Source organism: Athene noctua, chromosome 2 (genome assembly GCF_965140245.1).
Source record: "Athene noctua chromosome 2, bAthNoc1.hap1.1, whole genome shotgun sequence".
Taxonomy (NCBI): Eukaryota; Metazoa; Chordata; class Aves; order Strigiformes; family Strigidae; genus Athene; species Athene noctua.
In genome coordinates, this window is record NC_134038.1 from 61548656 (window position 1) to 61767070 (window position 218415).

At 35.5% G+C, this 218415-nt stretch overlaps 1 protein-coding gene across 1 annotated transcript; it reads left to right on the top strand.

Annotated features, from left to right (window-relative positions):
* Positions 1-29287: 29287 nt before the first annotated feature.
* CCDC102B (coiled-coil domain containing 102B) lies at positions 29288-209187 on the top strand. The gene is given in 6 exon segments (XM_074897770.1): positions 29288-29363; positions 51927-52547; positions 54401-54615; positions 58011-58119; positions 84827-85033; positions 209098-209187. Coding segments are annotated over 5 exon segments (1230 nt in total). The 5' UTR covers positions 29288-29363; positions 51927-51938.
* The last annotated feature ends 9228 nt before the right edge of the window (positions 209188-218415 follow it).

Genomic DNA, 218415 nt, shown 5'->3' on the forward strand with positions numbered 1-218415 from the left:
CATATAGATTTGAATAAAGCTATTTGCACATCCTTTAAGTCCTATTTGTCAGCTTTGAAGTTTATTCACAAATAAACCTCACAAATAACGGATTAGGAGTGTTCTAACTTTTGCATTTTGCAAGCCAAAGTTGTCTTCTGCAAGCTGTACAGTATTCTTGAACTATATTACTTTAAAACCAAAGGAGTCGCTGTATATTTACTTCTTTGTAACTAAGTTTATGTACATGCACACCCATATGCACAACACTATGCTATATTTATTTATACAATTTATAGTGGAGCTTTACTGCCTAAAATGCAATATGCGTATAAAAGATCTTGTACTGAAGCCAAGTAACAAAGTATCATGGGAAAAGCATGTGACATGCAAAAGAAATAAATACGATAATGATAGATGAGGTCTAGAGAAATCTCAAGGGGTTTTTTGTGTTTGTATTATTTCTACTATGAACATTTCATTTGGAAAAAAGTATGGGATTAAGAGATTACTATTAATAGATTACTAAACTCACTGGAGTTTAGCGTAAGAAGGATGATTATAGAAGAAAAGGGATGACTTTCATAAATGAATGGAGCAGGAGGTTAAAAAAAAAAAAAAAAAAAGAGAGAGAAGGATAAACAAAAAGCATAGAGAATACTCTTGAAATCCTGGGAGGTACTGCAGGAAAAAGTGGGAATTATAGGGAGATCAGCAATCAGTGAAACACTGGAAATTGAACAGACAAATTCACATACAGGGTTTCAAAGTTTCTTTCCAAACCATATTGTGTAGGAAGATTTACTGGCCCCACTGTCCCAGATATTTCTTTTTTTGAACCTGATAGGTGGGGAGGTTCAACAAAGACGAGATACAAGTTTTGCCTCATGGCCTGCTGAAGGCTGGTTTTCAGAGATTTTCTGCTGTTTCAAGATTTTCAGTCTGTTTGTGTGGATTGCCCACTCTTCTTGCTTTGTATGAAAGGCAGGGAAAAAGACTGTAACTGTCTAAATTATACAGTGTAGACTTATTTTTACTGGAATGTGTGGAATTTTGCCTTAACAAAAATAATTTATTTCAAATAATTTCCTAATATTCATTAACATTGTAAACAGAATACCAAGGTCAGTTTCAATACACATAGGTGTAAATAAAATACTTAGAATATTAAAATTCTTTGTGCACATCTTTATACAGTGAACGAGGTTCTGTGACACCATGCTAAAGGAGACTTACCAGCACTGCTCAGCCAGGCATGAAAGGTCATAGGAAGGATCAGACTAAAAGTATAGAGTGGTGGTGTAAGAGTGGAAGGAAAGAAAAGAAGAAAGATGGGGGGGGTGTGGGGGGTGTGCAGAGAAAAGAAGGCAAAATGAGAGCTTGGAACAAGAAAAAGAGGCATGGGAAAAGATGGAAGAGCATTCTCAGATGGACAAAGTTTTGGAGCTAGATTTGGTGGAGAGTTGATAATGCAGCATGCATCAAGATCTTATGACATGGAGGGAAGAAGTTATCATTTATGAAAAGCCAAGAAGCTGAGATGCTGAAGAGAGGACAGGTTCTATCTGACAAGGGCAAATCAAGAAATTCACATGCCTACTAATTTTGCCACCAGTAGTATCTCTCAACGATGCTACTGTTTTGGGGTATATTTTACTACTTTTTTTTACTGTGTTTTACTGTATATTTTTACATCATATTATTTAGTAAATATATTTGCTATTACAGAACATGAAATGTAAACATCAAAATGAAGTTTATAAAATGCTATTTCTGAACATTTACACAAAAAATTTATACAAAATGTTTTCCAGCTATTCATGTTTTCCTTGCTGTTACATGAAACCTGAGAATGTGTGGAAAAATAAATATTTTAATTTTAATAGAAGTAGTCCCAAAATTAAACTAGTAATTTCAAAATTAAAAGAGATTTGGTTTTTTAAGTATAGATAAATATGTTTCTTATTACTTAATGAAGTACAGGTGTTCCATACTTTGAAAATATTCACCTCCTTGGTATTTACCTTTTATCAATCACTTAAGATTACAGTGCTGGCAATTAAGAATGGCTGTCAAAGACATGTTAAGTAAAACAAAAATCTAAATAAATACTATGCAAGTAGCTTTTCACATAAACCACATAGACTGTAACAATGAAGGGAAAGGGAGGATATGTAATTTGGAAGTGGTAAGTGCACATTTGTGAACAAATGCTTCTTGTGTTTTCCAGAACACATCTATGCACTCTTCTAAACTACGTGTCAGCTACAGAGTGTTTGTCTTCACGTGTAATACAAGTACTATTACAGACAAGAGTATCAGTAACTGTATCATTCAGTATTGAATTTTGTAATAGACAACTTGCAAAGTTATGCTACTATAAATGGTTTATATTAGTGCTATTTATTTCTCTTCCATTACAGGAATAAGCTGTACTGATATGTAGTATCTTCCCATAGTGACTCCATCTATGATAGGGGGTTTGTACCACTTTAACTGTGTCAGTACCTTCCTATAGGTACAGCCTAAGTCTGTTTCATAAAATGAACTAAATCAGTAATACAGTTGTCATTAATCATAGTTAAATTCAAAGTAGTGACAAACTTGTAATGAAATAATTTTGTGTCCAATTAGAAGAACAGATAACTGCACATGTTCTGGTACAGTTTGAGGATTTTTTAATATGGTGTGCATGAGAATGCTTGTAATTTTTGCAAGGCGCAACATAAAGTAGAATCTGCATTAAAAACATAATTGTGAAGGCATTAATACCGTTGACACTGGCAGCACAATTTGTCTGATCTGTATTAACATTTCATCTTTCCATGTAACTTTAGTTTTTGGAACAGTTTGAACTGATTCATGTGGGGCGAGGGGTTGGAGATTGAAATTTGTTTCTTTTTTTAATTTCATTTTTACATTCCTTTTATTACAGAGACACCTGGTGGTCTCTGGTTGTTTTTACAAAAATAACATTTTCCCTTTTTTGTCTGGATTTACTTTAAAGTTTGCTTTGTCATCTATAATGTATCACTTATATTTAGAACCTCCTACATTATGGTACTACATCATTTGAAAATTAAATTGAGAACATTTACATATCATGTACTGGATATTGATTCTCATGGTTGATCATGGGTATTTTTCTTGCATCTTCCTTATCAGAGCTATATGGAGGACAGATGTGGGCGTATTATGGGATAAGTGAGGTACAAATATATTTCTTCCAAAATTTAATGTTAATGTCAGTATTTGGTTTTCATGGTTTCATCATTCAATTTGTGTTTTGTTTCTGATTTTTCTGTTTTAAGATATTGAAGCAATGGTCAGAACCAGTTTAATGTCCATATCGATGTGTTAGCACATAAAGGAATTGCTTTCTACACTAGAAATGCTGACAAGAGCAGGACTATGGTGCCATGGAAAAGTTTTAATAATACTCCATGCATATGGCATATTGTAAATAATAGGCAATTACAGGTAATTACACAGCATAATAGGTAATTACACGTGATGCTAATGTTAGATCTCTTCTCACACCTTGCCCAACCTGCCAGGCAGACAGATCCTGGAGCAACGCCTCTGGTGTTAGAGCAGCTTCTTCCAGTCTCCATCCCTGTAGCCATCCTGCCACAGCAGCTCTTGACACACACCCACGGTAAGGTGCTCTCTGTGCAGCTCCAGCAGGTCCATGACCTCCTTGTAATGCAGCTGGGCATGGCCGTAAGCATCCGCAAGCAGGAGGACAGGCACTGTCATCCAGCCATGGCCTTCTTAACCAGCAGCTGGGTTTGGCTTTTAGGTAAAAAAATCCCCATCCACTCTTTCCACATGGGCATGTACTGCAAAGTAAGTTTTAAATGCTAGGTAACTATATTTTACTCAGGGTGGGGGTGGGTAGTAGTCAAACTGAATATTTTCAGCTAAAATAAATGCTATTCACTTCAAGGAATACAAGTAACATAGGAAGATTCTCATCCAAAGTGAGAATGTGGTTTTACAGCTTTTACCTTAGTGAAACAAAACTGGCATTGCAGTTAATTTTATCGGAAATTATCTTTGTAGGTTGTTTTTGTGTTTTGGTTTGGGGTTTTTTTTGGGTGTTTGGTTTTTCTTTTTTTTCATTTGGTTGTTACTAGATCTGTGCCCATGATGTCATTTGACGGTATTTAAGGGCTAATTAATGCATTCTTTTTTTTTTTTTTTTTCCTAAGAAAAGTTTACAGGCACTCTGAAATGGGTTTTTTTGCAACACTTAGAATTGCACTTCAGTTGAGCAGTCATTTTCGTATCTGACCTTCTGTTATGCTTAGTGTAGTGATTCTCTGTATGTTGCAATACTGATCTGATACAGTTTGAAACTCCAAAAGAATAATTCATGCAAAAGAAATGTATGAAACTCTAGGGAGCTGTCCTGTGCAAGATTTGTATTTAGCTTTGCTATACTTTAATTTTCACTCTTCTACTGGCTGCCAGAAAACTTGCCCATCAGTCTAACTACAGGAAGCAGAGCAGATTCATGGTGGTTTTGGGAGATCCAGAGGAAATGTAAAGAGTTATTCATCAGTATTTTCTCCCCAACTTAGCTACATCCTTTTCTAGCAAAAATATTCAGCATATAGGAGAAAAGAATGAGAAAAACCATGAAAATATGCTTTAAATTAATGTTAGTTAACATAGCTGGTTGTGTAATTTAAGTCAGAACAGATCAGTAATAGTGTGTTCGGAAAAATTTAGAAGTATTCCTGGTGTGCAGCAGATGCTACCTAGCAAATAGGAACCTGCGGGAGAGCTGAGCACGCACACGACCAATGTGATCAAGCAATGCCCGTTTATTACAACTAAGAAAGCCCTTTTATAATGTTCTCCCGCACACATAAGTAACATGCAGTACAAGTCCTCAAGACTGGACAGTTAACTTAGCCCGCGCTTTAAACCTTCTTATGATTGGATAAAAAGTGCCACATCAGCCTTGCCAGGCTTCCTGCCTTGTGTAACTTCCTCTTCCGTCCCAACCCCTTCCGGGGGTTGTTTGTCTTGTCGAGTTTCTGCCCCCTCATTCAGGGTCACATCCTTATCGCATTCTTGCTCAGGCTGAGGCTCTTACCAGTCTTGTTCTCACACAGGATTGCTCACATGGCCATTCTCTCGCAGAAAGCTCTCTAGAATCCCAACACGAACCTTCTACTTTGAGTCAAGAGACAGGCAAAAAGTTGAAATGACTACACGGACAAAGTTATTAGTGAATTCTTGAGGACTGATTCAGATTCAGAGTAATTAAAACACAGATTACTGGTATATCTTGGTTATTTTTAGACCCGGCCTACAAAACTGAATGCCTGTATTTGCAAGTTTTATTTTTCTTTAACAGAGAAAGATGGTTGCAGCCAAAGCAATAATGCTTCTGGAATTTAAATCAACTCATTTGGCAAAAAGTTACTCTTTTACTTGATGGAACTGTGCAGAATCCAGGATCTGAGAGGAAGCTTCTGTTATTGTCACTCACTGGTTTAACCCCAGCAAGCAATTAACCACAAGGCTACTCACTCACTCCTTCCCAGTGGAATGAGGAAGAGAACTGGAAAAAATGTAAAACTCATGGGTTTAGATAAGAATAGTTTAATGACTAAAATAAAATACAGTAATAACAACAACCATAATAAAATAGAGTAATAATGGTAATAAATATATTTTAAAAAATAAAACCCAAGAAAAGACAAGTGATATACAATGCAGTTGCTCACCACCCGCTGACCAATACCTGAGCAGCGATCTCCACCAGCCAGCTCCCCTTATTTTATATATTGAGTGTGACATCCTATGGTATGGAATATTCCTTTGGCTAGTTTGAGTCAGCTGTCCTGGCCATGCTCTCTCCCAGCTTCTTGTGCACCTCCTCACTGTCACAGAATCACAGAATCATTCAGACTGGAAAAGACCCTTGGGATCATCAAGTCCGACCATCAGTCCTACTCTACAAAGTTCTCCCCTACACCATATCCCCCAGCATCTTATCTAAATGACCCTTAAACACATCCAGGGATGGTGACTCCACCACCTCCCTGGGCAGCCTATTCCACTGTCTGACCACTCTTCCTGCGAATTTTTTTTCCTAATGTCCAGTCTAAACCTCCCCGGTTGCAGTTTAAAGCCATTCCCTCTTGTTCTGTCACTAATCACCTGTGAGAACAGGCCAGCACCAACCTCTCTACAATGTCCTTTCAGGTAGCTGTAGGGAGTGATGAGGTCTCCCCTCAGCCTTCTCCTCCTCAAACTGAACAGTCCCAGCTCCTTCAATCTCTCCTCACAGGATTTGTTCTCCAGGCCCTTCACCAGCTTCGTTGCCCTCCTCTGCACTTGCTCCAGCACCTCGAGATCTCTCTCGTATTGAGGTGCCCAAAACTGGACACAATACTCCAGGTGTGGCCTCACCAGTGCAGAGTACAGGGGGACTGTCACCTCCCTCCTTCTGCTGGTCACACTATTTCTAATACAAGCCAGGATGCCGTTGGCTTTCTTGGCCACCCGGGCACACTGCTGGCTCATGTTCAGCTGTTTGTCAATGAGAACCCCCAGATCCTTCTCTTCCAGACAGCTCTCCAGCCACACCTCCCCAAGCCTGTAGCCATGCAGAGGGTTGTTGTGGCCCAAGTGCAGGACCTGGCACTTGGCCTTGTTGAAGCTCATCCCGTTAACATTGGCTCACTGATCCAATCTATCCAAGTCTCTCTGTAGAGCCTCCCTATCTTCATGTCATCGACACTCCTGCTTAACTTGGTGTCATATGCGAACTTACTGATGATACTGTCAGAGCATGGGAAACTGAAAAATCCTTAGGATAAGCACTACTTAGCAACAACTAAAACAAAATTTGTACCAATGTTATTCTCACACTAAATCCAAAATACCGCACTGTACCAGCTACTGTGAAGAAAATTAACTATCCCAGCCGAAACCAGGACACTCACTTAATAAGGGAATGGCTCCCAACGGTATGGAGTGAATGACTTGCATGTCTCATATGCTCTGAACCCACACCGGATGTAAAGTTAGACTAAAATACGCTTTTCCAATAGGTCTTGTCGGATTTAAAAAAAACATAAAACAAAACAAAAAAATGTTTAATTGCTTCTTAGCACTAGTAAGTAGAGTTATCTTTCCCATTTCAGACTTTTCAGTTATGTCAGTAACATAATGGAGTTACTAAAACAATGTTTCCTTGCTGGTAAACAATGTTACATAGCTTTTCTCCATCATCCTGATGGCTACCTGACTGTGTAAGCAATGACACTTGCATTTCAAAAAATTGCAGATCTGAAGGTGAAGCTGGAGCCATTCTCTGAGTGTCAGAAGTCATCATCTTCCATACTTCACCCTAATGGGAGTCTCAATTTTCATACCAAATAAGCACAGACTCTACCTGCACCACATTTATTACTACTGAGGTTCCAGACTCTTGAAGCTGCAGGGTCTTGGAGAAGATCCAGTTGTTAAGGGATGTTAGAAGTGGCCATCACCTCCATCATCTCCAGGCACAGAGGTTGCTCCTGCCTGGCCACTGGAGCCCAGTCCCGTGTGCCCAGACAGACAAGGATCTCGATCCCAGGCTGATGGATATGGCTGCTGCTTTCCTGTTCTCTTGTTCAAGCAGGAGCGAAGTTGAATATATATCCTATAGACACACACAGATGCACAAAGGACACTGACATGGCTGGCTAGACAGACTGTCACAAGCAAGCTGCTGCTTTCAACATTACCTACATACAGAACTCCCGTAAAACATAAGTATAGATGAGCAAGTCTCCTTCCTCCTCTTTGGCTGATAGAGATAGAAGTTCATTAGCGAAAGCACACACTACTCTAGATTCAGAAGTACATGTACAGTCATAAATCCCTTAAGTATCAGCGCAGTTCCTCTTTCCAATACCACTGTTTGGATCCCAGGTCCTCTTACCTGCTCCACAGGTCTCATATTTGCTGGGTGGTCCAGCTCTGTGCTCACTAGCAAACATTCATCCACTCATGGAGGCATCTCACAGGCTCCCCACACTCGTAGCCCCCCGCTGAATACCAGCACAGACCCTCTGTCCAAACCTGTTGGGATTCAAGAGGGCTTTCTGCGAGAGAATGGACACGTGAGCAATCCTGTGTGAGAACAAGACTGATAAGAGCCTCAGCCTGAGCAAGAATGCGATAAGGACGTAACCCTGAATGAGGGGGAAGAAACGACGAGACAAACAACCCCCGGAAGGGGTTGGGACGGAAGAGGAAGTTACACAAGGCAGGAAGCCTGGCAAGGCTGATGTGGCACTTTTTATCCAATCATAAGAAGGTTTAAAGCGCGGGCTAAGTTAACTGTCCAGTCTTGAGGACTTGTACTGCATGTTACTTATGTGTGCGGGAGAACATTATAAAAGGGCTTTCTTAGTTGTAATAAACGGGCATTGCTTGATCACACTGGTCATGTGTGTGCTCAGCTCTCCCGCCCAAACCCAGGCCCTCCTACACACCATCTGGTCTGGCCTGAAGTTTGCTAGTGAATTATTACACAGGCACACTCCCACATACATCAGCTTTAGGGAAGTTGCAGACTGTTACTGAGCCTACCACTCACTCACTCTGCTGCCCCCAGTCCCTCCAGCAGCTGCGCCTGGGACACCCATGAGTCCCATCCCAGTGACTGGAGTGGAGACCCCCATACCCTCCAGCTGCTGACACCACAGGCTGGGGGTGCCTGTGTCCTTAGTCTAACTCCAGTTGCTGGCTGGCCCTGTCTGCACTCTCTGGTACTTCCAGAGCTGTCACACCAGACACAAAGTCTGTGGCACCATAAAGATGGTCCCAACAGGTATGGCCCCCCTCCAGATATTGTTGCTAAGGCCCTTGCCTGCTCCAGTAGCTGGCAACAAACCCACTGACACCTATCTCACCTGTCACTGTCTCCTAGCCCTTAGAGTACTCACACACGAGATAGGGAATGAGATTCCACAGAAAGATAGTTAAGAAATGATTTAATGAAAGGATAGGACAGGCTGCAGCGATCAGGCACGAGGCTTGGTCAGACAGTTGCATTGTTCAGTCCTGTTTTACATGTGACTGGTCCCTTTTATAGCTCTTTCTATTTCTCACTTAGTTCCTCCCCAGTCCTTTTCCCCTAAACATTACTTCAGAAGTTTTGCATGGTGCCACAGGCTGCCGTCAAATATCCCAAAGGCTTATGTTCCTCTTGTTTCCTACTTCTTACCAGTTACAAGTTTCAGGTTGACCCTTTCCAAAGCTGTTCCTGGAATTTCTTGATGGCCCATCAATTAGCAACTGGAGGGTTCTTGTCCTTGGCATTGTCTCTGTTATCCCTTGTTTGTGATGAGGTTTGTGTCACTGTGGGCTCTTGTTTATAGTTTCCCCCTTTATTCGTTATTGAGTAAGGAATAATCAATGCATTGAATAGGTCCTTGATCAGATTATGACCTTAATGAGACAGGTGCTTTCCCTTTCCACATGCCCTTACATCAGCCTATTTCTCATCATCTTTGATGCTGCACAGCCTGTTAACCTCCTCCTGCAGCTGCTTTGCTTGGTGACAAGATGAGCATGCAGGCAAAGAGCCCATCTGCCCCTGCCCCAGACTCAGAAGAGGCCTCAGGCACGCCTGCAGCCACATCCCTGCAGAGCAGCAGCTCCTTCGGGAGCTCACTCTGGGTTGAGGCCTATGCTCTGTGGGGCTAGTTCCTCCAGTGGAGATTGAGGACTGTGCCCTATGGGACATCACCACCACTGCTGAGCACAATGATGCTCTTTTGGCAGAGCATCTGTCCCTTTCCGCGCACCCTTCTGTGCCAACTGCTGCATCTATTGACTGCATCCATGGGCAGTGCCCTGTGTCTGAGAGTGCCCCTCACCAGTCACACCAGCATGGATCTCTAACTGCTGATCATGAAGTCATGAAGCAAATAGACTGGGTTTGGTGCACTGCAGAGTACATAAAGATTCCAGTCGTGGCCCAGGGACAAATCAGGTAGGTAGAGAGGGTTACCATGACTAGTGCCATCAAGGGACTAAGAATTCCTTCTGGGCTAAATTACGTTCTAGCCAGCTCACACGTGGTAATAGACTAACAAGCTGGTAAATGTTGAGATACAGCTTTTACAGAAGAGGAGTGCTCTGTCTGGACATGCTGCAGACCATCCTTGTTTATTTTTTGGACCTCCATATAACAATTCCATTAATCAAAACACAGCTGCTGTAAAATAAAGTTTATGTGTTTACCCGATTCTTTAGATTTCAGATTTTCAAGTTTCTTGTTTCCCCCCATGTCTTGTTCCCATATAAGTAACAATATGTAGATTATATAAAGCAAAATTCTCAGATCTTAGAACATTTTCCTGTTTTGGAGATGGGGAAACAGACACAAAAAATGAGTGAGGTGTCTATGCACTGCAGCTTTAAGAGATAACCCAGAGTCCCTTAAGAAAACCATGTCAAAATCCAAAACTAGCACCGGGAGTGCAAAATCACTAATTCTAGCAAGTAGCCATTAAGCTACTTGTTTGGGAAATACACTCCACTGGTCAAGGCAAGATAAGTACAAATGAACCAGGGTGTCTTACATGAAAGGGAGACATACAAAAATGGTCTTTTCTCCTGTCATAACTATAATGCCTTGAAAATAGTCACAGCATACATTTAGAAATACCTATCTTTTATCTCAAAACTAATGACAAATACATTTGAAGTATGAAGATTACACTTTCTAGTTTGAAATGCTGCATTTTGCTATGTATTACTTCATTCATATTGGACCTACTCTGTAACATGGACATTTTGCTTGTGAAGAGTCCAGCTAATAATAAATGTTATTTTGTATAATTTTCATCTGAAGAAATCACTTATGCCTGTGTAATCAAGTACACAGCTTTAGCAGCTAAGTAGCCAGTAGAATTTTCTAATTATTCAATTGTTAAATATTGTATTTGCTATAGGGCAAATAATGAGATGCTAATAGTTTTCATTTTAAATTAATTTACCTAAAATATAATTTTACCAATTTTGAATTTGTGCCCAATTAATTTTCATAATTAGTCAGCATTAATCAAATCTACATAAATATCACGGCTATTGATATAAAATGTTATAAACATGCATTTGTATTAGAACTTGGATTTTCATTTTATTTGATCCTATGAGCCAAAGCAGTCAGTTACTGTTCACAATTAACTGAATGTTCAGAATGGAGACTAGAAACTGCATAGATATGATTTTCCAGTTATGTAAAAAATAAATGGACTGAAATATTTTGAAGGAAACAATTGTAAACAAAAGCAAAGAAAGAAAAAATTCAAATTGATTTTATTTAAATAGTTTTCTATAAGTTATTATCCTGATACTGTATAAAACCTGATATTGCCCCTCACTAGGCCATATTTCATGTATGTGGAAAAGATAGTCAGTGAGACAGTATGCAACATCTGAAGGAGGAATTTGGACAAAATGTAATTATAGTTGTTCTGTAGCTTCCTTATTCTTTAATTGACAACTCCATGGTTAAAATTTTCTGGGGTTAAAATAGAAACTTATTTTTCAGTTTCGGGATAAGGGGCCGTATCAGATTAAATGTGAGTAAAATAACTTCTTAATATTAATTTTAGTACCTCTAGGTCTCATTAACCACACAAGAATAATCCAATTTAGTTTAAGCAAGTTATGTGTCACTATGCATATGATGACCACTACCCGTCTTGAATTTGAATAGGTTAATTCGTTACTCTTGGTCTGCATGTGTCCATGTATCACCAAATACCTAAATAGTTTCTCCTCCTAATGGAGGGGTTTTATAAACATACTGTAGCATGGGCTGTAATGTGCTTGCATGGTGAAAAAGAAAGAAAAATAGATTAATTTTTGTGTAATTGTTATATTGTTTTAGATGAACATGCAAGCAAATTTTTATTTGTTTGCAATGATTCTGACATTTTTGCTTTTTTTTTTTTTTTTTTTTTTTTACAAAGAGGGTAATTGATTCCCTGGGTTTTTTTCCTCGGTGAATAGTTTCAAAATTGTGAATAATAGCAAACATCTGCAGAGATCTATTTGTAGAGCCAACAGGATGCAAGTAGATTGTGGGGTGCTAATGTAATAGCTGTGATAAAAAACAGACACCGTATTAAAGAAAACCAACTACTTTGGCTGGTAACAACTTCTGTATTGTAACTCTCTGTATACTTCCCGCCTAAGAAAATTTGTCTTATTTTGAGAAAGAGTCACTGCAGTGTGTTATACAGAACTTAAAGCATGTTACATTCACAATCTTTCACACAGGATGTCTTTCCATGGTTGCACAAGAGCTGAAGAGCATGACTCTGGGGCTCCGAGACTGCCTAATGCCAAGAGAGAAACTGTCAGCTGCTGAGAGGGCTGGTGGCCCTGGGGGGCCTGGGAGGGCAGCGGGTGCTCCCCGTGGGGGTCTGTCAGGAGGAGGGAGTGAGGGTGCACTGGGGCAGCCCCAGCCCTGGGAACCAGGCACCTCTCTGGGCCCATGGGTACCGGTGGTGCATGGCTGTGGGTGCTGGAGACTGGCCCTGCTGGGGTGTCACAGGGGCAGGGGCTGATGACTGCAGAGTGCAAGTGGGACTGTTCTGTTTGAATAGAAGGATACAGCAGAACCCACAAAGGTCATTCTTGGTATTGTAAACATCCAAGTGAACAAAACGGTAATGGGAATTTTCTTTTAGAGCCAGACATTTTCTGTTACTAGACATGTAGTTCTGAGCTGTGATGACCTTTGTTCTGTCCTAGCTTTGTCATCTCCCATTGTTCTGCAGTTAGAGGCTTAGAATTGATGTTTTTCCATGGTTCAAATGTAAGATTTATATTTCTTTAAAGTAATCTGAAAGTATTAACATATTATCCATAACTTCTGGGGTTTGAGACACAATTACACACGTAAAAATTCAGCATTTGCCAGACAAGAGTTTCAATAACAATTAGATTTTTAGGATTCCAACCTCACGTAATTGATGGAAATATAATTACAGAAGAATTTTCTAAATGCTGTCCCGAAATACAAAAATTTCAAACTGACACACTCATCTTGTCAGGAAAATACCTGCACAAGATACAGAATTAGATGGAGAATACAATATACATGAATAAAATATTACTGGTTTACATAACTGGTAGTGCACAAAACTAACACACAGCTGGACGCCAGGCTGAGGCCCCTAAGAAAAACTTTCTCAGACTAGTTTTTACATCCTGTGTAGAAAACAACCCTGTTGCCAGATGTTTTTTTGAATTTAGATCAGTGTTATCCTCTCTGGAATGATGGCCAGCATCTTTGTAATGAACATCTTAACTGATGCCTTAGCTTTCCAGCATCCCACTGATTTTCACAGAACTCTATGTCCTCATTTCAGGCTTTGAAGCTGTGAAAGAAAGTAATGTTTTGTTGGCTTGTGAACCAGTCTGTCAACATCTCAGGACTGTGAATTACAGCATGCTTACTACAGTTTGCTTGGATTGGCAGAAACTAGTTGTACACATGTCAGCATCCTGTGATTATTAGCAGCAGCAGAAACTGGAAGAGCTAACATAATATGGAACTAAACAAGATATCTGGTAAAAGTATTTTTGAGGGTTGCTGTTACTCTGTTCTGATCTCCCATTCATGTGAGAAACTATTCTGTATTTATTGATCTGAAAACATTACATTCTGGTAGACAATCATACAATATTGTTTAAATTTATAAAACAAAATCTCACAGATTTTTACTCATACTCTTTATAATTTATTTGCTTCTTTTGGCACTGACTTTCTTCTGTATCTAAGAATTGCGTTTCTGCACATTTTTTAAAGATTCTAATCTGACAGGGTCTAGGAGTTTGAATTCCATATCTGTCATTTACTTCCTGTGTGACATACATTGTATGCATTTACTTCATCTGCAAAGACATAAAAAATATTTTCATAACACTGTTGTGGGATCTAATGTTTGTAAAGCACACTTTAATTCCTTCCATTGAGAAGTCTCATGATAGAAAATTTATGCTGTTCAGAACATGAGCTCTTAAGAGTATGAATCTATGAACTATACATATAATTAAAAATCTCACTGTGGGAAGATTTACTTTGAGTTAAATAAGTTAATATTATGTATGATCCATAGATATTCCCCGCACTGTACCAATACCAATATGAAAAAAGGATTAAGGAGTTGAAAAAAGGATTAAGGAGTTTAAGTTCTTATACACTCAAAAGGGAATGTGGGAGAAGTTGACACATTACATGAAATAAAGTTTTTGCAATTTCAGTTGTCCCTTTATCCCAGATATTAAATTTCTCCTGATATAATTGCTTATAAAGTATAGTTTGACTCTTTATTATTATTATTTGTAATAGCATCTGTCTTTATAAGAAAAGTTTTATTGTTTAATGGAAGACCCACAACAAATCCAAATACAAAGAAATGTTTTTCATCAAAATTTTTTCACTGAAAATGCATATTGGTAAATAAAACTGTTGATTTAAAAGTGTTGTCTTCAATTAACATTCCATGGGTGCAAGGAAGAGGGGGCCTTAGATTCTAAAAATGGCACTACATTGAAAATTAATATTTTTAGGTTTTTAGTCACTAATTTTGAATTTTGACATGACCACATAAAAACACTTAAGTGCTGTCATTTTAACCTTTCTAAAATGTTCCTCCATTTTTACATTTTATTTTAGAAATGTCTGGATAATTATTGCTTTTTAGTCCAGTTTCTTATGGGACAGGAAAATGTTTTGCTAGCTGTACAATGGACACAGCATTCTTTCTTAGAAGCTGTAAACTCTTGTCTTCTTCATTCGGACAGCTTCCACATGAGCGGAGACTCTGTAGCAAGATGCAACAGAAGGGTCCAAGGGGATTGTTTGCTGGACAATACATGTGACGACCAGCTAGAACTAGCAAGCTCCTAGGTTAGATATTAATGTGCTTGCAACCCCTTTGGGGGCGGCTGAGTCCTCATGGGCCAGACAAACTGTCAGCTGGCTGGGGAAAGGCCAGGCTCTTCCAAATGGGCTGACTTGCCCTGCTGCTGCTGCTGCCACTGAGTTGCTGTCTTCCAGTCCCTGGAGCTGGCAGGAAGGAAAGGTCTTGCAGTTTTTCATCAGTACTTTTCCCTTTGAGTCCTTGAGCTGTTAACTGTTTCTGCTTCAGTGGTTGTGCTTCCATCTGTTTTTACTTTCCTTATCTTGCCTAATTTTAGTTTGTCTGCTTTCTCACACCTAAACAAGAATTTTCTCAGTGAACTGGAGCCAAGATCAAGCAGAGGGGCCATACATACTAGGGCTGTGTATCTTGGATGGCTGAATGCCACAGCAGAGGGTCACACAGCAATTAACAAGAGAAGTTGCTGTGAGAAAAGTACTGGTATAGAAGCTAAGAAGGCAGTGAAACAAAAAAAATAAGTCAGACCTGGGAAAAATGGGCAAAAGAGCATAGCAGAAATGGTTTAAGACGCTGGATTCATTGTATGAGTATGATGTATTCAAAGTCTAGCTTTGAATTTCATGTCCCTGAATGCAGGTATGAAGTCATGGACAAGTGTCAAGGTATGATAATGAAAGAAAGCTATCAAAGGTATCAAAGACAATTACATCTTTTTAAATTCATATATGTAATTAAGTTCTGTAATACATTTTTGGTTTATATTGAACTGTTTTAAAACATCTGATATTGACTGAATTGGAAAAAATGCCATCATTAGGTGCCTTGTGTCATGTCCCCGAGGCACTGCCTGTCCCTGTCCACTCCCAGTGCTCCCCCCATCCTGCCCACAGCCCAGCACCCATTGTGTCCCCCGCCCCAGCGATGCCCCAGCCAGGCTGGCCTCCAGCTCCCTGAGACCTGCCCCGACTGGACATGGGCCACCAAACCCAGGCCCATGTCCTGGCCTCAGCCTGTCCCCGTACCCCAGGAGGTGCCCCATGCCCCTGGCTGGTGCTGCCCCGGTGCCCCCGGCTGCCTGCTCCTGGCTGGGGCAGGGCCCTCCTGGCTGCCAGGCCCTGCCCTGCCGGGCCCACGGGGAGCCCCTGCTGCCATCCCGGCCCCCGTGGTGCCCTGACACCTTGCACAAAACTGTATTCAGAGAATATTAACAGTAGAAATTCCAATGCACAGGACTATTCATCAAGGTACAGGATGTCCAGAAGAAATGTTACAGTCTCATAATGAACATATTAGTACTGATTCAAAGAGCAGGTGAAATTTAACCACAAGGGAGATAATATAGACCAGTTAGTACTACTGCGTTAGAATCATAGAATCATTCTGGTTGGAAAAGACCCTTGCGATCATCGAGTTCAACCATCAGCCCTACTCTACCAAGTTCCCCCTACACCATATCCCCCAGCATCTCATCTAAACAACCCTTAAACACATCCAGCATTGATGCTCAGGATATTTTTTTTTTTTCTTTTTCATGGTTCTGCTACTGAGATGCTTGTAAGTATGATAAAGTCAATCAGCTTTCCACCTAATTTCTCTGTGGGAAGATGAAAGTGATGGTATTTTTCCTTTTGTTGAAATCCTATTTGTAGAGATCTGGGTTTTTTTGCTGAGATCTATGGACAAAGAAGTGAGGCCGACTATTTCATACTCATGCATGATACACCTCAGCCAAAATCTGCTGAAACTGTTTCCGTAACTGTTGTGTTTTACAATGTGCAGGTTGAATTGAAATATTATTCAAATACCTCTATATTGTCCCAGTCTCATGGCAGATTCATGCTGGGTGAAATTTGGTGAAAAAGACTGTTCATCTTCACTCTTCAGTGTCTGCTCACAGTGTTCATTTCTGGAAACAAACTAGGCAAGTGTTCTGGCTTATTCATTATACATTTTTTGATTTTTAAGCTTGTTTTGACAGTATAAATGCTTTATATGATCATACAGTGATGCTGAGTTTGTATACTATAGTCTCACAGTGCATAAGTTACACACTGTTTCACAGAACAGCAAAACATTGCTTGTTACTAATTTTTGATCCTGTAAACATCATTATGTATAAATAATTTATGAAGTTACTTATTTACCAATATTTCCTTGGTACCCTTCATTTGAAACAGGTTATTCATAAACCAGAGTGCCTGTATCATTGTCTCAGCTTCACTAGTCAGCTCCAATCGGGATTCTCTTAACTAAACCATAAAAAGTGTTAATAAAACTGATATAGGAGCTGATTTAATCTTAGCCCATGCAGGAACCACATGGAGTCAAGTTGAAACAGAATATGTTTCTAATTGCCTGGAAACATGTATCCCTCCTGGAATGGAGAAAAAAACATCTGAAAACACGAATACGTGTATATCCAATCTTCAAAAGGTGGCAGAACTGATCCTTTTCAAAACTTTGGAAATGATAGCACATGTGCTAAGAATTGTCCCAGAACAATTTGATGCTGAGTCAGTTATACTGGGAAGTTAAAAAATTTTCCATTTACAACATTTTTTCTTTGTATTTTGTCATGGTGACAAGAGCCATCAATTTAGTGTAACTATAGCCAAAGTTTCTTTGTTGGAATTTGAATCTGTAGTTTCATACCTCATTAGATTTATAAACAATAACTTCTGCAGCACAATTATTGCTCCAGAATCAAGTATTTCCTAGGGAATGTTTGGTCACTATCAGAATGAACAAATAAAGATAAATAGATAGAAATATAATTATTTAAAATATTATATAGATAATAATATAAATACCAAAATTTTATCAAAAATTCTAGTTGTTTCCATAACTCAATACAGTTGAGTTTTGCAACCCTGCAAATGATTTATGTCATAGTATAAGTAGAAGATTTTATTTAAGCAAAGATTTTCTTGATCACAGCACAATTTCATATAGGTAACATAAATACTCTTTAAACGGCTTTATTAGCTGTTTTTATTAATATTCCCCATTTCTCCTATTCTAGAATATTAATATTATTAGAAGAAAAAAAAAAAAGAGCGAACTGTACTTATGTGCTCACAGGGAAAAAACAAAGATACCAGAGCAACTTTAAACTTTAGTTGTAGTGTATTCCAGGAAACTCATACCGAAAGCCTGATTGTAACCTTATCCTGTTTAATATTAGATAACCTATTCTCTTTCTTAGTTGTATTCTGTTGAGTTTTATCACCCTCAACTTGTTTGTGCATTTAGTTATGTCAGTATGGCTGTTGACACATCACAGATACATTAAGAGAGTTATAAAATATATAAATGCATAAATCTTGAGTAACAAAGGCAATATTTGTACAGGTAGTTAGCATTTTGTATTAGAAACTTTTGCATTGTTGCAAAAAAGTGTCATTGTTTTGGGCAAGCTTTTCTAAGGTATGTTACGTCTCCCAAGGATCTTGCTGCTTTCATATATTTAGGTGGTTGTGCATCTAAGAAGGCTTTGAGGCAACATTGAACAGGAAATCTAACTGGCAGAATACAGAATTGTTCAGTGTCATCAACCATTAAAAATATTATTGTTAGGTAAAGTAGGAGCAAGCTATCACCATTTTATTTGGTTCTGTATATTACCTACTTTTTTCAAGTGAAGAGAAGTAAGTTAAGAAGACAAACAACATCAGTTCTACCTTTCAAGCTGCAGCTGTTGGCATTGGTTAACAGTGATTTCTTTGTAGCATAAACTATCACAAAATACCTATTCTACTTTTTAGCCTCAATTAGAAGTTAAAAGATTCCTATCGATGTTCTTTTTCTCTTCAGTTAAATCTAGTCTTCATCTGGCAAAAAAAATAGTTTTATCAAACATACCTCTGATGAAATATTATATGCTAGTAAACCATACTAGTACAATTAACTGTGTACTCAGCATTATATAAAAAAACATGGAATAAACTTTAGGAAAGGAAATTTTGTCATGTGTCTCCTTGGTTTCATCTAGAGATACTGCACAAGTCAGAGAGAACTAAGGGTAAGTATTTAGTGACTAGAAGATTGGAAGTCATTTTCTATCCTCATGGAGAAATCTGCAGCTCTAGTGCAAGGCATTCAGGCCAAATACCTTAGGCAGTTCCACCTTTCCTGCCAGAAAGAATCTACAGCTGGCTGAATCTCCTCACAGCTGCCCAGGGACAGCCACAGCAGGAAATGCAGTAAAAGCTAATACCAAAGCAGGTGTTCTCACTCATCATGAAAATCAGATATCTACAGGATTATAATCTGTTGAAAGCAGTTTTTCTAGTTTCTCTATCATTCTACTTGCTAATTAAATCTTGTTGAGCTATTTCCACATACTGCTCAGAATTCTCAGCTTTGAAAGATAGTAATCTTTTAGATGAGATGAAAGTGGTATTCTATCTTTAATGTGGAAATGGTATAACTTGGCCTTGGCGGCCACAGGCCACCTGTGCACATAACTATATGTGATGTTGAAACTGCAAAATGAATAACTAAGGACTAACAGGTCAAATTGCAATTTAATTTAGATTTGTAAAACACAATTAATAAATTATTAGCCAGATTTCAGACCTTGGTGCACATAAAGAACAGTTTAAAGCCCAAAGCATGTGACTGATTTTGAATCACCTGATGTCCTCTGTCTTTTCTTAGGATTTAGCATCTGCTGAAGCCAATAAGGAAGAAAAAACTGGTGTTAAAGATAAGGTGTTTTTCTTATTTCATGAGTGCTTTTTTGAGTATGAAAGCATATTAATATGAGGATTGCGAATCTTTCTGATTCATTTGAATTATCGCTGTTCTATATACTTGTATATTATCCTTTTATTTATACACACAACCTTCAGGAATGGTAATCGGTAGTAGGTTTCATCTTCTATTTCAGTGGCTATCAGCTTGCCATCTAGTTTATCTTTTCATATGAATTAAAATAGTTTGTAGCCAGACTATAAAGTTAATTTTAACTAAAATATATCTACAGTTATATGCATGACTGTGGGTTTTTTTCCTGCACTGGAGAGATAATTGGGTCACAAAATACGTAACAGAACACTGCACTTATTTGTGAATAAAGACAAGGCTAAAACCACACATAATTTAAACTAACAAGTTAACTTCTTCAGATTAACCTCAGTGAATTTGAATCAGCCACAGATATAGAAAAAATGTAATGCCACTGCATAGAAACTATGTGCATATGAAAAAAAAAAAAAAGGAAAAGTAAATTGTCTATCTGTCTTTTTAAATCTGTTCTTTTAGTCATGGAACTATTGACAACTAGATAGCTCAAGTTTAGAGTTGCCAACAGATATATTTAGCCAAAGGGAAATAGAACTTTTAACACATGCCTTTATCAGCAGTAACTCTCACTGCCAGCTGAATAAAAGTAAGTATTGACAATTTAACTGAAAGTGGCATCGTTTATTTTTCTTAAGAAAAAGGTTGTTATATCCATTATAATCTGAGAGCAGAATTGTAGCTGCTTTTCTAAATTCCATATACATACAAAATTAACACTTGGAATGTTTCTTGTTTTGCTTATTTGAGAAGTCAGATGATAATTTCCACTTCATTTGATGTTATCATCCCTTCACAATACTCTCTACATTTCAACTTGTCTACTTTAGCTTAAAAAGGTAAATACTTGCATAGTTTTGATTTGTAACCAATAAGGCATTCCTATTGTCACTATATCTTGTCATTGTGGTAAATTAAATTGTTACAATACATCACATAACACATCAAAATATCAGACTGGTATAATGGTAATTTTTTGGTTTTAAAACTCCTTGTACTTTCTTACCACCTTTCTGTCTTTAATTGCTGTCTTGGATGATGGGCAGAGAGAAGAAAAAGAAACAGTTGAGCAGGAAGGTGCAATAGAAGTTGGATATGAAATTTTTCTGTGTCTTCAGAGACATCACCAGCAAAATTCTGTAACATTTTTTATACGGATCCTTTGATCTTTGTAGATAAAAATTCTAGATATACAGATATGGTTACAGATCTCCTTTAATATTTTCGTAAGACTTTTGTAATGAATTTATTTCAACATTTTTCGAGACTATAATTACCTAGAAAATTTCAACTATACCTTAAATTTTTAACACTAGATGAAAGCATATTTGGCTAAAGCAATCAGTCAAAATGATGCTGATCCTAGCCGAACTGACAAGGGAAAAGCAGATCACCCATTCAGGGATTAGGCAGGCCTTAATTCTCAGTCCCTGTTTACAGAAGAGTCAAATTTACCAGGCACTAAAAAATTTAAGACTTATCACTGTGACAGACTGATGGTAGCCACCATCCATCTAAATAAATAAATTTATCAGTAATCTAAGTATGCTTGAGTTACTAAATTAATTGATTGAAGTTTTCTGTTTCTAATTCTGATATCTGAATTTGCCTGCATATTTCTTCTCATTGCAAATCTGCATTTTTAAAGCATGTTTTTGATTTACAGCAACACAGTATTTAGTGATAATTAAAGCTAAAATATGAGGGGTGGAGAACAGAACTCCTTTTGTATTAGAAGGTGATCTCTCTCAACTCTAGCACTGATTTTCTTTAGGCAAGGAATGGAGTGGAGATTTAACAGGAAAAAGAATGGAAAAGTCTCACCAAAGAAAACTTTCTGAGTGGATGATTGCACTGTAAGACGAAAGTATTTTTTTTAGGATACAAATAAAGATGCTGCTATAGGGGTGAAGGGATCCTTACTTACAGATATTTTCATACATAAATTTGGTTGGTTTCCTTTAGTTACCCCCTGCACACACACACTTTCCATACTTTTTTCCCATATTCATTTAACTATCCCAAATACTAGAATGAGGGATTAAGTTTCTAATATTTTAGATTTTTGAAAATCATCCTCGTAGCTGTTCACATTATCTGAATTTCATTAATGAGCAAAGTTTCCACAGAACAATTTTTATTGTTTCCCTCTTGCTTTTCTGTCCTTTTCTTGTTCAGAAGGAATGTTAGCCATCAGTCTGGGTCAAGTTAAACAGTAAAGAATGTATTTCTTTGGTTTATCAGTGATAGGATCTTGGATATTTGGAAAGTTCATCCTTTAATTTCTGCTGGACATTCCTGTGCTTAAGTGTGATGGAAAGCCACTAAAAACAGAAAGAAAGAATTAGATTGAGCAGAATACATTAGTGAGAGGATATTCTGAAGCAGTACAAGACTGTGCTGAGCAGTTTGCTATTGAAAAAGGTGAAGAAGTTAAAATGTAAGTGTTAAATTAGAGAGTAAATATTTTTAATGTATACACATCAGTCTGTAGTACTGTTAGAAATGACAAAGACACATAAATTCCTCACAAGCCCAGAATGCAGGGAATAAGCAGAGTCCTTTTCCATTTCAGTAAAAAAAGTCATATAACAACATGGCCACTAATAGTCTCATTAATATGGAAAATAAAGTTAAACTGGACTCAGGATTCCCATTGATATGTTCTATTGCACATAACCATTCAAAATAAAATTCAGTCAACTCAGTAGTAATCTTAATAATTTCCTGGGAAATGGATGTACTTCCCAGGCTAACCCATTGCAGTCACTTTCATATGTGATAACTTTAGGGCTCTCAATAGTACAGTTAGAATGGTTTAGCTTACCAAGGGATTCCTCATTACTGAGGGATTATATGGAAGAGGTTTTTTAAAAAAAGATGTACTGCAAGAAGTGTGAGTTATCTTAGATGCAAGACATTTTCAACAATCTCGACCCTCAGCTGTATCATGCTGTCTTCATGGGTATTCATCTTTTCAGACCATTGCTGAAATATAAGCTTTGAAATGTTAATGGATGCCAGATTATATGGAAGGCTCCCAATAAACTGTGCACAGTACTTTAATAAGAGGATTTATAAACTGTAATAAAGTCATGTCTTTAGATTAGCATCGACTCTATTTTACAACCAATTCTAGTACGTGGTATGGTACTTGTAACTTATTTGTAACATCCACAAATATTATTCCTGCTGTCATAACTGAAAAATGATTCGCACCACAACTTTAATTCAAGACATTTGCCTGACACTCTTCCCAGACCAATGCATTCTCTTTTTTTATGCTCTTCAGTATACTGTTGTAAGTATTTCGTGTATCTCTTTGTGGTACTGTCTTATGCTGTATATAATAGTCTTACGTGAGTAATAATGTTTGGTTTGAAACTGTGATTAATTTTTACGACAATAGCAGGTATGTTAACAACAACAGAGTAAAAGCTTGTGTGATTCCTGTGTTTCTCATTAGGCTGCTGACAAATTACTTATTAACTAAAATTGGTTATTGAATTATCTGAAAGAATTACACTTTTGATCATGCTTTAGTGGTGCAGAATAGCCTTAAGTAAACAAAACTGCAAAAAGATACAAGTATTCTATTTTTGTAGGTATTATTTGTGTGTGAAAAACAAACGAACAAAATTACATTGATCCCATCTAAAACCTAAAACCAGACTCATGTTTGACTATCTACATATAAATGGGATCTGGGTTCTAATTTTGATTTAATCCTAGGTAAGGACAACCAGCCTAATCAAAGTTATCACAGGACTGTGAAGGAAGTTCTTAAATACATTCATGCTTTTTATGGCATCTTCAACTGTTGTTGACCTATAAGTAGTGCTAAGACACCAAACTTCAACATCTCTATGCTGATGAGGTTCACCTTTATTTTAGACTACAGGAAAAAAAAATAGGAAGACATTTTTTTTCAGATGTTGTTTATAATCTGCTGATTTAAAGACCTAATTATGATAGCTTTTTCCTGAAATAAATACAGATTAAGTCCAGATATTCAGAAACTTAAATGAAAACATTCTTTCTATTAATAACATAGAATCTTCAATCTTGCCAAATTTTGTCACTTAAAATGCTTAAGATACAAGATATTTTCCTTATTGAGAATGGCAGCCCTACAAGCAGGAAGATACTGTTGCTTGTAAAAGTGAATAAACCATAATTTTTTAACTCAGTAACTGTATTTACAGTGATTAAAGTTTTTGTGGCAGTCACTGTTGCTGTCTGAATATTGAATACCTGCAGCAATCCCATCCTAGTGAAAGAAATAACTACTTTTAGATCAGAAAGTGAAATAATGAGGTTTTATTTACTGTGAAAAATTGGAAATAATTGCTTTTTCAGAATGGCATAGGCAGTGTTTATAATCCAAATTTAGACATCTTCCCTGCTTTAGGTATGGTCTGATGAAACACTAGTCACATCATGTTGCTGTTACAATCCCCTGTACAGAGCAGAGGTGTTCTTGTGGAAGATACAATTATTCTTAGATTATAGGAAAGGGAAAAAGAAAAGATGGTTTCTAAAGCTGTACATCAGTCCCATTCTAAGGATCTAAAGTAGTGTCTCATCCGTCAGCCTTCCCAACATGATGTTGGAAGATACAGATACTTATTGTACACTTCATTGAAGCATTTGTTGACCTTTTCTGAAAAAAAAAAAAAAAATATATATATATATATATATAGTTGATATCTGAGGAAAACAAACTGAGATATTTGAGCACATGAATGATTCGTCAAGGAATAAGTTTTCCCTAATAATGTGAGGCTTCAAAATTTTCATTATAGTGTAGGACCTTTCACATTTTTCATCAGAAATATACCTAGAGATTACTTGATTTCTTTTATAGAAATGTGTTGATTAATACTGATTCATTCAAAGTCAGATTTTTGTGTGTGATTGAAGGTGGTGAAATGAAAGATTGCTCTAGGTCTCTGTCTTCTTTGCACTCACATATGCATGGCTTTCTAATTGGTGCATTAGTGAACAAATCTAGAATTCACAGCAGCATCATGCCTGTGTGCAGTTAATGAAAGGTTTGACAAGGCAGCCTCTCCATACACTCTGGTTACACTGAAGAGCAAGAATAACCATATCTCTTTGACTCAACTCCTTTTAGTTTTTCATAATGAAATATCAGACTAGAAACAGTATTTTTTCCTACCTAAAAAAGGAAATTTAATTTATTCTTAATTGATTCAATTTAAAATTCTTCTAAAGTATGTTGCTATTATATTAACATTACATTACTTCAAGAGTAAACTCTAGTCATAAATATAAATTATAAAGTTATATTAGTGTTTTTCCATCAGATGTCCCAGAAATTTTTAATATTTTGAAACTTTGTTTAGAGACTATTTCTCCAAGTTATTTATAACTGTAAGTGTTCAGTAGAAAATAACATGTATATCACAAAAGGAGAACGATTCTTCTTGCATTTTTACTTCAATTTATCATCGTAAAATTGCTGGAGTATTATCCACTTGCAAATTCCATAACTTCTTTTAAAAATAGCCATCAACTGGTCAGGACACACCTAGAATAAAATCAGGAACACTTCAAATAAATGAGCTGGCTTCTATGATTTTTTTTTTTTTTTTTTTTTTAATTTCTCTTACACATAGACTCAAATTCTGCTACTCTGTGTGAATACTTCCAGTACACAGGAACCTTCAAATTTAGAGCTTATTTTATTACCTGCTCTATTTATATTTCTGAATATTAGGAATCAGTGGTAGTTCTGCCAAGCTGAATCCTGTGGAAGTATACTTATCTACAATAAGCAACCCAGTTCCAAGTGGTATGTATTAATTTTCACTAAAGAATGTAATGAACAACAGAGAGTGAAGCTGATATTCACAGCGAATCTTTAAGAATGAAAGTAATTTTACGACAACTTTCCTCTTTGTGCTCTGAAGTACTGAATAGCCTAACAATAGACAAATTTTCCTGTTTCACTTATAATAAGCAAAGAACTTCAATCAGCAGCACAGACCTATACAAGATAAACGGTCTACATTTTTCTGCTGTAACTGTTTGCACCTGTGAACCAATTTTACTTTCACAGTTGAAGTCAGAACTGGACCAACAAGCTGAGCAAAGTATTATCTATAGATAAACTTCTTCCTGTTATAGTTTATTACCATGCTAGAATAAAACTAAGAAGTTTTTTCAATACATTGCTGTTTGATGTTGCTTATAAATTTATGTTCTCTTTTAAAGTTATTTTTGTAGGAGGGAGTGTTAAATGCATAAGTGATTTTATTTATGTAATCCTGTTAAGCCTGTGTGTAACCTATTGTTGCACGCTTTGACAGTTTTATGATAAATACCCTTGTAACATGATGGTTATTTTGTTCAAAGATCACTACGCAAGTTTTCAGGTTAGTATTGTTAATGGGTGATATCAAAAATACTGAATGAAAAGCTATAGACGCAAAATTTTGTTCTGATTGCTTTTTTAGTACATAACAGAACTTAGAAGAAAATGAGGGGGACAAATATTATCCTTCTTCTGAATTTTTAATTTTAGACAGAGATTCTAGAAAGCAATTACACTAGTTGTGTCTTCTTCCTAGTCTGTGTATTAAAGAAACAGAATGGCACCATATTTTTCACACCAACTCGTCTAGGTATGAGGTTTGGTGTGGTCTCATTTTTGGTGGTTTTGGTTACTGATTTAGCTCTTTTTTTGTCATGTAAGTTAGGTCTTTGCTGGAGCGATGAGATTAAAAATTATATTTTTGCCCCTATCTTCTACTGTCAATTGTCTTCTATTTACTTTCATCGTCTCAGGGAGCATGTCTGGGGTTGAGGTACAGTAAAGGATGACCTTCTGTCCTTATGTCTTCAAATGCATTGTAATGTTTATTGCTTCACTTGTATGAAATTGTATGGAATAATATGAAATAATAGCTTAAAACCACGTTTTATCTACAAAGGAGAACTGGCATATTTATATGGGTTTTTTTGAGAATACTTGAAGAAGGCTGTACTGGGTCTGGCTGAGCCGGAATTGGCTTTCCCCTATAGCATCCCTCACAGTGCTGTGTTTTATGCTGGGAGCTGGCAGGGTGTTGATAGCACCCTGGTGTTGTGGCTGCTGCTGAGCAGTGCTTACACAGCACCAAGGCTCTTTCCGACATTTCCCCCAGTGGGACAGGGTGGGCAAGATCTTGGGAGGGGACACAGCCAGGACACTGACCCGAACTGACCAGAGGGATATTCCAGACCATGTGACGTCTGCTCAGTATAAAGCTGGGAGAAAGGAGGAAGGGGGTGGGGTCACCCTTGGTCCTCCGAGGCAACCACTACGCGTATGGGAGCCCTGCTCCTCAGAAGGGCCGACAGCGCCTCTTCATGGGGAGGAGAGAATAAATATGTTTTCTTTTACTTCCATGCACAGACCTTTTCTTCGCTTTGCTTGTAGTAAAACTGCTTTTGTTTTACCCACAAGGGTTGTTTTTTTTCCCATCTTATTTTCTTTCCCCTTTTTTGCCCTGTTGAGAAAAAGAGGAAAAGGGGGAAGTGATAGAACAACTTGGTGGGTACCTGGCATTCAGCAAAGGTCAAACCACCACAAAGATCAGTTTCAAAAGACTGGAATTTTAGTACTTCATACCCCTATTTTCCAATTTAGTTAATAGTAATATTTTGATTTATTGGCATTTGTGTTTGAAGCGCTTTATTGGTTTTGGCTTGAATAGTAATGCAATTTAATTTCTGATATCTGCTAAGGAAATTGCACCAGTACAGTAAATAGTTAACTTTCTTTTGAAAAAAGACTTGATCTAACTTTCTCCTCTGAGACAAATTAAATAATGTTCTTCATTGACACAGTAATCCTGGAAAGGATCAAGTGTCTTCCTTTGTGACTCTGAAGGTATAGGTCTTGACATTTAACAATTCAAAGTTCGGCTTTCATTTTCTGTTAATGCTGGTCTGAGGATCTTAGAAACAGCAGGTCAGACATGCTGCCAAATCTCAAATATACTCAAGTGAGTGGAGACTCTTTCCCACACTAGTCAGTGGTGCAACAGTTCATTTGACAGCTAACACCATGTATCAAAACACGTTCTATATTGTTGATGCTGCTTACAGTCTTTATCACAATTTTTCAGTAATTTTATTACAAAAATAATGAGCATAGTCTCATTCTCTTGATGGTGTATGAATTTTCTTAGTATGATCTTACTCAAAATTATTTATATACCTCAAGACTTCTTGGAAGACAATTCAGCTCCTTATGTGATGTTCATGTGTTAGCAAATTTGCACGTTGTGCAATTGTAATTATTACAGTGACAGGACTAATATCAAGGTCAATGGTCAAATGAGACTGAAAAGGAAGAATATATATAGATGTCTAGGGTGTGGTTTTTCCCTTTTTTACTGAATGTCTTTTGTCTCCTAGCAGTGGAAAAGATTTTGTGAGTTATGGAAGTCACGTAATGCCCATGTAATTTATGGGAATGGGAGGATTTGCTTGTTCATTTACTTCAAATAAATTAAAAAAAAATAAATCCTAGTATCAGACAATCCCCTTGTCAAAGTGAAGAGTCCTTCAGTTGTAGCTATTATTCATGATGAAAAGACTACCTGCTGTACTGCTGTTAAGAGGTGGTGAGATATTAGTAGGGAAGTAGAGATATATTCCTTAAAGCTATGAGTAAGGAAATCTGGCTTCTCAGCCTGAGATGATGACATAGGAATTGTCAATATTCTATATATGAAGATGTTTTTTTCATTAGAAATATTTAGCTTTTCAGAGCTATGGCAAATCAAATAGATGTGTTTAGCTGTATAAGTTTCATGCCTCGAAGACCTGTCATTTAGGTGGCCTGTGATATCAATCTTGGGACAGTGATGTCATGCCTTCTCACATGTCAGTTACAGAAATGTTTGAGCTTATATTCTTTAAAGAAATATTTCTTACTTCCTATTTTAATAGTGTAGCTGTAGATTTTAATACAAAGGTATTTAATTTTTCAGAAATGAAATTTTAAAAATCACTATTTTTTTTACTTTTCCTCACCATGTTCTTTTCATATCTCTGATAATCTAAAATACTAGAATTTTTCATAATAATGTCCAACAGCCTCTGGCTAATTACTGAGTTAATATGAAAATACATGTATTATCTAGATTATATACAGTCAGGCAGAGAGAAAAATCTAGATGACTTATAGGATATTTAAAGATCAGGAGGTATACTAAGAACAAGTAGTGGCATAAGAAACCACCCAACCTGTAAAAGATGAGTACCTGTGTTTAACTACTGTGATTAGAATAATCAATTTAAGCTTATACATAATATCTTTGGGACTGGGGTCACAGACTTCAGTTTAGAAAGGGAGGAGGAAATAAACCAGATAAAGCAATACTTAGTGAAGAACAATATGGCAAAAGTTTTATTTTGGATGACTTGTATGTAAAAGAAAGATGTAGGTTTGTTTTTGATAAAGCTGACCAATGAGAATCTTTTTAAGTTACTGTGGAGTGGCCTTAACGCTGTAAATAATCTTGTTGGCCATGTCCCAGTACTGTGCAGATGAGAAAAGGATGCAGGAAATTCTGTTGTTTACACATGTGTCTGTAACACTGAGAAGCAAGAGGAGCTCAGCAAACCCAGAGGGTAAGGGGTCTTAAGCTTGTGGGTTTAGTGTTTTAAGTTTTATATTTCTCTTCAGTATTGGTTACTATCATGCTGATGGTAAGGAGGAAAATAATCTGAAATACCCAGCAAAAGTACTGAAGATCAGAAAACAGTATTTGAACTATGTGGCTAAGTTAGGTCTAGCTAGATTTTCTCTTCTGTCCTTTTCACTACTATTGGATAATATTAATCCTAACACCCCATTAAACATAGGTTATTTTTCAGATGTAGTAGGATCCTTACTTTCCATAACTAGGTAAGTTTTCAAAATTTTCAAAGTGACAGTTTCTTACTTTTGATTTAGAAATTAGTCTAAATACATAAAGTTGAAGGTTTATAGTGTTTCAATACTGCAAACCTTTTTTAAATCACTATGTGAAATGCATCTGCAGTAGGAAGAACTGGTAAAGCTTTGCTAAATTTTAGTCATTGTCTGTATTATGAACATAAATGTCATGAGAATACAGTTATGAGTATGCAGCAGTTCGTATTGCATTTTTTTTCTTAGAAAGCAGTGTTTTCACAGTGTTTCTATTTTCATAAATTCCACTGAGTTGAATAATACAAACTTCCTTCAGAAAATATGTGATGATAAGATAAGAAAAAAGTGGGTTCTTAGCCATATGATATTATTCTAATGCAAAGAAATATAATTTATTGATACTATGATTTGTTGATGTGGGACAAAGATATTTAGTTTTTCATTATTTGAAAGGCAAGTGTCTGAGATGGTATGAAACTGTATGGATGATCCATTGCTGAAGAGAACCAATGGTCAAATTTCAAAAGCAATGTTGATGAGTTTAATAAGTATATATAAAAACTAGTATTAACAGGCCTCCTACTGACTATCCAGATAGATCTATTTTGTCTGGTTTACTTTTCACTGATTCTTACAACTGTTTTGTGAATCAGACTGCTATAAATAAACTTATTGCTAGAAGCTTAGTGTTTGTTTTACATTATGTTAGAAAACGTACATTTTTTTTTGAGTTTCTGAATGCAAATGAAGATAAAAGTATTTCTGTAATATACTAGTTATCATTAATAGAAATAGTCATATCACTCTGTCATCAAACCTCCCTGAGAATTCTATGGAAAGCTTAGTGAAAAAATGTGAAATGTCATTTTTATGTATTTGCATGTAGCCAGCTTTGAACTGAGGTCACTCTTTCACCTTAAATATAAAATATTAATGTTAACTTCAGGTAGATCTGAGAAATAAATCGTTAGAATATGAATATTCTAAAGCAGCAGGTAATGAACAGACTTAAAACACTGTCATTGACTTCAGCACCAAGAGGGGTAGATTTTGGTATCATTTTAAGTGTACAAATTTGATACTCCACTAGCTGACTCTATGTTGAAGACACTAGCAAATGTTACCCACAATAATAATTCCGTACTGATAACCATTATTACATTAGAGTTTACTTACTTTAACAAACAGAAAAATAAAATTTTATGTTTCAAATTGCTTTTCATAAAGCAACATGTCTACTACCACTTTTATTAAACAAGTTTTATTTTATCTTTTTCCTCTGAAGCATAATTGTCAAGAATATATGGACATTTAAGACAATATTCTATCAGGAATAACTACTAGTGCAATTTTAATTCAACCAGCTATATTTTTGTAGCCTATAAAATATTCTTATAATGAAGTGAGAATTATTTTTGTTTAGATACTGCTTTCTACATTTTTTTTTGCCTTTTATTTCTGTATCAAATACCTGTACCAATTGCTAATAAATGAAGTCACTACAATAGTAAAACTGAATAAAGTAGAAGCAGAATTCTAAGGGGCAAACAATTCTAACATTGACATTCAGGCTATATTAATTGGATCCTTAAACAGATACATGTAGCATATTCTCTGAAGCGTATAGTACAGCCTTTCATTGTTGAGTTTGATTTTGTCCACTTCAACAACTGCAAACAACCCACTGAACACTCCAGCATCAAGTAAAGGAATACAGGACACCATAGCACATACAGGCTTTCCAGGTTGCTTAGTAGACATGTCCTGCAGTCCATCACTAAAAGTTTCATCAAGGTAATAATAATAATAATAATAATAATAAAAAAAAAAAAAAGTCACACTAGCATGAACTTTTCTGTTCCAAGGATCTCTGTCTGTGCAATGCAAGGTACTTCAGAGAGAGAAGTAGAATTTGTATCCCTAGAGCAGGTAGGAAACAGTTCATTCTATGCCAGTACATTATTGATATATATGTGAAAGGTGGTCTTATTAATGTCATGATTGTTACTTTAAGAAGACTGTGGGTCTGGTTATGGTGCATTGTGTACTCCGTAAATGTGATCCATCTTCTAAGTAGTCACCAGTGGGTTTAAAGGCAATTACCTTTCTATGATGGAAGTATCCCAGGAAAAATGTGCTTGGAAACAAAGACAGTTTTAAGGAAAGTCCCATGGAAAACAGAGATAAGTAATTTATTTGCATTTCTATTAAGCTATATTTTAGCAAAATTCGAAAAGAAAACCCACCATAATTTTTTGGCTAATATTGAAATCCTCAATTTAAGTTTGTGTGTTTTGTTTTCCTGACATGGATTGATTCATAACTCATATTCCTATACATACTCAGTGTCCATCCCCTTTAATAACTATCTATTTTTTAGCTTCCTTGCTCTTACTCTTCACTTCTGTCTCAGATTTGAATCTTCCACTCTACTTAACTCAGTGAGTTACAATGGTAATTGAAAACTGAATGTAAATCTCACACAATTGTAAGGACTAGTTTATTGTCAGATTTTCCTGCATTCCCAAAATAGATCTTTAATGATGTTAGAATTACGTCTAGTAAACTTCTATATGACTAACAAAATAGGCAAATTAGCCTCTAAACAACTCTTTTATTGTTACGAATAGTCCATTCCAACTGTAGGAACAAGCCTTTGCTTTACTGGGCTTTGCTTTTCCAAGCTGTTAGAAAACCTTTTTTTTTTTATTTCCTGTGTCTTTTAATAAGGTATTAACAGATTGTACAACAGAGATTTACTTTTTATTTAACTGATGTCACATAAAGATGTATCAATATATAGAAACTACACTATCTTGGTATTAATTTCCCGTTAAAGCTACTAGAAACCATATTTGGCATTCATGTGGAAAAGCAACTCTCTAAGTAAAGGACCCTTTTGCCCCTATTCCTTTTTTAAGCCATACAATAATCTTTCATTGACTGGTTTATTGTGAAAATGATCCTCCCTGAACAGCTTGATTCTCTGCTCATGCTGATTTGAGAAATCTAGGTCTGGTTTACATTGGGTTACATGAGACAGGTTTTATGCCAAATCCATCCTTATTTAATGTTAATCACATTACTGGAGCAACACCAGAGATGATGTGCCATGAAAGCTCTTATTGTTTTTATTACTTTTTTTAAAAATATGTTTTTTCGGTTGACTGAAAGTTTTTCCATAGCTTTTGTAGGTATCCATGTTGGTAAAAGGATGTTAACTCTCCTTCTGTCTGAAGGACAATGTTCAAAGGAAAGTATGCAGAAGGAGCCAGGCTGAGTAACCATTACTTATACAATTAATTTCTTCTCTTTTGGTGGGACTACTCAGTGGCCTACTGTGGACACTGAGAGAATAGAGATGCTTCTCTGTGCATTTAAATGACCTCTAGGTTACAACACATGGTACTTTGTGGATTATTTTATGTGACTGTTCTAGCAAGTGTAGAACCACGCTTTATGTAGCTGAATTATTTCTTAAATTCATTTCCCTCAATGCAGACTTAGTGGAGTTGGAGTCATCACAGGATGCTATCTTACAGCATTAAATCCCAAAAAGGAGTCCTTGAACTGTTGAAAGATCAAAGATGGTGTTAAAATACTACAGTAGTTAGGGACAGTTAAGAATAATTACATATAAACATTTAAGAAGTAATCTTTTTTAAAGAATATTCTTTAAAGACTTAATTGTAGAATAAATGGCTTCTAAAACTGTTCTGATAAAACTGAGCACATGTCTGCACAATAGAATTGTTTGCTCTGATACAACTGTATCAAAGTATTTGAACAAGCCAAAGGGATAGGCTCTGACCCAGAGAAAACAAAATATTCATGAGCATTTTTACTTGTCTGCTCATGTGGGTGGGAAAACCACTTGTTTCCAGATTGACTCTAAGTAGTGTTTTGAAGAAAAAAATATTTTGTGTCCTAATATTCATTGGAATGTTTTATGTCCTGGTCTGAAACAATGATCGGATATCTGTGATTAATTTTCCCTACTCCCAGTGTTATGAAATTGCTTTTAAAAGTAGGTCAATGTTTTGAATAGAAAAAGGTCATAAATTATTTCAACTATAGCAGGGATTAAAAACTTCACTTTTTCAGGGATATGCCTTTATGTCTTCAAATATTGAAAACAAAACAAAAAAACGGGCCCTCATTTTGTTAGTAAGCAAAAAAAGCCTGTAAATGAAAGTGAAGCTGTCCAGTTTAAAGTCACTTTCCAACTGAGTAACATAAAAAAAAAAAAAAAAAAAGTTGTTAGAAATATGGTATAAACTCTAAAAAATAAACTTGTGATGATTTTTTTTTTTTTTTTAATGAAGCTTCTCTATACTTTTAAGTAAACTCTACAGTTTGGATGGACAGGTTTTAGCTTTGTGTCTGACGTAATTCTTGTTCAGTAAAGGCTTCAAAAGGGTAAAGAAGTCTGTCTTGAGTTGCCTTTTCCAACTTCTGCCCAGATGACCTGATATATAGACCAATATGAAATATGTGAAAAAAAACTTAAGGTCTTTGAAGCTCTCAATGCCATCTGGGAGTAGCTGTGAATCTTAAATATTGGCTGCACCCAATGCGATTTTACAGAGGCTCTCACAAAGAGATTACTTTGGTTTTTAAAAATAAATAAATATATAAAACATTATAGCTAGGAAAGGAAGCTAACCTTGAGAACCTGACATGATACAACAGTCTTTCATCTGAATAGTGTACTGTAAGCTTATTTAAAGCTTACTTGGGAATATTTATGTTTCAGATATCTTAAATTGATTAGCAAACACCCTGATGAAAATTAATCTCTGGACTAAATGCTTTTAGCTTTCTTTTCTTCTTTGAAAGAAGAAAAGTCTTCTTTAACTTACATCTGGCTTTAATGCTTGCAAGTTTTAAAATAACTTCTAAAACCAGTTATGAATGACAATGCTCAAAGGCAGATATAACCTTGTGGATGTTATATGACTTGGATATTATTCCCATACATTTCTGAAGTCTTCCATTTTTCTGGAAAGCTCAGAGCAAATCTGTGAAGGATATTTTTCTGTGTCATGTTAGAGGGCTGTGTCAGAACAAGCAAGATAGTGCATGTGTGTACTGGCTGAATTGTGGATCCTGCAATAACACCCTGACTACTCTGAACAGAATCTTTTGAGATTCTCTGTTGACTGACAACTGGTTCTGTCACCACTGAGCTGAGCAGTGTAAGAAGCTACCTGCTTAGCCTACTTGTCTCCAGTAAAGGGGCTACAACACGTTGAGCACTGCTGTTTATTTCAGTGAGCGGTAAAAAATGTTTGTCACACTAAACACTCACTGAAACTAACTCTGCTTTTTGTGGAAACAGAGGAAGAAGACTCATGTGCTTAATTATTCCTTGCCTCAGCTGTGGAACTGCTGAAAAAAAAATCAGAAACCAATTTAAAGTGATTAAGAGCAAATCTCACTGTCTGAAGAAAAAGATGCATGGGTGTTCTCATAAGTCGCATGAAGTGTTCATTTGCATCTTTAGCCATAAACACTAAAAAAGATAGTGTTCAGTATACTGAACTAATATTAACTAATATGAACCCTATATTTCTGAAGCAATTACCTGTTTCAAGTTTGAGAACAGATTACTATTGTTCTAAAAAATCTCTATGCTATTCAGGGGATACCTATTAGACCAGACCTTTAACTGATATGAATTCATTTGTATGAATTAACATAGCCTTAGTTTAAATACACTCTGAATTTGGGATGATTTGAAGTTATTATACAGGTTATTATTAATAGCCTGCCTTTCCTAACAATCATACAGAGCATCATTCAAACAATAGAGGCCTTCGTGACAGAGTAACAATCTCCATAGAAAATCAAGGAGATCAGATGAGAACTCAGGTGAGTTGGCTACTTGCTTAGTCCAGAAGTTTACGCTAGGATTTGTAAACCTGCTTGTAAGTTAATTACCCTGAAAAGATCTAAAACTTTGACAGTTCCTACCTATCCTAATTACCTAGTTGATTTTGCCTCTTTTTTTGTTGATCATAGCCTAATAAAAAGTGATAGGCAACCTCAAAGGGGAGCTAGCCAAGAAAATTGCTGTGTCTCAAAAGCCACAGCTAGCTAGTTAAATTGGGTTAAGCTTGTCCTCGCTTCTGCTTAATACTTTGTTCTGTTTTAGATTATGAAACTGAATTTTTCCAGACACACATGACCCTCCCCCCTGTATGATCTGATTATACAACTTATTTTTCAAGTGTAGTGGCTGAGAAATGAGTATCAGTTCTACAAACTTGAATGTATAAAAATTGTGGTTGATATATTATGAAGGTTTGTAATCAAACAAAACATTCTTGGGGAAACAAAGTTACTATAAGTAATATTTAAAACAGTACTTCAGAGCTTCTTTTGGCTTTATGGGTAGTAAATGAGAACATCTGTATCTACAAATATTTATGTTACCCATATTTAACCCTAAGGATTTTAATACAACTTCAAAGACATGAAGAAACATCAGTTTGTCTATGTAAAAGATCTTGGAAGATATTGCAATGATATGTAATGACTTGTGTTAACTGGTAGACCTAAATCACAATGAGTATATAATACTGGTTCTCATCTTGAAGAAGCAGTATCCAAAGTGCTTAGAGTTTATTAAAAGTGGCAGCCAGAAAAGGAGAAGAGAGTAGAATTTCTTTAGACTATGAATTCATTGTAATCTGTAACTACTTTCCAGGTTGGGTTTTTTTGTGAATGCTTATGTGTACAGTATGTATATAATCTGTATGATATATACATATATTCATGTGTTTGAAAAGAAATTGAAACAGTAAACAGAATTTTACTTTAAAATGGATACTTAGACATGGGGAGAAAATGGTGAAAGGAAAAACAGTACAGAGGACCACAGAGAAGTGGACCAAGTTTTCTTCCGGTGTGTTCTTTTACAAAGAGAATTACAGCATTTAATTTTGAGCAAGAACCTCTAAGACCACCACTGGCAACAATAATGTAAGATATGCTGTGAAAGAATTCTTGTCTTTCTTTAATGCTTTTAATTGTAGGCACCTCATGTCTTACTGTAACTTAACAATATCTGGGGGTGGTTTTATTCTGTGGAAGGAAAAAATTGCTTAGTTCCAGAAAGCTTTTAGCCATGCTGGTCTGACCACTTCTGTGGTCAAATTCTCCTATTGGCATAGCAATTCTCTACTATAGTTTACAGAAGCCATTCACACATTGAGAAAAATATATAATACCTCATGGTTACAGGAATCACAGTAAAGGTAATAGTTTCAATAAAAACATCAGTCCAAACATAAAATTTTGTAGAACTTTATGGAGAATTAAATGTTTCCTGCAAGGCACTAATCATTGCTGTAAAAGACACATATTTTCTGGATACCTGTGTTTAGAATTGACCTTCAGCCTGGGAATGTTTCATTATCTTCTTCACCACCTTCTTCACACAGTGCTCTGCATGTTCATAGTTTCTGTTCACAGAACAGGTTTATGGGGATAAAGCCAAGGTTTATACACATTCTTCTTTCTTCTTTTTCCTTGTGCTTTATAGCTATGCCTTTCCACATTACTGTATAAGGGCCCACCCCATAGTGGATATAAGACTATTAGTTTGCTTCTAATTCAATTAGCTTAGGAGGTGATGAAGAGGGACAGGGGAAAATTGTGTGGCATCATGTCTCTATAAGAAGCCAAGTGCATCCCTGAAAATAATAAGTATTAGACATGCACAACAGAACCTTTCTCAGAAAGGAAGAGAAATATCTATAGATGAAAAAGGGTAATCTTCATAGGGATTTGTCTTACAGATCTGAACAAATCATCTGGCTACCCCTCAACCTCAAGAAAAAGTTAGTTACATGAAATAGAATTTAACACTCCTTCAGAGTAGTTCTGTATTGTACTACTTATCTGGATGTAACTTCTCAGAAAATTTTGTTCATACTTCACTAATTAAATCTCTGGTTTTGCATATATCCAAATGTCTGTTTTTCTAGTTGGTCTTTGATTCCAAAGTAGCCAAGTATATTATTCCAAACTTTAAGTAACGCTTGAATCTGTTGTGTTGGGTTTGTCTGTGGTGGGATTGTGGTAGCGGGGAAGGGGGCTTCAGAAGTGATTCCTGTGAGAAGCTTCTTGATGCTTCCCCAGGTCCAAGTCAGACCCACCTCTGGCCAAGGCTGAGCCAATTAGCAACTGTGGCTGCACCTCTGTGATAACATATTTAAGAAGGAGAACCTGAGATGAGGAGAGAGGAGTTGTGAGGGAGATACCTATGCAAACCCTATGGTCAGTTGAAGAAGGGAGGAAAAGGGGGAGGTGCACCAGAGCAGAGACTCCCCCCTGCAGCCCGTGGTGAGAGGTCAGGCTGTGCCCCTGCAGCCCATGGAGGTCCATGGTGGAGCAGATGCCCACCTGCAGCCTGTGGAGGACCCCACGCTGGAGCAGGTGGCTGCGCCAGAAGAAGGATGAGACTCTGAGAGATGCTTGTGCTGGATTAATCTGTGGCTGGGAGTACTGCAGCCCATGGCAGGGACCCATCCTGGAGCACTTTGAGAAGAGCTGCAGCCCTGTGGGAGGGACTTGCGTTGGAGAACTTCATGGAGGACTGTCTCCTGTGAGAGAGACCTCGCACTGGAGCAGGGGAAGAGTGTGAGGAGTCCTCCCCCTGAGGAGGAAGAAGCAGCAGGAACATGTGAAGAACTGACCACAACCCCCATCCCCTGCCCCGCTGTGCCTCTTGGAGGGAGGACCTAGAGAAATTGGTAGCAAAGCTGAGCCCAGAAAGAAAGGAGGAGTGGGGGGAAGGTGTTTTTAAGATGTGGTTGTGTTTCTCACTGTCTTACTCTGATTGGAAAATTGTTTTGTTGGTGATGTTTGAATTAAACTGATGTTCTCTTTCTCTCTGTCATTTGCCCATGACCATAATTGGAGAGTAATCCCTTCCTGTCCTTTTCTTGACTCCCGAGCCTTTTATTGTATTTCCTCTTCCCCATCCCCAAGGGGGAAGGGGGGAGCAAGCGGCTGCTTGGTGCTCAGTTGCCCTCTGAGCTTAAACCACGACATCTGTGTATGAGTTTTTCTGGCGTGTGGAGAGTAGATGTTCTTTTGAGCATCTCTTGCTTTCTTCAAACCTTTCCTTTGCATATCATCATTTCTACTCCTCTATCTCCTGAAAACAAGAAACAGAGAGTAACAGTAATAGAAGTGGGAAGTTACCCAGTTGAATTGTATGTTGCTAATATGCAATCAGGTTTCATATCTCAATATATTTTAAAAGTACATTTCTTTATAGAATATATGCATTTGATGCATGGATGAGAGTGTGCAGACCCTGATATTTATTACAGAAGCAATATAAATGTAATCCTATAGAATGACCGAATTCTTAGTAAGATTAGGGATTTTCAAGAGTGGATTGTAGCAGTCTTAAATATGTCAGCATTAACTGTTGCATGTTTTGTGGCTGGGTTTACCTTTCAATCATTATAGTGAAAATGGATTAAATGGGAATGTCGTTAAGAGAAAATTCTCAAGGAGACACAATATGTTTATTTTTTCTGTAACTGTGTGAGGGAATTCTGATGCTAATATGTATAACTGAATGTCAAGATTTTGTCATTTAGAAGTATATAAATAGCAAATCATTTCCTATAATATGCAACAGTGAGAACTATTTTATTTTTTCACATAATCTGTGGATATTTTTTAAAAGTTCAAGAATCAGCCTCTAGAGAACAAAGTTCTAGAGCAAGAATATGTTCACATTAAAAACAATAAATCAAGATATTCCTATATTCTTCCTATTAAAAGTTTTTTACATTATAAAATTATTTGATTTTTGAAAATAAGTTAGCTGGAGAGTTGGAGAAGTCAAAAATATGGGCACACTGTACAGTTCTTGACAACAATACAGAATTGCTGCTTCTAAGGCAGTTCAGTGTTGTCACCAAATGGGCTGATTTCTTATGGCACTTCTCTATGTGTTTTTTTAGTGAACCATTTGGCTAAATGTTATGTATTCAGAGCTTCAAAATTAATGATCTTGATTTCTTATTTCTTGACTGTTATAGCAATGTTGTTAAAACTGGGAGGAGCAGGCATGCAAAGCTCCTCAGAAATCACATTGCTCGGAGAATCATGGAATGGCTGAGATTAGAGGGGACCTCTAGAAAACATCTAATCCAGCCCCCCTGCTCAGAGCAGATTATTCCGGACTTCTATATAGCATGCATTTGTTTCAAAAGATTTGCTGTCAGACTAGGGATTTTATTTTCTTTAAAATGGGCAGGACTCCTTCCACTTGGAATTGCAAATTGCATTTCAAAGGATTGCAGTAGGATATGGGGAAGCATAGCAAATAAGGATAAACTGGCGATGTGACTGGTATGGCCAGCCTGAGGGTCACAGAGGGCCACTTCATGTTTCTTTTTTTGAGGTTATAAAAAATATATATATGTATATATATACATGTCAATGTGAATGATTAAAACCTTCAGGAAAAGCAAGCTACTATTAATGATAGAAAGAGTTCCTCCTCTGGAGTTAGAGAATTTTTGTTTCTTATCATGAATATGGCAATATCAAGTAGCAGTATACTTAATATTGTTGTATAATGTAAAATACTTATTTTGGCTTTCTGGTGATTGCTTTCTTTTCCTTTGGTTTCTCAATAATCCTGTTTTGCTTCTGATTAAATCAGGAAAATATTAAACGCTTCCCAGTTACTCCTTTCATTTACTAATCCTTCTGTGGTTTACTGCTTTTCAGTCACTATCTGTAATGTGCTTATCCTTTACCTTTTCTCCTGGGAATCTAGCTATATATGGGCTGCTAATATAATGTTTTCTGGGGCTACTTCACAATACTTTATATGGGAGTAAAATGCAATCTTTGCAGAACTATCATTTTCCTGAAATTACTTTCTGTTTTTGAACTTTTTAGGCTTGACAGAGTAGTTAACACACTTTATTTCTAAGTATTTTGATAGAAGACCAAGCAGAAACTTGGGTCTCTTTCTTATCCTTCTTTCTCTTGATCATATTATTGCCTCTTATCATCTAGCAGTGATCAACTCAGAAGAGGTATCTGACTCCAGTTTTGCACAGATTCTACTAACAAATGCTTACTTACATTTGGTCTTAATCCTTTTACTATCTCTGGGGTTTTTTAACCTCTCTTGAGATTAAATTTATTTATTTTCAAGACAAAGGTGTTTATAGCATAAGGAAATAATGAGGAAAGTAGTGATAATTGGTTTTCCCAAGATCTTATATTTGGCCAGACCTATAAGAAATGTGTAAGACTTTATTCAGCACTTCTGTCTTTACTCCTTTTTCTCAGCCAATCTAAATGTTTTGGGTATATTTTCCCTCAGTTTTATCTTTGGGTTTGTTTTCAGGTTTCGGGGGGCTTTTTTGATAAAACATTTGAGTTGTAACCCTGTTCTTTAAGAACTTTGAAAATTAAAGAACTTTAAAATTAAGATTTAGGTCTGACATTGTCTTACACTTCAAAATTTCAGGCTGAGGATAGGTTACAGAAGGAAGATGAGGTTGCATAACTTTTACCATATGTGTCAGGACGTTAATGATTTGTGGTTGTCATTTCATTTGGTTTCAGAGACAAACTTAAGAAACCATACTTTTCAAATTGATGTGATGAGAAAATCTGTTTCTTTCAGGCACTTTACAGACTTCATATTTAGATTAAAAAAAAAAAAAAAAATTATCAAATCCGAAGTCCGAAACCTCAGACCCACAAATATTTCTCTTTGTATAGTTAGAAAGATAACTTTATATTTTATGGTTTTCAGAGCATGTGTTTTTAGTTACCAGATATGAGAAGTCAATAAAGCAGATTTGGGAAATTAGATTTGTATTGATATTTTGATGTTAGAAGGAACATAGCTAGAGAAGTGTAAACATGAAAAAATTTATTACATAACTCCTAATAGAAAGCAAGTAATTTGCATTTTTTGTCTCTTCAGGACATTTTTTGGCTGATTTTTAGTTATGACGCATGTAAGCATTATAATGTTTAGAAACAACATAACTTAATAATATAACATATAATTTAATATTGTCATGTTTTATAGCTGTGGAAAAAATAAACAATTATCTTTGGCTGTGCATTGAAAAGTCTTGAAATCACCATCTTTTAATTTTCAGTTCTAAAATAACAATTTTCTTAACTTGCTAACACAGACCATGATCAGACCCAGACTGTGAAGTATGATAATCTGCATATGTTATGATCTATTTAGATCTCTTAAATTTACAGCACAATGTACTCTGTAAATTAAAATTTATTTTATGAGCTCATTAAAACAAACAAACAAACAACCCAGCCCCAAAATACTTGCACCAAAACATATGAAAACAAACAATACCTGAATCATCTTTGTACAGGCTAGTCCAACATATAAATTCACTAATTCATTATTTCATTAATTCATGAACTCTCTAACTCACAAGTTCTCTAATCCTTAACCTGTCTATGAACAAAATAGTTACCCAGCTATTGGTGAGAGCATTCATTCTCCCTCCTCCATCATGGTGTGCGTGTCCCCCATATCACACTGGCAAGCATGAAAGCCTCGACAGTCTGATGCTGTTGGATCTGCTTCAAGAACTTTAGGGGTAAGCTGAGGTATCTATACTTTTCAGCTTGGAAGTTTGGTCCATAGCGTTTCCATGAGTTAACAGATTCTGAAGGAACTGCCAGGCATACTTTGCAAAGATGCAGGAGATGATGGCTGCAGGTGATAATCAGCCTTTATCTCCTTTCTAATGTGTCCTATGTATGTGTTGCTCTTGTGTTGACCTAATGGCACTGCAGCTTTAGCATGAGCTGTGTGTTCATTATTATCATACATTATCATTATTATATTATCCTTATTATCATATATCTTTCCACTAAGCATTTTCCAGGTCATAATGATTACCCTAGCTTCAGTTCTTCCTAATACTGACAATTTATTTTGTAGAGTTTCAGTATGAAATTAATTCAGTTTTTAGATGAATTTCACCCAATAGTATCTCTTTTAGTTTTACATCCTATTAGTCTATGACTTTGTAGCCACCTGTCATAGAGGTGGTCACTATAATCAGTATTGGTTTTATTCCATGCAGAACTGTATACACTAGCTAAGTTCAAATGTACATTCATTGTCATTAATTTTGGAGCCAGAAGCATAGACACTTGTCCATTGTGCAACTGCATTACAAGAAGGGCACTTTTATTAAGCTGTCTGGATTGTTTTTTAAGATACAATTGGGAACAAATGGTATCTTAATTTTGTCCATTTACATTGACTTGCCCAGTGATTATTAGGAGTGTTTATGAAAAAATGGCCATGCATTATTTTCTCATTGTGTACAGTTAATGTAATTATTGTGGGCCACTAGTGTATGATTAGTTGCCTTACATGTCTGTAGGCACAACCATGTAAGTTTCACATCCAGTGTTATTAGATATAGTTAAATTCAGGTTAATGATTTTAGGGTTAATGTAACATTACCACCTACTGTCAATAATTGTCCTTGTGGTGTTACAAATAGTGTTCCTCCCGTAAATAGTTTTATAGGTGGGTTATGACTGATATGCAATACCTGAGTGTTCTATGGTCATTGTTAAAAGGCAGAGACAAGTTTTGAGTGTTCCAGTTACCAGTATTGCTGAAGTGATGTGGTAAGGCCACATTTTCTGCAAGAGAAGATATTGAGGTCTTGGACACAATCCAGACCTCAGTTATTGTTACTCCATTCCCTTTAGCGTCTATAGCATCCCATAATCCTTTTTTATTGTCACCTAGATAACCCCTGAGTTGGATGTTTAGATGCAATTTAATTTTATGCACTTCAGGAGGGTTTTACTTCTGGTTTAACAGGAATTTGAGCAGCTAATGATATGAATACCTTATCTATGGTATTTCCCATGTGGGTTTGTTACTTGTGTAGGCAGCTCACAGGTTCTCACAGATAGGATCTTCACTTGAGAGTATTAATGGATTCATTCTTGCATAGCTGCTGGTTGAGTAGTCCCTGCCATCGGTCTACTGTCCCATTACTTTGGGGTTGATACAGTAGGTGAAAAATTCATGGTACAACATCTGAACCACACCAAGCTTGTACTACATTATTCTTAAAATGTTACCCATTTTAAGATTGTACTTCTCTGGGTAAGGGAAAAGTTGCAAACCACTGGCTTAAAGCAGCAACAGTTATGAGACCAATGGTAGCTTAGGTAGAATGCACATGCCCTATACCACTATTTCTACGTGGATCTTTCCACTCTCCCTGTGTTTGTTCTAAAGGATCAATATAATCTATGTGTGATATTTCCCAGATTAGTTTACCTTTCCTGAAGTTGGTAAAATGCTGGTGATGTGCTGTACCATTGTTAGACAATGCTGAAATAAATCTTGAGTCCCAATGTGTCCAAGCCATTCCTGTAACCATGTTCTCATTCTGCCTCTGAGTTCTGTGCTACAGTTATTCTAACCAGACGATCAGCTAGCTACCTGACTCTGTGTTGCTTCAGGATTTTTAGGGTTTTGCTGACTAGTTACATACTCTATGGAGATGTTCTTAGATTGAGCTATATTATAAATTATTTTCCAGTGTCGAGGTTTTTCCCCCATACATTTCTAGTATTTACTTGCCAATATTTTTTCACTCAACTCTAGAACCACTAGGTGGAACCCCTAAAGGTAATGGCTTACTACTCAAAGTCAGTTTTATAACAGGAATAGGCACACATAATTTGATTTCCCTTTCTTGAGTTGCTGTCTCAGTAGTTAGCAGCCCTTTGTAAACAGCCGAGTTTTCAAGGAGTGAGTCTGTAACTCCCTATGTTCTTCCCATAATGAGCCCATCATCCCTGCCCATCTTCTCTGAGCCTTCTTCATCTGTAGGGGTTTCTTGGTTGAAGGGGCAGCTGCAGCAATATCATGGAAAGTTCTCACTTCCCAGTAACACTTTACAAAAGCACACCTACAGCATTAATGGTTCATTTTGTCCTATTACATTTATAGATTAGACAAAAGAAAATTGACTGGCTGAATCTGAAGCAGACTTTTTTTGTAGGGATGTAGAATCCCTTTAAAAAGAAGTTTAGCTGAGGTCTTCCTAATTAAGAGGCATGTAACTAAGGATTAATTCATGCAATTAATAAAAGGATGTTGAAATATTATCCTTAGGTTGCTGATCTAGCTACTGAACTTCACTGAAAAATCTGAGCTCAGTGAGCAGGTATTAACATGGAGAAAGTGTAATAATTCTATTCGCTCCTGGTGATTTTTTTTAGCTGTGCCACCAAGCGTTAATAGATTTCTCTTTGCCCATAACAATGATACCATGTAATAATAAATCAGGAATGCTTCTTTTTCTCACTGGTATTTATGATCATTAGGTAAATAAGCAAAGGTTGCAATATAATGAAATATGGTTTAAACCTATATTCCTTATAGTGTTTGCCAAATGTCTGCACCTTTTTTTTTTTTTTTTTTTTTCTCTGAGAACTATCATATATCTCTCTCTCTCTCTTTCTCCTCACGCTACTCACATGGTGCAATGAATGTTGCTTGCTGTATTTTGTGCCTACTTATTTTAGATTATTCAGTTAAGAAAAACTACCACAAAAGGGATTCTGTGTTTCTTCTCATCTCTGAATTGTTAAGAGTGGAACTATCAGAAAGTTTCACTGGACAGAAAATTCTCACATTCGTCTAATTCTCTAACTTTATATTATCTTTCCATCCAATTATCTCTTATTAAGTAATTATGCTCATTGAGCTCCAATTTTGCTGCTGCAAACTCAAGATAGCAATTTTAAAACTAGCTGCAGACAGTATTTTTTTTTGTCAGTTTTCAGACTTGTGAAATTTCTGATGCTTAGAGGTCTGTGTCTAACAATATTAGCACATGGCTTTCTTCTTTTTATTATCTTTAACATGTGCTGTAGAAATTGTTCTTGTTTCTCCCTGGGACAGACCGGCAATATTTTATAGATGAGATTTTTCAAAGTTCAATGTAGATATGTGATGTTTTACAGTGAATTACTTCTTTATGAGGTGGTCATATACCAGGAAAGATATTTTTTTTTAAAGTATCACTGTAACTACAGGGTTTATTAATATTCAATATCAACTAATTTACTATTACACCAGTCTTCAGTTAAACTTTTAAAAATTATTATTTCATCAGTGCATTATTTTTATGGACATGAAAGATCAGATTGATGTGAAGTATAAAAAAAAAAATAAAATTGAAACCTGTGGAACGGTGAGACTCTGACCATTACAGGCACTTTTATAATAATCAACACATTTTTGATATTTTATAATCTTTGCTTCCTCTCAAGAATAATATTTTAGTCTAATTCTTGTAAAGTTGACACAAGCACAAGCCCTAATTGTTCACAGTTAAAATGGAATTCCTATTGCCATGTTTATCAGAGTTGCTCTACAACTCTTTAGCAACAGAGTTGTTCTGTTCAGATGTGGGTATTAAACTAGCTCCATAAGAATATTCAACCTTGATGCTACTAGCCTCGTGTTTTAACACTCACAGGAAGCTATTAGTCTTCTGATAAAATGAAAATGTTTGTGAAAAAATATCTGCAGAAAACTTAAACATTATATGGTCTTAGAGGCTCACTAACCTGACAGCTAGGGTTACCATCATCATGTTTGCCAAAAAAAGGAAGTTTGTAGGCAAAAGCTCACTTTAGCTGAAAAGATGTTCCTGCCCAAGCCTTTTCTTCATAGGAGGGGAAGTCTGCTTTGTCATCACTGAAATACATTCTCCTCTTTCGGTTTCATCCAATATTCTCAAAAAAGTCAAACACTGTGTTTTAAATATAATCTGTATACAATATATGAATCACGTTTTTGTTCACATTCATGACTGTTGCTCCCTGGATATTACTTATGTAATTCTGGTAACTATATAAATAAAATGCAGTTTGTGATACTGTCAAAAGGAACGTCCTACTTCCCTTCTACCTCATATTTCTATGCCATGTTTTGTGGAAGGACTAGGTTTCCTGCAGCCAGTAGTGAAAAAGATGAGGGCTCTGATGAAGCTGAAAAATGTCTAGCTGGGAATGTTGCATCTGTTTAAGCTGATGGTTTCACTAGTTTAAGAGGAAAAACTAACTAGTTGTTGCATTTAAGGTGAGGCTAAATTTGGTAAGAGATAAGAACATGTAGATACATGTGTGAGAAAGGAGGGGCTGTCTTTTTAGCAGCAGTGGATTTGTGCTGGGTTACACTGGTCATAAAAGTACAACAATTGTGCTTTCATTAATGCTAATGGAAAAACACCCTTTTACTTCAGTTAAGCAGGGGCTGTATGCAGAAGACTTGTGGATGTTTTACTATAAAATGAAATGGTAATTCAACAAAATAAAAACAGTAGTGTCATTAATATTTTTCTTAAGGATATTATTAAATTAATAAAATCAGAATACGTCATGAATCGTGCTTCTCACATTCTATATACCCCTGTTCTTTCTTGTGTTAAAATGTTAAATTATAAGGTATCTACAGTCAGCCCTTGCTCACTGAAAAACAACAAAATAAATCTGAACACTTTCAAAAAAACGTTGCATTTTTGTACACCTCTTGCTTTTAGTAAGTGATAAAACTTCTAAGATAAATTGCATGGAAAAAAAAAAAACATGGATGAAGCAGAGATCTGAAAAATCTTCAGTGAATCATGGGCTCTAGTTACCTTTCAGTCTTTCATATCTGGTAATTTGGCTTCACTACTGCCTCTGTGCTTCAGTGATTTTTGATTGTCTGTATTGTGTGCAGAGGGGACACAGTGAGACAATTCGGCTGCAAGCAATGGAAGCTGCTAGATTTTTGTGCATATATCAGGGTGAAAACATACTACCTGACCAAAGAAATTTTGCATGTGTTTCTACATAGTGAAACACCAAGATATTTCAAAGCTGTATTTCCAGTATGGCAGTTATGGGTGTGAACACTTCAGTACTGTCCTTCTATTTGAAAATTTGCATACCTATCAATAACAGCATCTCATTCTCTGGGAAGTGTTTTTCAATAGTTGTTTCAAACAGTAAATTATCCTCATTTTACAGGTGGAGAAATGTAAGCATGCATTGATGATTATCTCTTTGACTTACTTCTGCTAAAGGGGAGACCAAAGGCAAGGTCTGTTGTTCTAGTCATTAACCTACTGTATCTATTATACTTCATCAAAGTTTAAGATTATTCATGGTCAGATATCAGTTAAATGATAACTTTTACCCGTATAAATACAATGTGCCAATGTAGGTATCAGAGTTTTTCTTCAGTAAGTTAAATTAGCTGCTGAAAAAACTAACTGCTCAGTGGTGCAGTTCTAGCTGGTTTCCTATGTTTTTTTTTTTTTTTCTCTTGGTTTTATTTGTTTTGGTTCTTTATTTTTTTCCTTCCCCCCCTCCAGGACTATCCCACAAACTGTCAAGAATGTTCTTCAGTTTAGTCAGCCTGTTCTACAACTCTATATTTATTTGACTTGCATTTTAAGCACTAATAAGAAAAATTAGAAATATGATTCTACAAAGCCACCAGATCTCAAATGGTTTTACAGGTTTTCATAGTTTTTCAATTTTGTGCGATTTTTTTTTCCAAATTAAGCAATTATATACTTAAAAAGTTGTTGTTTGCTGAAGATTTTACTTGAAGATTAAAGAGCAAATAATTCTTCAATAGTAAAAAAATCTCCTTTGACTATCTTCCAGTTAAGAGGTGTCATCTTTTCACCTGAGATAAGTTTAATTAAGCTGTGGAGAAATCAAAACCTTAGGCAAACATAATGTGTGTTATTAGATGACATCTGTAGTACTTTGTTGAAACAAGTGTATGTGTCTGAGCTTTACATCAGCAATGTCAACCCTACTTATCTCCATGAAATAATGAACAAAGAAGCTTAATGTTCTTATGCTGTATTCTAAAGGTTGAAAAATCAATTAGATAATGAATGTCATCCTGTTTTCTAGGCTGTTCCCTGGTTTATTTATTTGGATCATTTTGGCTTTATATATGAATTCATAAATAGATCTTAGCTCTATGCTATGAATCCAGTCTGTGGAAAATTCTTCATATTGTGTTCATATTTATATAACAAACAATATGAAAAAATGTATCTTATTTGGAACAAGGTAACAAGGTTAATTTTTCTTCTTCCCCCCCCAAACCTAAAGTTAACCACACTGAAAGCTGAATATGCATCTTTTTAAGACACTTTCTGTGTAATGTCTGACTTTTAATTTCACCTTTTCTCTTGTTTGTGATAATAAGCTATATAATCTTTAGATTTTTTTATATTTCAGATATGAGAAGAAAAATAATACATTTATAAGATCAAATAAATTTTCAATAAGGACAAAAAAAGAACAGGAGTTAAAGTAATCTTCATGAGGGACACCACTATTAAGGTGCTGTAGAACTGGAACTATGTAGATAATATAAGTACTATGGCTGCTCAATTCCAGGACTAAAAATATAAACCTAATTAAAAAATTTCAAGTGCATTTTAATTTGTAGTAAATCTTTGTAACACTGTAATTCAGTGAAACAAGTTAGCCAAAGCTCTAGGATATTATGTTAAAGTATAATTCTCATAATGAATCCCTTTCAAAATTCAAAATCATGTAAGATTTACTGCTTGAAAGTTGCAGCTGAGGTCACTAAGGAACATAAGGTTTGTCATGTGACAGAAATAACCGTAAAAGTAGCAGCATTTATAGTATCATTTATCCAACAAATATCTGTATTATTTTACGTTTTTATACTGAGCCAGCCAGCCACTGAAATGTATTGTTTTGAGATCTGTGTCTTTTAAGAAGAAATTAAAAGGTATCATTCTACCTCTTAAAATCTTATAAGGGATTTCTGAAAAGCTGCTTTGTTTAGAATTTCTGAAAAGCACAAAGGGAAGTTAAGCCATATATGAACATCTATTCCTTACCACCTTGGACTGAGTCAGCACTAATATTTTCTGGAGGAGGAATAATTTATTTTAATTTTTTTTTTTAATTTAATTTTTGATGCAGAATTAGGATCATATAACCATGATGAAAAATGCAGGTAAAGTTCAGTGTATCACAAAACTATTTGAAGGCTGGGAGCCTACTAAGCTACTGTACAGGCCTACTTCAAATATTTGATCAAATATTTGATCTGACTGATGACATCCCAGCCTCAAGACCTCTAGAGCCAACATCGTGGAGGGGGACCAAGAATTCATGGCCACTGAATGAGACCACTTGCTTTGGCAGTAGTTTGCTGTTAGATTGCCTCAAACCACTAATGAAATCACAGCAACAGGCTATTCTGATTCATGAAGATTTTCTTCTCTTGCGACTTTTGAAATTTTAGCCAAAGAAAATTATTTCCATTCTTATTTCTTCAAATTTTATGATTTGTAAACTGTATGGTCCCCAAGTTCTGTCTTCTTTCATTGAATATTCAAAACTGCTAACAAGTTCCACTTAAAAAAACAGAATCACAGAATCAACTAGGTTGGAAAGGACCTTGAAGATCATCCCTACTGATTAACAGAATAATGAATTTCTACAGACATCTACTAGTCTGGGACAGAATTGAAACATTTAAGAACAAGTTATTGTACTATTTAAAAAACCAATGAGTTCAACTATTGCATTATATATTTAAAGGTTCCTGTGGTTTTGTTTTGTTTATAATTAAAACTTTAGGAAACAAAAGCATTACCACAAACCAAAAGTTAAATTAATAACTTACTGTGAGAGTTTAACATTTTTTTATTTTGACTCTACTGGGCCTCATACAAAATCGTGGGTGGCAATATCTTTGTATTTTGGTTAAGGTTTATGCAAATGAAATTTCTGGAAATAAGTCAGGCAACAAGAAAAAGACTCAACCTTGATCAAACTTTGGCAACAGCTGTGCTAGATCTGTGAAGTGTTGTGGGGGTCAGTGGTGCTACACAAGACAGTGATAATGAAGGGATCTGGGAGTCCTTTACTGACCTTTTCCTTCTCTCATATCCATACTTGATTGCAACAGTTCTCCAGAAGCTTCTAACAAATGGCAAGTAAATGTCCTGGAAAGAAGGGAGAAATTGAAAAGATCTGGGAAACTGGAACCAAAACCTGCAAAAACTTCTATTCAGCTGAAATGAAACAAGACTGAATCATAAAGCCAAGACTGTCTACTCTTCAGTATTTTGTTTGCTGTATTGGCCTTCTACAGTTTAAATACAGGTCAAAACTGCTGTAACATAAACATGAGACTTTACAGACGGATGTTGGAATTTAAGAGCAAACTTTATGCTTTAAACAACTTAGCCTTCTACTGATATAACAAGATTTTTAGGGGTTTTTGTTTGGTTGGTTGGTTGATATTTTAAGATAGCCAAGCAGAAAATACAAGGGGGTATAACTGACTAGTCTCTACAGACTGTCTACATCAACATTTTCTCAACACTGGGATGGAAAAGCAGTTTCTGAGATGTTACTTTTCCTCTGGTCTGAATGAGTAATAGCAAATAAATAATGAAAAGTAATTCAACATTTACTAGCAGAGTCATATCATCATGAGGTAGGCTCTACAGTACAGTAGGATAGTGCTACCCTTTCAAGAATAATATAAGAATATATTTCCTGGACAGCTTCTGGAATGTAGACAGCAAAATAAAGCCCCCTCTAAAAATGCTTGAGTCTTATCATGAAACAAAGAAAATCCAAAGGTGAGGGGGGTTTGTTTTTTGATTTGTTTGTTTGGGTTTTTTTCCTCAGGTATGCAATTTATAAGGTAAATTTTGCCTACTATGAATTTCCACAGTTTGTGAAAGAAGGCAAGGGAATCTGTGATTGTAGTTCTAGACAAGTACTCTCCTCTTACTAAACATTTAAAATATATATTGATTCAATTTAAACTTGTCTTGAAAGAAGAAAGCTTTTGCCTGGTTTCTCTAGACTCAAAAATTTTTGAGAGCACTATGATTATTTAATGACACTTCCTTTGCTAGCAATTCCTAGTCAAGTAATAGGTATGTCTGTTTATGATATACTCAAAGAATATTACATAAAATATATTTTAATAGCTATTTCTTGTTGATGCAGCACATTTCTAAAACATCAACCGCATTATTAAGATTGTCATTATTATAGCAGTTAACTCTGAGTTTATTCATATAACCTCATACTTTCATCATATCATATATACATATATATTAATATAATTTGAGGGAATCTAAATTATTGTCTGTCTTTGTCTTTTATAGGAGTGAAATTAGATGATGAATCAAACCATGAATTTAGGCTCCATTCAGAAACTAATGGAAGAGACACAGGTTTTTGGGACTCAACCGAGACAACCTTATAAATTAGTTGGAGATTGCCAACGAGGTAACCATCTGTGTAATTCAAATCTACCATCTCAAAGTTTCTACCCATATTCATCTCATTATCCATACAAGCATACGAATTACAGCAGTGATTGGGAAATTTTTGAAGCAGTAAAAATTCAGGAACTGGAAGAAGTCAAAGCCAGAGCTGCCCAAATGGAGAAGACCATGCGCTGGTGGTCAGATTGTACCGCTAACTGGAGGGAGAAATGGAGCAAAGTTAGAGGAGAAAGAAATAAAGCCCAAGAGGAAGCAAGACAATTGAGAATCAAATTAGATGGTGTTGTAAAAGAACTGAGTATGCTTAAAAAAATAAATCGGGATTTGGTAAATGAGAAGGAACACTTAGAAAAGGTAACTGCTTGGAAAACAAAATGCAGTTGCTCAGAAATATCTTATACTAAAAAAGACCTAAACCAGTTAAAATTTCTGGAACGAGAACCTGTGAAAGAATTGAGCAAAACCAACAAGATTACTGAGGCTGAAGATGCAGTGAAGGTAAAGAATGGGGAAATTTTTCAGTTCATCAAGGAGTGGGAGATTAATGATGGGTATTTAGAAATGGGATTTTTCAAAGATTTTGAATAAATTTTTACCTGACCCATTAATTGGCAAACCTACTTTTTTCACCTAATATTCCTAATATAGAGAAATACATAAAACAATGCATACCCTTCAACTATGTCTAAACATTTATGTAACAGAGGTTATATCCAGTAACTTAGAGTGTTGCTTTGACTCTCTTAGAAAGAGTTTGAAGGTAACAGATTACCTCTGTTTTCTGAATTCTCCATGGTTTGTGTATTTTTTTTTTTAACCTTCAAGAAAGAAATGTAGTTTCTAGGCTTCTAAAATAAGATAATTTAATTCTCCCTCAATGCAACTTCTAAAATGTGAGAGGAAGTAACTCAAAATCTTCTGCATATTTATGCAAGATTTTTTATTTCGTAAGGAGAGCAATCAAGTTGTTATGCAGAATTAATCAAGTATGGACATGGTTTAATACAGCTTCTTGTTCTATATAAAGGAAACAGTTATATTAATCCAAATGGAACTAATTTTTCATGTTTTACCAGTTTTAATTCTGTGCTTTTACATGCATTATGTAGTCTTATAGACAGCACCATGTAAAAACTATATTTATTTGTCTGATAGATAGCAGTCATTGTAGATGTAGGAAAACTTTTTTGCCTACACTGTAGGATGTAGAAAATTTTTTACTTCAGTTCAATGGAAATTGTCAGGATCTTAGGCCTGAATGTACTATGTTCAGAATTTTCACACTAATGAAAAATATCACACTAATGTACATAAATTACAGGATATTCCTGTGAGTTCTGAAAAAAAGCCACCATAGTGTTAATATTGAGAATAAATTTGGCCAAAAAATGCATGCCTTTCATATTTCTGGCCAGAAAAATGGGTCATAGGAAGGAAATGATGCAAAATATATTTTAATTGTTTCTCTTTCTCCTTAGCATAAAATAATGAGCTACCTGAAAGCTGAAACTGTATATGTGAATGGAAAACAGTCTTATCTTTTCAGCAGCTTCTAGTATTTTCTGATGTAGATTTCAGGCATTCTTCTAAAACTGAAAAGAACAGAATGGTATGAAATTGAACTGCTTGTAATCTACTAAAATTATATTAATTTTTAAACACTTTGTCAGAAGTGATAAAACTTAAATAAATTTCTAAAGGAAACTATTATTTATAAGAGATCTTCAGGCTTCCCAGTAAATATGTTTTTTTTTTAATTATTTTTTTTTATAATTGTTAGTAGTTTTGCTTATGTTTTTAATGTAAATCTTGTATCTTGAAAATAGATATTATAGTGGTTTAGTTTCTGAATGGGGTCTAAACTGGTATATTATGCAGGTAACTTTGTTCCTTATATAAAACTTGTATAAGTCCATCACCTGCTTCAACATGATTTACATTAAAAGTTTAAGAGTTCTTAATGTTGATTTTCTCAATATATTATTTGTGTTCAGAAATTGCAATGCTGGTTTTGTTGGTTCCGTGATTCTCTCTTCACCATAGCTATAGCCAACTGAAGATGACTGGAATCTATTTCTTTAGTAAAGATAGATTAGAAATATTTTGGATATGAAGCTTGTCATAACAGAAGACGTGATGATCACAAAATGACAGTGATCTAACTACAATGACTTTTTTTGCACATTCTATCCATATATAGTGCAACTGTATAAGTTACCTGTTCCCTTTTTTCTGCTACGTGCCTTGAATATCTAGAAGAGCCTTGGTAGGCCAGGCAGAAGTTATGTTAGACTTTTTCCTTTTTTTTTTTTTTTTTTTTTTTTTCAGATATCATATTTTTGTTTTCTCAGGATGCAGAGGTAATCAAAGACCAAAGCAATCACAATAAAAAATTCACTCCAAAGTCTCCTGATTCCTTTCCCCATGGAGTTCCTAGCATCTATTTGGAGGAACCTAAAAAAGGTTTGGACAGTACAGCTCAGACAACAGGGAATGATTCAATGGATGTTTCAATCTTCCATTTGCGTTTAGCTGAGATGCAGAAAATCTTACAGAAGGAAAGAGAGTAAGTACAAAGTATATTCTACCTGCATAAATCTCTATTAATAATAAAGATTTTAAAAACACTTTCTAAACTAGATATGGTCATATTTGCATTTATAGCTCATATATTCTCATTTATAAGCTTTATTAATTACTATTTGTAAGGCTTTAATAAGATTTTAGAGAGAAAATTCAACATAGTGTGTTTATAGTTTTCCTTGGCTTGTATGTTAAGAATGTACAGTTAATTAAAAAATTATACTAGAAATTTGATATCAATGCAGTGAAATCTAATATATGTTATGCTCAGTTATTGGAGTGCTTTGTGCATAATAACAAATTTTAGTATATTCTACCAGCAGACTTTGAAAGAGTCCAACTGCAGAATGACTAAGTTTGTTTTTGAATTAAAAGCACATGAATACAGCTGCAAAATGCAGTTCATCTTAATCTCTTCACTTGTAATAAGGTCTATGTGAAAAGCTGATAACAGAGAATAACACACTTAATGTATGCTTATTGTATCATACCAAATTTATAAATACTAAATGCATTTTGGTGGCCTAAAAGAACTCATATGTTGTAGTAGGAGACATCAGGCAGTATGTGACTGTAGCTTCAAAGTCAGCTGAAGTTAGTTAGAAAATTAAGAGGAAGAAAATTCCCCCTCTATTGCAAATATGTTCAGCGGTTTCAGTTCAGAGAGTCTGTAATATCATAGTAAGCTATGATGAATTTATTTCCTGTCAGTTTTTTTTCACAATTCTCCTGTAGATAGTACAAGTCTGAGTAAAAAAAAAAAAAAAAAAAAAAAAAAAATCCTTTAAATTCCTAAATAGTATTTACTGTGTTTTTTGAATTAGCTGTAGAAAACATGCACTAATTATTTATTTGAATGACAGCAGATGACCATCTATCTCATTAAAAAAGATTTAGGTTTTTTTTTTTGGAAGTAAAAACCCCAGAATGCTTAAATTTTCCAGCCAACTTGTAACTGTACTTCAGAGAGACAGACATTGCCATTTATGCTTAGATATACACCAACTGTGGTATATGGTAATGAATTTACTGGTACATAGTAAGAACTGGGGCACGTCTACACCATGCAACATATGGCAATGCCGACCTCAGGCAACATATGCTCACAGAGCAGTGATTTCCACATAACAATGGGCATTGGTATAACATTCTCTAGGTCACTTTGGGTAACCTGTGTACAAAGATGTTCTGTAATCAGAATATATGCAACTTAATAGTATGAAGCAATTATTTTTGGCAATGTACACAATAAATAGTTAGGAGTAATGTTACTAGGATAAGTATAAACATAGTCACCAGTCTCTTGAGACAGCCTACGAGTCCTTGTGGGCAATCTGTCATGTGCCAGTTTGGAAAGAGTTGGTCTCCACTGCTTAGTGGAATCAGTTGATTTTGCTGAGTTTCCATCTTCAGATTTCCAGTTCTTCCTGTTAGGTTTTCTATGTGTTCATTTCAGTATTTTTACTCCTAGATCCTAGAGCTCCTGATAATGAATCTCACCCTGGTTTGCATTTTTGCTTTTCTTATCTTGCATGGCTCTAGTTTAAATGCTTTCTCACAGCTTAACAATTGTCTCAGTAAGCTTGAGCCAAGGACACACAGCTGTGCTGCATCAAAAGCAAGCTTGGATCACAGACAGCTTGAACCCCAAGGCCAAAGGTTGCCTTGGCAGCCAGTATGATCTTACTCATACAGCACAGGCCGCCTCAGTAGAGTTTTCTGGTTTACTTACAGTACTCCCGAACTGTGGCTGTCTTCTTTCCAGGGTCATGTTAGCTCATGCATATCCAGTGTTTGGACTTGCCCTTAGTTACCTGAATATTCTCTCCATAAGGTGTTTTCATTCTTCACCCTGAGAGGACCTATGCTCCTTGCATACTGTTTAGAGCCATCCTCAGTAATGTCAATATATCCTTAAGCCACCAACCAGGCTTTGCAAAATTTAAAAAGAAAGGAGCTCTAAAAAAAACCCCAAACCCACCAAAACCAAAAAAGAGCTCAGTTTATGTTTTAACTTTCAAAGAACAATGTGAAATCACACACCAACATTCTCAACTAGGCGCTAAGGCTCATATCAAATACACGTTTGAGGTACCATTGAAATTCATGGGAAATAAAGTTATTCTGGGTCTTCCAGGAAGAAATTCTTTACAGTGAGGGTGGTGTGGCACAGGAACAGGTTGCTCAGAGAAGCTGTGGCTGCCCCCTCCCTGGCAGTGTTCAAGGCCAGGTTGGACGGGGCTTTGAGCAACCTGGTCTAGTGGAAGGTGTCCCTGCACATGGCAGGGGGTTGGAACTAGAAGATCTTTAAGGTCCCTTCCAACCCAAACCATTCTATGATTTCGTAGAAATGTTAGACATATAACTTGAAAAGTTTTATTTGTAATTAAGAATTTTTTATTTCACTTGTAATTATGTTCCAAATTCTATTTTGTTACAAAACTGCAAAATAATGCATATGCATTACATAAATATAAAATTAAATTATGAAGGAATTTCATAAAATGAAATTATGAGAAATTCATTATTTTCTTCAGAACTTGGCTAATAGTGTTTCCTGTGAACACAGAAATGAATTTTTAATTTGTCCCAAAGACAAGAACATCTGTAGTGCCTCTCCTGCTTCATATTTCTTTCATTATTTCCTGAACAACTGAAAATATTTTAATTGGTTAGAAGAGGGCTAAAAGTAAATACAAAAATTCATTTTTTCAGTAACACTGTATCTTTCTCCAAGGAAGCATCATTCGTTCTCTGCAAATTGTGTTCTAAATAATTTTCCTGAATGTAGTAATGGTCTCAAATAACCTTCCAGACACAAATGTTTAATGAGGGTCTAGTATCTCTCAGCTAGATAATCCATTTTCCTAAATTCTTTTAGATTTTCTTTCAAGAGCAAGTATTTCTTAAAACATTAAATATACATATTTTAATATCTTTTTAACATCTAAAGTAGATAATCTTTGGTTTCAGTACTGTCTACATCCTGTATATATTCCCCCATATGTGTATGTTCAAACTAATCCTTTGTCTGTACCCAAATAAAAGTGATACAGTATCTTTTCTCTGAGAATCATCACTAACTTGCCACGTATTAGTTGACCTGTATCAATACCTGAAGTTCATTTCCAAATTTTCTTTATCCCAAAATTTCATTTCATTTAAAATTTTAATTCAATACTACTGGTTTTCTTTGTTCTCTTTAGCTGTTAATTTTGGTAAATATCTTGGAATAACTTTAGGATGATAATATAGGTTTTTAATAAAAAACAGATATACAGTTGGCAAAGCAAAATACAGCTCAAGCTGTGGAAAGGAAACTTAAAGTAAGTCGTTGTCAACTTCAAAAAGTAATGCTGACTTTTTTTTTTTTTTCAGAATGAATGTATTTCTGGAAAAAGAAATGGAAAAAATAGAAAATGAATTATTTATTTGGAAATGGAAATATGAAGAACTGAGACAAACCAAGCTGGAAAGCCTGAAACGGGTATGTTAGAAGTATGTAGCTGTCACATGGGGTAAGAAACAAAATTGAGACCTTTGATTTGCTGTGTACTAAGAGTAAAATGATGAATGTGATAAATCAACCATTTATCAACTATTTATCCCCATAGCATGGCAGGGACAGACCTGCCAAGGGTGTGTGTAGAAGCCCAGCCTCGGCACAGCCACCATGCACTGCGATGATGGCACTATTGCTGGGGAGCAGCAAGGGTGGCTCCATAGTCTTGCAGGAAGGGACCAGCCAGAGGAGGCAGATGCTCGTGCCCTGTGCCCATGTGTGATGAGGGTGGTGGTCTTGATGTACAGTGTGCCATGGTCATGAATATGGTATAGAAGTACAATATTGTTGGAGCAATTAAGATACTGTGCCAAGTTCATGCAATTGGAGTACTGTGGAGGACTTCAGGAAAGACTGGCAAGGAAGGGCTGAGGGAATGGAAGTTGTACTTTTATAAAGGAGATCTGACTTTAAAGAAGCAATTTAAGAACATTGCTGGGCTATGTAGAAATGGTGTTAGGAATGAAGTGTCCATTTCAGTCCAAGTTCATGAGTAGAAAAATAATAAATATTTGTGTTGCAGCTTTAAGGATATAAATTTCAGAACAATAGATTGAGGATGTCTTAGATCCAACAAAACTCAAAATGTGTATCTATATAAATATAGATAGAGATTTTCAAATTTCCTATAAATTTAACATCTCAGATTTGGAAAAATCCAGGAAAAATAATTAGATTTCTTTTTACATTTGGGAAAATATTGCAAGCAGTCTTTTAAATTCCCAGTTCTAGTTACGAGGTGGTACATACATAAATGGAATTTCTTTCCTAAATAAACATCCACAGCAACAAATCAACATCTATCTGTCATATCTGAGTTCCTTCAGATTTTAATTCTTTATTTTCTGCTTGCTCATTAAGTAAGATTTTAGCTTGTCATACTTCTGCACAACAGAGGAAGTCTAGATTTAGTCAATTGTTTTGCTTAAGAAATGTAGTCTTTATGTTTTACAGTACTTTAGAGCACTGGGAACAGAAAAAACAGGAAACAATAACTCGCTGACAATTGGTTGGAGATCGACAGATTCAAATTTCTATATATATCTGCATGCATATACACATATATATATATATGTGTTACTGCATTTCTCTTGGAAAAATGCTGAATCGCTTTAATTGCAGGTATTATTTTGAGCATTCTGTTTGTCTTCTCAGATTTATAAGATATATACATCTAGCAATGAACCTGACTGATGTGTATGAAGTTACTTACATTTGTGGGAGGTTTTTGTAAATGAAAATTCTTCCTTTATTGAAAAAAACTAATCTTGTGTTGGTGATGTGTGTGTGAATGTCACTTACTATATATTACTGTTGAGAACTGGATGCTGGAACACCATACAAGGTTTTTGACAGTGAAAAATTTGAAAATAAAGGAAAGTGCAAACATGTATTAGGCTAAGCATGGAATCTGATTCATAGGCACGCCTGCAATATTAAATCACAAAGGAATTTCTAGATTAATAACAGATTAATCGTTGCCTCTGGATTATTTTATTGTTCTCCACTGAGAGTTTTTGGCTTCAGCCATGCATAACTTAATCTGCTATTTCCTTTGGGACTGCGGAACAGAAATGCTTGGTTTTCAAGTGGCAGTGTCACAGCAAATTAAACCATTTTTATGAATGGTTAGCTCTGCTAGCCTTTTGGAAGTCTGAGAGATTTTGTGTAATGTTAGAAGCTTCATAGCTGCAAAGACTTGAGTAATAGTGCTCCCAGTAACTGATTACTTTCTGTTAAAAGATGAATATTCACTAACCTTGGAACAAACGAAACATGGAAATCCTTGGTGATCCTGATAGTCAGATTTTTTAAAAAATATGCATTCTGCATAAATTTGGAAATTGTAAATAAGTTTTCAATTAATTAACTAAAAAAAATAGTAAAGTGACAATTTATATTTGTAGTAACTATGAGCATTACATGTAGCTTTGTGTGACACTAGAATTGAACTTGTCCTGTTTGGGGTCATAAATTAGGCTGTTTTAGCAGGTACAACAGGTAGTCGCATTTAGTGTTGAAATCAATCCCTTCTTTTTCTGTAAGAATAATTCCGCTCTTCCATCAAATAGTAAAATAAGAAGCTAAGATTAGCACTAGGCAGCTTATTGTTCAAATCTTGACTGATGTTTGACACCACTGTGTTTCTTTATTTCAAAGCAGTCAAATACCATCTGCTTTTACTGCACGTGGTTTTGCCTGTTTCTCCAAGGACACTCAGAAGTTGTCATTCATTTAGCTTGCTCTGGCCTTTCTTTAATTTCAATTATTCTTTCAGTATAACAGTTAAAACCAAGTCCTAATTGACTATTCCTCTTAAAGATTACTTCGTCACTACAGATTAGGGCATAAATTTTTACCTTGCTTGGATGACTAGGTAGTGAAAATTGTGTCTTGGCTTTCTTTAGGGAGCTAGTGAATTAAGATTTTATGTCAACCAAATATTTTTCCAGGGAGAAAGGAAGAATGGAAGTGGAGTTTCCCTTCCTTACACTTTGTGTTTATTGCAGGAAAAAAATGTATTGTACTATCTGGAGCCTTTTTTACATATTATTGTGAATTTTTGGTCTAACAATGCTATCAGTGTCAGAGATTGATAGATACATTTGGGGCGTTTGAAGAGACCTATTTATGAGCTTGTTACGTAATATTCAGTCTGTAAGATCACATCTTAAACTAAGATTTATACATCTACATATCTTAGCTGTCAAAACCATTTTGTACTATCTGGTTAATAAGCTTCAGTTCTACTTCTAGAAGAGTTTGCAGCTCTTAGTGGGATACTAAATCAATTAATATTTCCTATGCCTTGATTTTCACATATATCACAAATAACCTATTAACAATTGTAAAAAACTTTGTTATTCTTAAAAAGGGGAAAGCAATTGCTCTGTTAAAATTACGCTTGCTTTATTGTTGTGTTTGCATGAGAATCCACCTAAGGGCAAAGATCAAGTCTGTAAAACCACTGAATAAACAAAGGGCCTTGATATCGGATATATTTGTATATTTGTATATTTGATATTGCTAATCAAATGTCCCTGGAAATGGGCTCTCCAATTTTGTCAGATATAGCTTAGTTTACAAATCAATTAACTAAACTTACAGTCTGAAAGACACAAAAAATGTATCTGAGTGTGTTTAGTTAGGTCTTCAGAGTCTTTGTAAAACAGAACAAATCTTTGGTGTGTTGCCCTGATATTTGTAGATGCAGAATTATAGATAGCAAGACTGCTTTATGTTTTAAGTTTTATGTTTTAAAATGCTCATTTAATATTATAAAATGCACAATAAAACATTCTTGTTAGCACTCTTTGCGAGTCTTCCTCAACATTTTATATCTGTCTTTATAATTTCTGAAGGACATGCTTTTCTGGTGGTTGAAAAGTTAAATAGATGGAATATTTACCAAGCAATTTTGCATTATACAGAAAACAGTGGAAAAAAATGTATATACTGCTGTTTTCCACCGGAGTGCACTGCAGACTTACAAATGCTACTATAGACAGTGACTTCTGTGTTTAAAATTATTTTCTGCTAGCTGAGGTACAGAATGTTCCCTTACTCGTTGTCTAGTGTGTTGGTAATTAATGAGGGAAATTCCTATCCCAGTTTGTGGGATATGAGGCAAAAATTACACTAATTGGTACTTAAAGCCTATTGGAATGTCAGTATCAAAAGAAGCATCCTTAGGTGAAAAGGAACACAGGCTAAATTAGTATTGTGTATCGTAGGCAGAGACATTTCTGTTCTTCCTCTTTTTCTCACAGAGTTGAAGATCAGTCGCCAGCACTGCTGATTTTGCACTAGAGCCAAAGACATCTTTTAAAACAAATATTTTCTGTTCTCTCTCTCAGTAAATAGATGTTTTACACTGTATATTATGGCAGTCTGTGTATTGTTACTTAGGTGCATTACTTCCTTTTAGAGAAAAACTTGTTGTTTCCCAGATGGAGGAAACTCCACTGAGGTGAGTGAGATGTTAAGACGAAATAAGTCTTTTACTCACTGTAGACATTTAAATGCTGTTTAAAATGTAACAGCCTTTTTAGAGACTCAGGTTCTTAACAGCTAATTCTTGTTAAAGATTCTGTATTATTTCCACCTTTTCCAGAAATATTTATTTTGAAATTACCTTATAGTGTGAAGATGCTGCAGAGCTACTTACCTATCATTGCTATTTTCATTCACTTAGTATATACATGAATTTATCATTGCTATTTTCATTCACTTAGTATATACATGAATTTGAAATAGTGATATTCTGATAATCTTACAGGACGTTTAGATATATGTAGTAAAACCATCTATTCTGTCCCATAATCTTTGCCTGTCGCCAAAAATGCCTTCTGATTATCTCCCGAATCCTGCAGAAAACACAATAATTATCAGATACAAAACAGTGGCCTTGATGGCTACAAATGCTACTGTGAATTGTTCTCTTTAATTCTCACCTAAGAGGCACAGAAATATTGCATACTATGCAAAGTTATCATAGGAATAAAATTATGTTCCAAAAATTAATTTTGCGGTGATTTTATATACTGCAGAATAGCCAGTAGTCTGTTTTGATGTGCTAAAGGAGTCTGTATAAAGTTTGACATCAGAATCGTCAAGGCTGAGTTTTAAAATATTGTTAGACAATTTTCTGAAAACAATGTCTGAATTATTTGACTACTCAATGACTTTATAAAGTGGAAACTTAGTGCAGTTAATTTTCCTGTCATAAAAACTCATTAGTTTTAGACTTAGATGTGGAATTTGGAGTGTCCCTTACTGTGCTCAATCCTTCATTTGTTTGAGAGGCTAGTGTGATTTTTCAGACAGTGAAATGGGATTATGATGTTATCACACATTTGATTCATGGTTTCCTAATGTACTTTAAAAAATTCTTTAGATGTACACATTTCTTTTTCCTGCCTTTACCTGTAGCTTACAGGTAGTTTGAGACTAAGGAAAGAATTCTGACGCATTGCTTAAGCAAGAATTCTTATAGAGCTTTAACTACTCTTTCCACTGTTTTCCTAAATCATTTACCAGTTCATATTTAGTGTTATGCTTAGAAAATATGTACATTATGTGAATGTTTTTACTGTCCAACATAATATATAATTTGTAGTGGTGCATAACATCAAGGTTCTGTTTGCTTGCCTATTTTCCTACAAATGTTTCATTGATGTTTCTTCCCCGTACTGGCTTCTAACAAGATATTTAAACTGTATTGGGTTATATTTGCCAATATTTCCTGGGTCTTCATGGCATGTTTGGCAATGAAAATACAAACCAAGACAAGGATAATTTTTTTTTTTTTTTTTTTTTTTTGTAAGGACAGTCTTTGAAAGGAAAGCTGTGTAAAGACAATGGTCTATATCATATTTATTTGAAGCCTAAGCAACACAACACTTTAAATTTTCTTTGGACAAAGGCAGCTTCTGCATTTCTTGAATCCTGTTGAACTTTCAGTTCAGAAGAGGAAATAACCCCTATATACTGTTTTAATCTGTCCCTTTTAGTATAGGCTATTGTTTAAGGAGAAAGCTCACTGTACCAGAACATGGCAACTTTTGGAATCTGGCGTACAGGGGAAATTACCTGCACTTTAAGTAACATTGGTATAATAGTCTTGTGGTATAATAGTATATATATACATATATATCAAGCAGCTTTGATGCAATCTTGATTTTCCTGAAAATGTAATATTATGTTGTACTGGGTCTGGCTGAGTTGGAATGTTTTCCCCTATAGCATCCCTCACGGTGCTGTGGTTTATGCTGGGAGCTGGCAGGGTGTTGATGGCACCCTGGTGTTGTGGCTGCTGCTGAGCAGTGCTTACACAGCACCAAGGTTCTTTCTGATATTTCCCCCAGTGGGACGGGGTGGGCAAGGTCTTGGGAGGGGACACAGCCGGGACAGCTGACCCAAACTGACCAGAGGGATATTCCAGACCGTATGACGTCTGCTCAGTGTAAAGCTGGGAGAAAGGAGGAAGGGGGTGGGGTCACCCTTGGTCCTCCGAGGCAACCACTACGCGTATGGGAGCCCTGCTCCTCAGAAGGGCCGACATTGCCTCTTCATGGGAAGGAGAGAATAAATCTGTTTTCTTTTTGCTTCCATGCATGGACTTTTGCTTCATCTTGCTTATATTAAAACTTCTTTTGTTTTAACCACAAGGGTTGTTTTTTTTTCCCTATCTTATTTTTTCCCCTCTTTGCCCTGTTGAGATAAAAGGGGGAGGTGGGGGGGAAGTGATAGAGCAACTTGATGGGTACCTGGCATTTAGCCAAGGTCAAACCACCACAGTCTTTGAGGCAAGCCAACAGCAGTTTTATATTAAGTGTGCAATAGCTATAGCAATTATTAAGTGACAAGCTCTTGTTCTGGTCATAGGTTTGTTGATTTTGCTGCTTATCTTTATTTTACTAAGCTCAGGAACATGCTGGAAGAAACAGGGAACATCATGGGTAGTTTTATTTTGCAGGCTCTCGAGGTACTTATTCACGCTTATGTTAGCTCTTTGATACTGTTCATTAATACTGTTTGCCTATTTTGGGTTCTGTGGAGCTCAGTATGTTTTCAGTGTAAGAGAAGGCAAATTCTGGGTGAGCTAATATCAAAATGTGCCTTGAGGTGGCCTGTCCCTAGGTGGCAGGGGGAGAGAAAGGATTCAGGCAGGTTCCTAGATGGTTATCACCTCCCATAGCTGAGATCTTAACCCTGAACAGGCAAGCAACACCACAAAATTGACACACCACCTGATAGAAGGTGCCTTGCCTATTCCAGTGAAAATTAGTAACTTCTAGCACTGTACTGGAGCCTAGCCTATGGTTATCAAGCTGCAGTTCAGCACTCTCAAAGGACTGTGGTTGACATGGGAACTCAAACAGTAACAATAACAACAGAGATTGCCCCAGTAGTAAAAAAGAAACAGTGGACAAGGAGAACAACAGGCCCATACCCTTGATTAATAAGGGAGAAGAAAGAAGAGGAAGAAACTGGTCTTTCAGCAAAGGTATCGGAAGAGGGAATAACAGAACTGAAACAGGAGGCAGAATCTACCCAGTCCCTGACGTCATCAGAACTGCAAGATCTGCGGAAAGACTATTGCCGCCAGCCGGGTGAGCAGATTGCTGCCTGGCTGCGCTGATGTTGGGATAATGGGGCTGATGCTCAACAACTGGAAGGTAAGGAAGCCCAACAGCTGGGTTCCCTTGCTAAAAATTGAGGAATTGAAAAGGGAATTGGAAAAGAATCGGGAATTTGCAGTCTGTGGAGACGGCACCTTTCAAGTGTTAAAGCAAGGTACCCTTTCAAGGAAGATCTTATGGACAACTTCCCAGGGAAGTGGACTACTGCGGATGAAGGAGTCCAGTGCCTGAGAGAATTAGCAGTGCTGGAAGTCATCTATGGTGATCCAGATAATGATGAAGCCACTAAAAATCCAGAGGATGTCCTGGGCACACAGGCCATGTGGAGGAAGGTGATTAAAGGTGCACCATCCTCATATTCTGCTGGCTTGGCTGCGATGTACTACCCAGAAATGGATGTGGGAGAAGGACTAAGACGTACACCAACTGTGGAGGAAGTCTCTTCCTGACTTCAGAACTTTGAAGAGAGTCTTGCTCCAGAAGACAAGCACCCTGGATGTCAGGAGCACGTGCCCAAGAAATCAGTTGGCTTCCACCCCAGTGAGAGGGAAAAGGAAACCCAGGCGCATGACACGTGGTGAACTTTGGTTCTTCCCGCGTGACCAGGGGGAGGACATTAGGAAGTGAGATGGTCAACCCACCTTTAAGTTGGAAACCTGTGTACATGAATTGTGAGGAAAGAGCCCTGCCAAAAGGGGGTACTTCAAAGACCCAAAAGGATACTGATGGGCTTTTGGTGTGGCCAGTGTGAACACAGAGAAGGTCAAACAGTTGTCTAATCTTCCTGGCCTCTCAGAAGATCTTTTTGTTGTGGAATTGTTGCAAGCTGAAGAACAACAGGTGGTAATTGCTACAAGGACCGTGCACCGACGGCAGTATCACACAAACCAAGACTCTCTGGCTCCCATCCAAGAACTGATTCATCAACTGAAGAGCCAAGGTGTCATCAGTAAGACACATTCCCCTTTTAATAGCCCAATATGGCCGGTGTGAAAGTCTGACAGAGGGTGGAGGTTAACAGTAGATTATCGTGACCTGAATGAAGTGACGCCACCACTGAGTGCTGCTGTACCAGATATGTTAGAGCTCCAATATGAACTGGAGTCAAAGGTAGCCAAGTGGTATGCCACAGTCGACATTGCCAATTCATTCTTTTCAATTCCTTTGGCAGAAGACTGCAGGCCACAGTTTGCTTTCACGTGGGGGGGTGTCAATTATACCCAGAATCGACTGCCCCAGGGGTGGAAGCACAGCCCCACTATTTGTCATGGACTAATTAAAACTGCACTGGAAAAGGATGATGCCCCTGAACATCTACAATACATCAATGACATCATTGTGTGGGGCAACGAGGCAGCAGAAGTGTTCAAGAAAGGGCAAAGAGTAATTGAGATTCTTCTGAGAGCTGGGTTTGCCATAAAGAAAAGCGAGGTCAAGGGACCAGCACAAGACATTCAGTTCTTGGGAATAAAATGGCAAGATGGACGCTGTCAAATGCCTGTGGATGTTGTCAACAAGATAGCAACTATGTCTCCACCAACCAACAATAAGGAAACACAAGCTTTCTTAGGACTTGTTGGATTTTGGAAGATGCATATTCCAGATTACAGTCAGCTTGTGAGCCCTCTCTATCAAGTGACCCGAAAGAAGAACCATTTTGAGTGGGTTCTTGAGCAACAACAAGACTTTGACCACATCAAACAGGAGATAGCTCGGGCGGTAGCTCTTGGGCCTGTTCGGACAGGACCAGCTGTGCAGAATGTACATTACACATCAACTGGGGAGCACGGACTCACATGGAGCCTCTGGTAGAAGATACCAGGTGAAACTTGAAGTTGACCATTAGGATTTTGGAGCTGGGGGTATCGAGGATCAGAAGCCCACTATACTCCGACTGAAAGAAGATACTGACAGCATATGAGGGGATTCGAGCTGCTTTAGAAGTTGTTGGTACAGAAGCACAGCTCCTCTTGGCACCATGATTGCCTGTATTACATTGGATGTTCAAAGGAAACATCCCTTCCACACACCATGCAACCAGTGCTACCTGGAGTAAATGGGTCGCGTTAATCACACAATGAGCTTGACTTGAAAACCCCAAATGTCCAGGGACCCTGGAAGAGATCACGGACTGGACAGAAGATAGAGATTTTGGAGGACTGTCAGAGGAGGTGGCTCATGCCCAAGAGGCACAGCCATATAATGAGTTACCAGAAGATGAAAGGTGTTATGCTCTGTTTACTGACGGATCCTTTCATGTGGTAGAAAACCATCGAAAGTGGAAAGCTGCTGGGTGGAGTCCCACAAGACAAGTCTTTGAGGCCACTGAAGGAGAGGGCGAGTCAAGTCAGTTTGCAGAAGTAAAAGCGATCCATCTGGACTTTCAAATTTTTATTAAGTATGTTGGTATGGATTGTTTTGCCTACAGGAAAGTAATGATTACAAATTCCAGTATGGTTTCACACTATTTAGTATTCTAATAATCTAAGATGTGTTTATTTTTAGAGATCTACAATTACAACAAACATCCTATTCCCAGCACCACTTAACTATTAATCTGAAAAGTCAACAATCTTTATCTGTAAGGTAAGTGATCTTGCATAGTTCCTATCTCAAATGTAGAGTGCTTTAATTTTTTGCTGTTGACTTTGATCTATTGTTGGTACGATTCATTAGCAGTTACACTGAAAACTGTACTGTAAACTAAGGTAATTTTATGTGGTATTTTCTTTTCCTGTCTATCAATTAACATTCTCTTTACATCTTTAATATTGTTAATTTAATAATTTCTAGTGAGTTGGATTGAACAGTGTTCTGATCTGCAGCATGTCATACTGATACAGTCTAGGAAATTCTTGAGACTGATGACAGTTTGAACTTGCTTTGAGTGTTTCCAATCATGCTGACCACTATTGATTTACTGTTTTCTTACAGTTCCTTATTTATTTGTACATTTGGCTCAACTCAGCAATAGAAAGTTAGGATGGAAGGTCGGCTTAGAAATCAGTTGGAAAAAGAGATGTGTTGACCTTCTGTTTGGCAAAGAAAACTTAAAAAAAAAAAGAAAAAAAAAAAAAAAGAGGTTACCTATTGCACTGTTTACTCTTTTCCAGATGATTTTCTGCATGTCTTCATTCATCTTTTTGTGACAGATCCCTGTATTTTTTGAGTTACCATCTTCTTTTTACAGTCCTTATTAGAATGGCTCATGGTCTATTCTAGTCCCTGAAGTAGTTACTAATAATAACTAGTAGCATTACTAAACACACAGCAATAGATAACTACTTAAAGCAAAGTCAGGCAGGCTGTTATAGTCTGGATGACAGTTATGTTTATATGCTGTTTATCTATAAAAATCCCAATTTTTAAAATTATCTTTGGTAAATTATAGATAAATTATCACTGTCCTGAGAGTTAAGCCTGAAAATTTAGTTAGTCATCCTTTCCCATAGAATTGAAGCTTATTTTTACTTCCAGCACAGTCTGTATATGTATTTCTACTCATAAACATACAAACTGAAAAATCTGTTATTTATCTTGATGTTGAAAAAAATTTACATTAATCAGTCTCAGCTATCTAAAGGGATAATCTGTGTTCCTTATTTTGTGAAGAAGTTTGTTGTATTAGGTTTGTGGAGGAAAAAAAAAAACAAAACCACACACACCCCCAGTCCCCTGCCCCTGATAAGAGCACTAGTGACAGAAGTAAATTAATTCAAGATCATAGAAACTCTTAAAATGGGCAACTTCAGTATTGCAACAATACTTAGATGAAAAGGGAAATAAGCAATGTTTAATAAAAGGTTTTAATTGTCTTCTTAAAAAAAAAAGTTTCTCAGCAGAGGTCTATTATACCCTCTTTTGAAATATAAACCAAAATGTCTAGCATTGAACCTTTAAGCAGACTGAGGAACTAATGAGCAATCTTTTTTTTTCTCATAAAGCTAAAATGTCACTGAGGCAAATTAAGGGATGAAAGCTTATGTTTAGTTTCAGATCTTTTTGGTTAAGAATGCTCCAAACCAGCTGCCCTTTGAGTTTTCAAATTAAATTAGGAGAAATAATTACTATAATCCCTATGCCTAAAACAGTCTTTGCCATTTACTTAGTTTTTTTTAACACAATTTGTTTAATCTATTACCACTGTCACTCCTGCTGTGTTCTGTCGCAATTCAATCAACTGCAAGAAAATCATGCTACTGTTTGTAAAGCAAACAAACAATATCTTTTTGGTGTGAATGTCGAGAGTCCCAGTTTTCCCTTGCTTGTTCGTGAAACATAAAGATTTGATTTTGGTGGTGTTTCTTAAGCCAGGGGGTTTGGACCAAATGACTTCTGGAGGTCCCTTCCAGCCTCAACCATTCTGTGATTCTAGGATGCTATTTGCAGAATGAAAAGGAACAGATGGGGAATTGCCATTGATAAAATATCCTCCACTTTTTCTTCAAGTAATAAAACCTTTCAGTACATCTACTGTTGTCCATAATATAGTATAGCTGTAAGGTCAACTGATGTGTCTGCATAAAATTATATAAGTATATATGGGCTTAGTATATATAAAAAAAGAAAATATGAGTATTTTCTTTTAACCAATAGCGTAAATTTTAAAGGAACAATGACTTGATGGACCATTTATTAGTAGTAATTACAATTAAATTTTTTCAGTAAGTAAATAGGTCTCACTTATCATATCCATTTTATGGGGGAAGAGATGAAAATTCCAGGATATTTCCTAGTATCTTGATAAATGGGATATTTGTAACTGAGACATATGATTAAACCAGCTTAAAAAAAGTAAAACGTTATGGCAAATTTGTCAAAATGTAGGAGGAACAGAACTCAGACATCCTGTAGAGATTTCTTCTTCTTAATTTAGAAATTGAGATTTTCATATTTCTTGTGGGGGCATTCATTCTATCTAAGATGCAGCAAACAGCAAGCAGCAAACCTCCCTCTGACAAGTCCCATCAGCAGACAGATTTCCCCGTTCCCTGCAATAGGGAGTCTCCTATTGCTATTATTCACCACTACTTTCTAGGATCCTGAGTGGCTCAGGCTCACTCACTGGAGAGTCTTCTCATCAACTGTGGGGGCAGTGAACCTGTTCTGAAAGTGCAGGTCATCAGGTGGGGCATAAACCTTCTTCCTAGTGTGAGAAGTCACAAGCCTCCTGCCTTCATCATTATGGGAGTTTCCACTTTCCAGCTTTGTAGGCATAAGCTCTTTCTGTCCCTTCCCTACATTTGACAGTTCATGTTATTGAACCTGCAGGGTCTCAGAGAAGATCTAGTCCATGTGTTTCTCATCCTCTCTGATGCTGTGCAGTCTGGTGGCCTCTTCTCACAGGTCTTTCACAAGGGAGCACAGTCCCTTGACAGCTACACACGTCATGTGTCCAGCAAGAGACTCAGGGCACTCACTGCAGCCTGACACTTGCAGAGATCCATCCTCCTCCTGAAGCTCTGTCTGGGTCCAAGATTCTGATAGTTAAGGGCCAGTTACTTCAGTGGCTTCTTACGTGGCAGCAACAGGTACCCACAAGCACCTCAAAGGGTTCCTATGAGTTCCCAAATATTGGATCACTGAGACAATACCCAGAAACTCAAGATGAGACTTAAATGAGAACACTTCCAACTTCAACCTTGAGAATATACTCACTGTGATTATTTCATCTAGGCTACTTAGAAATTCAGTCAATATCAGTATTGATGACAAAATTCAGGAATGGTTCTTACCCAAATATTTTCTTTTGAAATACGCAAATATATGGCCCGCTACCTTTTCGACTGCAAATAGGCATACAATACGAAAGCTTCCCAGCCAGGAATGGTCATAAAATACTGAAATATTGAATAGCAAATATGAGACAAAACTGCATTGAGAGTTAAGACTGAGATTAGGCTGATATATTTTTTATTTTGCGAGGTAGATAAAGATGGCCATGTTTAGTTTTTATTATTTTTGTTACTTTCACTAATTGAATTTGCATATAGAAGATGCGTTAGTGCTCGTAATAATCAAGTGTACTGTTTTTTTATATATATGTGACCAAGGAATCAATTTTTTCTCTGCTTCTCTCAGCTGAAACACACTTTACTGATAAGAAAAATGACAGGTGTTTGTGTGGATTGGCAATGTATGAGGTTTTCATCTTGAACTACACATTGTTGAGTTCTGTTCTGAATAAAGTACATGGTTAATTTTTCCTGTGCATTAGTAACTTAGTTGATCAGGGCATGTGGACATGTTTGATATATTGTCTGAATATAAAAATGAATAAAGCATTTATGTATTTGTTTTCTTTAGACCATGAATTGAAGCCCCTCAGTTTCCAAGACAGCCTACAAATGGTTTACCATTTGGCTTTTATGTCAATGGAACTGTTTTCTTATGTAAGAAGACTTCATTCTTCAGTATTTTTGTCTGGAAAACTTTAATGTTATGTAGCTATTAGAACATATGTCATCATCCCTTTCCCCCTTGATACTTTCACTAAAATAAGAGACAAGAAATGTGTGATTTTTCCACATAGTGTGAATATTAATTTCAGTATTTCAAGAATATATTTCTTCTACCAGATTGTTATTATAGATATATGAGAAAGCAAACAAAACAAAAACATTGAATCAGAGTCTTTGTTTGGTGGTCTTTTTTGTTTTAATTTAATTTATGACTGATATCTCGATATACTTGGTCTTCTGGAAAGCTGATTTTCATATTAGTTTAGGGTTAAGTACACAGGTGCTTTGTATAAATTCTTTGTTAGTCTGTGGCTTCTGATTATGTACACTATTGAATTGGCAGCAGCACTTCATAAAGCTTATTTATTTCAGAGAAAAAGTATATTATTGTTGCATTTGAACTGTTTTGCATAGAGTTTATTGCTATAGTGATCACCAGCTAGTAGAGAAATACTAAAGATATACAATCAGAATGACAAGGGCTCTGAATCCTTTTGGAAGAATTAGTTAATTTATTTGTTTACTTATTGCTAAAAAGGAGTAATATATTTCAGGATACTATATTTCAGACTCTTATGAGTAGGTGGTATAGAATTAAGGACCACAGCTTTATGGGATTGTTGTGTCTTGAAGAGATTGTAGATGCTTTTCAGTGGATCTAGTTTTGTTAAGGATCATTTGGTTTAGCTGCAAAATGAAATATACTGATAGCAAGCTTCTTAATAATTAATTGTAGTGATGTAAATGCTGCATTGTATTGCCTATGTAAGATGTATTTTCAGTTTCTGATAGGACAGTCTTTCAGTCAATATGGTTACCACTAAGTGTTGGGCACTGGCAAATACATTGTATACCTTTTTCTTTGGTCTGAAGATAGTACAAGTGCAGACTTCTTTCTCCTGAAGGTGTAACCAAGGCAGATTTTTTATCTTTCAGTTTCATTTGGTGGACAAAGATTTCAGAAGGAAACCAACTACTTCCCTTCAGTTTTAAATCCTAACTCTAATTACTTGCTAGATCATAGCTTACCTGATAGATTTACTGTTCTTCTCCATCAACAGTAAAATCTATTTTGGGGGCCAGTGGGGATACAGAATTTTTTATTTATTTAATATTATACTAAATCTGAGATAGTAGAGCTCTAAGGGGAATCATGTAATTATGTAAATATGAAAGTAGACATTATGTGGGAGAAGAGGCAGCTTAAAATAGCACAAGAAGTATCAGAAAAAAATAATCATATTCTCATCTTTTAAAAATATTTTCTGTCAAGCCTACAAAATGTCTACATGACAGGATTGTCCTTACATCTTATGGCTATCAGATATTTTATTTATAACATGTGATTGTATATCTTTATTCTAACAGTTCTTTCTAGTTCCAACTCATTTCGTAGATATCTTTATGTTATTCATGTATGAAAAAGTGAAATGAGTAAGTAGTACTATACAGCTTGGAACATACTGACAGTTTGGATATTCCACTAGTCTCAATCTTCTTATGATTTGTGATTAAAGTGAAGAAGGCTACTACACAGGAAGAAGCTTTCAGTATTTGTTTAGTCATCGTCCTTATTTTTCCACTTGAAAAATGTTAATATCTCTTTTGTTTAAGATAAAACATAAAAATATTTCATAATTTTACAGTAAAATGAGTGCATGATGTGTTGGTATTCTCTTTACTGATCTCAACAGTTTAGATAGGTAAAAGTAGTTACTCTGAATTTTTAAAGTATTTTCAGGTAATTTGTGCAAGTAGAATTTTGGACAGGCATTATGGATAATATTCTCTGATACTCATTGACAGAAAATATTTTCTCTTTGAATGCATAGTGGATTCTCCTGAACAGCAGGTGGCTGATGTTAAACATTTTTTCATGTGAATTCACTGTTTTAAATGGGGCTTCACCAGAACATTATGATCCATGGAGATGCTACATTTTAGACATCAGTGCAGCAAACAGCATCTGAAATGTCAGAACTATCATGTCCTGATATACATGTAAATGTGGACTGTTAAAGTTGCATTAAATATTATTTAAGATGGACACTACTCCTCTTCTGTCAGTGAAGAATTTAACATTTATTTTAATGTAATACATCGTCCATATCAACTTGAACTGAAAAGAAACTGAGAAAAGCAGTGCCAGAAACAACATGGAAAGAAAGATCTGTGAGATCAAGGGTAATTTTTGTCATGTTGTTCCCATCATTTTCCTTTTCTCAGATTTATCTATGCATCTCTGAACATATTATTTGTCATTGTTATAAAGTTTCAGCCTTTAAGATTTTTATGTATCTATGGACAACTTATATTCCTGCATAAATCACTTGTAGTAAATTAGTCATACACATAAGAGAGTTTTATCTGTGTGCAGATGGGGAAGAGAAAAATAAATGCTAGTAAATCAGCAACTTTTCTTTTAATGTCAACATAGTGCAATGATATCAGCTTGCAGCAGACTTAAACATTTCAGTAGTACCAGAAGGAAGAAATATTTGATTACTAAACATGGTGGTGCTCAGCTACATGCATTGTTATGAATATAAGCATTCATTAAAAAGTTCAATTTGTTGCAGGGCTTGGTGTCTCAAGATATTGTCAGGCACAATAACATTTATCATGCTTTCAGTATAGTTTCTGATGGACTAAATGGTATTCTTGGCAGACCTGCTCACAATAAGAGAAAAAGCAGAGTAAATTTATTTTTTCCTATATTGAATATTGAAGTACTTGTCAAATAAAAAGGTAGAAAACATTTGTCTTCCCTTTCCTGTGGAAGGAGTGCTATGGATTATGGTAGTCTTTGATTACTTCTTTTAGATGAAAAAGGAAAAGAATTCTAGAAACAGTCACATACACTGTAAATAATCATTGCAAAACTGCCTAGTGTCACACATAGTAAGTAATAGTTTTGCTTGTCAGCGCACCACGCCTGTGGACAGCAGTGCTGGGCTTGGAAGCAGGCAAGCTGATGAGTTTCTTTTCAGACCTTAGGAGCTTTTGCAGTTGTCACCAAGCTCTTAGAGACTTCTAGCGGGAGAAATCTCAAACCAAACCATAAACACCACCACCACCAGCCCCCAACCAAAATAAAGGGTATATTGCAGGTAAGGAAGATTCTTCAAAGTGTTTCCTATCCACTTGTACATGGATGCCTTGCTTATGTGAAGACTGTCTTCCTCTTACACCTTTCCCAAAGGGAGATATGCAGTGGAATGTAACCACTGACATCTTCCAAGTTCTGTAGACACTTCTGCCCTAAAACCAAAAGGGATTTCAGAGAATCAGATTCAGAAATCTAACTGTTCTCTTCTGTTTGTATATAGTATCTCTTTGGAGATGCTTCTGTCTGGATCAGATTTTTCCTTATCTTTCTGCATGGACTTTATTTTTTTTTTCTCCCAGTTGTGCCAAGACTATCTTTAACAGTTTGATACCATTCCTTTTAGACCATTGATAAAAGAGCTTCAGACCCAGTATTATGTTATGAATTGTAACAAAGTTTCACAGTGCACTCTCGATGAAAAAACCTGATGCTTACACTTGATAGTAACGCCTCAGAACTTGTTTTTTAACTCATTTGATCCAACCTACCCTAGATGCCATATTTAAGAAAACTGCACTTTTGCCATTCCTTCTAGCAGCTGCAACACATTAAATACTTTATAAATTGATGACATCACATAAATAAACAAAACTACCACTGTGAAATGGCAGATTCTCTGTCCTTGCATTTCTTGTTAACAGGCAATAACTTGGAAGGTGATTGGTAAAACTGCACAACACTTGAGGTCTTGGCTCCGGCTTTGAAAAGGTCATTGGATATTACTTTTTTTGAGAGAGAGTATTCCTGTCTGAGTTACAGAAAAGAAACATTTACTTCAGAAACAAAGAGCTTTCTTGTTCTGAGTTTTGTAAGTAACTGCAGGGAAAAGATCTGTAAGAGTCAAACTCACTAGTTTATTTATAAAGCTTTATAGTTATTTCAATAGGTTTTCTTTTTTAGAATGATCCTTAATTCATAATCAACCTGTGGCTTATTAAACTTTCAGTTCAATGTGTCTCTTTAAGTTTGTAGAATAATTTGTATTGTAGATGAGTGGAAATGACCTTCATGCATGATACAGTGAGGATATCAAGAATCTTAAAATTGTGTCTTCATTCATCCTGCTTTAAACCAAAAAAAAAAGCCCCGTGCAGTCATTTAAAGCACAAAAAAGCATATTGATTTTAAATTTTCATTTTTTATCTGTGCAAGCTGAAACAGATATTTTACAGGTATGTGAGTGATGCTGCCAAAGGTTTCATTAGTTTAAACAGGAATTCTTGCTTCTCTGGGTCACAAGTCTGTAGGCTATATTTTGTTTGCCTGTAGATTATTAGTATGAAGACAGATAGCATTAGATGTTAATGTTTTGATGTGGTTGAGTAAAGTTCAGATTCTAAATAAATGAAACTCTTGTTTTCGGTTAGTTCTGCTGTGGAAAAAGCCTTGCATGTAATGTGAATTACCTTGTATGGACAACTTTTATTTAAGATGTTTGGGGAATCTTTCTCAGAAAATGCTCTTGTTAAAAGGTAACAGATTTGTAAAAGGAAAGCCTTTTGCAGAGAGAATTTCTGGTTGCATTGGCATTTTTTATTTCTGATAGCATTGTCAGTATCATTGTCAAAACTACAGCTTTTTACCATAATGCTTGTGTTCTGTCCTTCTCTATTTCAAATGCTGCCTTTAGAAATCTGGAGATCATAACTCTCTAAGTACACTTTCCTACCTTTTCGCAAGCTTTATGGGGACCTAACAAAACTTTGTGCTAAAACCAGACAAAATCTTGTCCTTTCTTGTCTCCCTTGCTCCTGAACGGTGTGTGGAAATTTTTCTGTTTTCCATCTGAAAACATATTAACTGATACATGTCGTCTTCATTGTAATTTTTGCTGTCATTACTCCCACTGAAAATGAGTAGACAGGTTAACTGTTGTTCTCCATCCTACTCCATCTTTCCTTGACTAAAGGGAAGGAAAAAGAATCTTGTTTCAATAAAACTTTTTGAGCCTCAGCTATTGTTATGTTGCCTTAAACTGAACTAGAGCATTAAGATTTTCCTGCTAATGAACTGTACCAGGAGGAGTTCCTCTTTCTGCGTCTGTTTTTCTCAGGGCTCTGTCTTTCATGTTAGTCATAAAATGGTGTAAGTTACCTCTAAAAAGTAATTATCCAGTTTCAAAAGGTCACTACACCATACTTCATTTCCACCATTCACCTTTAGCAATTATGCACTTCAGTGGTAGTACCTTGACCTCACTCTATTCTTCCACCATTATTCTGGTCTTCCTATTGAAAAGTAAAAGTCAGTGTAAGTTTGTGGAGACATTTTATGGAGTGAAAATATTCACATTTGAAAGGAAAATTAAATATCCCAAGGTTTTTTTAACATGTTGCAAATTGTTTATTAAGCTTTTAATTCCTTTATAAATCAGAATCTGTATTTTCACCTGAAAGCATCTAAAATATTTAGTAGACTTTAACTTTAGATTAACTTAAAGGGTATATAAGTTTCATGTAATGAAGGGTAGAAAATTTTTCTTTTTTAAATGCCAGAATCCCTTTAAAAGAACAGAGGAACATGTCTATATACATATATGTATATATTTTATGTATGCATATATAACCACAAAAATTTCATTAGGTCAGTTCAAAACAGCTAACACTTTTTGAATATTTGCCTTGTGTTGCATTTCCAACAGCATATGGCTCAACTCCCTTACCGAGAAAAGTTCATTTAGCTGCTTTCCTCATCTTGCTGTATTCATTCTCACAACGCTTGTTTTCTCTGGCTATGTAGTGGAAAGGAAAGCAGGTCTGCACAGGTTACTTGCACAATGGATGAGGAGATTTGCAGCCTTTTGAAACTGTCACATGGAGTACATCAAAAGATCTGGGGTGCATTCAAGCTCAGTGAGGGGTGCTAGGTCTATATCAGAGCAGCTCTAGTTATACAGTTATAAAACAATCTGCAGAGCCCATCAGCATATGTAAATATTCTTTTTTTTTTTTTTTTTTTAGATGAAAAAGTTACTTTCTCTAAAGGTGGGGAGCCTTCCTCTAAAGGAGGAAAATAAGGTTGGTGTGTTTTTTTAAAAAACATTCCAAATCTTGTTTCTAGAGGAAAACAGATCCCTCAAGCTTTTTTGTTTTCTTTTGTTTTGATTTGGTTTAATGAGAGGAATATGTTCTCAAAAATCTGAGTTAATGTCTAACATTGCCTTTAGTCACTGCATTTAATATTTTCCGGAAGCTAAAGCACCAGGTTATACAAAGACCTTTCTTGCAACGTTTCAAAGAAGGCTGAGCTGACTTGGGTGCATTCTGAAAGACTATAACCCAGAAAGATTTTTTGCACAAAATTACATTAAAGAGATCATGACATGAAATACTTAATTTTGCTTCTTTTTTCCTAACTTAATTCTAGACCTGATTTTTTGCTTTGCTTTAGTCTCACTGCTCATTTTGGAAGAATGACATGAATGATAGAAAATCAACTTTCCAAAGTCTTTAAGTTTATATGTTTTCTATGAATGTACTTTCATCTCTTATGTAAAAATATAACGCTTAGAAGTTAGAAGAATTTCAATTAGAAAAACAGTAATGTCATTCTTGAATGAGACATTACTGCTGTGAATTTCATCTTTGAAGTAAGGTCAACAGCAAGAGAGTATAACATTGTAATTTCTAACTCACTTTAAAATGAATATGTAAAATTGACCCAGTTTTCTTTTTTTTTTAATGTATTCCAATATACCACTAAAACCCATAGAAAATATTGTACATTCACGGGTTTTCTGAGACCTTTGTAATGAACATAATGTTGCTTCTATAATGAGCAATCATTAAGCCATTAACATGTTTTAGTTTCTAATTAAATTAAGAGAGTGAAGATAATTCATGGAACAAGTAGCTGAACTTGCATAGGAAATATTTTTCACACTTGATACATGCAGTATCCATACTGCTTAAAGAGCTGAGTTGCTTAAATTGTATTGAAAATATGACTGAATAACAATTGATTAGTAAAACTGGATTCATGTATGTCACTGGAAAAATCTTGGAAGCAGCAAATATTTTTCCTTTGTTTGAATTTTTTGATCTGCAAATATCAACATGTATCTTTACACATGCTCATTATTCTGCATGACAGAAGTATCCTGCTTAAAGATTGTAATCATTTGATTAGATTATCTATTACTATGGAATATAAAAATTCTGAAAGAGTAATGTTTATAATATTAAAATAATATTTTTTAAATCTCAATTAAAATAAATGTCTGCATTCTCCTTTACTTTAGGAAGATTAATTAACAAAGATGTTACCACCAAATACATGGTCAGCAATTTTCAGATATTTTCATTCTTAAAAAAATAATAAATTCTGCTGCATTTTTTTTAATAGCAATATTTCAGTTTACCACTAAATGAGCTAAAATATATAATTTGACACATAATTAATTTTATTTGCTTCAAGACTTGAAAATTTCAGATAGAAAGATGAGACTAGTCAGTTCAAGGACACCTGTGTTCCTCACAAAACAATATCAAAGCTGTTTTCTGCAATCTGGATTACATCCATATGAATGTCTCCTGTCTGTTTTAAATGCAAATATGTAAATATTTGCAACATAGCTCCATCAAGTATGGGATCTAGAATTTTCAGATTAAAATCAGCCCTGAGACAAGGAGAGACTTCCCTCTGCTGAGTCTTCTTCCAGCTCTTTACAACAGCTCACATCAGCTAGCTGGCCTTGAGTGCTGCCAGCTGAACTTCTGGAGCTGGAAGGGCCCTGGCTGGTATTTTGGGGTGTGAGATTGGGAATGCATTGCACAGGTGTATGAGACAAATTTTGTCTACTCAAGAGAAGTTGATCTTTTTAGCTGGGAGTGACAAAATCACACATGATGACTTTGTGAAGTTACTGTCTGACTTGAAATCTGAAAGTTGAGATCTGGCACCTCACTTATTTTGCACATTCTTTGCCAAAAATGAAAAAGAGTTCAAATGCTTCCTATGAGAGCATTATGTGAAAAGTGTTATTTGGAATAAGCATAAGGAATAGTTTGGGAGAATTCTAATGAATAACAAACCAATTCTGATTACTAACTCTCTGAAAATCAGTATTCCAGAAAATATGAGTTCTAGTACTTTACTGGACAATGGTATATGGTAAAATTAATTATAACAAAATTGCCTATTCATGATGTTGTACGTTAGTAGGTTTTTTCTGACTTCATTATGGAGCTTTTTATGTATATTGTATATTGAATATTTAAATTTGTCCTTACTGGAGCTTGCAGACATCTTGAAATTTTGCAGACACAGAGATAAGTAAATTTATCTTTGACATCAAATTTTAGCTTGGTAGTCATCTTGTGCTTAATTGCCTGACTGAAATTGAGCTTTGGATGGCTTTCTCTCTACTTGAAGTCTGCCAAAAATGAATTGATATCCATTAGTGTCATCACTGTGAAAAGGCAAACTTTCAGGCTTAGAATTTGAGTTGTGTCTTTTTGGCAGATGCTTTGCAGGAACACAGGAGTTTCTCATGTTCCAGATCTTTTATATGTACTTGTAAGACATTGTGCTTGCATATTTATTTAGAAAAATACTTTTTTTTTTTTTTTTTTGGATTGTAGTCCAGTAGATGATATTTGAGCAACTATAAATCTGCACAATTTGAGGGGAGGGAGAAAAAAAAGATTTGGTGCTAAATAGAGGTCTATGATCCCTTCATTTCCAGTTATTGTACAGAAATTCAGTGAATTCAAAAGACCTCATTAGGAACATGTGAGCATCTAACATTGCCTTTGTGCTTTGGAGATATCATTTGTACTCCATCACCAGTGGGTAGACCATGCCAAAAAAGCCCAAACCCAAAAACAAGGGTACAAAATTATCCTTCCCTGATTCCTTGTTTAATCAAATTCTAAGGAATTTAGCTTGGTAAATAATCTCAAGTCTTTTCATACAAGAACAAGTCCATAATGTAAAGACAACTGCTGAATAGCATAATTGTTTAAAAAGATAAAATTCATTCCCACTTAGTCTGCCTTTATAATACAAAGTATGGAAGGAATATATTAGTTTCTTTCTTACTTGCTAGTTTGCCTAATCTTAGATCAAAGGCCCCTTTTTATTTTTAAGAACTGTTTCAGAGTTCTCTCCAAAGAGTACCCTCCAACAGTGTATCATGATGTTAAGACTGGCCAAAGTTTTAGGAATTCTGTTGAAGTGTGTGTGAGGAGAGTTGCTCATTTGTTGTTCTTGGTTTGTTTGTTAAGGGAAGCAAATAATCCATGATGAAAAGGATTAGCCTGAGAAAGTATCTTTTGTTGGTAGAATAAAATGTCTTTAGACATAATCTGTTCAGTTTTTAACTCTTTGACAATTGACATTTCTAAGTGAAGTAGTTGGTACCCATCCTCTGTATTTAGAGTCATAGAATCATAGAAGATCTTAAGTTGAAAGGGATCCATAAGGATCCCATCCAACTCCCTGCTCCTTGCAGGACTGTGTGAGAGATGATTTATAGCTCCCTGAAATGGGGCCTGAGAAAAACAAGCCTGCAAGAAAAAGAAGCCTAAGAGAGATAAGGGATGGGGGGGAGCAAAGACCCTCCAAGCCAAGGAATGTCTCAAACACTCCCAAGTAGAGAAACCATAGTCATTGGGTGGATAGTGTGGAGTTTGGAGCTGATAAGGCTGCCAGGATAGCACAGGATGCAGATGGAGCAGGGAGCACAGTGGAGACAGGATGGTTCTGTTCTGGTGCATCTTGTAAAGTTTCAAGGGTTGTCTGTCTGGTGAATTACCTTTGCTTCATTGTCTGTGAAATGCATATTAAAGTTGACACCCCTGAACATGCTAATAAAGATTAACAAGATCATGCTGATTACATCATCCCATGAAGCACCTTATCCTTCCTCATACATGGGATATGCATGTATGTGGGTCAACCCTGGGGACAGACCCAAGGAAAGCGTGTATAAATTGGGGGTGGGGGGTGGCAAGGAGTGAAGGAGAGAAAGAAAAAAAAGACATGAAGAAGACAGATGCATCCCTGATAAACTTGAATGGGACCAATGGAGGAACCTGGACCAGTGATCTCTATTTCTCTATTCTCTCTATCTCCCTCCTTTTCTTTCTACCCTTGTCCCTCCCTACCATGAAATAATGCAAGGCACTTGCCATAACTCGTTATATACTTAGCCAATTATTATGTACCCAGTTAGTATATTGTGGGAAGTTAATGTGTCTGGACTTTGAGACTTGTCTCACCATTGTCCAATCCATTGAGGATTTACAAACCTAAGTAACTTTTCTCCCTTGCCTGAGTGAGATGGACAGATGTCTTAAAGATAAACCATATGACTAAGAGTGTTGTCCAGACACTCCTTGAGTTCTGACAGGCTTAGTGCCCTGACTACTTCCTTGGGGATCTTGTTCCAGTTACCAACCACCCTCTCAGTGAAGAAACTTTTCCTAATGACCAGTCTGGATTTCCCCTGATGCAGCTTCATGTCATTTCCTCGTGTCCTGCTGCTGGTCACCAGAGAGAGGAGATCAGCACCTCCCCCTTGAGGAAGTTGTAGGCAGCAATGAGGTCAGGTCACCCCTCAGGCAGCTTTCTTTGCTTTAAACTGAACAAACCAAGTGACCTCAGCTGCTCCTGACAATTCTTGCCCTCAAGACATTTCACCATCTTGATCATGCTCTTTCTTATATTGTGGTGCCCAAAACTGCACACAATACTCGAGGTGGGGCCACACCAGTGCAGTGTAGAGTGGGACAATCACCTCCCTCAACCAGATAGCTATGCTGTGCTTGATGCACCCTGGGACATAGTTAGCCCTTTTGTCTGCCAGGGCACACTGTTGACTCATATTTAACTTGCCATCAACCCAGACCCCAAGATCTCTTTCCATGAGGCTGGTCTCCAGCCTTTCATCTCCCAATTTGTGCATATAACCAGGATTACCCTGTCCCAGGTGAAGAATCCAGCACTTCCTCTTATTTAAATTCATATGGTTGGTGATTGCCTTACAGTATGTGAATTGGCTTAGAAATGGAATTTAGAGATGGATCTATTTAATTTTCTAATAAAGTATTTTCTTGTAATGTCTTAGTTCTTTTGTCCTTGATTTCCTATTTATTCCAGGGATTATAGTTTAGTATTTAGTTGCAACATTAGTTCATAAAGTGCCCATACCTAAATAATGTTAGTCTTTGGACATTATGGACTTCATTTTCAAATGAAAAAGCTTATGATTGTAGTTTGATTTATACATAGAAACTGTTTGAGACATCAGCACTGCTGTTTGTCTTGTTCTTCATCATGAGAAGGTGAAGCTTGTGGAGATAAAAACCACTTTGTTTTCTTCACAAACACACCCCCACCCCACCCCCCTTTACTCATTCTTTTGGGGAATCCTCTAATTTATCATATATGGCATTCTAGCTAGAGAAATATCTGGAAAAATATTATTGTCAGTAAACAATCACTTATTATTTTCTATAAAATATGATTTTTGTTCTTACTAGAGAGTCTCAGAAAGCATTTCTACTTTCCTCTGAAAATCTGAATGAGCCTCTTTAACTTCATACTTTCTAATTGTTTTTATTTGAGCAGAAATAAGGTTGGAGCAGACAAGTTTACTATCTGATTTAGATAGATAATTGTATTGTTGCACTCTGATGCTGTAACACCCATTCTCTTTACTTCATGTTCAGTAGCTTCTCATTATTTTCCAGAAATTTATTTTAAAATAAAAGTAACCAATATCTGAAAAAGTACACCACTCTGGCTGTTTCTAATGCCTTGTTAGCTTATCCTGTTTCTTCCATGAAGAAGTAATTTACGCTGTTGTCTGTCTCTACTTCTATCAAATAATTGATTTGAGTTCTCACAGAACAGAAAATTGTAAAGTTCTTAAAATTTTGACTTTTTTATATCAGTATTTTTCTTTTTTCATCTCAGTGGAAAGAACTGTCACCTTTCATTTTCACAGTTTTTAATCTATCTTAATCTCTTTGAATCGTCTCATAATTGCGAGTTAATAATAACTTGTTAATAGTAAGTACTTGTCAGTAATATTCTGATAAACATCTGTTAGTACTTCTGATAAGTATCTGTTTTGTGCTATAAAAATAAACTAATTTTACCTTTTTTTTTTTTTTTTTAAAATCTGAGGAACATTTCATACATTCTTGACAAAGCTTCTGACTAGTTGTGTCTGAAGAATAAATAAATTCAGTTGTTAGATAATTATATTATATGGCTTAGTAACATGGCTTTTTGTTAATATATTTAATTCCTTCTGCATGTGGATTAGATAGATTAATTCAGAGAGCTTGATTATCTTAAATTAAGGTTACAGCAAAGGCCATTAATGATAATATTTCCCTTAAGACTATTAATTGTGACCTCAAGAAACAGAGTAGTGTGAAAACTTAAAAATCCTTCCCCTGGTTATTAGGATAGTGATTTCTAGTGATTTACAATGTCTTCAGTTTAATGCATATTCATTATAGTCGTTTTCAACTGTAAACAGACTATAACTAAAAATCTGCTGATTTGGAGGGAATAAAAACTTTGACACTGTGAGACCAAAAGTAGTTTCAATGTTATCTAAAACTTTTTTTTTTTTTTAATACTGTTGTTCCATAAATGGCAGAGAAAGAAATAAGGTATGGTTACCAGTTACTAGATTAAAAACATTACCTATGCTTTATTTTTGTAAAGGTACAATTAATTTTTTTTTTCTTTTCAATTATTATTTTTTTCTTTTCAAATTCAATTACTTAATGTTATGAAACATGGAAAACATATCTTGGACTGATTTCTAAGATACCCACCTTACTCTGAAGTGAGGCCTTTAGCCTCAACCAATAAAGAACAGGGTGTTTTAATATTATTATTTCTTTCTTTTTCTCTCTTTTGGTTGTTCTTCCTCCCACCCCAACCCTTCCTAGCTGGAAAGACTGCAGTTTGAGAATACCTCTGAGTGGAGAAAGAGAGAGAGACTTGAAACAGAAAATCAAAGTTTGGAAGAGAACAGAATCTTGAAGTTGCAGGTAAAAGAAATTTAGGGACTTCTGGAGATTAAAAATAAACCAACACTAAGTAAATTGAGTTTTGATCATCAAAATGCACAAGGTAACCTGCTGTTTAAAAATAAGGTATGTGCATTGCTTAGTTTGATTACATGGGAAGCATTGCCTCCCAAAAATTCCGATTTCATAATGGCAATATGTGTCCCTAAAATAAGGGTTGTGCAAGACAGAACAGCCCTGTCTGCATCTCAGACCTAGACAATTAGAATTCAGTGACTTTGAATTTCTGTAAAGTGCAGAAACAGAAAGAAATATCTTTTCATTTTTAAAAGGAGCAGGGGGAAATGACAAGTCTGACAAGACTAAGAACGAAAGTGAAGACTGGGAGGAACAGAAGAGATTAAGTAGGCTTTGGTAGCTTCAGAGTCCTGACGAAGGCCAAAACAAAAAAACAGCAGTGAGACCAATCATTTCTCTGTCTTGCTGAATATTAAATCTCTTCTTAAAGAAGAGGGAACTGAAGGAAGAGCCTTATTTCTTATTCCTCTAAAGATCTGTTCACTTTTATACTTTATTGTACTGCTAAAAATGATGTGATAAATGATTCAGAGACTGTTATTTCCTTTATTTTATGGTTTTCTATGCCAATAATTAAGTAGTAATCCAGAAGGCTCCCATTTTCATAGAGACTCTGAAAGCTGTTTAAAGAGAAAGCAAAAAAAATCCCTCAACACAGAACTAAATGTGCATACTTGATATTACAAGTGGGGCAGTGAGAAACAGCAACATTCTTATTTGCCTAAATAGCAAATAATTTAATGTCATTTATCATAGAATCATAGAATGGTTTATGCTGGAAGGGACCTTAAAGATCATCTGTCTCCAACTCCCCTGCCATGGGCAGGGACACCTTCCACCAGACCAGGTTGCTCAAAGCCCCGTCCAACCTGGCCTTGAACACTGCCAGGGAGGGGGCAGACACAGCTTCTCTGGGCAACCTGTTCCAGTGCCTCACCACCCTCACAGGAAAGAATTTCTTCCTTATATCTAATGTAAATCTACCCTTTTTCAGTTTAAAACTATTACCCCTCATCTGATCACAACATGTCCTTGTAAAATGTCCCTCCCCATCTTTCCTGTAGGTCCCCTTTAAGTACTGGAAGGCTGCTATAAGGTCTCCCCAGAGCCTTCTCTTCTCTAGGCTGAACTACCCCAACTGTCTCAGCCTGTCCTCATAAGGGAGGTGCTCCAGCCCCCTGATCAACTTTGTGGCCCTCCTCTGGACCTGCTCAAGCAGGTACATATATGTGCATTTACTGTTGAATAATGGCTGGCTGAGTAGCTAGGACCAGATTTAGATTATAGTTAAAATAAGTAATTTCTCTTGGGAAACAGGTTCTGTACTTGCAGTCTCCTTTTAAATGTAATTATATGATTTTTCTGTATTTCCACAATGGCTTAGTAACAGCAAATTGCAATTCACACCTATAGCTTACATTTATAAAATATTTTACATAACAAACACCTGTTTTGGATTTTCCTTTACTAGTATTTATTTTATCATACCTTATCACATCATATCATAGCATATCACAGTATTTTCATGATTTCTGTGTAATGCAAGTAATTTGAGGTTGAAGATGTGGCCAAAGAGATGCTTCTCTGCTCAGGCATGTTACTGTATTTCAAATATCTTTTAGTTATATGGCTGTGCTGGGGTTTCTGTCAGTTTGGTTTTTAAAATGTTACTTTCATAGAATATTAGACATCTGTGATCAAGTGTCAGTATCATCTCTGTCTGTTAGTATCGCACCTCTAACTGAAACAACTTCACAACTTTTTATCAAAGTCAAAAGGTGGAGATAGAGTTTAGTCATCTCTGTTTTCTTATCATAAAAGTGATCACCCCTGCAGTGTTTGTGTTTTCATAGCTGATGATTTTAGGGTAAGATTGTCTTCAAAACTCTTGATTATCAATTTAAAGGAGAAAATTTAAAATTGTGTTTCGGTGTCAGGGGAAACTATATAGTCTGGTGAATTGGTAACAGTTAGCATCTAAACGCTAGGGTCAGAACTGATTTGTTTGCAGCTGTTTCTATTTCTAATTTACAAGAACTGCAAATCATGGAACCAAAGAACAAGTCAGGCTGGAATGGTCTTTAATCCAACCTCCTGTTCAAAAAAAGGTCAGCTCTGAAGTCAGACCAGGTTGCCTAACTCTTTGTCCAGAGGAGTATTGAAAACCTCAAGGACTGCACAACTGCTCTGGGCAGCAGGTTTGTGATGGGTTGACTCCAGCTAGCAGGTAAGCTCCCACCCAATCCTCATTCATTCCCCAGCAGTAGTATGGAGAAGAGAATTGGAAGGACAAAAATGAGAAAAATCTCATGGGTTTAGATAAAGACAGCTTAATAAGTGAAGGGAGAAAAAAAAAAAAAAAACAACAAACAAGTGATGCAAAAGCAATCACACACCACTAACAGACTGATGCTGAGCCACTCTCCAAGCAATAGCTACTTTGGAAAAAACACCGTCCCTCTATTGTTTTAGAGGATTCTTCCTTCCCTGGTGCAGGTCTTTGTCATTGCTGAATTTCAGCAGCTTCCTGTTGGCCTTCAGCTTGGTGACAGGAATTCTTAATTGGAGCATGTCATCTACAGGCCTGAGTTCCTTCAGCTTGGTGATAGCTTCTGCCTGCCCCAGCCTCAGGGGAGATAGCATGGCCTTGATTGGGAGCATTTTCCCTCCAGATGTGTGAATTGATGCATCTGCTGTGCTAAGAGTAGTTTCTCCATTTTGGGCTGGGAAGGAAACTTGCCCTGTGGTACATCACCACCAAGGTTGAGCAGCCTTGTAGTCTTCAGCAGTGCTTCTAACCAGGACTCCTTGCCAGGGCCTGCCATAGTATCCTAAGCATACTTGTTTGCTGTGTCCAGGGCTCCTGCGCTCTGGCTGCAGGCAGAGCAAATGCTACCACCACGGTATTCTGTGACACCAAACACCCGTTGACAACATGAGTAAAATAAAAGGTCAACAGTATTAGAGGAAAGAAGGACTGTGGTGAACCCTTAATGCCACAATGAACTCTATTTATGGCAGTAAATTTAGTAAGATAGAAACAGCCTTATGAGAAAAATTACTCTAGCAATATGTTAATCTCCAAACCAGTCATGGCACTGGAGCCCTGGCCAGCCATATGTGGAGAAAGCAGTAGTTTGTAGAGTTAGTTAGCATATTTTTTAATCTTACTGCTACAATTAGATGAAAAACAGGAGTTAAGAGAGGAGAGAGTTGCTTTTTCAAGGATTCCAGCTTAACTCAATTTATATCTTAGATGAAACCTTTCTATTACTAGGTAGAGACATCCCAATGTCACTGCTGAATCTTTCTAATTTCTGAGACTTGTCTCTATCTAATTTGCTCTAATACTATCAATAACTTGAAAAGAATGGCTTTGGTTTCTGATTCTGAAGGCTTTTTTCCTAGGATGGTATCTTGAGTTCAAGTAAACTAACATGTTGTTATGCAGGGTAAGACTAGACGATTTCTGTAAAAGATGGACGATAGTTAGATGTTTAGGTTAGCAAAGGGGATCATATGCAAGATAGAAACCACAGTTGTCTGAAGATCTTTGAGCATCTTAATCTGAATGATTAGGGCTTTATTTAGCAAGTAGACACAAGGGATGTGGGTAATGTATTATGGAATGAATTCCAGAGCAAAACACAGTTGCCTAATATCCCAGCTTCTCTAAGACCTGTTTATGAGATGATTTGGGAGATCCACTGTAGTTTTTTAGAATAATATACAGTGTTATTAATTGATGTATGGCTGATTCATACTTATAAAGAGTATAAGCAATGACAATTTTTTTTTTCTTTAATAATGGTTTTAGTAAGATTAAACATGGTATCAAAATACAGAAGTGAAATCCTTGCATCCTTTTCTAAATGATTTAATATTGACACTTAATTATCATGCTCTTTAATATGTATACCTCCACAGAATATAGAATTTGTGCAATCTCTTACCACTTATGGTAGTAAATCATGCAGATCGAAGTTCTGAACACAAAAGCTAATATTATTTATGTTTTGCACAAAATGTAATTAATACTCAGCTGGCAGTATGTTTAAAATGTTTCAATATGCAGTTTTTGAAAGGTTAACTTCTGTTCTACAAGATGAGCATAATTGATGAAACAGTTGAGATCAGACATTGTTACCATGTGGTTTTATCGATTGTACTCCTTGGAATGAAGAATACCATTTAAATTAATAGCTGTATTGTTTGACAAATGGCATGGCAACAGGTATTAAATGGATATCACTAGTTCATCTATGAAGGGATAAAATGATGGAAAAAGCCCTTGTTGGTGTTATAGATCAATACCCAAAACATGCTGTTTATGGAAAGATATTTTCTGTTTCATCTGAGAATATGGCCTTGAAATGAACTTACAAATTAATTTTGGGGAATAATAACTGTTCTTCTATATTATCTCTAATTATTATGGTAAATATCTGATAATTAAATACATGATTCAGTGAATATATTTTGTAGTGGACATACAGAATCTAAATACAGAATGCTGAACTGGAGCTTGTGGATGCATAGACTATTTTTTTTTGTATACAGTTTAATTTCCACCTTCAATATGATAAGATTATAATGTTATTAGGAAAAAAATCCATAGTTTTTAAAGATGGAACATTGCTCAACATGTATTTTAAAGAGAAAATAATTTTATCTTAACATTACTCAGTAACATAGTTTTTAAATCATCAACATTTTAGGCTTGATTTTTAGAAAATAAGAAGCAGTCAATTTTTTAACCAAATAACTTGAAAAGTTGTCTGTGGGTTTGCATGGCAAGGTTTTGGTAGCAAGGGGGCTTCAGGGATGGCTTCTGTGAGAAGAGAACAGGAGCTGCCCTGTGCCAGATACAGCCATTTCTGACTGTCTCTAAAAGGAACAAACCACTGGCTAAAGCTGAGCCCGTCCGTGGTACTGGTGGCATCTCTGTGAAAACAGAGTTAAGATATACTAAAAACGGTGAGCATCAGTGTGTAGTAATGAGGAATGAGGAAAAAACTGTGGGACACAAAAGGAGTTGCAGCCCAAGGGTGACTCATGCTGGAGCAGTCTGTTCTTGAAAGACTTGCCCAATGGAAGGGACCCGTTCTTGAACTGTGGCCTGTGGAAAGGATACACACTGGAGCAGTTCATGGAGGACTGTATCACTGGGAGGAACCCCCTACTGGAGCAGGGAAACAGAATGAGGAGGAAGGAGAAGCAGACAGAAGCTGTTACGGACTGACCCATAACCTCCCATTCTTCATCTGTGCATAGAGGGAGGAGGTAGAGGGGTAATGAGTAAAGGAGTGAAGTCAAGCCCAGGAAGAAGGGTGAGAGGGAAGGAAGATGGTTTTTAGTTTCATCTCTGTTTTTTACCATCCTACTGTATTTTTAATTGGCAATAAATTTAATTTTCCCCAAGTTAAGTCTGCTTTTCTTGTGAGGATAATTTATCTCAACCCATAAGCCCTTCCATTTTTTCCCTATCCTGTAGAGGAGAGGGGGTGAGAGAACAGCTGAGTGGGCATCTGGAATCCAGCCAAGGTCAGAGGTGGGTGTGTTCCTCACATTTCATAGGCAAAAATTAATCTTTGTGATAGCAATATTGATGAGGTTGATTTTCTTTGTATTTTTAAAATAGAGGGACAATATCCACTCTCTCCTTTTCCTTAGACAAAAGATATGCAAGGGGTATCTCTTCCTCCTAATTACAGAACAAGATATTTGATGATGGTTTTCTTATAGGTATGAGAACTACTTTCTATATGGTAGAGACTAGTTACCCTGCTCTAGTTACAAAGTCTTTGCAATTTCACAGTATCACTATGTAAACTCTAATTTATATGGATAGAAAATTTTTATATGGAAATAGTCACAATGTGAATGACATGCTTCCTAACTTCAACTAAAAACACTGATAAAGGCTGTGAACCTAAATTACCGCTAAATTTATTTTTTTAGTTGAATAAGAAATCAAAGTTCAGTCATTCGTCTTTAAGATTAGAAAAATCAAATCAGAAAAAATTCAAACCAAAAATTCTCTGTTTCTGTAAATCTCTAAGGAAAATGTTATAATACCCTTGTACTCACTTCCATATTTATTATCAAGATAGTATACTTTACTTCCATTCTTTATAGTTTAAGCAGCTGTTTCAGAATACAGGAGTGTATATATTGTGATCTGTCTTGGTATGCAATTGTATGACAAAAGTTTCAAAGTGATTGAAGTATTGGGAGTATTAACTGAAGCAAAACCCCACTGCAAATTCATGGAAATAATGGCTATATACTTGATTCTCAAGAAAGGGAACTGCAAATACCACAGTTTTTAAACTTGCAGCATCCTAAGGTTCTGTTTCTTCCTGATTCAGGGAAAAATATTACCATATATTTTTCATCTCTAGTTAGGAACAGACTATTTTTTTTAAAGATTGCTTTATATATCAGACCTCTTTGTTTCTAGTGTCTACTGTGTTTTAATGGATTACCACTACTTACATGTAAACCCTCTGGATGAGCAGATCTTGGATCACATCACATCTTAGTAACATATTTTATGTATATGAAACACATATATTTATTAAATGTTTCTCTCTTTTGCTAAGAAAAATAATGTAAAATATTCCATACAAGAAGCTAAAAAGATTGTTCATACTGTATTTTATTCTCCCAGAAATATTTAGATCATTTTAAAGTTTCTTAATTTTTATTTATTCCAACTGTTTACTATTTACTTGAATGTAGATGTACTGGGTTTGTGTAGGATGGAGTTAACTTTCATCATAGCAGGCATGCTGTGCTTTGCACTTGTGGCGAGAAGGAAGTCAGTACTGCACCATTGTTTTGCTGCTGCTGAGCAGTGCTTGCAGAGCATCGAGGCTGTCCCTCCAACCTCCTGTGCAAAGACTGGTAGGCTGGGAGTGGGCAAGAGGTTTGGATGGGAAACAACCAGGACAACAGACCCAAACTGATCAAAAGGATATTCCATGCCATATGATGGTGTGCTCAGCACTAAAAACTAAGAGAACTGGAGGGAGTCATTTGTTGTTAAGGTGTTCATCTTCCAAAGCAATTTCTATGTGTACAGAGGCCCTGCTTCCTAGGAAGTGGCTGGACATCGCCTGCCAGTGGGAAGGAGGGAATGCATCTCTGTTTATGGGTTGGGGTTTTTCTGGGTTTTGATATTTTTGTTGTTGTTGTTTGTTTTGCTTCCATATGCAATATATTTTTCTTTATTAAACTGCCTTTATTTTGATATATGAAATTTCTCATCGTATTTTCTCCCTCTGTTCTGCTGAGGTGAGGGAGCGAGAATGGCTTGGTGGGCACCTGACAGTCAGCCAAGGTTAACGCACCACACTAGAACACTTTGAACAAGAGACGGCCTTATGACTCCAAGCGCCACAGAAACTTATCTCAAATTATTAACTAGAACAGCATTTACAAGCACAGTTTTGAAATAAAATTTAAGAAGTCGTTAAGAAAAATGAATGAGATAAAGTGACAAACGCTGCAGCTGTATTAGCATATTTTACCATTTTCATTCAAAGAAGTAATGTGGCTTTAAGGCAGATCCCCTCATCATCCCCCCTTGAACTGGTATTATTTTAGTTCAGAGTGGTTTTGTATACACTTAATTCCTTCTGAAGAAAACTATGTGGGAAGCTCTGGTTCACATGTTCATGGTCCTTGCTCCAGGCCCTAAGGGAGTGGACAGGGCTGGACCAACAACAGTTTTGGTGATGGCTTCATACTGCATGTGGGTTAGGAGCCGTAGCAGCAGGCAGAATCTAGGCTCTTGTGTTTGTGCATGGGCCTCAGAACCTGTTGTAGTTTATTTACTGACTTCTGCTGTGCTGACTTACTGGTATGAATAGAGCCAAATGCAAAAGAAGATGGGAATTTCTGCCTTGTTAACACTGATCAGAGTAGATAGTGATCTGTCTACCTGATATCTAAGTACATGTAATCTGTCAGAGGTGTTTTGTGAAGGCAACACAGTATAGAGGAGGAATTTTATAATTTGCCTAGATGATATGAGAGAAGTTTGAATAGTAAAGATTTTTACTAATTGCCATGTGTTTCATTCCTGGTTTTGTGTCACAGATCTCTTAGACTGAGTTTTTAATTTATTTTTTACTCTTCACCAGAACAAAACTCTAGAGACACCATAATTACGATATTATTATTAAACACTTTGATACTTCACCTAGCACTGTGTATCCAGTGGAGATTACCTTTGTATGAATGCGAATCTCTGGGGCTGGTTATTGTGGTGGTAAAGCAGCACTGGCTGTACAGTTTTCTTCCTTAACAGATTTTTAAAACACAGTATGTTTTGTAAGATTTACCACTTGGAATACAGTTGGTTTTATATGATTCTTTTCCAATTACTTTTCTGATGAAATGCTCATTTCAATTCCTTAGAAAACCTAGTAAAGTGTAGAGCTAAAAACAAGTAAAAAGATAATTTTACAGATATGTTCATTTCCTATTACAAAATACGCTTTTATTTAATAATAGCAAGGAAAAAAAAATGACTGGATTACAAATTGTTATGGGTCAATATTCAGCACTCTCTTTTCCTCACCAAACTGTTTCCAGTTTCAGAAATATTTGATTCAGTATACCTGAAAAGAAGAAGCTGAAGCTCAAAGATCAGATTTAAAAATGAATCTGTCATTTGTATGTGAGTAGTGGCATAAATTTAAGAGTATTAGTATGATTCAACTTTTTCGTTTAAGTCTAGTATTTTATCTCCTATTTTCTAACTTTTGAATGGGCCTGTAAACTGTAGTGATAAAATTTTTGAAGATTGTATAAAAATTTTGAATTACACATTTTATAGCAACAATAAAAATCAGAAAAACTATAGGTGTTGCTGATGTCTGTGTATAATCAAGTTTTTTATATTGTATTTTTTCTTAGGACAAGATTTTAATTTCTCCTAAGGGTACATATTTAGTATTGTTCTGTAACTTTCATAAAAAAACTTTAAGAGCATGAATATCTTAATATGATAATTTACTGAGGGATATATTCTGATCATAAAATAATAGTAGGTCTAGTTGGAGGAGATCTCTTCAATCATTCAGCCTCAGCCTCAGTGATGAGACCAAATGATGAAACATGTAATTTTTCATAGAAATATATAAAGTATCACCTACATTAGTTACAGTATTTCCTTCTTTTTACACTGATGTCTTCTATTTAAAAGTCTATTTAAAAGTCACAGGAGACTATTCATGGCAGACTAAATATATTGAAATGCATATGGCAGAGTAACACCTCGTTGAATATCATGGCTGCAATTACAGATAATTACAAAATACAACATCTCCACTCCAACTTTTCAATAAACAGTAAATCACATTTTTAACAACGAGAAATTTTTACAGTTCAGAAAAATTTTTATTTCATCTTTTCTTATGAAATTTATGCAGCCAATATTGTTTTCTTTTTCTCCCTTCTTCATGTTTTCTATATATAGCTTTTAAAAGTTCAGAATGATGAAATGAAAAATTAAGGGAAAAAAGAAGAAATATTTAACATCTCAATTTTATTGAACCACTTCTCTACCCTTCTTTCAAGCCAGTTGGGGAATTTTGTTTTTAAATCCCAGTTACTTTCATTATTTTGTGAGTGGCATGAAAGTACTTGCATGCCACCAGAACAAAAGTTCATCTAGACCTCCATCTAATTTCTGGCATTGACCAAAAATGGACATGTATGGAAGACTGAATAAAAGCAGCACAAGAATACTTTCCCAGAGCACTGTCATGGCTTCTTAGCAATTTATGACTTAGAAAGTTCTAGAATGCAAGTGCTGTTTTTCAACTTCTTACTGAATATTTCTTCTCTGAATATTTTCCATTATTCTTTGAACATTGGTCAAAATTTAACATTCATTATGGCCTGCCATGAACAATTATATATTTAGTTGTATGCTGGGTGAAGTATTTATCTTGTTTGCTTTAAAGCTACATCTGCAATTTCATGATACTGAAATAGAAAACTAATTCAGTTCCCTCTTCCTTCAGTCCATCCACTCCAGGATCCTATATACCAATTCAGCTGTTTTTTTTCCCCTCCTATTCAAGTATCATATACCAGCAATTCCTTACCATCAGTCGCTTATTATTATTTCTCTGACTTTCCAGTTCCAAACTAATATAATTGGGGGGTGAGGTGGACAGAACAGTAAATAGAAATACACTGCTGAAGATCTCATTGTATGACTGGAATAGTTATATATTCTATTATGATTAATATGCTTTTCCTAATAACTCTTCTGTTTATTTTTTTTACTGCTATTACACAATATTTTAAAAAAATAAAAAGCTGGGATTTTTAAATAAGGGTACCTTTTATAATTATAAGATCTTATTTTGAGTGATAACAGTAAACTGAAGAGCTGCACTTCTATCAGTAGAATCAGAACTGTGGTTTGATTTTCATAACTTTGTAATTTTTCCCTTTTCATCACTAAGTATTGAAGGCCTTTACTACATTTAATCCCCTAGTAACTTTTTTACCTAGCTTCCTAGATTTTTTTTTTTTTTTTCCTATGGCAAAAGCCAAGCATGGTTCCCTTTGGGTGTCAACTGATAAGATCTTCCTACAGCATGGAAACTGGTCATTTATTCCTCTCTTCTCAAACCTTTGCCCTTATTTTTTCCTAATTTAATAATTATTAATTTAATAAATATTAATAACTAAGGTATTGTAACATGTGCGGGTCTTTTCCCCAAGTCAGCTAAGTTACTGTAAGAATCATTGTGGAAGGCCTTTGTTAAATGCCTTTTGAAGACCTCCCTAGACCTCTGACCCAGCAGAGTCAATTTATTGACTCATTCAGAAAACTGAAATAGATTTGTGAGACTTAAGTTTTCTTGGACAAAAACTGATTTGATTCTCCTTCAATATATCATATTTGTCTATGTGTCATCTTATTTGTAATTAACAATGTCAGTTTTCTTGTTACAGGTATTAGGTCTTCCTTTTTTTTTTTTTTTTTTTTTTTTTTATCCTGTCGTGAAGCAATTTAAATATTTTAAAATACTTAAAAAAAATATTTTTAAATTATTTTAACTGTTTTCTTGGCCTTCTGAATTCTTTAATGACTGGTGGCTGGTCCCAGGGTTTTTTAACTACCCATTTTGTCTGTTTCACAACAATGTTGTATTTGTGACAGGTCCTGTGATGTAGCCCATGTATAAAATATGGGCACAGTATTATTTCCATGCTTCTCTTATGTTCTTAGATTTGAATGCGTTTTCAGATTATTCTCCAAAATCTCTAATGAAAATAAAATTCAGTTCTTCTTTAATTATTTCCCCCTGCCCCCACTATTTTATTAATTCCTGAAACATGTTCTTTATATTATTGCTGTTGAAAGAAGGTCAGGAATTTTCCCTTTATTTTTGTCTCATGATTAAGTTGTCAGTTGATAAAGGGGGAGCTATGCATCAAAGTATGTTGATGTTCAGTTCAAGTTTCATTCCTTTAAATTCAGCCTGTCAAATCTGACAGTGTCAGTGAGTAATCTTTCCAGTTAAGTAGAAACTTTGGCCCTATGTGGAATATTTGTAAGCTTGTCTCAGCTGGCAAGGTATTTCTTACAATCACTGAATATTTGAAATGAGTTCTGATTAACTTCTGACTTGCGACTGCTTTGAAGTAGCAGACTTTCAAATTCACTTGTTGACAAATCCCTTTTAAAGAATAGTAAAATAAATCAAACCAGACTTTTAAAATTAATTAAAAAAATACTTTTAACAGTCTTGAAAAAAGAGTGAAGGGGATTGTTCTTCAGCAGTATCCCTCTTAAAAATGTGTACTCATGTATTTGAAATGTATTTTGTGATATTCCTTATAAGCTTTGGAAATTTCAGTTCTTTCAACAACCTGCAGCAGACACTTGGAATATCTTGTGCTTTGTCATGCTGTGCTATGCATAACTCATTGCTTTCAGGACATCTATCTTGGGTTATGATGTTCATTGAGGAGAGCATGTGTTCAGTTCTACCTGAACTGCTCTCTCACTTCCTAACCTTTTTAGCCAAGGTAGTGTAGAAGCTACGTCTCTGTGTAAAGCCTCATAACATTTCTTATTCTTTTTTTGATTACTATTATTTTTTAAATTTTTACTTTACTTATTCCAGTATATGGAAATAGTAATCTAATTGGAAGTAGTCTGATTTTGGTTCGTTGCCTCTTGTGCTCATTTGAGTTAGTGTTGTAGTCAGTCCTGTAACTGTCAGTTACAGAGGATTGTCTTCTCGTTATACTACTATTTTTATTTCCATGTTCTTCAAATGATACATTTCCTCACAGAATCTTTATTAAAAAAACCCAACCAACCAACCAAACAAAACAACAACAAAACCCACCAACCAACCAACCAATCAATGCCCTGAGGCTTAAGAATCACATAAAAAATTAAGTCTTTTGACAAAACAGATGGCAGAAATACAATTTTTTATTTTGTTATTAAAGTAATTTTGTCAAGAGATTTCTTTTAAAAAATCATGTCGTTTGTGTACATTGGAGCCAGATATTCCCCAAATGGCATAAATACTGATTTATAGAGCTCAACACCTCTTGTCTGACCCCATCACTTCTTGTAGGCTTTGCTTTTCTCAATTTAGGGATATTGATCTGTCTGTCTTTCTCTGTTTCAGAAAATTTATGAGAAAGAAAAATAATAGTTGATCTAAGATACCAAAGTTATTTCTCTATCTGAAGTTAAAATGCTTTTTTGTTCTTGTTGTTGTGTTGTTTATTTTTTTCTTTTTCTAAGATGCTTTGAGCAGAAGTGTATTTGATGCTTGATGATGATAAAGGTTGTTCCTTAAAAGACAGTGTTGAACACTACTTCTGCCCTTCTTAATGCAGAAACATTATGGAAATTTTTTTTTGTAAGTGAAGAATATCTGATATTTCTAGGCTCTTTGTTTAATTATAGTTGAAAAGTGGATATGTTAAAAAAATTTCAAGACATTCTTAGCTGTTGTCATATAACATAATTTCAAAGGAAAATATCTTCATTGTTATTTTTCCTTTTGTCTAGAGTCAGAAATACCAATCAAGAAGTCATTTAGCAGGAACCTTTAGATACCAAAATAAGTACTCATTTATCAGGTTTCTAACTGGAATATTTGGGGTGATTGCTGTATTGTATAGCTCTCAGATTGTGTTACACATTTTCTCATTCACTGATTCATTTAATTTTACTTTCACTTTCCTTTTTGCATATATTTTTCTGTGCTTCTTTCAGATAGTTGACATTGTTTGATTTACTTACTTCAAGCCATGCATCTTACTAAGGAGATTTATTTTTGTATTACCAAATGTGTAATACAAATGAGTGAGAACCATGTTGGAATGAGATTTCATTTCTTTAGTACTGAATAGTGCACTATATTTAATACACTATTTAATACCCTGCCTGAGCAAGGTTGTAGAAACCTTTCCAAAAGCTGTCTAAAAAATATTTTTCTGTCACCGTAGTGTTTACAAGAGGTCTTTGTAACTCAGCAGGGGATTATTCCATGGAGACTGCTTTTTTTGCCAATGTTGTATAGATACGTTATGGTTATAAGTATTTGCAATCCAGAATTCCTCTTACATTATATTAATGTAATTTTGGTTATCAGCGTCAAAATCAATATGTTGATCTCTTCCCCATGTCAGAAGGGCACTCATTCCCTAAGAAAAGGGGAGCCAGGAGCTGAGCATGAAATCAGGTCCTGGAGAGGCAGAGACCTTACCCAGTCCCACAGCACCTGAGGAAGCAGAGTAGGTCTGGTGGTGGAATCCAGGGTCAGCTGAAAGTCCAGATCATCAAGCGAGTCCATAATGACTCTGATGCAGCTGAAGCTGGAGTTCAGGCAAGGATCATGGGAGAACCTCAGGATAAAAGCTCCCAAGCCAAGGAGGAACAAGCCTTGCTTTTGGTTTCCAGCAGAACTTTCTGAAACAGATTTACTTAAGATTCTTTCCTAAAGGGGAGCAGGGGCAAGCCCTCAGTTACACTCTCTAAGTTGGTCCTGAGCCCAAGCAGCCAGATCTCAGGAAGGGGAGGATGCCCTTAGAGCTCTGATGTTCCTCACTTAGTATCAAATGACTGTATCAGCATTAGAGCATGGCTAAGAGGCTACAAACAGTAGAACAGGGAGAGGTTCAACACAGCCTAGTCTAGTTCACAAAAATATTAAGTTCCTTTTGTCTTCAGATTGGTTAAAAATTATCTGGGATTTATCTAATATTATTTTGTGATTTCTGGTTGTTCTGATAAATTAATCAATTAATGACTTTTATGTCTCACTGAAGGTTAACAATGATGATTGCTGACCTTCAAATGAAAATGACTGTAAAGGCTCCTGTATCGTTGGGTGGAAATACCTTTTGCTAACTCTAATGGCCTAGAGGTGATGAAGTTTAAATTGGTTACTCTACATTCACACTCTTGTGGTTTTATGATTACTAGGTGTAAAAGTATCTGCAGTTCTGAATTTGCTTAGACATTTACGTCTCATCACATGACATACAGAAGCCACATACCATGATTGAAGAAGCTGCTTTTTCATGAGAGGTCCTATTTCTAGCTAACTAAATTGAGGTGAATGCTTTTGGCTATTCTGCATCCCTGGCTCCAGTGGTATAAGATGGATCAATTTACATGAAGAATATTATTGGTAAAATCCAAAAGGTCATGGTACTCACACATACATAATAGTCTGCCTGCTGAAAAATCAATCTGACTGCAGTGATTAGGTGAAGAAAGATATTGATGCTTTTGTTTGTTTCAGAAAATCATGGTTGTGTTGAGACTAAACTTTTTTTCCATTGGCCTTATCGGGACTTCTTAAATCTAATAAAGAAGGTTTATTGTTTTTACATACAAGAATAATCTTTATGATTTAGAAAATATCAGCTCCATAAATCTGAAGTTTTAAGGACAATATGCTATGAAGAGAAAGAGATAGAACATATGTCCCAGAACTAAATAACCTGAGAAATAGGAAATTAAGCTATTATCTAGTCTGAGGTGTATCCTTTTAAGACTATTTCAGTGCTGCTCTTCCACATGTAATAAAATACTGCAGATGTGATTGAGGCGTTCAATTCCTATCTAGCCTGAACAGTCTAACGGTTAAACTGCCATAAAGACTGTTTATCTAATTTTTGTTAGTCTTTCATTGTACAGCGTTGAACATTGAAAGACATATAAGCAATATCCCACTCAAGTCCTTGGGCTTATTCCAACATAAGCTTTTGTCTTTCAATTTCATGGGTAGGAAGTCTGTTGATGCTTAATTGTAATACTGCCAAGCCCCTCAAAGAAATAGTTTAATCATACAGATTTGAAACAACACTAACCTGAAATATAATAAATAATTTCTGAAAAGGAGCAGTCCGTGTTTGGAATCAAAAAGTTTTATTTCCATTCTCTATGCTTACTTCATTCAACTGGACTGTCCTACTTTGCATCCTTCAGAAAATAAGAGTTTACATTATTGATAGACATCGCATTCCAATCTGAACATTAGTTTCTTGCCTTTAAAGATGTGCTTTCAAGTTTTGGCATTAAAGGGTTGAAACTGGATTGAAGTGTAAATTAATTTGTAGTGGTGATGAGGACTTCTGACTTCTACATTTAGAATTTTTTTTTTTTTTTTTTTTAATTAAAGAAGATAAAATGATTGTTAAGTCCAAAATCTGGACTGTTAAAGTCAATAGCTGGACTTTTTCAAGTGTTACTGGTAGAACAGAGGCAATTATATTTAGCAATACTTGGACCATAAACTGTGTCACAATTCAATTCTTGCAGGCTTTTTTGTTATTTTATACTGCTAGAAGACACTTTGGTGCTTTATTTCAGTTCTGTTCTGATGTTGGTGTATATAACACTGGAACAACTGAAAATTTGTCACAGCAAGATTTAATTAGCTTTTTTTTTTTTCATCTCATTAAGATTTTTTAAGTTATGTTAGTTACTAGTTATCCTGTTGTGTAGTAGAATATATCACCAAGGTAGCCCAACTTTCATACTTGTCTTAAAAAAAAAGGGCTTCAAAACTTGTATCGTGTTAACATACCTGAATCCACCAGTATAACCTCTGAGTGCAGTTACCAAAACCCCCAAAATTGTTTGGTTAGCCTGTCAGCTTCTTCCAGGTAAATAAAATAGGAAGGTTTTTACTAACTGCATCTTAGAGTATCAACATTTGTATGTTGGAGACTATATCTCCTCTTTTTATTTGGAAGATTTATGTATTTGAAAAATTGGTGTGAATTCACAAGGATACAAATAATTATAAAAATACTATTACAGTCAGCTCTGGTAGATGAAGAGTTGGTCATGTCAGGTTTTGAATAAGGTCTAACCCACTAGACTTCTATCATAGCTGCTGCCTCTTGCATCACTAGAGTTTGAGTGCTAAACCATATACAAAAAAGTCTGTACAAACAGATTTACTATTCCCACAGCATGCTACTAAACAATTACAGTGTTCTGTAGCAAAGGACATAAGAATAAACATATTCTTTAGCAATATACAGAGCATAAAAACAGCCTGTACACTTCAGTTTTGATGGTGAGATCATCAGTAGTTCCATGATTCCCTTTATTTGAAATAAGGTATCGATTATTTGATGAGTTCTGTGGATACTCTGAAACTGCTGGAATTCTCAGTGTTACTCTTTTGATACAAGCTGTAAGAACAGTCTGTAAGAAAACAGCATTTCCTTATATATTTTTCATGTCTCAACATCTATGTTGTCTCAAATTCTTCAAGTTTTTGTGTTAGTAATAATCCCACTTTCAAATCTTAGCATTTCATGCTTTAAATGGCAAGATGTAGATATGTATAATACCCTATACATACTGTTTATGTTTGTCTGTATATTTATAAAAAACTACAGACCATATATTATTACTTTCCTTTAAACTATAATTCATAGGTAGCTCTCTTTTCCCTGGGACAGAGTTCAGGTTAGCATTTTTGTTCATATGTAAAGAATTTCTCATTTTCATTACCACATGACTGCAGTGAATGCAGATCTCAAAAATAAAGTAAAATAAAATAAAATCAGAGACAGACTGAGGTATATTCTATTTAAAAGTTTATAGGGTTATAACATGTTTTAATTTGATCTTGGATTATGGACAGTCTTTTTTCTTAATTTTCAGATATGAAAAAGGTAACAAGGCATTAGATTCTTTGAATTACATATTTTTTTTGAAGCCACACCATGAAAGTTGCACTTCAGTCCTACCATACTACAGTGATATGACTTAAGTAACACCACTGAGATGCTGTGTTGTGGAACAAAATATTTCAAATAATCTTTATCAGAAATAATTTATCATATGTGAGCAAAATCCAGTGGTTTTGTTGGTGTAAGAAAAAATTTTACTGAAGGTATAATTATAAATATGCATTCTTTTTAAAGAAAAAACTAAATTATTTACACTTGAAACTGATTTTGCTGATTAATAAAAGGTGGTAACATTGTAAAAAATAAATATTCTGTCACCATAGAAATTTACAGATTAAATTGGGATAAAAAATAAAAATTCTTTCATTGTTTCATACAGCTGCAACTTTTAAGCTCACCTTAGCATCTTTTTCCTCATCCTCTATTTACTTTTATATTCTGAGGTAACACAGCTGAATGTTTTATTTACATGTTTATGTCATTATTTTAGTTTGCATTAACAAATTTAATGCAGAAGTAAATAATTGGTAAGTATATGGCAAAAGTTCTGATAGATTTCTTCATTGAAGAATCTGATAGATTTCATTTTTCAGTACCAAAAGGTTTAATAGTATTTCTATGACTTTGTTATCCTCAGTTACTTTATAGCAATACGTAACATTTTCATGTGGCCTTCAATTGCTTAAGAAAGAAGGTATTTTAAAGAATGAGGATTTATTGTTATTATAATGAAGGAATGAGTAAGTATAGTCCAGAAGTAAGACAAAGAACATTCTGTGGTAGTAGAAATAATTTAGCAATGGAACTATAATTTTGTAAAGACCTTTGTGAATCTGTTACTACTTTGCAGGAGAATGATGAAAATCTGAACTATATCACCATAGTGCTTTGGTACCAATTGTTTTTGGAACAAGAGGCTGATTTGGGAGAAAAGTTAGTTAAAGAAAATTAGCTACATGTAGAAGAAAATCCCACAATTCTTAACAAAAATTATTTGACCCTAATTGTCTTTTCTGTTTTCAAAACATTTCAAAAAACCCTTGTACCTTATAAATGGTTAAGTTTGTTTCCATCAAGAAATAATGAATGCTTCAATAATTTCAAAAACTTGTGGTGTTAATACTAAGAGATTGAGTATATTGAAGATAATTAAAAGCCTTGAATACCTATAGGTATTTTTAATTAATTTATGCATCCTCTGAAATAGGAAGAAATGAATGTTAATGAAGTGATATGACCTGACACTATTGTGACTACAATTTACTAATCTGTTACTAATTTATTAGGTAACAAAGGATTAGAAATCACATTTTTTAAAATTTCCAGGCCGATTTTTCACTATACTTGTTATTTCTTAGCTAATAACAATTTTTTTTTCCAAGTGCTTTTTTTCCTGAAATGTTACAGGTCATAAAATTCAGTTTATAATTTATTTATAAGGAATTTATTACTAGTGACCTAAATATATGATGACAACTCACAAGAGGTTTTCAAGGAGACCTTTCAGAGTGTGTGGTACTTACTAGCTTCTAAATGCACATAGGTTAATTTTACTGAACAGTGGATGCAACTCACACAGAAATGGTAAATGAAATGCTCCAGGATATTCCTATATTAAATTTCATAAGAACAAATCAAGCTTGTGTCTGTGAAGCAGAAGTTTTGCACTCTGGAATGCTGAAGGTCACATGCCAATCAAAAAGAAGTTGTGAAAACTGGAGTTTATGAAGGGCAATGACTAGAAATGTTTTACATCTCATTTATTCCTCCTATGGAGGAAAAGATTGTTTTTCTTCTTAATGAAAGCAAGATTTGTCTCTAAACCTTAGATATGATTCCTTAACTTGCATATGGTACTGTGGAATATTAGAATATGTTCTATATCATCTCTATAATTTTCTGAACAGGTCTATTCATCCCATGCATTTATGTTTTGTCCATTATAAAGATGTGTTCACATAATGAAGTAATAAAATAAAATAAAATAGTGAAAAAACTCAACATATCTATAATCAAAATAATTCAATACTAATGTATTTAGAAAAGAGTTTTAACAATATTGGTGTTCAATATTTTAAGACTTAAATAATTTTTATTTTCAGTACATTATTAAATATTTAAATACAGTACATAATTGGTTTTATTTATCCTGAAAATTCTATTAAAAATGAAGAAATTATGTTAGGATCACTTGTAATTACAAAATTAAATATAAACAAGTATGTTTCATAGTCACAGGAGAATCATGGGAAAAGTGTGAATCATACAATTCATGGCATGCCCCAAAACATGTACAATGAATTGAATTCACTTTCTTACAGCTCTAAGAAGTAAATCAGCATAATATTAGAATTATACATCAGAAATTCTTGACAGATAGCAATTATGAACTCTGAAATAGATACTGTGCAATGTCTTATTCTACGTGGTGTAGATTTCTTGTAACGCAAGAATTATTATGAATTCTGATATTCAGTGTCTGAAATAAAATGAGTGCTCTGTGCATAGGCTAGTAAACTGTCATTTTGGACTAGTGAGGGTAGGCTGATAGAAGTTCAGCTTGGACGTGCATGCAGGTTGGAGTATTTCACATCCATTTTTAACTGTGGACAAAATTATAAGTCTTTGTATTTTTCTTAAACAGTGTTGCTGGGCTAAGGAATTTCTCTTGGTCTGGAGAGTTCAGTTTGGCTCTAGAGAAATAGGAGCTGTGTTTCATAAAACCAGCTAAATTGATATTTAGAAAATTCACCCATGATATGGTGTCATTTTCTAATATATCCCAAGGAAAAAATACAACACTTCACTCAAAACTTTTATTGTTGAAATTATGTGGTCATATAGACTGTTTCTTATTTGGATGTTTTATTATTTAAATTATATTTTTAAAATTTGATTTGCAAGCAGATTTATCTTTTTAGTGACATTTTATGCAGTAGTTACCCATGAATTATCTTACATTATGCCAAATAACAACAGGTGATATGAAGTATTTGAATATAAATATGTTGTAAACAGTGTTCAGAGAAAGTTTCACAATGCTTTGTATTAGGGTCATCAGCATCTGTGTGCAATTAGTATACTTCATTTCTGACTTAAGATACGTCTGTATTCCTAATTAAAACATAAGAAATACTAAAATTATTCTTTTTCTAAAATCTTTTAACATGCCCACTGAACAAGGCTTTGGTAACACTGTAGTTGTTGCTGGTGGCTTGAGTTTAGGATAGTCTAGAGAATGGAGAATACTCCAGTTTTATAAATGTAGTTATTACCTAGCCACTGGACCTTCTCAAGAAATAAAGAATAGAGTAGTCTGCTGTCTTGTATGATCTGAAATAGCAAAAAATTCTTGATGTTGAGTGGCAAATTAGAGATTTTCCAGTGTCCTGCATATCTTTAAACATCTCATGTACACAAGAAAAATACATTTTTAATTATTCATTCTTTTTTTTTTTTTTTAAAATTTACATTTTTCTATGTCTGTTTTAGTTTTTGTTGTATTAGCATATTCACATATTTTTGGGCCAGTGGTTACCATAACATTGTGTCAGTGACTTTATCCAGACTTTGACCATACTCATACCTTTTTTGCCTCTCAAGATCACTGATTTTCCCTATTTATTTGTATGGTTCAAAGCACTTCATTAGCACGGTAGGGAATGGTTTAGCAGAAGTTTTATGATTGATTAAAGAATTCTCACTGGGCAGGTGATAAAATGGACCTTGTTAGACCAGGCAAAGAGGAATTTTTATTATGAGAAACATATATAGGAAGTGGCAGAAAAGAATACATACCAACTAGAAACCTCTATGAAATGGTGCATAGCCTTCAGAAACCAAGAAGAATGCCATAAGACTTGCATGTTTAAACTTTTTTACTTTCCTGTGTATTGTGTCCTTTCACTCTTTACCCTAGCCTGCTGCTAAACTAGGCATAATTCCCTTGATGACACCAGCAAAAGTTGACAGGAAAATGATTCTGCTTTCCACTAGTCCTCAGGTAAATTTTTCGAGAGACCTGTCAGAATTGCTTTACTCATTTCATAGCACACACATTAGAGGTACCTTCTGGGTGATCTGACGGAAGAATGATGCTACATACTTTCTTTTTCAATATTGGAAATAACAATATTATCCTGCAAGAAGGCTTTAGATGTGCTCTGAAAATTGTCCATTGTGAATTCTTTCCAACACACTACTAACACAATGGGTTTTAGGAACATATCAAAATTATACAGGTTGTTGGTTGTTTGTTTTTTTTTTTTTTTTCAAAATTATACAGGATGTTTGTGGGGTTTTTTAATCTTTTGAGCCCGGTAGCATTTCTCTGTGGTTACTGAAGAGATCTGTTGTTCACACCCCACACCCTCCCCAAACCAATCCAAAATAAACAACCAACCACCTTACGAAGGCTGTTATATTGTTTTGAGTTGGGCAGCTCTCAATTTACAAGTATAGTCAACTGCAGTGGATCAGTAAGACAGAAAAGTTTAACTAAAAAGTATGACTAGAACAATATTTTGTGCTAATATAATATGCTAATGTGTATTTAGAACACCTATATGACATTGTTTACAACAGTCAGTAAAATAATCTGGATGGGAAGGTTGCTTCTAACTCTTCCATATGTGTTAAATGTGCAGCAGCTGCATGGAATTAGTAAATTGAACTAAACTAAGATATGCCTTGGATATATAAGATAACATGCTACAGAAAGACTGTACTTACAGAAGGACTGCAATTATGTAAATACACACTGACAAAACTAACAGTGTTGTTGATGTGATAGCATCCAGCTCAAGATGCAGAACAAGGTTGCATTAAAAAACAAGGAAACAAACACCGTATTGTTTTAGGCTAAGGTGTTCATATCTCTTCTCCCCTTCCTGCTCCCAGAAATTGTATTCAAGTGGTATTCAAAGGTCTTCTTTATAGAAGTTTGGGAGTGGTCCTGTTCAAAGTATAAGTATTGAATTGATTACAAAATTTCATAACTGAAAATCTGGGCTTCTTGGATGTTTCCTTTATGCAGGTCAGCTTCATAAGACCTGTGCAGTGATACTCTGATTCTGGGAAATGCAGAAATTGTATTGCAGATGCTCTGCATCATTGGTCTGACCACACAGCATAAATTTGGCATGAGAAAAATGTGTTGCCTTTCCTGAATGTGCTCATACCATCTGTGCATATCATACCCAATAGATCTGACTTCTTGGAAATGTACTCATGTGCTAAATAGGACACGTACATGTTACTGAACACTAGAGCACTACGACTACCTGAGAAAGTCAAATGGTGATAAAACCAAGTGTTTCTTGTGTAGCTTTTTTGCATATTGAAGGTGTGATACAATGAATGATTTAAATTATTTCCCTAGCATAATTCTGTTGCCTTAAATATGTGTAGGTCTGTTAATGGCACCAAATCATGGTTCAAGGAACAGAGCTTGAGGAACAAACAAAATGTAGTTGATTTCATGACATGCTCAAGAAGTACTTAAAATGATGTACTGCATGGATACTAAAGAAGTTTTGCATTTTTTTCTCCTTCTTTTCATGTTGTGCATTGAGCTTATGACTGTTTTATTCCTTAATTTTCTGTGCGGTTTTGCTTCTTGATGCTATGGTTAGAACCTAAAAAGTACTTTAGTAATCCAATAATAGTTCATGTAATCTATTGTGCTTTAACCCAGGTAGGCAGCTCAGCCCCACACAGCTGCTCGTTCACTCCCCTACCCAGTTGGATGAGGGAGAGAATTAGAGCCATCTCCAGGAAAGCAGGGCTCCACCACATGTAACAGTTACTCAGGAAGACAAACATCATCACTCTGAACGTCCCTTGCTTTCTTCTTCTTCATCCAGTTGTTACTACTGAGCATGATGTCATATAGTATGGAATATCCCTTTGGTCAGTTGGGGTCAGCTGTCCTGGCTGTGTCCCCTCTTGCCCACACCACAGCCTCCTCACTGGTGTGCCCCACAGAAAAGGCCCTGATGCTGTGCAGGCACTGCTCAGCAATAGCTGAAATACTCCTGTGTTATCAACACTGTTTCGGTCACTAATTCAAAACACAGCATCATATAAGCTACTATGAAGAAAACTGACTCCTTTCCAACTAAAACCACCATACTGATGAAAGATTCCTTCAAGTTACATTTTTCTTTTTTTAAAAGACAAGTTAAAGCAGTATTACTTCGCTTAAAATGAGACATTAATTGTCTGGTCAAAGCATCTACTTCAATAATTTATTTTACTTCTTTATAGATAGAATCTAGGCAATGAAGAGAGAGCGGATGAAACTTAACAGTGTGAACAGCATAGACTTACTATGTTTATGGAAAAGATATCATTATGAATTTTGAATTGTACATTTGCTTCTAGTAGTACATTTTTGTCAGATATAGATTCACAGGCTTTAGAACAACAGCTTTTAGTTATGATCTGGAGGTGGACCAGGATTTCTGTATTGATTTTTATTCAAATATAAATGTTCCATCTGCCCTTTTTTTAATGTAACGTATGGTGATAATAGCAAAGTAGTAATACCTAGGAAGAAAAGTACCATCTCTCTATGTAGTTAAGGATGACTGCCTAGTAGTGTGGGTTTCTGTTACTATTGTTTCATTACAATATATTACAGAGGCAAGAAATGTATTACATTGGTCCAAATCTATTATATTTGTGGTAAAATTAAGGTAAAACTGTAGTAACATGAGTTTTGTGGTTTGGACAGAACCACATTTGAAAACATCCGGTATAATAATTCTAGCTAAATCAATGTTAACAAAGCCAAACTAAAGGAAACAAAGCCAAACTAAATGTAAATTCATGTTACAATTTAAATAGTAAAATGTATATAGGACTTTATTTGATATATATTTTTTTTTCTTTGTTAGTTAAAGAATAATTCTATCACATGGTTTCTAATTCACCCAAAAGACCTTGTACACCATACCAGAGATTCTGTGCTCCTAATAAATAAAAATATGGATCATCTCAGGTTTGACTTCGGTTTAAATAAATATTGTATTTAGAATCTGGCATAATTAAAGTTCAAAATACTGATGAGATGAGCCTGATACTGGAGCGGGGGCGGCGGGGGGCACATGAGGATAGCTGAAATGCCACTTGAGTATCAGTAAAAATTACAGGGGTTTTTTCACTATAAAGTTTGTATTTCGAAAGTCAAATCTTAGAGTGGTAAATACAATATAAGTTAAAATAAGCTGCTTGGTTAGTTCTTTGCTGGCTTCTTTTGTTATTTAGCAATTCTTCTGTGATAAAATTTGACTTTTAAAAATAATTGTTATCTCTAATTACTTGACCATATTTCAAGATTCACCTTTTCAAGATAACCCCTTCTTTGTTTGCCATAGTTTAATCTTACTGCAATGTCAGCATTTCAATGTCAGGCACTTACTTCCTAAGACCGTCTTTTCTGTTGGTAGAATTAAGGACAGAAAAAGGAAAACACTGTCAATTATTGTTCCTCTGAAGTATTTTAGATCGTTCTTTAAAATCTTTTTATTCTTTGCCTGTGTACCATCAACATAAAAAGATCATTTAAAATACCAGTAATTAGAGTTCAGCTCTGTTATTTCAGTTGTTACTTCATTATGTATCAACAGCATTCAGAATACTTAATGAGATTTCTTTTTTTTACCAATTAAGCTCTGGAAAGGCATTAAATCCTATCTCTTCCTGTTCTTTGAGGGACATGCAGTTGTCATACAATGCACTTATTCTATAGATGTGCAAATTTCTCCTTCACATCTCAAAATAAGAAGACTGGAATAAAGCAGAAACATCTGATTAGGTCTGCCATATCTGTCAGTCTGACAAATCATTACCTTAATAAATAGAATATCCATCCAAAGTAAAGAAAAAAAAAAGTGTTTTCTTCTTGTGCACCATAAGTGGACATATTTGTTAAAACTTATGATGACGTTCATTTTCAAACTTCATTTGCTTCTTGATCCACAGAAATAAATGTTGCACAGGTTATTTTTCTAGCTTGTCTGGTTTTTTCTCTTCTGCTAAGAGCGAGTAAAAGCAGAGTAAAAAATGCTACAGATGGTGGTGGTTTTTTACTTTGAATTCTGTCAGTAAGCAAAAGATAGGTAAGGTGACAAGTATTATTATGTGTGTAGATAACATTCAGATGCTCCAGGATCTGAAAGATACCCGTCTTGTTAGAGGAAAGAAAAACACCCAAGTCATCTCTTCAGAAGTAGTCTCTTAAAAATGCTGATCCTTTTGGGTTTTTGTTTTACTGGTGTAGTGAAATAGACACTAGAGAAGAAATAATTAATTTTCTATTTTATCACATTCTTCAGTGAAAATTAACTGTCACTTTGAGATTTGGACTTCTCTGCTGTGAGTAAATCACAGTTTGTTGGTCTTATTTTGAGCATAATGAACTTTGAACTTGTCCCTAATTTATTTCTGTTTCTTTTGGGGTGACTGATGGATGTTGTGGAATGGTAGTTGTACCAGAATAGACAAAGACAGAAAACAACAACAAAAAAGATTTCATATTGAGGCTATTCTGAATTTAGGAGGTGCATATGATAGTAGTACTAATTCAGGAAGCTCATCCACACTTCAGATTATGCTGTAATACCTCTGGAAGATGTTGCATATCTAGAGCCTTTTAGTCTAAAAGCTACTGATGATATTTTAATCAGAGCCAGCATAGCTCCTTAGCATAAAACTCTTTGCATATTTTTATGTACAGTATTCATCATCTTGCCTGTACTTTGAACATTTCATTTAAAAATACATATGAGATCAAAAACTTTCTTTAATAAAATATGTTCCCAGCTTTACGGTTGAAATTGCAGGCCTTATTTAGATATTCCTGGGAGGCAAGAATTGCATGATGGCATGTTAGTTTTCAGGCAAATCACTCTTTTTTTTTTTAAGTAAAAAATAACCACTTCTTTAAAAATGTCTAATCACGCTTTATATCTCCTGTATATGACAGAACACAGTCGGAAGTTTTCTGTTGAAAGAATAAACCTAGTTCTATTAGAGTAGTAAGCAGGGACATGAACAGAATAGTTTCACTCCCCATAGGGCTCCATTTTCTCAGAACTTGTTTCCATTTAACCATCTATATACAGAATCACAGAATCGTCTAGGTTGGAAAGGACCTTGAAGATCATCCAGTCCAAGCATCCACCTAACACTGACACTTCCCAACTACACCATGTCCCTCAGCGCTATGTCGACCCAACTCTTGAACACCTCCAGGGATGGGGACTCCACCACCTCCCTGGGCAGCCCATTCCAACACCTAACAACCCCTTCTGGAAAGAAATGCTTCCTAATATCTAGTCTAAACCTTCCCTGATGCAATTTGAGGCCCTTCCCTCTTGTCCTATCACTTACTACTTGTTTAAAGAGACTTATCCCCAGTTCTCAGCAGCCCCCTCTCAGGTAGCTGTAGAGGGTGATGAGGTCTCCCCTCAGCCTCCTCCTCTCCAGACTAAACACCCCCAGTTCCCTCAGCCGCTCCTCGTACGACCTGTGCTCCAGACCCTGCACCAGCTTCGTTGCCCTTCTCTGGACACGCTCGAGTCATTCAATGTCCTTTTTGTAGTGAGGGGCCCAAAACTGAACACAGGAATCGAGGGGCGGCCTCACCAGTGCCGAGTACAGGGGTCAGATCCCTTCCCTGTCCCTGCTGGCCACGCTATTGCTGACACAAGCCAGGATGCCATTGGCCTTCTTGGCCACCTGAGCACACTGCTGGCTCCTGTTCAGCCGGCTGTCAATCCACACCCCCAGGTCCCTCTCTGACTGGCAATATGCTTTGCATGGCATGCTGTTTAAAGAGGAGCTGATTAAAACTTGACATTTTAAGGGCAAAAAGGAACACGTCGTACATGCAGAGCTGATTATCTATTGTTAGTGTAATTAAAGTCTTAATTGCATAATCCCAATATGCAGTTACTATCTCAGTTACAATGACACTAACATTTACAGGCCAAAATATCTAGGTAATAAGGAAAAGTTTCAGTAGTAATACAATTAAACTTATTGTACCAAAATAACCCACATTTTCCACTCCTTTTCTCTGATATTTTGTTCATCTTTCTGGTGTCAGTCTAGAGTCTAAGGTTGCTAGTCATCCTGAAGAGGGATGGAGTGAGGAGGAGCATTACCAAAAGTCATCTGTGCCCTGAGTTCTTTGCATAGAGGAATATATGACTGGTGATGAGCTTTTCTTTCTTCTCAGACTTGAGACTGTGTTGGGATTTTTTTTTTTTTTTTTTTTTTTTTAATGGTTTCAACACCATGTCTTTATTTAATTTTTCTTAATTGGTTTCTACCTAAAGTGTGACTGTCTTCACCCCTTTGCTATTAGTTCAGGTTCTATGATAGCCTCCTCCAACCCCACTTAACTTAAAGGGGTAGTGTTTGTTACTCATCAACTTTATAGACTTGTTAGACCTTTGCCTTAAATAATATTCACATGCGGGAGATATGGACATGCACATGACCAATATGATCAAGCAATGCCAATTTATTGAAGGTAAGCAAGCCCTTTTATAGCTTTCTGCTGTGCATGCGAATGGTACGTGGTACAATCCTTATGACTGGATTAGCTTTGTCCATGCGCTTCAAGCCTTCTTGCAATTGGATAATAACCGCCACACTCAATATCTTTCTCTGCCCAACCCATCTCCTGGAGTTGTTTGTTTGTCAAGTTCTTTGTCCTTCCTTCAGGGCTATATCCTTATCATGTCCTTGCCGGGGCTGAGGCTTTTCTCAGTCTTGCTCATGTGCAGGATTGCTCACGTGACCATTATCTCGCAGGAAGTCCTTTAGGATCCCTACATTCACAGACAATAGTCACTTGACTACTACACTTTATATCTAAGTTAATCTCAATTCTGGTCAAGACAAGACCTGAGATGATGCACTGCCAAGTTAACAGAAATCCTGTGGCCTTCTATTAGTAATGGCAGATCACTACCTGTAGTGACATCACCATCATGCTCTCAGTATAAACTTTGAAATATATTCCATGTAGATACTCTTTACTGTGTGGACTTTTTAATTTGGATTTTGTTCTGTTGTTTGGTTTAGGGTTTTTGTGGGTTTTTTTCCTGCTTTATTTTTGTTATTTGCTTGTTTACTTGATGAAAGAGAATTTTGTTTGTTTGCTTGTTTACTTAATGAAAGAGAATTTTGTTGGAAGCTTACCTACTGACGCTCTTGCAGGTAGTTATAGCTAATCTACAGTATGATTATTATTGTATTTAGCTGAATGTTCAAAGTTAAGTTGCATCAGTTTAATTGTCAATATCTTAAGAGTATTTGAGAGAAAAAGACTGATAAAAATTTGATCTTTGAAAAAATGACACTGAAGTATAACTCAATATAGAATGCTAGAGGGAAACCTCTGAGCATATACACACTCCTGTTCCTCAAAAGATGTGAGGCTTGATATCCTACAGCCATACTCAATGACCATTTTTCTTTTTAAATTTTTCATTTAAGAGGAGTCAAGAAAAGCGATGTCTCCAGAGGTATATTGTGAAACTAAACAGCTTCAATGCCTTTCCCATTTTTTGCTTTCCCACCTCCTAACGGAAAAAGATTTGTCTTTTCTCTTACTCTAAAATACTTTCTTCCAGATTGAAACAACATTAGTTGTATATATGTACATGTCCTAACACCTATTACTCAAAATCTTTCTGCCTAAGGAACATGGGGAACTGAACAAAAATTTTGCTACAATGCTGTAAATATCTATGACTGAATGGCTTTGGTCTTGCGGGTTCTTTTCAAGGTAGCTTGTTTAAATCCATACGTAGCAGCTTACACCACATCCCAGCAGAGTCTGATCATGTGATGACCTATAAAACCTGGGAAGTGATTCAGCTAATAGCTGGAAGAGCAAGTGATTGGCCTGGGAGTGGCAGGAAAGGCTCATTCAGTCACAGACAACTTTTTTCCTAAGATATTTCTAAGACACTACTTGTAAAGGAATTTGCTAGGATTGAGGTTGAGGAAAAAAGCTAAAAGGGCAAGCTTATCTTGAAGGTTTGACCTTATGAGTGGTCATCAATAAATATAGAAAATAAACAAACATACAACTGTTTAGCAAGAAGCCTTGATTGGTAACTTTGGCACTGTTCTTATGGCTTTGAATGGATTTAAGCCTCTGAACAATATGTACTGTTTTTTTAACAGAGAAATATAAGAAAAATCAAGAAAAGAGGATGTCTTCCCAGAGTATATGTATTAATAGGTTCAAAAAAATCTTTGAATTGCTCTTTTGCACTATTAAGTATTTCTGTGGTGGATGGTTGTAATTGCACTTTCTTTGCCCAGTTTCTCTTTCTAACTAATTAAAATTAAAGAATTTTTTGATTCAGTAAACTGAGAGTTCTTTATGTCCTCTGAGCAGAGAGAATAATAGTTCTTTTGCCTTGAAAATCTCAGTTTTAACTCATTGAACTCCTGTGGGTAGAAAAACTAAGGCAATGCTGTGACTTAGGTCATATTTGATGGATTCTGCCTGTTCACATTTGAAGGTATGGATTACTATACCACTATAAATGTCTGTAATGCAGTCTTAAATGCTACTTTGGCTGTTGACTTCTATTTTCTGTTTCTGTAAATCAGACAAATGTATAAGAATTTCTGTTGTTTCTTCCTGTCATTCTCTGGCAATTGTTGACAACAGGCCTGACGAACTGTTAAACAAATGAATAATAATGATTAATTGGGGTTTTTTTAACAGGGAAAGGGCCTTATAATTTTACAGTGTTTGCATCAATAAACTTGATAGCAGTGTAATGCTGCTGTCAGGGTATACCTCATGCCTGGATTTCTTATTTGGCATTTTACATCTGTGGACACTTGCCCTTGTTTAGCAAAAGTCAGATGTAAAGTCAGGAGGGTCATATCTTGAACTCAATCCCCACGTAGTTATATTTGCTAAAACACAAGTACTACAGGCAACTGCTTTTTGAACCAGCTTAGAGGTATGTGGATCTATTCAGAAACTTTATTTTAGGCAAAGAATGTTGGTAGCATCAATTTCTTACACTCCTTTTTCCAAATTTATGGATAGATGATCATGCTGAGTAAATAATTTTCCTGCTGCCTGATTTTTGTTGGTCTTTTTGACATATCTGTAATGATAAAAATACCTCTAGGAGTTAAAAGAAATAATTATTGAAAACAGCTAATGATAGTTTGAGGAAACGTTTCAGTGGCTTAAGAGCAGTAAACTATAGGTTTCATTTACTGCATCTACCAAACTGACAATAGATAGGCAGGAAAGTTTTTGATATATGCTGTATTTTATGCCTTTTATACCTGCCCTGGAGAATTTTCAAGCATTGTGAGAGGAATGCACATAAGTTACATCAATAAATAGACCATTTGCAGTTTTGCAGTGCCTTTTTTTTTTTTTTTTTTTTTTTTTTTTACAGTACTCTAAAAATTTCACTATTCTTTGCTCCTGACCAAGTATGTAAGTAAAGATAGTCCTCAACAAGAGGCATTAGTGGGAGGTCACAACAGTATTTATCATAAATATCTGCATGGCATCAACGTGACGTAATTTTTTGTGTATAATTTTGAAAGACAGAACCATATTGCAGAATCATCTCTAAACTTCTGAAGTCATGTGAAGTTTAAGAGGAGAACTCCTAGTTGTCCTAGCTGAGCTCTGTAATGGTACATCTCCTCTGCCTCCCACACACAATGATCTTGTTGAGGGAATTGACCCTTAAACTTGCTGCATGTGGAATATCATTCCTTGTCAATCATTAATGAGAAGGTCATTTAGAAAAGAAATGCTGGATTAAGTCTCAACAAAGTATAAGTCCTGCTTACATATCTTTCTGTAAAAGTTAATGAATGGCCTAAAGGATCAACAGAGACTGTTTGCTCTATATCAAGCACATCATGCATTCATCACAACTTCATCTTTCATAATACCTCAAACTCTGATGATTGAAAATCTGTGTCTCAAAACTGACTTCAAAGTCAAATTTAACTCTTCCCAAATTTGTATATGAATGCAGAGGGCCTAAGACATACATATAAAAGATAAAATATTAAGTTAATTGTTGTTAAAAATTTGCTCTTAATCAGAAATAATTAATAGCCAGTATTAGTATATTCAATGAATAGTGCTAAATAATTTGCAATGTTTCCTGTAGCTACAGTAGCTCCAAGATATGATATTTGAATAAGTATTTAAAACAATATCCACACAATAAATTTAAACTTTGAGATTATGTTTAGTCCTCTGTGCTTTAAGGGCATTAATTTTGATTTACATTTATACAAACTGTAGCTGAGAAATCATTCAAAGGTAAGAAATTTCAAAGAAGAGATGACTATGGATGCAATAAGAGTAAAAGTGAAAGGAAGATTTTTGGCTTGCTTTAGTGTTGATATACTATACTGTAGGTAGATGCAATAAACTCAGCAGGTCTCTGCAAGGTGGTGATTTTTTAATCAATAAACTTCTGGTCATGTAGGTAATTTTAGCCACCGCACCAGTGCTTTTTATGATGGGGAAAATTTTTAATCTCTATCATTCTCTTAGTGCTGATATAAGAAATCAAGGACAAATAGGGTAAAAGAACAGAGGATATCTTGGTGTGATTAACTGTATGTGTATGTATATCTTTATGTTCTACCAAAATAAATAAGGAATAAATCAGGAAAAAAATAATTTTCATTTTAAGAACTTTAATCATACTGGGTTATCATAAGTAAAACTTCTGTATTGCTAAATCGCAGCATGCTTTATTTCAATAGAGGACTCAGATTTATAGTTTCTATATCTTCAGTGATTTTTTTGGCTTAAGAAATCAAAGTCTCCCTGAATAATCTTATAACAGGAATATAGCAGGGAGTCCAGCACTCACTGAATAGGATAGGTTCTGAAATGTTTATATTTTGTTTATTACCTAAGTTTTGCTGATAGTTCACCTAAGCAGAGATAATTTTTTTAAATCTTGATTTTTTAACTGAATTTTATTTGTAAAGATCTCCCCTTGTTTTCATTACTTTGATTTAAAAACAATCTTTAAATATGTAAATGAGTTACAAAAATAAATGAAGTATCAATAAAGCTGCAAATCTCTGGGTTTTAACTTATAAGAAATATACTGAATTCATTGGGATTCTGCATATTGATCATGCTGAGAATATAAAAACTTTGACAAAGTGGCAAAGATTGCAATTTAAACAAGAGGAAATCAAACTGAAAAAATTAAAAAGCCTTTGTATTAATATCAGTAAATGAACTCTTAAAATTTATCCCCATTCTAAACCTTTTTTTTTTGGTTTTTTTTTTAATATAAACTGCAAAACATCAAAGCTGGAAATGAACCTAATCTTCTGTGAACATTAAGGATATACAATTCATATTGAAAAATATTCTACACCTAAGAACAGCTACTAAAATCAAAGAACAGGGAGAGAATATCAACTTGTACACAACAACAATTAAAAAAAAAAAATGCAGAGAGGCTAGTGATATCATCTTCTCGTGGTTTTTAACCTGGATGCAACTGAAAGACTCTTCAGACATTATCAGGGGCTATCCGGAGCAGTCGTATAGCAAACTGTTTGAACAGATCATATAAGTGAAAGTTAACATCATTAGAGTTGCAAGAGCCTGGAAAATGCTGCCCTACTAACAGGTGACTCAGTTTGGTCAGAAAAAAGCTTTTTGTCTGTTGCTAAGTAGCAGAAGGGTTACTGCTAATTAGTTAACATGGCCATTCTGCAATAAGATAAATGGTTCTGTGCTGCTCTACCATTTTACCACCACGATTGATCTACCCTAAGTGTATAAACTTCTCACTAGACCCTGGTACATTTGCACTACCTGAACAATTGTCTGAGAATTTTAATTTTTTCACTGCACATTCATTTATCACCATAGTATTTTCTTTCTTTTTTGGATTGCTTTATCAAGTAATGACAGTAAGGCTATATGTATCTACATGTCCCTTTCGATAACTTTTGAACCTGTTAGTCAATAACAGTCAAATGATTAAATCAAATGATAAACGTTTCCCGATAACTGGGTTCCTACAGGTTTTGTGAAAATCGCTCTGCCTGTGAGAGAAAAAAGACTCAAATTAGTTTTCTTTCCTTCTCCTCAGTGGGAATGGGTAAAGAAAACAGAGAAAATTTGGTTCATACTTGTCATCTGTGGCAGCAGCTGACCAACCAATAAGCCCTGGACGTAAATTCTGGATTAGCCACAGTATGTACTGTTTGTTATCCAGTATGTGTCCTGTGGAAGATAAGAGAAGTTAAATAACGCATTGGCCAGCAGACTAATTCTACTTGTCATAGAAATGTGTTTGGTCTCTAAAATAGCTGTGTAAAAATAATTAGTTAGTATACCCTTCACTTTGGACCTTGACTAATGCAACTAGTTTTATCTCTTCATTTTTTCTAACGATAAAGTTTCTAATAAATAATAAATATTTTATTTATATGGATCAGGTTTCTATGTATTTGAAAGAGAGGTACTGTAGGGGACGAAATGTAAAAAACATCATATTTTGGTTTATCGTGTGACAGTTTGTGGAATTGAAGGTGCTCTGCCTAAGCGGATTAAATAAGAATTATTACATTCATAGCATTTATTTTGCTGTAGACATTGTGGTTGGGGGGGGTGACATGAGTCCCTTGCTCCAAACACCTCTTAATGCTTATACAAAGAAAGAAATATTTGATTCCAATACAATGCTCCGTGGTGCTTTGTTGTCCATCTCCTGCTCTTGGGTGAAAATTATTTGAGGAGTCAGCTGCTGAAAACAGCTCTTAACAATGACAAAAGTTCTTTTTAACCTCAGTCAATTTAGGGTTTAGATGTGGCTAGAATAAATAAATGTAATGTACTAAGATTCTGTTGACAAGAGATAGCAGAATATCAACTGTTCCTTTATTTTGCTGGTTACCATGGAAACAATCAAGTATGAGATGCTGCTGACAAAACTGTAGACTGCAGCAGTAATCATTAACTTTAGAACGGCTGTGCTTTGAGCTTGATATAACTGAAAAGTAACAGTGGGCATTTTTTCTTGCATTTGTTGTTTGTTCTTTTCAATGGGATAAGCAGGAGCTATAAAAGGGAATTCTTGAAGTGTGGATTGTTGGGTATTCAGGCTCTGGCTACAGAAGTATTAATGTTTATATCTCACTTTTTCTGCTGGTGTGTATATATTTGCATGTGGTCAGGTTTAGTTGGCAGAAGTTCAGTGTAATATAACGGTGTAATACTTTTTATGTGAGAAGAAATGGAAATGAGATTTCGTCATGGTTCTCATGATTGATGAGATTTGTAAAATGAAAGAGAGTCCAATTACTAAACGGTGTTTCAGGCAAAAAGATCACTGAGTTTCTCGGTCACTGCTGACTGCTAATCAATTTGTTGAGTGATGATTAAAGTGTTTTGCTTTGACCTAAAACGACTTAGCAGTTTGAGTCCTAGCTAAATGACTCTTTCTGATAGGGAACAACATTTCTCTTCTGTTTATAAATTCTCAGTTCTCTGTTTTAAGAAGAGAAATTGGGAGTCACTCTTTTAGGGTTTTATAATTCCCTCCATTTTCACCTTATTTAAAACAGGAATTTGTCATCTTCATAATACTTGAATAATTTTTTTGTTCATGAAGGTAGGAAAAGAAATGAAGTATGTCAGAGATATAGAAGATTCTGATGGTTTAGGATTTATTTTTTTTTCCTAAGGTCTTCCTCCTTAACATTTTGACATACTCATTTTCTGTTTTATAAAGGGTTGTGGGGACAAGGGTGCAAAAAGTACATATATGTATGCAGGCAAATTCTTCTATTCTAGATAGAAAAAAGATCTTTCTTAGATAAGTCAAAAAAGATAAAACACACTAAATTGTAATTAAAATATTTTGGAATTTTTTTCTGTAAGAAAGATTCCATGCAAGAGTGCCAGCATATTTCCATTTTTTTTTTCTAAGTTGCTTAGATATTATTATAAAATATATGATTGTATAGTGATTGTATTATTATATTATGAATCAAGCACAGCAACTTCCAGAAAAAACAGAAATGCTAATACAGTGGTATCCCATGTGCAGGCAGTCCAGATTTCAGTGCAGCTCTTCAAATGCATACAGGTGATGCATGGGTATAATCCAGTTAAAATTCCATTAGAACAGAGGCATCGTTCCTCATAGCCTCAGTAATCCTTTTGTAAGATTTATCTAACAGTCAGATAAGATCATACCAAAGTTTAACTTGTTTGGTCTGGAAAAAAAATGCTGGTACATCAAAATGTCAAGGTAACTGATAACATTGAAGATAATAAACCTTTCCCTCACAGTAACACATGAAACCCCTGAACCCATCACTTCCCCAAGTAGATTTATGATATAAAAGCTTTATGTAGAAGTCAGGTATGATTCAAACACACAATTTTGGTCGAAGTGACATCTTAAAAACTGTAGCGTTAAATCTGTTACTGGTCTAAGAGCCAGATTTATAATTGTCTGTACTATTTGTGAAGTGATTAAAAACTGAAAAAGCTCTTAATACTCTTAAGCAGGTTTATTTAAGTAAAAGTTAAATTTGCTTTAATTTTTATTTTGAGGGAATGTTAGTTTAAACAAATGAGGATATATGCTAAGAGAATTAATATATGCTATTAGACAATTAATATATGCTAGCTTACAGAATTGAAGTGTCTTCTGAGAGCTGTAACAAAATATTTTGACAGTTTCTAACTAGTATATTTCACTATTAGAACTGAAGAAAATACAATTGTAGTAAATTTATAGAATTCTTATTTAGGAGTTTATTTTTTTCTTGATCATATTAAAGAGAGTGAATACTCTAATTCATGGCGTATGGAAATCTAAAGAGTGTTACTTTTACATATTAAGAGAAAACGTCATATTCCATGTGTAAGGTTGTTTTGTTTTTCTGGATCTAACTAAAATCTTTAAGCACCATAAACATTCCATTAAAATAAAATATAGAAAGTCTAATGCAGAAAGCAGTATCAAGTCTTTATCTGTGTATGGACGTAGTGCAAAAGGGGGTAAAAGCTGAATTAGCTTATCCACCACCAACTAGCAGATTCAAGATGTTCTTTGGAATAGTTTGCTTAGCCCACAGGCAGAATTAGTGCCAGTGTTTCCCTCTCCACATTTACTCTAGGTAGCAGAGATTTTTTGGGAGACCACTCTAAGCAATGCTATGCAAGAAGTTGAAATTGCAGAGCAAGCAGACTACTTGTGGGGAAATGACAATCTGGCTGTGCTCAGAGGAGTAACATCTCACTTTAGCTAGATTTATTGCAACTTCAAGCTGAAAGAAGTTTTTTGATTAAAAAAAAAAAAAAAAAAAAAGAGGATGTGGTGGTCTTGATCAAAGCACTATCCTAATGATTAATTGATCTGTGCTGTATGTTCAGTTTTGTACGGGCTTGAAGAAGACAGGTTGTAGTTCACCGTTTCAGATTTCTTATCAATCAGAATGGTTACCTTCCTACTTTGTTAGTTTGATGAAGAAAAATTATTTCTTATAAAGCCTCTAGGTACTGTTGGTCCATAGTACCAAAGAGAAACTTAAAATACTAATATCCAGTACCTATATGTGCTTGCATACTAATACTTCTTCATCATGTTGAGATTTCTGCCATGAGATTGGCCCACTGTTTTGTTTGGGTTTTAAGCAATTCACCTGTGTGACACGTAAATGGTTGTGAGTAGCTTTACCTTTCATTTCTATGTGTATACTTGGAGATGAGCTTTGCAGCTTGATTTTACCTATATGTCATTCATATACATAATTATATGAAAGCTGTTGCCCTTCTAAAACTGCAAATTATATAAAAAAATATAAAAATGGAGAAACATATATAGACTTAATTGGCCACAGATATACACAATAAACAATATGAATTAATCTGTAATTAATATATATGTTTATGTGAGATAAATAAAAATTCTCTATACTCACTGCATGATGAGACGTCTCCTGTGTATTACCAAATATTTATAATTTTCTCAGTATTATACTCCTTTTACAGAGAACTGTCGTAGCTTGAGTATCGTGAGAAAAACCCAGGTGACCTACCAGCAGAAAGGTATTTCTTTAATGAATAAGCCCTTTAATTATATTCTCGTTCTGCTATATGCTCAAGACTGTAAAATTGCTGAAGAGAAGAGTAAGTAATTGAATAGCAATTTAAGTGTGAATTTATTAAATCAATTAGATTTACAAAAGTAATTTGAAACACAGTACTGCTATGTTAGGCACACCAAGTATATAAAAATTTTAAATAGATGCTTGTAAGTGTAGCATAGTTTCTAATGGGAATTTGTCTTGGTTATAATAGTAAAAATGATTGATTCTGTGTGTCTTGCAAAGCGTATTCTGTAAGTTATTCTTATCCTAATAGCACCTCAGAGGTAGGCCATTTCATTTCAGATTGCTGGGGAATCTCTAGGCATAGTAAAAGATTTCATAAACTGATGAAAATTTATAACACAGATTCAAATATTTCTGTGCTTTTCTTTTCCTCTAAAACAAACAATATATTCTCTATTAACTAGTTTGATAAAGCTAGTATTTTCTCTACACTCTGACCTTCCATGTACATTATGTTCAAATTTTCTGTCTAATGTACTATGCAGTATTTTATATGGTACTTCAGAAAACTAAAGGGAAATGAATTTGTGAAATTTGGTGAGTACTATAAGTAGCCAAATGGAAAGAGAGAAAATAGTTACAAGGATTTACATTACCAGTAGCTACTTTAGCTTATCTGAATAAATGAACTTATACCATGATGGTATCAGAGTGTGAGAGAAGTTATTGTGTATCAAAAACCTCAAGGACTGAGTCTAAGATGAGGAGTGTGACTATCTATTCATTTCTTACCTTTCCTACCTTCCAAATAGTGGAAGAGGGTATGTATATTCAAGCCTTCCTTAGTGTGATAAAATAAACTGTAATAGATGCAGACTTTATTGTCTCTTAATGGAAGCAGGACCTCACAATATAGTTTTTATTGTTCTTCCATTTTGGTGACAATCTCCTTCCTTTTCTGTCTCCTGCAATCCTCCAGAACATCTTGGGCAGATTTCCTATCCCACAAGACTCTGTTTCATTGCTTGCTATCTGGAGATACACAAGACTTTGAAAAACAACTTTATTCCAAGGGATATATTTTCCCTCCACTTTCAAATGTCCTTTGACATCTGATAATTAAAACTCAGTCAAGATTGTTATGTTCCTTCTTCTCCCCCTTACTTTACTTCTATCAGGTTTCTTGGGTATTCAAGATCCCATCCCATCCAATAATATTTTAGTTTCCAGGTTCTGTATATTAATTTTTCATTAACTCTCATCAGTCATCTGCATTCAGGAAGTTTTCAGTCTGAATAAGAAACTATCAAGTTTGATGAGCATTTGTTATTATAAGAATTTTTTCCTGATTACTTCACTGTGTACAAGGTCAATGTGGGGGATACATATTAGTATCGACATCAAAATGTGGTTGGAGATCAAAATCAAGAATGTTGTTTTCTAGAGAGTACATGCATATTCCCATGATGTACAATGAAGTATCATAAAGATCAAAACAGTAAATTAAAATGTTCAAGATTGACTAGATAGATTGATCATTTATTTAACTAAAAGTGAGAGCTGAAAAACATTTCATTTCAAAGCACAAAAGTGAGTGGGTGAAGTAATACTAAGACTGCACACAGTTATTTTTTGTCCACAGACGCTGGTCTCAGAATACTAGTACAGGCAAATCCATTTACTATCTGTTTTTAAGGCAATAAAAGAGAAGTGTTTGTAGACTGCCACTATCTGTATCAGCTTGCATACTTTTTCTATGGCCTTTTTGGGTATTAGGCAATCATTTATGGAAGTAAAGTAATAAAACCCTTGGTCTCAAAACATTACAGCTCAGTCAATGTCAAAATATCCTGAAATTCAGATCCCTATTTTGTAGGTTATGAAGTGTTGGGGAAGCTAATGGAAAAAAAGTAAATTTGAACTGGTTGCTGTATATGTTAGATTTATGACCACTAAGATCAATGAAATGTGGAGAATGGAAAACTGTTATAATTAAAATCTATATAATGTCTGATTGGTTGCTGGAACAAAGATGATTTGACATTTCCTTTTGAACAGATATTTATGTGCAGCCATCAGTAGTGGGTTAGGTAATACTTTCTGTACTTGGGTAATATTAGCAGCAGGTGTCATTGGCGCTTCAGAAGTATAACAATACTTGATTCTTTGGTAGGCTGGGGCAACAATAGGCAGAGCTGTGTTTCCAATATCCACATCCCCTATACTCTGTTATCACATAACTCATGATAGTAAAACCCAAATCCCATATCACCTCCTAGGCCTGATCCCGCTGTCCTAAAGTAGTAACAAGTTGCCCCATCTTGCACTAGCACCCAACTCCATACATCACCTTGTGTGCTCTCACATACTACACACACCTCAGTCCTTGCCCCTCATTAATTTCTTGCATAGAGCCATTGCCTAGCTCGCTGGGTAGAGTGTTATTTACTAAAGCGTGTGAGCCCTTTAGCTGCCCTTAATTCTCTCATTTTGTGAGGAAAGGACACACAACATACAGGGATCAGCCCAAAAGCACTGATGGCTTAAATAGACTCTGCTGCAGATTCTTGCCCTAAGTAGTCTACTTGTTTAAGGATTCAGAAGTAAATGTTCTACTGTGAAGTGGACAAGTAGCATGCTAGATACATTAGAGAAATTTTGTTGACACTTTTAAAGGAATGTGTCTGTTAGTGATGTGAAGTAAATGAAGCTTAGTGAAACCGACTCGTAGTATTGGCCATCAGGAAAAACTGAAGTTTTATGGATTCACAGGAATTTGGAGTGGGATGCAGACTCTGAGATTTTGTTCTGTTTCTTTAGGGTCAATTATTTTTTTCACTTTCTTTCTTCATCTAAAGTCCCAATACATCAAAATCTGGCAGAACTGTAACTCAAGGAGAGAGTAAATTTCTTAGAATCATATATTAAATTTTATAGAATCATATAGAATCATCATAGAATTATAGAAGTCACCTTAAAGATCTTCTAGTTCCAACCCCCCTGCCATGGGCAGGAACACCTTCCACTAGACCAGGTTGTTCAAAGCCCCGTCCAACCTTGAACACTTGGCTTTGAACACTTCCAGGGAGGGGCCATCGACAACTTCGCTGGGTGACCTGTTCCACTGCCTCACCACCCTCACTGTGAAGAACTTCATCCTTACATCTAATCTAAATTTACCCTCTTTCAGTTTAAAACCATTACCCCTCATCCTTTCACTACATCCCTGATAAAGAGCCCCTCCCCATCTTTCCTTTGAATACTGGAAGCCACAATAAGGTGTCCCCAGAACCTACTCTTCTCTAGGTTGAACAAACCCAACTGTCTCAGCCTGTCCTCATAAGGGAGGTGCTCCAGCCCCCTGATCATCTTCGTAGCCATCCTCTTAACCCACTCGAGCAGGCCCATGTCCTTCTTATGTTGGGGGCCCCAGAGCTGAACACAGTACTCCAGGTGGGGTCTCACATGACCAGAGGGGGAGAATCACCTCCCTCAACCTGCTGGTCACACTTCTCTCAATGTAGCCCAGCATACGGTTGGCTTGCAGGGCTGTGAGAACACATTGCTGGCTCACAGCCAGTATTTCATCCACCAATACCCCCAAGTCCCTCTCCACAGGGCTGCCCTCAATTCACTCATCATCCAGTCTGTATTTGTGCTTGGGATTGCCCCAACCCACGTGCAGGACACTGCACTCCAAATTTGGTGGAGAAGTTATCCATTACTTTTTCACCTGCAAATAAAAGGGTCACAGATGCAAGAAACATTTTCTTCTTGTGCAGTCTGACCAAACATTTGACCAATATCTTATAACTAAGACATTTTAAAGTGTGAACTCCTGGTTTCAGCAGAAAGAGTGTGAATTCTAGGATTAGTACATTCTGAATTTGAATAGGCATTCTTGTGAAGGCAGATTCTATCCTCTATACAAAAGATATTTAACAGCAGGCCTTTAAATTAACATCACCCTGATGGTGTGCTTCAAGCTAGGAAGGTATTGTGTGGTAGTATTGATGCCACAGGTAATAACAGTTCTGTCACTCTTCAGGCTGGTGTAGTAGACCAATTTCAGAAATAAATTGAAGAGATATTTTACATTTCTCAGAGGAATGACAAGAAGACACTTCCTTTCAACTGACCTTATCATTCATGGCTAAAATCTTACTGAGACCAGGGCTGGGCTATATCAGATGTGGTAACAATCACAAGGATCCTGGGTAAAATGTGGAAAAATCACACTAATGTTCTGTGGTAGAAAAATGTACTGGCAGAACCATTTCAAGAAGTAGACTATCTTTTTATTTCTTCTCTTACCAGGTTTCTTGAGTATCTCCAAATAATTATGGACTAGAGTAAAAAAAACCATTACAATTACTTTCACGTGTCACTAAAAGTGTCTTAATGAATGGCTTAGTCCAACTGGCTCAGTCTTATCTAATTTTTTTTTTTTGTATACTGAAACTAGTGTTCAAACCTGATTCCTCAAACTGCTAAATGAAAGGTCTAAGGAAATTTAATCTGTCTGTCCCTTTCAAAAGAGTATGCAGGTTCTCTTTAAGTATGAAATACTGGACTGCTGGTTCTTAACAATTTTGGTACCTTCTGTTTGTACCACATCTGTTTGGAGTTCTAGAAAAGTTTAACAGAGATTTGAGCAGAGTACACCACCACGCTTGCAGAACTGCCCACCCTGACAATGACATAAAAGATCTTGTGATTTTAAAATCTACACTGAGGATAAATTTACTGGAGAGTTAAAGCATTGAACTGAGTGTGCAGATTATTATTGGTTATCAATTATTATTATTATTATTATTTATTATTTTTAAAAAATTAGCAGGCAATTTAGGATTTGAAAGATCAAGGACTGCTAGTGAAGTTCTCCTAAACCCAAGGAGGATTTTCTCAGTGAGAATTTACCCAGAGTTCATACTGTAAAGGATTTTAAACTGTTGTAGGTATCTTAAATTACTGTGTAATAAGTCTCTAGAAAAGCATGTTTAGAAAGTATATCCTTAAAATGACATTTCTTTAAGGCTTGAATGTCATTAAAGAATTAATGTAAAATCCTTTACATTCCAAACAAGGAATCAAGCCCGTACTCTCACAAGAAAGGAGGGATGGCGTACTACAACATCTGAACTCAAAGTTCCTGCTGTGAGAACAGAACTACATTCTTAAGAAACAATACCTGGATATAATGTGAACTACCTGAGACCTTTCTAGCTTCTGTGATCAATAATAAAAATGGTTTCAGACCCTCAACCTAGCAGCTATTACAAGTTAACATCACGTTTATGATACATTATTGGCAGGGACCAAACACATAGAAAGAATGGATGAAAATTTACTTCAGCTTTCACTTTTTGTGATCCTATACATCACTATCACTAGTTTAATGTAAATTTGGCTATGTAAACCAGAAGTGAATAGAAAATGAGGAAACTAATATGATCATTATACAGTTGAGAGGCAACTCTGGGTATATTTCTTGCTGGTTTAGTGCATGTGAAGAGCTCATGTGAGAGGGTTTTTTTTGTGTAACATGTAATATTAAAATGGGAAATTATATAGGAAAATATTGTAAATAAATGGTCTTTACAAAATTTGGAAGACAATACTGATAAAATTACTTCAAAAATATTGTGTGGTTATTGCATTCTGTAAAAATACAGAATGAGGAATGAACTTGAAAAGACACAAATCAAGTTAAATATAGAACTGGGTATCTGAGAGTATGGATTCAAATGACATTTTTAAAACAGTAGTACTATGCAATTAATTAGTGAATAATAGCAACTGTCTTGTTTGTATAATTTTTGTAAAAATAAATAACATGTAACAATAAGTGTTTTATACCATTCTGCTGGAAATACTACATTCAACTATTATTTCCTAGTCATCACTGGTTAAACTTCTATTCCTCTTCCTCTTTAGGAATTTCAGTCTACCATATATGTTTTCCTTCTGAAACTAACAAGTAAGAGGTTCTCTTCCAGTTAAAAAATTGTACTTCAGGAATCTCCTTAAGCCACTTCATACTTTTACAAAATATGAATACAAGCTAGGGCTAAACTTAACTTAATTATCAGATAAAATTTCAGTAGGTCTGTGCTCTCTTTGCAAATATAAGTAGTTAAAATGTGAGTTTACCTGACAGGTTTTTTTATTTTTTCTAATTTTTAATATTTTTTTTTTTTTCTTTTTTAAATTTTGTGGTAGGTGTCAGCTATCACTTTTTATTGATTAGTTCTCTTGATTACTCGTGCTGACCTTTCTAGAATTTTTCCTATAGGTTTCTAAAATCAGACGACAGTGGAAAAGGGGAGAAATGTAATTTTAATATAAAAATCTATTTCATAATGATGGTGGGAGACTGTTTGGCAAAAAAAAAAAAAAAAAAAAAGTCGATCCCCCCAAATTTTTATTACTTCAAAAAATTGTTGTTGTTAGGTTTTTTTAGCACCTGAACTGTCTCTTAATGTACATTGGATTGGCATAACCAGGTTTTGGTAGTGGGGAGGCTACAGGGGTGACTTCTGTGAGAAGCTGCTAAAAGCTTCCCCCATGTCCAACAGAGCCAATGCCAGCTGCTCCAAGATGGACCCACCACTGGCCAAGGCTGAGCCCACCAGTGACAGTGGCAGTACCTCTGTGAGAACATATTTAAGAAGGAAAAATAAAAATGCACAGCAACAGCAATTGCAGCCAGAGAGAGAAGTGAGAATATGTGCGAGAAAAAACTCTGCAGACACCAAGGTCGAGAAGAAGGAGGGGAGGAGGTGCTCCAGGCACTGGAGCAGAGATTGCCCTGCAGCCCCTGGTGCAGCCCATGGTGGGACAGGCTGTGCCCCTGCACCCATGGAGGTGAACGGTGGAGCAGAATCCACCTGCAGCCCGTGGAGGACCCCACGCCAGAGCAGGGGGATGTGCCTGAAGGAGGCTGTGACCCCTGGGAAGCCCACGCTGGAGCAGGCTCCTGGCAGGACCTGTGGACCCATGGGGAGAGGAGCCCACGCTGGAGCAGGTTTGCTGGCAGGACTTGTGACCCTGCAGACTGTTCCTGAAGGACTGCACCCCATGGAAGGGATCCACGCTGGAGCAGTTCATAAAGAACTGCAGCCATGGGAAGGACTCACACTGGAGGAGTGCATGGAGGACTGTCTCCTGTGGAAGGGAGTGACCCCACGCTGGAGCAGGGGAAGAATGTGATGAGTCTGTCCCCTGAGGAGAAAGGAGCAGAAGAGACAATGTGTGATGAACTGACTGCAACCCATATTCCCTATCGCCCTGTGCTGCTTGATGGGAGGAGGTAGAGAAAATTTGGCATACAATGGAGCCCCAGAAGAAGGAAGGGGTGGAGGAGAAATGTTCCCAAGATTTGTTTTTTATTTCTCATTACCCTACCCAGATTTGATTGGTAATAAATTAAATAAATTTTTCCAAGTCGAGTCTGTTTTTCCCATGATGGTAATTGGTGAGCTCCCTGTCCTTATCTCAACCTATGAGCCTTTCATTATACTTCCTCTCCCCTGTCCTATTGAGGGGTGGGAGTAATAGAGTGGCTTGGTGGGCACCTGAGCTCAACCTGACCAGCCAAGGTCAGCCCACCACATAATGAAGTTCATGTATGCTGGTATTCTTGGCTGAAGTTAAAGCCTGAATATGATAAAATGGAACCCAGAGACATCAGACAAACTTCAGTACTCTGCATAATGCTTTGTTGTTGGGTTTTTTCCTATTATGTGCTTCTTTTGGCTTATGGTTGATGTGTCTAACTCATTTTCAAATGAACAGCTTTGATGATGGTGTTAATAAATTCTGCACTTGAGTCAACTTGTTTTCGTGGAAGAGTAACTGTTCCTGTACGTATCCCCTATTAAACCCAGGTGGAGTGTAACAAGGTTATCAGTGCAATGTAGTCAAGCAGAACACAGTTTTGAAAGTATAGTTCTACTATAATTGTTGAACAAAGCATTATTATTCACTTGCAAACAGGTTCTCCCTGAAAAATGGCATAAATATAGCAGTTATAACTACCGTTGGTACTCCTTTCATCATATGGGGCTAATATGATCAAGTTACTAAAAAAGTGAATTTGAAAAAAAATGTAAACACTTAAATAATTTTTCTCTGACATTGCCTCTTTTTTTTTTTTTTTTTTTTTAGAGGACCCAGTTTGGTCTGTTCCTCTCTATCATTTTCAGTTTTACTGCAGCTGAATTAGTATTAGATATCTAGATATGTACTGTTCTCTTGCCTTTTTCCAAACTCAAAAAAATATTTTAATAGCTTTTTCGTTAAAGAAAGGTTTTTGCATGACATATATTTCATCCAAAAGTAAAGCTTTGTCCTTAACCATTTGAAAACCAAAAATATCTTACACATCTTTATAAAAATTTACATTTATGGACAATAGTAATTTACATTTTCTATTACTTTGTTTACTCTTTATTCAGCTTTTAAATTATAGCAGTTAAAAGCTGCCAAAAATTACACAGAATACAGAGAGAATAAATTTGGGTGGAAATAAGACCAAATACAAACATTCATCTCATGTTAAAATTTACAATTTTACAAGAAAGAACAATATAGTTGTGTTTTGTTTTGTTTTGTTTTTGGTTTTTTTAATCCAGCAGGAAATGTTAACATTTAAATTTCAGTAGCATAATGTCTGTATCTAACAGTCAAACAAAACCAAATTTAAGAAGTCCCAATATATCTTCTTATTCTGGTAGGGGTTTCTTTCTCCCTTCTCTATTGTAACTAAGCTCTGAATCACTCTTTGTAAACTGACTGTAAAAAATATTTTGGGCAAGTAGTTAAAATAAGGTTGATTTCAAACCTCCGGCTCTGCATTAATCTAGATAGTTTCTCAATTTGTTGGCCAAAATAAAGACTGCTGTCAAAATGTGACTGCTCTTAACCCCAAAGAAGGCCTTTCTTTCTCTTTCTGCTTTCATGTTATATCACATGCTGCAATAGAAAACAAAAGTATTACTGCATCTTCAAGGAGGAATGGAGTTCTCACACAACACAGAAAAATGTTAGGATATTATATTTTCCCTGTCAGAACAGTCTGTATATGTTTTTTTTCAACTTTTTTACAGTTGCTCAGTAGCATAAGGTATAGAGTTAGGTTGTTTATTACAGAGTAGCAGATGTCAAAAAATCACTGATTCTGCTTAATTATGAGATGTTAGATTTTGTAGGTTTCCTAGATTTCCAGGAAAGTTGTCCATCTTCTGGCAGTCCAGGACAACTGCTGGTTGTAATGGATAAATTTGAATTTTTGCTTTCTGATGCTTGATGTCAGAAGTTATATTTCAGCTTCGGAATGACATTTCGTTAGTGACAGCTGTCACTTTTGTTATCCTTTCGTATAATGGATACAATTATAGCTTTAATACTTAATTGCCAGTTTTCAGTTTTCTGTTGTAATTTTATTTCTGTTGTATTTTTCATTTCATATTCATATGAGAATATTTAATAATAGCTACTTAATAGGTAATCTAAAAGGACAATTTCTAACTCCAGAACAGTGAGACGAAGATGTACTTCCAAGTGAGTATTTATTTTTGTTTCTGTAGTAGTTAAGCTCTCAGTCAGGGACCAGTGGTCCATTCTGTTCAGTACCTGTAAAACCACAGCGTATCAAATTCACTCTTAGAGCTGTTTAAAAAAATGTGTGTTCATTTACTCTATTATTCTTTCCTCTTTGGGTGGACTCTTCCGGTAATCATATTCTGACCATTGTAAAGGTGACCTAGACATAAAATGGGATCTGCACTGTAACAGGAATGGTGATGCTAGGTAGGGTTAGGAGAAATACTACAAGTGTACTGATGTTCTTCAGTGAACCTATATTAGCTCAACATGCTAGTGCCCATTTCTGTAGTGCAAGCTGCCTGAGAGGAATTAGCAATTTTGTCTGAATTCTTTCAGCTCACAAGCTAGCATAAAATTCCAAATTCTCATCAACTTCATTAACAATTAAATTATGATTTTTTTTTTCCTGTGATTCTGTGAATTGGAGGAGTCAAGCATAAGCATGTATTTCTTTCTTCAAATTCTGTTGTAGAGGGAGAAACCAAAAGATGAGGTGGTCAGGGATAGAAGAAACCTCTTCAAACATTACAGCTAAATGCACCAGAGCTGAGGTATTGATGCTGATTTTTGACAGCTTTTGGGTAATGATTGATTTGAATTTAAGCAAAATGTATCCATGTGCAGATTTACACTTACTCTTACAAAGAATTACACGGTTGAAAACCAAATTACTGTATTCTGGTGTGTGCATACTGTAATACAGACCTTGCTGGTTTATTCTTGTGTAGCTGCTTTTCTTGCTCTCTGTCAACACACACACACACACACACACACACACACACGCACGCACGCACGCACATGCACGCATACACAGAGTCTTTGTATTCACACATTCCCAGACAGAGTTCTTTGCAGCCCTTGGTTGTGCCATGGAGAGTTGTGACAGTGATAAGTGTAAAGAGCAGTCAAATTTTGTTGCTCCTATATTTTTTTTCTGTTTCGTTAGATTTTTTCCAACAAGTGTTAGTTTCACTGCAAGAGATTTTGAGGGTTTTTTACACATAGGCACTCAGCACTTCATGGCTTACCTGTAGTCAGATTCTTTTTGTGTTGACTTCCCTGGTAGATAAGAAGGATAAAAGTTTTAGTTTTAATCACTGTTTTGCCACTTCATGTAAACAGCCAGCTTTCTTTGAAAAAAGGATATTAGAAATGTTAGGAGATAACAGATCTAAGACTGTCATGAGGGATCATCCTCTCACAATCTAAATCCCATTCCTATGAAGCAAAAGAAAACAGTAAAAGACAGTATTTCTGCAGTTTCTTGGTGTGCCTAATATATCCATTATACTCCGTATTGCATGAACCCTTGGCAAAACTTGTGGTATTGAACTGGAAAAAAGTGTTCTCACTGTAATTTCCAGATTGATAATTAGAGCCATGTTGAGGCATCATTTCCATTTCCTCCTTCATCTGTCACTTCTAAGATTGGTGACCATGTGTTTGTAGGACTGAAGCTCTCTAGTGTGGATAAATAGTGTCACTGCATGCCATTATTAAACTTGCCCCATTTCTTCACCTATAGGTTTGACTTATGAAGAAGAGGTGACCCTCAGAATAATACCCCTTTTTTCAATTACAATAAAAGAAAACAGTGTGTTCTATATGTTAAAGAAATTCTTATTCATTTGGCTCTGGGTGAAGAACCTGAATAAATGCTCATTTATGGCTGCTTTTCTGAGAAATTATGAACTTCTGGGATTGATATTTGTGTGATTTCTTGTGATTCTTCAAGATGTCATGATATTCACACTCATGATATTCTATGTAAAATGAGTTTATAGTTTGCTTCAGAAGTACAGACAGCTATCCTCACCTAGTCAATATTATTGCATCGATTGATATGGAATGCAGAACTGATAGAAACCTTTAACCTCTTTCAGACATATTAATGCCTGTGTTTATAGCAGCTGAACTAATTTGCAGCAGTAAAATACAGAAATATAGAGGAATTAAAACAATTTCTTAACATTCAGTCTGTGTTAACTCTCAAAACAGAGTGAAATTTTGTATACTAGTTTTCTGCAAGGCTCTTTACTTAATCATAAGTTTTTACAGACACTGCTATCTCTAAAGTGCTTTTTGGTTCTGTCAGAGAATTGGATGTAAGTATTTTCAAGTATCTGGAGTGAATCTTGTCAACTTTGAAAGTCACAGATGTAGTAACCTATTTCAAGCCACGGTTCTTTAATTACTCCAGGCCATTTTTACTGTCTGCAACGAACCAATGAAAACAGTGCTTCTTGGCTGCTGAAGTGTAGCAGCTCCTGATCGCCTTTGTTCCTGGGGATTCACAGTAGTTGGGGCCTTCAGCCAATAGGAGCCACTATAGACTACAGGTCAGATTCAGCCTGGGTATGAATGGAGTCCCCTGGAGGAGCCATTCTGAGCTTGTCCTTCCCCTGGAGAAGCACGCTGTGGTTGAGGACTCTCCCCTTGGGTGGGGATGCTGCCCAAGGAAACTCCTTGAGTTTACTTGTGTTGAGATGCTGCCCTGAGAAGTTTCTTGAGGTTGAGACCTTACTTGTCAGGTGAGTGATAGTGTGGTTTGGGTGGTTGTTAAGCCCTGGGAAGTGGTGCTTTGGTCTCCTCTCATGAACATTCAGACCTGTAATTGAATAGTTGTGGAGGATTAGTTAATTGTGTTGACAATATATTTTTAATTTTTGGTGGTTGGTTGTTTATTTGAGAATCTCCATAACATATACATATTTATCTGTGTGGTGGAAGGGAGGGAAGTAAGTAGCGGTAATACTAAATAGCAATAGAATTCTAATCTATGTTTGTAGCTAGCTAAATATCAGTGATAAGGCTCTAGTCTCTGAAGGAGGGTGAATATTTTTATGCCTTAGCTCAGAAAGGACACACATTGTCTAACCTTGGTCTTCTGAATGTGGGCTGGGAACAGAGCAATTAATTAACTGAAAAATAGAGTGTATTCTAAATACACTGTAAATAGAGTAAATGTAGCCATTTACTAAGTTACAACATAATAGTAATTTTTCTCAGTTACTTTTAATTGAATAAAAAATTTGTCTTTCTGTCTGAAAGTTCTCTGCCTGCATAAATGCAGCTCAGGCTTCAAATGTAACTTTGGGTACAAATAATGAAACTCATTTAACTTAATTTAGCCGAATAAGCTATTTTAGGCTACAGTTCATTTCATCCCAAAGTGGACGTGTGTCTGAAAACTTCTGTTATCTAACAAGTCACACATACAACATAAACATAGTGGATGAGGTATGAGTGTGCAAGGTCTAGAAATTACTAGTTCACTGCACTTAGAGTCTCAAAACAAATTTTATTCAATTCAGTCATTACAAATGTCATTCTGACATATTGTTGACCATTTGGGAACTACAGGAGCTGAAAATTACAGTAATAGATGGTGGAGATGGGAATTATGGGCCATTTCTTTTATATAATCACTAATGTGATTTTTTTCAAACACTAAGAAAAATTAACACTATGGTAGTCAATAATAATTGTTTAACTTTGCAGCTGAAGGGCCAGATTTCTTCAAATTTTACTTTGAGTTGTTTTATTTAATTTATATTCTAAATTGTTCAGGGTAATGATTACTTTTTCCTTTTACCAGAGTGTAATGGTAGTGCACTGTAGTCTAATAATACCAGGCACCAAGATGATAAGAAACAGAACTTTTGTTCTTAAGTTACATTCACGCATTTACAGGCTATATTGCTTTTGTTTCTTTTAAAAGTTGCTTCCATGATCTAACTTTACAAAACAAAGATATAAAATAAATCCTGTTGTTATTTCTCCACCTGCACTGATTTTATCATTTCTGACCAAGTGCCAACTTTATCACAAGGGAGGTATTGTATTATATTTTCTCAATATACATATACAACACTAGTGGTTAGGAGGAAATAACAAATTGAGCACAGGATTTGTGGGAAAGCACAAGATAATAATGATAGCTAGATAGTTCTGTAATCTTTCTGCTGAAAGGACTATTATTTCTTTGTCAGTGTCTGGAACAAGTGAATCACCATGCTGTGATAAACTGTGGTAGTGACCTTTAACAATTTACACAAGCAGCAAATATGTCTTACCAGGTTTTTTAAATCTCGTTCTTTTTTTCCGAATAGCCTCTGATATCGCTTACATTTCAAACAGAAAGCCATACTTATTAGTAGAAATAATCTTTATTAGTATAAATAAAATAGAAATATTTTAAAATAGTTCTTAAATGTCTTTGTCTCTGAAAGTCTTACCCTAGACTACATAGCAAATGTGGTCAGATACAGATTTAAAACAATACAATATATGTTTCAGTTAGGTACCATTAGATAGTGTCTTTGTCAAGATATACTGGGAAATGTTACAATGCTTTTTTCCCACAGTGGTCATATTTCTTGACATAATTCTAGATAAGATCTTGGAGTCTCAGTTGTATTTTTTTCTGTTCTTAATTAAAAGTAGCTCCAAAATCTGTGGCATGCTTACAGCAACCTAAAAAGGGAGTATCAAGAAAATGTAGCAGAACTGATACATGCAAGCAAAAAACCCCCTTAATTTAAAATACTGAGAATTCTTAGGAAGTCTTAGGGAGATAAAATAGTCAAAAATTGAGGTTGTGTCTCAGATGAAATATTTGACAGGGTTATGATTTAGCAGCAATGCAAGCTTTATTAATAGTGTGAAGTGGATCAAAAGGTTGAATTTTAGCAGCACTTAATGGTTAGCCAGTTTAAAGATTAACAAGGTGATTTGGTAGAATATGTTACAATTATAACAGTGATATAATTACAGATTCAAGAATGACAAGAGTCACACTACCTTACTACAAGGTACTCTATAATCAAAGTGTATATATATTTACATATATATAAACCCAAAACATACACACAGAGAGACAGAAATATTTGTATCTATTGGAATTTGTAGATAACCACACTGAAATGTGCATATTCAAACACACAGATAGAGAGGTGGATGGAAGAAGCTAGCCTATAGTTCAATTTCCCTCTTCTCAAGTTTGGAGTAAATATTCACAATGCATCAGCATTCCTCAATGGGCAATAATTGAGTCTCAAGAAGTCTGACTTTGACCTGGCCTTTCGTTAGCTTTGTTGGCAAATGATCTTTAAACCTTGAGGAGTTTGTGCCTGAGACATGTCCCAACTCAGGGGAGATGCTGGTCACAGCCTGCTGAGATCTGGGAGAGCTCAAAGGGTATTGCTTAGGGTCATTATTTACAGGACCTGAGACAACTGACTTTTCAATTTCAGCTCAACTTGGATGACAAAATACTCTGGTACTGTTCACCAGTTGTGCAGGCCCAGAACTTGATAGATTTCGAAGTTCTGGTATCATCCACTTTGGGCCACAACCCAGGTACAGAAGTACAAGGCTGTGAGAAGGTGATTGATTGTCACCATTCCCAAGCAATAGGGGAAGTGGGAGCCAGGTACATTAAGAGGATGTCTTAATGCTCTGGTCCGCTGCCTTTCACAACCATCTTAGGTTGGTATGTGGCTCAGGGAGGGGGAATTGCATCAAGCACTGAGCAGCACTGGGGAGGGGGAAGTTGCACCACCACGGGTAGGTCAAAGTAGAAGTGATTAGCAGTATACTGTTCTGTCAGAGGCAGTTGACTGGCACATGGAAAAATAAATATTATTAATTTGGACAATTTATATATTTATTGGAAATTAATCAATACTTATACTCTGAATTTAAACAAGGATCAGTCTAATCCATTGTTGATACTGTTTTTTCTATGTCTCTCCTGTATACACGCATTTGCTTTCCTAATTCTCTCTGTGTGTGTAAGTATACACTTCAAAATTTGTATATGTCATTTAGACCGTGACAGGGTAATTTGTAAAACACTACATTGTTTGATAGTAAAATGTTAATATATTCTTTAAAATATAATTAACTTTAACAGTCATGTTAGTATAAATTAAAAGAAGTTGATTTTTGCTCAGGTCTCAGAATTATTTATTTTGAAGGGGACTGAAGGAGTAATACATTACAATTGTTAATGAGATGGGACCTAAACTCAAGTTTGGGATCTAGAAAATTATATTGGGCAGAAGCAATGCCCCTTTGCTAATTGACTGTAGTTGTAAATATTTTCTAGCAGTTTTCTTAAATTGAGGTTTAAGATCCTCACAAATAATTTTATTCTTCCCTCAAAAGACACATTATAAGGAAGAGAGATTAATCTTTGCCTTTAAAATTGTATGTGCAAGGTATGCATTCCTCCTTCTTCTCTGTCTGTCCTCTTTCTGAAAATAATCTGGTTTAAAAAATGTTTTCTCACCAGTCAGAGTAAAGATATTTTTTTTGTCAATATTCTTAGATCATGAAAGTACCTGCCTTTCACATTCTCTTAACTTTACATTATAACACTTCATTTCAAGGATCACTCTTCCTCTAAAAGTGCACAGAAGTCACATATTTGCTTTCTCCTGGATTCATGGAAAGGGGCAGACAGAGGTGAAATACTAACTGCATTTTAAAACCTCTAAGAGTCTTTTCTGTAATCATAGTCATGATACAGTGTAAAGAAGACATCTCCCTACCATTCACCTTTGAGTTTTTCTTTCTTCTGTGGAAGTGTTTAAGAATAAGCATTTTCTTATCAAATAATATGGCCCCTGTAAAGTAACTCAACGTATAAAAACTCAAGTGAAGAACTAAAAAAAGAAGTTCTTCCCTTACTCAAAAAAATAAGTGTTTTTTTTCCTTGAGCTTTTGTAAGAATGTTTTTCATTTTCTGTGGTTGGCTTTCTGACAAACACACCCAAAGACCAGACCCAAGAAAACAGATCTCAAAGAAAAGGTAAGAATGGTAGGATTGATAGGAAAACACAGTATGGTGGTCATTGATAGTTTTTTTTGGTTTGTGGATTTGTTATTTTTTGTTAAAGTTCAAACTCTTGCTATATATAATCCTGTTTAAAAACTTAAATTGTCCCACTCTAGCTGGAAAAATTTGTTTCATAGCTTACTCGTTCATGATCTTCCTTACTCTTGATCTGAACCTCACCTTGGCTGTAACAGGTGACCCAAGAGCTCGCTTGTATATTAGCTGCCCGCATGCAACTGACACAGGCTCCAAGTTATTTAAAAATCTGAGTAGCACATCAGGAATCACCAACTATTGTGATATAGTAAGGTTATCTTTTCAGAGAAAAGATACTGATTGCAGAATGCGTTAGGAACCATGTCTCTATACTTTTTATCAATAATGTCTGTATAGTATCAATAATGTACAGTAGTAGATGATAAATAAATATACATATATTGTGGGTGCCTACTCAAATGTGTTTTTTTACTCAAAAGGGTGCATGATCAAAAGTGCTTTGAGATCACTGGATTAGATCATCTATAGCAGTGCCCTCCAACCTCAGCACTTCTGTGACTCTGATTCTGAAATTATTTGGCACATCTACTAGAAGTGTCAGGGAAGGGTTTATGTAAGAAATTAGTATAAAATGATTTACCTTCCTTCACTGAAACATAGAAGTTATGGTAACATAAAGGAATTTTATAGAACTACAGCTTATCTTGAACGGGTTTTTTTGTGTGAAAAGGCAGATTTGAAGTCCATAATATTGTTTACTTACTGAATTCCCTGATAGTCAATGAAAGTCTTCTCTCTGAGTCTTTCTGGAGTAATAAGTAGAACAAAGGAAAAAGGCCTCTCATAGCGCAGTAATATGTTTTCCTTTATTGCTTTAAACTCTTGTATAAAGAGAGAGAGAGATACTTTGCATTTTTAGAGAAAGTATCACATTTATATATACATTCTTTTCCCTAATACAGCAGTTTATCAGTGATTTAGCATAAGTATGAAAACCTATTCTCAGTTTAAATCTAAGGTGGTAGGAATAAAGTGAGAAGACTAAATGATAATGTAAGTTTCTTTAGATATCACTTAACTACACTATGTTCACTGTTAATACACACTGCACAAAAGAATTCTACTTAACCCTACAGGCAATATGTCTTTAACACACCACAAAAGTAATTGTCTTCTCTGTTTCATTGCTAGGAAATAATCTTTCGTATTCAGATGAAATGCACAATGTGATTATTTGTGTTTATATATTAATTTTCATTGGCTCTCTTAGGAGTATACTTATATAACCATAGCCTAACCTAGCAGGTTTTGAAGGGATATTTGACATGCAGCTAATACTCAATCTGATTTATGCATATTAATGCGGAAATCTGAGGAGACCTCAGATTTTCTCGTTATTTTCTGTTCTGTTTAGGACATGAATCATTAAAGTGATCAATGGGTAAGTGTGATTCCAAACACTATTGTCAGTGAGTTGGTAGTAAAGTCTCCAATTTCAAGAATGAAGGCATTCATTTTTTCTTTGGATTTGTTATTCTCAAGTGAAATAAATTTTACAATGTATAACAACAATATGTAGCACTTAAGTTTTGTATGTGAAATTATGTTTATGTAAAGCTCTAGATATTGCTGCAAATAGTAATATTACCTTGTTTCCAACAAGGTAATAGCTCATTATTATAATATCTTACTGTACAATGGAGTATGTTTTCTTTTTTTTCCCTATGGTTATAAATGTTTAGATTCTAATCATGTGGTTGCAGATGAATTTCTTTATGATAAGTTAGGGAAACTATATTTTTCTCATGAGAGACAAGAAAGAAATACTCCTTTCAAGATTTACATCAAATAATTTTGCTATATAAAAACACACTTATAACTAGACTATACATGCTGAACAAGGTGTAAGCAGTACCAGTTATATAAACAAAGAGAATGTTTAATCCCCATGAAGCTGTTTAGAAATAAAGAATATTTTGCTGCAGAAAACCTTTCTGTCAATAAATAAAATCAGAAACACATGTTTTATGACACTGCTAGGATGTTGTAGAACACTGCTTCATTAATTAATTTCTTTTGTTAGCATGAATTCTCATTTGGTCTGTATTCTTTATAATGTCTTGTGGTTTAACTTTTTAATGAGTAAATAATGGCCACATTTTATTTACATAGTCATTTTAAAGCTGTATTTACAGTGTTCCTTTTTTTTTTTTTTTTTTTTATCTATTTTGTGTTTTCAATTTAACAACAAAAAAAAAAGTTAAGAATTAAAATGTCAGAAATAATGTTGAACCTGTCTCATATTTTCTGACAGTAATCTGCAGTTAAGGATGCAGTGAGATTTGTGCTGCACAGAAGCAACTGAACGGATTTAAGTCTTTCAAAGATAGGAAGTATGCTTAAGCATCATCTTTACTGAGTTTAATCTCAGTGAAGAATGCGACTTTTCACACAACTTGAAAACTGGCAGTTGGAATGGTAGGGAATAGAGGAGAAAAGTATCACAGAGAAAGTGTGTAGGACTCTATAAACTAAGAAGCAGCAGGACAAAAGGAATAAATCTGTGGATGGACAATTATATCTGCTAAGATCTTGTTTTAGAGATACTAGAAGAACAAGTAGATAAGGCTAGAAGAAGTGGATACAGCTAGAAGCAGCCTCATGTTCACAGGTCCTGGTCCTCATGGGGGACTTCAACCACCCTGATATCTGCTGGAGGGACAGCCCAGCAGGGCATAAGCAATCCAGGAGGTTCCTGGACATCATCTGTGACAACTTCCTGACCCAAGCAATAGAGGAGCCAGTGACGAGAGGTGGGCTTCTGCTGCACCTCATACCCACAAGCAAGGAGGACTCATTGGGAATGTGAACGTCAAAGGAAGCCTTGGCCGCACTGGCCATAAAGTGGTAGAATTTAGGATCCTGAGAGGAGAGAGGAGGGCAAAAAGCAAGATGACAATGCTGGATTTCAGGAGAGTAGACTTTGATCTCTTCAATTATCTTCTTGATAGAGTCCCATGGGATCAGTCCATGGAGGGCAGAGATGCCCAAGACAGCTTGTTAATATTCAAAGATATCCTCCTCTGAGCTCAAGAGGGGTTCATCCCATTGAGCAGGAAGTCAGGTAAGAATGCCAGGAGGCCTGCGTGGATAAACAAGGAGCTCCTAGCAAAACTCAAATGCAAAAAAGGAAGGCTACAGAGGATGAAAGCAGGGACAGGTAACTTGGAAGGAATACAGAGACACTGCCTGAACATGCAGAGATGGAGTAAGGAAAAGCAACACCTAAATGGAATTTAATCTGGCCAGGGATGTCAAAAGTAGCAAGAAGAGTTTCTGTAAGTACGTAAGTGACAAAAGGAAAACTAAGGACAATTTGAGTCCACTACTGAATAGGACAGAGGCCCCAGTGACACACGACATGGAAAACATTGTGGCCTTGAATGCCGTATTCACCTCAGATTTTACTAGCAAGATCAGCTTTCAGGAATCCCAGGCCTCAGAGACCAGGGGGAATGTCTGGGGGAAGGAAGACCTACCCTTGCTGGAAAAGGATCAGGTCAGGGAAAACAAGTAAATTGGGCATACATAAACCCATGGGCCTTGATGGGATGCACCCACAAGGGCTGAGAAAGTTGGCTGGTGGCAAGACCACTCGATAATCTTTGAAAAAGTAGTGATTGAGAAAGGTGCTTGAGGACAGGAGGAATGCCACTGGCATACTTATGTTCCAAGAAGTGCAAGAAGGAGGATCCAGGGAACTACAATCTGGTCAGCCTTATCTCAATCCCTGGAAAGGTGATGGAGCAAATAATCCTGGAAAGATTTTCCAGGCACAAGAAGGTGACTGGGAGCAGTCAGCATGGATTTACAAATGGGAAGACATGTTGACTAGCCTGCTGATCACCTTCTATGATAAAATGTGTAGCTTGGTAGATGAGGGGAGAGCAGTGGATATTGTCTACCCTGGCTTCCGGATGACTTTTTACACTGTCTCCTGCAAAATCCTTGTAGAGAAGATGATGAAGTAGGGGCAGGATAAGTAGATGGTGAGGTGAACTGAAAACTGGCTGAATGGATAGGCTGAAAATGTGATGATCAGTAGCATGAAGTCTACTTGGAGGGCAGTAACTAGCAGTGTGCCCCAGGGGTCAATACTGGGTCCAATCCTATTCAATATCTTTATTAATAATCTGCATGACGGGGGAGAGTGTACCCTCAGCAAATTTGCTGATGACGCTATATTTTGACTAATGACCAAAGAGTCATGCTGCCATCCAGAAGGACCTCAACAGGCTGGAGAAATGGACTGACAGGAACCTTATGCAGTTCAACAGGGAAAGTGCAAAATCTTTCACCTGGGAAGAAACCACCACGGGCACATGCTGAGAGCCAACCAGCTGGAAAGGAGCTTGGCAGAACAGGACCTGGAGATCTGGTAGACACCATGAGCTATCAGTGTGTAAGCAGCAAAGAATTGTAATCATATCCTGGGCTGCATTAAGAGGAGTGTTGCCAGCAGGTTAAGGGAAGTAATCCTTCCCCTCCACTCAGCGCTGGTGAAGCCACACCTTGACTGCTGGGTCCAGTTCTGGGCTCCCCAGTATGGGAGAAACATGGACATACTGGAGAGAGTTCAGTGAAGGGTCACAAAGTTGATGAAGGTACTGGAGCATCTTCTGAGGAAGGGCCTGAGAAAGATGGTACTGTTTAGCCTGGAGAAGTCAGATGGATCTCATGCATGTATATAAATACTATATATATACTTTGGAGATATTCAAATACTTTCTAGACATGGTCTTGGGCAACCAGCTGTTGAACAGGAGGTTTGGACCAGACGACCTCCAGAGGTCCCTTGCAACTGCAACCATTTACCTGTGGGTCTTCTTTCATTCAGGATGGCTTTTTGCACTACAGTTAGTTGAAGGATGGATAACAGCATACTCTCTTTCTCACTTTCAACCATTTATTTTCAAATACCTCTCACAGCTCCTGTACTTACAAGCTGCAATCATTAAACTGATTTGTGTCTTTTTGTAGATTAGAAATTTTTCTTAATGTTTTTTCAGTTTGATCACATGGAACACTTCAAGGTGAAAAAAAGCCTGTTAACATTTCACTGAAAAGCAGAGAAAAAATTTCAGCATCATGACTGTTTCCTTGCCTACCTGTATTTTCTTGCTTTTGATCTCAATTCTGCTCCTTACTGTGATACTCATTTTTTCTCTCCTACACACTTCATCTCAATCTATACCGATACGTTTGTAATGTATTGTTAAAATACTCTGTTCGTTATAATTTCTATCAGATCTATGCCTCTCTTAAATGATAGCAGTTTTCAGAAACTAGTGATACAATGTTTATTCATTCAGTTTAATAGAGTTTATTAAAATCTCTTTAGAGTGCCACTTTGAAGAACTACCAGAACCATGTGATTATCATGCATTTGTTCACAAACACCAAAAACTCTGCTCTGTATATTCTAGAACTAAACATATAGCTAAAATAACAGATGAAAATTGAGGTGCTTCAATAATAGATGTAAATGAAATGTATATGGAAATTGTTTGTCTCCACTGTGTTAGCCCATATGAAGGTTAAATCAATGAAATGCATGTGTTTTCAGGTATGATCAGCACAGAATGAAACTTTAAAAAAATTACTATAACCATTTGCAGTTCAATTTAATTAGTGTTTTGTTTTAAAACATGGTGTACAGCAACACAGAAACAACCGACACAGAGTGCATTCAGACTGCATCAGGTGAAGCCTTGGAGCATGCGAAGAGCGTAAGTGAAGGAGGCTGATAAGTGACAAGTTGAAAAACAAAATAAACCAAAAATACCTACAGAAAGCACAAATGATTCTCTGATGAGTGGAAAATCTTGTGGAGTGATGGAGAGAACTCATGCTCACTATCATTTATAGCTGGCACTAGGGTCATCTGTTGATTAGGATGTCCAAACAGCAATAAAACAGTGTAGCAGGTGGGGATCACTCAGAAGCGCTGGTCAGGGAGAGAGACCAACAACATGATCCCATGCCCTGGAAAATGCATCCACAGCTTCTGTCACTATTGCAGACTTAAGCCTGTTTTCTTGCACTGGGACCAGGATCAGCACTGGTGGTGCTGCAAAGCCACCTTTGGGAGGTCTGCAAATGAAGTAATACAAGAGCAAGAAGAGGACATGCACCTTCTGACAGTAAAAGCTGTGACCTCTGCCACAAACAAGAGTAATGTTCTACTTCACCTGCTGTGCCTAAGCAGTGACAGATGTGGTCAGCTTGGGCAATTTGGGCTGTGGCTACAATGATTTGACTGAATTCAGGATTTTCAGGAAGACTTCCAAGCTGAACAGAATTGTTCAGACTCTTAGGAAACTGGATTTCAGCTTGTTTAGGGAATTATAAGGTAAAAATCTCCTGGGAAACTATCATAATGGGAAGAATGTCCAGGGAAATTGTTTGAGTTCTAAAGAAAACTTAGTGAGTGCTCAGAAACAAACCATCTCCTCATTCAGAAAGGCTGCAAAATTTGATGGAGGATCACATAGCCTTCTTGATGAACTAAAACACAAAACATTCAAGATGTGTAAATTGACAGTCTGCAAAGGAGGAGTCATAACACTCAGAGATAAAATTAGGAAAGCATAAGCACAGCAGGATTTAAAATTGGAAAGGAATGCAAAAGATAGCCAGATGGGATTGTAGCAGCTCCCAGTCAGAGAAAATGTGGGCTCACTGGTGAATGGGGAAAACAACTTAGTGACAAAAAATAACCAACATCCTGAAGTGCTTGATGCCTTTCTCTTTTAAAACTTGTATCTGTGGTCAAAATCAAGTACAAATGGAAGAAGATATCTGAAAATTAACCACTAAGAAAATCATATTACTGTCAACTGGCAGATAGATGAACATTTCAGTGATAATTTGCCTAATCTATAAATATTTCTTTGAATCTTATGGGTGTTAAACTGTGCAATTTAGAAAACATCATAATAAAACCATGCTTATTAATGCACTTTCCTGGTTTAGAAAAGTCGCTTTGGGGATACTTTGAACCGTCTGAGTGAAAATATGTGCTGCTTCTGAAGGAGGGCTGGAGAAAGTACCTTGAATGTCCATCTTAATACTATTGGACAGTAAAAAAGGAGGAAGAACAAAACAAAAATTACAATAATGTAGAAGGAAAGAACCAGTATTAGCAATATTGTAGAACTAACAGAAAGATTAACGGTTACTTTCTGATCAGCTGAACTTGAAAGTTTTTTTGGTTATTTGTTATGGCAAAGTTATCTGGAAGACGTATATGGATAGTATCTGCAGGAGTAGTCCATATATGTATAAGATTATACTTGCTATACTGCAATATTTATATTCAAATAAGTCTATGGTTGATGACTGGGAACAAATGCAGTTTTTTATAGCTTTTAAATGAGAAAGACTATAAGAGGAATAAAAGTTCTCACTTTTTTTTTTCCTTATTACCTTTCAGTAGAATCATAGAGTACACTAATATACCATGTAATGTTTGATAATTGTCCAAAAATAGTTGCATAGCTTCAGTCCAGCAGATTTATAAGGTTGTTACTTGTGCTGATAAAGAACAGACATGATAATGGCCCCACATCTCTCACAATGATCTCTAATACAGAACTCATGTAGTTGAGAAAGCTGATGAATTCTCAGGAGAATTTAAAAGTACAGTATCATGCTAGCTTATTTTTGAAGAGAAGCAAAGTTCCCAGATCAGCAGACCTGAGAAGATAAAGCAGCAGACTTTTTTCCCATTTCTTTTCTGCAGGGTTTCAGATGACTTTGAGTCTTAATAACAAGTTCAGCAGGAACTTCTCTGCACATACTTGATCATAATAAAGGGGAAATAATTTAAAAGATTATATCCAAGCAAAAGAAATGATTGAGTGGTCTTAGGCATTACTAGCAGCATTTGATTTTAATAAATAATTCTATTAGCTGAATATTTGGCCATCTAAAAAGCTCTTAGGAACAATATCAGTTCCTGTAAATTAAGGAAAAAAAAAAAAAAAAAGTCTGTGCTTGGAAGAGTACAAATAAATTGTTTGTATGCTAGAGACAGATCTTGTTATGAGTGAAAAAATGAATTGGCACTTTTTCTGTTCTTAGCTGCTTTTCCTGAAAATAAATAATAAAGTCTTTCATACCTCAAGAAATAATACCCCTCATGTTTAGATCAATATTGTCTGAGTAAGCCTTCCAAGATCTAAAAGGAAAATCCTTACAGATTTATATTTTTATCTTTCATTGACTTGAAGACCATTGCAACTTTATACTCCTTACATTTTAATACAAATACTAACAAAAAACTGGCTCAATGTATTTATTTATGTTCAAAAGTTGCCATAAGGCAGACTATTTTAATATATGCTCACTGTGGTATTCAGTTTATCAAGTTCCTTCACTATTTCAAACATAAGCTTTATTCTTGTGTGTGTAATAATAGTGCACTGTTGTATATGTACAGTTTTAGATTTTGTTTTTATGGTTGGTTGGATAAAGGTTTGAAATAAGCTTGCTGTCAGGGTCCAAACAGTTGTTATATGGAAAAAGGAAGGCCATCCCCCTTGCAAAACTCCTTACCATGAGAAGGGCCACTTTTGTCTACTTGGAATTTAAAATTTATCTTCTGAAGAACCATGAGTCCTTCAAAAGAGTATGAATTCACCTGACAGAGTGAAAGACAAGAAGTTTAAGAGGGAAAAGAAACTTTAGAGATACATTAAAAGTAAGATTAATCAAATATTTTCATTATATTTTAGATAAATGCCATTAAAAATTCTAAGAGACATTTCAGGTCACACTGGTATGCAACAGGTGATAGAGCAATGAATTGAGGCTCAGAAACCTTAAATTCTCATTCTAGATCTGCCACTGCGGTGTTATGATGTCAAGAGAGACACTTCTCCATGCTTTGGATTGACACTCTTTAAAAAAGAGATAATTACATATGTCTCCTGTGTCAGATCTTTTCAGATACACTGATATTTTTATGATGTACCACTTCAGCTAGCTACAAACAATGAGACAAAAGCAACTGAGAAATAAGAGATGACTTTCAGAATTTTAATTCTCTGAAAGAAATTATTATCAGTCTAAAATAAAGGCCATTTCAGATGTGATACCTGGTTCTCCTCCCCCACACCTCCAGCCTGGCAGGTCACATTTGTGTGACAAGAGAATTTTTTTACTCTTTAGAAGATTGGGACGGTTTCTACAAGGGTCAGCTGTTTAAAGATAATCTATTGAATGTCTGTTCCTTTTTTAAAAGAGGCACAGATCCAAGGTCCTGACCACTTGCAGTGATTATGTCCCATGACTCAAAGGGTTTAACCGATGTTGAGCCAAACTCTGTCCATTGATTTTAGTGAGATTATATGACTGTAACAGATGGCAGAATTTGTCTTGTGTTTCTCTGGCCTCCTTCCAAATTGGGTAATTACATTCTACATAGCTACAGCTATGTACAGTTTCAGTTCAGCTCAGTATTTTTCATTCCTACATTGCTAAGCAACCTTCATATTTGAGGAAGTTGTATTTCTGTTGTGTGTGTTGTATAGATGATATTTTTGTCTAGTTAGACAAGTGTTTCTTATTCATAGCAATGCAGCATACTCATGCTCATATATTGCTAAGAATCTGTCTACACAGAACCAAACACAATGCAGATCTTGTGGATCTTAGAGTCTAATTAGTTTGTTAGACTTCTAAAATATTAAAGTCTGTTTGGGACTTCTATTTATATAATGTCTAATGCATTACCACTGTAACAGCCACCACTTTTAGTCCTGCAACCCAATCAAATAAGAATGATGTACTTTGTAGAGGAATGTAAATCATCATGCCGTCAAGTAACATTTATTTCATATGGAAAAAATACAAAAACCACAACACAAAGCAAAAGAAAAAAAAAAAAAAAGAGTTATTAACAAAGTAGTATTATTTTCCAAAATGCATTGCTATTGGCTTGGTTCACCCCTTTCATAACCGTGGTTGGAACAAGAGATACAAAACAAGAACATTCTGCTGTAAAATACGATGGCAAAGCAATATCCAGAATAAATCACGTAAAGAAATGAGAGTACAAGAAATTTATATCTCTGTGTAGAAAAATTTACACAAGCATAGACTAACAAAGTACTTGCAAAAGTAGTTACAATGATTGCAAATCTTACTGGAACTAATTCTAGACTTAGGGAGAGCCTTGATCTCATAGCAATTAATGTTATCTTAGAAACATCCTTTTCAGAGTCTTTGAAGAATTCCCACTCCTCCTTCTCTAATCTCTGTCATAGGTATCAAAAAAGAATTTTCACTTAAAATGCAGATTTTTACCAGATATTAGGCTAATGATACCGATGTGAGGTGTTTACTATTTAGTCTTCACTATCTGACTGTAAACATAACCTTAGTTTTAAATTAAATTCTGCAACAGTGAGACCCCCTGTGTTCTATCTTTCTGTGCTCTCACAAAGGTGTACTGAGATCTAAGATTTTTATATTTGAAGGCTTACAGTTCCAATAAATATTTCAAGTGATTTGAAGCCAATCACATCAGAGTACTTATCAGCCTTTCCAGTTTCACTGCATTTATATATATTTTTTTTTAATTCTTACCCCCTTAACATCATCCATCATTGCAAATTGTGAAATAGGTACCCCACCAAAAGTCCACAGGTTTAACTTTTACATTTAGTTGAAGCAATGAATGTAAATTTGTATGTGTGTAAATATATATGATCTCTTGGAAATATTGAGTGACTACATTCCCTTCCTTGCAGTGGAGGATTCACTGTAGTAAGGAATTAAGTTATATGTACTATACCTATTGAACCCATTTATCTGAAACTGCTCAGAAATTCACAGCGTAACTTCAGGGATTCCAGAGGTCATGATTAGGAAAGATAGTTACATATCTTTAGCTTTCTTAATTACTCCACTTTTAAAGAGATTTATTTTCTTTACTCCCTTACTGTGACTAAACCATCTGGCTGGGACATGTTTTATTATTTCTTAGGGACTATGATAACACGGCTCATTTTTGTGGCTTTTGTTCACAATAAACTTTCTGTAATGATGGTTAGATCCTCGCAGATAAGATAATGATGTTATTCCAGTGTGAATAGAACTTATAGGAAATGATGCTTTGGATGAAATTAGCTATTTGATATATTTTGTATACAGTGAAACTCCCTATGTGCATTCTGTGTAGGAGAAACTCTTGTATGCTGAAAACTCACTAAGAGAAGGGAATGATTGACTTCTAGCTAGACAATGCTAGCCATTGCCACTAGCGTCATTAGTTATTGCCAGTAATATTCATGCCAACTTGGATAAGCAGATGAATCATGCTGCTAATTGTTGGGAGGTAATTTGAGAAATTAAGACAAGAGCATATGTGATCTTTTAAACTAAAAACTTGTCCATTGCATCTAGACAAGAAATGGGAGGGCATCAAAGTGGTTACACCGAGTTTGTTTTGTGCTTCCTCCAGTCTGAGCCTGCTGAACACCATAACATCTCAACTGCTGATATCCCAAACACTGTTGTGAATGTTTTTTACAAAATCTTTTCTTTTTGAGTCTAGGTTGCCCATGCTTTCTTTTTTTTTAATTTTTATTTTTTATTATTTGTTTTCCTTTTGAACACATAATTTTTCTGAAAAAAATACAGAAAAACACAAAGGCTTCCTTTCTCTCTCCCATTCAGAAGCTGCCTGCTTACTGGTTTTGATTCGTGAGAACAAGAACTATTACTTTATTATTATCACTGAACATCATCAGTTTTCTTCAGTCTCTTGTAGAAGATTGCTTTCTCCATAGAGTTATTAAGATGCCTATCACTCTTATTTCTGTCAAGCTCTGACGATGAACTTTATTTTCAAGATTTAGTTCCCTGGTGAAAACTGTGAGTTATAGATTAGCTCTAGGATATGCACGAGCCACATGACAAGTTATTAATGCTTGTGTGCAGAAATGACCCATATAATTATTACATACTCAGCATTTTTTTCTTTTGCACTCAGTTTCTAGGGACCTATACATGTTTAGTCAAAACATAAAAGTGAGGCTGCTCTTTACTTGGAAATGAAGCCAGATAAAACTGCTACATCTACTGGAAAATGGAATTAATTCTGTGTGCCTTCTACTTGTAGGCAGAATAATTGAAAAAATCAACAACATGGAAATGGTATTCTTTCTTCATCTTCCAAATTGGGTCAAGAGGTAGCACTCCTTATACTGAAATACATACATTAAGCAGAACTGCCAGTCTCTTTTCCCATTCATTTTTGAGTGCTCTGTTTAGTTCTGCTGCATTTATATCCCACAACTTTGTAACAAAATACTAATTGAAAAAATAGTTTAAATAATATTCCCCAGGTCTCCACTAGGCATTATGTCCTTTCTTTTTTTAAAAAAAACTACTGGAAAAAAGGCTATTTTATTTCATTCTGACTGTGCACAATAGGCTTAAATTTCTTATCTAAGCAGGAAGAATTACATGCAACACTTGCAGCAAAAGAAACAGAGCTCACTAGAATAGGAGTGGATTTCAACTTTCAACTCATGACCTAACACTGTGTTAGTTTTCACAAGATTCATACATGTGTTTTATGTTTGATGGATTTGTCTACAGTGTATAAACTATATTTTTTGCTTTTTCACCATATCCCATTATAGAAAGAATGCCTTTATTCAGTTCTTTAAGATTAATTCCCACCATGTAACAACAAATCAGACAGGATTTATTAAACTGAATGTTGTCATGAAAGCTGCTACTAGTTAGTGGCAAAAGTCAACTATTGTTATAGAAAGTTGGTATGACAACTTCTAAAAGCTCATTATTGTTCAAATGGTCTGACTTTTCCTGAAAAGAAGTACTCTGGATTTCTTCAACAGTGTGAGATTCTGTCAACTGTAATAAATTATTTTAAACCTATTAAAAACAAACAACAAACAAACAAAACAAAACACTAAAAAACACAAAAAAACCCCAGACACAAACAAAAAACCATCAACAACCCAAGATCAGGAATTGCACCTGAACATTTTGAAAATTTATCTTCTTAAAGGATCATATGCAAAAGTCCCATAGACAAGTGTTTAATCTTCTTAATTCTTTTTCCAGAGCGTCTGACTGCTTTCAGCTCCTGTCTTTCAAAACTAGCAAATCATCTAGTGAATTAAAGGGGAGTTATGTCACTGAAATGATTGCATTCAGGTTTTGTTCAAAAAGAAATACACAAAATATCAGTGTAAAGTTAGAAACAGAAATAACTGTCCTAATATCTGAAAGGAAATCTTATCTACTATGCCAATGGCATTGACCTGACAACTGATGGTATCATATTTTATTCCTTTTTCCAGGGTAATCAAGTAACAGGATCTGTAGAACAGCAGTTTCTACTGTGACTGATAACAGTGAGACATGCAATACAATCATAGTAACTGAAAATGTGGAATTTTTATATGGACTCATAAGGATACAAGAATACAAGTTCTGGAGAACAGTTTATTCAATGGGAATTTTTTTTTACATGTTTTTTAGATATGTTTATTGTATACAAATTATTTCTCTTTAGCAACTATTAGAATGAAAGCTGAACAGAAACATAAGTTTTCTTTCCACTTAAAATTGTATTTCAAGTCACTTTTCCAATATGGGACATTGTTGATGGCTGAATCATATTTTCTGTGATGTAAATTTTTCTCATGTAATGCTAAGATATATATTCTGATTAACGAGTATACACTAAACTATGTTTGAGTACCATTTCAGAAAAATCATTGGTTTTAAACTAATTTAAAATATAGTATTTCATGTCAGTTTGGAGAACCATTTTTTTTTTAAATCTAGGCATATAAAACTTCTTTTTAAAAATATATTTCAATATGTTTCAATACATTTAAATATATTTTCAAAAACTGTAATTTATGACACTTCATATAATGTAAGAAGTTATGAAATGCTCTTGAATTATCTTGGACAAAATGGCATATTGTTAACCAATAAGAAATAATTCAGGATGCAAGTCATTGTATTCTTCTACCGCCTCTGTCTAGAAAAGAATCAGAATATTTCACAAGTAGCTCGATACTGATAACGAAGAAGGTCCGGAATCAGAACTCTGAGTCATATTTTCAATCCTTTTATTGAAATCTTTTTCTTTATGTTAGATTATTAATTCTTACTATTATGGGTATGCATACACATACTCATAATTATTTTCAGAAATAGAAATTTAAGATCTTGACACACCACTCCCCCCAGGTTATGCCTCTTAGAAACTTAATTGCCACATTATCTTCACTTCTCCCTTTGAGACTAATTTTTGCTCCTGACAATAAGAATACATACCTCAGTCCATCAACAATTTTCTGACAGTACATAACTAACATCAAAGTAAAAATGTGCTTAGGATACTTGAAAATTAATCTATTTGTAACTTGATGTTTTGCTAAATTAGATTCAAAAAACTACAACAGTGCCTAGATAAACAGAAAGAAGAAAAAAATCTGTAAACTCAGTTTAGGCATTTGAAAAGTATAAAGATGGCACTAAAAGTTGGGTCTCAATGGTGATATTAAAACTGGTAGATTAAATGAAGGTACACAAGGCATTGATTTGCTTTGCAGTTCAAAACAATACTTGCAATGAATTTTTTCTTTAAATATTTGTTCTGTTCTGCATCTGTGTTTCAAATCTAAAAAGCTGGTTTTAGGGTCAGATGTAACAATATTAAGACAAATTACAGTCAAACAGTGGTGTTGCTAAAAGAAAAAAAATCTTGCTTCTGGGGAAAACTTCATGAGCGTCAGACAGTTGGGCTGTGCATATACGTATTGTGCCTATAGATGCTCTTTCTAATTGTTTCTGAAGAAAATAAAGATATTTGGCATAGATAATACATAACTGGTATTAAACATACATTGCATGACAATGAAAATATGAATTGGAAGGAAGTTATGTGGAAAATGATAATAGAAAAACTTGACTCGAAAATATATCCCCTTGTTATAACCTAGTTAATGATTGGTTTGCTTCTCAACGTGAGTACAACCTCAAAGAGGTCTTAGGCTAAATGAGGAGTGCTGTTTCTTAGATAGATTAATATAATAATAGACAATGCTAAGCTATGCTTCTGTATGGTAATAGGAGCATTTGGTTTTCCAGGTAGTTAATTAGAATTAAAATGTTCTGGAAAAATATCCTGATAAAGAAATGTAATACGCTCCATAAAAACTCTCTAGGAAACTTGACTTAGCTTCACGCAAGAATAAACATTGGTCCAGACAAATCTGTTCCTCTTACAGGTTATAGCTGACCCCAGGATTGAGCAGAATGACTCCCGCATTGTCACAGAAGTATACCCAGTCACTAATTTGAGTTTATTGTAGCATACATTCATTGCATAAACATGGTTTGGCCACACTGAGTAACATTGGATACACCTTCCAATACACTCTAAATTTTTTTTTTCTTTATATTATCTCACTCAGGATTAATTTCAATCTATTGTATAAAATGCAAGGGGCAGATGCCTTATTCTTAAGTAACACTATTTTTATTTTTTTTTCTCTTTCTTCTGTGGATGATCTCTAAGAAGTCCAAGCGTTCACCTTATAATGCCAGATCATCTTAATGAACATGATAGAATGTTTTTGACAGAGATGGATATTAAGAAAAGTGAGCAATGGAAGGTCAGAGAAATTGTACTGTGTGATGGCAGTACAAGTATTATTTGTAACACAATAAAATTAACAGCTGCTCTTTTCTTTTTAACAGAATTTTTATGTACTTTGAATCTTTAGCAAAGTCTGGATGCTATAGATTTACTAAGGATTAAGATTTTGGAATGAAAGCTCTTTTGTTAAGGAGACAATTAGCAATGTGTTAAATCAAAAAGATTTAACATTTACTCTGTTTTTAAATATCCTTTTAGCTATTTGGCCCTGCTTTAAGAAACAGCAAAGCAGGTGTCTATTTGAAACTTTCAATGTAAATGCTGCCAGGCATGTTAAAGAAACTGGTTACCACAAGAAAACAGGTAATCTCTAAAATGCAATATTCTTGTTGGTTTATCCTTCTTAGGACAGTTGAAGGCTTATGGATTTGATAAACCAAGAATGAGTTAATTCATATACTAAAATTGGCAGACATATTTGTGGGGTCTGAGTGTACTTCTGACAGAATCTGCAGGTATTGGAAAAGCTCCAAACCACATAAGAGACCTCTATATCCATGTCAGCAGATGGGATTGTGTTTGAAAATGCAGGGTTGCAGTAAAAATTTAGGCTACTGCTGGAGCTGTTCTGTTCCATGAGCTTTTAATGACCAGCTGTTTTCTGTATCCATGGATATCCTGAAAGTAAACCCATCCTTTTCCAAACAATTTATCTGTATATTACTGTTCATTTATTTTGCAGTGCTATATTTAATTATGGAACAATATTGAAGAAAGGTGTGCAATAGTACAATACTGGTTTTACCCAAGCAAATACACATAGGTGAAATACCCTAGGTACATCTAAATTTTAAAAAAAGAAAAAAAAAAAAAAAAGAAAGAAAAAAAAGGGGCTTATTTCTTTATAGTTCTTTCCTTTCCTGATTAATATTCACAAAGAAATTACTCACTGTATAGTCTAATAATGGTCTTATATACAAAATGTGAAGAGAAGTTTGCCATTTCAAGAAAGGGAATACATTTAAATATTACAGAATCACAGAGTCACAGAATCATTCAGGTTGGAAAAGACCCTTGGGATCACCGAGTCCAGCCATCAGCCCTACTCTGCAAAGTTCTCCCCTACACCATGTCCCCCAACATCTCATCCAAACAAACCTTAAACACATCCAGGGATGGTGACTCCACCACCTCCCTGGGCAGCCTATTCCACTCTCTGACCACTCCTTCTGTGAAATAATTTTTCCTAATGTCTGAACCTCTCTCCCCTGTTTAAAACCATTCCCTCTTGTTCTAAAATTACACATTGTAATGTGCTGGCTTTTTATTTAAGTACTGGAAAAAATAAATATTGCAGACTGCTTTTTCAAACTCCTGAGGATTTTTTTTTTCTTCGATACAATTCTTTAACACCCAAGATGAAATTTTTTGTGTAATGTTACTGAGTTTCAACAGAACAGTCAGAATCAGATAAAAAATATTCCTGCTAATGTTAAGTTACGTAAGATAGAGTTATGAAGTCCCAATAGACAATAAATAAATATATGGGATTAATTGTCACAGAACATTATGTAGCTGTTAAGAGACATAGAGATTTTTATGGCTATGACTCTCTTAGTCTTTATACACAGCTTCAAAATATACCATTCCAGTAGAATTAATTATCTTTTTAACATAGGTTTTTAAATTTTTTTTTTCATATGATCTGTAGGATATTAGTGATGTTGAATTAAGCACATAGAATTATTAGTTCAGTACCATGTTTTACACCTGTCTGCAGCTTCCTATACACTCAATGATTTCCAATTCTTAAGTATATTCCTACACTGCCAACCAGTCCAAGATATTTTCCAGTTTTTCTGTTGAAAATATCCTGTTGTCATGCAGTCTGATAAAAGCTGCTAAGCCTCTTAAATTGAGGTAATAGTGAGATGATAGTAAGTCAAGACAGAATCAGGATGCTTAAATAAACATGAAAGTGTTCTTCATTAGAAGAGAATATCGTTGAATCTGCTTCTGAGTCTTAAGAGCAGCCAAGTGACCTACTATCATGCATTTCAGGAGGAGAATCTTCAAACCTTCTGAAGACCATTTTATGACAACATATGTACTTTTTTATCTTTGGATAATAGATTTCACCTATTACTTAATACCATGAAACCGATTTACAGTATATAAGAAACACAGATATAATTTAGATTAGGAGTATGAGTGATAATTCATTTTTGATAGGAATTAAAATTGTTTGAGGTATAGGTTACTTCAGAGATCTTTCCAGCTTTGGCTGATCTTTTAAAAATTTTTTGTGATTTATATTAAAACCAAATTAAAGAATATTTGCAAAAAGATTACTTTGAATGCCTACTAGATTTAGTGGAATAATAGCTTCAGTTCAAGGAATGAGACTGTAAGAGATAATATTGATATGCAAATTTTGCTATACTCTTGCACTTTACCCTTAACTAGATTAAGTTTAAAGTCTAAGTAAATGTTTTCATCTCCTGTTTTCATTTGGAGGAATTTTACATTTCACTTTTGATTGAAACAAATTTTTATCGACACAAGGTGTTCACAGCTTAGCCTTTAGACAGCCAAGATCTTGGATGTCACCATTTCCTCCTCTTATTTAGTCTCTACTAGTATTTTAAGATTGGTTTCACTTTCTGTGTTACCTAGAAAAAGAGATTTCAGCTTCCCAGTAAGGATGTGAATCAGCATACCTGTGACAAATTTGTTTTTTGATATAAAAAATCTGACATTCTTTTTATTGGGGATGGTACTGAAGAGTGTCTGAGCTCATAAAATCTACATAAAACTGAATACCTCTTTAGAGCTGCTGCAACTTTTAGGCAAAGGCAGCTCCAGGTTACTTTTGAACTAAATGACTTGGAAACATTCAGCTAAAGCACAGTGATGTTAAAAAGAAAAAAGAAATGGGTTTATACACGAAAAGAGTGTTACTCAATATAATATTAGTTCAATTTCTCATTGTGTGTGATTATATATGTCTACTGGACAAGATATATTCATTATATAAAAAAAGCACCATTTCCCTTCAGTGGCATGAATGTTACTGCTCCAGGTTACTAGTTGGCTGATTAGACTAGGATTTGGGACACAATATTCTCTGTCAGTAACTCTGCAGTAGATCTTGGATCAATCACTTTTTCTCTGGGTCTGTTTTTTCCCTTTCTGAATCCTCTTTTTGTCTCTTCATTTTAATTTCTTGTATTTTTAGACTATGAAATACTCCTCATTATACACTTCTGTAACATCTAGAACAGTTGGGATTTAAATTAATTTGTAATTTTAGCACTTCAGGTTATAAATATTGCTGAAGGACTTAAAAATCACTGAGGTTGTGATAATTACAGTTTATATGAAGTGATTTAGATAAAATAACTTTCCTGAGTCAATGCTGTAAAAATTAAGCCTGCTAGGTTCTAAAATATTTAGCAGCATGAATTTTGTCTCAGAACATCTGTACATTTTATTGTTGGAGGGCATTCCAAATATGAATTTTTTATTTGTGATCTTGGGGAGGAAAAAAATTGCAGCTAACCGCTTTCTCAGCCTCTTTCCTTCTCTCTCCCCCTCTCCCCACTCTTTCTCTTTCTTTTTTTTTTTTTTTGTTTGTTTGTTTGTTTGTTTTATTTATTTATTTATGTTACTCTATATTTTTCTTTTTCCAAATGCAAACTTTCATTACAGGTGAGAAGATTGTTAATGCATCTTTCTGTTTTGCGTGGTAGCTTGCTGGTTCCTCTACTTCCATACAGATGGGGGGTTTTGGCAGCAAGTAGATAGTATACCTCTTATTCTCTCTTTTGGTGGAATTGGGGTTTTTTGTTGTTTTTTTTTTTTAAAGACAATAAGTTATCAGATGTCTTTTGATATCATGGGAATTGTTACATGAAAGTTTGACTTTGTTAGAAATTAGATAATGTAAAAGGAAAACTACTGTCTTCTCAAGCACAGGTTACCACAATACTCCATTCAGATATCAGTATTTGAATAACTGTGCCAGTGCATAAAACAAATTAATAAAACTAAGCTACATGAAGTCAAAGGTTGTTGCTGATTTTTCTGAGCTCCAGCTCAATCATCTGGGAGTTAAATTACAACAAAAATGTTTTACTCTGTACTTGTTTAGACATACTGGAAATGAGAATCTGTATATGGAATGTCTGTACTGTACCCTTGTCCTCACAGTCAGCTGGTGCTAACAATATGCACTCATACTGTACTCTTAGAATGAAGCTGCTTTGGTATTGTTTTGGAGAAGCAGCAATAAGCATAAAGAAAGGTGCTGATTTTTTAACTTTGATGTTTTATGTAAAGAACTTTAATATTTAAATGTAAGTAGAAAAATTTAGAAATGCCTCCTAAAAAAAACAAACAAAAAAAAAACACACAAAAAAACCCCCACCGAAAACCAAAACAAACAACCCCTAATAAAATTTTATTCTGTGCAAATCTTGAAATAGTTCTAATCCTTAATGGTTAGAGTATTACTGCACAATAGTTAAATTATTATATATACAGTTTTATGGGCACTCAAAGATTATGCTTTTATCAATGTGTTTTATGCTTAATTTATGTTAATATATTAATTTCAACATCTTGACACAATCTAATCTGGCTGTATTTAGTATCAAGAACCCAAAAATTTTTTGAGTGGCTCATTTCAGTTTAAGTTGTATTTATCTGTAACTAGCTGTAACATATATAAGAAAGAATCCAAACCTTGCACTAAAACATCAATTCTAGTTGTAGTTAAATTGCTGATACATGTAAAAAACAAAATTCAATAATATTACTTTGTTGTTATACCCCATTTACAGTGAGTTTAGGAGGGATAGGTGGGCTCCATGATATTTGAGAATTACATTGGGGCTCCGTTTTTTTGTATGGATAAATTTTCTGTGTTCTTTCTTTGATGTAATTGTACTTGATTAAATAAATGTGTATAAAGTTGAGATATACTTTTCACTGAATTAATGTAGTGGCCTTTTTTGTAATATTAACTCTGATATGATTACATATATCAACAATTCTCAGTGCCTTATGGTCCTACTAACTTTCCCAAGTACTTTCATTCACAGGGTAGGACAGTAACACTAGCTAACCATTTTTCTGGTAAATGAAGTCAAGTAAATCATAAATATGTTATTTGTGTCCTTCGAGAATGTGCTTTGTGGTTCTGCTGTTCATATGACATATCTCAGCAAGGTCAGCGAATAGACTGTGTATCTCTCCAGGCATTTTATCTCATTTTAGAAAGGATGCTGATAATAAATCATCTAGAAACACTTTTATTCCCATTTTCTCATTAGGGCACTGTTCTGCCAACTAGTCTATTTTTTAATAGCCAACCATTTATATATTTTTACGTGTGTACTAAAATATTTTTCTTCCTTGAGCTCAGGGTCAGAGTACATGAAACGCACCTGTGAGCACTGACTAGTATGCTGCTTCCTCTGTGAGATAACTCTGAACTCAGACAAGTTTCTCTTTGCACATTCAGTAGTCTGTTAAGAGACTGGATGTTGTTTATTTAAGGTGAGGACAGAGTATTGTAAGGTGTCTCTTTCAAAGTTGTTGTGTTAATGCTAGTATAAAATGGAGGAGATTTTAACTGAGTATGTTTGATCTTCAAAGTGTATGGCTATGTTTAGTAGATGAGCATAGATTCAAATGTGTGCATGGGGGTTCTATTTAGTATTTGTTACAAACCTCTACCTGCAGACAAAGATTTATGACTAATAGAGGTTTTGAAACTCAAGTAGCAGAAATCTCAGCAAGGAAGAAGCTTCTCTTTCTATCATTTTGCAGTTGTGTTAGGGATTAATTTTTCTATTTGTTTGGATATTTATTTTTTTTTAATAAACTTTTTTCTAGCTTTATTGCATGATTTGTCTGGGAAGAGTGCATAAAGAAAGTTTCCATGGTCTATTGGTTAGGTTCTTTGTGTCAAAGGGATTATAATAAAAAACAGATTTAATCAAGCCTCAGGAATGAATAATCATGTTGTACATTAAATCTTAATTGCTTTTTCTAAAATATAACAAAATTATTTTAAATAGTTACAGTGAGGCAGCATTTACATTAGCACTACTCGGTCTGATAATAAGAACATTTCATGTTTCCTAATGAATGCTCTTTTTAATTCCTTTTACTATTTCATTATCTTTAATATATCAAAGTTTTTACATATTTGTTTAGAGTTGCATGAGAAAAAACATCTCAGGACCTCATGGACTGAGACTCTGTTATGTTTCTATGAACTATATAACAACACAATGATCAAGCTGAATTGTTTCAGTATGTTTAATTTTGTATTCACTGTTGTTCTATGCTTGGAATTATTTATCCTACAAATGCTGCATCCTTTTTGCAATTAATCAAAAAAGCATTTAGCAGCTTTAGAAAAGCAGCATACTTCTAATGATTTCCAAAAACTCAATAGAGGTGTTCTAGCTTGAAAAAAATGAATTTACATACAACTTATTTTTTAGATTTAAGATTAGATTTGTGAAATTTAAAGAAAAACTGAAGGTTTATGTATATCCTGTAAACAGAACATATAGGTTATAAAAAGAAATGCCCAGTGTGGTGTTTGTAAATGAACAAAAATGACAACTTAAAGCAAATAAAAGTAACAATGTGAATGATTTAAAAAAAAAAAAGTTGAAGATCATTTTAATTAGAGGTGCATACATTATTTTTAATTATAATTTGCAAGAAACAGATGGTTCCCAGAAGACAGTAGTGTTCAACTTAGAGGGTTGAATATAGCTACTAGAGAAGATTATTATTTTTAGTGAGGAGTCATATCTCACATTACTAAGCATCTCCAGCTGAATAGTATCTGGCTTCACCTTGAAACTAACAGTTACTAATTAGCAGTTGCCTAACTGGTAACAAGAAGTTGCATTTGTCATGTTGCACTGAATGCCAATATTCTCACATCTGTCAAAAACAGTAAACTAGAGGCATAACTTGACTATCCTGCCAAACATAAATACAGATATACTGATGCACTCAAAGATTTTGTTTGTGCCATGCCTACACATGCACATTTTTTCCTATAAATATTGAAATGTAAGTACTAGTGATTTTAATGACATATGAGTGGATTATTAGAACAAAAAGTTAATGGTTACCAACTAGAACCAGTTTTGGATAAATACACCCTTTTAAAAGTGTTTGGGCTGTAATTGATTCAAAATATACTTTAAGTAATCCTGCTGAAATACTTCTGATCAAAAGTAAGAACATATAAATTATTTTCTTTTCCCTGTTCTTAAGAAAACTTCTCACTGAATACCTGGATAATTCTGTTTAACAAAAGAAAAAGATCATCACCCTAGAAGTTCATGGACAAATGTAGAGTGCATATACATAGTACTCAATCTGTCCAAGCCACTGAAACCATTTGTCAATACCTTTTCCCAAGCAACTCATCTATTAATAAAGCTAAATTTTTAACTTTTAATTTTTTGGCATAGTCTATATTCTTATTCCTAATTTTCCTGTCACGGGCATTCTGATGAAATAAGTTTATTACCATGGGTACTTCACTCTAATTTACATCAAACTAACTGAAACATTTGATTTACCAAATATATTCCAGTTTATTGGTAAGAAAAAACAAGTTTTGAAAACAGACTTTGAGAAAAGAGGAAGCAGACTTGAAGTTCCTTATCAATTTCTTATATTCAAATCAAACAATAATTTCATGTAAATAATGAGACAGTCCTTGTCATGAAAGATAGTATCAAATAGTCTGTCCCTTCAGATGAGTAGCATTAGTTATGAACTTCCTGTTTACTCTTGCCCTGGATTTTAATTTATTCATTACATAATCAAACTATTCTGATACATAGTCTATCAACTCTACTATACTTAGATGTTTACTTTGTAATTTAGAGTTCCATTAAGTAGAAAATGTGGGTTCAAATCCATTTAGATAGAGAAGGAATTGAATCTAGATCTTTTACAACCTGAGTTCTAACCTCCAAAACAATCTGTACATAATGTATGCAACAGCTGACGCTCCATGCCTTCCTAAAAGCAGCATATATTTTCCAAACATTTAAGGGTAATAAATTGCCACCAAAGAACTGTCACCTGCTCAGGGTAAGAAGTCTGAATCCATCAGTTGTTTAGGGTCGGCTTTTCTGAATTATAAATGACAAGGAAAAAAAGTCCTGGTTATAACAAAACTTTTCAGAATTGAAATTTGCATTTGCAAGGAGTTACTCTAGTTTGTTCTGATGACTTCATGGATTATGACACTTCCCTGTTTAATAGCCTTGCCCAAGTAATGGTAATTCATGTGTATTTCATAACCTTAATATTTAATGGTTTCTTTTGGTTACACCTTGTTTGACATAAAAAGATAATATTGAGTCATATAGTGGTTTGAGTATATTGTAGGGTGCTTTTGCGTTCCCATTTGTCCTTAGAATGAAGAAATGGTTAGATCTCAGTAACCATTGTTATTTCTTCATGTTATACATTTAACACATTATCCAGTTTAATGCATTTTTTTTTTCTTCCCCCTTTCTAATAATGATTTCTGCTTTAGGATTATTTTGTTTGTTTGATTTTTATCACATCCCTCATAAAGCATTAAAATACTGTGGGTTTAGTTGCCAAGACTCATCTCTAGTTCACACTCTCCTAGCTTTCCAACCTCAAATTTTGTAGATCATTAGTTTCATGTAAATCTACTCATTGCATATGAAGCCAATGTTGCTTTGCAGTTTATGGCATAACAATTCAAACATAATGTATCTAAACTGCTGCAAGTCCATACTTCTCTTACTTTTGTGTTTAAGGTTTCCAAGTTCAATAGTTGTTCTCTAGGGTACATCTTGATTATCTGTGTTTTCCTCTTCTCTTTGTACTAGGAAAAAGTATTTCCAAGAAATGGATTTTAGTATCATTGCTCTAACATCAATTTGTTAGTTCACTGATAAATTACTTTTGCTGTTTCTGTCTGTTGTGAAGATGAAGTGGTTGTAAGTGCTTTGAGAGCCTTCTCTATTCCAATACACTACTTTATGACTCTGCAAATTCAAATTTTGGCAGTATAAACCTGTAGATGTAAGGTTTATCTGCAGTAATAGAAATTTTAATTGTGCTTCTCTTCTCTAGAACTTCTGTATTTTGCTGTTATTACATAAAATAGTATTGGTTATTGATTTTTTTTTTTTTTTTTTTTTTTCCCCCGAAGAGCCTAATCATCACTTCTAAACACATCAAATTCTAGTGGATTTTATAGTCAATTAGCTAGACCCAAACCACTTCCATCAATTATGTGCAGCCTGGAACCAAATTCCTTTTTAGGATCCAGGTTCAAGGCTAGGCTGCTACATAAAAGCATTGATAATATAAATTTATTTCTTCTCAGTCTTTTCCCTTGGCTTTGCTCTAGCTTGCTTACTTCCTGCATGTCACACCCTCCAGAAACCAGCATCATTATGTGAGTATGTGTTCATTCCCATCTTTTCATAGTTAGTCAAAAAACAGAACTCTGATTCCTTCATTCATTTCATTTGTGTATTAAATTTTTTCAATAGCATTTTTTTTCCTGTATATTTATGGCAGAGTCTCTACTGTAATAAAGATAACACCCAATAATCTGTTTGCGTTGTAATATCCAATGCATAGAAATGGTAATTGGACTTGTTTATTTTATTTTGGTTTATATTATTTTATTACTTGGGTTTTGATTTTTTTTTTTTTTAGTAGTAGTAGTAGTTTCAGCAGGGAGCCTAGGGCTAATGTTCTTATCAGAAAATATATGAGGAAATGGTAGCAGAAAAAATTTTGAGCAAATGCTATTACTGCTGCCATTATATGGATAAAGATTATGAAATGCAATTCTATTCTAAAAGAGATTATTTAAATATGACACTGTTTTATGTTGTATGTATTGCCCCTCTGTGAATAAATTGTTAACTCCTACTTATTGGATGACATCTTTTTATGAAAGTAGTCCCAATTTGAGGGTTTTTTGTTTCTTTGGGTTTTTTCCTTCCCAGACTGAAATTGATGCTTAGGGAAAAGTGGGCATAAGGAATATTTCAGGCTATACTCATCAGACGATTTCAATGGTTTTAGATTCTCCAATAATTCTGGGATAGAGAGTTCTATGCCTGCAGTAGAAGTTGAAGCACATTTTGTTTACATTATTATTTCCTTGTAGTGACTCTCAGAAATGATCAGTCTACAAGACTTCTGGTAAACACAGAAAATAAGTCCATTTAAAGAAGACAACACTGTGAACACAATTCTCAATAGACCAATCAACTGTTGCATAAAATTATATGTAATTTGGAATATTAATGAGCAGAGGCTAAGAATTAATAATGATTCTAGATGAGAAATACTTTATTTTTATAGCACGCTGAATGAAGAATATTGACATACTTTAAATCATATATCACACTTTTTTCTTTTCTGTTTAAATTGCCATTTTTTTCCTAATAGAAAGATACTGTGAAATTCATAGCATACAATTAGAAACATAAAATAACAAATTTTATGTTTGTACAACAGAAGATCTGACTGTTCTTAGTAAGTTATAGCTGTTACCTAAACAAGTTCATATTCATGACTTTTGTCTTTGGAAATTTAAATTGTCTCTCCTTCAGAAATTAATAAGGAAGATAACTGAAGTTAACTCATGTGGATTTTAGATAATTAAATTTTGTTTTCAGAATTTTTCAAACGAAATTAATTACAACTGATGCAAATCTTGGCTTCAATCTAATCCTTGGTCTGCAAACATCATACTTAAAGTCTTTAGCAACAACTAAAGTGCAAATATTAATCATCTGCATTTCTTCTTTTTTATTATCAATCCAGTATATTCAAATCAGACTATTAAATGTAAAGGATGTGAACTCATTATGCTTAATAACACACTGGAAAATAGTCAGTGTACCTAAATGTGCCTAGGGTTCTCTGTTGTAGAATCTAGCATCATGTCTTATTTCTAAATAATATATTCAATAATAAAAATCAGTCAAGATCCTGTGTTTTTCAAACATTTCAAATCGCTTAACAATTATTTTTTCAACATTAAAAAAAAAAGTTAAAAATTAGGTTTTGCATCTTAGTCAGACCTAAATATTCCAGGCAAGTTTCAGTAGCATTTTGGAATTGCAGAATAATTTAGGTAAGAAAGGGCCTCAGAAAACGAGGACATATTGCCCAACCCTATTCTCAAAGCAGAGTTGACTTTAAGGATAAATGTGGTTCCCCAGAGGCTTACCCAGTCAATGCTTTGAATGTTTCCAGCAACAGAGACTCCACAACTTCTCCAAGTAACTTATTTTGTTTGAACTTTACATGTGTGCCTTCAATAGCCCCCATCCAAAACACAATATATGGTAAGTTTCTGAGGGGAAGCTGACTACTGATGAACTTACTGATCAGTAAAATGTTTTCTGACGGAACAAGCACAGTTTGCTTCTGAGATACCACAAATCTATGTATTTGCAACAGTTCTATGGCAATAAAGCAAAGCTAAGCTCTTAAAAAGATTCTGAAAGATTGGAAGAGAGTAAAGAAATTACTAAATTAATATCTAGTTTAAGAAGGCATAATGTCATTGATTTAGTCAAAGCAATACATATTTATCTTAGCCCAGGAGCTTCCTTAAACATTGTCAGTCGTAATTTTAACTAAGATATTGTTTTATTTTCCTGTTTTCTGTAGTTCTCTACTTATTCCTGCATTTAGTGTTACTTTTTATTTATTCAAGATCATTTAACTTTTATATAAATCATTTTGATATTTTCTTCCCCCTGGTATTGGTTATGACAACTGTTGTTCATTAAAAATACTGAAAGAATGATTCATAGTCAGACTTCAAAGTCCAGAAGATGAAGGAAAAACTTTGGTAAAGTGAAAAGGTGAGTCCATCATTTCCACAATATGTGAGAGTAAAATATAATTTCCCTTTTTTTATAAGAAACTCTAAAACTTAAAAACTGACACCTGGTACCATATAATGGGATTAGGGCTAATATTGTTTCTGATACAGTCATGAAGGAAGATATCTGTCTCCAGCATTTAAGGGAAAGGAGAAGATAATATATGTGCCTGTACTAGAGCTGGAACAAGAGGTTAGATGCACAATATCATTGTATAGACTTTTATATGGTCAGGGTAGATTCCTGGTGCATGCTAAAGTGAATTTGTCTCTGAAGGGGGGAAAAAAAGCATCTTGGTTTTTTTGTTCTGAACAAAATAATTACCTTGCAATCAAAATAAACAGACATCATTTCTGCAGCTGTCCAAATCATGAATGCTTACTGTATCATTTTTCCCTGTGGTCCAAGACTAAATGTTCCATCTGCAAAATGATTAAAATTAAATTTTATAGGTAAACACATTTACCATTCCATTTATTGGAGTTGCCCTTCATTAGAGGCTGCCATTCAAAATTAATATAAGCAGCCATTACTGAGATGTCTAGAATGAAGAACTGAATGACATACTACTAATTTTTCAGAAGTATGGACATTTTTGAAATGGGAATTGAACACTGATAGCAGTTGATATAATACTTAGTTACGTGTTTGCAGCAATCACTTCTGTCAGTCAAAGTGGGGCAAAGTAAAGGAGAAAATACAAGAGAAGAAATATTCAAATCAACAAGCACAGACAAAAGAATTTCTTTATCTTGTCCATTTTGCTTATAACACTTCCCAGAACATGGAAGAATATTTTGGGTTGGGTTTGGTTTATTTTAAAATAATAACTCAAGTTATTGAGTATCCAATTTATTTAAATTTCAAGAAGAACAATGGGCACTGAGCCTATATGACCTTAGTGAGAGGAGACAATATTTGTATAGCAGTGTGGGACTAATATTTTTATCTAGAGTTTTAGTTGACAAAGAAAAGGTAAAAAAAGTAGAAACTCTTTTATTTTCAGTAAATACTGTGTAAAATATCTGTTAGTCTTTCTGATTTATTTACTGAGTAATAGATCACCAGAATGATGTGATCTTATATATTACTCCATAATATTATTAATTTTTTACTCTTCTTTCTAATCTCTTTAACAAAAGTCAGTATTTCCCTTCTTACATAATCATAACCGTTAGAGTATGACTATATTATAGTCATACCTGTGTGTTGGTCTTTTTGAGGTATGCATTTTTGTGGCCTTTTATTAGCATATGGCATCTTTAGTTGTCTGCTTGTGAAAGGGAGGAAATATTTCTTGTAGCTGTTATCCTACCAGTTGAGTTTATACTTAGTCGTGTCTTGATGCTATCAAAATTTACATATAATAATTAGTATTATTTAGTTTGATTAGAGCATGCATCTACTCCTGAAAATTATAATGCTTCGATTTTATTTAACTGTTTACTCTCATTACAATGACAATCCATTGCCAGTAATAAGATTCTTGTTTACTTCAAGAGGTGAAACTGAGCAGTAGTCATCTGCCTTCAGCAGCATCTGTATGCACCTACCATCTGTTCTTCTCATGTGATCATGAAGCATTATCTATAAAAAATTATTTTTTTTCACTTTATGAATTGTTTCTAAAATTTCTTAATATTTTCTAAGCAAATTAACAGCTCTCTTGTGTTTAGAGTTAATAAGAGACAATGTAATATCCTTTCTTTTGTAAAAAAGTATATCTCAACAAAGACTAGTTTTAATTAATGCTTTAGTATTTTATGATAATTTATGTAAGAAAAGTGTGCCATCAAAAATAGATGGCAATAAACTAAATCTTTCTGTTAGCTTAGAATTTATTTTAGTATCAGTAATATTTAGGGAATTTTTTCATCATGACAACCTGTTGCTACATATGTAAGATCACATTTAAACTATTGATGCATTAGGTAGGGCTATTTTTTTCTCTTGAAGAAGTAAAGAAATAAAATAAGAACAGTTTAACATGTGCATCTCATTTATATTGTTACAAAAATCACATGTATGCTGGGAAAATCTATACTCATCCTGGGACATGGCCAATAGCCATGTTTCACATTTATATGGTACAGAGAAATGAGACACATTTTACCCATTTAAAATTATTTTATTTCATCACAGTTATTAAATATCTTTAAAGCAATAGTAAACTGTGTTTTAATGGTGTTGGATCTCTTGTTATTATCACAAAAAATGCAAGACAGAACACTATATAACTTCTGTATTTTAGTCTGAGTTTTCTTCTGTCACTGTGGCCTAATTAGAAATGAGGTTAGGGATGGAAGACTTTATAAGCTTAGCTTTATGGCAAACCTGTTTGGCAAATATAAACCACTTCCTAAATCCAACTGAACTGGCAACATTTTACATTTTATATTTAGTTTGCTTTCTATAGCAAAATGTTTTTGAATTTTGCTTGTACTGTTGTTTGTCAGCAAGTGGATATCGATGTCCTTGTTGAAAATTAGAACACAGAAAATAAGAAAAAAATTAAGGAAAAAAAAAAAGAGAAAAATTATTAAAATGATGGTATTAAAATTCTAAAACTTCTATCTTAAAATTAAAGTTAGAAGACAAGGGCAGGTACTTGATATAATTGTTATCTCTGGTTTATATTTTAGCTTACTCCTTCTCTTCCCAACCCACAGACTCCAAATATAGCAGATTCTAAGGAATGTAGAGAAGTAAGAGGTTGGCTGTGTAGAGTGGAATGTACTTTTTATTATTTGGTAATGGTTCCTAGCTTCACACAAGCATAAAATTAACATTATCTATTCTTAGTTAATCTTTAGTTCTTAATCTAAGTGAAAGATTAATAGTAAAAGAAATGATGGACAAATTGATATATCTACAGTGAACATTCTTCTTGTTCTTAATGTATTGTCAAAGTTTTTTTCCCCTACCTCACTTTTAAAAAATACACACCTAAAGAACTGTATAAACGTAAGTGATGAGAAAGGAAAGCACTCAGCAATATTTTCACGGAAATTTAAATTTACATTATTAAAGTGCTGACCGTTCCTAATTCTAGACAATATTCATCAGAATAAGTGAAGATTGATCTAGTGCCCAGTGTAAGCTTTGTTTTGGGAAACTGGAAAGATGAGAAGTATTCACTTAATACATGCACTGAACTGGTAATTTAAATTCTGTTGGTTTCATAAAGCTGAAGACACATGTTCACATAAGCATTCAATGACTATGCATAACTAATGAGTTAAAATGTTATTTCTATTAAAGACTCTTAATAAACCATAAAGGGTAGAGTGGAAAAATGATAGTTGTCCAATTTTAGCATAAATATAGGAAAAACATGAGACAAAGTAATCTAGTAATCTGTTATAGAGACAAATTATTTAAAAAAAAAATCGAGGAAAATCTAATATTTTGCTGATAAGATCTAAATTTCTGCTTAATAATAATCTTTTAGGGAATAGTCACATTTTATTAACATTACTATTGAACTCTCTGTACTGCTGTGCTAATCATGAAGGAAGCACAGTACTTGAATATTGATAATATGAGTATTTAATAAGAGAAAAAAGTTAAGTAGTAACGTGTTCCCATATTCCACAGCAGCAATTTAAATGCAAAAGTACAATATGAAAAGGACTTCCATTTTCCTCCTACAAGAAAGAAATGCATGCATTCTGGTAAAGACCATTTTTATTCAGGAACCAGACTGCAAAAAGAGACAAATGGGGAAATGTCAGTTATTAAAACACAGGTTAACGTCGTGGTCTTCTGAAGTCAATGAGTTCAGCAGGACCAGATTTCAAGCAGGATTATCTTTCTTGAAGTAAGAATTCAAAAGCAGTACTCTCAAAATCTGATTTCCCAAGTCTTATGCTTTACAACTGCAAAACCAACTTGTCCTCTTGGAACAAAATTGGGTCTACAGATAGTTGGAGAACAGACATCTTTTCTCTAGGAATGTAGCAGATGGATATAGAGTAGGACTAACTGAGGTCTTATTGCTACCAACAACACTTCTCTGACATAAGATTCAGAAGTCTTGCTCTGCTTAATGAACTATGCATAATGCAAGGGGAGGCTACATGAAATATGAAGTGATGGAATGAAACTTGGGAAGATGGAAATTTTAGCTGAGAAAGAGGGTCTGGGTTAAACAGTAAAATAAAAGTAAAATGGAGATGTTCATCAATCAGTATTTTCCCATGTCTATTCAGAAGTTGGTTGAGCTTCTGCACAGGCCTATAAGAATTTTGTAGTCAAATAAGATCTCACGCTAAAGAGATAGGTTACAGTTACATGGTGCTTCAAGGCATATGTGAACAACAAATTAGAACTGTTCTATATACTGTTTCCAGCAAGCAATATTAGTTTTCAGAACATCGCTTACCTCCTGTAGAGAAAGACCTGACATCCAAATTTTACATCCAACTAGATTATTTCAACACTACTATCATATTTATAGCTTGATAAGCTTACTTTAGCATTTCTAATTTATAACACAGGCAGTCTTCTAAATAATTCAGATTGAATGTTTGCACTTGCAAAGTGAAGAAAGTTGAAAGACTACAAAAAGAAAACCTACAGTCTTTTTCTAGACCTTCCAATTACACTTCCAGAAGGGTAAAGGGAAAAATAGATACCAAACTGACATTTGGATATATTAAACAGATTCAGTGCTACATTGGCACCTTTGGCTGGATCTCAAGAACAAAAGGAGAATCTATTGCCTTTGGAAGAGGGGCCAGGTCTCTCATGAAGACTATAAAGATGTAGTGAAGTTATGCAGGGAGAACATTAGGAGAGCCAAAGCACAGCCAGAGCTCAACTTGGCTACAGCTGTTAAGGATAATAAAAAATGTTTCTATAAATTCATTAACAACAAAAGGAGGATTAGGGAAAATTTTCTTCCTTAACTGGATGCAGAGGGAAACATGGTAACTAAGGATGAGGAAAAGGCTGAGGTGCTCAACGCCTACTTTGCCTCAGTCTTTAGCAGTGGAACTGGCTGTTCTCTGGACACCCAGCCTCATGAGCTGGGAGGTGGGGAGGGGAAGCAGATTGAGGTCAGCGCAGTTGAAGAGGAGGTGGTCACAGACCCACTACACCACTTGGGTGCACACAATTCTGTGTGACCAGATGGGTTACACCCAAGGGTGCTGAGAGAGTTGGCAGATGTGCTTGCCAAGCCGCTGTCCATGATTTACCTGAAGTCATGGCTAACTGGCGAGGTCCCATTGGACTGGAGGGTGGCAAATGTGACACCCGTCTACAAGAGAGGCAGAAAGGTGGATCCAGGAAACTATAGGCCTGTCAGTCTGACCTCGGTACCAGGGAAGGTCATGGAGCAGGTCATCTCGGGTGCCGTTAAAAGTCATATAATGGACAACCAGGGGATCAGGCCCAGTCAGCATGGGTTTATGAAAGGCAGGTCCTGCCTGACAAACCTGATCTCCTTCTATGACAAGATGACCCAACTATTGGACAAGGGAAAAGCTGTGGATATTATCTACCTGGATTTTCGAAAAGCATTTCACACAGTTCCCCATAGAATTTTCATAGAAAAACTGGCTGCTCATGTCCTGGTTGAGTGAACGGTCTGCTGGGTCAAGCACTGGCTGGCTGGACGGTCCCAGAGAGTGGTGGTCAGTGGAGATGAATCCAGCTGATGGCCGGTCACAAGTGGTGTTCCTCAGGGCTTGGTGTTGGGACCATTTCTGTTTAACATCTTTATTGATCATCTTGATAAGGACATAGAGTGTATCATTAGTAACTTTGCAGATGACAACAAGTTAAGCGGGAGTGTCGATCTGCATGAGGACAGGGAGGCTCTACAGAGAGATTTGAATAGATTGGATCTGTGGGCCAATGTTAATGGGATGAGCTTCAACAAGGCCAAGTGCCAGGTCCTGCACTTGGGCCACAACAACCCCCTGCATGGCTACAGGCTTGGGGAGGTGTGGCTGGAGAGCTGTCTGCAAGAGAAGGATCTGGGGGTTCTAACTGACAAGCAGCTGAACATGAGCCAGCAGTGTGCCCGGGTGGCCAAGAAAGCCAACGGCATCCTGGCTTGTATTAGAAATAGTGTGACCAGCAGAAGGAGGGAGGTGACAGTCCCCCTGTACTCTGCACTGGTGAGGCCACACCTGGAGTATTGGGTCCAGTTTTGGGCACCTCAATACGAGAGAGATCTCGAGGTGCTGGAGCGAGTGCAGAGGAGGGCAACAAAGCTGGTGAAGGGCCTGGAGAACAAATCCTATGAGGAGAGATTGAAGGAGCTGGGACTGTTCAGTTTGAGGAGGAGAAGGCTGAGGGGAGACCTCATCACTCTCTACAGCTACCTGAAAGGACATTGTAGAGAGGCTGGTGCTGGTCTCTTCTCACAGGTGATTAGTGACAGAACAAGAGGGAATGGCTTTAAACTGCAACCGGGGAGGTTTAGACTGGACATTAGGAAAAAAAATTTCACAGAAAGAGTGGTCAGACAGTGGAATAGGCTGCCCAGGGAGGTGGTGGAGTCACCATCCCTGGATGTGTTTAAAGGTTGTTTAGATGAGATGTTGGGGGATATGGTGTAGGGGAGAACTTTTCAGAGTAGGGTTGATGGTTGGACTCAATAATCCTGAGGGTCTTTTCCAACCTGAGTGATTCTGTGATTCTGACTGTGTGATCAACACGAGATTTAACGCCACAGTGTTAGTTGTGTCACTGCATAAGATGGCTAACAGTTTCCTAGTATGGAAATCTCGTATGGAAGCACTTATCTTGGAAGGTAAGTAAAATAGAAATAAATATTGTTTATGCCATTTTTCAGATGCTACTGTAGGTTTCTACTATTATTATTATTAGGTTCCAATTTATTTATTTATGAAACAGCACCATAGAATCACATTCTTTCTTACATTGTGTCCATCTCTCCAGTTGAGAGGAATCTTTTTTCTTTACTTTTGTGTCTTATTTCCCTTTATTTAGAGTACCACTAATGTGAAAACTCTGGTTTCTCTATGTAAAATTAAGCAAGGATTGATGAAAGTACTTTCACCCTGAATTTATAATGGGAGTTACAATAACCAGTTTCTTCACAATGTTGCAATATTTTTTTAAACAGTTTATAGCTAAAAGTACTGTAAAATCATTCATGTCAAAATTACAATAAAAAATGAAGCTGAAAAGTGCAGAAAGCAAGAATTTGAATTCACATGAAACTGTAATCCAAGATTAGGCCCTTTAGAAAACTGGGGGGGGCAAGGTTGGAAATTAACACTACAAACCAAAAAGTGTTATGAACTCTTCCCAGAGCTACAGGTAAATAGCATTAAATACAGCATTGCAGATAAATTATACTAATAATCAAATGTAAGCTGTTAATAACAATGTCAGACAGGACCATACTAGACATAGTGTGCTGTTGTTTACTAATATATTCCTACCAATCAGCCCATCATTAGTGAGTAAGACTTATACCTTCATAAACATATCTGGAAAGTTTTTCATTGGAATTTTGTTCTTAATTTCAGTTAGGAGCTACTCATGTTCTTAAGCAACACCTGTTCCTTACGAAAGTATTATGTTCTGAAATTTCCTATGTGTTCCTGTCACCTTGTAATAGCTCAATGATGAGAATCCCCATCAGGAGACCATGGGTTGGGTTCCAGTTTTGCTTTACTCAGATTAGCAATTTGCTGTTCCAGATATGAAACTGAAAAGCAAATATTGAAGCCCTACTTCAGTACATTCCTTCAGCCTCGGTTCTGTGGTGACCTTTCCTGTCTGTCAAACCATATTCAGTGTGAATATTCTAGTACAGAAGATGTCTTATTTTACAAATAGTAAATGAAATAATAATTCAGATATAAAAAATGCTAATTTCTGTTGATCATATTTTTGAAGTACAAAATAATACCTGTTTATTTTTAAATTATCTCTACTGCAATGAAGTTACATGGCAGCAAAATAATTAAATAAATACTTTTTCTTATACTGACATTCCATGAAAAGCATTTGACTAGAACTTTGTCTGTATTTTATAAATTAACTACTAGCATGGTTTTTAGAGCTACTATGGTGACTGAGAAAAAACAGAAATACACACTATTCCAGCCTGTCTTCAGTAAAAGATTAAGTTGTGGTCTCCCTTTGGGTTTTGCTCTTTTCTTACAGCAGGTCATCTTCAAACCTTAATTTTAGCCATTAGTAAAAAAATGCCGAAGAGACTCATTTGAGATGTAAACAAACAGAAATACATTACATATGAAAATGTAATCACTACATTTGGTCAAGTGCTTTCAAATAATTTAAATAGTCAAATCTATCAGCAATTTTTGCTCTCTTTTCTTCTGATGAATATATAGGCAAGAACCAATTTTTCTTCTGAGTAGATTTTTATTTTCAGAGTTCCCAATTAGAAAAGTATGTTGAAAGCTTTCTGACCTGTCATGTGTAGGAAATTATGTTATGAAGGAAAGAATACTTCCATAGCTTCAAGACATTCACGCTTACTGCAGTCAAAATATAACATGGCCTTCATAGTCTGTCTGACCTGTTTTGCAAATGACATCAGTTTATAAAATGTGCAGTTTTCAGAACTAACAAAGACTAGGTGTTCTTACTGACTCAAGGCTAAACTTCTAGGATCTTGTTATCATAATATAAAATGATACATTTGTCAACATATCTTTATGTAACACTTGTCATATGTTCTGAATTTTGGTACAATTTGAGGTAAAAATCTAATTCATTTGAGAAGAAACTACCTATAACATACATTAACTTTTTAATAATTTTCATTCTGTTTCAAAAGCTAAAGATATTTCTCAAACATTTACAATACTAACAGGAAGTTAATCTACAGCTCTCTTTTAGGGGGCTTTGTTCTTTTTTTACATAAGAGATATCTGGAAGTCTCATCAGGATGTAGAAATGATTTTCCTAGTAGTGTTAAGAAATTCTCATTTGAAATATGTATGCAACTGTTTGGACATACTGAGAAAGATCTAAGGAAATATTTCATAAAGGTATAATTTCTGGTGTGAACAGTCAAATTTTTAACTCCCTTGAATGCTGATACTGTGTTGGCTTAATAAAGACTCTCAGATAGTGGGTAGTAGGCAGCCTTGTGTGGCTTGCAAAATCAGTTTTGCTTTTTTGAGTTTTCAGTTAACATTGGCTTGGATCCTTGTGATTCTCCACTATATAGACTCCAGAGTGACATTCTTTCATATGTTGAAGGTCATCATCAAACACTGAGAACTGAAAAAAAAAAATTAAAAAAATTATGCATATGTAAAGTTACTTTACTAAGTCTTTTTGTTTTTTCTTTGTTTTGTTTTGGTGTTTGTTTTTTTTTTTTTTAATTAAAAGTTTGATGACTAGGAATGTAATACTTAAGCAGTCTTTAAATTAATATGAGCTACAAATGCTTGTGGTAAACAATGATTAAAATGTATGACTCAAAACTATAACTGCTGGGTTGGCTTTTTTGTAATTTACACATATCAACCAAACACAAAATTATGTGCTGTATGTAGCACAGCACCATACAATTACTGTCAGGAGTGACACCACTCAGTCTGCTGTGTGAAAAGGCTGGGCTTTGGCTTGGGGTTGTTGTTTTTTCTTTATTCTACTATAATAGCTGTGTTTATATATTAAACTGCCAGACTGTCTGATTAAGTTATTATTGTTGAGATTGCCTTCTTCGTAGCTAAATGTTTTTGGAATAGCTGGGGTGCTGGATTTGTTTTGTATCAGTATTGTTAGGGTTTTTTGTAATACCAAGAACAACAAAACCCCAACTCTTCATTTCTGATGTTCTTGAAGTATATTTGCATCACATGATGGGAAAAGTTTTTTGTATTTGCTGTATTGTTTGATCTTAAAAAAACATGAGAACATATTTCAGGCTGCTTGACTTGCACTGTTGCCATCCCCTAGTGTTGTCTTATGCTCCCCACAAAGTTTCTAACTCCCTACTTGATTTTTTTAATCTCATGTGAATACTAATGTGACTCATGTGAATAATGTTAGGTTCCTGGTAGAAAGATTAAACCTAGAGGTAAGCCATTTTAAGAAAGACCATTGAAAAAGTCTGATTTTATTTGAGTTCGCATAGAAATATAAAGAAATCTTTGAAAAATTTTTGAATAAACTTCATCATAACACAGACATATAAGATATAACATAGGGAAACAAAAAGCCTGAAAAATAGTTACAACCATTCTACCAAAGAAAGAGAGATTACAATTAAGTAATTTATGAAGTTAATTACGGAATAAGTTATTTAAAGAGTTTAGGTTGCTGTGTCCTTTCCAAGTAGTGATTTGCCAAATGAATTAATAGAGGTTATCATAGTCAACAAATGTAAGGTTCCCAAAATGTTTTTCTCTCATGGAAGTTTAACAAGCCCTTTTATCACAGAATCATAGAACACCAGGTTGGAACAGATCTCAGAATGGATTGTTTGGTCCAAACTTTCTTGGCAAAAGCATGATCTAGACAAGGCGGCCCAGTACCTTGTCCAGACAAATCTTAAAGTGTCCAGTGTTGGGGAATCTACCACTTTCCTGGGGAGATCATTCCAATGTCTGGTTCTTCTCATTGTGAAAAATTTTCCTCTTGTGTCCAATCGGAATCTCCCCAGAAGTAACTTGTACCCATTAGCCCTTGTCGTTTTCATGTAACTCCTTGTAAGAAAGGAGTCTCCATCTTCTCTGTAGCCACCCTTTAAATAGGGAACATGGTGATAAGGTCTCCCTCAATCCTTTTTTTCTCAAGGCGGAACAAGCCCAGTTCTCTCAGCCTTTCCTCAAACGGCAGGCTTCCCAGCCCCTTGATCATCTTTGTGGACCTTCTTTGGACCCTCTGCAGCCTGTCCACATCTTTTTTATATAGCAGGGACCAAAACTGAACTCATTATTCCAGGTTGGCCTGGCAAGCACTGAACAGAATGGGATAATGACTGCATCCTGTCGGCTTTCTTTGCAGCTGCATCACACTGTTCACTTGTATTGAGCTTGTCATCCACCAGGACACCCAGCTCCCTTTCCACAGAGCTGCTCCCCAGCCAGGTAAATCCCAGCCTGTGCTGCACTCCTGGATTATGTTTTCCCACGTGCAAGACCTTACACTTGTCCTTGCAGAACTTCTTAAGGTTCTTGTTGGCCCACTTTTCCAGTCTATCCAGGTCTTCCTGGATCATCAGAAACTTCATCAAGGTACACCTTATCTTGTCATTCAGACCACTTATGAAGATATTAAACAGTGTTGGGCCCAATATCAATCCCTGGGGGACCCCATTTGCTACAGGTTGCCAGTCTGAAAACGAGCTATTTACCACCACCCTTTGGGTGCGGCCTGTCAGGCAGTACCTCACCCACCGCACAGACCACTTGTCTACCCAGTAACGCATCAGTTTCTCTAGGAGAAGGCTGTGGGGAACTGTATGGAAAGCCTTGGAGAAATCCATGTAGATAATGTCTACTGCTCGTACCACATCAACCAAGCAGGTTACTTGGTCGTAGAAGGTGATCAGGTTTGTCAAGCACGATTTGCCCTTGGTGAATCTGTGCTGGCTTTTCCCAAAAATGTATTTCATTTGACTTTTGATAACCCTCAAGATTATTTGTTTCATAACTTTTCCAGGGACTGAAGCAAGACTGATAAGCCTATAATTTCCTGTATAATCCTTGAGGCCCTTCTTGTAGATGGGAGTGACATTGGCCTTTTTCCAGTCTTCTGGGACATCCCCCAATCTCCACAGCTTCTCAAAGATTAGGGAGACTGGCCTCACAATGAAATCAACTGACTCTCTTAACACCCTTGGATGGATAACATCAGGACCCACCAATTTGTAGGGGTCAAGCCCCTGTAATAGTTCTCATACCAACTCTTTTTTCACTGATGGTGGGACTGTGTTTACATGAACCTGGATTTTTGTTCCCATGGCCTGATCCCCAACAATGCTGGTAAAGATAGTGGTGAAGAAAGTGTTAAGAACTTTTGCCTTTTCAGCATTGTTGGTGACTAATTCAACTCTCCTGCTTAACAGCAGGATATTTTCCTTCCATTTCTGCTTGTTGTTTATGTACCCGAAGACCCCTTTCTTGCAGTTTTTGACATCTCTGGACAATTTCAAATTCAGCGGAGTTTTTGCTTTTCTAACTGCATCTCTGCACACCCTGGTAATGCCCTTGTAGTTCTCAATGGGTATTTGTCCATTTTTCCATCTCTGGTACTCTTCTCTTTTGGTTTTGAGTGGACTCAGAAGCAGTAAAGCCAAGAGGGTCTCTTGCTCCACATACTTCCCTTACCTTTAAAGGGATGATCTGGTTTTGTGCTTCCAGGAAAGCATTCTTGAAAAGCTCCCAGCACTCACTAGCTGCTTTATCCTCCATGGAAGCTTCCCATGGAATCTCTCCCAACTGAGCTCTGAGCAAGCTGAAGTTTGTTCTTCTAAAATCTAAAACCTTTGTCTTAGTACTACCCTTCAGCATGCTCAGCAGGATCCCAAACTCCCCAATATTGTGATCACTGCAGCCAGGCTATCATTAACTCACATACTGCAAAGCAGGTTTTCTTGATTTGTGAGCAGCAAATGCAGCAGTGCCTCATTCCTGGTTGGCACATCTAACATTTGTATGAGAGAGCAGTCATTTATGCACTTGAGGAACTTGAAGGATGACATGTGAGCTGCTGTATTGTTCTTCTAGCAGATGTCTGGGGTAAGATCCCCTTGGAGATGACCCCTCTGGTCCAGAGGCATTCGATAGGACTTCCACAATCACTATAGTTGACTTCTGCACATTCAAGGTTCTCCTTAACATATCCTTAACATACATCTCTTGGAAGATTAAAAAAATGGGTGAGGAGGAAAGGAGTAGAAAAAAGGGGAGGTTTAGTGTTTTGATAGATCAAATTTTGCTTGAACTCATCTTAATATAGTGGCTGTAGTTCTTTTGATTTCCATAAAAACAAGTGATCAATAATTAAAATAGACTAATTTATCCATATGTTTTTCTTACAAAGCATAGTTGTGTATAAACATAAATTAGTGGCACAACTATAACATATTGAATTATTTTGTTTAAAATAATATTAAAAAGTCTGTCTATCTCAAGTTTAGGAAGCAGTCACAGTGTGGTTGTTTGAAGTATATATTTCTTAGTACCTCAACAATTGATTTAAGAGAACAGCACATTTTCTGAAATATGAGAGCAAAGGGGGGGTTGATATTTCACAAGTATATAAAAACCTAGGTGATGCTGCCCATGTTAGATTGTGAAATAGCTGTCAAAAAGTCCTCTGTGAAACCTTATTCTGCAGGTGCTTGCTAAAATTAATATATCTCCTGTGTTCTTATATAAATAATATTCAATGGTGGATAAGAAATTAGCTGAATATACAAGGAGTTGATGTCTATATATGAACATAAAGAGCAGATATTCACAAAAACTAATAGTCAGTGAAACTACCATCCCTCACCTTTCTTGTTGTAAACCAGGTGGTCAGGATAGAACAGGAGTCTAACTTTGTTTGTCACCTTAGTATAATTTTTTATTTCTATCAGTTTACTGTTAAGGGATTCACTTTGAACAAGCTTGCCTGTCATTAAGCCTCATTTCTGCATTTCATATGTTATGGAAATAAAATATACCAAAATATACTTCAGATATTTTTGTAGTCTGTATTGGCTTTTAGATTTATTTTGTTTGTAGCATATCTGTTAACTTCCATGTTTTAATCTTTTGTTGATAGAAAGTGAGGAACAAAGTTTTTCCAGAATGTTTCTTTTTCTCTCTGTGATTTGAATGAGAGCCTTTCCTTTGGTAAGGACCATGCACCTTTCAATTATGTAGGAAAATTTATACATCTTTAGCAAAGCAGTTTAAGATAATAAAACCCTTGACACATTTATAAAAATAATTTGGTCCTTAACTTGACAGCTGTCCTCTAATGTAGTTTCTAAGAACATTTTGGTGACAACACAGTGAACAGAAATTATTTCTTTAATTGATCAGTGTGCAATCATGCAAAAACAAGCATCTGCCTAAATACAATTGAAAATATTTTAATTTTAAAAATTAAGAATAGTAATGATACAGTATGTTTCACACCAGCTGTATAAATTCAGTGACAGAGCTTCCTTGGCTGAACATTTAGGGGAAAACTGTGTTTTTCAGTGTGTTCTGAAAGTTGACAAATCCCAGTTCTGCCAGGTCAAGGCAAGAGTACAAAAATGGAGTGCTGCTAAGACAGAAGTACCATTAGCTCGTTCTTGTCTCTCAGGCTCTCCTCTCTTCTTGCTCTCTTCCCTCCCATTGTTCTCTCCACATCCCCACTCTCTTTCTCTTCCACCCTCCCTCTCTGTCTCTTTTCCTCTTTTCATTTTTTATATTTTTCAATACTGTGGATCACCAGCTTCAGTTTTGCTTTTTTCAAAGCAGCAGGAGAATCAGATTGTAAATCACAGAGTATCCAACATGGCTGAATTATCCCTGTTTATTTAAAGCTCATGCAGACCACAGAACACTGACCTATGAAGACTAGTTAGAATGGTTGGTTAAGTTCAATTTTTTTTGTCATTTTGACCTGCCCACATAAATATCATGGTCTGGCAAAAGGAAAAAATTGCATGCTATTTAATCTTCACCAGTGAAACCTTCAAGAATAGCACACTGTAAAATTTGACCAATGGAAGTTTGAGGAAAACATTGTAATTTAGATACATTACATAAAGATTTAGTTCTATGCTGCAAACATGAATAAAGCTATGTAAGTGAAAACACTCTGTGAAAAAATAATGGTTTTGACTTTGATATATGAAACTAGGCTGAAGGGGGGGATGTTTTTTGAATTATCTGTTAAAAAGTGTAGAAAAAGTTTGACATGTTATGAATGTAATGAATAAAGCAAGTTAGCAATTTTAAAGAATCTTAAAAGTTAAGATGGAAGAGTCTGTTAGAATAAGATCTTCCTTTTTGGAGGAAATAATTTAAAGAGGTTATTCACTTTTTAGTATTACCAAAGGATATATTTCTTTTTAGTATGAATAATGTCCATTGGTATGAAGAATAGTAATGTAATTTCTACTGGATTTTTTCCAAAAAATATTAACTAAATATTTTTTCTGTACAGTGTAATAGTATTCAAAAAATTAGTGGAGTTTACAAGTTAAAGCTATTTCATTACAGTATCTAGAGAGTTTTTTCTAAGAAACTAAGGAAATTGCATCTTCTAGACTTACATATTTGTTTTCTTGGATAAATTATTCTAAGTCAAAACTTTTAGAAGCTTTTCACTTAGGATAATTATATAAAAAAGCAAAATAATCCAAATAATAGCATGTAGATTTATGTGTATCTTATCTATTTAAATCTTGCCCCTTGTAATTCTGCATGAGACCTGGAATTATCTCAGGGGCTAATGAAGGGCAAAATACTCTGGCAGGAATGTTTCGGTGTGACAAGTATTGCTTATTTTTACCGCAGAGAATTAAAGTACCATTTTTATTTCTTGCCTGCAGTATTTTCCATAGCACTGTTGACTACTCCTGATTATCCTAGATTGTCTGACTGAAATGAGATATTTATTTGCTCGTTGGCTCAGAACCTCCAGCAGTGTTTTCCTTCTCTGAAATTGGCATTAATATTGCCCATTGGCTTTGATAATTAAATTGTACACCTGTTCAAAAATAAGCACCAGATTGTTAATGATTCTTGGCCATCACACTGTCTGTAGCTTTCCAACAATATTTCTCTTCAAATTATCAGAATATTTTTGTATTCCTCTAATCGTGACATGAACTATTCAAAGTGTTGCATGGCAATATATAGGTAAAAACTTAAGTATCTGTATTCTAAATCAATAACATCATAGCTGAAGTTGGAAACCTGCTGAAAAGAGGGTCATTCTTATTAAGGGATTTTTAATTAATCATCTCCTAATTACTCTTAATAGACATAATCCATTTTGGATATTTCTACAAAGCTGTAACGACTCTACAGATAACTATATCACTGGAGGTTAAATAATTCTAGTAAATTGAAATCCATCATATGATATTCCCTGAAAAAAAACCCTTGTCTAATATTTAAATAACTTACAATATTTAAAATTGCAGGTTATTGAGTAGCTATGAGAACAGCAGATGCAGAGAATAATTAAGAATAAACTATACCTTATAGAGATATTATTTCTTGCTACCTTTTCTCCGTAACAGATGTGATCATACACTATCACTGTTAACATATTAGAGCTTTATGAATAACTCTTTCTTGCATGTTCCTTTACTAAATGTGTTACTACAAGATTCATGAGCTTTGTGTTTCATGTAGGACATTTTCACCAGTTTAAGACTTCATTGAACCAATTGTTGAAGAAGCGAAGTACTAAAGGAACTAATACACTATATTAAAGCCTTACCCTCACTCTTGGATTTTATTATATTAGTATAGTCTGATACATACACTTCTAGAGACAAGGAGGGCAGAAAAAAGCATCACCAGACACTTTCTGGGTATTATACAAAATAAAGTGTTGTCTTCTGCTGGCATTCACTCTTTGCAAATATGAATTTCTTATACAGTTGAAATTTGTTTTTTCAAGTACTGCTTAAAAATTTATGATACTTCCCATATTTTAGAATTAATGTTTATTTCCTTGTAAACATAATTCCATCTTTCCTTCACAGCTAATTTTTTACCTGATTACTTGTGGTCTAGACAATCTCTAGAGCATGAAATCTTTTGCTCTCCCTAGCACCTCATCATGCCCAGTAGGGTCTCAGGTTGCTGGGCCTTCCAGACACAGAAGCAAAGGTGTGGAAGCATGTAAGCATGTCTATTCTGTTCCAAGGAGCCATCTGTGTAGTACTCTGAAGTGGGTTACTGCATCTGGCAGCACGGCTTTTCCTGGGATATGCCTTATTCTCACCTTGCAGAGCTAGAATCAAAATACCGGGCAGTTGAGCATTGTGTTCAATTGGGCCATCTTCATGATATATTCTAATAACTTCTGCTTAGACTACACATCTGCTGTATGGCCAAAGGCAAATTGATGACATAGTGCATGGTAACAGCACAGCCGGTAAGTCTTTCTCCATTCCCCATCTCCTTTTTATATGCCCAGACTGATCCCTACTGCCATACAAAGCACCAAGGACCTGTTCAGAGGGAATCTTACTTCTTTCTTCCTCCATTAAAGTCCCTATTTTTATCTTTTGTTCTGATTCAGCTTGTATTGCCTGTTTCAAGTTTCTGCAAGCTTCAAATGAATGTGAATAGAGAGAAAAAAAAAAACCTGTTCAGACCATCTGTATCATTAGACTGTATTCATCATGTTGGCCAAGAAATTTACAGCATAACTGGCACACTACTCATCTCTCATCTCTCTACAATGTCCCCAGAGGTTAATGTTTTAAGGAAAGGCTTGTCTGGTTGCATGCTGCAGCAGTCCAGGCTGCTTTCTGTTTTGGAGCTGTGCTTCACTTTACCTGAACTAAAAATCCTTCATGATCTGGAGAACAAATATAAATTCTGTACAGAGACACAAATGTAGAGTTGTAGGATGTGAAGCTGCAATATTGTTAATTGAATAGTTTCTAGCTTGCTTCCACAGTCCATGTGGATCTAGCCTTATGTTAATGTCACATTGCATATATTCCCATTTTTACGGATACAACTTCCAGAGAGAAAACTAATAAACCTTTACTGTGATATGGAAGGCTTCACATTATCTACTCTATGCAGCACAAACTATGCTGAACACTTATATATTTCTCTTTCCCTTGTTGCTGTCGCAACTATATCCATGTGGCCATACCGTCTGCGTTCGGATCTGTTCCATGCCTGTGGTGTCTCTTGAAGCCTATGAACTTACACCACATCCTGTTCCCTTTACTTAGATTGTGACATTTCTACCTAGAAACATTATATCCAAGGCCCCTCAGAACCTGTACTGGCTGTAATGTACCCTGGAATCAATCACATGCCGTTCAACTAATCCTGTCTCTAACATGTCTGATACATGTTTGAATGCCAGATCCCTCAGGTTTCCATCACATGCATTTAATAGTCTTCCCCACAGGAACATATCTTGCCTGTTACCATCTGAAAGGTCTTGAGGGCAAGACTTAGAAGAAGCAGGTAAGGACACTTGGTTTGTTCAGCTTGAAGAAGGCTGAGGGGAGATCTCATCACAGTCCATGCCTTCCTCAAGGGGAGCAGCAGAGAGGGGGGTCTGACCTCCTCTCTCTGGTGACCAGTGATAAGGCACAAGGAAATGACATGAAGCTGCACCAAGGGAAATTCTGACTGGACATTAGGAAAAGGTTCTTCACTGAGAGGGTGATCAGTCACTGGAACAGAGTCTCCAGGGAAGTGGTCACAGCACCAAACCTGTCAGAGTTCAAGGAGCATCTGGATGACACTCTTAGTCATATGATTTACTTTTAGGTACTCTTGTGAGGAGCAGGGAGTTAGACTTGATGATCCTTACGAGTCCTGTCTAAATTGAGATATTTCCTGAGTCTATGCGACATGATTATTGCTTCTAGGTGGTGAGATTAAGCCTTGGCAACAGGTCTTATTTGTTGGTTTCTTCCTATCCCTGCTGGGAGCATAGAAAAGCTTTGTCCTCTTTGCCCTGGTTCCTCATCAACTCAACCTATGTTAAGAGTTATGTTAACCTAGTGTTTTGTTCCACCACCTTATGTTGTTCAAACTTTCTTCTTGGTTTGGAAATGTGTCTTTGACAGCATTCTGAGGGCCTCCATGACACCCTCACAATGTTTCTTAGAAGCTTTCTTAATTATCCTTTGATATGGCTTTCCCTAGAGTGACCACTGACTCCAAGTTTTGTAACCCACTTACTGTGAAATAGCATGAAAACTTTTTGCTTGTAAAACTAAATGGATTCTATTTATTAGCACAAAATCAGTTTAAATGGACTGTGAATACAGCTAGTATTCCAGAAAAACTTTCTTAAACTTCCTTCAGTATTTTTCCTTCTGTAGTATAGGGTCTCTTGGCCTTTTATTTAGTCTACAGGCAGAATGGTGTCATCTGTGGCAGCAGATGTCCACACCCTCTCCAAAGATCTAGCTTGAAGACAAATAGAGAGAATAATATACATTCTTCCTTCTATCACAGGCAAAAGAAAAGGAAGTATGTGAGGGAAAATGAGTTTTCTTAATCTTATAAGTGGAAAAGCCAAACTTATCCACTGCTTCTGACATTTTGTAATTTAGCACAATAATTTGATACAAGGTCTGTATTGGTTATGATCCCTTTATTTCAATTGTCCAGAACTTTTGTCTGCATTATTGTCTAACACGGTGCTTCTCAACCTGTGGTCCAGGGACCCCTGAGGGGCTGAAATGTCATCTCAGAGGGTCCACAAAGGCTTAAAGGAGGGTGGGGGACATCCAGCCTGGAAACATTTGATCTGGCCTGCATCAAACACTGCATTTCCTTTTTCCACAGCCCCCTCCCCTCAAAGCTCCTCTCATACTCAAGCCCCTCTCCCCCCAACCCTGCCCTGAGGTGCACAAGAGGTAGTAGCACCCTCACTTTTGCCAGGTGACCCTCCATCGGCACTCAGAATCACCAGTAAATCCTTCCATCACTGGGATCTTCAGGGCTGGACTCTGTTAACAAGGATGAAGGTTATCTCCCAGTCCCTGTGCCACCCTTTGAGGTGCTTTAAATCTTGAATTAAGTCTTGGTGATCCGTAGCCACAAAAGGTATTTAAAGGGGGTCCATGATGAAGGAGAGGTTGAGAAACCCATATCTAACACATTAAGGACTAAAAAGGAAGTTGTTCTTCATGGTTAACATTTGATCCCTTTCAGAGCCTTTGTTACTTATATAGTAGGTAACATTGGAGGTGAACGTTATAGTAGGCACCATACAGTACGCGAACATTAAAGGGTTATTCATGCTGACACTTCTTTTCTCACTGTATTTGGAAATACTCAGCTAGGACATATAGACTTTAATTAGTGTTAGAGAGTTCAACAAAGAGAAAAAACACACACCCCCCCCCCAAAAAAAACAAAAACAAAACCAAAAACAAAACACCACCAAAATAACAGGCGAGCAGATAATCAGGAAAGCTGAAAAGTACATTTTGTGGGGGAATCACAGGCTGTGATATGGAAAGAATGCAAGAATTGTTGGAAATGATAGCTAAAAATTAGGAATGCCCAGCAGAAGTTATAGAAGAGTGCTTGATGCTGGGTATTGTATCTCAACATTTATCAATCTCAGCTGCAGCCATTATTTTTATTTTGGGGGGATATTATTGTTTTTACCAAGGAAATATCAAAATATTACATCAATGTAGTGAGCCATAGAGCCATCTTCTGAGGCACATTATAAAGTAATTTAAACCTGTATTCTCAAACAGTGATATGTCATTTTGATGAATTTAGGAAGCAGTTTGAGAAGCTAGTACATTTCTATCCAGAGATAAAACTCAAAATATGAGTTTTGTTGCTATGTGGGATTTTGTGGTTTGGTGTTTTTCTCAAATTATATGATAGCTGTTTTCATTTCCAACACAGCGACCATGAATGACCGTAGTCTTGAGATGCTGAAATATCTGCATTAAAAAAGCTGCTATAGGTAAATGGAGAAATATGATGGAATGGCATGCGCATTCCAATGTTAATATATCTGTTCAACAGAGGATAAAATGAATGAGGAGCAAAATAATAATGCCAAGAACAAGGAGAAACTTCTTAGAAACTATGCACCAGTGTTAGGAATGTAAAAACTGTTTACTAGAACACTTTCATATCAAAGTAAACCCAAAGAGGAAAGCGATCATATGTAATAATATTCTTGAGTTCCTATCATCTTTATCACAACCAACCTATGTTGTAAATGGCAGGGTCTAATTATCAGGACGTATATTTAAAACCTGTGGCATCACTGATGCTAAATGCTACATTCTCAAATGCAGTAGCAAGACTAGAAAGGGACTGGACATTTGCATGGATAACAAAACCAAATCAGCATATATAAACAAAGCATTTGAAAAGAGTGTATTAAACTCTTAAATCCAGGATTAAGGCAAATACTAGATATCTTTTATCACACATTTATTAGATTATTCCTAATCAGTCTTTCATAGAATTCATATATATTCTTGTAAAAGGGCTGATACTATCTGAGGGGTGGGGGGAATCCTGACACTAAAATGGCTTGATCAACATAGATATCTTGTAGAGCTATTGCAGTGCCTGAAAAAGGCTACACATTCAAACACAAAATCAGTTTTAGAGGAAAATAATTACATGATTACATCTCCTTGCCAGACGAGATAACTGCAGCTCATTTTCTTTATATGATGTATTGCCTTTTCTAAAAATATAAATGTTGTAATGTTATAAAATAGAACATTTTCAATTTAAAATACTTTAGTGTTGTATTTTTTTTCCATTGTGCATATGATATTCTAGAAAGACATCAAGAAGATCCCATCAGCTTTCTCAAGATTGCTGAAATTAATTTGCAAAAACATAACCTGGGGTTTTTGTTGTTGATGTTGTTGTTGTTGTTAAATATTTATATTTTGGGGGAGACTCCTAATTTCTTGTTGTGTTTTCTGAATCAACTGGAAATTTTAGTAACATTTGGTCCTATTAATTTTCAGGGGAAATAAGTACAAAGAAAACATATCTAAATTTATATATTTTGAAAGCAAATGCAAGATTTTTGTATTACTGGTGTGTTCTGTTTTTAAAATAATATTGTTAAAGCCTTTGTCTAAAAAGTCAATATTTACTCAATTTTATTGAAACTGTTGATATTGAATGAAAAAATGTATCTGCAAAATATACTAAGTAATAGAAAATTGAAACATTTAAGAGATGCCTTATAAATTCTTTAAAATACTCTTATTCTAAGTCTGTATTGGATATTACTAGCATTTAATTAAGGTTTTTGAAATTTAAAAAAATTATCTTTGAATAAAGAAAAACATATTCAGGTATTTCAGTCACACCTGCATTTGTAGAGGAAACCAGAAATAACTAGGGAGGTGTTATTTTAAAGTTTGTTTAGTCTTCAAGGGATGTAAAACATATTTGACTTCTTAAATGGTATGGTTTATTCAGTGTATTTGGCTTCAGTTCTTTTTTAACCCAGTGTTGTCTCTGACATTTCAGCTGGTGAGGGTCCCCCTCCCACCTTGCTCACTGTAAGGGCTACAGCTCTGGCACAGCATCTTGCCTGTGCTAATGCGTGCTTCCTCTTCCAGTGTGCAGTGGTGCCAGGTTTAGTATCAGTACATTCAGTCCAACAAGGAAATAAATCTAAGAGAGTCAGCAGGATATAGAATTAATGGATCCCACTGTCTCTGTAGCAAGAACCTTCCTCTTTTAATTGATTAAAATTTACTTTTAGAAAAATCAGCTGAAACAGAGTAAAATCCATACTATTTGATAACAACGTCTATAGACATGTCTATAGTGCTGAAGTTTAAGCTAGGAGATGGCATTTAATATAGGGGTTAAATTATTTTATGTTTTTTAATGTATATATAAAATATAATGGGAAAATAATATGATGAGACATGTAATTTCATAAAAATATAGAATTGTATTTAAATATAATATAAAAATAATATTATATTAGAAAAAATATAACATTTCATATGTCTCATTGTTATTAAGAACAGATCTCTAAAATGGATTTAATAAGTACAAAATGTTGGCATTCTGTATGCATCCATTTTTGTTAATTCAGTCCTTACTACATGAACCACGTACTACAATCACCACCTTATAAACAGTTATATGGCAGATTCTACATCAATGAGGAGCTTAAATTGCCCAGATATTATTCCTAAGTGTCTTAAGTCTTCAACATTGAGATAAGTTTTTAAGGCAATGTTGGTATAGTGCAACCCATACGTTTGCCTGTTACTAACATGAAAGTGAAAACATAGTACATACAGGCAGCACAGAGAGCTGTCAATACTTTTCTGCATATTGCTCTTGCTATCCTGAGATTTATAACTGACACCTTTCAAAAAAATTTAGCAATTGTATAATAAATCTCAAAATAGTAGAGGAAAATTCCAGATAATTTTCCTGGAAGAAAGATTCGTGTGCTTCCAGTTTTATATATTTTCCTCTATTACTATTGCTATAGCTTATTCTGTAGCTTAAGAGATTTAACTGATACCTATTCTATGAGTGTTATTCATTTATGTTGTTAAGAAATTATAATTACAACCAAATAAAACTTAGGGGAAAAGGAAAAACAAACCACTCTACACTTTTTCTCCCATACCATTTTCACCACCTAGTGCTTGCCCTCAAATCATGTCTTTTTTAGGGAACTAGTTTTTATTTGGAGTAAGAGTTCAACAGCTAGTTGACAAATCAATACTACAGAGCTTGCATTAGTGCATTAGCCTCATCTGTTCTGGACTTCAAACTCTTGATTCATTTGTCCTTCAAAATTCCTTTTCACAAGCTATTCATCTGGTGTATTTCCCATTTACTTACAGATATTAGACAAGGTCTAAACAGATGGAAAACAAGCTAAACCAAACCAAAAGATTCCCCAATGAATTAGACTGGTATCCAAATGCATGTTATAATGCAATATGAACTATAGATGCAATTTTTGTTATTTCAGAGTATAACATAGTGTGTATTTGCTTTTAGAAGTGGCTCAACAGGAAAATGGTGGGCTTTCCCCTTCAAAATCAGTTAATCTCTTTTGAAATACATGAATCAACATAGCTATCGTCTCAGTCTTCCCATTCTAATTTCAGCAGTGACCACATTAAGTGCAGGTTTTATTGCACACTGGAAAGCATGTCATAGCTTCATGTCCTCTTCTCCTGCAGGTTACAAGGGAAGGATGACAAGATTTTAGCTCCTGTAGTCACTTTAAGGCAGAGGAGGCCATGGAGGCTATTAAGAAACCTGCAGCTCTGAAATTAATGAAAAATACAGCTGTGCAATGACTACCATTTTATTTCCGTTAGTAGATTAGCAAAGATCCTCCTGGTAACAAAGAGAATTTCACAACAAGTCCCAACTAGACATCAGTAAAACTGTACCCATGAATGCTGAAAAGCTCTGCTCCAGCAGGGTAGCATGCATGAACAGCTCGTAGACCACAAGAGAGATCAGTCTTGATATTCATAACACTGGATGGATCAGACTCTTACAAGGTAGACTTCTATTTTCAAAATCTTATATGATTGCTTGTATGCAGAAAAAGACATTTTTATATTGGTTTGCAGAGCTTATGCTTATAGCAGTCATTTTACCTGGATATGATAGCAACAATTAAAACCCTTTGCCTGTCATCTGCTTGTAAGTTTGGCAAACTATCGTAGACCATTACGTTGTCCTGGGTGGCCTGAAGCTATGTATGTATGTGCTTCTGTGTGTGTATATAGCTTTGCAAGGCTACTATAAAGGTTTGGCATCCTGAAGGAAAATGCACTGATTTGCTTATCTTAAAATAATTCTTAAGTTTAAACTTTTTCACTCAGTGCTTTGAAGTAGGGACTTTAAACTAGGCAGATTGATTATTCTGCTGTCAGGTATATATGCCTTTTGCTTTCCCCATGAAAACTTGAATATTCTGAAGAAGACTGTAGAAATCAATTTCCCAGATTCATGGGACACTTGTTAGAGTTTTGCAGCAAAATACTTCATAGTTTCTCTGTGTACCTGGCGTGTATCATTCCTAACTCACAAGGTAATACAGTATTTGTTACAACTGCTCCTTCCAGCTCTAGAGGACATCTCGAAGCTTCAGTATTTCAGGGCAGGGTCTTGCAACACACCCCCTCTGACATCCACACCCTGAGGAAGACCAGCATCACTGAGACTGGCAAAGGACATCAGGGCTGGCCTGACAGGGTGCAGAGTGGAGGAACTGCGGGCACACACAAAATAAGGAGAAAAAAAATATTTAGTAGAAGGAGCTGAGACAGAAGGACAGTAGGAGCAGAAAGGGTGATTAACGGGGCAGGCAGAAATAGCGAAACAGTCCTCAACCATGCTTATAAGACCGTATTATAAGTAAAATTTGGGCGTACCAAAATGTTGGGGATCTAAATTTGTTAATTTCTAGACTTCGAGATGTTTGATTTTGCAACCATAGACCTCTATGGGTTTGTAGCAACAGGCAATAGGACAGCCTAGCCATAAAACTTACTTTTTCATGATACATTTCCTCCACCATTTGAATTTTTCATTTTCTCCCTGTGCTGAGGGGAGGATAAAATCTGCACTTCTGTATCACTTCCCTCTACATGAAATGGCTGTGGAGACAAATTCTTTCCTCTGTCTTTTTGCCAGTAACAGTATGTCTTCCAAGAGCAAGGGAGGAGGAGAAGGTGGACTTAACTTTTCAGAATTACTGATCTGATTAAACTGATCAATATCTCCCTCTTTACTGAAGAAAATTAACTTTTTATTATATAGGATTGAAAGAACTAAAATATTTCTGTATTAAGGGACCTCTTAATCTCCTGTCTGTGATCTGAGAAATCAGCTATTCAGTGTAATTCAGTTCTTTGTCGGAAGTATAGAGTTATCTCCATGGAAGAAGAGTTTGAAAAGAATATATAAAATTTTCATTTCTTGCAATGAAATTTGGCATCTGGGAATAAAGTTCCAGGTTTCAGACTATATGAAAAATGAACTATTCAAATGCTTACAGGGCAGGTGTCTTATTTGATATAGTTCAACTTTCTTTCACTGAAAACTTGCCTTACCTAATAGCAACCAAATATTGATGTTCTAGCCAATATTTAGATATCAATTACTTCAAATTTAATTTCTTTTCCATGCTTTGTATTTACTGGATAAAATGACAAAAGGTGAAGTTTTCAAAAATGTAAAGCTAGATACTTGTCATTTGGAACTGACAAAGCCCCAAAGATGTAAAATCCGACTGGTATACATTCTACAGTATTATCTCCTGCAGGATCAGTAAATTATCACTAAATACTAATACATTGTAAGTCCACCGAAGTTGCTAAAGTTTTATGCTTGTATCAAATTTCAAATGGAAAGATTATTTGAAAGTTGGCTCTAAAAAAGGGTATTTTCCCCTTAGCAAGACTGTGGGAAGAATTGCATTTGACACTCTTGGCAATGCAGAGGGGATATTAAGTACCTTGAAAAGATATTTAATTTTTTATTTCATATTATTTTATTTTTTTTAATGGATATATGTATTCATTTATCATAGTAGAGGTGACAATTCAAAGAACTGTGAATCAGTAGATCTTGGGAAATGAGTCACTTCGTGGGGTTTGATTGATTCTAAACTTCCAGTACCATAGCAACTCTCCCTCTAATCTAGAGATTAAAATATTCACATTTTTGACCTGCCAAGTTGGCAACCAGGAATCACAAGGATACTATTTCAATGAACACGAGAGATTATGTTATGCTGTGTGAAATGAATGTGGGAAAAGAACATTGAGCGATATAAAACAGTTTTGTAGACAAGATCTTGCATACTTATTCTACCAGATAAAAAATCTTGGGCAAAGGAGAAACTGTGTAGCATTCTGACACTATACTACAAAATAAGGAAGTACTAATACTGTTTCTCTATACCTTTAGAATCACTCTTCCAGAAAATTTAAATTCATATTTAAATATATTTTATTTATCCTTCATTCTCAAAATTGAACCTGTTTTCTAAATTGGTATCAGCAATTAATTTATCTCATGACATATTTATTAAGACCTTGAATAATTTGTTTTCATTCCTAGAGTTTATGAGGAATTATCTGTCTGATGCAGATGGAAAAATGCATTTCCCCAAGTCCTTAATTCAATTAAGAAACCAACAAAGGAAAGGAAATGATAAATTTTGCTTCTTTTTAACTTCTTTTTATATTTATTTTTTATTTAATTAGAAAGCATCTGAGCTAAGTTGCCATTCTTTTTGAATACTTTTACTTACAGCTCTTTGAAAATGAGAAATATACATTCATGCAAATTTTGTTTGATGTTTATTCTAACATTTTTAAATGCAGGCTTATTTTAAGAAGGCATTTCATAAAACACTGCTGTGTTGTTTGCATGAATACAATCTCTAAGAAAAGTCTCCTTATCACTAACTTTAGTTTTCTGATGTTTAATAGAACCTATGCAGAAACAGATGTAAGGAGATGGTAGATGGATTATTTATGAACATTTAAAGGAACATAACAGAAAACTAGTTTCCATGCTCTTTGAGTTGCATAGAACATTCTATGCTCTTTGCCTTTTGGAAAGTCAAACAATAGTCTTTAATGATCTGTTAAAATTATAGCCTGCTTATCTGCACTTAGTCCCTCTTATATGAAGTTTTAATCGTTTCTTTAAAGCTTCAAAAGTTGCTAAACTGTTCATGCTAGTGATTTAATGTCAGCACAGAAGTAACTTTCTATATTAGAAAAAAAGATTTAGTAATCCAATAATCCATTTTTTTTTTCATTCTGACTGACAATGTAGGAAAGCCCACCGCATCACTCACTTTGTTTCTTATGGGTTTGGATAAATTCAATATATGAGGATATTTTTATGTTATGCTGATTACCTCCAGTATCAACAGTATTATTATCTATTTATCTGCACAGAATGTTTTCTTAACATTATCAGTTTTATATTTTGTATCTGAACTAAATACTCATCCCAGTAAACACAGGCATTTTGATATCATTCTATAAGTGATCCAAAAGGAAAAACCTGACATACCAGTCCATGAACAACATGCATTCTTTCTATTTCACTTCATAATTTAGAAGTGATTAGGCCACTAGTGGAGCAAGTACTGGTAAAATTCTTAACATTTTTTAAGACAACAATTAGATTCAATATGTGATTTCTTTTTTTTTCCTTTAGCTTCTTATTCATGGTAATACCTCACTCTTTCAATAAGATTGAATTCAGTCTATGATTATTATATAAAGTAGAGATAACCAATGTATTATTCTGAAAGCTAATCTGAAGTAGTGGATGATCTTGTGAAATATAGGATTCAAAAAAAGGTGGAGTATCACCATGATTGTTCTTAAAATGAGTTACTGATCCTTCCTGAAGTTTTTCTGTCACTAAACACAAACACCACTCATAAAATGATTAATAGAATTACCAGCTTGGTAATTAAACAGCCAAGTGCTTTACTGCTGATGCTAAATATGCTCAATATGTTGAAATATAATTTTATGGAAAAGTTTTTAAAAGATCCACACCAGTTGCATATCATTTATAAAAGAAAGACACTTCTTTTTAGAAATAATTTCAAATTTCAACTCTTCTGAGTCTATCAGAGTAAGCAAATGACCTTATATTGGACATTATAAATCTGTATTATGGCCCAGATTATCTAATTGTCTGCAGTAAGAGTTTTAAAACATTTTCTGTAGTTAGCTGCATATTTTCTGGTTCTTAAAGATTCTTTAACAGATAATTTGTCATGACAGTTTCTGTGTCAGTAGTTCTTTTCTTTATTCTTGAGAGCTTTAATTAAATCTTTTAGATGTGCTTATCACTTCTCAGCACATATTTCAGTTATATTTTATTCTGGAGACCAGAAGAGTAACTTTCTCCCAGTTTTCAGAAAGCAATGTGAAGCATTTTTATGAGACAGCTTCTTTGAACAATATTTCAAAAAAGTTAAAGCCTATATTGCATGCATTTTTTTTAGGGTAACATGTTTGTCATCCATCAGCTCCATACTTGAAAGCCTCCTGCTATGATTTGCATTTTCTGTCACTAGCAAAAAAAATATTAGTGAATGTTCCTCATTTTTCTTGAAAGAGGCTTCTGAGATGCTTTTAAATAATTGATTTTGTCTGCTTGCCCTCACTGGAGACGTTCTTGAAGATATAGCAGCAAACAAAAAACATGGAAGATTTTTGAAGCATCATCACAAATGTAGTGACCACCATTACCAATTAAAATTCTATTACAAGTGTCACATGATACAATCTGAGAACATTTACCAAGGTGTGGTATCATCCACTCACAGCAGTACCTGTAGTAAAGTTACATTTCAGTAAAACTTCTGTATTTGCGATCACTGGCTTAAATATGAGGAAAACAGGTGCTCAATATTTAGATTTTGAAGAAGTCCAAATTTTCAAAATTTAAACCAAACTCTTTATTTGACAAATAGAAATAATTTTTTGGTTGTTATTTTATTTAAGAAGACCATTAGTAAATATAAATATATATTCTTTATTGCATTGTAGTTTTAAATAGGAATTGGATTTATTCAGAAGCACAAAAACTTTTGTGTTTGAGACCTAAATGAAAAATCAATGCTTCTACCCAGAACTGAACTACCTGAAAGCTTGTCATTTGTTGCAAAGCACATGAATTCAGAATAATTAAGAAACTGATACAGTTAAAACAAAGAGACACAATAGGAAAGTGAAAATGTGAAAAGTGATGTGAAAGAGGTACGCTAATTAGAAAGTGATGTATGACCAACTGTTGGGATTTATAAGCAATAGTGCACTTTGTAGAAGGTCCTAGAAACCTGTCATTTGAATGATTAATTACTTTTGTAAGTACCTAGATCTACTTCCATATCCTAGTGTCATGGCCCCTTTTAAGGAGGAAGTTGCAGCTAAAGCTGGTCCTGTAAGATATGAAAAATTAAATATCTTCTGATGGGATAATGAGCAAGTATAGAGCTAGAGAAGCAATATTTCAAAATTTGTGCCACGTGAGCTATGTTGTATAAAACCAGAGCACATATAGCGAAGATGCAAGAGAGTTGTGATGCTTCTAGTTTTATATATTTTAACAAGGTGCAGTTTTGTTGTAGTCCAGTACTGTTCTAATTAATTTTAATTCTTAAGTAAGAAATATGGAAATGTTATTTTGACATTTTGTTAAACCATATTTAATCTCAATAAATAAATAAAATATAATTATCTGAATTACTTAAATTCATCAAATTAACAAGAAAATTAACATTGATTGAAATGAAATATAATGGTGAAGATAGCCCAATGGCTTCCAAAGGTGAAACTTTATCTCATCCTTGAAGTCACATGCAAAATACCACTGGGTTTTACTGGACAGAGAGAAGTCACAGTCTGAAACACAAAAGACCCAACTTTGTGTTCTCTTTTCCTTCATTTTAATTTCATATAAAATAGAAACCCATGCTTATAAGTCAAAGTTTCTCCCTGGGCAGTAAGACTGTGTGTCTTAAATGTATTTGGAGAAAAAAACAAACAAACAAACAAACAAACAAACAAAAAAACCAGCTGAGGCAAAAAGTCCTCCAAGTCTTAGCAGAGTGAATTTCACATTTATAATTCTTCTGATGCAACCTTAAGTATGGGTCAGAAAAAAAAAATAAATCAAATGTTGTTTTGTATGGTCATTAATGCTTAATGAATATAACAGAACAATACCACACAAAGTTCCATCTAAACTGTTATCCTGCTTCTGGTGGTGGACAAAAGTGTATTTGTGTAAAACTGTAAGAGAAATGGAGACAGGTAGAAATATGTCCCAGGAATATAGTGCCAGATTCCTGGAAAATCAAGGTCAAGGACTTATCAGTTGGAGATGGTATCTTTTAAGCCTTATATTGATTTTTCATCTATTAAATTATTCAACAAATTGTAGGACCCCGTAAAGCTTTCATAATGGCCTGTTACAAGAGGTGTCAAGACTTAATTTTTTTCTGTTAAAAGTTAGTCTTTCTTGCATCAAACCTGCCTTTCACTGGTTTCATCTGATGGTCCCTGCTTTCTATATTGTTAGAGAAGGTGACCTGTTCCTATTCACTCCATCATATGCGTCTTGAAGTTTGTTTTTGGTCTTAGTTACACTACATTGGGGATTTTTCTATAGCACAAGAATTTCTTATTAAATTTTTTTTATAATATTTTCTGGATTTTGTGTAACAGCCTATTTTGACTGGTTCTGTTCTGCTACATAAAGAGTGATAGGAAGTAAATATGCTCTGTTTGTAAATTTCACTTTAAGATTACCAGTGGTTTGTTTGTGGGTTTTGGGTTTTTTTTTTGTTTGTTTTAATTTTATTTTATTTAGTTATAAAACATTCTAAAAATTCTTCTTTTTTCTACATTAGGTCAACAACAGAAAAAATTTAAAATTATGATTGCCCACTGGGCAGCTTGCCCCCTGTCCAAAACTCACACCAAATTTGCATATAGATTTACATGGGATTTTAATCAGATATATGCATACAGTTACTTTCCTAACCACATAGTAAAATATATATGAAAGATTGTGGTAATATATATTTGAAATTTTACAGTAGAAGATAATAAAGAAACAAGTTAAAAGGGAAGATACAAAGAGGCTGAAAATGTAATATTTACTTTTTAACTTAGTTTATTTTTATAACCGAGGTATATCTAGTAATTCACAAATAATTGAAATACTCTCTTCCTGCTCAAAAATGCTTGACATCTTTCACGATCACTGTTTTAACTAAAAGTTATGTAAATGTGCGCACAAGTTTTTCAGATTTTTTTGTTGTTGTTTTTGAAAGACAGATTAGAAGCAGGCAAGGAATAACTCTTTTCCATATCACTGTGAGCAGCTACAATTCATCTCCACCCTTTAGAGATCCTGAATGATGATGTGTGAAATTGTTTCTTGAGCCAGTTTCAAACTCCAAATACTGCCCTATTTTCTCCTACCTTTCTAAACAAAGAAGCGGTAATGTATTTTTTCTGTATCCATCATGGTGTGCTTTACACAGACATATCTATTTATCTACAAAAAAGGAACAGAAGCAAGAGGAATTTCATGGTCCAGTCAGCATTTGTGCTGTTTAAAACCTTGTGCTTCTTTACTATTATCTGTAAAGTATTTGTCAAACTTACTTTTTCATTATTGTTTCCATGCTTCAGCTAAGTTCCAAAATTTACAAAATTAGTAGAAAAGAGAAATTGTAGTATTCAAAGGTTCTCATAATTCTTAGGTTCTTCTAAGAAGTCTATTGGGCATATATTCTTCCCTCAGACATAAAATATTTTAAGACAAACATCATCTCAGACCTGGAGAATGCAAATTTATTCCTCTTGGAGGGACTTTCACTGTTTCATTCTGAAGATGACACTGCCACTAATGAACTTCTTTCCCTTCCTAGTACAGTGGCAATTGTCATAAAATGTCCCAAGTGATAGTTGTGCCAAACCGAAAGACTGTAATGTAAAAGATGATCTAAGATTACTCATATTATTTGTATATTGTTTCTAAATGTTTAGGCTGTAAGCAAGAAAGACTTAAGAAAGATTACAAATTCTTACTAACACTAAAAATGTTGCTCCATGTAAATGATTTATGTATGCTCTGAATATGTTTTAGTTTTGTGAAAATAACTCAATGAATGTTAAAGATAACTCACTGTGGAGCTCTTGGTGGTGCTTCTCTCACAATTTTAAGGGGGAAAAAAATTATTTCTTACATCAGGTTTAAGAATAATTAAATGCTATGTCTTCTTATGGAGAGGTAAACTAACTCGTATGCATATATGTATTTGTAACAAATGGCTGTCCATCTTTTCATATATCACTGTGTTTCCCTCCATTTTGTAGCTAATATAACTTGAAAGAGATGATCTGCTTACTTTACCAAAATGATGTGGCCCTCTATTACTAGAATCTGACAGTGAATATTTCTAATACTCTTCTTGCATCAGTTTAGGGAGTTAATGGAATTATACTGGCACAAAATTGATCAAATCCAGCACCTACAACATAACATATGAACAGACTATAGAAATACATAATGAAAATAATAGCTTTTTTTGGGGTGGTGGTGGGGGGGTGTCTTTCTTAAATTTAGCAAATAAAATGTATGTGCCTCTGACTTCTACATGTTCTGTGGTGGTGTCATTTAGTTTCTAATGATCATGTGGATTCTGTATCTTCTATAAAATCCTGTAAACGGTCCTAAAATCTAAGAGCATCTACCATGCAGACAGTTTTCTCAAGCTGCTTTTGTTATTTCTGATCCCAGTAGAATGATGCTCATTCTAAATCGCCTGCTGTGATTCATAATTTTCAGGAAATAAAGAGAATACTTTGAATCAGTTATGCTTGGTTTAACAGCATAACAAAAAGCTGTATTCTGTTTCTGGTCCCTGAAGAGCTTCATAACATGTCAGTCCAATATTCTCTTAATTCTTGATACCATAAATAGAAAGTTAAATAATTTTTTGTTTGTTTTGTTTTGTTTTGTTTTCCCTAATTGAAACAATATTTTTGAAAAGTAGAGGTTTTCAGCCATCTGAAGTCTCCTAGATTCAATCTTTGGCACTAGCAAAAGATTTACAAATATAAAAACCCAAGGAATTACAAAGCAACAGCCAGAAAGAGAATCTCAATGGTAATAAAATTGATGTAGCCAGACAAAAACTACAAGATTTCTCTATCAATACTGAAAGAATGTTCAGGACCTTTTCTTTCACTGAAATGTATAAATAAAATTGCAGAGGATGTGAAATTCACCCCACTTACATATAATTTGAGCTGCTAATATTCCATTTTAATATATGCATGTGGCTTTTTTTTTTAACTTTTGAGCATAAATTCACAATGAAACTACAGCTGTATATGCTCCAGCTTCTGAATGGGTCAAGTGGATGGATAGGCTTCTTTTCAAGGAAAGAGTCTTGGAGCTGAAGAGAAGAGAGCTGAGAGGGGTATCAGTGAGATTTACAGAATTATGAGGGCAAGAGGATAAACTGAGCATAGCACTGTTGACTGAATATGAGAACTAGTTAGCACTGAAGCCATAAAAGAGCATGAGTAACAGAGGCAATAATAGGTGCAGCAGTCTGTGTAGCCTTTTGAGAAGGGGACAGAAGGTGAATATGGAAAACCACAGATCAGTCAGCTTCACCTCGATTCCCAAGAAGGTAATGGAACAGCTAATTCTGGGAAACATTTCCAAGCATAAGAACAAGATGATGACTGTAAGTAGTCAGCAAGAATTTTTAAAGGGGAAATTATGCCTGATCAACCTGATAGCCTTCTACAAATAATTGTCTAGCTTTGTGGATGATGAGAGAACAATGAATGTGTACCTTGACATTAGTAATACTTTCAATGCTGTCGCTCCTAACATACTCCTAGACAAGCTGATGCATTACAGACTAAACTAATGAACAGTGAGGTGGACTTAAAACTGGCTGAACTGCTGGGCTGAGGGATCTGTGGTTAATGTAATGAAGTCCATTTGGAGGGCAATCACTAGAGGTGTACCCTAGGGGTCAATGATAGGGCTAGTACTATTTAGCTTCATTAATCATCTGGATTATGGGACAGAGCGTACCGTCAGCAAATTTGCAGATGATACAAAACAGAAAAGAGTCATTAATAGGCCAGGTAGTTATTCTGTCATTCAGAGGGACCTGAAGAAGCCGAAGGAATGGGCAGACAGTAACCGCATAAAATTCAAACGGAAATGTCAAATCCTGTACTTGGGTAGGAAGAATCCCTTGCACTAGAGCGTACTTGGGGCTGCTAGAAGGCAGCTTTGCAGAAAGGGAACTGGGAGTCCTGCTGGACAACAAGCTGACCATGAGTCAACAATGCACCCTCAAGTCAGTGAAGACCAGCAACATTAGGATAAGCATTGTCAGGAGGTTGGGGGAGGAGATCTTTTCCCTCTACTGAGCCCTGGTGAGAACACAGCAGGAGCACTGGATTCAATTCTGGGCCCCCAGTATAAGACATGAACATACTGGGGAATGTACAAAGGGTCATTAAAACAACTGAGTACTTCATTGCTGTGAATCTGCCTTAAAAGACTACTCAGGCAGAGTGTATTGACTGGTTCCAAAAGGGATTATCTGAATTGCTGGGAAACAGGTCTGTAAGAGCATAATAGAAGTACTAAACAGGAATGTATTTTCAGACTTTCCTGATGCAATGGTTCTGGATGTTGGAGATGTACCAGAAAAGTGGACAGTAGAAACACAGCCAGCTTATGTCCTGGCACTGTCACAATCAGAGACACTAAAATTAGGCTTTTCAAAGGAGTTTGAGGATAATGAGTCAACTTGTCCTGCAATGTATTGAGAATTAGGTACATTATGAATGTAATCGAGATGTGGAAAACTTCAGGCATATTTGCTTATCCAAAAATTCAGAAAACACATATTATTATTTTCCTCCAATATGAAACCAAAACTATGACTGGTATTTGGCAAATACTGTTTTGTTATTCTAATGCAATGCTAAATAAATAACGTGTAATAACATTGTTACAAATAATTGACAATGAAAAAAAGAAGAGCGCTCTATATCTTATCTAATTGTATTTTACCTCTGTCTTTAACTGCTTTACTTGCTTTAGTCTTTGTCTGATTTAGTGCCACTTAGGGATCAGTATTTTCCCCCTGCTGTTTGCATATTTAAGATAATTTTACTGGTCCTGAGAGTACTTGTACTATTTTATCAGACATGGTAGGTCCTAAGATAATGAAACCTTCGCATCACCAGATTGCCATCAACATTTGTTGCTTTTTCACTTCAGTTCCCACATGATTTCAGCAATCAAAACCTTACAAACCACAGAGCTAGAGATTAGTGCTTTGTGATATTTGAAAGCCGAGGTTCAAACTTCCAGTTAGGTGATTTTCTAGCTGCATGTTATCTTTAACTGTTTGTGAGATAGTAGCTACTATCATGTCAGAATTTGAAGCTGGGAGTAATGGAAGGGAGCAGAATAAGTAATGTGCACATTCACATTCTATCTGTCAGCCTTACAAGTTTTAAAAGAAATGCTTTCACTGTTGCAGATCTTGTAATCACAGAACAGCAGTGACACACAGTATTTGGTTTTACTCCAGCCAGTTCAAGAGATATCAGACTTTAGTATAGTCAAAGATGAACAGTGGTTTGAACAATAGTCCACGGTAGAACATGGTGTATGGCAAAACTCTCCAGTGCTTCCCAGAACTCTTGTATAATTTTCATTCAATGACTATGACTGGGAGGCATAATAATGAATGATACTGTAGTATAGTATTTTTATCAGGAATTAAATGGTCTGTTTTGTTGAGTGTACATAGTTTTTTCCTTATTTTGAAGAGAACTTCATTTTTCAGTTTAAATATTAGTGTAGTATTTTCAGTGTGAAAAGAAAAAAACAACCAGTACATAACAAAAAACCCTACCTGACATGATTCTGAAGATAGCCCACTTAGTTTCAAGACCAATTTGAATGGAGAATAGGCAATGCATAAGAGGAGGGAGGAGAGGGAGGAGGGGGAGGAGGGGGAGGAGGGGGAGGAGGAGGGGGAGGGGGAGGAGGAGGGGGAGGAGGAGGGGGAGGAGGAGGAGGAGGAGGGAGGAGGAGGGGCAGGGGAGGGGGGGTAGGAAGTTAATGTCTGCTATAGAGTTGAATACCTTTCACACCTGGAACAAGTAAAAGGAAAGTAATGAAGACACATGTTGAGCAACTGCTAGAAGTTAAGAATTCTGAAAGGGTAAATGGAACTAAATTGAAGCTGGCAACCATGTAATTACTGGGAAAGGGAATGATCATGCTTTTTATTGGTCTGGAGATTATATAGGTGAAAATATTACTGCAAAAAGTGAATCTTAATGTATAAAAAAGGAATGAGAAAAGAGCTTGTGCCAAGTGTACTTTCTTATCCTTTTTTTCGGCTATTAAAAAAAAATGCCCACAAAAAGGCTTACATGCAAATCACACTTCTTAAAACAGAAGGGAGTGTTATGTATTATTGATATCTTTTTCTCTATAGGACCAGAACCATTCCTGTATTCAGAATTTTGTAAAGAATATTAAAGCATGTTACACAAATAAGTCTTACACTATCTACTTATAACTCTTAAAACAGCTGCTGAAATATCTACTTTCTCAGATAAACTTTAGATTGTTTAACAATAAGTCATTTAGCTAAAAGTTCATGGATTGTTGGGTTTTTATATCTAATTTAATCTGGCGATATAAAAAAACCCCTATATTGATTGCATTGTGTTGATCACTATATAATATTTCTGACATCTCTTCAAATTTACCTTTGTATTTATTTAACTTTTGAGTACTTGAAACACAGATATCAAACACAATGATTTGCAGAGTATAACGGCGAAAACAATTTGTATTTAACCTTAATGTATGCTTACCAATAGGAAAAGAGCTGAAGTATGCTTTATATTCAAATATAAGGACATTTTCTGATCTGTTATAGTAATATGCAAGGAATTACATATTTATTGGCACACTTATATGATACCGATAAATATACCTATAAATAGTTATGGACAAAAAAAAAAAAAAAAAAAAAACAAAAAAAACCCAAACATTTTCAAGCATATTGTGAAAAATGTACTTTCTGTATTTTCTCACTGTAAAAGCAGTTGATATGGATATACTGGTGCATGTCAGTAAGTACAGAGTGTTCTAAGAAACAAAGCTAGAAAAGCCAGAAAGTTATTGTTAGTTCTCTAAAAGCTGAAATTGTTTATTTCTTGTGTTCAATTTGTTGGGGAGAGTGGATTGTTTTGTTTTGGTTTTTTTTTTTCTTCTATCATGTAGGGAAGGAAGCATTTTCTTCACAAAAGTGATATTATTTGGGAATTTCATAACCTGATTCTAAAATTTTAGAGTTGAAGAAAGACGTTATTATGCAAAGTCAAATAAGCAAAAATATGTGATTATCTGAGAACTAAGGAAAATCTGTTTAAGAAAAAACAGACCTTTTTAAAGGTCATCTTAATTTTTATTACGTGCCAGAACAGTGAAATTGTAATGTTATAAATGGTAATTATTCTTCTTTTGGAAAACCTCACTGTTAGCAAGACCTGAATTTATGAATGGGTGTTTGAAGGAATCCTTCTCTGTTAGATACCCACTGCATAATGTTCATCCTCTGCCGTTCTTAAGGTGCTTAAAGTGGGTGACTTAAACTATTTGATCTCCAGAAATATTAATTTCAGGTTCTGATCTGTATAACTATGGTGAATCAGTTACAAAGTGTTGTTTCTAGTTTGCAGTAGCAAAAGTTTGATCAAAATTGTCATTTTTGTCAGATTCCACCCTATGGAAAATATTAAATGTAATTGTTTAGTAAATTTCAGTGGTAGCTACTGTAATACACTGTATCCAGATATGTACTAGGAAAATTCATTCTGAGATGAATTTGGAAGTTAAAAGGGGATATAACAAAGGAAAATCAAAAAGCCTAATTTTGCATGAGTTCCAAGGAAGTAAAACTAATTGAATGAGAAATACAGAAAAACATGACTTGGATTTTTTTGGCTCTCAAAGGAAATACATTTAAAAGAAAAAGACATACTGTTTGAGAGCCCATGTAGTGTTTTTAGAGACTGGAATCACATAGTGGATGACCTTACACAGGGTCTAAGCAATTTCTGCCTTGTGAAGATACGAAACCTAGTTCAGTATCCATATGCTCACTCATGGTCTGTAACAGTCCCCTAATGTTAAAAGGCAAATGTGGTTTAATTAAATCAGAAGCTGACATAAATCTGTGTTACTATAATTTGGGCAGGAACCTGTAATTTCACTGAGAATATTAATTATTTTAGGCATTAATAAATGTCTAAATTTAAGGTACTGTTTATACCAGTGAAGATACTAACTCAAGTTTGTAATTATTTCCTCTTTTCATTCTGATTTGGTTTCATACCACAAATTCCTTTCTTCTCTATCCATGCTTGGAAATAAACTATTCATGATTTTTTCAGGTAGTACTGCAGAGCATCACTGTTATGGGTGAGACAGTAAAAGGGAAATCTTAGTGGATATGATAGATACTTATTATTTAATAGGTGAACTCCACCATTTATCTTTTAAAATTAAACATGCATGTTATTAGGTCTTTGGACTAATCGGTTATTTGCTAAACATTTCTGATTTGAGAATTTGGTGGGGTTTTTTATTTTCACGCTAATTTCTTTTTTTATATCAAACTCATGAAACAGTATATGAATCTTTTAGAAAGGCAAGTAAGATAATTAACAATATTCCTTTGAGAAGAGAACTACTTTTTATATATATATTTTTTTTTTTCCCCTCCATAAGGAGTCCCGAAATCAAATAGGAACCTTGGTAGGATTGAAGTAATGTGGAATCTGTAAACACCAAAGAGAGAGACAGTGTGTCTTACAAATAATTTTCATCTTGTTTTGGGGAATCCTGAGATTCCTTACTCTTCTTTAGGTTTTTGAGAAAAAAATATCCATAAAGGAGAAAAATCTTTCAGACATCTTGGTTTCCCTCTCTTCTCCACATGCACAGGTGGACATTTATCAGTACATAGTCACCTTATATTTCTTGTATGTTCTTTAACACTGCTACATTAATCCCTTAATATTTTACCTTTAATCTGCACTCCTGAGAGATACCCACATCTGTCCTAGGGAAGTCTTCATTGATTAAAACCAACAACAACCTTGTAATATTTCTCTGTAACATCATTATAGCAAATTGTATGAGGATTTGAATAAGACAACAGTAATAATTTAAGTATCGTGTAGCTACCTTAAAATAATTCTAGCTGGCTAGCTCTTCCATTTAATTAAGTTCTGGAAAAAAATCTTACCTTACATTAATACTTAGTGTGCACTTGCACCAAAGAAAGGATTAATTTTAATCACTAGTGAAGTATTTGAAAATATTCTGCAGAGAAATGCACACACAAACTATATTAAATGAGCTCTAAATTAGTGATGCTAAACAATGAAAGCAAGGAAATGCACAGTGAAGCAGGAAATGTGCCATATGTTATTGTATACCTGGGCACAATGGGGACACTATCTTAATGGCTTTCTTAATGTTCCTGTTGTACTAGATATTGGTGGACATATGGTATGCTGCCTTTTTATATGCCCGTGCATTTTCATTATTTCAGTGGCTGACTTTGATAGCATTTTCTATTTGTCTGCTGTTAGGAAAAGAGCTTTAAAATGTCTTGCTCATTTATCTGGAGTTCAAAACCCATGCATTTTATTTTGCTTATTCATTTGTATCCCAATTATTTATTTTTTTTTCTAGGGCAGTTTCGTATTATTTTTATTGTTAGGCTTTCCACAGTTTTAGTCCCTGTCTGTCAATATTTTGGAACATAGTTGTGTAGTCCTTCCATTATAGATAGAGAGGTTTCAGCTCACTCAGTACTGGTCGAGCAGACAGCCAAAGCAACGGTAGCAGCTACAGAGCTGACTGGGCTTTGCACAACCAGAATGGACACTTGTGTAATTGGCTGCTTCTCTGCCTGCCCTGAGGAACCTCAGCACACTCCAGCTGGAAGCAGAAATGTTTCCCATTTCACATGGCTCCTAGTGCCTTTCCATCACGTGGGTGAGGGACACAACAAAGAGACTTCTTGCCCCATCTCTTCCTCTATGCCAGCTGTTGTCAAGGTTGCCTGGCATAGGCTACCAATGGGAAAGATTTCCCTAATTTTTTTATGGCACAAACTCCATAAATGTTCACATTTAAATAGGCTATTCATTACTGCCATCTCATGGAATATACACGCTGAAGTCAGAAAAAGGCAGAACTACTCAGAGGAATTATATCTTGTAAAAAGAGAAAAGCAATTGACATACATACGACATACTCCAGTTATACCTTGGCAAAAATTGCCATCCATGAAGCAGTGATCTCAGGGATTCATACAGGAGGTGTTTGAAGACTGTTGTAAACCAACATGGAAATGAAAGGAAGTTGTACTTTAGCTTGTCAATAGTCACTCTTAAAGTTTGTGATTCATTACAGATTGGGACTAGTCTTTTAAATAAGATTGCCTATATGTTAGTGATATCTGGCAAGTGTGTATGCTTTTGTATAAACATTCGAAGCTTACAATTCTATGTATTCCTGTACTATTTTTAGTAGCAGCTCATGATATGTGTAACTGCATCAATTTGATTATGAAACAGAAGGCAAAATGAAACTCTCTTACTGTTTCATAGATGTTAGAGAGGTTAACATGACATCTAGAAACACCAGGTTGTTTCTAAAATGTTTACATAAGAAATATTTTTAAAACAATAGCTTGGTTTGTCTTGAAAATGTACTATGAGTATTCCCAGGGGAAGAGCCATCAATTATGGCTGATATTTTTCATAAATTTTTAGTTTATTTTCTTTAAATTTAATTTAAATCTCTTTCAGTTGTTAGTTTCAGGGATTTTATTTTTAGTTTATATTAACATGATTTAGATTAACGAAATGAATGGAAAAGATCTATGAGTGATATTGCACTAATATATTCACACAAGTATTTTAAACAACAATGAGTTGTTAATAGAACTTATCTATAATTTTTAATAAGGCAAAGTTATTCTTGGAAATTGTTAAAGCAATTAAAAAGGAAACAGCCATCTGTTTCAAAAAAAAGTCCAGTGAAATTCAGTAACGACAACTAAGTTTCCAATCAGCTTAGTCTTGTGTATCCAACAAGGTGAAGAATTTGCCAGCTTATTGATTCTTACTGATGTAAGGCTTGGCAATCAGTCTGTATCTTGAATGATTAGTGGGCATGTTCATCAGTAGACAAGAGCATCATGGGGTCTGCGACACTGTAAGTGATCACATTGCTATGCCAGCTCAAAGGCTTTTACGCTTTGGCAGGTTACTTAACTCAGAGTGATTTTTACATGTGATACTGGGTTTTTCTAAGAAAATAGTTGTTTTCTAAATAGAAGACTATTATCTTAGATGTGTATGCATTATGGCATGACTGACCTATTCACACTACCAGGAATTGGGTTAGAGTTACGAAGAAGTCACTTGGGGCCACAGCATTCCACAGTCGGTAAAAACTCTCAGGTTCCATGTTGTTCATTGTTCACAAAACTTTTAGGGTCCCATAGCTACTTTGCTGTACCTACTTTGGGTAGTACTTAAGCTCCTAAACCTCGATAAATCTCTGTTGTTCTGTGCAGGGCTACTGTCTGTTCACTGTGCTCTGAATTCCAGAGAGCATAATAGCCTGTTTCTGGTGCCCAGCTTGAGTGCATGTTCTTGTTCTGCACCACATGATTATTGAGAATGTGATTTATCAAACCAACATTGATAAAAATGAATATATTTTTAGCATAGTTATGTTTTAATTATAATCTTTGTAATGATTATACTTTTGTAAATAATCTGTCCCTATTGTTATTAATGTAATATGAAGACATTATGCTGAAGCAGTGGCTAGAATTCTGTCAAATGAGGGGTTTGAGATGTCTTTGATCTTTTTCACTATTCTCCATTTTCTCTTCTTCCGATAAAAATACTCATGAGTTATATGTAAGAACTTCAAATGTAACTTGAAAAGTAATAGTACCACAGTTCAGAACTGACAGTCAATAAATAATGGCTCCTAGTCATCAAAAGTGAAACAAGCAAGTGTAGCCCGCTTCTCATTGTGAAAGACAATTTCAAGTAATTGTTTCAACTGAATTAAGGATTCAGTTGAAAAAGTATCCAATGTGTACTATAAAGTTAACAATACTGAAAGATTTTCTCATCTAAGTTCTACTGTCTCTTACTGAAACTTTTTTCTTAGAAGAAATTTGATCCGCGATTGTTTTAAACTTAAACTGGCTTTTCTGCTTAGTGTTGTGGTCACAATTTTTTTAAAATTTCTTTCAGACTAAAGAGACAGAAGAAAATGAACTCAGGATATGGGACAAGACAAAGTTCCTTGTGTGTTGCTGGAGATTTTACCAAGACAGTGAGTGAAGCTGCAGGAGATCATCAAACAGCCCTGCAGCAACAAGGCTAAGAGTAAAAAGGAGGGACAAAAAACTTTTACACTCTTCATGAAGACCTCTAGGAAAATTTAATTGAGGAAGTGCATGTCAGATACATATGGGAACACAGTATGCATTGTTTCTAAGTATTCCAGATTTTTCGTTAAGAACCAAGGAAAATATGCTAATGTCAGTGTGTACCAACTTAGAATTTTTGACTGTTCTTCCTTTCCGGTTGATTTAATTGCTCTTCAAAAGGTGGATTTTAATTAACATGTACCATAGTTTACCTTGGGGAAAAAATACTTTAGAATGTACATGGCATATGAGAGAAGTTTAAAGCGTGGGCTAAGTTAACTGTCCAATCTTGAGGACTTGTACTGCATGTTACTCACGTGTGCAGCCGAACATTATAAAAGGGCTTTCTTAGTTGTAATAAGCGGGCATTGCTTGATCACATTGGTCATGTGAGTGCTCAGCTCTCCCGCACACTATAACCCCATCATAAAAGGCCACCAAATTTGTCAGGCACAATTTACCTTTAGTGAAGCCATGTTGGCTGTCACCAACCACCTCCTTATTTTCCATGTGCCCTAGCATAGATTCCAGAATGGTCCATTCCATGATCAGGCACAACTGTGAGACTGACTGGCCTGTAGTTCCCTCAGCCCTCTTTATTTCTGTTTTTAAAAACAGTGGTTATATTTCCCCTTTTCCAGTCAGTGGAAACTTCACCAGACTGCCACAAGTTCTCACATATGATGGATAATGGCTTAGCTGCTTCATCTGCCGGTTCCCTCAGGACCCACGGATACATCTCATCAGGTTCCTTAGACGGTCTCGAGCCTGATGTTCTCCTACAGTGGGCGGTTCTTCATTCTTCTAGTCCCTGTCTTTGCCTTCTGCATCTTGGGCGGTGTGGCTGGAGCCCTTGACAAAAAAGTCATTGGGTATCTCAGCCTTCTCCATATCCTGAGTGCGCAAGACTCCCTTTTCTTTCTGGAGAGGGCACACATTTTCCTCAGTCTTCCTTTTGTCACCAATGTACCTGTCAAACCTTTTCTTGTTAGCCTTCATGTCCCTGGCCAGACTAGATTCTATCAGGGCTTTGGCCTTCCTAACCTGATCCCTGGCTACCCAAACAGGTTTTTTGTACTTCTCCCAGGTTATTTCCACTTGCTTCCACCCTCTGTAGGATTCCTTTTTATTCTTGAGCTTGTCCAGGAGCTCCTTGTTCATCCATGCAGGCTTACTGGATGTCTTACCTGGCTTCCTCTTTGTCAGGATGCATCACTCCTGAGCTTGGAGGAGGTGATCTTTGAATATTAACCAGCTTTCTTGGGACCCTCTTCCTTCTAGGGCTTTATCCCATGTTACCCTGCCAAGCAGACCCCTGAAGAGACCAAAGTTCTGCTTTCCTGAAGTCCAGGGCAGCAAGCTTGCTGTGTGCCCTCCTCGCTGACCTAAAGATCTTGAACTCCACCATTTCATTGTCACTGCAGCCAAGGCTGCCCTTGAGCTTCACACTACCCACCAGCCCCTCCTTTTTGTGAGAACAAGGTCCAGCAAAGCACCTCTCCTCGTTGGCTGCTCTGTCACTTGGAGAAGGAAGTTACTATCAATGCATTCCAGGAACATGCTGGACTGCTTATGTGTTGCTGTGTTGTCCCTCCAACAGATATCAGGGTTGTTGAAGTCCCCCATGAGGATCAGGGCTTGCGAACATGAGGCTGCTCTTATCTTTCTATAGAGGGTATTGTCCACTCAGTCTTCCTGGTTGGATGGTCTGTAGCAGACTCCCACTATAATATCTCTTGTCCCTGCCTTCCCTTTAATCCTGACCCACAAACTCTTGATCGGTTTCTCATCCATTCCCAGGTGGAGCTCCATGCACTCCAGCTGGTCATGAACATAATAACACCCACTCCTCATTTCCCCTGCTTGTCCTTTCTAAACAGCCTGTCTCCTTCCATTCCAAGACACCAGTCACAAGAGCCATCCCACCACATCTCCATGATGCCAGTAAGATTGTATCCCTGCAGGCATGTGCACACCTCTATCTCTTCTTGCTTATTCCCCATGCTACATAGAGGCATTTAAGTTGGGCCCCAGATGAAGCTGGCTTACTGTCTGGAATCCCTCTATGCTGCTCTTCGGGTGATCTCTTAGTGACCTGTAACACATCTGCAGGCTCTGGGCATCTGCTGCTGGCACTGGCATCAAGTTGGTAGAGGTTTCTCTCACACAGCAACTTTAGTTTAAAGCCCTCTTCACCAGCTTGGCAAGTCTATGTCTGAAGATGCTCTTTGGAAATGGAAGTCAGTGATTTGCTTCTTGTTTGCTACTGTCTTTTACTTCATACAACAATGAGCAAATAGCCCTGTTTCTCAGGTTTCACAGTTCTGTCAGAGTGACGTGTATTACACCTTTCTTCCATTAAAGAAATCATAACATTTAAACAAGAAAAGTTATTTTATCTAAAATACCCAAATATTGTTCACTTATACCTTTAGATTTAAGTACTGTTTCTGTTTGTGTTACTTATACTCATGAAATGATAGAAATCCATAGAAACAATGCATCTCAAATTTATCTTATTATATATATCACATTTTAATTTAAATATGACTTTATTTGTTGTCCAGGTAAAAATTGTAAATATCACATAAGAATTAACATAAATATATTGAGATAAACTGCAAAAACATATTTTGAGTATTTTAGAAAATTCATGATTTATAAAACCAGCAACTTTCAGCCATCAAGTCAGACAAAAATTATAATGGACTACTGTTTGCCATATACAGTTGTTAATGAACATATGCAGATTCTGTTTCACAAATATTCTGTGAACTTGCTCTAATTGCTCAGCAACATGTTAGTTTCATACCTTATACCCCTATAAACTGAAAACTTCTAAGAAAATTCTAGTTGTATTTAAAGCCAACAATATTTTTCTTGCCCTAATATATTACATTCTCCTTCTAAACCTGTTGCAGAGATTGTGTGATCTCTTTATTTCTCTTGTTATTTACCTAGGACCACAAAAAGAAACAATTATTTTCACAATTAGTAACTCTGCTGTAGAAGTCTTTGTGAGGACAGTGTATGTATACTTAAAATTTGCTTAGCTTCAAGTGCAAGTTGGTCAAGTTCATGAATGGAAAGCATTAAAGTTTATTAATTACATAGGAACAACATTTTTCCCAGGAATTCCCTGAGCTGCAGATGGTTGGAGGCTGGAATCAGTCAGAAGGCTCTACCTGTTCTTACAGTCCTCCCTAACCACCAGTTTTTGGCCACTGCTGGAATGGGATGCTAAAGTAGAAGGATCTGTGTTTTGACTGTCTTCTTACGTTCTTAACCTTCTTTCATGTTTACAAATGCTGACCTAATTCCAGCCATTATCTCTCAAGATACACTAAGATATATGATGAAGGAAAGCTGTCTTTGTTGCCAGTAGCTGATACACAAGTTCATCAACAAGATACCAAGATAATGTGAGAAAATTTATTTTTAAGTGGAGTTTAAACATTTGAAACCTATAGGAATTGACAATAAAATAAGATTCATAATAGTTACTTTTTTTTTTTTTGGGGGGGGGGGGGGGGAATTTAAACTTCTTCCTTTTCTTAGTTTACTGGTTCAAGGATTTATATTAAACAAAAGAATTCTAGCCTTGTTGCACGCATTATGAAATGACACACTGTCATTCTCTAAAGCTTCATTTGCTTTTCTTATACAACGTCTTCATGACACCCCAGCGTGTAACATAGCTGTACTGAAAATGTCACTGTGAACAATAGAAATGGAAAGTGCATGATTATTGATTTTCAAATGCTGTAACAGCTTACACAAATGTGCTTCTATGCTTGCACCAAAGCACTTGAATATACAGTCATGCCACACAACAGCTTACTGATAAAAGCTTGTATTGTTTAGATAAGCTTTAGGGACAAGCCTTTTTTTTTTTTTTTTTTTTTTTTTTTTTCTCTGACAAGCCATTAGAAATACAGTTCTTTTAAAGCCCTAGGGTTTCAGCAATTGGACAAAATCTTTTTAAGCCCCAGGGTCTCTTTTCAGCCCACAGTAATAACTGTGGCTAAAAATCAAGTTAAATAATTTTATGAGTTACCGGGGAAACTAGGATTCCAATCCTGTAAGAAAAACAAATAATGTTTAATTGGTACTGGAGAACATTTCTGTGCTAACAGTTTAGTAGTGTAACATGGATATTGATGGAAATGAAACTAGAAGCTAGTTTCTGCCATATAAAACTTTAGTATCTGTTCACTGCATTATAATATCCAGCAGGTGTAAGGTACCTGGCTAGTCCAAAGGTCATGGTGGCAATAAAAAGATCATCACATGATGATAATTAATATTTCAGAATATCAATAGAGTATCTTTCTTTTCTCATGAGAAAATTATAGTTTCTTGTGGGGTAGTTAATATTCACATTTATCCCACACACTCTTCGCAATCACTTATTGATCATACTTTAAAGTGCCTTCTTAATAGTGTTATTTAACTTCTCTTGCCTGAATGTGATAGATCACACAAGATACTTACATTTTCATAATTTCTTCCTATTCTGTAAGAGAAAACTCAGCTACTTCCATTAACTATGTAAAATATTTATTTCAGCAACTATGTACACAGAGAACTTCAGAGGTCTCTGTGAAGAAGTAAACCCCTAAATTAGTCACTTGAAAGTAAGCCAAAATAAGATGATGCATTATTTCCCTGGCTGCAGATGAGAATGTCAGAAAATGTTAATTTATGACCTTTTCATCATAATACTGGAATGCCTCCTGATCTTAAATATACATCTATAATATTTGCTATATATCAGCATTCACATCCATTCCTCTTCATATTTTGCACATGGGCAGTGAAGTCACACAGATTTGTGCAGAAGTGACTTGCTCAGGGTCATTAAGGATAAATATGGGAAAGTCAGGAAAACTCCTAACTAAAGCTGGTTACAAACCATTGAGCTGTTCTTCAGCTCTTGAGATGTGTGGTGGCTAAAAAAGTGGATTGCTACTACGGAAACTTCGCAAATTCTAGACTTTCTTGTTTTCCTTTTTAAGATTATAAATAGCATAAAGTTTTTATGTGGACCAGTTTTACAAACTGATTATAAACACAGTAAAGGACCTATAAATAATTTTCACAACTGGCAAGATCCATTAAACCTTGTTTAATGCAGTAAATGTGTATATTATTTAATCTTGGTACAAATGCAGGAAGATAGGAAAGAATGATTTATGTGGTCTCGTCGTCACCTAGTAGTTGATAGGGAAACAGTGGTTAACATAGGATAGGATAGGATAGGGTAGGATAGGATAGGATAGGATAGGATACGATACGATACGATACGATACGATACGATACAATACGATACACAGTCAGAATTGACCTACAATGATCATCTAGTCCAACTGCCTGACCAATTCAGGGCTGACCAAAAGTTAAAGTATGTTGTTAGGGGCATTGTTCAAATGTTTCTTAAACACTGACATGCTTGGGGTATTGACCACCTCTCTAGGAAGCCTGTTCCAGTGTTGGACCACCCTCTCAGTAAAGAAATGCCTCCTAATGTCCAGTCTAAACCTCCTTTGATGCAACTCTGAACCATTCTCACATGTCCTATCACTGGACACCAGGGAGAAGAGCTCAGCACCTCCCTCTCCACTTCTCCTCCTCAGGAAGCTGTAGAAAGCAATGAAGTTACTCTTCAGCCTCCTTTGCTCCAAAATAGATAAGCCCAAAGTCCTTAGCTGCTCCTCACAGGACATGCCTTCCAGCCCTTTCACAAGCTTTTTTGCCCTCCTCTGGAAGCATTCAAGGATCTTTACATCCTTAAATTGCGGGGTCCAGAACTGCACACAGTACTCCATGAGGCTGAATACAATGGCATAATCACATCTTTTGACCAACTGGTTGTACTTTGTTTGATGCACCTCAGGGTGGAGTTTGCCTTCTTGAATGCCAGAGCACACTGCTTACTCCATCAACCAGCATCCCCAGATCCCTTTCTGCCGTGCTGTTCTCCAGACACTTTTCTCCCAATTTATCTTGTGCCCAACATTACCCTATCCCAAATTCAGAATCTGGCATTTGGACTTGTTAAATTTCATCCCATTAATCATTGCCCAGTGTTCCAATCTATCTAAATCCCTCTGCAAGGCATCTTGCTGCTCAAGATAGTCAACAGCACCTTGCTATCTGCAAACTTGTTAATGGTGCATTCAACCCCTGCATCCAGATCATTGAAAAATGTATTGAACAGAAACGGCCCTAGAATTGAACCCTGGTTCAAGTGACTGGTTGCCAGCCAGATGTAGATCCATTCACTAGAACATTTTGAGCTCTGCAGTTCAACCAGTTTTTTCACCCAGTGCACCATGAACCTGCTCATCCCACAGCTGGACAACTTATCCAGAAGATACTGTGAGGGTCAGTATCAAAAGCTTTACTAAAATCCAGAAGAACTACACCCACCACCTTGCCATCATCCACTAGGCAGGTGATGTTATCATCGAAGTATATGAAATTAGTTAAACAGAACTTTCCATTTGTGAACCCATGTTGACTTTCTCCTTCCTAAATAAGGTGTTGCTTTGCTGAGAGATGTCTCAATTTCCCTCTACAGTACTTCTGTAAACACTTTTCAAGATACATGCCAAAACAATGTGTACTTATTTCACTGTTCACTTGATAAAAAGTAGAGAATAACTACAAAGAACATATAACCAGTCCTGAGTTTTCTCTCCAGTAGGGTGGGAGGTATCAGAATTTAATTAAAAGTGGTGACTTTTTCCTACTGTGCAAGTTTAGCTCCTGCCGGAATCGGAGAGCACGTTGCCGTTGCCCCTCCCCCACCCGCGGCCTGTCGGGCTGGAAGTTAGGCACAGACCCGGGCTAAAGTAACAAGGAGTTTAATACAACAGAGTGATAGAACAATCTGAACAACAACAGTAACAATGATAATAACAATGAACAGCAGTAACAGTGAACAAGATAAAAGATATACAGAGAAATACCGGTAGATGGTCAAGGAGCAAGCCCACCGCGTGTAAGCAATCCCAAAAAACAGAAGCGAAAGTAAGAGGCTTCGCCCCTGGACCTGACGTCAGCATGGTATGAATAACCTGGCTGGAGATCCCTTCCCCCTCTCTCTCTGCTGGAGAAAAAAAAACTTGACTCTATCTTGGCTAAACCAGGACACCTACCAAAATCTCCACCATATTATTTCCCAAGTTCTACTGTCTCTGTGACTTCTATGCTTAAAATCTTAACCCTTCAATTGTGGTATCTCTGAGTAATCTATCTTCCTCACTTTAAGGGGAAAAAAAATCCTCCAATACTAAATTAAAAATATACCAGTAAGCAATTATTTCTCAGGAGCTAAGAAGATTCTTGGATGTCTTTTACCATTAGAGACCTTTTATCACATGACTTCAGGAAGAAAGCAACCAATTTTCCTCAGTTGAGATCAAGAAGCTATATTCATATTTTTGCACAATCTAAATCAAAATTATCTAAAAATCAAACACTAATTTCAAGAGACATTCTCAATATGTTCAACAAATATAACTATCTTAGACTGCAGATGTGATTCTGTTGCCTCCTTTAATCATTAATAGAATCTTTTCCAGGTATTACCGTTTCAGGAGCCAATTGATTTTAATTAGAAAAGGGCCATGAATGACTGCTTATGCTAAGATTGAATAAAGTAATTCTTAAGGTTATTAACCTTTGAAAGGAAGAAAATTCAGATAAGAAAAGGACAAATAAAACCAAAATCATGCTACTTATCATTTAAGCTTTGGGTTTTTTCATTGTCTAAAATGAAGAAGTATTAGCATACCATCAATCAGTGAACACATCAGAAGATAAAAGTGGATTTGCTAATCTCATTAACTCAACAAAATGCTGTGGTACATATACAATAGACTATATTTCTGTTAATAAAGAACACTTTTCTTCCAGTCAGATAATCAATTAAATTACAAATGGATTCAACAGTCAATGTTCTCCATAGCTTCTCATTACATGTTGTGCTACTTTATTGGTATCCACAAACAGAATTTAAGAGGCACAGCTCTGAGATTTTTTGAAATGGCAGCATATTTCTGAAGGCCATTGTAGTTGTTCCCTAATGTCCTGTTGGCATTGATTAGAGCTCAGTGAAATCACAGAAGTCTCTCTCAAAATAAATAAAATAAAAATGTGTGGAGAAGGTATTGCCATGGTAATTCTCTAAGAAAACAAATCAGAATAAGGAAGAATCTCAAACCTTGAGGTGTCTGCCCTTAAAAGAAAAAAAAAAAAATACAGTATCTTTAATATCTTCTGACATATCTTAGACATGTATTTCAAAACATCACCTTTAAAAAGAACCAAAATAAATTAATCACAGATTTTTTTTATACATGACTGTAAATTTATATGATTAATCACAAATTTGGTTCTTTCCTTGCTGTATGCTAATTCTGCACCTTATTTTGTTCTCAGTATGTGTTGTAAGATATATTGTTAAAGATTATATTGAGTAGAACAGAAAATTTAAATGCTTTTACTACATGTAATGGAACAACGATTTGTTTTCCATGCCTTATGAAAACTTACACATAATTAGGTACACATAATCATTGATGAGATTCTCTTTTTGCAGTGTTTTGGTGGGTTAACTATGCCTGGCTGCCAGGTGCCCACCAAGCCACTCTCACTCCCCCTTATCTACAGGAGAGTGGGAGAAAAGATAAAAAAGTCGAGGATCTAGATAAGGACAGAGTGATTGCTTACCAATTACTGTCATGGGCAAAACAGATTTGACTTAGGAAATTTTAATTTATAGCCAATTAATAACAGAGTAGGATAGTGAGAAATAAAAAAAAAAAAAAAAAAGAAAACAACAAACAAACAAAAAACCCCCAACCTTCCCCCCCCCCCTTCCCTTCTCAGATTCAACTCCTGACTCCTCTACCTCCCTTTGAGTGGCACAAGGGGATGGGAAATTGTGCTTGTTGTCAGTCCATAACTGCTCCTCCCGGCTGGTCCTTCCCCCTCACACTGTTCCCCTGCTGTTGCATGGGATCTCTCCCACAGTGTGGGTCCTTTCCATGGGGCACAGTCCTTCAGAAACAGCATAGTCCAGTCGAGTTTCCCTATGGGCTTAATCTCCTGCCAGAAATCCTGTTCCTGC